This window comes from Stylophora pistillata, chromosome 6 (genome assembly GCF_964205215.1).
Source record: "Stylophora pistillata chromosome 6, jaStyPist1.2, whole genome shotgun sequence".
Classification (NCBI taxonomy): domain Eukaryota; kingdom Metazoa; phylum Cnidaria; class Anthozoa; order Scleractinia; family Pocilloporidae; genus Stylophora; species Stylophora pistillata.
Window position 1 is genome coordinate 21,426,402 of NC_142524.1, and position 288,358 is coordinate 21,714,759.

Consider the following 288,358-nt stretch of genomic DNA (forward strand, 5'->3'; position numbering starts at 1 on the left):
TGTTTTTTTCTTTTGAAATTTAGTGAATTCGATTCCTTGTAGGCATTTCTATGCCCCTTAAGTGAGATATCATGATACTAATATAATGAATATTACCTTTGGAGAATATTAAATATAACGTGAGATATGTGCATATTTGATTAACTCACTCTTAGATATCTGAATGGTTAATTTTCACAAGCCTGGCGGGTTAGGCTTTAGTAATAATCTTCAGTACATATGAATAATATTGCGCACCATCATAGAACCAAACTATCTCAGAAGCAACGGACATAAACATCTAGCATAGTAAGTAAAAAAAACAAATGACAAACAAACACAAATTAAAGCCAGAGGCAACGCTTAAGTCAAACTGCTACAACAGGAAAAGCGTTACTGTTGTTAAGACGTTGATATGATTTTCGCCGATACTAACCTTGTGATCCGACAACCCTGAATTTCATGGAGCAAAGTTCCATCAAAAGAACGCAAATAAAAAACAGTGTACATTACCGCATCGTTCAACACTTATTTAATTCATTTACTTCAACTTAATACAATTAAAGCTTATTAAACCCTAACCTGCATAAATAATTATTTATTTTGACGCATATTATCACGTGCTCTACCAAGTTTAATAAATGTATGCATATTGCGATCTGCGTTTCGTAAACATCGCTCTAAATGGCTCGGAGTATTTTTTTCTGTTGAAATATTTTGTGAATTCGATTTCTTTTAAGCATTTCTATGCTCCTCAATTGAGATATCCTAATAACCCTTATGAATATTACCTCTGGAGAAGAGCAGATATGATGATTACTCGATAAAATTAATTGGAATATCTGAACGGTTTATTCATTTAAGCCTGGTGGGTTAGGTTCAGTCTACATTAGAAATATATGATACTCCTGCTGAGATGAAACAGTTGGATGATTCCCTTGTTTTCATTAAATCAACAATAGGTCACTGCTGATGTTCTCTCAGCGATGAACTAATTTAGAGTTTGAAATGTGACGTAGATTCTTTTCTTCTTTCTTTCTGTTTTCTTTTGTGTTTTCTTGTTTTTCTTTTTCTTTTTCTTTTTTTTTTTAAACAATTATTGTGAGGTTTATTTAATTCTCTCTGCAGGCAATTCACCACGAAACAAAAGTGACCCAAATAACTTAAAGGTGCTCTGTGATATTGAACAACAGTAACTTACGAATATTAATGAAAATTGTGACAAAGAATGGCAAAATAACGAGTGAGAGCTCATAACAATTTCTTGTAAGACTCACTTGTCTGATGAGAGGTGTAGCAATGATTGTAGCGAAGAAGCAAGCAATCGATAGGCACAAATTAAAAATCCCGTCTTCCAATCAAAAAGTCAGTCAGAATAGTATCGTCTTTAGCCGGGAAGCGAAGACTTAAATATGATGGAAAATAAATAACATTGCAGAGTAGAATGTAACTGAAGGAATTCTGCAATTATCGTTCATAATCTAGAGATATTTTTTAACTTTCTCTGGGAACTGCTTCGTGTAGAGAAATCCACGAAAGAGACCAGTAAGTAACATTAATGCTTTTCTGGCTTTAATTAAAAAGCCGAATTGTCGTTTTTTAATACGTTTGTACCTTTCGTGGAGACAAATTTAAGACGCGGTTTAAAAAGGGAAACTCTGAGGTCGATTTCCTGTCATGTCGTCCCAAACAGCTGCTTATGCTATAATCACACGCAAAGAAGGTGACGAACACAGAATCCATCTCTGAAGTTTTCAAAGTGCAGACAGATGTTTATTGATCAATAACCATTTTCAGCGCTTTTTCCCCTGGAAATTATTGTAAGTGTGAGAGTTAGTTAGTTAGTTAGTTAGGCTCTGTTATATTCTCTTGACACCATTGGAGAAACGAGCAAAGATTTTTTTGAAATCTTTATAAAAGTAGCACTGCTAACATATTTAGACTTCGTTTGTGTTCAGTTTTCAAAAATCATAGTTTTCAAAAACGAGCATAGCTTTGAGCATAATTTGGAAAAAAATTGGGCCACGTTAATACCATAATACACTACTTTTTCGGGAAATATCCAACCCTGTTTGTAAGGACTGATCCCCTTCCGTTGGCTGTGAAAAGCATGTGATGCCTGTAAACTCCTCCACCACCTTACCCGCTGGTATATGGCAATCCTCTCCACAATATCCTGGGCGACAAATGCATTGGTAAGATCCCTTGCTAATTTTGCACTTGTGAGTGGGCTTACAATTGTGTGTAGCCTCACTGCACTCGTCAATATCGGAAAATAAATTCAGAGCTTCAGCACTCTGTCAAGATCAGTTCGATAATTGCGCGCTCGGTTTACTCGTGCTGAAGTATCCATCCCACAACTTATATCATGCAAAGATACAGAAACCAGACAATTTTGATTTATTTACATCTACAAGGAGTGGCAAAAGTAGTTGGCACGCCTGCCCTGAGTTGAAGGTCCACAAACCTTCATTCAGATAGAATTTTTGTAATTCTTGACAAAACGTTTCTGGATAGTTCCCCCGACCCCCAGTAAAGCGTTCATGTTAGGTTCATATGACGTTCCATACCTATTATATCCCATAATACAAAATACACTGTCCATAATGTTCCCTTAATGAAGTATATTCTATATGCAAGGCTAAAAGATTAAGAAAAAATTAAAAATTATTAAAATGTTTAAACAAACGTTTTCGGCTGTTTGCCATCATCAGGGTTCGCAGACAGTCGAAAACGTTTGGTTTAAACATTTTGATAATTTTTTCCTAATCTTTTAGCGTTGTATATAGGATACACATTGTACAATATTCATGTATAATGTACATTATTAAAAACTGGATCATTGGATAATGCAATTCAAGACTTTTTATTGGCTTAGCCACTATGGTATATGAGCCAATATACCATAATCTACAAATATGGTAAGCGTACGCGTTCGCTTAAAATCAAAAGGGAGCTAAAAAATCCGGTTTTTTCTTACAAAATAATAATTTCTTGGGGGCGTTTTTAATAAAACAATTATTCCACTCGCGCTTGTTGGCTATTTATCATCTCATATCCAACGCGCCCTCGTGGAATAATTGTTAAATATGGTATATAGCTAATACCTTTTTACCCTGTTAACCCCAATCTGCCCTAAGCTAGCCATGTTCTACTGCGTTAACCCAAATCTACACTTATTAACCATGTCCTACCACGTTGACCCTCATTCACCCTAAGTTACCCATGTTCTACTAACCCCATTTAACCAAAGGTCGCCATGTTCCCACGTCAACCCTCATCGACCCTGAACTAGCCATGTTCTACCACGTTAACCCTCGTCGACCCTAAGCTGGCCATGTTCTATCACTTTAACCCACATCTACACTTAATTAACCATTTCCTACCACTTTAACCCCCATCTACCCTAAGCTACCCATGTCCTACCATTTCAGCCCCCACTTAATCTTGATTCACCATGATCTACAACATTTATCCCGATCTACCATAAGTTACCCATGTCCTACCACGTCAGCCTTCATTTAACCTTGGTTATCCATGATCTACAACATTTACCCTCATCTACTCTAAGTTTCCATGTTCCACAGCGTTGACCTAATCTAACCTTGGCTAACCATATTCTACCGGATTAACCCCCATTTAACCTAAGCTAGCCATGGTCTACCATGTTAACCCTCATCGACTCTAAGCTTGCTATGCTCTACCACGTTAACCCTCATCTACTCTGAGCTAACCTTCTCCTTCCACGTTAACCCCTATCTACTCTGAGCTAACTTTCTTCTTCCACGTTAACCCCCATCTACTATAAGTTAACCATGTTTTTCCACGTTAACCCTTCTCTACCCTTAGCTAACCATGTTCTAGTATGTCAACCAGCATGTACCGTGGTAGAACATGGTTAATCAAGGTTAAATATGGGTTAACGTGGTAGAACAAGACTAACTTAGGGTAGACGAGGGTCAATGTGGTAGAACATGGTTAAGTTAGGGTAGACGAGGGTTTACTTGGTAGAACATGGTTAGCTTAGGGTAGATTGGGATTAACGTGATAGAACATGGTTAACGTAAGGTAGATGGGAGTAAGTGTGGTAGAACATGGGTAACTTATAATAGATGGGGGTTAAAGTGATAAAACAAGGCTAACTAAGGTTAAATGAGGGTTATTGTAATAGAATATTACTAACCTAGGGTAGATGAGGGTGAACGTGGAATAACATGGTTAACTTAAGATGGCTGAACACAGTTTTTGCGTGCACATGGATTGCAAAAAACAAACATACCGTCAATAGAGCGGTCATTTATTTACTCAAAACGTACCCGCACTGTAGTGTATTGTACCGGAAGTGCGAAAAGGTTGTGTTTGTAGGCATCCCGTGATGCCTAGGGAAAGTTGTTGTTGTGATACTCGTTGGCTGCCATGTGAGTAGTGTGTTGATTAAAATATTCAAATCAAAGGACATCGAGGGTTTTTATCGCTGTATATCCGAATATCACATCTGGCGACGAGGATGGGATGGAGAGGAATGTCCTTGTGCTAGTTTCTTTTTACCATTTTGTGTTTGGAGGGGACATACTTCTTTGCAATGCCTGGCGGAGAATCGAGTGAGGGAGATGGCGGTTCGGCGAGCACAAGTAGTGGGGTGTCGACCCCAGTGGCTGTGGAAGTAGGCAGTTTGCAGCCTTTTCAAGTTAAAGGAGATCCGCATTCGGTTTCGTAGCGATGGAGAAAATGGAAAAGAGCGTTTCAGTTATACGCGCTTGGTAAAGGGATCACGAATGACTCGCAGAAATGTGGCCTGTTACTTCACACAGCTGGACTCGATGTACAGGAAGTTTATTTCACACTTGTGCCTGATAGTGCAGAGAAGAACTACGCCGAAACTTTCAAGGTACTGGATGACTATTTTATTCCTAAAGCTAACGTACCGTTTGAGAGACATTTGTTTCGGCAAATTAGTCAGAGTAATGAAGAAACCGTCGATCAATTTGTTTGCCGGCTCAGACTACGAGCCGCTTCGTGTGAGTTTGGAGAGCGGGAAGATGAGTACATGAGGGATCAATTGATTGACAAATGTTACTCGGCAAAATTGCGTCGGAAATTTTTAGAAAAGGAAGGCAGTGTTACTTTGAATGGTCTACTAGTTACAGCTCGGGCACAGGAAGCAGTTAGTTTGCAGATGGAAGCAATGGGGGCTAACAGTGGTTCAGGACAAGTGAACACTGTTGTTGACGATGGGGCAAGGGGAAGCGACATAAGTTCAGAGCAGGTTAACAGTGTGGTAAATTTAAAAGGGAGCACTAGTAGCGAGAAGAGGGGCTGTTTCAATTGTGGTCGAGAGGATCACTTAGCCAGAGATTGGAGATGTCCTGCTCGAGGTAGAAAGTGTCTTCAGTGTGGAGAAATTGGACATTTCAAGGTCAAGTGTTGTAAGAAGCTCGCTAAGGATTCCCATATGGGGCAAAGACAAGGTGACGGTCGGCGTGATTGGAGAAATACATCTAGTATGAATGAAAGAGGCAGAAAGACAAACACAAATTATGTTGATAGTAGCACTAAATCAGGACAAGACTCAACACCTAACTATGTGTTTTCAGTGGAGGATAAGCCTGACCAAAAGAGTGGAATAGTAACTGTTGTAGTTGGAGGTACTCATTTGCCAAATGTCCTTGTTGACTCAGGAGCAACATGCAACCTTTTAGGCCAAGGAACTTGGGAGTGGCTTAAGTCACAGAAAATCCAGTGTCAGACCCGAAAGGAGGCCAAAGCCTTATTTCCTTATGGAAGTACAAAGCCATTGCCAACACTTGGAACACTTACAGCAGATATAATGTCCATTGACACTGGTGTGACCTGCAAAGCTGATTTTGTAGTTATAAATGGAGATGGCAGAAGTCTCCTCTGCAGAGAAACAGCAGTGAAACTTGGTTTGCTACGACTTGGGCCTAGCCATGCCGTTAATGCCGTCAATACAGAAGCTGATATCAAAGAAAAGTACAAAGAACTTTTCAGCGGTGTTGGGCTTCTTAGGGATTACGAGTTGAAGTTAAATGTCGATGATTCGGTGAAGCCGGTGGCGCAGCCAGTCCGCAGGATTCCATTCGGTGTACGAGAGAAAGTCGAGAGAAAGCTAGATGAATTGTTGGAGAGTGGAATTATAGAGGAGGTTCCTGATGGACCAACAGGGTGGGTCTCACCACTTGTGGTTATACCCAAGGCAGATGGAGATATCAGGATTTGTGTAGACATGAGGTGTGCCAATCAGGCAATAGTGAGGGAACGTCAGCCTATCCCTACAATAGAGGAGGTGCTTCTAGATCTTAATGGTAGCACAGTATTCAGTCGTGTAGATCTGAAGTGGGGATTTCATCAGATACTTCTTGCTGGGGAGAGTAGACATGTGACAACGTTCGTGACTCACCGTGGTCTCTATAGATATACCCGACTCATGTTTGGTGTCACCTCAGCACCTGAAAAGTACCAACAAATCATCCGGGACGTATTGCGAGGCTGTGAGGGCGTGGCTAATATAGCAGATGACCTAATAATTCACGGACAAGGGGAGGAGCAGCATGATAGGAGGCTCTTGGCTGTGCTCGATCGATTGAGGGAAGCAGGTCTGACACTGAACAAAGACAAATGTGAATTCAGATTACCCAGATTGACATTTTTTGGTCACGAAGTAACACAGACCGGTATAGAACCCAGTGAAGAGAAAGTCGCAGCAATCAGACAGGCAGGTCCTCCACAGAATGTTAGTGAAGCCAGATCTTTCCTCGGTCTTGCCCAGTTTGTGTCTAAGTTTGTCCCAGATCTGTCATCCATTGCAGAACCCATTCAGAGGTTAACCCACAAGAATACTGAGTTCAAATGGGGCAAAGAACAACAGTTGGCATTCGAGAAGTTAAAAGAGCTGATCACGCACGCGGATGTCCTAGCTTACTTCGATGTAAACAGCAGAACAAGAATTGTGGCAGATGCGTCACCGGTGGGGCTTGGAGCGGTTTTAACCCAGCTACATGGAAGTGAGTGGCGTGTGATTGGGTATGCTTCGCGACGCCTGTCTGATGTGGAGCGGCGATACAGCCAAACAGAGAAAGAGGCCTTAGCCCTGGTATGGGCTTGCGAACGCTTTAATATGTATGTTTTCGGCAGGGAGTTTGAGCTTGAGACGGATCATAAGCCGCTGGAGTACATCTATTCTCAGAAATCGAAGACTTCTGCCCGTGTGGAAAGGTGGGTCCTTCGCCTACAGGCCTATCACTTTAAGGTTGTTTACAGACCAGGCAAGACCAACATCGCAGATGCCTTGTCTAGGCTAAATTGTGGGTTCCAAGGTAACGACGGAGAAGATTATGACTTTGTGCATGCTGTGGTTGAGAATAGTGTTCCTTGTGCTTTGACACCTGCTGAACTAGAAAAAGCCTCAGCTGAGGATATGGAGCTGAACCTCATCAAAGAATGTGTCCAAACAGGAGATTGGAGTCAGTGCAATGTACCTGCATACCTGCATGTGAAGAATGAATTGTGTACATATGGTGGGCTGCTTTTACGGGGTTCCAGGCTAGTGATTCCCCGAGAATTGCGACCGCGTGTTTTGGAGTTGGCCCACGAGGGACATCAGGGTATTGTTAAAACAAAATGTAGACTGCGCAGTAAAGTATGGTGGCCCAAGATGGATGCTGATGCAGAGAAGCTGTGCAGGAGTTGCCATGGTTGTCAAGTGGTCAGTGAATATGCTCCCCCAGAACCTATGGCACGAGCTCTTCCTCCCAGTGGCCCTTGGGAAGATTGTGCAGCTGACATTCTTGGTCCCTTACCTTCAGGGGAAAGTTTAATGGTGGTGGTAGACTATTTTAGTAGATATTTTGAAGTGGTTATTTTGAGGTCAACTTCTAGCACAAGACTCATTGAAGCTCTAAAACCAATATTTGCCCGGTTTGGAGTGCCGCATACACTCAAGACTGACAATGGGCCTCAACTGGTATCTGAAGAATTCGAAGCCTTCCTTGCAGAAAATGGGATAGAACACCGCACAACAACTCCCCTGTGGCCGCAGGCCAATGGGGAAGTAGAGCGTCAGAATCGCACATTGATGAAGTCAGTCCAGATAGCTCACATTGAGGGGAAAGATTGGCGTCAAGAGTTACAGACGTTCCTAACCGCATATAGGTCAACTCCTCAGATGACAACTGGGGCAACACCCTTCTACCTGATGTTTGGAAGGGAAATGCGGTCAAAGTTGCCAGACTTGCGAAGGGAGGCACCTATCACTAATGAGGAAGTCCGCGATCGAGACTGGTCAAGGAAGTTATCACAGAAAGAGTATGTTGATGCAAAGAGAATTGCTGTTGCAAGTGAGGTGGAGGTTGGAGATAAAGTACTCCTGAAGAACTCGAAGACTAACAAATTGTCTCCAAACTATGACCCAAATCCTTGCGAAGTAATAGACAGGAAAGGAGGAGAGGTAACAATTAGAAGTACAGCCGGTGCCGAATTTAAAAGAAATGTCTCATTTGTCAAAAAGTATCAAGAGAAACCCTTGGAGGCGAAAGTCGATATTACTCCCGTCCATCGAGAGCAAGAAGGAACAAACCAAACAGAGGTAGCAACATAACGAGCCTCACGCCGTTAGCAACCAAAAAAAGTCTAGGTATCCAGCAGAGAATCCGTACTTTTAGTCCGCATTCTCTGCTGGATACCAGTGGCTTGCTTGGGTAAAATTTTTGATCGTATTTCGCTCCTAATCTGATAGAGGCGTCAACTTTTACACAATCATGTCATCATCCTATGGCGTGAAAAGGTAATTAAAGAAGCCGTATTCGAAAAAAGTGTACATGGCCGGCGCTTAAAAATAGTGACAAGACAAAGCGCTCGCCCGGAGTGTGTTGCGGCAGTTACAGTCACGTCGAAGAAACATTTCTTAGTCAATGCTTGCGGATTTAGTTAACTTCATTAATACTGACATAGGCTGCGACGCTTATTTACTACGACATTTAACTGGCGGCCTGAGTGTTTTGTTTTCTAATCAATTTTACCAGATTTTTGTTTTCGGATCGGAAACAAAGTAAATTCCAGAACCGACGACTTTTTTTCCGCTGTGTTCGGAATCTTTGACAGCTGACGCTTGGTGCTGTAATTTTTGAGCATTCGGTTACCAGTTATTGGGAATAAACTCGGCATATTACAACCTATAATTTCTTTTGCTGTTTAACGCAGAGTCCACAATACATGGCGGCTTTTTCTCACTGATATTTTATGTCGCATTTATAGTTTACACACTGTTCCAGTTTTTTTAAACGATATTCATGCAGTACACATAAGATTCTTTGTCACTGGCCTTCATAGATAGTTGCGAGAGATAGTTGCGACAGATTACAGACATTATAGGTACGATCTGATTAACGCACTGGTGTTGAAAATCTCTTTGCGCTACCCTTTCCGCAACGATGATTAAAATCGTGAATAAACAGAGACCGGGGGTAATAATAATTGTTTTCAAATCAAGATAGATGTTGAACAAGCTGACAAAGCTTTTAAACAAAGACCAACTTTCGTTTAATGACACGTTACGAACAAGTTTAAACTCCCTTGAACTTTAACAGGGTTCGTACTGTCTTGCAAGTCCGTTAATTTCAGGGCAAGTCCCCCAATGAATTTAACCAATCCTTAGAAAGTCCTTGAATTTTTATATTCTAAAAGCTTCTTGAGAGGGGTGGGACGTTGACTTTTTCCGAAAAACCAACTTTAAATACTGAGTCAAGCGCTGTGCGCTAGAGTGGTTTGGAAATTAACATAGAGCGCGGTAGATCCAGTAATGCGTTATTGACTAAGCAGGAAAACTCAAACCTAAGCCAAGCGATAAGAGCCAAGCGAGAGCTTGCCTGCAGGTTACACAAAGACAAAATGGCTGCAACGCTGGCCACCGCAGAAAACGAAAAATAAGCAAGGGTTAATAGCCAATCAGCTCACAGAATTCGCTGCATCTTGCACCGCTTGCGAAGCCAGCCATATAAAAAGGAAAGATAATACATCGGCGTAATATAACTCTTAAAGCAAGAATCTCTCCCAACATATTCATCTAAGGTAGTAAAAGTTTAAAATGTTATGAAAGCTGAAAAAGAAAGAGTTCCGGTGTCGCGCTTATTCAGAGTTACAAGTTTGAATGGCCAAGGGGTGGGCACTTATTCAAGGAAATACGGTATATCGATCACTTGAGGCTGTGCGTGTTACTTCGTGTTCTTTCATACTTTATATTATCTCATATTACCCAGTTTGTCAGGAAATCAATCGTCGTCGTGTGTTTACGCCCTACAAAAACGTCGCATCAGAGATTTCACGATCCAGCTTCGCAAAGAAATGTACCAGCAGTGTTTTGCCTTGTGTTATTTATTGAGTTTTTTTGGCAGCATTTTTTGTTTGGATGTTCTTTTCCCGTAGCGGTTTGCAGGGCGACTTTTAACAGTAAATGAAGCTGTTTTTCAAATTTTTGTCTCAAACGACTATTTATTCCTGTCGCTCTGCTGTAGATATAGGTGAAGAGCTCAAATAACAGAAAAGTTTGCGTCACAAGAATTTCTTCACATTATATATGCCAGAAAACCTCAGGCATTACTCTGAATGCCAGAACTTCAGCTTGGGTGAACCAGAAAGGATAGACAATACTTCCCTATATTAACCATCAATGAAAAGCTAAGTAAGTCAAATATCTCAGAGGCGCTCAGGCATTAAACTGAATGCCAGGACTTCAGCCTGGGTGAACCAGTAAGGCCGATAGACAACACTTCCCTAGATTAACCTGTGAATGTCAAAGAAAATAAGAATGTTAGGTATCCCAGAAGCACTAAGGGATTACTGTGAATAGCAGAACTTCCGTTCAGCCTGGGTGAACCAGAAAAGATAAACAACACTTCCCCGTATTGACCATGAATGAAAAACTTAAAGTATGTTGTATATCCCAGAAGCGCTCAGGCATTACACTGAATGCCAGGACTTCAGCCTGGGTGAACCAGAAAGGATAGACAATACTTCCCTATATTAACCATCAATGAAAAGCTAAGTAAGTCAAATATCTCAGAGGCGCTCAGGCATTAAACTGAATGCCAGGACTTCAGCCTGGGTGAACCAGTAAGGCCGATAGACAACACTTCCCTAGATTAACCTGTGAATGTCAAAGAAAATAAGAATGTTAGGTATCCCAGAAGCACTAAGGGATTACTGTGAATAGCAGAACTTCCGTTCAGCCTGGGTGAACCAGAAAAGATAAACAACACTTCCCCGTATTGACCATGAATGAAAAACTTAAAATATGTTGTATATCCCAGAAGTGCTCAGGCATTACACTGAATGCCAGGACTTCAGCCTGGGTGAACCAGAAAGGATAGACAATACTTCCCTATATTAACCATCAATGAAAAGCTAAGTAAGTCAAATATCTCAGAGGCGCTCAGGCATTAAACTGAATGCCAGGACTTCAGCCTGGGTGAACCAGTAAGGCCGATAGACAACACTTCCCTTGATTAACCTGTGAATGTCAAAGAAAATAAGAATGTTAGGTATCCCAGAAGCACTAAGGGATTACTGTGAATAGCAGAACTTCCATTCAGCCTGGGTGAACCAGAAAAGATAAACAACACTTCTCCGTATTGACCATGAATAAAAAAACTTAAAGTATGTTGTATATCCCAGAAGCGCTCAGGCATTTCACTGAATGCCAGGACTTCAGCCTGGGTGAACCAGAAAGGATACACAACACTTCCCTATAATGACCATGAATGAAAAGCTAAGTATGTTGTATATACGAGAAGCGCTCAGGCATTACACTGAATGCCAGGACTTCAATATGGGTGGACCAGAAAGGATAGACAACACTTCCCTATATTGACCATGAATGAAAAGCTAAGTATGTTGTATATCCCAGAAGCGCTCAGGCATTACTCTGAATGCCAGGACTTCAGCCTGGGTGAACCAGAAAGGATAGACAACACTTCCCTATATTGACCATGAATAAAAAGCTCAGTATGTTGTATATCCCAGAAGTGCTCAGGCATTACACTGAATGCCAGGACTTCAGCCTGGGTGAACCAGAAAGGATAGACAACACTTCCCTATATTGACCATGAATGAAAAGCTATGTGAAACTTTGTTATTTATCCCAGAAGTGCTCAGGCATTACAGTCAATGCCAGGACTTCAGCCTGGGTGAACCAGAAAGGATAGACAACACTTCCCTATATTGACCATGAATGAAAAGCTATGTAAGTTATATATCCCTGAAGCGCTCAGGTATTACACTGAATGCCAGGACTTCAGCCTGGGTGAACCAGAAAGGATACACAACACTTCCCTATATTAACCATGAATGAAAAGCTATGTATGTTGTATATCCCAGAAGCACTCAGGCATTACACTGAATGCCAGGACTTCAGCCTGGGTGGACCAGAAAGGATAGACAACACTTCCCTATATTGACAATGAATGAAAACCTAAGTATGTTATATATCCCAGAAGCGCTCAGGCATTACTCTGAATGCCAGGACTTCAGCCTGGGTGAACCAGAAAGGATAGACAACACTTCTCTATATTGACCATGAATGAAAAGCTAAGTATGTTATATATCCCAGAAGCGCTCAGGCATTACACTGAATGCCGGGACTTCAGCCTGGGTGAACCAGAAAGGATAGACAACACTTCCCTACATTGACCATGAATGAAAAGCTATGTAAAACTTTGTTATATATCCCAGAAGCGCTCAGGCATTACAGTCAATGCCAGGACTTCAGCCTGGGTGAACCAGAAAGGATAGACAACACTTCCCTATATTGACCATGAATGAAAAGCTAAGTATGTTGTATATCCCAGAAGCGCTCAGGCATTACACTGAATGCCAGGACTTCAGCCTGGGTGAACCAGAAAGGATAGACAACACTTCCCTATATTGACCATGAATGAAAAGCTAAGTATGTTGTATATCCCAGAAGCGCTCAGGCATTACACTGAATGCCAGGACTTCAGCCTGGGTGAACCAGAAAGGATAGACAACACTTCCCTATATTGACCATGAATGAAAAGCTATGTATGTTATATATCCCAGAAGCGCTCAGGCATTACACTGAATGCGAGGACTTCAGCCTGGGTGAACCAGAAAGGATAGACAACACTTCCCAATATTGACCATGAATGAAAAGCTAAGTATGTTATAAATCCCAGAAGTGCTCTGGTATTACTCTGAATGCCTGGACTTCAGCCTGTGTGAACCAGAAAGGATAGACAACACTTCCCTATATTGACCATGAATGAAAAGCTAGGTATGTTATATATCCCAGAATTGCTCAGGCATTACTCTGAATGAAGGGCTTCAGCCTGGGTGAACCAGAAAGGAAAGACATAATTTCCCTCTATTAACAGTGAATGAAAAACTAAGTTTGCTATATCCCAGAAGCTCTCAGGCATTACGCCGAGTGCCATATAAATCTTAGAAATATGACAAATAAATATATATCTCAGAAGTGACCAGGCAACAATAAACAAAATAATATTGTTACAGGATAAGACTTCAAGAAAATAGATTTTTTTAAATGATACAATGTTGACTATGCCTTACTTCAATGGGTGCACAGAATTTAAAAATTAAAATGTCATACACTGCAGGCAGAGCACATAAATTAACATCACATGGCTCCTCTTCAAGGAGAAAGAGCAAGTCATCTCTTAACCCCTTCCATCTGAAACAGACAGAAAAAAAAAAGTGACTAAAGTTTCCACCTTTATAATCCAAGCTTACTATATTTTTGCTGGTAACTAGGTAAAAGTGAACAGCTCCCCTAAAAGTCTGTCGGCCAACTGTCGGCCGGCAGTATGCCAACTGTCCATCAAACTAAGTATCCCAAGTGAGATTTAAAGACATGTATTCCAATAGAAAGTGAAATACCATACTGCAAGCTGGAACTTTTTATGCATGTCAATGCAGAAATGCAGAGTTGTACCTACCCCCCAATATTTGCTTTGCTCTTTAGGAAACACTCAGCAAAGGCTTCCCCAAAAGGAACATCAGGAGAGGCACATTCCTACAAATAAATTGCATGTATCACTCAATAATGAATTAACTGAGCTAAAGTCATATAATGTTCACTACTAATGGTAGATATATAATCACTGTTCACCACAGATAAAATATGTTCACTTTTATGGACACCTTTCGTCTGCCTTTCTGTAAAGTCAAGAAAGCCAAGAAAGCTCTCACTAATTGATTATAAATAAATTGCATAACAAATACCAGTAGGCTGAATAGTGTTATTGTATAATTCTACTATGATGCATGTCATTTAGCATTGAAGGTATAACCTACCTTAATAACTTTGCAGAATACACAGCACTCTGTGTCCAATCCTTGCTTGCAAAGTTCATTGATATATTTTTTGGCATCACCAGCTCTTTGCTTGAGCAGCATTATCAGTGTTTTGTAATCAAGAGTAACTGTCATGAAAAAAGACAAGAAGATAAGAAGAAGTTGAAGTTAAAATAGCTACACCAAAGATCTCAAATGTTATACTTTCCCAGATATTTTCTAACACTGCCAAGCATAAAATGGATTCAATAATTACTATCACGTAGCTAGACATGTAACATAAAAACATTGCAAAAATAAAAAATAATAAGATAAAAAAAAATATAAAGAGTCAAGATTGGCACACACAAATAACCTGGAAATTTAACTTTAAAGCATCTTCCATTAACTACTATTCCAGTTTTCTCAATGGCATCCCTCTGGCGATTTAAATCTTTTATCGTAGAAAAATAGAAATGAAATAAATTATAATACTGTCAAGACCCTATCAAGGAAACAAACCCGAAATTTCTCCTAAAGTAGCCATAAAAAGTGATCATAGCTAGAAGACTTAGAGGCTCAGCGTAAAATCAAACTCAGCCAATTATGTGATTTTCCTGCCAAGCAGAGATGAGTTCTGATACACCGTGAAACCAGCATTCACAACAAAACATAAGACAGCAAACTCACTTTTTCCAATCTTAACAAAAATATAAACGTTATGACTTACCCCGGTTCGTCTTAGCTTGAAAATGCTAAGTAACGTTTGCCAAGCTTTTCTTGATCCAGGATCAAGAATTTATTTTATCGATCAACCAAAGATATCTCACCACTTCTCCTTCTTCGAATTTCTGCCGGAAGATGGTAGAAACAACTCCAAATAGAGAGGCGATGGCCACTTTGTTGTTCTGAACATATCGGTCATCCAAGCTTCCGCCATTTTTTAAAGCTGGACCGTACAAAACGCTTGGAAAATGTGCCACCAACAGGCTACTTCAAAAAACTTGCTGACTCTTATGCCACAATTCTTGAAATTTAAGATAAACCATTCCCTTGACTCATCTGGAAGAGAATGAAGCAATTCAACCCTTCGAAGTTTCAAGGGATCCATAAGTGCACTCGACCGCGGGAAACTAAACATTCCCGCTTTTGCTTACGCATATTAATATGAAATCCAATCTCCAAATGTCAATAGGCCGATCCAGCCCCTAATAAACAAAAGGCTTCATTGTACCCAGCAGGAACAGATCGAGATTGTACAAATTCAAGCAACTACTCAGATTACTGCGAGCAATTATCGAAAAAGGCTGTCAAGGCGATGATGGAAACTTATCCGGTTTATGACGTCACTCCATAGCAACCAGCCTTTTCGAATGTTTGAACTTCCGTTTACCTGTGGCTCGTGATGAGGGGATGAACTCCCAAGGCCAGGGCCAACTGGATCATCGATGTCTGTTCAGCAGGCCACTGCCACTATCCGAAGTCCACTTAACCAGATAGTTTGTCCTAGGCCAGCTCGGAATGTCAGACCGCCTAAACGATTTGACGACTACGAACTTTCTAAGGGATAATTGAATGTTATTTGTTGTAGGCTCATTGATATTATGTTAGGAATCCGACTGGACTTTGTTTATGAACAGTAGGCCCGGGCCTGCATTTATATGCAAGACATTGTAAGAGTTGTGTTATTTATGTTTGGGTTTTCGCTCTAAATTAAGGAAAAACAGGGAGGGATGTAGTGTATTGTACCGGAAGTGCGAAAAGGTTGTGTTTGTAGGCATCCCGTGATGCCTAGGGAAAGTTGTTGTTGTGATACTCGTTGGCTGCCATGTGAGTAGTGTGTTGATTAAAATATTCAAATCAAAGGACATCGAGGGTTTTTATCGCTGTATATCCGAATATCACACGCACTATCTGTGCTAATTTTCTCTATAGTTGGCGCACTGTGTTGAGGGCTTTAATCTTTGATTACAAAGATATGTTAAAAAAGTTAACGGTGCAAAGAAATCAACAATTCTCAGCTTTTTCGTCGCTACCGAAAGAATCCAGTTAAATGCAACGCATGCGTAGTAAGTAAAAAAATTGCGATTGAATGGAAAATTGCTTTCTTGGAAATATGCCTATTTCTTGAGAACCACTCATTAGAATTTCACGAAATTTGGCTCGAAACTACTTTAGGAACTGGAGTATTGAAAAAAACATTGATTTTAAACAAAGGAAACTGTAGAAAATCGAGTGAACCTTTAACAAGGGATAATTACAGATCTCTGTTAAATTGTTTGCAAAATGGTGTTAACTCGTGAGTATCGTTACAAGCTCGTTGCAGGCAAATTACAAAGAAAATCTAATGACTAGATTTTCTACAAAAAAACAAAACCGATTTTAATTGCCTGTTTATATCTATTCATGTCGCCCTGGAAAGGGCAAATACGTCAGCTTAGCTATCGAAAAAACAAAGTTTGTGTTGTTAACTTTCTTGCTGCCAGTTTTGGCGACCGAGAGATCAAGGGTTTTAGAGAAAATGGTGAAAGAAACAAAGGTATCAAAAACTGTGTTCAGCCACCTTAAGGTAGGTGGGGATTAGCATGGTAGAACATGATTAATAAAGTGTAGATGAGGGTTAAAGTGGTTAGCTTAGGATACACGGGATTAACTGGGTAGAACAATGCTAGCTACGACATATTGTACATCGTACATGAATATTGTACTACTTTGTATCATGGACTATGATATGTATGGAGGGTCTTATGGGCCTTACATGAACGCGTTACCCTCCCCCCTCCCAAACAAGGTGTCCTGGTGATGACCATTTTGTACAAATAAACCACCAACTCCAGCACCAAGCTACATTGAAACGGAAGAGAAAAGGACAAAATTGAGAGTTACTAGAAAAATTAAAAAAGAATAGGCTTGCCTAAGTCAGAATTGGAAAGTTCGTCAATCTTCCTGACTTCCATGTTTGTATGTTTATCTATGAATTTTATGTTATCATACCTTCATTACAATGACAAACCATGAAATAACAAAGACGTTTCTTCATTACCTGCTTCGCACCTCGCACCCTTGAATCCAGCAGGACACAGACAGCTATATCCTTTATCGGTAAAACCACTTTGACAACTGGCGTTGTTCATGCAAGGATTTTCAGCACAAGCACTCTAGAACGAATGAAAACGATGAAAAAGAAAATAGGTGGTTCCTTTATGGCTATTTGCATCACATGCTATTTTTTTTTTCCAGATATCAGCTTATACCAGTACGGATTTGCAAGAAAAAATTGATGGTGTGATGAAACTTGTAACCGGTCCTTAGGAATACAAACCTGAAAACATTTAGATGAAAAAAAGGGAGGTGACTAGATATTGTTATAAAGCGTTCACTAAGACCTCCACTAACTAAATTGTAGTTACCTCAGATGCATGGTAGAAGAAGTTTTTCTCCTTAACCCAATCGCTTTCGTAACCTTCGTGTGTGACATTATTTAATTCACATTTGTATTTTCCGTTTCCACCCGCTTGTTTTTCAAAATTGATGCTGACACAGTTGGGTTCCATACAACACATAGTTTCACAGAACTCCTGTACCATAACTTGAACGATGCGGATCACATGGTTTTGAAGACGTTTCCCGTCAAAAGCTCCTTTAGGACCGAACTCCAAATGACTGCATTGGTCTGCATCAGAGAACTCTTAAGATATGAATGGTTTCAGTAATGCGTTTTAGATGAACAAGGATAAAGTATGTATTTTAATTAAAGGATAAGAATTCTGTCTAAATGGAAATCATCCCTTACAACTCCCTATTTCCGTAGTAACGTTTAGGGCTCTGTTCTCACTGCGCAGGTTAAATTTGGAAACGTCCTTATTCACTCTTAACCAAACGTAAAGTTCATTTCGGCACTGAAGACGGATTAATGCTTTCCGCACCGCGGACGCTGAAATGCTTAACAGCGAAAAAAAAAACAACAACAACTCGGATGTGCTTTTTGAGCAAGTTGCTTTTTCACACTATTTTGGCAAATTGCAGCCTAATCGATGGAATAACAGGACCTGCGCTGCACGCAATCCAAAATTAATTAAATTAATTTTAAAAAATTGGAGACGCTTTTTTAGCATGTTGCTTTTTCACGCCATCTTGGCCATGTTGGAACATAGTCGTTGGAATAGCACAAACTACACTGCACATCACCCAAAATTAATTAGGTCTTACGGGTAAGGTAAGTGCCGTTTGGTTGAAATCGAAGATTATGCAGCATCATGGTGTAAAAGCAGCTGTTCGGCAGTCATTCCAGACTTAACGATGTAATTATGTACTGGCAAACTGAGAAGTTTACCTGTGAATTTCCTGAAAATGTGATACGAATCTTAAAGCGTTCTAACACTTAAAAGCGTTTCCTAGAGTCGATTCTGACACTGATCTTGCTATCTCTTTTGGATTCGATAATTTGAATTCGGTTTAAAGAAGGAGAATTCGATATTGAAAAAGTTTCAAAACTAGTGGGCCTGATATCGACTAAGAAATGTTTGTGGCGACACAAAAAGTAGCAGTGTCATCGTTTTTACTGATGAATATATCAAAATGTTTCCTTTCCGCGCCTTTCATTTCAAACCGAATTAAAAATGGCATGGATTATAGTCGGAAAGATATTAGATCGATCCCTACAGATAGCTGCAATCATCAACTCCATAGCCAATTCGTTAAAACCGATATATTTAAATGGAAAACATACATAAACATCTAGCATAATTAAGTAAAAAAAACAAACTCAAAGGATTTTCGTCGCTACTAACCCTGTGAATCGACAGTCTGTAGTTTCATGACGCAAAGTTCCATCAAAAGAACAAAGGTGAAAACAGTATACATTTTGATCTATTTTGACGCGTACTATCTGGTGCTCTGCCAAGTTCAATAAGTGAGTGCATATTGCGATGGGCATTTCGTAAACATTGCTCTAAATTGCTCAGAGTATTATTTTCTGCGGAAAAATTTTGTAAATTCGATTTCTTTGGAGCATTTCTATGCCCCTCAAGTGAGATATTATAGATGCTTACTATAAATATCACCTTTGTAGGAGATTGGATGTAAGGTGAAATATATGCGTTTTCACTTAAATAATTTTTGAATATCTGAATGGTTTATTGATATAAGCCTGGTAGTTGCAGCTTAGTCTCTCTCAGAAGAAAAAAAGAAAACAACAAGAAAGCTTGAATGTTGAATTAGAATGTTTTTTCGCTTATATTGCCTTTTGAAAAGAGGCTTTTGCAGCTGTTGCAGATATCGGAATACAAGTTCTTAGAAAAACGCGCCACTCAGTATATTTTCTTTTTCCTTTTGTTTCTTTTTTTTTTTTTTTTTTTTTTTTTTTTCTTTTTGATTTCCTCTTTGTTTTGCTTTATCTTAGGTTTTTTTTTTTTTTTTTTTTTCGCTTTTTTGTAAAACGATAACATTATTATAGTTTTTCAAGTGCAATCCATGTGAATCCTTGCCGTCCCCAACCAACGTCGTTCTTCATAAGTTTCACCAACTTTTTAACAACAATCACTGTTGAAAAATTTGATGTTAAATACTCCTTTTAATTGCTTTATCGTGATTTAGTTAAGCTCGATCTTCCTTTAACTGACGAAAACCACGATCAACTCAAAACTGAATTAAAGAATATATCCTATAGCTACATTTACTTTATGACTTTTCAAAGCATACGAACATTCTAAGCCAAGACGAATGGAAAACCTTAATTGATTTACGCAATCATGAGAGCAAAATCATCACGAAACCGGACAAAGGAAATGGTCCAGTGTTAATTAGCAGACTTGATTATCTTAACGTCTTATCTTCCGTCTATCTACACGGAAATCATCTCTCACAGCCCCTTGATTTTTATAACAGATTCAATAAAATTATTATTACTTTTGGTTTTATAGCCTGCGCACCATCATAGAACCAAACTATCTCAGTGGCAACGGACATAAACATCTAGCATAGTAAGTAAAACAAAACAAATGACAAACAAACACAAATTAAAGCCAGAGGCAAAGCTTAAGTCAAAATGCTACAACAGGAAAAGCGTTACTTTTCTTAAGACGTTGATATGATTTTCGCTGATACTAACCTTGTGATCCGACAACCCTGAATTTCATAGAGCAAAGTTCCATCAAAAGAACACAAATAAAAAACAGTGTACATCACCGCATCGTTCAACACTTATTTAATTCATTTACTTCAACTTCATACAATTAAAGCTTATTAAACCCTGACCTGCATAAATAATGATTTATTTTGACGCATATTATCACGTGCTCTACCAAGTTTAATAAATGTATGCATATTGCGATCTGCGTTTCGTAAACATCGCTCTAAATTGCTCGGAGAATTTTTTTCTGTTGAAATATTTTGTGAATTCGATTTCTTTTAAGCATTTCTATGCTCCTCAATTGAGATATCCTAATACTCCTTATTTCTTATGAACATTACCTCTGGAGAAGAGCAGATATGATGATTACTCGATAAAATTATTTTTTAATATCTGAACGGTTTATTCATATAAGCCTGGCGGGTATGGTTCAGTCTGCAATTGAAATATATGATACTCCTGCTGAGATGAAACAGTTGGATGATTCCCTCGTTTTCATTAAATCAACAATAGGTCACTGCTGATGTTCTCACAGAGAAGAACTACTTTAGAGTTTGAAATGTGACGCAGATTCTTTTCTTCTTTCTTTTTGTTTTGTTTTCTGTCCTCTTGTTTTTCTTTTTCTTTTTCTTTTTTTTTTAACAATCATTGTGAGGTTTCTTTAACTCTCTCTGCAGGCAATTCACCACGAAACAAAAGTGACCCAAATAACTTAAAGGTGCTCTGTGATATTGAACAACAGTAACTTACGAATATTAATGGGAATTGTGACAAAGACTGGCAAAATAACGAGTGAGAGCTCATAACAATTTCCTGTAAGACTCACTTGTCTGCTGAGAGGTGTAGCAATGGTTGTAGCGAAGAAGCAAGCAATCGATAGGCAGAAATTAAAAATCCCGCCTTCCAATGAAAAAGTCAGTCAGAGTAGGATCCTATTTAGGCGGGAAGCGAAGAATTAAATATGATGGAAAATAAATAACATTGCAGAGTAGAATTTAACTGAAGGAATTCTACAATTGTCGTTCATAATCTAGAGATATTTTTTAACTCTCTCTGGGAACTGCTTCGTGTAGAGAAATCCACGAAAGGGACCGGTAAGTAACATAAATGCTTTTCTGGCTTTAATTAAAAAGCCGAATTGTCGTTCTTTAATACGTTTGTACCATTCGTGGAGACAAATTTAAGCTGCGGTTTTAAAGGGGAAACTCTGAGGTCGATTTCCTGTCATCTCGTCCCAAACAGCTGTTCATGCTGTAATCACACGCAAAGAAGGTGACGAACACAGAATCCATCTCTGAAGTTTTTAAAGTGCAGACAGATGTTCATTGATCAATAACCATTTTCAGCGCTTTTTCCCCTGGAAATTATTGTAAGTGTGAATACATTTTCTAAACCATAGAGAATAAATAATTTTTCACTTTGTTATAATGCAGAAAAAAGTGTCAGGACTGTAATGTTACAGTGTTGTTAATTCCTTGCTACATGTATGACCAGTCCAATAGAAACTATATTGAAACTAACCTTGCGATTTGGGTATCACACAGCAGAGCTGCAATTAAGGAAGAAAGATAATAACAAAATACATGGCAAACGTAGCTGGAGAAATTCCCTGGTGTTGTACACGAGAAACCAAGCTTTTAAGCGTTTTTCGACCCGACGTATGATTAACGTAGTCTTCAATAAATAATGATTTTCACATAAAAATAATTTATCTACTGTCAATAAGCTACTCGTTAGCTCTTTATTCCGTTCGCAGTAAAAACATGAATAACGATAACTTTTCAATCCACCTCTAGGAACCTAGGTTGGTGTCCGGTGTTGTGGGCGTGCTCTGAAACGGCGAAGGTCTGGATACGGGCTAGTCGGATATCTCGGTCGTGCTACTTTATTCTGTCTTGCATTGGTCTGTCAACCACTTTGGAATAAGGTTAATTTTATTGATCGTGATCCTCACTGGTACACTCGCATTCGTACACGCTTAAAAATGGCATGGACTGATTGCTGAAAGTTCGTTAGATCGATGCAGACAGAAAGCTGCAAACATGAATTCCATATCCCGACCACCATCATAGAACGAAATTGTCTCAAAAGCAACAGATATAAACTTCTAGCATAACAAGCGAAAAGCCAAGGAGCAACCATGCACAAATTAAAGCCAGAGCCATAGCTAAGGTCAATATGCTAACAACAAGAAAAGCACTATACGTATGATGCACGATCCTCGCAGTAGAGAGCGCTATTTATGCAATAGCGAAAATCAGACCTGAAAAAAAAAATCCCTGTACGGGATTCGAACCACTGACCTCTGCGATACTAGTGCAGCGCTCTACCAATTGAGCTAACAAGCCAACTGGGAGCAGGCCGTTAAGTTGGTTCGTAATAAACCCGTGATGATAAATCAGATGCAATGAATATATGAAGCTCATATATTTACAACTGCGGTATTAGATACGTATGATGCACGATCCTCTCAGTAGAGAGCGCCATTTATGCAATAGCGAAAATCATGACTCATTTAAATTATGCTGAACTTTACAAGTAATTGAGGTCTAGTAGTGTCTTGTTTGTCATCGATACCCAATTTCTCATCAGCCAATAAGAGCTATTAAACCTGATTGTCAACAACTTTCATTGTTTTTATTTCTTTTCTTATTTCTTTATTATTGATCTGTTTTCCGTTTTAACTTTTTTTTTTATCTCTATCTCTCTTTTGTCCACCCAAATTTTGGATAAAACAGTTCGATTATTAAACTATTTACAGGATGTATTCATAGATATATTATATTTCTTTAGCTTTCTCTTACGTCGTGTTCGTGCTTAACTAGGTGCAATCATCAGATGCCGTATCAAGAAAGCAAATATGATGGTTTCATTTTCCCTGCTAATTCTACCGATGGATTGTTTTTTTTTTTTGGCAGTTTTCCTCAAGATTTTTCTTCGATTCTCCGAGTTCCTCCTTAGCTGTATTTGCGGAATGATCTTTACAAACGTTTTCAAATAAGTTTCTCGCTTTAATAAAAATTATAATTTTATCCTCGAGAAGTGCTCGTAAATTGTCTGCCACAAAGGAAATTTTAGATAGAACATCACCTATAACGCAATTTTGAATAAACCTTTTTTCGAATAAGATGCAGCTGCAATGAAATAACTAATTAACACCAGGTTTTGTATAATGATGGCAGTAGCGTCTCTTGCCCTCATAACCCTCAGTTTCTTCTTAAAGAGCGCAGGGCCCAAGATACATAGTATTGCAAAATGATTTTCAAGTACTACCCCCACTAACTCAGCGTCTTATTTCATTGAAAGCATCAATATACGTTATTGCTTAATTATTACCCTAGAGAGCAAGTATCTTCGTCTTCGATGTGGATGTTTTTTATCATATTGTTGTTATATTTTTTTTCAAGATGCGGCAAAGAATTAATTAGTTTTCATCCTTTTCATAATATCAACTTATTGCAGTTGTCTCATAAGATGTCGATGACAGTGTCATAGTTGTCAGGCGCCTTCAGAGCTAGTTGACTAAGGGTATTACATTATACCTACGAGGTACCTGTAAGAAATTTTGCAAAAAGTAATAACAGCGTGGATTCAAAAAATTTTTGTCGGCTGTCACAAAGACTCTTTGAGAGCCAAATTAATTCAGGTTTTCATCCTCCATTGATAAAGGTTCAGCAGATAACTTCTTGGCTTCTGAGTTAACAAGTTAGCATGATTCTCGGAAATTGTTATGAAACCTCAGAAATTGATGGGTTGTCAATAATTAATCTCAAGCATCGTTATTTGCCAGCCGGGGTGGGGGCAGGGGTAAGGAAGTTCCTGGGGTTTCAGTAACGCGTTTTAGATGAAAAACGATAAAGTATGCATTTTAAAGGATAAGAAGTCTATCTCAATAGAAATCACCTCTCACAACATCCTCATTCTTCGCATTATTGTTTTAGGCTCTGCTCCCGCTGCGCAGGTTAAATTTAGAGACGCCCTTATACACTATTAACCAAAGGTAAACTTCATTTCGGCACTGAAGACGGATAAATGTTTTCTGCACTCGTTGAAATACTTAACTGCGAAATAAAACTCTAATGCGCTTTTTTGGCATATTGCTTTTTCACGCCATTTTGGAAATGCCGCAACCTAATCGCTGGAATAACAGAACCTGCGCTGCACACAATCAAAAATCAATTAAATATTACGGGAAAGCAAAGTTTTGTGGAGTTGAAATCGAAGAATATACAGCGTCATGGTGTAAACTGAGTAGCTGATTGGCAGCCATTCTAGACGTAACAATGTACTGGTAAATATAATTTTTCGGCAAACTGAAAATTTTACCTGTGAGTTTGCTCAAAATGTGACCCATTTGCTAAAGCGTTCTAACAGTTAAAAGCGTTTCCTATAGTTGGTTCTAGCACTGATCTTACTATCTCTTTAGGATTTCAGCATTTTTATTGGGTCTAAAGAAGGAGAAATCGTTATTACAAAAGTTTCAAAACTAGCTGGCCTGATTTCGAGTAAGGAATTTTTGTGACAGCACAAAAAGTAGGAATGTCGTCGTTTTTACCAACAAAATTTTAATGTGTTTCCTTTCCACGCCTTTCCTTTTAAACCGGAATAAAAAAGGTATGGATTGTTGCCGGTAGTATATCAGATCGATCCCGACAGCTGCAAACATCATTTCCATAGCCTGTGCACCATCACAGTAGCAAATTATTTCAGAGGAAACAGACATAAACATCTAGCGTAATAAGTAAAGAAACAAACTGTAAACAAACACAAACTAAAGTCAAAGCTATAGCTTAAGTCAAAATGCCAAAAACAAGAAAACGATTACTGTTGTTGAGACGTTGATATGATTTTCGCCGATATTAACCTTGTGATCCGACAACCCTGAGTTTTATTACACAAAGTTTCATCAAAAGAACGCAAACGAAAACATTGTACATGGCCGAATCGTTCAACACTTATACGATTCATTTCCTTCAACTTAACGGAAAATACAGTCGAAGCTTATTAATTATCTCTGTCACTGATATGTCATCTTCATCAAATAGAATGATGGTTTCGGTTTTTATTAATCATGGTTTACCTAGTATTTCAGCTGTTAGCATAAGGACTATCATCGTTGATAAGTCATGCGAAAAACCTCGACTGTAGTTTCTTCTGGGTGACATGGTATTTTTATCTATGAACTATTCTGTAAGAAAGAAATTGGTCGAAAAAGCCCTAGTTCAAGGCAGGCGAGACCTGTATTATGAAAACCCTGACCTGCATACCTAATGATCTACTTTGACGCATATTATCTAGTGCTCTGCAAAGTTTAACAAATTTATGCATATTCAGATCGGCGTTTTGCAAACATCGTTCTAAATTGCTTAGAGTATTTTTTTCTTGTGAAAAATCTTGTGAATTCGACTTCTTTCAAGCATTTCTATGCTCATCAAGTGAGATATCCTAATACTCATTATGAATATTACCTCTGGAGAGGAGTAAATATGACGATTACTCGATAAAACCATTTTTAAGTATCTGAACGGGTTAGGCTCAAAGAAATATGATACTCCTGCCGAGATAAAACAGTTGGGAGATTCCTACGCTTTGAAAATCAACAACAGGTCAGGACAGGATGTTATCTCAGTAAAAAACTAATTGAGATTTTGAAATGTGACGTAGACTCTTTTCTTCCTTCTTTTTTTTTTGTGTTGTCTTGTTTTTTCTTTTTTCAAAACGATAACGAATTATCATTAACGTTATTTAAATTTCCATGTGAATCCTCGCCATCCCTCACCAACATCCTTCTTCATAAGTTTCACCCTTTTTTTTTTTAAACAATAATTGAAAGGTTTCTTTAACTCTCTCTGGAGGCAATTCACCACGAAGCAAAAGTGACCCAAAGAATTTAAAGGTGCACTGTGATATTGAATAGTGGTAATTAACGAATAGCAATGACAATTCTGACAAAGACTGGCAAAATAATGGATCAGAGCTCATGGCGATTTCCTGTAGGACTCACTTGTTTGATGAAAGGTGTAGCAATGGTTGTAGCAAAGAAGCAAGCAATCGATAGGCAGACATAAAAAACCCCGCCTTCCAATGAAAAAGTCAGTCAGAATCGTCTTTAGGCGAGAAGCGGAGAATTGAATACGATGGAAATAAAATAGCGTTGCTGAGTAGAATTTAAGTGAAGGAGATCTACGATTATCGTTCATAATCTTAAGGTATTTTTTAAATCTCTACGAATTGCTTCGCGTAGAGAAATCCACGAAAGGGGCCGGTAACATTAGTGCTTTTGTGGCGTTAAGTAAAAAGCCGAATAGTCGTTGTTTAAAACGTTTGTATCTTTCGCGGAGACAAGTCCAAGCAGCAGTTTTTAAAGGGAAACTCTGAGGTCGGTTTCCTGTCATCTCGTGCCAAACAGCTGCTCATACTGTATTCACACGCAAAGAAGGTGACGAACATGATGTTCATTGATCTACAACCATTTTCAGCTCTTTTTCTCCTGGAAATTATTGCAAGTCTGAACACATTTTCTGAACCATGAAGAATAAATAATTTGTTCACGTTGTTATAATGCAGAAGAAAGTGAAATGTTACAGTCTTGTTCCTTGCTACATGTATGGCCAGTCCTATAGAAACTATACTGAAACTAACCTTGCGATTTGGGTATCATACAACAGAGCTGCAATAATCCAAGAAGGATAGAAACAAAATGCATGGCAAACGTAGCTGGAGAAATTTCTTGATGTTGTGCACAAAAAACGAATCTTTTGAACGTTTTTCGACTCGACGTATGATTAAGTAACGTAGTCTTTAATAAATAATGATTTTCACATAATAATAATTTATAAAGCAACAGAAACTCAGATGTCATCCTTACTACGTCAGCCGGAAGAATTTTATTTATTGTCAACCATGACTGTCAAAGTTTTCTTATTTACCCAGCACTTCTGACTCTCTGATTGGCCGAGTTGTTTCTATTCTGCAATGTTTATCCAAGAGCTATATATGTTTTTTTTTTTGAATGAAATAAAGCTGCCTTATCCTGCATGTCAATTCTGACGAGTTATTTAAAAACTCAGAGATAATGGAAATACCTTAGCCGTCTGATATGTAAACCCCTAGGAAGTAAACTAAGAATGCTTTATTCTTGGTCATTATGATAAACAATTTAATCAAATTCCCGTACCCTTTGATAAAATGGCTGTTTTGTACTTGAATTAATTGTAGCTAATGGAACATTTTTCAGAAGACAATTCTTATCTCATAATTTATTTAAAAACAAGAGAATATCAAGGAGCTACTCGTTAGCTCTTTATTCCGTCCGCCGTAAAAACATGAATGAAGACAACTTTTCAATCCACCTCTAGGAACCTAGGTTGGTGTCCGGTATTGTGGGTGTGTTTTAAAACGGCGGAGATCAGGGTACAGGCTAGTCGGATGTCTCAGTCGTGCTCCTTTATTATGTCTTGCATTGGTCTGTCAATCGCTTTGGAACGAGGTTAAGTTTATTGATCGTGATCCTCACTGGTACACTGGCATTCGTACAGTCTTAAAAATAGTATGGATTGGTAGCCGGAAGTTTATTTGATCGATGCAAACAAATAGCTGCAAACATGAATTCCATAGCGTAAGCACCATCATAGAACCAAATTATCTCAAAAGCAACAGATATAAACTTCTAGCCTCATAAGTGAAAAGCCAAAGAGTAAACATGCACAAAATAAAGCCAGAGCCAAAGCTTAAGTCAATATGCTGACAACATGAAAAGCGCTCTATGGTTAAGACGTAATATGACTTTCATCGATGCTAACCCTGAGTTTCATGACGCAACCTTTCATCAAAAGAACGGAAGTAAAAACGGTAAACATGGCCGAATCGTTCAACACTTATTCCGATCGATTCATTTACTTCTGCTTAACGAAAAATATCCTTCAAGCTTAGGAATTATCCATGTCACTGATATGCCGTCTTCATTCAGTAAAAATTATTAATTGTGGTTGGTAGGTAACGAATTATCTTTTATCCATGTGCGTCTCCGCTGTTCCTAACCAACGTCGATCTTCAATAGTTTTACCAATTTTTTAAAGAACAATCCTTGTAAGGTTTCTTTAATCCTCTTTAGAGGCAATACACCCCGAATTAAGCAAAAATGACCTAACAACTGAATAGGTGTTCTGTGGTATCTAATAGCGGTAACTTACGCGTGATAATTGAAATTGTGACAAAGACTGGTAAAATAACAAGCGAGAGCGCATCACCATATCCTGTTCGCCTTGTTTGATGAGAGGGGTAGCAGTGCTTGGAATTCAAATAAAAAAGTGGCGGTGTCTTAAACTCTGCTAGGTACAAAGGAAGAGCAAATTTTTCCTGAGATTGCGATGCAGAGTATGTTAGAATCATTTTTCCACCATCAAAGAGACAACATCTTAATTTTAGACACCTGCCATTACATTTATTTGCATTTATGTTACATAATTAGCCTTTCTTTGTGTTTTGTTTTAGCATCAGTATTCTGAGTACTAGTGTTATTTTGTAGGCTGTTTCTTATTCTAAGCCAAGCTATTTGTCATATAACCCAAAATGTGTGTCCAAATTATCTTATTTTTTTAAATTTTAGAGACGTAACGAAAATTTTAATTATTGCGGAATGAACGTGGCACTTATCGTACAATATGAAATGTTATTTGAACTCGTTTGTCGTCTTATTCAAACACAGCATGAAAAAGGAGATAACGAAAAATGAAAGTTGAGTAAATCTACGTAAAGTTCGTTTAGTAACTTTACGCTAGTTTTATAATGTTCGTTAAGTCGCTTAAAGGTAGATTTACGTAGTCGGACGTAAAGCTCTCGTGAAGGTATCGTAAAGCTGAAGAGGCAGATTTACGTTCAACGTAAAGTTGCGTAAAGCTAAGCTTTACTAGACTGAAATAAGAGTTGTTGTGAAGCTAGCAACTATTTGCCTAGACATATTAATGCTGTTTTAGATTTTTCCTAAAGGTTGTGATAAACCATATATTTCACAAAACACGTAAAGCTTTCGTTAATAAAGCGCAAGTGGCGTAATTCCTATTAACATGGGTTGTCTCGTAGCCCGTCGCAATCAGTTGCTTTTTATGCGTTATCTGATCTAAGAAGTGGGAAAAAGAAGAAGCCAAGCAAGGCATACAGTTGCATGAACTGACTGTTAACTTCTGTGGTACTGTTCGTATTTCATTAGCAAAAACCCAAGCCAATGTCCCACATTAGACTGCCGAAAAGAAGAGAAATGTCATTGCGTTAAAAGCAAATAAAAAAGATAGAACAAGGGATAGGGACAGGGCTAAATCTGCACTGAGGCATTCCTCGTGATCCTCAAAACTATCGTGGGATTCCAAGCAGTGTACTTCAGAAGCTCTCTCGACGTCGCTAGCGCGATTGTTACTTTTAGAGGCAATTTCCGTTCTCTCTGCAATTTTTTTGAGATGTCTCCATCGTGTACCTCGACTGACAAAGTCATCAGAGTGACTACAGTAATAACTCCCTTCCCCCATTTTCAGGAAAGATATTGAGCATTAAAGAAACGACGAGAACTGACGAAAATTGCAGTGACATTTGCCGCTACATATCTGTCGACATATGTCGATACTTGACCGATACTTGACCAACACTTGACGGATACATGACCGATACTTGACCGATACTTGGCCGATATTTGGGAGCATATTTGGAGAAGGTCTCGCAATAAGGCCCTCGCCTTATTTACGCAGATAGATGAATAAACTTCTTCAAAATTCGCAGAACTTAGCTCTTTGCAAAGAAGCTTAGGGTCGTACTTAGCAAAATCTCTGCAAGTAATGATTCGCGGATTGAACTTAACATTGTTAGGCTATATATTCGAGCTGTTCTCATTTATATTCATTCGCGTCTTACGACCGTCCCTACGCCCTTAAAATTAAACACCTAGTGAATAGAGATTGTCAGTTTCCCTTTAAAGTAGTTTTTTTGCATATACGAACACAGTTTAGATTGTTTTCTAGGGTGGTTTTTCTTGCTTTATTTTTTTACATTTCCGAGTTCTCATTCCGTTGATGTTCCAAAGAACGTAGGTAAAAACGGTACCCGAATCGTTCAATATTTATTCGATTCATTTACTTTTGCTAGGTGGTTCCAGCTTAGTCTATGGTAGAAATAAATAATACTCCTGCTGATATAAAACCGTTGGAAGATTCCCACGCTTTCATTAAAACAGCAATAGATCAATGTTCATAGGATCGTCTCACGAAGCAAAAATGACCCCAATAACTGAACAGGTGCTCCGTGATATTGAATAGCGGTAACTTACGAAATATTAATGGCAATTTTGACAAAGACTGGCAGAAAAACAGGTGAGAGCCCAAGTCGATTCCCTGTTAACCTCACTTGTTTGATGAGAGGTGTAGCAATGTTTGTAATTGAAATGAAAAAAAAAACAAAAACAAAAAAACACAGTGTCTCAATCTCTGAAGTGGCTACAAAGGAAGATCAAACTTTGCCTGCAATGGCGATGCAGAGTATGTTAGAGTCATTTTTCCACCATCAAAGAAGCAATATCTTAATTTTAGATACCTGCCATTTTTATATTTATTCGCATATCCTATACATAATAAGTAACAGTATCACCACTTTATCCACAGCCGATCCTCTAAGAATAAATGTATTTGTACCTTAGATATTCATACGATAATTGATAATAGCGCTGAGATTTGAATTTTAAAGTTTTTCCATTAATGGACGAAGTACTCGAAGCTGATTATGACTTCCGCATACCTCGTCGTAACCTCGGTGAAAACAAGCGATAGAAATCGTTTTAGGCACCGTTCACACCTGATATATCAAACTACACAATTGACAGCGAATTTAAAACGAAAATTTTTAATATTTAAAAAAAGAAAATGTCCTTTGCAATAGCTGACGGAACAAGGAATAAAAGTAAACTCCCAAAAAACGAGTGGTTTACAATCATAAGCTAATTATCAGATTTCATACTGATGTCGAAATATATGTTATATTAGATTAGAAGTTAACTCACGCTTTCCTCTCTTAAACTTCTCTGCACGTAGAAACTTAATTTAATAGCAAAAAAGTGTTTATTTAAGAAAAGCGACTGTGCAGCGAGGGAGTTCAAAATACATGCACTTCATTTCAAGTAAGTGTGCCAAACCGGCTCAGTTACAAACTCATATCAGTTGTTGACAAAATGCCAGGTTATGCAACGCAGAATACCTGATTAACTTAATGGCGTAAACGAAAACATAAAAAATAACTGTTTATCACCGATTTGGTAAAGCTAGCCATATTTCCGATTTTCAATGTCATTCTTGTCTTTGAAGCTGCTACTGTTTTTTTTTTGTTTTCTATCTCTAGTGTATAGTGTTCTCACTGCTCTTACATGTTGCAATTGATATCATGAGCCCGTAACCTAAAAACACCATCATTCCATTAATTCACAGTAGCAGGCAAAACCACAGTGTCCCTTTTTGTTTGTTTGTTCGTTTGTTCTTTTGCTGGTGTTTTTTTCTTTTTGTCACTCTCCATGTTTTATAATTATTATTATTATTATTATTATTAGTAGTAGTAGTAGTAGTAGTAGTAGTTGTAGTAGTAGTAGTAGTAGTAGTAGTAGTAGTAGTAGTAGTAGTAGTATCATTATTATTATTATTATTGATTTCTTCCTGTTTGTTAGATTTTTCTTTTCAACCATTTATGCATTGGGCTGTAGTGTCGACTGTTGAGGTTATTTACATTTTACTCCTCTTGAATTCCTTTTTCTTGCTACTGCACAAATACATATCCCATAGCCTTAGTGTTTCTATTTCCGCGATTTCCGTTATGTCTGACAACGTTGCCGCAAGTGTTGTCTTCCTGAGGATATCCTCCAGTACCGAACCCAATTCTGGAATCACAACTTCTGCACTCATCTTCTTTGTTACCAAGTATTCCGATTCTTGCTCTAGAATGATGACTTCTTTCAGACACAGTATTAAAGCCTTCCCTGTTACATTGGGGCTGCAGGGAGCCCCTTGAACCAATAAGTGCCTTCCAAGTGTCTCGACCCAGTGACGTGTTGCGATATTTCCCATCAGCGATCAGTGAGTGCAGAGAGTCGGCCTGCTTGTTGATGGCAATGAAGTTGGTGTGGTTGCCAATTTTCATACCAAGGCATATCTTAGAGAAAGGCGTGTTCCAGTAAGTCGGTAGCTTAGTTTCTTTGTTGTCAAACCCAGTTTGTCCGTTGGGAGAGTTGTATTCGTTCTTATCAGTCCAATGATGTGAGTCATAATGAAAGGTATTCTGAAAAAGAATAATTGCATGGGCAAATAAATAAATAAATGAATTCATAAAGGAATAAGTAAATAAACTTACAAATATTCTAATCAAATAGAACAGACATACTTGATCCATAAGCTGTATGCTGTTTACTTCTGACTTTGGATGGTATCGGGAATTGATTTATATGATGAAAAGGCTGTTGTACGTAATAACCAACAAGACGTTATGTAAGACAGTAACAGGCATTAAAAAATAAGAAAATGAAACCTTGTTGCCATCGATTTTCATGACCGGCGTCCATCCCCCATCACCGCATCCACTGATCTCTTTGTGACAACGAACGGTCACTGGTTTTGAATCGATGTTTAATGTCACCAGATTACTCATGGTTGACCTGCAAAGAGTGATTGATTACTCTGAAAGTACTCCTCGCTCATTACCTCTCAAAGTAAAAGATTTAAACACTAAACTAAACCCAAGAAAGGCCGTTTCTCGAAATCCCGTGTACTAATTACGCACAGTCATGAATTTTAAAGTTCTGCCAAAATAGACGAAACTCTTGATTCTGATTATGGAAAATTTAATTCTTCACAGCTCTTGAAAACGAGGGTGACAAAAAATAAAACAATCTTTCTCGGCAACTTTCTTACCTGTAATATCAAACTACACTAGTGACAGGGGATTGATAAGGAAAAAATAATCTTGTTTGATTAACATACCCTCTGCAAAACTTGACGAAAAAGGATAACAAAACAAAAAAAACAGTTGTTCAAAATTAGAAACTGGTATTAAAAGTAACAATCACTACTGACAACGATGGAGTGCGGTCTGGATAATTCTCTCTCCGCCGAAATTCTTGCAGAGCAGGAGGTAAATCCGGACTTTCAGCCCTTTTTGATAGAGAAACTTGACTATAATCCGAAGAAGTCTACTTTTACGTGGTCATGATCATTTGAGGAGCTTCAGTCTTTCAGTTTTAAATATTTGATTATCGTCTCGGCTGCGTGCTCGATTACCAGGAACGAGAGAGCACAGAAGATTAAGACGAGCTCTTTGGTTCTGAACTATATAAGACTAGTACACTTCAAGTCCAGGGATCTGATGACCAAAATGTAAAGACTCAACTGCAGTCTATTTTAAAGGCTACTAAAGCTAACAATAGGGAACTTAAGATACCCTGGACGCAGCCTAGGACGACGTCAACCGGAAGTAAATTCGTAAGGTCTCAATTTTAATTTGCATAAATGTCACGCCACTTGACGGCCACCACCTCAGTTGAGGCGGTGACGAAGTTTATTTTGGCGGCCTCTCAGAAAGATGAGTCATTTTTCCGAATTCTTCCCTTAAATTAACAAGTTCTGCATAAAATTTTCAAACATTACTATAAAAGAGATAGTTTCCTAAACTGTCTGGTTCATTTTTGTTTTCATAATTCAGATTTACCAAGCATATAGAGGGTTTTTGTGTGAGCGTCAAGTCTTCAGAAAGGAATTCCAAAAGCAGGTAAATATGGGTAATTTCCTCAGACAGTAGTGCTTTATTTTTCAATTTAACCTTCATTTTTATCGTGTAAAATTAATCAGTGGCAATTTAGGACCGCTTTAGAAAATGATTTTGCGTTATATATATTATTTTGCGCCATCTTTCTTCGAGGTCAAATCTTTCGTACTCTTCATACGGTAATTCTAAGTTTTTTGAAAAGCTGCAGTCATAGAGGAGCACGAATTCTTCTTCGGAAATGATGTCGGCCAAATAAGAGCCTGTTAAAAGCTCTCGGGTCTTCTTAAACGATGTTATAGCAGCAAAACCGCCTGATTCCAGCAGTTATTCTCTGACTGAATGTGTTTGTTGTTACGTGTTTCGGCGACCGCTTCCACCACTCAAATCTTAAGGCTCGTATTTCCCGCCCAAAGGTGGCGGTCACGACTCATGCCCTCTCGGACGTGACCGCGTTCTTTAAGGCAGCCGCGTCCAGTATCTTAAGGTCCCTAATGTGTCTAATGGCGAGGCGGGCGACTTCACTGCTAATGACGAAGAACCTCCAATTTCCTGCCCGGATTCTAAACGGAGCGAAGGTTCTGTTCGGGAAATATCACCCGGCGATCAAGAGGTCTCGGCACCTGATTTTAAAAGAGAAACTGGCAAAATATGGTCGCAGATTACAATGGTCCATGAAAAAATTGGCTCCATCGAGAAACCACGAGAAGCTGATTTAAATAATGTCTAGCTCATCAACACCCTCCAACAAAGAAATCAAAATCTCTGCAATGAAAGAGCGACTATTTGACCTGCAAAGAGTGATTGATTACTCTGAAAATACTCGTCGCTCATTACCGTTTAAAAGTAACAGATTAAAACACTAACCTAAACCCTAGAAAGGCCGTTTCTCAAAAACCCGTTGAGTAATTACGTAGAGTCATGAAATTGAAAGTTCTTCCAAAATAGATGAAGCTGTTGAATCTGATTATGAAATAATTAATTCTGCACAGCTCGTGAAAACGTAGGTGACAACAGAATAAAACAATTTTTTCCGCACCTTTCTTACCTGAAATATTTAACTACACTGGCGAGAGGGGATTTATATAATTTGATTGTCCAAGGGAACTGCTATATCCCTGTTTTCATTTATATATATTTTTTGTGTGTGTTGTTTGTGTCTTTAAATAACTGCAGAGACAGCTGTAAGTTACGCCATCAACTTGAATACAAATGTTAGTATAGTGAATGGCTTATTTTTTTTTTAATTAGGCCATCTAATAGCAATTAGATAAGAATACACTGCCCTTTCGCTTTCCAAAAAAGGACAAGGCAACATAATACTTATCATTGAGATTATCTCATCTCTGAATAATCATCTCATTTTCAAACTTTACCTTGCAAAAAAGTATTTAAGCTCAATTTGTTTTTCTGCCCTTGTGTCCCCATATTTTTATATTTTTATTTTTTTCGAACCTTTGGGTGAGCATTCGCGGTTAACACTTTGTCACCAATATGTTTTGATATCATTATTCTCATTCATATTTGTATTTATGTTCGGCTCTTTTATTATGTTCATACTTTTACGATTAAGTCTATTTTCCTCTCTTTTCCTTTGACTTACATGTTCTTTTCATAAGCCTCCTTGCAACTCAAAGCTGCAAGAAGAAAAGTATGGAAACAGATTGAAAAGTTTCCGATGATTATAATCTACTTTTTTATGATTTAGAGCTGTAAACATGGCAAATGAACCATTTTGGTAGTTTGAATAATAGACTGCATGACAGATGCAGCTTCAGTCCCATATGGATGTAGGGCAATCCCTTGTTATCAGTGTGGGAAGCGTGTTGCAATTCCTCTGTTTGTTTCCTTCATGTTATACTGCTCTTTAAAATAAATTTCTCTGATGCCTATGATGAACTAACTTCCCATCAGCAATTAAGGACTTGTCATTATTTTTCGCCGGGATAAGAGAGGGGGCAGGGGCGGGGGCGGGGGCGGGGGCGGGGGCGGGGCTGGAAGATTTTGGTCTGTCATGATAGTATTCACCTGATCCTCCCATCAGGCTCTATTATATTCTCTTGACACCCCTGGAGAAACGAGCAAAAATTTTGGGAAATCTTTATAAAAGTAGCACTGCTAAAATATTTAGACTTCGTTTGTGTTCAGTTTTTTAAAAACATATTTTTCAAATACGAGCATAACTTTGAGCATAATTTGGAAAAAAAATGGGCCACGCTAATACCATAATACCCTACTTCTTCGGAAAATATCCAACCCTGTTTGTAACGACTGATCCCCTTCCGTTGCCCCTGAAAAGCATGTGATGCCTGTAAAATCCTCCACCACCTTACCCGCTGGTATATGGCAATCCTCCCCATAATATCCAGGGCTACAAATGCATTGGTAAGATCCCTTGCTATTTTTGCACTCGTGAGTGGGCTTACAATTGTGTGTAGCCTCACTGCACTCGTCAATATCTGAAAATGAATTTAGAGCTTCAACACAGTGTGAAGATCAGTTTGTTTATTGCAAGTTCTGTGGACTCGTGCCAAAGTATCCATTACACAGTGTATATCATGCAAATATACATCTGTTGTTTAGCTAAGCAGCCAAGCAGTTTTATTTACATCTACAATGAGTGGCAAAGGTGGTTGACATCCCTTCCCTTAGTAAGTGGTCCATAAACCTCTACTCAACATGTCAAACAGATATTTGTAACTCTTGACGAAAACATTTCCGGAAAGTTCCCAATCTTCCCCCAAACAGGGTGTCCAGGTAGTGACCATTTTTATAACTTTTACAACACCAACACCACCAACTACAATAGAAAGCAACATTAAAAAGGGAGAAAGAGAGAGAGGGTGGGGGAGGGGAAAAATGGGAGTTATGAAAAAAATTAAAAAAGGAACAGGGCGTGCCAAATTCAGAATTAGCAAGGTCATCAATCTTCCTGACATCTAGGTCTATACGCTCATGTATGAATCAACCCTTGGCAATAGCTGACGGGAAAGGAAGAAAAGTAATCTATCAAAAAAGGACTTGTTCACAATCAAAAACTACTAATTAAAATAACTAGTCTTTTCCTTCTATAAGCTAATTATCAGATTTAAACTACATTTTGCCTAAAGTTAATGTTAACCTTTGCATTCTCGCCCATTTCCAATTAATGTATGTTCACCTGTACAGTTATTAAACCCTTGTATAGTATTGTTGCAAAAGGCATCAAGACTACTCGTGCATATCCCTTCAACACACTCAATTATGTTAATACCGGCTAGAAAAGATGGTGTAACGGACACAAACACCTCTCAAGGAGTCATTACCTTTATAACCCTATATAGAGTTGAGGAATGAAGGGTACCATGAAATGACAAAGGCGTTTCTTGATTACCTGTTTCGCACCTCTCACCCTTGAATCCAACTAGGCACAGACAGTGATATCCTTTGTCAGTGAAACCACTTTGACAAGTGGCGCTGTTCTTGCACGGATTCTCAGCACATTTATTCTTCAAAAGGGGAAATAGAAAGCAATGATTTTAAATATGACACAATTGACCTCTTCACAGCCTACAAAGCCGAGTTTATCTCAAGGTGGCACTTCACTTTTTTTGCGATATAAATTTTTTGACACTTTTGACGGTTTTTTAGCGTTTCCAAAGACCGCGTTTCTTTATACAGCTAAACCATGGTTGACAAGCGAAATAACAAGAGGAAGTATATATAATTAGACATAGAAATAAATTATTTAAGGAGAGTATAGGTGAATGGCATGAATGCAGAAATAAAAGAACACTATATTGGAAAAACAACTCTACTCGGCTAGGTTCACAGGCTTGTCCTGAGTCTAAAAGCAGGAAAACTATCAAATTAAGGGCTAAAAAAAACTATAATTTTTCGTATCTAATATCTTTTACTTTACTTGTCATGAATTATTGTTTAATCGTGACCATTGCATGTAGCTATCTAACGACATGAAAAGCACTTTCCTTACCACAATGTAAAAGTGATGTGAACTTTTATTCTTTCGGAATTCCTCGGGGACGCTGTATTTATCAGATGACAGAAGCTCGCACCATAATCTTATCCCCAGGGCCAGATTCACAGAAAGACAAGAAGGATTTTGAAGGCATTTAAAAGTACACTCAATGTCGTCGTAAACCGAGAATATTCCAGCCCGAGGCACATTCAAATAATGAGACTCGTCAACAGAAAACAAACCACTTCTTATGTCCGTGGCCTGGTGCGTCCGAGTGTCAGTTCCTGCTGGTCGAGTGAACAACACACCATTCCAATTGTGAATTTAAAGGAATATATAAATAGAAGCCCTTTTACAAATTATCTATTTCTTCATTACATTTGCAGTTCATTGAGTGCGACCATATTCTGAATCACATATTTTCCCTTATAATGCTAAGGATCGATAACATGATTTATCATATGCATATAAATGGATTAATGCTAACCTTGCGATGTTGCATCAGTAGGGGCTATTACAAGATAATTTGGTTTTTATCAACAGAGTTGATAATGTAAATTGGCCACCATAAAGCTGCCGCTTCGAACGTTGGCCCTTTGCATATTTTTCCTCAAATTTCCCAGCGTCTGCTGCCATTGCTTCCCGAATAATGCCTTTCTTTTGCGCAGGGAATAGGGAAAATAATTTTTATTTCAATAGTTGGGAAGCAACATTTATGCGAAGTAGACTTTTCAGACTATTAGGAAGCGCAATTTCTTACACACATCTGCTTTCAGTGTAAACATTTCAATTTTTTCGTAGATAGTGTAAAAATAATATCTCTAATAATTCCCCCTACCTTCTCTAATGCGAACTGTGCATATTTTTACTCTTTAGAGGGTTAGGGTGCTAACATATTAAACAGGTCATTGGAATTTGGAAGGCTATGTCTCGTGCGTTGTCTTATTATCCTTTAAGGGTCCTCTGATGAGTTTCCTGGCCGACATAAATCGCTATACGTCATTTAGTTTGGGATCATTTCACACAGTTGTCAGACCATTCATTTAGGCATGATAAAATAGTGGTTCGCTATCTACAGGCAATTATTTTCCTGTAACCAATGTCCACCTGTCTTGGCTGTCTATCATTGACTGCTTTATTATCGCTTAGGGACTCTGTCCTCACTGCGTAGGTTAAATATGAATTTCCTTTTTCACTCCTAACCAAACGTGAGGTTAGATGTTTTCCGCCCATATTGAAATCCTTAACAGCGAGAGAAAAACCTGGATGCGCTCTTTGAGCATTTTACTTTTTCACGTCATCTTGGACATGTTGGAACGCACTCGGTGGGATAACAGGACCTACACTGCATAAAATCCAATACTATTTTAATATTATGGAAAGGTAAGTTCCTTGGAGTTGAAATCGAAGAAAATTCAGCTTCATGATTTTAAGCAGTTGTTGGGCAACCATTCTAGACTTAACGAGCTAACGGTAAATATTTTTTTTCTGGCAAACTGGGAAGTTTATCTGTGAGTTTTCTCAAAATGCGACCCATTTGCTGCAGCGTTTAACGCTTAAAAGGGTTTGCTATAGTTATTTCTAATACTGATCCTAATTTCTTTCAAAGATTTCAGGATTTTAATTGGACCTAACTAAGGAAAAATCCTTAAATAAAATTAAAATTCATGGGATGAATATCGATTGGGGAGTCTTGATGACCAAATAAAAAAACCAGGGAGTTTATCCGTGAGTTTTCTCAAAATGAAGCGTTTAATGCTTAAAAGCCTTTGCTGTAGTCATTTCTAACACTGATCTAAATATCACTCAGGATTTTCTTTGGACTTAAATAATGAGAAATCCTTAAAAAATGAAAACTAACGGGATGAATATCGATTGGGTAATCTTGGTAACAGAACCAAAAGCAGAGATGTCGTTTTTAAAGACAGCCTCTCCTTTCAAACCGAATTTAAAATAGTTTGGATGGATTCGTAGTGAAGTCGACCCAGGGATGGAAGTGACAGAAATTTGTGAGATCAATGCAGAGAGTTGGCTGCAAACATTCCATAGCCTCTACACGATCATAAAACCAACGTATTTCAAAGGCAACAGACTTAAAGATCTGGCATGATTAGTAAAAAACCAAAAACCAAACAAGCAGAAAATAAAGCCAGAGCCATAGCTTAAGTTGATATGCCAATAACAGGGAAAGCGCTTTTTTGTTAAGATGTAGCTGTTAAGATTCTTGCCAACACTAACCCTATGATCCGTCAGCCTTTAGTTTTACGACGCAAAGTTCCATCAAAAGAGCGCAGGTACAAACAGTATACATGGTCAAATCATTGAACACTTGTTCGATTCATTTACTTGTGTTCGACAGAAAATACCGAGAAAGCTTAGTTAATTATCCCTTTCACTGATATGTCACTTTTAACGGGTGAGTGATTCTTCCGGTATGATAGTTTGTATTAATCATGGTTTAATTAGTGTTTTAGCCGTTAGCGTAAGGACTATCACCATGCAAAGGGCTTCGATTGCAGTTTCTTCTGGATGACATGATACTTTTATCTATGTACTGTTTCACACGGGAGAAATTGGTCGGAAACGGCTTTGGTTCAAGGTAGGCAAGACATGTATAATGGAAAACCTGACCTTCATAGTTTACATAATGATCTATTTGACACATATTATCTGGTGCTCTGCCTAGTTCAATAAATGAATGCACATCGCGATCAGCGTTTCGTAAACATTGGTCTAAATTGCTCAATAGAGTTTTGTCAAATACAGAGTGTTTTTTTCTTTTGAAAATTTAGTGAATTCGATTCCTTGTAGGCATTTCTATGCCCTTTAAGTGAGATATCATGATACTAATATCATGAATATTACCTTTGGAGAATATTAAATATAACGTGAGATATGTGCATATTTGATTAACTCACTTTTAGATATCTGAATGGTTAATTTTCAAAAGCCTGGCGAGTTAGGCTTTAGTAATAATCTTCAGTACATATGAATAATATTGTGCACCATCATAGAACCAAACTATCTCAGAAGCAACGGACATAAACATCTAGCATAGTAAGTAAAAAAAACAAATGACAAACAAACACAAATTAAAGCCAGAGGCAACGCTTAAGTCAAAATGCTACAACAGGAAAAGCGTTACTGTTGTTAAGACGTTGATATGATTTTCGCCGATACTAACCTTGTGATCCGACAACCCTGAATTTCATGGAGCAAAGTTCCATCAAAAGAACGCAAATAAAAAACAGTGTACATTACCGCATCGTTCAACACTTATTTAATTCATTTACTTCAACTTAATACAATTAAAGCTTATTAAACCCTGACCTGCATAAATAATGATTTATTTTGACGCATATTATCAGGTGCTCTACCAAGTTTAATAAATGTATGCATATTGCGATCTGCGTTTCGTAAACATCGTTCTAAATTGCTCGGAGTATTTTTTTCTGTTGAAATAATTTGTGAATTCGATTTCTTTTAAGCATTTGTATGCTCCTCAATTGAGATATCATAATAATCCTTATGAATATTACCTCTGGAGAAGAGCAGATATGATGATTACTCGATAAAATTATTTTTTAATATCTGAACGGTTTATTCATATAAGCCTGGTGGGTTAGGTTCAGTCTACATTAGAAATATATGATACTCCTGCTGAGATGAAACAGTTGGATGATTCCCTTGTTTTCATTAAATCAACAATAGGTCACTGCTGATGTTCTCTCAGCGATGAACTAATTTAGAGTTTGAAATGTGACGGAGATTCTTTTCTTCTTTCTTTTTGTTTTGTTTTGTGTTTCTTGTTTTTCTTTTTCTTTTTCTTTTTTTTTTAAACAATCATTGTGAGGTTTCTTTAATTCTCTCTGCAGGCAATTCACCACGAAACAAAAGTGACCCAAATAACTTAAAGGTGCTCTGTGATATTGAACAACAGTAACTTACGAATATTAATGGAAATTGTGACAAAGAATGGCAAAATAACGAGTGAGAGCTCATAACAATTTCTTGTAAGACTCACTTGTCTGATGAGAGGTGTAGCAATGGTTGTAGCGAAGAAGCAAGCAATCGATAGGCACAAATTAAAAATCCCGCCTTCCAATCAAAAAGTCAGTCAGAATAGGATCGTCTTTAGCCGGGAAACGAAGACTTAAATATGATGGAAAATAAATAACATTGCAGAGTAGAATGTAACTGAAGGAATTCTACAATTATCGTTCATAATCTAGAGATATTTTTAACTTTCTCTGGGAACTGCTTCGTGTAGAGAAATCCACGAAAGAGACCGGTAAGTAACATTAATGCTTTTCTGGCTTTAATTAAAAAGCCGAATTGTCGTTCTTTAATACGTTTGTACCTTTCGTGGAGACAAATTTAAGCCGCGGTTTTAAAAGGGAAACTCTGAGGTCGATTTCCTGTCATCTCGTCCCAAACAGCTGCTTATGCTATTATCACACGCAAAGAAGGTGACGAACACAGAATCCATCTCTGAAGTTTTCAAAGTGCAGACAGATGTTTATTGATCAATAACCATTTTAAGCGCTTTTTCACCTGGAAATTATTGTAAGTCTGAATACATTTTCTAAGCCATAGAGAATAAATAATCTTTTCACTTTGTTATAATGCAGAAGAAAGTGTCAGGACTGTAATGTTACAGTGTTGTTAATTCCTTGCTACATGTCTGACCAGTCCAATAGAAACTATATTGAAACTAACCTTGCGATTTTGGGTATAACACAGCAGAGCTGCAATAAAGGAAGAAAGATAATCACAAAATACATGGCAAACGTAGCTGGAGAAATTCCCTGGTGTTGTACACGAGAAACCAAGCTTTTAAGCGTTTTTCGACCCGACGTATGATTAACGTAGTCTTCCATAAATAATGATTTTCACATAAGGATAATTTATCTACTGTCAATAAGCTACTCGTTAACTCTTTATTCCGTTCGCTGTAAAAACATGAATAACGATAACTTTTCAATCCACCTCTAGGAACCTAGGTTGGTGTCCAGTGTTGTGGGCGTGCTCTAAAACGGCGAAGGTCTGGGTACGGGCTAGTCGGATATCTCGGTCGTGCTACTTTATTCTGTCTTGCATTGGTCTGTCAACCGCTTTGGAATAAGGTTACATTTATTGATCGTGATCCTCACTGGTACACTCGCATTCGTACACGCTTAAAAATGGCATGGATTGATAGCCGGAAGTTCGTTAGATCGATGCAGACAGAGAGCTGCAAACATAAATTCCATAGCCCGAGCACCATCATAGAACCAAATTGTCTTAAAAGCAACAGATATAAACTTCTAGCATAACAAGCGAACGCCAAGGAGCAACCATGCACAAACTAAAGCCAGAGCCATAGCTAAGGTCAATATGCTAACAACAAGAAAAGCACTATACGTATGATGCACGATCCTCGCAGTAGAGAGCGCTATTTATGCAATACAAAAATCAGACCTAAAAAAAAAAAATCAGGCCTGTAAGGGATTCGAACCACTGACCTCTGCGATACTAGGGCAGCGCTCTACCAACTGAGCTAACAACCCAACTGGGAGCAGGCTGTTAAGTTGATTTGTAATAAAACCGTGATGATAAATCAGATACAATGAATATATGAGGCTCATATATTTAGAACTGCGGTATTAGATACGTATGATGCACGATCCTCGCAGTAGAGAGCGCTATTTATGCAATAGCGAAAGTCATGACTCATTTAAATTATGCTCAACTTTACAAGTAATTGAGGTCTAGTAGTGTCTTGTTTGTCATCGATACCCAATTTCTCATCAGCCAATAAAAGCTATTAAACCTGACTGTCAACAACTTTCATTGTTTTTTATTTCTTTTCTTATTTCTTTATTATTTATCTGTTTTCCGTTTTAACTTTTTTTTATCTCTCTCTCTCTTTTCTCCACCCAAATTTTGGATGAAACAGTTCGATTATTAAACTATTTACAGGATGTATTCATAGATATATTATATTTCTTTAGTTTTCCCTTACGTCGTGTTCGTGCTTAATTAAGTGCAATCATCAGAGGCCGTATCAAGAAAGCAAATATGATGGTTTCATTTTCCCTGCTAATTCAACCGATGGATTGTTTTTTTTTTTTTGGCAGTTTTCCTCAAGATTTTTCTACAATTCTCCGACTTCCTCCTTAGCTGTATTTGCGGAATGATATTTACAAACGTTTTCAAATAAGTTTCTCGCTTTAATAAAACTGATAATTTTATCCACGACAAGTGCTCGTAAATTGTCTGCCTCACAGGAAATTTTAGAAAGAACATCACCTATAACGCAATTTTGAATAAACCTTTTTTCGAATAAGATGCAGCTGCAATGAAATAACTAATTAACACCAGGTTTTGTATAATGATGGCAGTAGCGTCTCTTGCCCTCATAACCCTCAGTTTCTTCTTAAAGAGCGCAGGGCCCAAGATACATAGTATTGCAAAATGATTTTCAAGTACTACCCCCACTAACTCAGCGTCTTATTTCATTGAAAGCATCAATATACATTATTGCTTAATTATTACCCTAGAGAGCAAGTATCTTCGTCTTCGATGTGGATGTTTTTTTTCATATTGTTGTTATATTTTTTTTCAAGATGCGGCAAAGAAGTAATTAGTTTTCATCCTTTTCATAATATCAACTTATTGCAGTTGTCTCATAAGATGTCGATGACAGTGTCATAGTTGTCAGGCGCCTTCAGAGCTAGTTGACTAAGGGTATTACATTATACCTACGAGGTACCTGTAAGAAATTTTGCAAAAAGTAATAACAGCGTGGATTCAAAAAATTTTTGTCGGCTGTCACAAAGACTCTTTGAGAGCCAAATTAATTCAGGTTTTCATCCTCCATTGATAAAGGTTCAGCAGATAACTTCTTGGCTTCTGAGTTAACAAGTTAGCATGATTCTCGGAAATTGTTATGAAACCTCAGAAATTGATGGGTTGTCAATAATTAATCTCAAGCATCGTTATTTGTCAGCCGGAGTGGGGGCAGGGGTTAGGAAGTTCCTGGGGTTTCAGTAACGCGTTTTAGATGAACAACAAGGTATTTTTAAATTTCTACGAATTGCTTCGCGTAGAGAAATCCACGAAAGGGGCCGGTAACATTAGTGCTTTTGTGGCGTTAAGTAAAAAGCCGAATAGTCGTTGTTTAAAACGTTTGTATCTTTCGCGGAGACAATTCTAAGCAGCAGTTTTTAAAGGGAAACTCTGAGGTCGGTTTCCTGTCATCTCGTGCCAAACAGCTGCTCATACTGTATTCACACGCAAAGAAGGTGACGAACATGATGTTCATTGATCTACAACCATTTTCAGCTCTTTTTCTCCTGGAAATTATTGCAAGTCTGAACACATTTTCTGAACCATAGAGAATAAATAATTTGTTCACGTTGTTATAATGCAGAAGAAAGTGTAATGTTACAGTCTTGTTCCTTGCTACATGTATGGCCAGTCCTATAGAAACTATACTGAAACTAACCTTGTGATTTGGGTATCATACAACAGAGCTGCAATAATCCAAGAAAGATAGAAACAAAATGCATGGCAAACGTAGCTGGAGAAATTTCCTGATGTTGTGCACAAAAAACGAATCTTTTGAACGTTTTTCGACTCGACGTATGATTAAGTAACGTAGTCTTTAATAAATAAAGATTTTCACATAATAATAATTTATGAAGCAACAGAAACTCAGATGTCATCCTTACTACGTCAGCCGGAATAATTTTATTTATTGTGAACCATGACTGTCAAAGTTTTCTTATTTACCCAGCACTTCTGACTCTCTGATTGGCTGAGTTGTTTTTATTCTGCAATGTTTCTCCAAGAGCTATATATATTTTTTTTTAATGAAATAACGCTGCCTTATCCTGCATGTCAATTCTGACGAGTTATTTAAAAACTCAGAGATAATGGAAATACCTTAGGCGTCTGATATGTAAACCCCTAGGAAGTAAACTAAGAATGCTTTATTCTTGGTCATTATGATAAACAATTTAATCAAATTCCCGTACCCTTTGATAAAATGGCTGTTTTGTACTTGAATTAATTGTAGCTAATGGAACATTTTTCAGAAGACAATTCTTATCTCATAATTTATTTAAAAACAAGAGAATATCAAGGAGCTACTCGTTAGCTCTTTATTCCGTTCGCTGTAAAAACATGAATGAAGACAACTTTTCAATCCACCTCTAGGAACCTAGGTTGGTGTCCGGTATTGTGGGTGTGTTTTAAAACGGCGGAGATCAGGGTACAGGCTAGTCGGATGTCTCAGTCGTGCTCCTTTATTATGTCTTGCATTGGTCTGTCAATCGCTTTGGAACGAGGTTAAGTTTATTGATCGTGATCCTCATTGGTACACTCGCATTCGTATATTCTTAAAAATGGTATGGATTGGTAGCCGGAAGTTTATTAGATCGATGCAAACAAATAGCTGCAAACATGAATTCCATAGCGTAAGCACCATCATAGAACCAAATTATCTCAAAAGCAACGGATATAAACTTCTAGCCTCATAAGTGAAAAGCCAAAGCTTAAATATGCACAAAATAAAGCCAGAGCCAAAGCTTAAGTCAATATGCTGACAACATGAAAAGCGCTCTATGGTTAAGACGTAATATGACTTTCATCGATGCTAACCCTGAGTTTCATGACGCAACCTTTCATCAAAAGAACGGCAGTAAAAACGGTAAACATGGCCGAATCGTTCAACACTTATTCCGATCGATTCATTTACTTCTCCTTAACGAAAAATATCCTTCAAGCTTAGGAATTATCCATGTCACTGATATGCCGTCTTCATTCAGTAAAATTATTAATTGTGGTTGGTAGGTAACGAATTATCTTTTATCCATGTGCGTCCCCGCTGTTCCTAACCAACGTCGATCTTCTAAAGTTTTACCCATTTTTTTAAGAACAATCCTTGTAAGGTTTCTTTAATCCTCTTTAGAGGCAATTCACCCCGAATTAAGCAAAAATGACCGAACAACTGAATAGGTGTTCTGTGGTATCTAATAGCGTTAACTTACGAGTGATAATTGAAATTGTGACAAAGACTGGTAAAATAAAAAGCGAGAGCGCATCACGATATCCTGTTCGCCTTGTTTGATGAGAGGGGTAGCAGTGCTTGGAATTCAAATAAAAAAGTGGTGGTGTCTTAAACTCTGCTAGGTACAAAGGAAGAGCAACTTTCTCCTGAGATGGCGATGCAGAGTATGTTAGAATCATTTTTCCACCATCAAAGAGACAACATCTTAATTTTAGACACCTGCCATCACATTTATTTGCATTTATGTTACATAATTAGCCTTTCTTTGTGTTTTGTTTTAGCATCAGTATTCTGAGTACTAGTGTTATTTTGTAGGCTGTTTCTTATTCTAAGCCAAGCTATTTGTCATATAACCCAAAATGTGTGTCGAAATTATCTTATAATTTTTTTAAATTTTAGAGACGTAACGAAAATTTTAATTATTGCGGAATGAACGTGGCACTTATCGTACAATATGAAATGTTATTTGAACTCGTTTGTCGTCCTATTCAAACACAGCATGAAAAAGGAGATAACGAAAAATGAAAGTCGAGTAAATCTGCGTAAAGTTCGTTTAGTAACTTTACGCTAGTTTTATAATGTTCATTAAGTCGCTTAAAGGTAGATTTACGTAGTCGGACGTAAAGCTCTCGTGAATGTATCGTAAAGCTGAAGAGGCAGATTTACGTTCAGCGTAAACTTTGCGTAAAGCTAAGCTTTACTAGACTGAAATAAGAGTTGTTGTGAAGCTAGAAACTATTTGCCTAGACATATTAATGCTGTTTTAGATTTTTCCTAAAGGTTGTGATAAACCATATATTTCGCAAAACACGTAAAGCTTTCGTTAATAAGGCGCAAGTGCCGTAATTCCTGTTAACATGGGGTGTCTCGTAGCCCGTCGCAATCAGTTGCTTTTTATGCGTTATCTGATCTAAGAAGTAGGAAAAAGAAGAAGCCAAGCAAGGCATACAGTTGCATGAACTGATTGTTAACTTCTGTGGTACTGTTCGTATTTCATTAGTGAAAACCCAAGCCAATGTCCCACATTAGACTGCCCAAAAGAAGAGAATTGTCATTGCGTTAAAAGCAAATAAAAAAGATAGAACAAGGGATAGGGACAGGGCTAAATCTGCACTGAGGCATTCCTCGTGATCTTCAAAACTATCGTGGGATTCCAAGCAGTGTACTTCAGAAGCTCTCTCGACGTCGCTAGCGCGATTGTCACTTTCAGAGGCAATTTCCGTTCTCTCTGCAATTTTTTTGAGATGTCTCCATCGTGTACCTCGACTGACAAAGTCATCAGAGTGACTACAGTAATAACTCCCTTCCCCCATTTTCAGGAAAGATATTGAGCATTAAAGAAACGACGAGAACTGACGAAAATTGCAGTGACATTTGCCGCTACATATCTGTCGACATATGTCGATACTTGACCGATACTTGACCAACACTTGACGGATACATGACTGATACTTGACCGATACTTGGCCGATATTTGGGAGCATATTTGGAGAAGGTCTCGCAAAAAGGCCCTCGCCTTATTTACGCAGATAGATGAATAAACTTCATCAAAATTCGCAGAATTTAGCTCTTTGCAAAAAAGCATAGGGTCGTACTTAGCGAGATCTCTGCAAGTAATGATTCGCGGATTGAACTTAACATTGTTAGGCTATATATTCGAGCTGTTCTCATTTATATTCATTCGCGTCTTACGACCGTCCCTACGCCCTTAAAATTAAACACCTAGTGAATAGAGATTGTCAGTTTCCCTTTAAAGTAGTTTTTTTGCATATACGAACACAGTTTAGATTGTTTTCTAGGGTGGTTTTTCTTGCTTTATTTTTTTACATTTCCGAGTTCTCATTCCGTTGATGTTCCAAAGAACGTAGGTAAAAACGGTACCCGAATCGTTCAATACTTATTCGATTCATTTACTTTCGCTAGGTGGTTCCAGCTTAGTCTATGGTAGAAATAAATAATACTCCTGCTGATATAAAACCGTTGGAAGATTCCCACGCTTTCATTAAAACAGCAATAGGTCAATGTTCATAGGATCGTCTCACGAAGCAAAAATGACCCAAATAACTGAACAGGTGCTCCGTGATATTGAATAGCGGTAACTTACGAAATATTAATGGCAATTTTGACAAAGACTGGCAGAAAAACAGGTGAGAGCCCAAGTCGATTCCCTGTTAACCTCACTTGTTTGATGAGAGGTGTAGCAATGTTTGGAATTGAAATGAAAAAAAAAAAAAAAAAAAAAAGACACAGTGTCTCAATCTCTGAAGTGGCTACAAAGGAAGATCAAACTTTGCCTGCAATGGCGATGCAGAGTATGTTAGAGTCATTTTTCTACCATCAAAGAAGCAATATCTTAATTTTAGATACCTGCCATTTTTATATTTATTCGCATATCCTATACATAATAAGTAACAGTATCACCACTTTATCCACAGCCGATCTTCTAAGAATAAATGTATTTGTACCTTAGATATTCATACGATAAGTGATAATAGCGCTGAGATTTGAATTTTAAAGTTTTTCCATTAATGGACGAAGTACTCGAAGCTGATTATGACTTCCGCATACCTCGTCGTAACCTCGGTGAAAACAAGCGATAGAAATCGTTTTAGGCACCGTTCACACCTGATATATCAAACTACACAATTGACAGCGAATTTAAAACGAAAATTTTTAATATTTAAAAATAGAAAATGTCCTTTGCAATAGCTGACGGAACAAGGAATAAAAGTAAACTCCCAAAAAACGAGTGGTTTACAATCATAAGCTAATTATCAGATTTCATACTGATGTCGAAATATATGTTATCTTAGATTAGAAGTTAACTTACGCTTTCCTCTCTTAAACTTCTCTGCACGTAGAAACTTAATTTAATAGCAAAAAAGTGTTTATTTAAGAAAAGCGACTGTGCAGCGAGGGAGTTCAAAATACATGCACTTCAGTTCAAGTCAGTGTGCCAAGCCGGCTCAGTTACAAACTCAGATCAGTTGTTGACAAAATGCCAGGTTATGCAGCGCAGAATACCTGATTAACTTAATGGCGTAAACGAAAACATAAAAAAATAACCGTTTATCACCGATTTGGTAAAGCTAGCCATATTTCCGATTTTCAATGTCATTCTTGTCTTTGAAGCTGCTACTGTTTTTTTTTGTTTTCTATCTCTAGTGTATAGTGTTCTCACTGCTCTTACATGTTGCAATTGATATCATGAGCCCGTAACCTAAAAACACCATCATTCCATGAATTCACAGTAGCATGCAAAACCACAGTGTCCCTTTTTGTTTGTTTGTTCGTTTGTTCTTTTGCTGGTGTTTTTTTCTTTTTGTCACTCTCCAATGTTTTATAATTATTATTATTATTATTATTATTATTATTATTATTATTATTATCATTAGCAGTAGTAGTATTATTATCATTATTATTATTATTATTGATTTCTTCCTGTTTGTTAGATTTTTTTTTTCAACCATTTATGCATTGGGCTGTAGTGTTGACTGGACGTAATTTACATTTTACTCCTCTTGAATTCCTTTTTCTTGCTACTGCACCAATACATATCCCATAACCGTAGTGTTTCTATTTCCGCGATTTCCGTTATGTCTGACAACGTTGCCGCAAGTGTTGTCTTCCTGAGGATATCCTCCAGTACCGAACCCAATTCTGGAATCACAACTTCTGCACTCATTTTCATTGTTACTAAGTATTCCGATTCTTGCTCTAGAATGATCACTTCTTTCAGACACAGTATTAAAGCCTTCCCTGTTACATTGGGGCTGCAGGGAGCCCCTTGAACCAATAAGTGCCTTCCAAGTGTCTCGACCCAGTGACGTGTTGCGATATTTCCCATCAGCGATCAGTGAGTGCAGAGAGTCGGCCTGCTTGTTGATGGCAATGAAGTTGGTGTGGTGGCCAATTTTCATACCAAGGCATATCTTAGAGAAAGGCGTGTTCCAGTAAGTCGGCAGCTTGGTTTCTTGGTTGTCAAACCCAGTTTGTCCGTTGGGAGAGTTGTATTCGTTCTTATCAGTCCAATGATATGAGTCATAATGAAAGGTATTCTGAAAAAGAATAATTGCTTGGGCCAATGAATAAATAAATGAATTCATAAAGGAATAAGTAAATAAACTTACAAATATTCTAATCAAATAAAACAGACATACTTGATCCATAAGCTGTATGCTGTTTACTTCTCACTTTGGATGGTACCGGGAATTGATTTATGTGGTGAAAAGGCTGTTGTACATAATAACGAACAAGACGTTATGTAAGACAGTAACAGGCATTAAAAAATCTGAAAATGAAACCTTGTTGCCATCGATTTTCATGACCGGCGTCCATCCCCCATCACCGCATCCACTGATTTCTTTGTAACAACGAACGGTCACTGCTTTTCAATCGATGTTTAATGTCACCAGATTACTCATGGTTGACCTGCAAAGAGTGATTGATTACTCTGAAAGTACTCGTCGCTCATTACCTCTCAAAGTAAAAGATTTAAACACTAAACTAAACCCAAGAAAGGCCGTTTCTCGAAATCCCGTGTAGTAATTACGCAGAGTCGTGAATTTTAAAGTTCTGCCAAAATAGAAGAAACTCTTGATTCTGATTATGGAAAATTTAATTCTTCACAGCTCTTGAAAACGAGGGTGACCAAAAAATAAAACAATCTTTTTCGGCAACTTTCTTACCTGTAATATCAAACTACACTAGTGACAGGGGATTGACAATTTTGTTTGATTAACATACCCTTTGCAAAAATTGACGGAAAAGGATAACAAAACAAAATAAACAGTTGTTCAAAATTAGAAACTGGTTTTAAAAGTAACAATCACTACTGACAACGATCGAGTGCGGTCTGGATAATTCTCTCTCCGCCGAAATTCTTGCAGAGCAGGAGGTAAATCTGGACTTTCAGCCCTTTTTGATAGAGAAACTTGACAATAATCCGAAGAAGTCTACTTTTACGTGGTCATGATCATTTGAGGAGCTTCAGTCTTTCAGTTTTAAATATTTGAATATCGTCTCGGCTGCGTGCTCGATTACCAGGAACGAGAGAGCACAGAAGATTAAGACGAGCTCTTTGGTTCTGAACTTTATAAGACTAGTACACTTCAAGTCCAGGGATCTGATGACCAAAATGTAAAGACTCAACTGCAGTCTATTTTGAAGGCTACTAAAGCTAATGTGTCTAATGGCGAAGCGGGCGACTTCACTGCTAATGACGAAGAACCTCCAATTTCCTGCCCGGATTCTAAACGGAGCGAAGGTTCTGTTCGGGAAATATCACCCGGCGATCAAGAGGTCTCGGCACCTGATTTTAAAAGAGAAACTGGCAAAATATGGTCGCAGATTACATTGATCCATGAGAAAATTGGCTCCATCGAGAAACCACGAGAAGCTGATTTAGATAATTTCCAGCTCATCAACACCCTCCAACAAAGAAATCAATATCTCTGCGATGAAAGAGCGACTATTTGAAGAAACAACAAAGCTTAAGAGAGTTACCGAGGAAAGTGACACATATGTAACTGCCCTTCAAGTACTGACAAAGGAAATGCGTGTTGATGATTCCGTTGCTCTAATCTCCAATGCCGATCAAACTGAGATAAATTCTGCCGAAACCATTTAGCGTCCAAGACTAAATTCACGGCCAGCGGGTCAGAAGATCCCAGTCATCGCAACTCAAAATCGCTTTGAGCCTCTTCAAGATCAGATTTCTGTACACTCTGATCAACCATCCCTAAACAACAGATACGACGTCTTACCAAAACCTGCATCCTCCAACAGCGAGAGAATTAAATCTACTAGCGTGGCTATTGGTGACTCTATGATCAAACAAATTCATGGTTGGAAACTTGGCAAAAAAGTTGGTCACCGGGTTGTAGTTAAATCATTCTCGGGAGCCACCTGTGGGGATATGAATCACTATCTTAAGTGAACCATAGTAAAAAATCCCGCCAGAATCATCCTACATATAGGAAAGAACGATCTGAAGGATCGAGATCCCAACATAGTCACTGATCACATCGTAGACTTAGCGAGGAAAATTGAAAATGAATCAAGCGCTCAAGTCATTCTATCTGAAGTGATGTCTAGATCGGACGATGTTTCGAATGAATCCGTGAAAGCTACCAACAAGAAGCTCCGCAAGTTTTGTACTCAAAACGGCTGGCAACTTGTTCAGCACAATAACATTACCAGTAACGGTCTAAATAGGAGTGGGCTACACCTTTACGAGAGAGGTAATAATATCATGTTTAATAATTTTGTCAAGTGTCTTAGCTCTGGCGCTCAAAGGTCAGCTTGATTCTCACGCCGACCTAAAGCTCCTGATCAACCCAGCCGGGGTCATCCTGTGTCTTCTATTCCAGTTCCAACTATTTCTCAATTTCTATTGCCTACTGAGTCTCTCAAAGTGAACAGCAGTCGTAAATCATCACAAATTGCTATTACAGAGCCTGCGACGAAGAATGTCAGCTTTGGGATACCAAATACTAGAGGTGTCAAGATCGCAGCGCTCAATATTGCTAGTCTACCGAAATATATTGACGACCTAAGAATCTATATGACCTCTAAATCAGTTGATATATTAGCTATAAATGAAACGCGTTTAGATTCCTCATTCTCAAATACTGCCATAAGTATACCCGGTTATTCTCTTGAAATAATGGACCGTAATAGAAATGGCGGAGGAGTTGCGCTTTATATCAAGAACTCTTTTAACTATGAAAACATCCAAACCTTGGATGAGAATTTAGAATTACTTTGTGTCAAAGTGATTAAGCCTAAGGCAAAACCCTTTATTGTTGGAACGTGGTATAAACCCCCTGGGTCACCAAACGAGATAATGCATGCTTTCGAGTCTACCTTTGAGAGATTAGAGTAGTATGACTTGACAGTCTTTTAAAATCTATATCCAGTGTTCACTAGCATAATCTAAGGCAGTCAAAATACAACCTTTTCGTTTGTAGACCGAGTACTGAAGCAGGTAAGCGAAGTTTCCAATATCGTGGCTCTGTTCTATGGAACAGCTTGCCCTTGAGCGCTAAGCTACAGCCAACTCTTCGTTCCTTTAAGTCATATACTTGATTAATATTGATAAGTAGCTATAAGTAATGAAATCGTTTTTATAGTATAAGTAATGAAATCGTTTTTATAGTTGTTTTAAAGCTTCGCACAGGTAATTAATTTAGTTAGATATATTATTGGTTAATTAATTAATTAATTTGTATTTAGAACACGGCTCGGTGGAAGAGCATGTAACATGAATTGATACCGTGTATAAATAAAGTTTTACTATTACTACTACTACTTCTACTACTACTACTACTACTACTACTACTACTACTACTACTACTACTACTACTTCCAACGGCACATTCATCAATATCTAAAAAGATACTGCACAAGTTAGTTGCAGCAAATAGTGACCGTTCTGTCGAGGAATGACACTGCTTTAAAATACCATTCTTTCTAATTTAAAAGTAAGAAACACTTAAAGTGTATGAAATACACCTCTGCAAGTATGTCCATCGCCAGAATATCCAGGTTTACATGTACAGCTGTACGATCCCTTCTTATTCTCGCACACAGCATTAGCGCTGCAGTCGTGCTTAGATGTTGTACATTCATCAGCATCTGAAAGGAAAAATGAAAATGCAATAATGAAGAAGAAAGGGCATTGATAACATTTCCGCCTATTTTCGTACACATAGAGGTAGTTCATTACCAATTAGGATGGAAGAAACGAACATTTACCTTCATCACATGTCTGACCCTTAAATCCAGCAGTACACAGACAACGATATCCTTTGTCAGTAAAACCACTTTGACAAATGGCGTTGTTCCTACAAGAGTTTCTTACGCAAGCGCTCTACATGATCCAAAGGAAAAGAAGTAAACCTACTAGTTATACAATCACCACTACTGTGGTGACGATGTACCATTGACTAACTTGTAGAGGTAGACAATTCACAAATAGAGTTTACAAATGCTTAGATATAAGGAGTCACCGTACGTACAAGCGTGCATTTTATAACAGTAAAAAAATATATCTTTTTCAACGCGCTGTTGATGAGGATACGTGGGTAATCTACTTACCTCAGCTGCATGGTAAGAATAATTTCCATTTTCTATCAGTTCGTCTTCGTGTCCTTCGTGAGTCACATTATTCAATTCACATTTGTACTTTCTATTTCCATCCTGTCGTTTATCGATATTAATGCTGACACAGTTGGGTTCCATAAAACATATGTTTTCACAGAACTCCATTACCACGACCTCAGTGATGCGAACCACATGGTTAATGAAGCGTTTGCCTTCAAATGCTTTTTCAGACCGGAATTTCAACTGACGGCATTGGTCTGCTTCAGAGAAATCTTCAATTTTGAGAGTACAGTTTCAATGAATAAGCTACATACTGATAATTAACAATTATTCCACTCGCGCTTGTTGGATATGAGGTGATAGATAGCCAACGAGGCGCGTAGCGCCAAGTTGGCTATAATCATCTCATATCCAACAAGCGCGAGTGGAATAATTGTTTTATTTAAAAAAACGCCCCCAAGATACTAGACAAATCTTCTCGACTTTATTTTGTAAGAAGAAACCGGATGTTACAATCTACAGATATTAGATTATGGTATATTGGCTCATATACCATAATGGCTAAGCCAATAAAAATTCTTGAACTACATTATCCAATGATCTACTTTTTAATAATAGTATTTATCATATAGCTGGCAGCGTCCGTCAATGAGCGATATGAAGCGAATTCTGCATTTTAGCAGGCTACCTGAGCGAGCAAGAGGGCACCCATTGTCATTCCTCAGCAAGAACCGTTTTTCCTATTGCATTTTGTGTACATTTCTTCATAAACGTAAAGAAAACCTATCAAATACAATGAATATATGAAGTTCATATATTTTGAACTGCGGTATTAAATACGTATGATGCACCATCCTTCGCAGTAGATAACGCTATTTATGCAATAGCGAAAATTAGGCCTGTACGGGATTCGAACCACTGACCTCTGCGATACTAGTGCAGCGCTCTACCAATTGAGCTAACAATTGTTAGCTCAATTGGTAGAGCGCTGCACTAGTATCACAGAGGTCAGTGGTTCCAATCCCGTACAGACCTGATTTTTTTCAGGTCTGATTTTCCCTATTGCATAAATAGCGTTATCTACTCCGAAGGATCGTGCATCATACGTAAAACCTATCAAATCACTAGATTTTAGAATTTGTTAAATATTAAAAGGAGAAAGCGTCAATATGGTTGGCTTTCTTTCCCAGCGTTCGAAAATATACAATTTATTCTTCATCCTTCTTAAAGCAAAATATTTTTTTGCCATAGTTAATCCTCTAATGACCAAGCTTTTTCAGTCAAAGTGGTGGGATATTAGCCTTGAACTAATTTTGTGCTTTTATGAACATCGACTTCATCTTGGTCAACCACCCATCTTCGGCCTGGTTCACATATGATCCCAGACGATCGCAGGCGACCGCACTCGATCGCCAGCGATCGTTTGCGATCATATGTGAACAGCTCTGCGATCGTGTGCGATCGTGTGCGATCGAGTGCGATCATATGGTGGCCCATAGGGGACATGACACCTTTTTTTAATCGCGCGATAAATGATAGATTATCGCGCGATAAATGAAAAATTGTCGCACGATAAATGGATATTATCGCGCGATAAATATAAATTATCGCACGATAAATGGAAATTATCGCGCGATAAATAATGAATTATCGCGCTATAATTTATCATTTATCACGTGATAAATGGAAATTTGTCAGGTCACGTAATCGGCTGTCATACATGTTGTTTCCGTGGACGACAATGACTGCCACAGTTGAGGAGCTATGTTTTGAGGTCAATAGTTCGTTTTATTCATGTAAAAGATCATTTAGCAGTACGTTGCAATACTACAACACATAGCTCTGTGAATCAATATAGTAAACATTGATTTCGCGAAGTCCGAGCCCGTGGAAATTTTGTATCATTTATTTATATTTTGTGATGACTTTTTGATGATTGCATTACTTACACTGTTGGGTTACACTAAAACCTTGAAATAAACTTTCATCAGTTTGCTCATCTTTCAGTCTATCCTATATGCCCTATAAATTTCATTGCCATTGCTCAAATATTCTATCAAATATTATATCAATCAATTCTCTGCATTCCTCCAAACAAAAAACACATTATGATCGTGACTGTACGCCAGCAGGATCCAATTCTTTAATTATGACTCGTACGGCCTCCTTCTGGACAACAAGACTGTAGTCAATTCTTAATCGCTGGTGCATTTGGCGATAACCAATACTGTTCCTGCATGGACAAATGCAATGGATTACCGAACAGAAGTTGACCTAGATGACATTGATGTGATTGATGGTGAATGCTGCGACTGAACAAGCCCCACAAATTGTTTGGAGGAATGCAGAGAATTGATTGATATAATTATGTATAAGAGCAACAGTTGCAAGTGCCTTCAACTGCTCTAGAAGCTCGTAACCTTTTCTTGGATCTGGTTTATCTCATCGACAACAGTTAGTCCAGTTCTTGTATGATGTTTTTTTCGAAGAGGAATAAATTACACCTGAAGACCTAGCCTCGTGTGCCCCTAATGCCACCCTCTCTTTGTGTACAAGGCCTTTCTGGCAAAAGAGGACTGACAGTTCTGGTGACATATGTGTCAAAGTTACTGTGTTTACATTTCTGTGCGAAATAGAGGATACTTTAAAAGCCTATGAGCATTATGTAACTACTCGTGTGCACGAAGTCATTTGACCCTATTCGGCCCGAGCTTTTTTTTAATCTTTTCAGACCGGGGAGGGAAGCGAATTCCGCCCCCTTCACCTCCGTAACTTCCAGAATATTTGAGCAATGACCAATAAATTTAGAGGGCATATAGTATAGACTGGAAGATGAGCAAACTGATGAAAGTTTATTTTAAGGTTTTAGTGTAACACAACTGTGTAAGTCATGCAATCATAAAAAAGTTATCACAAAATATGAATAAATAATACAAAATTTCCACGGGCTCGGACCTCGCAAAATCAATGTTTACTATACTGATTCACAGAGCTATGTGTCGTAGTATTGCAACGTACTGCTAAATGATCTTTTTACATGAATAAAACGAACTATTGACCTCAAAACATAGCTCCTCAGCTGTGGCAGTCATTGTCGTCCACGGAAACAACATGCACGACAGCCGATTACGTGACCTGACAAGTTTCCATTTATCACGCGATAAATGATAAATTATCGTGCGATAATAAATACTATCGCGCGATAATTTCCATTTATCGCGCGATAATCTATCATTTATCGCGCGATAAAAAAAATGTGTCATGACCCCTACGGACCACCATACCATCATATGTGAACAAAGTTCAGCGATCATGCGATCGAAATGAGTCCCATAATGCTATGTTTTCCCAGCGTGAAGAACTGCAAGCGGCACGACGCCATGACAACCAGTTGTTTATCAACTTTTACACGTGCGTGTGTTTCGACAAGGTGGAAGGTGAAATCGACACGGAATAGTTTATGAAAGAAATTAGAAAATACGACTGTTTGTTCAATCGCTTTACTGGCAAAGAATTCTCTCTTTCTTAAGACTTTCCGCACCAACAAGCGAAGCTTCTTTAATCTAGGAACGACTTTCCGTTTAAGTAAAGACAACAGAAGCAGAATGTTGGTTGACTGGAGTTACATTGTATTGTCGCTGAATGGTAAATAGTGGACTCGGTTGTCACAGAACGCTGCGATCGGCTGCGATCGTAGGTGAACATGCGATTCGTGATCTTCGGTTGCGGGGTTTCATGATCAGCAATCGTGCGATCGCTTGGGATCGCTTGCGATCGCTTGCGATCGTCTGTGATCGTCTGCGATTATATGTGAAGCACACTTAAACCTCAAGTTTCGTCAGTAACGCATATCTATTACGCGTAAAGCATTACCACTCAATTTAGATGCGTTGTAAGCTGTCTTGATAGACATCATTCACAGAACGACGCACAGAATTTAATCTTTTTAAGCTAAGAAACTTTATGGGATGCTAAAGAGAGAAGCTAATACTCTTATCACTTTGGGGGCTGGTTGGCTGCATGTGATGCTTTAATGCATGTGATGCTTTAATGTGGCAGCGTGATGCTGTTAGTGAGCTTCTATGCGCTAGCTGATGTTTGGCTGTGTAGCCGCGTGATGCGGTTCCAGTCAATACCCACTAATTTACCCTTGCTCACTATAGAGTCTCCTGTAGCTCAGTGGTTAGAGCATCCGTCTAGATCACGGAGGGTCGTGGGTTCAAATCCCATCTGGAAAATCGATTTTTCTCTTGTATTAGAAATTGTTTATTTCATCTTTAAATAGCCATTTACATTGATTATAGCCCTATTAATTATTCTTGTTATTTTGAAGTGAGAGGAAAAATATTTATGTCAATGTCGTGTTAGATCGCTTGAGGGGAAACAAAAGACCATCTTCTCTTACTTAGGTTCTTACTCAGACGTTTAGTGCCCATGTTATCAATCGATGGTTTTTACTTTAAATCTTGGGGTATAAATTAGCTTGTTTTTGCCAAAAAATACTCCAAAATACAAGGAAGTTCAGAAAGAGCAGGCAATTATAGTTGAGGGGACTGAACTGTACGTAGAAACGACTGGCTAACCCGCAGAAAGGAACTGAGAGACCATATTTCCGTGGGTGAAAAGAAAATTACTTGAATTTACCTTGTCATGTCGCAAACACGATTACCATGGAGCACAACAGAAACACGCTGACACGAAGGGAACGCATGGCACAAACGCTTTTCTTGACTCATTCAGTTAAATCATGCTCAACTTTTCAAGTAACTGAGGTCCACTAATGTCCTAGGCCTAATTATCATTGATACTCAATTTCTTCTCAGCCAATAAAAACTGTTGCACCTGTCGACAACTTTAATTATTTTCTCAATATAACTTTAACGACAACTTTAATTATTTTCTCTCTCCTTTTTACGTTTGCTGTGTCTCTTTCCGTTTTGCATTCCTTTTTTTCTCCCATTTCTTTAGTTTTCGTTCCTCGATCCATATTCTGGACATAAAATTTCGATTCTTAGACAATTTAGAGGATATAACATTCGTAGAAAATCTTTATAATTTTTCCAGGAGATTCAAAGAAGATTCAGCTGCATTAAAATAACAAGCAAACAGCAGGTTTTGCATAATGAAAGAATTCGAAGGGACGTCTCTCGCCCTAATAACCCTCTGCTTCCTTTATTACTTTACTATTACTTTACTATCAACCCTAAAAGGTTCATGTAATATTTTCGTCTTCGAGGTGCGGCAAAAAATGGATACTTTTTTACCTTTCCATTATATCAACTAGTTGCAGTTGTCTCATATGATATTGATGTCAATGTCATAGCTGTCAGGTGCCTCGAAAGCTAATTGATAAGGGTGACCTATGATACCTACTATGTACCTGTAAGAAATTAGCACAAAGTTATAACAGCAATGATTCAACAATTTTATGTCGGCTGTTCTAGAGACTCGTTGAGAGGCGATATTAATCTTTCACTGATATTAAGTTCAGCCGATTTTCTCTTGCCTTCTGATAGTCAGCTAGCAGCTTAGTTTGTCTCGAGAAACCTCAGAAATTGTTACTAAAACTACATGATTGTATTTTGAGTTAGTTCAATGTTTGAAAACATTTGTCAGAACTTAACGTGTAATCACGCGCTGCCAAGTTCACTCGAGGTGATGGTGGCTTACCACCTGACTCCTGTTTACAAAAAAGGGGCATATGGTATTTCGTGGACTAGTGAAACGCGGACTAGTAAAACGAGGACTAGTCAAGCGCGGACTAGTAAAACGTGGACTAGTAAAACACGGACTAGTAAAACGCGGACTAGTAAAACGCGGACTAGTAAAACGTGGATTAGTAAAACGCGGACTAATAAAACGCTGACTAGTAAAACGCAGACTTAACAACAACAACAACAAAGAAACAATTTCATACGATGGCGATCACAAGACCTAATGGCGAGCTAATTTAGTGAGTGACACTCCCTGTTTGACCTTTAAGTTACAAATGGGTTTGACATGCGTCAGATACAAAAGAATTTAGATAGGGTCTAAAAGTACTTACGAGTGACCACGAGGGACCACTAGTGACCACGAGTGAATTTAAATCAAAATATCTCAAAGTCGGTCAGCCCCACCCAAGCACACGGGCGTGTTTGATGAATTTAGAATTTTGAAAATGTTTGGAAACCGCAAAAATTGAGTCGCGTTAGAAAATGCTCGTGTTGACAGATTTTAATCCCTAGAGTAAAGAATTCGCTCGTAATGCGACCCAGGCCTTAAAGAATCCGAGATGCTACAAAAATCTCTGAACAGTTCAGAAATGTACCAACAGTTCAGAAGTTCCCAGTACGGACCAACCTATGCTGGTGAATAACATTTTTATTTTTTTTCTAACACATAATAAAAATGATTGCTACAAGAACCCGAATGATTTACGGCTACAATTACAAGTCTAATTACGGGAAAATGTTCCTTGAACTTCACAATTTGATGGCGGGTGAGTTATAAAGAAAATAAACGTTAATTAGAGAGAACGCTTTCGCCGACACATTTTTACTTGTGAAACATTTTTTTGATAAGCAACTGTCACGATGTGACGCCTGTCAATTGAAGAGGAAAACAGCATACGCTTTTGAAGAAACAGCAGTACTGGTGTGACAAACACACACAAGTTCACTGATCATGCGACGATTTTCTCGTAAATAGAAAACAGAGTTCTTACGGAAAGTATTTTTATTTCCAACGACGATTAGTCTTCGAAGATTTACCTCTGTTTCGTTTTAAAATGTCACGGAAGTTCAAATTGTAAGTGAATGCAAAAATATGTCTTTTGGAGTTGTCAGTCTGCTTGTTTGTTTTCTGTAATGGCGTGTGTAAATCGGTTTTGCTTCCACCGAAAAGTCCGCGTTTTACTGGTCCGCGTTTTACTTGTCCGCGTTTTACTAGTCCACGTTTTACTAGTCCTCGCTTTACTAGTCCGCGTTTTACTAGTCCAGTCCATTCCAGTCTACGAAATACCACATGCCGGAAAAAGGGCAGTTTACTAGTGGGCATATAAAAGGACCTGTTTTTGCAACGATTACATCACCCCTGCTGAAGGCACTCGACAACAGCGTCGAATCGCTAGGTCTATGAATTGTAACTTCTCGATTACATTCAAACAAACAGAGTAGCATCAAACCATGTCTGATTGTCCAACTGGTTGCTTTGTGAACTTTAATATATCTTTTTTACATTTCTGGACGAATGTTATGCACCCGACCTTTTAAAGTTAGTAAATTACTCGTAAATTGGTTTAACAAAAAATGTATGCATGTATTCTTATTTAACTGCCAAACAGGCTTTTCAAAGCCAATTCGAACAAATGGGAAACAAACATGATGAATAAACAAATTATGCTAAAAATCCCAACTGGTTAGAGGCAGGCCAGTTGGCTATATACTACCGAAGTGCAGCCATGGAGTTGAACTTAGGGGAGCCGAGAACAAATCCAGTGCTTAGCTAGGTGGAGGGCTTGAACCTGGGACCAAGAGTTTACAAGCAAAGCGCCCTAACCACCCAGCTTCCCAAGAATAGGTACCAAGAGTGCCTCACTATTAGCGACTTTGCAAAATCCTCAATTTACTTGAATATGGTTGGTCATCCGAGTAAACTGCCTTATTTTTCCTAATATTTTTGAAAGAGTTGTAAACGAACACTTGGTTATAAATGGAAACATTTTCTTGGACAGCTATACATCAGCCAATCACAATGAGCATACTCAAATAAATCTGTCCGTCACAAAATATATTATTATACCATAACAATTGCAATGACTACCATCCCGAGCGGGGGATTTCCAAAGTCATAAAGGTACCTGTTTCCAAGGCTTTTTCAGAGTGTATTTGGCGAAGGTTGAAATGATTAAGTGCTTAAAGATGGCACTTCTGAGCTTTTCATTCGAAGATGACATTTTGTTTTTTTCTGAAATTGCAATGGTTTTAATAAATTTGTATCAGGACTTCGTTTTATCCAATGTAGTCAGTACATATGTTTTTGATTAATAAATCGGACTTCCACTTCTCTGTCGTTCGATTTAGTAAATCAGTCGTGTGATAACAGAACGATTTGGACACCACATCGTACTATTACCATTTAGTAATCACGACGTGAGAATCACTATTTTACAATCAATTACTATGATATATTAATACTCCTTTCAAACCAAAGCTTAAACATGTTTTAAAGCTGTTTTGTCAAACACGGTTTAATTTTTTTTTTCATACAAGCCACTTAAGCAAATGTCTGTTGACTTCAAATTTAGACCACTGAAAATACAAAGCTAGTGACTTCTTAATTCCACAAAAAATTCATTTTTTTACGATTCGCTGTCTCTCATTTCCTTTCATGTTTTGCTGGTGTGAATGGGGTTCAAGTGAAAGAAGATTTAAGATGTCCCTTAAAACTACAACACCATTGTAAGGCAAATCTGATAACTCATCCAAGTTCCATTCACTGAACCAATACATAACCCATGGCTTTGATGTATTTGTCTCCATTATCTGGCTCGTGTTTAGCCGCGTTTCCACAGGTGTTGTTTTCATCAACAACTCCTTCTGTACCAAACCCGAGCCTGGAATCACACGTATTGCAGTCATCTTCGTTATTGGTCACAATTCCAATCCTTGCGGATGCAATTTTACCACGACATCCTGAGTTAAACCCTTCCTTGTTACATTTGAGCTGTAAAGAAGCATTATTACCAAGTAACTTTTTCCACGTGTCCCTTCCCAGTGATGTGTTGCGATATTTCCCATCAGCGATCAGTGAGTACAGAGAGTCAGCCTGCTTGTTGATGACAATGAACTTGAGTTGTTGGTCGATCTTCATACCTGGACAGATCTTGGAGAAGGAGTGTGTTCCAGTAAGTGGACAGCTTTGTTTCCAGTCGGTCAAAACCAGTTTCCCCTCCAGAAGGATTGTATTCGTCCTTATCAGTCCAATAAGATTTGCGAAAGTGAAAGGTGTCCTGTCAAAAAGAATAGGAACTCAGCCGTTCATGTTTTCTACACTGTTTAAAATGATCTGTGATAGAGTTGTGGAGACGAGTTTATTCTAGCCTTGACGTGTCTGATTCCCAATGCACTGATTGGTTTTTGTACTGAGAGAAACAGTCTGACATTTTGGCAGCAGCGAGATTCTGCTCAAGCTGTCGAAACGCTGGTCACTGTCCTTGTCAATGATCGGTCATACACGTCCCACTGTATCTACAAAGCATATATGTTTCGACAAACTAGTTTCGTTGAACTATTAGCGTTACTTGTACTTTCGGTTCAACTCATTCGGTGCAGGTATCTTATTATTAATGTTCTGATGGATGCCCTCCGACATACTGGGTATATTGATCTGGCAATTGCATTATGGAAGGAAAAAAACTCAAACCTTGCTGCCGTCAATCTTCATCACAGGCGTCCATCCTCCATCTCCACATCCAAAATCTCCCATCTGACAAAGAATGGAGACTGGTTTCTCGCTTACAATCAGAGTGACCAATTTACTCACGTTAAGCCTGTAACGGACAGAGTTTTAAACTTAGTAAAAATTGCGATCCAGCTACAAATAATAATAAAAATTGACAATGATAATTATTGTAATAATGATGATGATGATAACGGAGATGCTAATAGTAATAGTGATGATAATGATGATGACACTAATAATGTTAATGATGACGATGATTAAGACAATAATAGTGATGTGGGCGTTGTTTTTATTGTCACACTCTTCACTGGTTCTGCAGTGATCCCAAAAACTCACGCGACTTACTTGCGAACGTCATAAATATCTTTACATGACTTCAATGCTGTAAGGAAACAAAAATTGCATGAGTTAGCATATAACAACTGCTAAAAAAAAAACAGATCATCAACATCATATTTAGATGAAGATAAATTTTTCAATTGCTCAGGTGGCAAGTGTTTTTTCACTGAAAGAGTGAGCTAGTGCACATGTTATCATCACTCATTCATTACTACTATGCTTAACAGTGTTACCTTTTTCGCAATACTCTCCAGTGAAACCTCTCTCACAGATGCATTCAAATGTATTGTATCTGTGGTGTGCCTCACACGTGCCTCCATTGTGGCAAGGATATGATGAACAAGGTGGTGACTGAAACGATATAAAGGTGAAACTATTAATTTAAAAAGCAGCGACTAAGACAAGATTTCTCGAGCTTTAAGAAGAGATGAATTAGTGAGGCTGTGCGGGTGTGTGGGAGAGAGAATTCAGTCTTCCAATACAAAACACAAGAAAATAATATAAATTCTTTTTTATATATTCTACTAAATCAAATCAGTAATATCTATAATGAGAGAAATAGGCAAGTAGAAAGAATATGTCCACGAAATAACATGCGTAATCATACGCACGTCTAGATTAAAGTGGTGCGAACTCTGGTTCCTTTTGTATCCCTTTGGATTTCTGTATCTATCGGAATACAAGAACTCGCACCAAAATGTACTGTCGGCTCTTTTGGAGGTGGCCAGATTCACAGAAGAACAGAGAGGATTGCGGAGGCATCCAAAAGTGCAGTCGAACACATCGTGCACTGCGATTGTTCCAATAGAAGGTGCATGTAGATAATGGAACTTTTCTATGTGGAACACTTTCTGTTGAACCATTGGTGGGAGACTTAGGAAGCTTTTTCCTTCTGGTGGTTCATATAACCCTGTGGTCGAGTAACAATTTCAAAGAAAAGAATGCTCTGTTAACATCCATAGTTAAGCCACAAGCTCGTCATCATCATTTTCTTGATGAGCAAACTCGTCAGTCATTCATTATATTGTTTTCCTTACATTTAACCAAAAAGAGAATCGATCTTTTTTCTTAGACTAGGTTTGATAAGTTTGCTCTATTAAATTGTATTTATTTGTATTTTTTTTCGTTTCCCATTTCCTATTGATCAAATTCACACATGTGAAGTGATGGTAGTTTATCCGTAGCGTGAAATATGTTTGTAAAGTAATAAAAAATGTCATTTTGTCCTCAGGTCTTGTAATATCGTGTTTAAATAAATGATCACAAAATATTTTTAATCATTAATTCATCATTTTCTACTTTCACTTTTGCTTTCACTAACTGATTAATTCATTTGAGTTTGAGTTTATAATTTTTCACTTTCATTTCATTATTAATTAATTTGTTTTTTCGATGTGTAGTTTTTATCGAAGCAACTGGAGTAAACCATTCTTAGTTATCATTGTTTTTCACCTTTTTGCATCAAATTGTATGATTCATCAATTGAAGAAATAAAGAAAAAATGGAAAAAAAAAATACAGAGAGTAAGAAACAACACATTTTTGATTTACATTCTTCTTTTCTATGCAATTTACGCCAGGAGCCTTTTTCATCCAAGTTTCTGAAAATTTAACATTGTTATTTAATTGTTCGATGTTTTGTTTGCGCACGAACGCTTAACAGCTGTGTCAGTTCGTCAAGCTTGTATAATAATTAAAAATCGCTAACTGTGACACAGAATTTACCATACACTCTGAAATTGAGTTAAAATAATCACAAGGAAAAGCCCGTTAAGCCCCCTCCGAAACCCTTTTTGTCAACAAAAAAAAAAAAAACAAAAAACAAATTAATTTTTTCGCTTTTAATTCTTATTCAAAGCAATGAGATTTTATGTGGAAAACTGGGGATTTAAGGCTTTGGCTCTTCCGCTGTAATCTAGTTTAATTTACTGCGCTATACATTCTTCGTTTATTATGTTTATTTTACTAAAATCAGAAGTAACAAAATGGAAATTTAATTTCCTAAGCATCGAGGCGAATTTTCTGAACATAGTACAGGAGCCATGTAAGCCATTCCAAAAGTTCTACTCGAAAAATTTCCTTTTTTGGATTGTCAAAAAAACACGGTCGAGCAAAATTTGCTTATAATGTTCACCAGTTACAGAGCTATATATGCTTTGACAAACTGCCGCTGAAAAGCGAAACAAACATCTCTTCTGTAGCATACATGTTATGTTTTAGCGCTGAAGTAAAGATAGTTCTTTTCTAGAAATGAAATGATTTCAAATACTTGTGCTCACTTCTTCTTTTTGCTTTTGTTTTTAAACTTCGGCGACCATCTCACTAGTTTTGTATTACATGCTCGACGGCTGAGATAAAATGTGGAAATAAAAGGAATTAAAATTATAACTCACCTTTGGCACGAATTATCAAAGGCATCCACCAATAGAGTAAAAGTGTTAAAATCCAACAATGAGTTACACAGACCATAGCAGAAAGAAGACATTTCAAGGAACACCCTGTCAGAGCTGGGTACGAAAGGTTTCGAAAAGTGATGGTAGAACAGAACTAATAGTTATGTCTTCCGAGAATCAATTCGTATGACACTTTGCTCACCTATCCAGTAATTGTTCGCGTTTATAATAGGTCAGACGCATGCGCATACAAGCATACTGACAAACCAATCAAACCTAACTGATCCGCGTTCTGGGACGCGAAAATCGACATTCATTGGTTGGGGGTGGGGGTGGGGACAGCAGTCTAGAATTATTTTGAACTTTTCGATTTTTCTGAGAAAGTAAACTGATGATATAACTTCTTGATATAAGTTTTGAAAGAGGTTCATCAAAACTGTCCTTTAGGAAAGACAAAATGAATTTAAAAATGTTCCAACTGTCGGCGGATTATCGATATTTGTTGTCAGTGGCTCTTAATAAACATGTTTTAAAGCAGTTTTGTCAAACACGTTTTAAATATTTCTTTCATAGAGCTACCTGAAACCAATGTCTATCAGTTGACTCCAAATTTAGAACACTGAAAATACAAGTTAGTGACTTCTTGATCCCCCAAAAAATTTAGTTTGCAACGGTTCGCTGTCTCTTATTTTCTTTCAGTTAAAGAAGTTTAACTAAACATGTTTTGCTGGTGTGAATGGGGTTCAAGTGAAAGTAGATTTAAGATGTCCTTATATAACCGCAACATCGTTGTAAGGCAAATCTGATGAGTTGACCAAACTTCATTCATTGAACCTATATGTAACCCATGGCTTTGATGTGTTTGTCTCCATTATCCGTTTGGTGCACAGCTGCGTTTCCACAGGTGTTATCGTTATCAACAACTCCTTCTGTACCAAACCCGAACCTGGAATCACAGGAATTACAGTTAGCTTCGTTATTTGTCAAAATGCCAACCCTGGCTAATGCGATTTTATCACCACATCTTGAGTTAAACCCTTCCTCGTTACATTTAAGCTGTAAAGAAGCATGATGACCAAGTAACTTCTTCCACGTGTCACGACCTAGTGATGTTCTGTGATGTTCCCCATCAGCGATTAGTGAGTACAAAGAGTCAGCTTTCTTGTTGATGACAGTGAACCGGAGTTGTTGGCCGAACATCATACCAAGACAGATCTTGGAGAAGGATGTGTTCCAGTAAGTGGGCAGCTTCGTTTTTTGTTGGTCAAACCCAGTTTCCCTGCACAAGGATTATATTCGTTTTTATCAGTCCAATAAGATTTGCGAAAGTGAAAGGTACAATACAATACAATACAAACTCTTACGTATATGTGCACGATCCTTCGCAGTAAAGCACTATTTAAGCAATAGTGAAAATCAGACCTGAAAAAAAATCAGGCCTGTACGGGATTCGAACCACTGACCTCTGCGATAGTAGTGCAGCGCTCTACCAATTGAGCTAACAAGCCAACTGGGAGCAGGCCATCAAATTAATTCGACATAAACCCGTAGATAATAAATCAAACAACAAATATATATGAAATACATATATATGAATTGCGGTTATGAAACGTATATGTGCACGATCCTTCGCAGTAAAGCACTATTTAAGCAATAGTGAAAATCAGACCTGAAAAAAAGTCAGGCCTGTACGGGATTCGAACCACTGACCTCTGCGATACTAGTGCAGTGCTCTACCAATTGAGCTAACAAGCCAACTGGGAGCAGGCCATTTTTTTCAGGTCTGATTTTCACTATTGCTTAAATAGCGCTTTCTACTGGGAGGATCGTGCACCATATGTATCTAATACCGCAGTTCAAAATATATGAACTTCATATATTTCATTGTATCTGATTTATCACTTTCACGGGTTTATTACGAATCAACTTAACGGCCTGCTCCCAGTTGGCTTGTTAGCTCAATTGGTAGAGCGCTGCACTAGTATCGCAGAGGTCAGTGGTTCGAATCCCGTACAGGCCTGATTTTTTCAGGTCTGATTTTCGCTATTGCTTAAATAGCGCTATCTACTGCGAGGATCGTGCACCATATGTACAAACTTTATTGACACTTCCTAAAGAGGGTTTTTCGGTGACAATGATCTAAAAATTACAAAATTACTGTACTAGAAAGTATAATAGAAAAATTAAGGAGGCTAAAATTTGATAAATGTTCGTCAAAGTTACAACTAAGAGCGATGAGAAAGGAAAGCGGCAAGTAATTTGGCTCTAAGCTTACGCTTTAAATCACGAGAAGAATTACAGAATTTGAGGGTATTATCTAAACTGTTCCATAGATTTACTGTACAATAAAAGAAAGTCCTTTGTCCAGATTTAGTTCTATATAGGGGTATATGCAGAAGTTGGGAGCTTCTGGTCGTGCGACCACTTATCTCACCACAGGTTAGAAACTTCGAGAAGAGATAAGTAGGAGCGGAGCTGGTCATACATTTAAAAGCTAGTACGGCGTCGCGGAGATATAGCTGAGATTTAATAGGTAGCCAGTGCACTTCTCTCAGAAGCGGAGTCACGTGGTCAAATTTTCTGAGACCACAGATGATCCGAGCTGCAAAATTCTGGACCGCTTGTAGTTTCAGAAGGTTAGTGTCTGCTGCATTGGACCAGACGGAGGAACAATGAAATAGCTTACTAAACACTAAAGTGTTAATTATTATCAATAAGGTGTCCTGTCAAAAAGGAATAAGAACTCATTCGTTCATGTTTTCTATACAGTTTAGCTCTTAACTCGGCTTCTAACCTTAAAAAAAAAGGAAGGATATATAAAAAGGTTGTAGAACCAGCGACAAAACATAATCTGAGAAATAAGCAAATTGATTTATTTGCTCAGCCTCGCCTAACTAGTATACAATCCGGATATTATGTTTACCAATTACAAAGTCCCAGTTCAGACCATATTTTTCAAAATGAAAATTGTAGCAAGCTTTTAACTCAAACTAGGCTTAGACTGTTTTGGTGATGTTTCATCATTGTACTCGCACAAATAATTGTTTGTGCTTAACTTTTAAACTCGTGCATCTCAAAGAATTATGCCATTTTATGTGCTCGATCCATTTGGGCTAAACAGTAAACAACTTTACGTTTCATTTACACTAGGTGTAAATAACCGTAAAGTCGACTCACAAACTATACGCAAGGTTTACGCTAGCTTTACGCTCCTTTCGCGTAAAGCTTCCTTTACTTACCCTTAAGTAGTAAAGTTAACGTAAAGCTTCGTAAAAAACTTTACATGACTTTAAATATCTTTACATGACTTCATTGCTGTAAGGAAACAAATATTGTATGAGTTAGCAGATAAAAACTGGCTGAAAAAAACCGATCGTCAAACTCACATTTACATGAAGATAAATTTCTCAGTTGCTCATGTGGAAAGTGTTTTTTCACTTAAAGTTTTAAAGTGAGTTTTTGCACGTGTTATCATCACCCATTTATTACCACTATGCTTAACAATGTTACCTTTTTCGCAATACTCTCTAGTGAAACCGCTCTCACAGATGCATTCAAATGTATTGTCTCTGTGGTTTGACTCACACGCGCCTCCATTGTGGCAAGGATATGATGAACAAGGTGACTGAAACGATATAAACAGAAATGATCGATATACAAAGTATTTCTAGGGCTTAAAGAAAAGATGAAATAGTGAAGCTGTGCCGGTGTGGGGTAGTAGAATTCTTCTTTGACGAAAATTCTTCCATCACCGAACTCATTCTACTAAATCAAATTAATAATATCTATGATGATAAAAATGAGAGAAATATGCAAGTAGAAAGAGTATGTCCACGAAGTAATATTTATAATATCATAGGTGACAAATTACTCCTTAATTTTGGCGCGAAACTTCAGCGTTAATTTTTAATTTCACATGTGAAATTACAAAATTGCCATGGTAACATCTCTTGTATCTCGATCAGAGCCAAGATAGCGTCGAGATTTAAGACGGTGACCCTTGAAGAAGTTACGAAATTAAGAGAAGCGGCCGAAAATTATTAACAGGCACGAAGAATTCAAAAGGTATTTTTTGTGAAGAAACTCAGAAAATTACGAACTTCAACAATAATGTATGCTTTAAACGAAAACTATATTCTACTTCATGTTCTCGGTTTTCGATAGAATAAACCAGTAAAAACAATTACGGTTATGAACGTAATTTGTCACCCACGATATTAAAAGGTAATCAAATGGTTTTCTCGTGAAATTAGGAAATAATTTCACTTACGTTTTGTCAAAATTCTGATAATTTCCCTCGCCTAAAGACTCGGGAAATTATCAGAATTTGGGCAAAACGCAAGTGAAATTATTTCACGTGAAATTATTTCCTAATTTCACTCGTCGCTATTTGATTACACATCATCAAAGTTATCAGAATTTTGACAAAACGCACGTGAAATTATTTCCTAATTTCACTCGTCGATATTTGATTACTCATACTCACGTCTAGATTAAAGTGGTGCGAACTCTGGTTCCTCCTGTATCCCTTTGGATTTCTGTATCCATCGGAAGACAAGAACTCACACCAAAATCTACCGTCTGCTCTTTCGGAGGTGGCCAGATTCACAGAAGAACCGAGAGAGGATTGTGGAGGCATCCAAAAGTGCAGTCGAACACATCGTGTACTGCGAGTGTTCGAATAGAAGGCGCATATAGATAATGGAACTTTTCTATGTGGAACACTTTCTTTTCAACCATTGGAGGAAGAGCTCGGAAGGTTTGTCCTTCAGGTGGTTTACATAATCCTGTTGTCAGTTAATGATTTAAAAGAAAAGAAAGCTCTGTTAACATCCCTGGTTACACTGTAAGGCCACAGGCTTATAATCATTTTTTTTCAAAGAGTAAACTTGTCAATCATGATAATTTTGTTTTTCTTATACTTAACCAAAAAGATCTGTTTTCTTGTGTATTTTCTTAATACAATACAATGATTTTACTTCTATGAATTCTCTTTGTTTGTATCGTTTTCCTTTCTCATTTCCTTTTGATCAAGTTTACAATGTAGTTAATTTGTAGAAATTGAAGTGATGGCACTTTATCCGTAACGTTGAGTAATGTAGTCCAGGGGTCTTGCGATATGTTTTCTTTTAAAACAATAAAATTGTTAATCATTAGTTCATTAGTTTCACTTTCATTTTTCATTTTGTTTTGTTTTGTTTTGTATTGTTTCTTACTTTTGGTTTATTACTTTTCATTTTCATTTCATAGTTATTCATTCTTTTGATGTATGTAGTGTTTATCGAAGCAATTTCGAGGTAAATTACTTTTGTGTCGTTGCAGTATCAATCAAATTAAGAAAGATAATAAAGGGGAAATAACAGAGAGTGAGAAACAACACATTTATAACGGACATTCCTCTTTTCAATGCAGTTTACGCCAGGAGCCTTTCTTCTCTGAGTTTCTGAAAATTTAACTTTAACTAGTAATGTAATTGTTTGATGCTGTTGTGTTTGCGCAAAAATGCTTAACAGCTGTTTCCATTCCTCAAGTTTTTATAAATAATAAAAAATCGCTAACTGAGACACTGAATTAACCATACGCTCTGAAACTGACACTGTAAAAAGTCATAGTGAAAAATGCATAGAGGAAGAAGGGTTTTATTTGACTTTTAAGCCCCCTCTAAAACTCTCTTTATCAAGAAATAATTTAATTTTTTTCTCTCGTAATTCTTTTCCAAAATAAAAAATTTTTATTTGGCAAACTGAGGATTTAACGCTTTAGTTCTCCCGCTGTAATCTACCTTTACTTAACGCGTTATGTGAAGGTGTATTCTGATCGTCCGGGTGAGTGTAGTCCTGAGAAGGACTGTTGTCGGTGGCAGTGACTGACGTTTCGACAACCTGTGCGGAAGTCATCATCAGAGTCAAGTGAGTGATTGTTGTCAGTAGAATGTTCTTATTCCAGTTCGTGTGAAATGATCGGTTGGTTTTGCCGTGATGTTATTGGCTGTTAGACTCAAGTGACGTAAGTCGTTCGTGATTGGTCTGTTTCGGTCTGTCGGTAAAGCTAGGTTGTTCTTTTTCGGTCGTTTGTGATGTTTATGTCGTGAATGAGTCGTTTGTATGGGGCAGGTAGTTGTTGACATCTGTTTAGGGGAGTCTGTTCTAAGTTAGTAAACCAGCTTTCCAGAGTCAGTCGTTGAAAATAGTCAGTGCTGTAGGTTAGGCATTGCGCAGAGTCCCAGTCAATGTTGTGGTTGGTAAGTCGATGGTGTTCAGCAATGTGATTGCTGACATCACCTTTCCTCGTCGCCCGTCTGTGTTCAGTCAGTCTTGTTGTGAGGTTTCTGCCAGTCTCACCGATGTAGGAGGCTTGGCAGTCGGAACAATTGATCTTATAAATCGTTCCCTGTCTGTTCCTCGGTTCGTCTTTGTCTTTAACGTTGGTTAGTAACTGACGTAGTGTGGTGATGGGTTTGTGGGCGACGCGGATATTGAAGGGTAGTAAGATGCGCGAGATGTTTTTAGACATACCTTTTATGTACGGTATGGTTGCTGTAGTCGTAGGGGTTGCGGTGTCGTTTGTTTCGGTAGTGGTAGTGGGTCGGTGAGTGTTTCGTCGGATGAAGTCGTTGTTGTAGTTGTTCTTCGTAAAAACACGGTGAAGGTATTTGTTCTCGTCGGATAAGCTGTCTGTCGAGTCACATACTAGTTGTGCGCGTCGTGTTAGAGTTCTGATAGTTGTGGCTTTGTGTGATGTAGGGTTGTAGGATGACTCACGGCAAAACCAACCGATCATTTCACACGAACTGGAATAAGAACATTCTACTGACAACAATCACTCACTTGACTCTGATGATGACTTCCGCACAGGTTGTCGAAACGTCAGTCACTGCCACCGACAACAGTCCTTCTCAGGACTACACTCACCCGGACGATCAGAATACACCTTCACATGTTACCCCCGGGTTCAAACCATTTACTGCATTAACGCGTTATGTATTCTTCTTTTGTTATGCTTGGTTTTATTGAAGTCAGTTGTTACGAAACGGAAATTTGATTTCCTTAAAGTGCACCTATACCCAAAAATTTTTTTTCGCTTAACGAAATAAGCTTATTTTTTGGAGTATTTCTCTGCAAAAATTTCTTAATTTGCTCAAATCTTTAATTTTCTGTGCCCAGTCAAAATACGGAAAATCGGCCGCCATCTTGCCCCACGACCGAGTTTAAAGAGGAATGGCTCTAGCGGGTAATGTGACGTCAAATCGAGAACATGAAAGTCTGCATTTCACACATTTTCACATGTCTGGGAAGGTTGTAGTCGATGTTGTCCGAAAATATGCCGACTAAGTGTGTTGTAGAAGGATGTAGCAACGCGCGAAATTTGCAAGAGGGTATCGCGCTTCGTACATTCCTCATACAACACACCTAGTCGGAATATTTCGGACAATATCGACGACAACCTTCCCAAACAAGTGAAAATGTGTGAAATACAGACTTTCGTGTTCTCGATTTGACGTCACATTACCCGCTAGACCCATTCCTCTTTAAACTCGGTCGTGGGGCAAGATGGCGGCCGATTTTCCGTATTTTGACTGGGCACAGAAAATTAAAGATTTGAGCAAATTAAGAAATTTTTGCAGAGAAGTACTCCAAAAAATAAGCTTATTTCGTTAAGCGGAAAAAAATTTTTGGGTATAGGTGCACTTTAAACTTGAGGCGAATTTTCTAAATTTAGTAATTGCCAAAGTTTTACTCGACAAATTTCATTTTGGATTGTCGAAAAACGTAGTTGAACAAAGTTAACTCAAGATATTTAATAGTTACAATGCTTAATGTTTTGACAAGCAGCCGCAGTAAAGCGAAGCAAACATCTCTTCTGTAGCATCCATATTCTGTTTTACTACTGAGGCAAAGATTACACTTTTCTAGACACGAAATGATTTGCAAATACGCGTGCTAACTTCTTTTTTCTGCTTTTTTTACACTTCGGAAAGAGTCTCGCTAGTGCTGTATTGCATGTTCGACGGTCGAGATGAAATATAGAAACCAAAAAGAATTCAAATTATAGCTCACCTTTCGCACAAATTATCAAAGGCAAAAAGAGCAAAAAAGATAGAGCAAAAGTGTTAAAATCCAACGCAACCATGAGTAGTATGGACCATGGCAGAAAGAAGACGTCTCAAGGAACACCTTTTCAGAAAGTCCAGAAGGTACGTTAGGTTTAGAAAAGTGATATCTCCTGCGTATCGACACTTTGCTCACCTGTCCAGCAAATGTTCGCGTTTATAAGAGGCTAGCCGCATGCGTATACAAGCATACTGACAAACCAATCAAACCTAACTGATCCACGTTCTGGGACGCGAAAATCGACATTCATTAGTCCAACAGGATATTTCAGTTATCGCCACAAGGAGGTTGATGGAAAGTTATTGTGGTGGCACGAAGAGGTATTTGAAGTAGATATTTTCGGTAATTAATGGTGAGGAATAACTTACTGAATTTCTCCTTCTGCAGCTTCTATTTTTCCAAGTTTTATGATGAGTTTCAAAGTTAACTAAAAAAGAAATGGCCAAAAATATCGTCACCTATTGAAAACAAACACAGGAAGTAAAAAAACACCTTTAAGAGAAATGGAGTCATTGAGGTTCAGACCAAAAACATGTGAACGACAAAAAGCGCGGAATTACCAGTGGAACAACCTACGTCATTTATTGATAACAGATCAAAGAGTTGAGAGTTTCATAAAAACCTGTTGCGCTACGTCGGCGGAGGAGCATGACGAGATAATTAGCGTTATCAACGGAGTTGATAATGCAGAGTGGCCACCGCAAAGAATTTCTTAATCTGACATTTCGTGAGAGCGAACGAAGGAATTGTGGGTTGTGTCTGTTTAATTACAGAAAATGGAGCTACTGTACATGATAAAAAGGGAAACAAGAATAAATTACTTGAATGAAAAGCGTTCACTGATATTGTGGGAATTAAGAGTGCCGATTTGAAAGATAGATTTTTTTTCTAGAGTTTTGCGGCTTTCCGCACTGCCTAGTTATAGAAAATTGGCCACCCATTGTGTCGATTAGGTTAGGCATGAGATTTGGAATTTTAAAGATTCGCAGAGCGAGACAATGAAAAACTAAAGAAGTATAGAAGTTGTTTCATTCAATAAATATTCAAAAACGTTCTTAAAAAAGACGCGATATAGCTATGGTCACATAGACAAGGATATGTTTCAGAAATTTGACATGTCTTATTAGAAGGAGACTAACCATCTCCTATAGTCATTTGATTAAGAGAAAGGGAGGGAAAGTTACGACACGATAACAGATTCGTCGGTGCTCGGAAAGGAGGTGGATTGGAGTTAAACTAAGTCAAAGTCAAATCAAGAGGCTTAAGGTGGCTCGTACCAGTTTCCTCGCGCGGAGAAAAGATCACTCTTGCGTGACGCGCGCGAGAGAAACGTGCGAAAGAAGCGCGAGATCAAAAGATGAAAATTCAAAACAAAGATGGCGGCGCGTGGAAATTTTTCTACTTTTGTGAGAAGTTTACCTAAGAGCTTGTATTTGATGTGTTGAGCGGCTACTTTGAATGCAGGAGATAGAAACTAAGATAAAGAAGACGATTTTTGGAGAAGTAAAGGTTGCTTCACTACACATTGCAAAGAAATATTCAACCGATGTGAAATCTTGCGACGGCGAAAAAAGCAGAACTCAAGTAAGGGATAATCTATCTTAACATAGTTAGTAGAGGGTACTGGTTAGGAAACTCGGCAAAATTCAAAGGGCCGGCCTATTGTCTGTCCCCTGAGCTTCGCTTGAACGTCACGTGACCAATGACCCTGCACATTGTGACACAATGTCCCCTCTACTAACTATGACCTGAAGAGGAAGAAGACTTTGAAACTTAAAGGAAAATAATATGATATAGCCAGAAGTCGTGTGTAGGATTTTTAAGATGAGCCCGGGAGGCTATCTTTGACAGCTGTTTAATGATTTTCTTAATTAGCAGTAAACGTCTGTAAACATCAGATCGTAGGCGCGCGCGCGAGCACACGCAATTGTCAGCGGTAGCTATAACAGATCATGAGCAAACGTCGATCTTATAGAATCCAGATTTTTAAATGCGCGAGAACGCGCGTGGAAATTGCTAAACTCACGAAAGCTTTTGCATGAAAACAAGTCCGGTGACCCCTTCTTTTTATTGTTCCAATATGATAATAACGTCGAAAGGAATCATCAGAAATAAAACTAGAAAATTCTACAGAAGGAAATTTGCGATGTCTGAAAATTGCCTTTTTTCTAGATTTTCTGAAATTCCGCTCCGTAGAATTTTTTAAAAATCTTTGTGCAGTTTCCTTTTCAAGTGCCAAAAGCAATCACTGAAAAAAATCATGGGGTCACCGGGTTAATTTTCGAATTATTTAAGCCACAAGCTAAAAAATGCGTCTGAATAAGCCTATGAAAGCGTTGCCATGGAAACTGCTAGTGACGAAATGACAGCTTTTTTTGGATAACCAATGATTATATAATTCAACCCCGTAAAAGTGTTCAACTGGCTTTGGTCAGTCTTTCTGTTTTATTCTTTCAAAGTTACAAATCATCAAAAAGACGAAAACCGGTACGAGTCACGTTAAGAGGAAAACGGGAGTCAAATTAAGGCCTCTTGAAAAGACACTGACACCCCGGAACTTGTTTCAGGTCTCTCCCACACCCCTAAACCAACACCCTCTGTACCGTTTCTATGTCACAGAAAGTTGTCGAGAAGAAATTCTCTCTCTCAATGTCACAATCAAAGTGAACACGACCATCTTTACTTTTGAAATTCTCGTCAATTAAATTTTAAAAACGAAGGATTCCCCGCACAACAAGAAAAGGCACTATTGTTTCTGAACAATTCCAAATGCAGTAGACTAAAACGAGTCTTCCACTTTCTTAGGTCGATGGAGTCCTCTGTAAGGATCGAAGACCTCGTTGAAGTTATACTCGGCTTTTTCTGATTTCTTTTTGACAACCTTCTTTCTGGCTTCGTCACTTGGTGAGGCCACAATCATGGGTCTATTTCCACACTCAGGTCTGAACTCCACCACATTAGGGCCCGTGCGGTCTGCAAGTTGCTGATGCGTTTCCTGCAATGATACCGTAAAGATTCCGTCTTGCCTTGAGTACGTTCACGTAAAGATTAGAGATAACGTCAAAATCAGATAATAAGAAAATAAAACACGTAATTTTTTAAGTATAGATTTTCTTAAGAAATTTGAAAAAAAATCAAACTTTGCCATGGTTTAGTTACTAAGGTTAAAACAAAGATTCGCCATCACAATTTATATTTTTTTCAGTCAATTTCAAAACACCTTAATCGGTTTCTTTCTACTTGTTACTAAACAGTAAAAAAATGAGCATGTTTGCGTCTACTTTCCCAGTTATCAGTGATGAACAGTACCTAATATTATGATAACTCGCCCAAACAGCAGCAAATGTATCCCTCGAATGATTGAGTAAACCATTTAAAAGTCTATTTATTTTTTCAGGGAAGAAAACTTGTCAGCAGTATTTATGATTTCAATACAATTGTGCCACACAAAAAGGTAATGGTAACGTCTGTTTACGAGCTTAGTGGCCCATTAGGCCGGTGCTTAACTCCGGTTTCTGTAGCATGAAGCGACTAGGAGTATTTCTACTTCCCCCTGGATGGGATGCCAGTCCATCACAGGGTTACCCCCCAGCATTAAATTTCCGGTACCCATTTGAACACCTGAAGAGTGAAGAGAGGTGAAGAGAGGCACTGTGAGAGTAAAGTGTCTTACCTAAGAACATAACACAATGTCCCGGCTGGGGCTCGAACCGGGACCACTCGCACCAACCATGAGGCCACCGCGCCTCCACACAAAGAGGCCATGGAAATTTCCATGTAATACTCATTCACGTATACTTAACAGTATCAATCATTGTTAAACAAAATTGAACGGCTCATGGAAATTTCCATATAATACTCATTTATGCGTAAAAAAAGTATTTCAAACACTGTTGGCCAATACGGGTCCATGGAATTTTCCATATACATGTAATACTTACTCGCGTACACAAAACAGTATCAAACATTCTTAATCAAAACATGTACATGTGATACTCATTTAAGCTAGAAAAAAAAAAAAACAGTTTCAAATGTTCTTGGCCAAAAGGGGTACATAGAAATTTCCACGTAATACTCACCCACACACACTGAACAGTATCCATCATTGCTAAACAAAATTGAACGGGTACATGGAAATTTCAATGTAATACCCATTTACGCGTAAAAAAGTAATTTCAAATACTTTTGACCAATACGGGTCCATGGAATTTTCCATATACAGGTTCATAGAAAGACAGGAAGTATTCTGCAAGCGTTTCAAGGTATACTCAGTCTCGCCGTAAACCGAGAATATTTCAACCTTCGGTACATTCAAATAATGAAATACTTCAGCAGAAAACAGACCACTTCTTATTTCCGGGGCCTGGTGCGTCCGAGTGTTGGTTCCTGGTGGTCGAGTAAACAATGCATCTTTCAATAGTGAATTTTAAGCAATACATAAATAGACGCTCTTCTGCAGAGTTATCTTTTTTTTCTTTACATTTACAATTCATTGAGTGTAACGATGTTTTGATTAATATCTCTACCCTTTAAATGCTGAGGATCGATAACATGATTTATCATATGCATATAAATGGTTTAATGCTAACCTTGTGGTGTTGCATCGGTAAAGGCTATTACAAGATCATATGGTTTTATCAACTCATTTGTTAATGTAAAATTGACTACCCTAAAGCTGACGTTTCGAGCGTTCGACCTTTGCATAATTGTTTTCATATCTCCGCAGTATCTGCTGGTATTGCTTCCCAAATAAATGCCTTTCTTTTGGGCAGAGAACAGGGAAGATCATTTTTCCGTTCAATAGTCGGGAAGCCACATTTATTTTAATTAGACTTTGCAGACTATTAGGAAACATTACCTATTAACCACATTTAGAAGTCTGCTTTCAACATGCTTCGTACCTCATCTCAACTATGATAAAAAAGCATACACAACCCACAATTCCTCTATTCGCTCCGACGAAGGGCTAACGCTCGAAACGTCAGCTTTTGTAATCATTAAGGTGGCCAATTTACCATTTCAACTTTGTTGATATATCCAAATTATGATAAAAAACATTCTTAACTTTCTCTTAGGAAGTGTGATAATAATATTTGTAATAATTTCGCCTCCTCTTTGATGCGAACTGTGTATATTTTTATTGTTTAGAGGGTTATGGTGCTGATATTAAATATGTAATGGAATTTTAAGGGCTATGTCCCCTGAGTTGTCTTATTACCCTTAACGGTTCCTCTAATGATTCTCCTGGCCTGGATAAATTGCTTTACGTCATGTAACCTAAAACGCACAGTTATCGAACTTTCCATTAAGGTCTGACAAAACAGAGGTTCACTATCTATAGGAAATTATTTTCCCTATAACCAATATCCACCAGTCTTGGCTGCCTCCCATCATAGTTAGTAGAGGGGACTGGTTAGGAAACGCGGCAAACTTCAAAGGGCCGGCCTATTGTCTGTCCCTGAGCTTCGCTTGAACGTCACGTGACCAATGACTCTGCACAGAACCAAAACAACATGGAGGACATGAACGACTTATTTTTCTTCGGCGACGATATTGATGTCATATTGGAAACTTTGGAAAACGAGGAAGAATAGAAGAGCACTTTGTCGAAGCAGCTGACTCTGTAAGCCTTTTAGAAGCCTTTAAAACGTTTTTTTCGCCCAAAAACTTCGCAGTTATTGATGCCCTTAGCAACGGCATCGGTCGTAGTACAACAACATATTTTTTACTGAAAGTCTTTCGATTTTTAGGTTCAATACAAAGAGGGAATTTTTTGCGAGTTGTGCCAAAAGAAATGCAAGACTAAGGCTGGATTAAAAAGACATAAGACAATAAACCATAAGGAGGAACAAGCGCGGGGAAATCAACCGACTCAAGAAGCCAAATTCACTGCTGAAGACTTCGAAGCGTTATCGATGAAAGCACGAGATAAAATAATTGAAAGAAAAATCTACCCTCAAAGCGTAAAAGAAGAGCTACGAAGATGTACGATTGCCTGGGATGAAGAAAATATGGACTTCTCAGAGGTAGAATTCATGTATATGCGTTTGGTTAAAACAAAGATTTTTGTGGGGTTGTCAAGTAATGCGGCAACATTGCTTAGTACCAAAGTGGCTGATTGTTTGATAGCTCACGGCAAACAGAAAGATGAATCACCAAATCCCAATATCCCTACTAAACTGTGTGATAGAGAAATGGCAGGGTTACAATATATTGAAGGATATGTACTGCACAAGCTTTATAGCAAGGTGAACAATGTATATAATCCCACAGCACATACTGAACAAACAACTTCAATACTGAAAGCTGGCAAAGCAGAAGATTTGCATGTTGCAGGGAGTCAAAAACTAATTTCATCTTTAAACCGAGGTGGAATTTAGGTTATTTCTAAACAAGCTCAAACAATTTTTAAGAGAATAGAACATAATTTTAGGATTCTGACCCCAGGAAGTCTCCAGCTGAAGACTGACAATGCTAAGATAGAATCCAAATTAGCTTGTGATGTTCAACTGGTCTCAGCATATAACGCCATGTTGTTGGACTCAGACATAGTGGTAGATAACAGCATTGCAAAAGATATTTTGGACAGCATTATTCATTTATATGTTACTGTACGGTGTTTTTCACTGGCCAAAGATGTTATACAGAAACACAAAATTCAATGTAAACAGATGAAGACAAAAACACTACGAAAGGAAATTTGTAGAGCCAGCAAAGAACAAGAAAGGTAGATATAGTTAGAATTAACAGCCTGCAACAATTTGTCAATAAGTAATTTATTACAAAAGATTAATTTGGTAGCTCATAGTTATTACTAACTATGCTCACATTCCCTGCTTTATCTAGCCAAGCAGAGCGCTAGGATCTGCCATTTGTTAATGGGATTTAATTTTTTCGGCAGAGTTTCTGCATAAAAAAATCTTCAACCTCATTTGAAAAGAAGGGTTTCGTAAAACAACGCCATTTAAAAGGGGTGATCTCATCCGCATGAACCAGTTAAGAACATTCTTCCCGCTCGTAAACGTTTTCTCCAATATTTATTCTTTTCTAGCTGTATTGTTCATTGAAAATACGAAATGTCGTTTTTTCAGTCATTTTCATCTTTTTAAAGACAATTTTAAGTTTCAAATCTGGGTGTATAAATAGATTTGTTTAAGCTGGTAATTAAAACTGAGGGGATTGAACTGTATGTAGAAACGACTGGCTAACCCGAAGAAAGGAATTGGTAAACCATATTTCCATGGGTGAAAACAAAATTGATTGAATTTACCTTGTGATGTCAGAAACGCGATTGCCATACAGCATGACAGAAACACGCAGATACGAACGGAACACATGGCACAAACGTTTTCCGAGACTCTTTTAAGTTATTCTCAGCTTTACAAGTAATTCAGGTCTAGTAATGTCTTGTTTGTCACCGATACTCAATTGCTTCTCTGCCAATAAAAGCTATGAAACCTGATTGTCAACAACTTTGATTGTTGTCTCAATACAACCTGCTCCCAGTTGGCTTATTAGCTCAATTGGTAGAGGGCTGCACTAGTATCGCAGAGGTCAGTGGTTCGAATCCCTTACAGGCCTGAATTTTTTCAGGTCTGATTTTCACTATCTCTTAAATAGTGCTCTTTGCTGCGAGGATCGTGCACAAATACATATCCTTCTCTCTTTTTTTTTATTTGTTTTCCGTTTTCTTTTACTTTTTTATCTCTCTCTCCCTCTCTCTCTCCCTCTCTCTCTCTGCCTCCCTTTCTCTTTTCTCGATCCCTATTTCGGTTACAACATTTCGATTATTAAACTATTCAGAGGATGTATTCATGAATATATCGTATTTCTTCAGTTTTTTCTTGGCCCTATCCACAGACAATAAACTGTGTAAACAAATTATGTTATGTCCGTGCTTAATTAAGAGCATGCCGTATCATAACATGCCGTCAGATCAAGTTAGCAAATATAATGGTTTTATTCTTCCTGCTAATTCTACTAATGGATGGTTTTTTTTTTTTTTGGCAGTTTTTCTCAAGCGTTTTTCCCGATTATTCTTCTTCTTCTGTACAAGAGTTTTTTAGGATTCTCCGATTTCCTTAGCTGTTTTGCGGAATGATTTTTTAATAAACGTTCTCGAATAAGATTGTCGCTTTAATCAAAATGATAATTTTATCCACGCGAAGTGCTCGAAAATTATCTGCCACAGACATTCGTAGAAAATCGTTATAATTTTTTCGAAGGAAATTTTAGATAGGGTATCACTTATAAAGCTATTTTGAATGAAGCTATTTTCGAATAAGATGCAGCTGCTCTGAAATAATAAGCAAACAGCAAGTTGCGCATAATGATGGAAGTGGCGTCACTCGCCCTCATTACCCTCTGCTTCTTCTAAGAGAGCACAAGGCTCAGAATAAATAGTATTGCAAAATGATTACCCCCACTAACTCAGCGTCTTATTTCGTTCAAAGCACCAATATACATTATTACTTTATTGTTAACCTAGAGGGTAAATATCTTTGTCTTTGATGTAAATGTTTTTTTCATATTGCTGTTACATTTTATTCAAGTGGCAGCAAGTAATTAGTTTTCATCCTTTCCATAATACCAGCTAATTGCAGTTGTCTCGGCATAAGATATCGATATCATTGTCATAGTTGTCACGCGCCTTCAGAGCTAGTTGACCAAGGGTGTGACGTTATACCTACAAGGTACCTGTAAGAAATTTGCAAAGGTAATAACAGCAATGATTCAAAAATTATTTGTCGGATATTCCAAAGACTCATTGAGAGCCAACATTAGTTCAGGTTTTCATCTTCCATTGATAAAGGTTCAGTAGATATATTCCTGGCTTCTGAGCTAAAAACTTAGTTTGTCCCTTGGAAATTGCTATGAAACCTAAGAAATTGATGAGTTCATTACAAATTGATCTCAAGCACCGTTACTTGCCAGCCGAGATGGGAGGCAGGGGTGGGGGTTTGACGGAAACAAGAGTGGGTAGAAATGACTGTGGGACCCTCTAATCCTAACATGGCGAAAACCAAAATCTTTTCATTGAGCAAACATGGTTGAGAAAAAAACGATATGAATCATAGCATAACGTCGTAATGTATACATAAATTTTGAGATAATTTCAGGGAAAAAATATTGTTGTCTGAACTTAACATGAAATCACGCGGTTCTAAGTTCACTCCATGCCGGTCGGGTAAGACATTTTGCTTAGAAGACCAAGACCACAAGACCCATTTCCTGTTCGCAATTCGCATCTGTTAAGAAAGAAGATTGTACGAAAGCGTCCCTCCTCCTTCTGAAAGTCAAATTTGCATCTAATATAGCATCCGGGGCCAATGGTTATCAAGGTTGAGGTTCATGCCCAAAGAGGTACACATTATACGGAAAAGCGTGTATACATTTCAAAGCCGAAAGTCAAATAGTTGAAATGCAATCGGCTTCTGCATGGCTTTGGGGCTGAGGGTGATAGCACGCTCAGAAGGCTTCCACTTGTAATCATGCAAATTGCAATTTCCTTAATTGGGATTGGTTCAAAAATTCCTATTTGCTATTAACTCACTTGCCAATTTGTTATAGGACAGGTTGTTATCGGACCGTTCAATAAGCCGAACAAATTAAAAGCTGTAATTTAAACAACTAGTAACACCCCTTCTTTAAATGCAATTTGGCTCTTTTTTCCAAACCTTGGCTATTTTTCTTTTCTTGGAAATTGTAATTTTTATGATGAATTGATAATAAGATTTGTGGTAAACAAATCAGACTCCCCCGGTACGGAACTCTGATTTTGTTGTCACTGTAATTATTACGGACGGAATCGGACTTTACTCAGTCCTATTATTATTGAAAAACAAAATAATTAGTTTCTTATCGAAAAATATGAGGGGTGCATCAACGTCAATTCATCTACGTTTCTGTTTGCAGACCTCATCTGCTATTCTGAAGATGTGGCCTGCGCTGTTAAAAACCTTAAAAACAAAGAGTTAATCGAGAAACTACGAAGAAAATCATGAATTAAGAATGGGAGGGGGAATTAAAAAGCGAATATACTTTCTTTATCATATTGAAGTAGCTCCGACGAAGGGCTAACGCTGGAAACGTCAGCTTTTGTACTCGTTACGGTGGCCAATTTACCAATTCAACTTTGTTGATATATCCAAATTATTTATGTTGTAGTTGCTGTTGTCGGGAGTGATAGACTGTTTATTTAGCCATACCTAAATGGGCAGCTGCTGTGGAAGATTGTAATTCCAAGAAGCTTTGGAGAAATCTGTGAGATGGTGTCAGATTCCTGCCATTTCATGTTTATTCGAATATTTTCACATAATTAGCCTCGCTTTGAGTTTTGATTCCGAATTAAGGTGGCTCGTACCAGTTTTCATCTTTTTGATGGTTTGTAACTTTGAAAGAATACAACAGAAAGACTGACCAAGGCCAGTTGAACACTTTTACGGGGTTGAATTACATAATCATTGGTTATCCAAAAATAAGTGTCATTTTGCCACTAGCAGTTTCCATGGAAATGCTTTCATAGGCTCATTCAAACGCATTTTTTAGCTTGTGGCTTAAATAATTCGAAAACTAACCCGGTGACCCCCTGATTTTTTTTCAGTGATTGCTTTTGGCACTTGAGAAGGAAAATGCACAAAGATTTTTAAAAAATTCTACCAAGCGGAATTTCAGAAAATCTACAAAAAGGGCAATTTTCACATATCACAAATTTCCTTCCGTAGAATTTTCTAGTCTTTTTTCTGATGATTCCTTTCGACGTTATTATCATATTGGAACAATAAAGAGAAGGGGTCACCGGACTTGTTTTCATGCAATAGCTTTCGCGAGTTTAGCAATCTCCACGCGCGTTCTCGCGCATTTAAAAATCTGGATTCTAAAGATCAACATTTCCTCATGATCTGTTTTAGCTACCGCTGACAATTGCGTGTGCTCGCGCGAGCACCTACGATCTGTGATGTTTACAGACGTTTACTGCTAAGAAAATCATTAAACAGCTGTCAAAGACAGCCTCCCGGGCTCATCTTAAAAATCCTACACACGACTTCTGGCTATATCATATTATTTTCCTTGAAGTTTCAAAGTCTTCTTCCACTTCAGGTAGATTATCCTTCACTTGAGTTCTTCTTTTTTCGCCGTCGCAAGATTTCATATCGGTTGAATATTTCTTTTAAATGTGAAGTGAAGCTACCTTTACTTCTCCGAAAATCGTCTTCGTTATCTTAATATCTATCTCCTGCATTCACAGTAGCCGCTCAACACATCAAATACAAGCTCTTAGGTAAACTTCTCACAAAAGTAGAAAAAATCCACGCGCCGCCATCTTTGTTTTGAGTTTTAATCTTTTGAACTCGCGCTTCTTTCGCACGTTTCTCTCGCGCGCGTCACGCAAGAGTGACCTGTTCCCCGCGCGAGGAAACTGGTACGAGCCACCTTAATATTCTGATTGTAATTGTGTAGGCTGTTTCCGTTTTTAAGCTCGCCTACTTGTCATAGAAACCAACTGTTGTTTCGAAAATGTCTAGCTATTCTTTACATTTTACGAACCTAACGTGAATTCAAATTATCACAGAATTAACGTAGCACTATTAAAAGCAAGTATTAAGAAAATTATTTGTCAGGTTTCCCAAAGACTCATTGAGAGCCAAAATTAATTCAGGTGTCCAGCTTCCATTGATAAAAGTTTAGAGGATAATTTCTTGGCTTCTAAGTCAACAAGTTAGTTTGACTCATACTTGGAAATTACCATGTCTCGTAAGGTTCATCTCAGTTCATTAAACATTTATCGCAAGCGCCGTTATTTGCCAGCCGGATTTGGGGGGGGGGAGGTGGGGGTGGGAAAAGTTTGACCGAAACAATTAAGGAAGTTGTTGGGGAAGACATGCCTCTGTGGCTCACAAATCCTGGTATTGTTGCAGAAAACCAAAATCTGTTCATTGAGCAAAACGCTTGAGCAGTAAAATGATATGAATTATAGCATAACATCCTAATGTACTACATGTATTTTGATATAATTCTAAGAAAAGATATTTGAAAACAGCTGTCTAAACTGAACATGAAATCGCGCGCTGTCAAGTTTACTTCCCTCCGGTAGGGCAAGATATCCTGCATAGAAGACTGAGACCACTAGACCCATTTCCTTTTTGGCAATTTACAGCTGTTATTAAAGATGATTGTTAGAAAGCGTCCTTCCTCCTTCTGCAAGTTAAAAATGCGTTTAACTTCTTGGGTCAAGGGCTATCAAGGTTGTGGTCCATGCCCAGACAGGCAACCACGCCAGTGTTGTTGAATGGATATACGTACATATTTTTTAAAGCCGAAAGTCATATAGTTGACTTGGGGCTGAAGGTTATATCCTGGGTAGCGAACAAGACGATTGTGACACCTCTGATTCTAGAATCAGTTTCGGTACGCGGGGGATTATTGTTCTTGTTTTTTTGTTTGTTTGTTCGTTTTTGTTTTGTTTTTTTTCATTTTATCTATGTACAATTTAGAGGAGAAATTGTATAGAAACGGCTTTAGTTAAAGCCAGCCAGGAAACGCCTGCAAAGTAAATCACCTGAGGCACGTTTAATGTCACATCATTTTAAATTAGACGCATACTATCTTGTGCTATTCTAAGTTTACTAGATGAATGCAAATTACGGTACCGGTCTGCATTTCGCATTCAAATTGCTCTAGCTTACTCAATATAGTGGTTTTAAAGACAATATTTTTATGCCCTTCAACTGAGATATCATTATGCTTATCACAAATATTACGTGTGGAGAAAATTAAAACGTGGGTAATGGTCAGATTCATTAGGTTACAATTTGCTGTGTGGTTTATTTAAGTCTTGCGGTTTTTGCTTGATCTAGAGTGGAAAAATTGCAGTCCGGCTGCGACAAAACAGTGAGAAGATTTGACATTGACATGCTGCGATTTTTATGAAAACAACAACAGTTAGGGCACTGTTTTCGTGATGTTCTATCAGAGAATGTAAACACCTAGAATTCAGAATTTTGACATAACATAGATCAATTTCTCCTTTCATTGCCTTTCATAAGAAATTTGAATACGAGTTCCATGAAAAATAAAATTCTTAGCAATTTTATTTTTCAGGTTTTTTTTACATTAAATATTTAAAGTTGTTTATGTGTAATTCTCATGAATCGTCGCCATTCCTATCCGAGATTATTCTTCATAGTTTTCACCTTTGGCTAAGGACCATTGTATATGTAAAAGGGTTCCTTTTTATTGAGTAGCAATTTACCATGAAGCTGAACATGACTCCAAATAAACTAACCCGGGTGCTCTTTGTTATCGAAATTACGAATATTGATAAAAACTGTGACAAAGACCAGAAAAATAATCTGTGAAAGCCTGTAAGTTACTTTTAACAGACTGAAGAAAAATCTTGTTTGTTGACACGATTCTTAACACAATGACAATTAATATATCATCAACTGGCTCATCGGTTTTTTCGACTTCTATTTACTTGTTTATTTATTCGCTAATATACTCATATCTATTTTAATTTGTTCCGATCCTAATGACTAACTGACGTAGGTATCCATTAACACCATTTCATCATTTGGTGGTTTCTTTCCAGGGTAGTGCCTCCCTACTGCACTAAGATGTAACCCATTGTTGGGATATATTTTCCATTATTTCTCCACCCAAAGTACCACGAGGCTGCATTTCCACACGTGATGGTGTTAATAGGACTTCCCCAAGTACCAAACCCAATTCTGGAGTCACAACTTTCGCAATTATCCTCATTGTTTCCAAGAATCCCAATCCTTGCTTTAGAGTGTGTATTTCTTTTAGATATAGCATTGAACCCTTCCCTGTTGCATTTTTTCTGTAATTTGCCCTCTGGAGCAATCAGCGTCATCCACGTGTCGCGGCCAAGTGATGTTGCGCGGTATTGTCCGTCAGCGATCAGTGAGTACAGAGAGTCGGCCTGCTTGTTGATGACAATGAACTTGAGTTGTTGGCCAAATTTCATACCAAGGCATATCTTAGAGAAGCTTGTGTTCCAGTAAGTCGGTAGCTTAGTTTCCTTGTTGTCAAACGCAGTCTTTCCGCCAGGAGAGTTATATTCCTTTTTATCAGTCCAATGATGTGAGTCATAGCGAAATGTATTCTGAAAAAGAATAATTGGACAGATAAATAAATAAATGAGTTCATTAATAAAAAGTAAACGAGCTTACAAATGTTCAATCAAACAAAACAGACATACTTGATCCATAACTGTATGCTGTTTATTTCTCACTTTGGATGGTGCCGGGTTTTAATTTGTATTATAAAAAGGTTTTTGTACACAATTACAAACAAACAAAAATTGAAACCTTGTTGCCATCGATTTTCATGACCGGTGTCCATCCTCCATCTCCGCATCCAACAATTTCATTGTAACAACGAACGGTGACTACTTTAGAATCAATAATTAAAGTCACCAGTTTATCCATTGTCGATCTGTAAAGAGAGATTGATTACACTGAATGTACTCTTAGGTCATTCCCATACATAAATAACAGATTAAAACACCAAACTGAACTCGAAAAAAGCCATTTCTCGAAAATCTAAGTCACTTGGGTTTTCGAGAAACGTAATTAACGTAATTATTAAACGTCATTACGCAGAGTCATGACATTTAAAATTCTGCCAAAATAGACGAAACTCTTGAATCTGATTGTGGAAAATTCAATTCTGCACAGCTCGTAAAAATGTGGGTGACAACAAAATAAAACAATCTTTTTCGGCGCCTTTCTTACCTGAAATATCACACTACACTAGTGGCAGGAGATTGAGAAGGAAAAAATCATTTTTTTTTTTTTACATACCCTTAGCAAAAACTGACGGAAAAGGATTAAAAAAAAGCAAAAACAGTTGTTCAAAATAAAAAACTGGTATTAAAAATAATAAGTCGTGTCCTTCTATAAGCTAATCATCTGATTTCACATTGATGTCGAAATGTTAACTTGTATCAAACATTAACTTACGTTTGCCCGTCATAAACCTCCTTGCAGGTGGAAACTAAATTCCCAAACATATTACACGACAAAGGTAAAAGAAAAAAATAAAAATATGAATAATGTAATTTACAAACAAAACATGGCAATATCTACTAATACTGGTTTTGGCAGTTGATTGTACAATGGCTTTACCAACTACCGATAGTTTGTTATAAATAGCAGTAGATTTGAATGTATGTTTCTGTACCATATATCTGATTTTTTTCGCACTTATACCACTCATTCGCTTAAGTCTGCGAATTTTCTAAGAATTATGACGGGGTGGGGGCGGGGCTGGAAGATGTTGGTTTGTCACAACAACATTCACCTGATCCTCCCATCAGGCTCTGTTATATTCTCTTGACACTCCTGGAGAAATGAGCAAAAATTTTTGGAAATCTTTATAAAAGTAGCACTGCTAAAATATTTAGTCTTCGTTTGTGTTCAGTTTTTTAAAAACATAGTTTTCAAATACGAGCATAACATTGAGCATACTTTGGAAAAAAATGGGCCACGTTAATACCATAATACCCTACTTCTTCGGGAAATATCCAACCCTGTTTGTAACGACTGATCCCCCTCCGTTGCCCCTGAAAAGCATGTGATGCCTGTAAAATCCTCCACCACCTTACCCGGTATATGGCAATCCTCTCCATAATATCCAGGGCGACAAATGCATTGGTAAGATCCCTTGCTATTTTTGCACTCGTGATTGGGCTTACAATTGTGTGTAGCCTCACTGCACTCGTCAATATCTGAAAATGAATTTAGAGCTTCAACACAGTGTCAAGATCAGTTCGTTTATTGCAAGTTCTGTGGACTCGTGCCAAAGTATCCATTACACAGTGTATATCATGCAAAGATACATCTGTTGTTTAGCTAAGCAGCCAAGCAGTTTTATTTACATCTACAATGAGTGGCAAAGGTGGTTGACATGCCTCCCCTTAGTAAGTGGTCCATAAACCTCTACTCAACATGTCAAACAGATATTTGTAACTCTTGACGAAAACATTTCCGGAAAGTTCCCAATCTTCCCCCAAACAGGGTGTCCAGGTAGTGACCATTTTTATAACTCTTATAACACCAACACCACCAACTCCAATAGAAAGCAACATTAAAATGGGAGAAAGAGAGAGAGGGTGGGGGAGGGGAAAAAATGGGAGTTATGAAAAAAATTAAAAAAAAAGGAACAGGGCGTGCCAAATTCAGAATTAGCAAGGTCGTCAATCTTCCTGACATCTAGGTTTATACGTTCATGTATGAATCAACCCTTGGCAATAGCTGACGGGAAAGGAAGAAAAGTAATCTATCAAAAAAGGAGTTGTTCACAATCCAAAAGTACTAATTAAAATAACTAGTCTTTTCCTTCTATAAGCTAATTATCAGATTTAAACTACATTTTGCCCAAAGTTAATGTTTACCTTTGCATTCTCGCCCATTTCCAATTAATCTATGTTCACCTGTACAGCTATAAACCTTTCTATAGTATTGTTGCAAAAGGCATCAAGACTACTCGTGCGTAGCCCTTCAGCACACTCAATTATGTTAATACCGGCTAGAAAAGATGATGTAACGGACACAAACACCTCTCAAGGAGTCATTACCTTTATAACCCTATATAAAGTTGAGGAATGAAGGGTACCATGAAATGACAAAGGCGTTTCTTGATTACCTGTTTCGCACCTCTCACCCTTGAGTCCAACTAGACACAGACAGTGATATCCTTTGTCAGTGAAACCACTTTGACAAGTGGCGTTGTTCTTGCACGGATTCTCAGCACATTTATTCTTGAAAAGGGGAAATAGAGAGCAATGATTTTAAATATGACACAATTGGCCTCTTCACAGCCTACAAAGCCGAGTTTATCTCAAGGTGGCACTTCACTTTTTTTGCGATATAAATTTTTTGACACTTTTGACGGTTTTTTAGCGTTTCCAAAGACCGTGTTTCTTTATACAGCTAAACCAAGGTTGACAAGCGAAATAACGAGAGGAATTATATAGGAAAAATAATTAATTAGATATAGAAATAGATTATTTAAGGGGACTATAGGTGAATGGCATGAATGCAGAAATAAAAGAACACTATATTGGAAAAACAACTATACTCGGCTAGGTTCACAGGCTTGTCCTGAGTCTCAAAGCAGGAAAAGTATCAAATTAAGGGCTAAAAAAAACTATAATTTTTCGTATCTAATATCTTTTACTTTACTTGTCCTGAATTATTGTTTAATCATGACCATTGCGTGTAGCAATCTAACAACATCAAAAGCACTTTCCTTACCACAATGTAAAAGTGATGTGAACTTTTATTCTTTCGGAATTCCTCGGGGACGCTGTATTTATCAGATGACAGAAGCTCGCACCATAATCTTATCCCCAGGGCCAGATTCACAGAAAGACAAGAAGGATCTTGAAGGCATTTAAAGGTACACTCAATGTCGTCGTAAACCGAGAATATTCCAACCCGAGGCACATTCAAATAATGAGATTCGTCAACAGAAAACAGACCACTTCTTATGTCCGTGGCCTGGTGCGTCCGAGTGTCAGTTCCTGCTGGTCGAGTGAACAACACACCATTCAATTGTGAATTTAAAGGAATATATAAATAGAAGCCCTTTTACAAAATTATCTATTTCTTCATTACATTTGCAGTTCATTGAGTGCGACCATATTCTCAATCACATATTTTCCCTTATAATGCTAAGGATCGATAACATGATTTATCATATGTATATAAATGGATAAATGCTAACCTTGCGATGTTGCATCAGTAGGGGCTATTACAAGATAATTTGGTTTTTATCAACTGAGTTGATAATGTAAATTGTCCTCAAACTTCCTAGCGTCTGCTGCCATTGCTTCCCGAATAATACCTTTCTTTTGCGCAGGGAATAGGGAACTAATTTTTATTTCAATAGTTGGGAAGCAACATTTATGCGAAGTAGACTTTTCAGACTATTAGGAAACGCAATTTCTTACACACATCTGCTTTCAGTGTAAACATTTCAATTTTTTCTTAGATAGTGTAAAAATAATATCTCTAATAATTTCCCCTACCTTCTCTAATGCGAACTGTGCATATTTTTACTCTTTAGAGGGTTAGGGTGCTAACATATTAAACACGTAATTGGAATTTGGAAGGCTATGTCTCGTGCGTTGTCTTATTATCCTTTAAGGGTCCTCTGATGAGTTTCCTGGCCGACATAAATCGCTATACGTCATTTAGTTTGGGATCATTTCACACAGTTGTCAGACCATTCAGTTAGGCCTGATAAAATAGTGGTTCGCTATCTACAGGCAATTATTTTTCCTGTAACCAATGTCCACCTCTCTTGGCTGTCTATCATTGACTGCTTTATTATCGCTTGGGGCTCTGTCCTCACTGCGTAGGTTAAATATGAATTTCCTTTTTCACTCCTAACCAAACGTGAGGTTAGATGTTTTCCGCCCATATTGAAATCCTTAACAGCGAGAGAAAAACCTGGATGCGCTTTTTGAGCATTTCACTTTTTCACGTCATCTTGGACATGTTGGAACGCACTCGGTGGAATAACAGGACCTACACTGCATAAAATCCAATACTATTTTAATCTTATGGAAAGGTAAGTTCCTTGGAGTTGAAATCGAAGAAAATTCAGCTTCATGATTTTAAGCAGTTGTTGGGCAACCATTCTAGACTTAACGAGCTAACGGTAAATATCTTTTTCTGGCAAACTGGGAAGTTTATCTGTGAGTTTTCTCAAAATGCGACCCATTTTCTGCAGCGTTTAACGCTTAAAAGGGTTTGCTATGGTTATTTCTAATACTGATCCTAATTTCTTTCAAAGATTTCAGGATTTTAATTGGACCTAACTAAGGAAAAATCCTTAAAAAAAAATTAAAATTCATGGGATGAATATCGATTGGGGAGTCTTGATGACCAAACAAAAACCCAGGGAGTTTATCCCTGTGTTTTCTCAAAATGTGACCCATTTCCTGAAGCGTTTAATGCTTAAAAGCCTTTGCTGTAGTCATTTCTAACACTGATCTAAATATCACTCAGGATTTTCTTTGGACCTAAATAATGATAAATCCTTAAAAAATGAAAACTAACGGGATGAATATCGATTGGGTAATCTTGGTAACAGAACCAAAAGCAGATATGTCGTTTTTTAAAAACAGCCTCTCCTTTCAAACCGAATTTAAAATAGTTTGGATGGATTGGTAGTGAAGTCGACCCAGGGATGGAAGTGACGGAAATTTGTGAGATCAATGCAGAGAGTTGGCTGCAAACATTCCATAGCCTCTGCACGATCATAGAACCAACGTATTTCAAAGGCAACAGACTTAAAGATCTGGCATGATTAGTAAAAAACCAAAAACCAAACAAGCACAAAATAAAGCCAGAGCCATAGCTTAAGTTGATATGCCAATAACAGGGAAAGCGCTTTTTTGTTAAGATGTAGTTGTTAAGATTCTTGCCAACACTAACCCTGTGCGTATGATGCACGATGCTCGCATTAGATAGCGCCATTTAAGCAATAGCGAAAATCAGACCTGAAAAAAATCAGGCCTGTACGGGACTCGAACCACTGACCTCTGCGATACTAGTGCAGCGCTCTTACCAATTGAGCTAACAAGCCAACTGAGAGCAGGCCGTTAAGTTGATTCGTAATGAACCCGTGAAAGTGATAAATGAGATAGAACAAATATATGAAAATCATATATTTTGAACTGCGGTATTTGATACGTATGATGCACGATGCTCGCATTAGATAGCGCCATTTAAGCAATAGCGAAAATCAGACCTGAAAAAAATCAGGCCTGTACGGGACTCGAACCACTGACCTCTGCGATACTAGTGCAGCGCTCTTACCAATTGAGCTAACAAGCCAACTGAGAGCAGGCCGTTAAGTTGATTCGTAATGAACCCGTGAAAGTGATAAATGAGATAGAACAAATATATGAAAATCATATATTTTGAACTGCGGTATTTGATACGTATGATGCACGATCCTCGCATTAGATAGCGCTATTTAAGCAATAGCGAAAATCAGACCTGAAAAAAATCAGGCCTGTACGGGACTCGAACCACTGACCTCTGCGATACTAGTGCAGCGCTCTTACCAATTGAGCTAACAAGCCAACTGAGAGCAGGCCGTTAAGTTGATTCGTAATGAACCCGTGAAAGTGATAAATGAGATAGAATAAATATATGAAAATCATATATTTTGAACTGCGGTATTTGATACGTATGATGCACGATCCTCGCAGTAGATAGTGCTATTTAAGCAATAGCGAAAATCAGACCTGAAAAAAATCAGGCCTGTACGGGTCCCGTACAGGTCAGTGGTTCGAGTCTCGTACAGGCCTGATTTTTTTCAGGTCTGATTTTCGCTATTGCTTAAATAGCGCTATCTACTGCGAGGATCGTGCATCATACGTATCAAATACCGCAGTTCAAAATATATGATTTTCATATATTTATTCTATCTCACTAACCCTGTGATCCGTCAGCCTTTAGTTTTACGACGCAAAGTTCCATCAAAAGAGCGCAGGTACAAACAGTATACATGGCCAAATCATTGAACACTTGTTCGATTCATTTACTTGTGTTCGACAGAAAATACCGAGAAAGCTTAGTTAATTATCCCTTTCACTGATATGTCATTTTTAACGGATGAGTGATTCTTCCGGTATGATAGTTTGTATTATTCATGGTTTAATTAGTGTTTTAGCCGTTAGCGTAAGGACTATCACCATGCAAAGGGCTTCGATTGCAGTTTCTTCTGGATGACATGATACTTTTATCTATGTACTGTTTCACACGGGAGAAATTGGTCGGAAACGGCTTTGGTTCAAGGTAGGCGAGACATGTATAATGGAAAACCTGACCTGCATAGTTTACATAATGATCTATTTGACACATATTATCTGGTGCTCTGCCTAGTCATAGTTAGTAGAGGGGACCCTACTAACTATGGCCTAGTTCAATAAATGAATGCACATCGCGATCAGCGTTTCGTAAACATTGGTCTAAATTGCTTAATAGAGTTTTGTCAAATACAGAGTGTTTTTTTCTTTTGAAAATTTAGTGAATTCGATTTCTTGTAGGCATTTCTATGCCCCTTAAGTGAGATATCATGATACTAATATCATGAATATTACCTTTGGAGAATATTAAATACAACGTGAGATATGTGCATATTTGATTACCTCACTTTTAGATATCTGAATGGTTAATTTTCACAAGCCTGGCGGGTTAGGCTTTAGTAATAATCTTCAGTACATATGAATAATATTGCGCACCATCATAGAACCAAACTATCTCAGAAGCAACGGACATAAACATCTAGCATAGTAAGTAAAAAAAACAAATGACAAACAAACACAAATTAAAGCCAGAGGCAACGCTTAAGTCAAAATGCTACAAAAGGAAAAGCGTTACTGTTGTTAAGACGTTGATATGATTTTCGCCGATACTAACCTTGTGATCCGACAACCCTGAATTTCATGGAGCAAAGTTCCATCAAAAGAACGCAAATAAAAAACAGTGTACATTACCGCATCGTTCAACACTTATTTAATTCATTTACTTCAACTTAATACAATTAAAGCTTATTAAACCCTGACCTGCATAAATAATGATTTATTTTGACGCATATTATCAGGTGCTCTACCAAGTTTAATAAATGTATGCATATTGCGATCTGCGTTTCGTAAACATCGTTCTAAATTGCTCGTAGTATTTTTTTCTGTTGAAATATTTTGTGAATTCGATTTCTTTTAAGCATTTCTATGCTCCTCAATTGAGATATCCTAATAATCCTTATGAATATTACCTCTGTAGAAGAGCAGATATGATGATTATTCGATAAAATTATCTTTTTAATATCTGAACGGTTTATTCATATAAGCCTGGTGGGTTAGGTTCAGTCTACATTAGAAATATATGATACTCCTGCTGAGATGAAACAGTTGGATGATTCCCTTGTTTTCATTAAATCAACAATAGGTCACTGCTGATGTTCTCTCAGCGATGAACTAATTTAGAGTTTGAAATGTGACGTAGATTCTTTTCTTCTTTCTTTTTGTTTTGTTTTGTGTTCTCTTGTTTTTCTTTTTCTTTTTCTTTTTTTTTTAAACAATCATTGTGAGGTTTCTTTAATTCTCTCTGCAGGCAATTCACCACGAAACAAAAGTGACCCAAATAACTTAAAGGTGCTCTGTGATATTGAACAACAGTAACTTACGAATATTAATGGAAATTGTGACAAAGAATGGCAAAATAACGAGTGAGAGCTCATAACAATTTCTTGTAAGACTCACTTGTCTGATGAGAGGTGTAGCAATGGTTGTAGCGAAGAAGCAAGCAATCGATAGGCACAAATTAAAAATCCCGCCTTCCAATCAAAAAGTCAGTCAGAATAGGATCGAGTTTAGCCGGGAAACGAAGACTTAAATATGATGGAAAATAAATAACATTGCAGAGTAGAATGTAACTGAAGGAATTCCACAATTATCGTTCATAATCTAGAGATATTTTTTAACTTTCTCTGGGAACTGCTTCGTGTAGAGAAATCCACGAAAGAGACCGGTAAGTAACATTAATGCTATTCTGGCTTTAATTAAAAAGCCGAATTGTCGTTTTTTAATACGTTTGTACCTTTTGAGGAGACAAATTTAAGCCGCGGTTTTAAAAGGGAAACTCTGAGGTCGATTTCCTGTCATCTCGTCCCAAACAGCTGCTTATGCTATAATCACACGCAAAGAAGGTGACGAACACAGAATCCATCTCTGAAGTTTTCAAAGTGCAGACAGATGTTTATTGATCAATAACCATTTTCAGCGCTTTTTCCCCTGGAAATTATTGTAAGTCTGAATACATTTTCTAAGCCATAGAGAATAAATAATCTTTTCACTTTGTTATAATGCAGAAGAAAGTGTCAGGACTGTAATGTTACAGTGTTGTTAATTCCTTGCTACATGTATGACCAGTCCAATAGAAACTATATTGAAACTAACCTTTGTGATTTTGGGTATCACACAGCAGAGCTACAATAAAGGAAGAAAGATAATAACAAAATACATGGCAAACGTAGCTGGAGAAATTCCCTGGTGTTGTACACGAGAAATCAAGCTTTTAAGCGTTTTTCGACCCGACGTATGATTAACGTAGTCTTCCATAAATAGTGATTTTCACATAAGGATAATTTATCTACTGTCAATAAGCTACTCGTTAACTCTTTATTCCGTTCGCTGTAAAAACATGAATAACGATAACTTTTCAATCCACCTCTAGGAACCTAGGTTGGTGTCCAGTGTTGTGGGCGTGCTCTGAAACGGCGAAGGTCTGGGTACGGGCTAGTCGGATATCTCGGTCGTGCTACTTTATTCTGTCTTGCATTGGTCTGTCAACCGCTTTGGAATAAGGTTAAATTTATTGATCGTGATCCTCACTGGTACACTCGCATTCGTACACGCTTAAAAATGGCATGGATTGATAGCCGGAAGTTCGTTAGATCGATGCAGACAGAGAGCTGCAAACATGAATTCCATAGCCCGAGCACCATCATAGAACCAAATTGTCTCAAAAGCAACAGATATAAACTTCTAGCATAACAAGCGAACGCCAAGGAGCAACCATGCACAAACTAAAGCCAGAGCCATAGCTAAGGTCAATATGCTAACAACAAGAAAAGCACTATACGTATGATGCGCGATCCTCGCAGTAGAGAGCGCTATTTATGCAATAGCAAAAATCAGACCTAAAAAAAAAATCAGGCCTCTACGGGATTCGAACCACTGACCTCTGCAATACTAGTGCAGCGCTCTACCAACTGAGCTAACAAGCCAACTGGGAGCAGGCTGTTAAGTTGATTTGTAATAAAACCGTGATGATAAATCAGATACAATGAATATATGAGGCTCATATATTTAGAACTGCGGTATTAGATACGTATGATGCACGATCCTCGCAGTAGAGAGCGCTATTTATGCAATAGCGAAAGTCATGACTCATTTAAATTATGCTCAACTTTACAAGTAAGTGAGGTCTAGTAGTGTCTTGTTTCTCATCGATACCCAATTTCTCATCAGCCAATAAAAGCTATTAAACCTGATTGTCAACAACTTTCATTGTTTTTTATTTCTTTTCTTATTTCTTTATTATTTATCTGATTTCCGTTTTAACTTTTTTTTATCTCTCTCTCTTTTCTCCACCCAAATTTTGGATGAAACAGTTCGATTATTAAACTATTTACAGGATGTATTCATAGATATATTATATTTCTTTAGTTTTCCCTTACGTCGTGTTCGTGCTTAATTAAGTGCAATCATCAGATGCCGTATCAAGTAAGCAAATATGATGGTTTCATTTTCCCTGCTAATTCTACCGATGGATTGTTGTTTTTTTTGGCAGTTTTCCTCAAGATTTTTCTACGATTCTCCGACTTCCTCCTTAGCTGTATTTTCCGAATGATCTTTACAAACGTTTTCAAATAATTTTCTTGTTTTAATAAAAATGATAATTTTATCCACGACAAGTGCTCGTAAATTGTCTGCCACAAAGGAAATTTTAGATAGAACATCACCTATAACGCAATTTTGAATAAACCTTTTTTCGAATAAGATGCAGTTGCAATGAAATAACTAACTAACACCAGGTTTTGTATAATGATGGCAGTAGCGTCTCTTGCCCTCATAACCCTCAGTTTCTTCTTAAAGAGCGCAGGGCCCAAGATACATAGTATTGCAAAATGATTTTCAAGTACTACCCCCACTAACTCAGCGTCTTATTTCATTGAAAGCATCAATATACATTATTGCTTAATTATTACCCTAGAGAGCAAGTATCTTCGTCTTCGATGTGGATGTTTTTTTTCATATTGTTGTTATATTTTTTTTTTTCAAGATGCGGCAAAGAAGTAATTAGTTTTCATCCTTTTCATAATATCAACTTATTGCAGTTGTCTCATAAGATGTCGATGACAGTGTCATAGTTGTCAGGCGCCTTCAGAGCTAGTTGACTAAGGGTATTACATTATACCTACGAGGTACCTGTAAGAAATTTTGCAAAAAGTAATAACAGCGTGGATTCAAAAAATTTTTGTCAGCTGTCACAAAGACTCTTTGAGAGCCAAATTAATTCAGGTTTTCATCCTCCATTGATAAAGGTTCAGCAGATAACTTCTTGGCTTCTGAGTTAACAAGTTAGCATGATTCTCGGAAATTGTTATGAAACCTCAGAAATTGATGGGTTGTCAATAATTAATCTCAAGCATCGTTATTTGCCAGCCGGGGTGGGGGCAGGGGTAAGGAAGTTCCTGGGGTTTCAGTAACGCGTTTTAGATGAACAACGATAAAGCATGCATTTTAAAGGATAAGAAGTCTATCTCAATAGAAATCACCTCTCACAACATCCTCATTCTTCGCATTATTGTTTTGGGCTCTGCTCCCGCTGCGCAGGTTAAATTTAGAGACGCCCTCATACACTATTAACCAAAGGTAAACTTCATTTCGGCACTGAAGACGGATAAATGCTTTCTGCACTCGTTGAAATACTTAACTGCGAAATAAAACTCTAGTGCGCTTTTTTGGCATATTGCTTTTTCACGCCATTTTGGAAATGCCGCAACCTAATCGCTGGAATAACAGAACCTGCGCTGCACACAATCAAAAATAATTAAATATTACGGGAAAGGTAAGTTTTGTGGAGTTGAAATCGAAGAATATACAGCGTCATGGTGTAAACTGAGTAGCTGATTGGCAGCCATTCTAGACGTAACAATGTACTGGTAAATATTTTTTTTCGGCAAACTGAAAATTTTACCTGTGAGTTTGCTCAAAATGTGACCCATTTGCTAAAGCGTTCTAACAGTTAAAAGCATTTCCTATAGTTGGTTCTAGCACTGATCTTACTATCTCTTTAGGATTTCAGCATTTTTATTGGGTCTAAAGAAGGAGAAATCGTTATTACAAAAGCTTCAAAACTAGCTGGCCTGATTTCGAGTAAGGAATTTTTGTGACAGCACAAAAAGTAGGAATGTCGTCGTTTTTACCAACAAAATTTTAATGTGTTTCCTTTCCACGCCTTTCCTTTTAAACCGGAATAAAAAAGGTATGGATTGTTGCCGGTAGTATATCAGATCGATCCCGACAGCTGCAAACATCATTTCCATAGGCTGTGCACCATCACAGAAGCAAATTATTTCAGAGGAAACAGACATAAACATCTAGCGTAATAAGTAAAGAAACAAACTGTAAACAAACACAAACTAAAGTCAAAGCTATAGCTTAAGTCAAAATGCCAAAAACAAGAAAACGATTACTGTTGTTAAGACGTTGATATGATTTTCGCCGATATTAACCTTGTGATCCGACAACCCTGAGTTTTATTACACAAAGTTTCATCAAAAGAACGCAAACGAAAACATTGTACATGGCCGAATCGTTCAACACTTATACGATTCATTTCCTTCAACTTAACGGAAAATACAGTTGAAGCTTATTAATTATCTCTGTCACTGATATGTCATCTTCATCAAATAGAATGATGGTTGCGGTTTTTATTAATCATGGTTTACCTAGTATTTCAGCTGTTAGCATAAGGACTATCATCATTGATAAGTCATGCGAAAAACCTCGACTGTAGTTTCTTCTGGGTGACATGGTATTTTTATCTATGAACTATTCTGTAGGAAAGAAATTGGTCGAAAAAGCCCTATTTCAAGGCAGGCGAGACCTGTATTATGAAAACCCTGACCTGCATACCTAATGATCTACTTTGACGCATATTATCTAGTGCTCTGCAAAGTTTAACAAATTTATGCATATTCAGATCGGCGTTTTGCAAACATCGTTCTAAATTGCTTAGAGTATTTTTTTCTTGTGAAAAATCTTGTGAATTCGACTTCTTTCAAGCATTTCTATGCTCATCAAGTGAGATATCCTAATACTCATTATGAATATTACCTCTGGAGAGGAGTAAATATGACGATTACTCGATAAAACCATTTTTAAGTATCTGAACGGGTTAGGCTCAAAGAAATATGATACTCCTGCCGAGATAAAACAGTTGGGAGATTCCTACGCTTTGAAAATCAACAACAGGTCAGGACAGGATGTTATCTCAGAGAAAAACTACTTGAGATTTTCAAATGTGACGTAGACTCTTTTCTTCCTTCTTTTTTTTTTTTTTTTTTTGTGTTGTCTTGTTTTTTCTTTTTTCAAAACGATAACGAATTATCATTAACGTTATTTAAATTTCCATGTGAATCCTCGCCATCCCTCACCAACATCCTTCTTCATAAGTTTCACCCTTTTTTTTTTTTAAACAATAATTGAAAGGTTTCTTTAACTCTTTCTGGAGGCAATTCACCACGAAGCAAAAGTGACCCAAAGAACTTAAAGGTGCACTGTGATATTGAATAGCGGTAATTAACGAATAGCAATGACAATTCTGACAAAGACTGGCAAAATAATGGATGAGAGCTCATGGTGATTTCCTGTAGGACTCACTTGTTTGATGAAAGGTGTAGCAATGGTTGTAGCAAAGAAGCAAGCAATCGATAGGCACAAATCAAAAACCCCGCCTTCCAATGAAAAACTCAGTCAGAGTAGGAGTCGTCTTTAGGCGAGAAGCGGAGAATTAAAAACGATGGAAATAAAATAGCGTTGCTGAGTAGAATTTAACTGAAGGAGATCTACGATTATCGTTCATAATCTTAAGGTATTTTTTAAATCTCTACAAATTGCTTCGCGTTGAGAAATTCACGAAAGGGGCCGGTAACATTAGTGCTTTTGTGGCGCTAAGTAAAAAGCCGAATAGTCGTTGTTTAAAACGTTTGTACCTTTCGCGGAGACAATTCTAAGCAGCAGTTTTTAAAGGGAAACTCTGAGGTCGGTTTCCTGTCATCTCGTGCCAAACAGCTGCTCATACTGTATTCACACGCAAAGAAGGTGACGAACATGATGTTCATTGATCTACAACCATTTTCAGCTCTTTTTCTCCTGGAAATTATTGCAAGTCTGAACACATTTTCTGAACCATAGAGAATAAATAATTTTTTCACGTTGTTATAATGCAGAAGAAAGTGTAATGTTACAGTCTTGTTCGTTGTTACATGTAGGGCCAGTCCTATAGAAACTATACTGAAACTAACCTTGCGATTTGGTTATCATACAACAGAGCTGCAATAACCCAAGAAAGGTAGAAACAAAATACATGGCAAACGTAGCTGGAGAAATTTCCTGATGTTGTGCACGAAAAACGAACCTTTTGAACGTTTTTCGACTCGACGTATGATTAAGTAACGTAGTCTTTAATAAATAATGATTTTCACATAATAATAATTTATGAAGCAACAGAAACTCAGATGCCATCCTTACCACGTCAGCCGGAATAATTTTATTTATTGTGAACCATGACTGTCAAAGTTTTCTTATTTACCTAGCACTTCTGACTCTCTGGTTGGCTGAGTTGTTTTTATTCTGCAATGTTTATCCTAGAGCTATATATGTTTTTTTTTTTTGAATGAAATAAAGCTGCCTTATCCTGCATGTCAATTCTGACGAGTTATTTAAAAACTCACAGATAATGGAAATACTTTAGGCGTCTGATATGTAAACCCCTAAGAAATAAACTAAGAATGCTTTATTCTTGGTCATTATGATAAACAATTTAATCAAATTCCCGTATCCTTTGATAAAATGACTGTTTTGTACTTGAATTAATTGTAGCTAATGGAACATTTTTCAGAAGACAATTCTTATCTCATTATTTGTTTAAAACCAAGAAAATATCAAGGAGCTAATCGTTAGCTCTTTATTCCGTTCTCTGTAAAAACATGAATGAAGACAACTTTTCAATCCACCTCTAGGAACCTAGGTGGGTGTCCGGTATTGTGGGTGTGTTTTAAAACGGCGGAGATCAGGGTACAGGCTAGTCGGATGTCTCAGTCGTGCTCCTTTATTATGTCTTGCATTGGTCTGTCAATCGCTTTGGAGCGAGGTTAAGTTTATTGATCGTGATCCTCATTAGTACACTCGCATTCGTACACTCTTAAAAATGGTATGGATTGGTAGCCGGAAGTTTATTAGATCGATGCAAACCAATAGCTACAAACGTGAATTCCATAGCGTAAGCACCATCATAGAACCAAATTATCTCAAAAACAACAGATATAAACTTCTAGCCTCATAAGTGAAAAGCCAACGAGTAAACATGCACAAGATAAAGCCAGAGCCAAAGCTTAAGTCAATATGCTGACAACATGAAAAGCGCTCTATGGTTAAGACGTAATATGACTTTCATCGATGCTAACCCTGAGTTTCATGACGCAACCTTTCATCAAAAGAACGGAAGTAAAAGCGGTAAACATGGCCGAATCGTTCAACACTTATTCCGATCGATTCATTTACTTCTGCTTAACGAAAAATACTCTTCAAGCTTAGGAATTATCCATGTCACTGATATGCCGTCTTCAATCAGTAAAATTATTAATTGTGGTTGGTAGGTAACGAATTATCTTTTATCCATGTGCGTCCCCGCTGTTCCTAACCAACGTCGATCTTCAAAAGTTTTACCCATTTTTTTTAAGAACAATCCTTGTAAGGTTTCTTTAATCCTCTTTAGAGGCAATTCACACCGAATTAAGCAAAAATGACCGAACAACTGAATAGGTGTTCTGTGGTATCTAATAGCGGTAACTTACGAATGATAATTGAAATTGTGACAAAGACTGGTAAAATAACAAGCGAGAGCGCATCACGATATCCTGTTCGCCTTGTTCGATGAGAGGGGTAGCAGTGCTTGGAATTCAAATAAAAAAGTGGCGGTGTCTTAAACTCTGCTAGGTACAAAGGAAGAGCAAATTTTTCCTGAGATGGCGATGCAGAGTATGTTAGAATCATTTTCCCACCATCAAAGAGACAACATCTTAATTTTAGACACCTGCCATTACATTTATTTGCATTTATGTTACATAATTAGCCTTTCTTTGTGTTTCGTTTTAGCATCAGTATTCTGAGTACTAGTGTTATTTTGTAGGCTGTTTCTGATTCTAAGCCAACCTATTTGTTATATAACCCAAAAGGTGTGTCGAAATTATCTTATAATTTTTTTTTAATTTAGAGACGTAACGAAAATTTTAATTATTGCGGAATGAACGTGGCACTTATCGTACAATATGAAATGTTATTTGAACTCGTTTGCCTTCTTATTCAAACACAGCATGAAAAAGGAGATAACGAAAAATGAAAGTTGCGTAAATCTGCGTAAAGTTCGTTTAGTAACTTTACGCTAGTTTTATAATGTTCGTTAAGTCGCTTAAAGGTAGATTTACGTAATCGGACGTAAAGCTCTCGTGAAGGCATCGTAAAGCTGAAGAGGCAGATTTACGTTCAGCGTAAAGTTTGCGTAAAGCTAAGCTTTACTAGACTGAAATAAGAGTTGCTGTGAAGCTAGCAACTATTTGCCTAGACATATTAATGCTGTTTTAGATTTTTCCTAAAGGTTGTGATAAGCCATATATTTCGCAAAACACGTAAAGCTTTCGTTAATAAAGCGCAAGTGGCGTAGTTCCTATTAACATGGGGTGTCTCGTAGCCCGTCGCAATCAATTGCTTTTTATGCGTTATCTGATCTAAGAAGTGGGAAAAAGAAGAAGCCAAGCAAGGCATACAGTTGCATGAACTGACTGTTAACTTCTGCGGTACTGTTCGTATTTCATTAGTAAAACCCCAAGCCAATGTCCCACATTAGACTGACGAAAAGAAGAGAACTTTCATTGCGTTAAAAGCAAATAAAAAAGATAGAACAAGGATAGGGATAGGGCTAAATCTGCACTGAGGCATTCCTCGTGATCCTCAAAACTATCGTGGGATTCCAAGCAGTGTACTTCAGAAGCTCTCTCGACGTCGCTAGCTCGATTGTCAGTTTCAGAGGCAATTTTCGTTCTCTCTGCAATTTTTTGGAGATTTCTCGATCGTGTACCTCGACTGACAAAGTCATCAGAGTGACTACAGTAATAACTCCCTTCCCCCATTTTTAGGAAAGATATTGAGCAAGGAAATGACGAGAACTGACCAAAATTACAGTAACATTTGCCGCTACATATCGGTCGACATATGTCGATACTTGACCGATACTTGACCGATACTTGACCGATACTTGGCCGATATTTGGGAGCATATTTGGAGAAGATCTCGCAAAAAGGCCCTCGCCTTATTTACGCAGATAGATGAATAAACTTCTTCAGAATTCGCACAATTTAGCTCTTTGAAAAAAAGCTTAGGGTCGTACTTAGCAAAATCTCTGCAAGTAATGATTCGCGGATTGAACTTAACATTGTTAGGCTATATATTTGAGCTGTTCTCATTTATATTCATTCGCGTCTTACGACCGTCCCTACGCCCTTAGAATTAAACACCTAGTGAATAGGGATTGTCAGTTTCCCTTTAAAGTAGTTTTTTTTTGCATATACGAACATAGTTTAGATTGTTTTCAAGGGTGGTTTTTCTTGCTTTATTTTTTACATTTCCGGGTTCTCATTCCGTTGATGTTCCAAAGAACGTAGGTAAAAACGGTACCCGAATCGTTCAATACTTATTCGTTTCATTTACTTTTGCTAGGTGGTTCCAGCTTAGTCTATGGTAGAAATAAATAATACTCCTGCTGATATAAAACCGTTGGAAGATTCCCACGCTTTCATTAAAACAGCAATAGATCAATGTTCATAGGATCGTCTCACGAAGCAAAAATGACCCAAATAACTGAACAGGTGCTCCGTGATATTGAATAGCGGTAACTTACGAAATATTAATGGCAATTTTGACAAAGACTGGCAGATAAACAGGTGAGAGCCCAAGTCGATTTCCTGTTAACCTCACTTGTTTGATGAGAGGTGTAGCAATGGTTGGAATTTAAATGAAAAAAAAACAAAAAACACAAAAAAAACAAAAAAAAAACACAGTGTCTCAATCTCTGAAGTGGCTACAAAGGAAGATCAAACTTTGCCTGCCATGGCGATGCAGAGTATGTTAGAGTCATTTTTCCACCATTAAAGAGGCAATATCTTAATTTTAGATACCTGCCATTTTTATATTTATTCGCATATCCTATACATAATAAGTAACAGTATCACCACTTTATCCACAGCCGATCTTCTAAGAATAAATGTATTTGTACGTTAGATATTCATACGATAAGTGATAATAGCGCTGAAATTTTAATTTTAAAGTTTTTCCATTAATGGACGATGTACTCGAATCTGATTATGACTTCCGCATACCTCGTCGAAACCTCGGTGACAAGAAGCGATAGAAATCGTTTTAGGTACCGTTCACACCTGATATATCAAACTACACTATTGACAGCGAATTTATGACAAATATTTTTAATATTTAAAAAAAGAAAATGTCCTTTGCTATAGCTAACGAAAAAAGGAATAAAAGTAAACTCCCAAAAAACGAGTGGTTTACAATCATAAGCTAATTATCAGATTTCAGACTGATGTCGAAATATATGTTATCTTAAATTAGAAGTTAACTTACGCTTTCCTCTCTTAAACTTCTCTGCACGTAGAAACTTAATTTAATAGCAAAAAAGTGTTTATTTAAGAAAAGCGACTGTGCAGCGAGGGAGTTCAAAATACATGCACTTCAGTTTAAGTCAGTGTGCCAGACCGGCTCAGTTACAAACTCAGATCAGTTGTTGACAAAATGCCAGGTTATGCAACGCAGAATACCTGATTAACTTAATGGCTTAAACGACAAAATAAAAAAAAACTAACTGTTTATCACCGATTTGGTAAAGCTAGCCTTATTTCCGATTTTCAATGTCATTCTTGTCTTTGAAGCTGCTACTGTTTTTTTTTTTGTTTTCTATCTCTAGTGTATAGTGTTCTCACTGCTCTTACATGTTGCAATTGATATCATGAGCCCGTAACCTAAAAACACCATCATTCCATTCATTCACAGTAGCAGGCAAAAACACAGTGTCCCTTTTTGTTTGTTTGTTCGTTTGTTTGTTCTTTTGCCTGTGTTTTTTTCTTTTTGTCACTCTCCAATGTTTTATTATTATTATTATTATTATTATTATTAGTAGTAGTAGTAGTAGTAGTATTATTATTATCATTATTATTGTTATTGATTTCTTCCTGTATGTTAGATTTTTTCTTTTCAATCATTTATGCATTGGGCTGTAGTGTTGACTGTTGACGTTATTTACATTTTACTCCTCGTGAATTCCTTTTTCTTACTACTGCACCAATATATATCCCATAGCCTTAGTGTTTCTATTTCCGCGATCTCCTCTATGTCTGACAACGTTACCGCAAGTGTTGTCTTCCTGAGGATATCCTCCTGTGCCGAATCCGATTCTAGAATCGCAGGTTTTACAATCATTATTTTCATTACCGATGATGCCAATTCTTGCCTTGGATAAGTCTTTGTTAAACCTAGGATCATCATAGGCATCTGCATTGAATCCCTCCTTGTTACAGTTGAGCTGCAAAGAAGCAGAAGGACCAACAAGGCTCTTCCACATGTCACGCCCCAGTGATGTGTGGCGATATTTCCCGTCGGCGATCAGTGAGTACAAAGAGTCGGCCTTCTTCTTGATGACGATAAACCTGAGTTCCTGGGCGATCCTCATACCAAGACAGATCTTGGAGAAGGATGTGCTCCAGTAGGTCGGTAGCTTGGTCTCTTTTGAATCAAACCCAGTCTTGCCTCCTTGAAGGTAAAACTCCTTTTTATTCTCCCAGTATGTAGAATTGAAATGAAAAGTGTTCTGGGTAAAAAGTGAAAACATTTATTCAGGACTACCGCCTCGATACATAATTCATCAGTTGTATTCCTCGTGGAATACGAACTGATCAAATTGCGTGACCTTGCATTTATTGTATTTCCAATCAGTTTCTTACGAAGGGTAATAAGTTGTAAAACAATATTGTGAGTAAGCAATAGGCCATTACCGAATTACCCTTGGCCTCATTTTAAAAAACCAGGCCTGGTGCTCAACTACTCGTATAAAAATGAGCTTAATATTCTCGTGAATAAATGCGTATTATTATGTGAAAGAATGAACACCAGGACTCGCTTTTAAAAAGAAGCCAAAACTAATTCGGAAATTGCCATTGGAGGCAAGAGTTATCTCTGGTAGGGTCTTCCGCGCTGTCCTCATATACTGTGTGTTGATAATGTAAAGTGATATATATAGTTGAATGTAATAGGGCGTATAGTTTTGAAGGAATACATTTGTGAATACTACCATTGTGCACACTTTCCAATATTGTCCAATCGCTTCCTTCGTCAGGGATTTTTTACTTATCACCCTTCTATTTTTCTTTTGATCGACAACGTTTTCGAAAGGTCAAAATATTTTGAACTAATTTTAATTCATAAGAGATCCCGCATCTTTGATCTATCTAAGATGGGAAAAACAAGTTTGGTTGGCTTCCAAAAGTGAGATTCATCACAGATTGTTTTCTTTTGAGACCGTAAAGGAAAAAGATGGGAGAAACTGACCTTGTTTCCATTAATTTTCAGGATTGGCGTCCATCCTCCATCTCCACATCCAAAATTTCCCATGTGGCAGAAAATGGGTACTGGTTTAGATTCAAGAAGCAACGTAATTTCACCATTCGCTTTAGTTCTGTAAATATAATTTATAGAGTATAATACCTCAGTTAATGCTAAATTTTGACGCTAACCATAAAAATGCCACATCGATTTATAAGTCAAGTAAAGGGTATAAGAAACCGTTGCAATTTACATAGCTGAGCAATCCAAAGCACTACGCTTTTATAATTTGACTGTCCAAGGGACGTGCTATCTCTTTGTTTTCATTATTATTTATTTTTGTGTCATTTACGTTTTTTCAATCATTGCATATACAGCTGTAACTTACACCACCAACCTGAATACAAATTTTACCATGGTGAATGGCTATTATTTTTTTTTCTCTTCACCTTGCCATCTAATAACAGGTGCCTAAGAGGCACTAGGCAAAATAACACAACATTGAAATTATCTGATCACTGCATAATGATCTCTTTTTCAAACTTTACCAAGGAACTATTCAAGCTCCCTTTTATTTTCCCCTTAGTGTTCCCAGTGTTTTACAGGGAAAGCTTCAGTTTATTGGGACCTATAGGTGACCATCCGCGACTAAGGCTTTGTCACAATGTATTTGGTATTTAACAATTTGTTCATGCTTAGCGGGCTGCGCCTCGAGCTACTCTTACGCATTTTTCGTGCTATACAAACTTCCCGCATGCATCTATAACTCGATATACGGCGCACAGCTAAAAACATGAACAATTTCTTTTATAACAAAGCAACAGCAAGGATCTGTGAGAAGAAGCTGTTTCATTGTGATAAAGTGCAAAACTCTCACACAACGTACAAAAAAAGTAAACAAACATCCCTATTGGCTGGCCAAAAAAACGCCACATTTAATACTTTGGTTTGAGCGAGCGCATTTGATCCAGATAATCAATAACTGTGAATGAAAAACTCAAAATTAACGGGAAAAATGAAGAAAATCAAAGCTAAATGAGGTCAAGTGTCACTATAATATGTTTTAAAACTCAACAATCCGACAAATTTGCGAAACGTGCAAGTTGCGAGTGCTTTTCGGCTTTCAGTATTTTTGCTGCTTGTTAGATCAGGGCCTAAAAGGTCAATGCCGATAGAAAAATTGGGCAGTTCTTCACTAGTTTCTTCCATATTTTACAGAGAAGGAAAACTGCACTGCAGCTTAACAGGACGGCAACGCTGCAGCCAGGTAAAAAAAAAAAAAGCTCACGTCATCTTATTTACGTACGGGAGTGCGTAAATAAAGAAATAATTCAGAGCGGCTCGATTGGGGCAAGCATACGCGCTATGTTATAACATTATTTTTATTCATATGTCTATATATATATATATATATATGTTCAGCTTTTTATTATTGTGCTTATACTTTTACAATAAAGCCTACTTTTGCCTCTTTTCCTTTGACTTACATGTTCTTTTCATAAGCCTCCTTGCAACTCAAAACTGCAAAAAAAATGTATTGAAACGGTGTCAAAAGTTTACGATGATTATAATCTACTTTCTATGACTTTGAGTCGTAAACATGGCAAAATGAACCATTTTGGTGGTTTGAATTATGGATTTCATAACAGACACAGTTTCAGTTCCATATGGTTGTCGGGCAATCCCTTGATATCAGTGTGGGAGGCGTGTTAATATTCCTCTCTTTGGAGGTTTTTGAAAGCCTCCTTCATTTCCTTCATGTTAAACTGCCCTTTAAAATGAATTTCTCGGATGGTTTTAATGAAATTACTTCCCATCAGCAATTAGGGACTTGTCCTTATTTTTCCTCTGGGAGAAGGGAGGTGGCAGGGGGGTTTGGAGGATTTTGGTTTGTCACGATAGAATTTACTTGATCCTCCCATAAGGCTCTGCTGTATTTTCTGGACCCCCCTTAAGAAACGAGCAAAAACTTTTTGAATCTTTAGAAAAAGTAGCACTGCTTATATAATTAGGCTTCGTTTGTGTTTCAGTTTTGAAAAGCATAGTTTTCAAAAACGAGCATAATTTTGAGCATAATTGGGAATAAAGAACCTCTTTTTTCGAGCAAAATCTAACCCATTTGGTTGGTGACGAGTGATGCCCTTCCGCCCCTGAAAAGCAGGGCAAAGCCCTTCAACCTCCCCCCCTCCTCGCCCTCACCCGTGACAAGTGAAGACTGGTCCCTTAATATTTTTCTTTCGAATTACCCGATGTATTGCAATCCTCTCCATAATATCCAGGGCGACAAATGCATTGGTAAGATCCCTTGCTATTTTTGTACTCTTGAGTGGGTTTGCAATTGTTTGTAGCCTCAGCACACTCGTCAATATCTGGAAACGAATTCACAGCCTCAGCACCGTGTCAAGTTCAGTTCAATAATTAATTTTGAGCGTTTTGTTGACTCGTGCCGGAGTAGCCATCATAACTTGTATCATACAAAGATACGTCTATTTGAGCAACCAGACAATTTTGATTTATTTACATGTGCAAGGAGTGGCAAAAGTAGTTTTCATGCCTCCCTTGAGTTGGTGGTCCACAAACCTCTATTCAAAGTGTTCCGCTGGTGACCATTTTGTTAACAACAACATCACTAACTCCAGCACCAAGCAACATTGAAACAGGAGAGAGAGAGGGACACAAATTAGAGTTACAGGAAAAAATTCAAAAGGAATAGGCTTGCCTAAAGCAGTTTCGTCAATCTTCCTAACTATAGGTTTGTATGTTCATGTATAAATTTAAAGTAATCATACCTTCATTACGATGACGATCCACGAAATATATGTAACAAAGACGTTTCTTAAATACCTGTTTCGCACCTCGCACCCTTGAATCCAGCAGGACACAAACAGCGATATCCTTTATCGGTAAACCACTTTGACAAAGGGCGCTGTTCTTGCAAGGATTTTTAACACAAGCAAGATTTTTTTCTTCCCAACATCTAGTTTTATATTTTTATGTATGAATTTTATGTTTTAATACCCTCATTACATCGACGAACCATAAATAATAAAGACGTTTCTTGATTACCTGTTTCGCACCTCGTACCCATGAATCCAGTAGGACACAGACAGCGATATCCTTGATCGGTAAAACCACTTTGACAAAAGGCGTTGTTCTTGCAAGAATTTTTAACACAAGCACTCTAGAACAAATCAAGACCATAAAAGAGAAAATAGGCGGCTTTTTTTTCTGGCTGATTGCATCACAGGCTTTTTTTTTACAGATATCAATCAATAGGTGTAATGAGACTTGTAGCCGGCTGTTAAGAGAACAAACCTGAAAACATTTAGTTGAATAAATTGGGTGTGACTAGATATTGTTATAAAGTGTTCATTGAGAACTCCACTGGCTAAATTGCAGTTACCTTAGATGCATGGTAGAAGAAGTTTTTCTCCTTAACCCAATCGCCTTCGTATCCTTCGTGTGTGACATTATTCAATTCACATTTGTAATTTCCATTTCCATCCGCATGTTTCTCAAGATTGATGCTGACACAGTTGGGTTCCATATAACACATAGTTTCGCAGAACTCCTGTACCATAACTTTAGCGATGCGGATCACATGGTTTTGAAGACGTTTCCCGTCAAAAGCTCCTTCAGGACCGAACTCCAAATGACGGCATTGGTCTGCATCAGAGAACTCTTAAGATATGAAGAGTTTCAGTAATGCGTTTTAGATGAACAACGATAAAGTATGCATTTTAAAGGGTAAGAGGTCTATCTATATGGAAATCACCTCTCACAACATCCTTATTTTTCGTATTATTGTTTTGGGCTCTGCTCCCACTACACAGGTTAAATTTAGAGACGCCCTTATACACTATTAACGAAAGGTAAAGTTCATTTCGGCACTGAAGACGGATACATGATTTCCGCACTCGTTGAAATACTTAACAGCAAAATAAAACTCTAAAGCGTTTTTTTGGCATATTGCGTTTTTACGCCATTTTGGAAATGCCGCAACCTAATCGCTGGAATAACAGTACCTGCGTTGCACACAATCCAGAATAAATTAAATATTACGGGAAAGGTAAGTTCTGTGGAGTTGAAATCGAAGAATATACAGCGTCATGGTGTAAAAGTAGCTGATTTGCAGCCATTCTAGACTTAACGATGTACTGGTAAATATTTTTTTTCGGCAAACTGAAAATTTTACCTGTGAGTTTGCTCAAAATGTGACCCATTTGCTAAAGCGTTCTAACAGTTAAAAGCGTTTCCTATAGTCGGTTCTAACACTGATCTTACTATCTCTTTAGGATTTCAGCATTTTTATTGGGTCTAAAGAAGGATAAATCGTTATTACAAAAGTTTCAAAACTAGCTGGCCTGATTTCGAGTAAGGAATTTTTGTGACAGCACAAAAAGTAGGAATGTCATCGTTTTTCCCAACAAAATTTTAACATTTTTCCTTTCCGCGCCTTTCCTTTCAAACTTGAATAAAAAAAAGGTATGGATTGTTGCCAGTAGTATATTAGATCGATCCCGACAGCTGCAAACATCATTTCCATAGCCTGTGCACCATCATAGAACCAAATTATTTCAGAGGAAACAGACATAAACATCTACCGTAATAAGTAAAGAAACAAATTGCAAACAAACACAAATTAAAGTCAAAGCCAAAGCTTAATTAAAAATGCCAAAAACAGGAAAACGATTACTGTTGTTAAGACGTTGATATGACTTTCGCCGATAATAACCTTGTGATCCGACAACCCTGAGTTTCATGACGCAATGTTTCATCAAAAGGACGCAAACAAAAACATTGTACATGGCCGAATCGTTCAACACTTATACGATTCACTTACTTCAACTCAACGGAAAATTCAGTTGAAGCTTATTGATTATCTCTGTCACTGATATGTCATCTTCAACCAATAGAATGATGGTTGCGGTTTTTATTAATCATGGTTTCCCTCGTATTTCAGCTGTTAGCATAAGGACTATCATTATTGATAACTCATGCGAAAAACCTCGACTGTAGTTTCTCCTAGGTGACATGGTATTTTTATCTATGAAATATTTTATAAGGGAGAAATTGGTCGACAAAGCCCTAGTTCAAGGCAGGCGAGACTTGTATTATGAAAACCCTGACCTGCATACCTAATGATCTATGTTGACACATAATATCTAGTGCTCTGCAAAGTTTAACGAATGTATGCATATTGCGATCGGCGTTTTGCAAACATCGCTCTAAATTTCTTAGAGTATTTTTTCCTTGTGAAAAATTTTGTGAATTCGATTTTCTTCTAAGCATTTCTATGCTCCTCAAGTGAGATATCCTAATACTCATTATGAATATTACCTCTGGAGAGGAGATAAAACCATTTTTAAGTATCTGAACGGGTTAGGCTCAGTCTTCAGTAGAAATATATGATACTCCTCTGAGATAAAACAGTTGGGAGATTCCCACGTTTTCATTAAATCAACAACAGGTCAGCACAGGATGTTATGTATATGAGCACGATCCTTCGCAGTAAAGCACTATTTGAGCAATAGTGAAAATCAGACCTGAAAAAAATTTCAGGCCTGTACGGGATTCGAACCACTGACCTCTGCGATACTAGTGCAGCGCTCTTACCAATTGAGCTAACAAGCCAACTGAGAGCAGGCCATCAAATTAATTCGACATAAACCCGTAGATGATAAATCAAACAACAACAAACATATGAAACATATGTGTGAACTGCGGTTATGAGACGTATATGAGCACGATCCTTCGCAGTAAAGCACTATTTGAGCAATAGTGAAAATCAGACCTGAAAAAAATTTCAGGCCTGTACGGGATTCGAACCACTGACCTCTGCGATACTAGTGCAACGCTCTTACCAATTGAGCTAACAAGCCAACTGAGAGCAGGCCATCAAATTAATTCGACATAAACCCGTAGATGATACATACCCCTCTGCGATACTAGTGCGCTGCACTAGTATCGCAGAGGTCAGTGGTTCGAATCCCGTACAGGCCTGAAATTTTTTTCAGGTCTGATTTTCACTATTGCTCAAATAGTGCTTTACTGCGAAGGATCGTGCTCATATACGTCTCATAACCGCAGTTCACACATATGTTTCATATGTTTGTTGTTGTTACAGGATGTTATCTCAGAGAAAAACTACTTGAGATTTTGAAATGTGACGTAGATTCTTTTCTTATCTCTTTTTGTTTTGTGTTGTCCTGTTTTTTTCTTTTTCAAAACGGTAACGAATTATCATTAACGTTATTTAAATTTTTCAGGCGCAATCCATGTGAATCCTCGCCATCCCTCACCAATATCCTTCTTCATAAGTTTCACCCATTTTTTTTTTAAAGCAATAATTGAAAGGTTTCTTTAACTCTCTCTGGATGCAATTCACCACGAAGCAAAAGTGACCCAAAGAACTTAAAGGTGCACTGTGATATTGAATAGCGGTAATTAACGAATAGTAATGACAATTGTAACAAAGACTGGCAAAATAACGGGTGAGAGCTTATGGCGATTTCTTATAAGACTTGCTTGTTTGATGAGAGGTGTAGCAATGGTTGTAGCAAAGACGCAAGGAATCGATAAGCACAAATCAAAAACCCCGCCTTCCAATCAAAAACTCAGTCAGAGTAAGAATCGGCTTCAGGTGAGAAGCGGAGAATTAAATACGATGGAAATAAAATAGCGTTGCTGAGTAGCATTTAACTGAAGGAGATCTACGATTATCGTTTATAATCTTAAGGTATTTTTTAAATCTCTAGGAACTGCTTCGCGTAGAGAACGAAGGGGCCTGTAAGTAACATTAATGCTTTTGTGGGGTTTAACGAATAGTCGTTTTTAAAAACGTTTGTATCTTTCACGGAGACAATTTTAGGCAGCAGTTTTTAAAGGGAAACTCTGAGGTCGATTTCCTGTCATCTCTTGCGAAACAGCTGCTCATACTGTAATCGCACGCAAAGAGGGTGACGAACATGATTTCCATTGATCTATAACCATTTTCAGCTCTTTTTCTCCAGGAAATTATTGTAAGTCTGAACACATTTTCTGAACCATAGAGAATAAATAATTTTTTCACGTTGCTATAATACAGAAGAAGTCTTGTTAATTCCTTGCTACGTTTAAGGCCAGTCCTATAGAAACTATAACGAAACTAACCTTGCGATTTGGGTATCATACAGCAGAGCTGCAATAACGGAAGAACGATAAAAACAAAGTACATGGCAAACGTCGCTGGAGAAATTTCCTGGTGTTGTGCACGAAAAACGGAGCTTTTGAACGTTTTTTGACTCGACGTATGATTAAGTAACGTAGTCTTTGATAAATAATGATTTTCACAAAATAATAATTTATGAAGCAACTGAAACTCAGATGTCATCCTTACTACGTCGGCCGGTAATAGTTTTATTAATTGTGAACCATGACTGTCACAGTTTTCCTATTTACTCAGCACTTCTGACTCTCTGATTGGCTGAGTTGTTTTTATTCTGAATTGTTTACTCTAAAGATATGATTTTTTTTTGTCTTTTTTCTTTTTTTTTTTTTAATTAAAATAAAGCTGCATAATCCTGCATGTCAATTCTGACGAGTTATTTAAAAACTCAGGGGTAATGCAAATGCCTTAGGCGTCTGATATGTAAACCCATAAGAAATAAACTAAGAAGGCTTTTGTTTTTGGCCATTATGATAACCAATTTAATCAAATTTTCGTGTCCTTTGATAAAACGTCTGTTTTGTACTTGGATTAATTGTAGCTAATGGAAAATTTTTCAGAAGACAATTCTTATCTTACACATACCAGAGTTAATATTAACTCTGTACATACATACATACATACATACATACATACATACATACATACATACATACATACTTTATTGACTTTCCCCAAGGGGGCTTTTCAGCGACAATGTTATAAACATAATCCTATTACAATTAAAAAAACCCTATTTACAATTAAAAATGTTTTAAAATCTGAATGTTCTAAAGGAAAAATAAAAGTATACAAAGATACAAATAAAATTACAACTCTTTGAGTAATTTGGTCCTTAAACGTTTTTTAAAGACATTAACGGAGTTGCACAGTTTAGAGGAATTATCCAAAGAGTTCCATAAGTTTACAGTTCTATAGAAAAATGTTCTCTGACCGTTAGCTGTTCTAAAGAATGGAATTTGCAAAAGCTGCGAATTTCTGGTGCTACGTCGACTAACCTCGGCTCGCTTTATGAATTTTGATGAGAGGTTATCTGGAGCCTGACCAGTCATGCATCTAAAGGCCATCGTAGCGTTCCGGTAGTAAAGCTGGCTTTGAACTGCCAGCCAATTTAGTTCCTTGCGAATTGGTGTAACGTGGTCAAATTTACGCGCACCGCTAACAATGCGGCATGCGAAGTTCTGCACCGCCTGTAAGTTGTTAACATTACATTTTGAGGTATTTGACCAAACATTGAAACAATAAAATAACTTGCTGAAAACTAAGGAATTAAGAATCATCAAAAGTGTACGTTTGTCGAAAACATGCTTGACACGGTTTATTTGGCCGAGGCGGGACATGCACGAGGAAGCGGTCTTAATTATGTCTTCATCGTAAGTTAAATTAGAATCCAAAATCACACCAAGGTCTTTGGCGCTGTCTGCGGGGACGATGTCCTCACCCATAAAGGAAAGGGAGCGAAATTGCAATTTTGCACGCATCTGCCTGCTGCCAAATATCATCAGCTTAGTTTTGCCAGGGTTAAGTAACAATTGGTTGTTGGAACACCATTCTCCTATTTTAAACAAGTCGTCTTCCAAATCAGCAATTGCATCCAGGTTGTCTTTAAGTTCGAAGGGAGTGATTAGTTTCGTATCATCTGCATAATTCTGAGTGCTGCATTTCTGTGGGATCGATGGAAGATCGTTCGTATATATGCTAAATAGCAGTGGGCCTAAGATACTTCCTTGAGGGACGCCGTTGGTTAGAGACAAAGGCTCAGATAGCGTTGAATGGATTCGCACTACGTCTGTCCTGTTGCTTAGGTAACTACGAAACCATTGGAGAGCGTCACTGGAAATTCCTACATCTTGCAATTTTAAAATTAACGTGTCGTGATTGACGCTATCGAAGGCTTTGCTCATATCTAATAGAACAACTGCCTTTAACTTCCGTTTGTCAATGGCGTTAAGAATTGTGTCAGTTGTTTCAATCACAGACGTTTTGCACGAATGCCATCTCTTGTTACCACTTTGGCTCTTTGATAGGGTGTCATTCGATTGTAGATACGAGGTGAGCTGATTATGTACTACCCTTTCGCAAACCTTTGATAAGACTGGTATAAGTGAGATGGGTCTATTATTGTTTGCCTGTTCCTAGTCGCCCTCTTTTGGGATTGGTGTAACCACAGCTGTTTTCCATTTTGATGGAAAAACACAGTTTTGAAAGGATGCATTAACAATAGACGTTATTGGGTGAACAATTGGATTAAGACAATCCTTGCTGACACGAATCGGGATTTTGTCTATCCCTGGGGCCTTGTTTGAAGACATCGCTGCTATTATACGTTCTATTTGTTTATAATCAATGGTACTCAGTGTGAACTGGTCAGAGAGAGCATATTGTCTAGGTACAAAATAATTCTGATTAAGTGTTAGGCTGCATTTATTAGCCAGGGACGTAATTTTGTCAACAATGCTCTGACCAACAGATACGAAAAACTGATCAAATTCGTCTGCAACAGCTTTGTCGCTCTTACTGTATGTTCGCTGAGATGTAGATTTACTGGGGATGCACTGGCGAATTGCTTTCCAGATATTATTGGTGTTATTTGGATTCCTCTGGATTTGTTCGGCAACAAACTCCTGTTCAGCAATTCTGATTTCCCTCTTTACTTCTTGTCTGAAATATCTGTAGGCAGTCCAAGAGAGCGGATCATTTGCTTTCTTTGCTTTCTCACGCCAATCCTCCCTGGTCTTCATCAATCCGTGGATGTTGTCTGTTACGCATGGATTTGGTTTACAGCGTGCTTTAAAGGTTTTAACTGGAGCATGGCTGTCGAGTATCTCAGTAATCAGCGAATCAAGTGCATAAAGTTTGTCCTCGACATCGTCGAAAACATCAACTATGGACCATGGTGCCAGTGATACGTCGTTGCTAAAATCAACAGGACTGTAGTGTTTAAAACTTCTGGTTGTAATATAGACGGGTTAGGAGCGCACCTTCTTCAATTTTAAGGTGACATAAACCAAGTCATGGTCGCTAATCGAGCTTTCCATAACCGTGGCCGTTTCAACTTGTCTCGTGTCCGATGCAAGGATAACATCTAGAATTGATTTCGAAGTCTCTGTAACTCGTGTTGATCAATATTGACAAGTTATAGGAACGGCAGAAATTAACAAGGGAATTAGCTCCAGGATCGTTGCTACTCTCAAGTCTGTAGTTCAAATCTCTCAATAGATAAATTGGAACATTGAACGACGAGGCATAAATAAAGTTCTCTGTGAGATCTGAGTCGAAACAAGATAACGATGTGTCCGGTGGTCTATGGGTTTTACAGACAATGAAAGACTTCATGTTACTGACGTGGATTTTTAGCCACAGTTGGTGAGAGCCAGAGGACGTGATAAGAGATATATCACTCAAGTACTGCGTCCTGTAATTTCGTGAGACATAAGCACATACTCCACCGCCAATCTTCGCCTGTCGGTCGATACGGTAGATAACATAGCCAGGAATTCTATTTCCAAATCCGTAACTGAACTGTTGAGCCATGTTTCGGATATGGTAAATATGTCAAACTTATTTTCCAGTACCGCTTCCTTTACAGGAACGAAATGCTCACGGCATTTAAGCGAGCGAACTTTAAGATGTGCAATCTTCACATTGCCATTTGACTTTTCAAACTTGTTTCTAATAGAGCTGTTTGCTGGTCCAGGATTAAGTTCAACATCATGTAACAGTTGTATAACAGGTCTAAAAGTCGAGGTTGAATTGGCTTAATAGGCTGTAGTAACGTTTGCTCGTTTCACTCTAATAGTGACATTCACGTGTGCCCGCCATTTTGTACAGAGTCTCGAATCCCAGTTTGCCACTTTAACCGACGTAGAGTGCGAGAAACGTAGACCAAAGTACTCATTGATAAAAGAGTAGTCTTGGTTATCTTTCCTCGAGGTACGAACAAGACACAAGAGGAGCACAAGTCCAATAACTCGGAAGCTCAGAATCACACATCCGCCCTCCATTATGATCTGCAAATTATCTTATGCCATAACAGAGAAAACGCTTATGTTGTTAAGACGTTGATAGGATTTTTAGCGCTACTAACCCTGTGAATCGACAACCCTGAGTTTCATGACGCAACGTTCCATCAAAAGAACGCAGGTAAAAACGGTACGCGAATCGTTCAATACTTATTCGATTCATTTACTTTTGCTCAACGGAAAATGCCGTTCAAGCATATTAATTATCCTTGTCACTGTGTCACCTTCCACCAGTAGAATGGTAGCTGCGGTATGACAGTTTTTATTAATCGTGGTTTAGTTAGTATTTTAGCTGTTAGCACAGGAACTATCATCATTAATGAGTCACGCGAAAAACCTTGATTGAAGTTTCTTCTGGGTGACATGGTATTTTTATCCATGTACTGCTTTATAGGGGAGAAATTGATCGGGGAGGGCTTTGGTTCAAGGCAGGCAAGACTTGTATTTTGAAAAACCTGACCTGCGTACATAGTGATTTATTTTGACGCATACTATCTGGTGCTCTGCAAAGTGTAATAAATGCATGCATATTGCGATCGGCGTTTCGTAAACAATGCTCAGAATTGCTCAGAGTATTTTTTCTATAGGAAAATTTGGTGAATTCAATTTCTTTTAAGCATTTTTATGTCCTTCAACTGAGATATCGAATACTCACTATAGAGATTACCTTTGTGGGAGATTAGTGGGTTGCAGCTTAATCTATGGTAGTAATAAATAATGCTATTGCTGATATAAACCCGTTGGAAGATTCCAACCCATTTTTTTGTCTGCCAAAATGCGTGAAATACTGGAAAAAAACAAAGATTCCCCAAAAATTTAGATTGCAACGGAATCGAACAAAGAACACTTTAGACTGTTTGTAAATATGTGTTGTTTTCATTAGAAAAATATTTGGTCACATTTACTGTATTTTTATTTTTTTATTTTCAAGCGACGTTCAAATAATGGTTGTCTAAACCTCGTGAAACTGACGTGAGAGCCACAAAACGATTTTGCCGCCGTTCGCGAAAAATAAAAATGCAATTGAACTAAAAGTATTTTTTCTAGAAATAGTTCATCCAGACCTATATTCTGGCAAAGTCTAGGGATTTTTCGATTTTTTCAAATTGAACACCTCCGGGCGATATTTACGGACAGCCGCTCTTAAAAGCCTTTGCTATAGTCATTTCTAACACTGAACTTAATATCATTCAGGATTTTAATTCGACCTAAATAAGGAGAAATCCTTAAAAAACGAAAACTAACGAGATGAATGTCTCTTGGGGAATCTTGGTGACAAAACAAAAAGCAGGGATGTCATCGTTTTTAAAAACAGCCTCTCATTTCAAGCCGAATTAAAAATAGCTTGGATGGATTGTTAGTAAAGTCGACCCAGGGATGGAAGTGACCGAAATTTGTGAGACCAATGCAGAGAGTTAGCTGCAAAGATTCTATAGCCTCTGCAAGATCATAAAACCAAATCTTTTCAAAGGCAACAGACTTAAAGATCTCGCGTAATTAGTGAAAAACCAAAAACCAAACAAGCACAAAATCAAGCCAGAGCCATAGTTTAAGTTGATATGTCCATAACAGGGAAAGCGCTATATTGTTAAGATATAGTTGTTAAGTTCGTAAATTTCTGAGTTTCTTCACAAAAAATACCTTTCGAATTCTTCGTGTCTTAATAATTTTCGGCCGCTTCTTTTAATTTCGTAACTTCTTCAAGGGTCGCCGTCTTAAATCTCGACGCCATCTTGGCTGTGATCGAGATACAAGAGATGTTACCATAGCAATTTCGTAATTTCACATGTGAAATTAGAAATTAACCCTGAGATTTCGCGCCAAAATTAAGGAGTAATTTGTCACCTATGATATTAATGATAAAATTTCAATGTCGTCTAACTACTTTTCTTCGTTCTATCTATCCAATAAACTTGGATCATTTTTCGCCAGCCATCGCGACTCTTCGTCGTCAAAAAAAATATTTAAATTGCCAGCCATTTTTTTCGTGACTTTAATCCAATTCGTCACTTGCGCGATAGGAGAAAACCCGTCTAACCGGTTCTCCAGAGTACAAATACCATAATATGTTTTTGCTCGTTTTGGGCGTTATTTGTTAACTACGAAGCACTGTTGGATATAAATGCCCTTCTTTTGCGCAGAGAACAGGGAAAATAATATTTCGTTCAATAGTTGGGAAGCCACATTCACGTATGTTAATTAAAAACAATACGTTAATTTGCGTCATGTAGTCTGAAACGTACAGTTATCTGACTTTCCGTATAGGCCTGACAAAGTAGAGGTTCGCTCTCTGGAGGCAATTATTTCCCTGTATCCAATATCCACCTGTCTTAACTTCCTCACATTGTCTGCTTTATTTAGCCAAGCAGAGCGCTATGATCTGCCATTTGTTGATGGGATTTAACTTTTTCGGCAGAATTTTTGCAGAAAAAATTCTTCAACCTCGTTTGCAAAGAAGGGTTTCATGACACAACGCCATTTGAAAGTGGTGATCTCATCCACATGAACCAATTAAGAACATTCCTTTTGCTCGTAAACGTTTCATCCAACGTTTATCCTTTTCTAGCTGTATTGTTATTTCAAAATACGAAATGTGTTTTTTTTCTAACATTTTTACCTTTTTCAACACAATTTTAAGCTTTAAAGGGGTATAAATAGGTTTGTTTAAGCTGGCAATTAAAACTGAGGAGACTGAACTGTAGGTAAAAACGACTAGCTAACCCGCAAAAAAGAACTGGTAAACCATATTTCCGTGGGTGGAATGAAAATTGCTTGAATTTACCTTGTGATGTCGCAATCACGATTACCACAGAGCATGATAGAAATACGCAGATACGAAGAGAACGCATGGCACAAACGTTTTTCATGACTCATTTAAATTATGCTCAACTTTACAAGTAATTGAGGTCTAGTAGTGTCTTGTTTGTCATCGATACCCAATTTCTAATCAGCCAATAAAAGCTATTAAACCTGATTGTCAACAACTTTCATTGTTTTTTTATTTCTTTTCTTATTTCTTTATTATTTATTTGTTTACCGTTTTCTTTAACTTTTTTTTATCTCTCTCTCTCTCTCTCTCTCTCTCTCTCTCTCTCTCTCTCTCTATCTCTCTCTCTCTCTCTCTCTCTCTCTCTCTCTCTCTCTCTCTATCTCTCTCTCTCTCTCTCTGTCTCTGTCTCTGTCTCTGTCTCTGTCTCTCTCTCTCTCTCTCTCTCTCTCTCTCTCTCTCTCTCTCTCTCTCTCTCTCTCCCTCTCTCTCTCTGTCTCTCTCTGTCTCTCTCTCTTTCTCTCTCTCTCTCTCTCTCTCTCTCTCTCTCTCTCTCTCTCTCTCTCTCTCTCTCTCTCTCTCTCTCTCTCTCTCTCTCTCTCTCTCTCTCCCTCTCTCTCTCTCTCTCCCTCTCTCTCTCTTTTCTCCATCCATATTTTGGATAAAACGTTTCGATTATTAAACTATTTACAGGATATATTCATAGATATATTATATTTCTTCAGTTTTCCCTTACGTCGTGTTCGTGCTTATAGTTAAGTGCAATCATCAGATGCCGTATCAAGTAAGCAAATATGATGGTTTCATTCTCCCTGCTAATTCTACCGATGAATTATTTTTTTTTGGCAGTTTTCCTCAAGATTTTTCTACGATTCTCCGACTTCTTCCTGAGCTGTTATTTGCGGAATTAATTTTATAAACGTTTTCAAATAAGTTTCCCGCTTTAACAAAACTGATAACTTTATCCACGCGAAGTGTTCATATATTGTCTGCCACAAAGGAAATTTTAGATAGAACATCACCTATAATGCAATTTTGAATAAACCTTTTTTCGAATAAGATGCAGCTGCAATGAAATAACTAACAAACACCAGGTTTTGCATAATGATGGCAGTAGCTTTTCTCGCCCCCATAACCCTCTGCTTCTTCTTAAAGAGCGCAGGGCCCAAGATACATAGTAGTGCAAAATGATTTTCAAGTACTACCCCCACTAACTCAGCGTCTTATTTCATTGAAAGCATCAATATACATTATTGCTTAATTATTACCCTAGAGAGCAAGTATCTTTGTCTTCGATGTGGATGTTTTTTCATATTGTTTTTACATTTTTTTTCAAGATGCTGCAAAGAATTAATTAGTCTTTATCCTTTCCATAATACCAACTAGTTGCAGTTGTCTCATAAGATGTCGATGACAGTGTCATAGTGGTCAGGCGCCTTCAGAGCTAGTTGACTAAGGGTATTACATTAAACCTACGAGGTACCTGTAATAAATTTGCAAAAAGTAATAACAGCAATGATTCAACAATTTTTTGTCAGCTGTCCCAAAGAACCAAATTAAATCAGGTTTTTATTCCCCATTGATAAAGGTTCAGCAGCTAACTTCTTGGCTTCTGAGTTAACAAGTTAGCATGTCTCTCGGAAATTGTTATGAAACCTCAGAAATTGATGGGTTGTCAATAATTAATCTCAAGCATCGTTATTTGCCAGCCGGGGTGGGGGCAGGGGTAAGGAAGTTCCTGGGGTAGAATTGATTTTGGAACCCACAAATCCTGACATGGCGAAAACCAAAATCTCTTCATTGAGCAAACATGCTTACGCAACAAATGATATGAATAAAGAATAACTTCGTAATGAATACATGTATTTCAAGATAATTACGAGGCAAAAATGTTTGAAAACAGTTGTCTGAACTTAACATAAAACCGCTCGCTTCTAAGTTCGCTCCCTACCAGTCGGGTAAGACATCCTGCTCAAAAGACCGAGACCGCAAGACCCATTTCCCGTTTAGAAATTCATATTTTTTAATTAATGAAATTGTTGCAAAGCGTCCTCCCTCCTTCTGAAAATCAAATTTGCATTTAACTTAGCTCAATTGCTTCTGGGGTCAACGGTTATCAAGGTTGAGGTCCATGCCCAAAGAAGCACCCATTACACGGATATGAGCGCACACATTTCAAAGCCAAAAGTCGAACAGTTGAAGTACAATCCTTTGCATGACTTTTGGGCTGAGGGTGATAGCTCGCTCAGAAGGCTTCCACTTCAATGACAAAAATTACAATTTCCTTGATTGACATTGGTTAAAAAAAAATCCTATTTTCACTAACTCGCTTGCCAATTTGTTACCGTACAGTTTGTTATCGGACATTTCAATAAGCCAAACTGAATTCAAAGCTGTAGTTTAAAACAACCAATCACAGCCTAATTTTTTAAATGTCAATCGTCTCTTTCTTTCAAAACTTGACTATTTTTCTCGCAAATTGTAATTTTTATGATTAACTGGTAACAAGATTTCGGAATTGGACTTCACTCAGTCCTATTATTATTGAGAAACAAAATAATTTGTTTTTGTAGTTGTTGTTGTCGAAAGGGACCGACTGTTCATCAGAGAGAGAGCTGCCATGGAAGATTGTTCATTTCAAGGAACTTTTTGAAGAAAACTGTGAGATTGTGTCCGTTTCCTACCATTTTTATGTTTATTCGCATATTTTTACGTAACTGGCCTTGCTTTGTGTGTGTATGTGTGTGTGCTCTTTCGCATTAATATTCTAAGTGTTCTATTGTAGGCTGTTTCCAATTCCAAGCGCACTTATTTGTCATATAAACCAAAAGCTGTTTGGAAAATGTCTAAGTATTCTTTACATTTTAGAGACCTAAAGTAAATTTATATTATCACCGACGAAATAAGTTTAGCTTAGCACCTATCATACATTAGGAAATATTAGCTATACTCGTCGATTGTCTAATTCAAGCATACAACGGTAAGCTTCGCTAATCTAAAAAAGATCATTTAACAACACCGTACCCTACATTTTGGCAACCAGAACTCGAAATTAAACTGTACCCTTAGACCTATTAAGCTCAAAGTTTAATATCAAACTTGATCAAACATCCCTCATTAGAAGAGCTACCTTTAATTGCTGATTACAGGAAAAAGGACCTAATTTCAAATTATCTGATAACTTAATTATCTATTCTATGACACTTAAGGTGTTTGTTTAATGACTGATTCATTTGTTCGTCGTGTTTGATTTACTCACTTATCTAGTCACCCATTAATTCATCTGTTTTCTTATTGGTACGATAATGAATAACAGGAGATTAAGGTTCCAGTAACACCATTTTATCATTACGTGGTATCTTTCCCAGGTGGTGCCTTTCTATTGTACCAAGATGCACCCCATTGCTCTGATATATCTTCCTCCTATATCCGATCCATGCCACCCTGAGGCTGTATTTCCACACGTATTTCCACAATCTTTAAACTGGAAAAATATTAAATTAAGGGCCAAAACACATGTACAATTTTTCGTATCTAATATCTTTTACTTTACTTCTCCTGAATTATTGTTTAAATATGATCATTGCATGTAGCTGTCTTAAAACATGAAACTGAAGCACTTTCTTTACCACAGTGTAAAAGTGAAGGGAACTTTTATTCTTTTGGAATTTCTCGGGGTCGCTGTATTTATCAGATGACAGAAGCTTGCACCATAGTTTTATCCCCAGGGCCAGGTTCACAGAAAGACACGAAGGACTCTGAAGGCATTTTAAGGTACACTCAATGTCGTCGTAAACCGAGAATATTCCAAACCAAGGCACATTCAAATAATGAAATTCGTTAACAGAAAACAGACCACTTCTTATTTCCGTGGCCTGGTGCGTCCGAGTGTCGGTTGCTGCTGGTCGAGCGAACAACATATCATTCGAAGGTGAATTTAAAGGAAAACATAAATAGAAGCCCTTTTGCAAAATTATCTGTTTCTCCATTACATTTACAGTTCATTGCGTGTGACGATATTTTCAACCCCATATTTTCCCTTACAATGCTAAGGATCGGTAACATGAATTATCATATGCATATAAATGGATAAATGCTAACCTTGTGGTATTACATCCGTAGAGGCTATTACAAGAGAATTTGGTGTGGATCAGCTGAGTTGATAAAGTAAATTGACCACCATGAAGCTGACATTTCGAACGTCAGCCTTTTGCATATTTATCCTCATATCTCCTCAGTATCTGCTGCCATTGCTTCCCGAATAAATGCCTTTCTTTTCCGCAGGGACTAGGGAAAATAGTTTTTTTTCAATGGTTGGGAAGCAACATTTATGCTAAGTAGACTTTTCAGACCATTAGGAAACGAAATTTATTTCACACATCTGCTTTCTGTGTAAACATTTTAACTTTTTCTTAGATAGTGTAAAAATAATATTTATAATACTTTCACCTACCCTCTCTAATGCGAACTGTGCATATTTTTACTCTCTAGAGGGTTAGGGTGCTAACATATCAAACCTGTAATCAGAATTTGAAGGGCTGTCTCGTGTGTCTAAATCGCTATACGTCATTTAGTTTGGAACTATTTCACACAGTTGTCGGACCATTCATTTAAGCCTGATAAAATAGTGTTTTGCTATCTAAAGGCAATTATTTTCCCTGTAACCAATGTCCACCTGTCTTGGCTGTCTATCATTTACTACTTTATTATCGCTTAGGGGCTCTGTTCTCACTGCATAGGTTAAATTTGAATTTCCTTTTTCACTCCTAACCAAACGTAAGGTTCTTTCAGGCTTTGAAGACGGATAGATGTTTTCCGCTCATATTGAAATCATTAACAGCGAGAGAAAAACCTGGATGCGCTTTTTGAGCATGTTGCTTTTTCACGTCATCTTGGACATGCTGGAACGTAGTCGGAGGAATAACAGGACCTACACTGCATAAAATCCAAAGTTATTGCAATCTTACACTGGAAAACTCGAACTGTTTACACACTTCACAAAAGTTGGCGAATTCTCTGTAAAATGTCTAGATTTCCTTTGTAAATTACGAACTCTGTAAATGCGCGCATTCAGAGATTTTGTAACTCCGTAAAAATTCTCAATTTTAACACATTTTTTTCACTGACTACATGAAATGTGTACACAATCTTACCAAAATATCTGTAAATTTGTTTCAAAATTTACAGAGAGATTTTAAGATAAAAACAACAAATGTCTATAAAATCTCTCCACTTTCTCTGTACAAATTACAGGAGAAAAAATATCTGTAAACCCGTAAACATAAAATCTCCATGTTATCTCTGTAAAAAGTGAGCGAAAAGAAAGTGCATCAAATGTCTGTAATATGTATACTAAAAGAATTACACAAAATCTTAAGGTAAAGTGCACGAAATGTTTGTAAAATGTTAACGTTTTATTGCACAAAATCTAAGCAAAATGTTAATGTTTTTTTTTCTGTAAATAAAGCACGTTAAATGGGACGCGTCAACAATGCACAGTGTAAAATATTGATAGAATCTCTATAAAAAGTAAATAAAATTGTGCATAAAATGTTAGTAAAACGACCAGAAAGGAGTTCAGACATATGACATCAGTAAATGTATATAATTTATTGCAAATATAAATCCATGTAAAAATTATGTGTATATCACAATCGTCAAGTCCTTTCAATAGAATCTTCTCAACTGTTGCTAGAGAGCTACCTGATAAAGCATAAGTTATAGTTAAGTTTAGTAATAGCGAATAATAGGGACTTTTTTTTTCATCAAGACTAAAAACAGATTGGAACAAGAAAACAGTCAAAACTATATCACACTGAAATAAAGAATTTTTCACTTAACCACTATAATTTAATCTAGGATAGATAATTCTTAAAAAGGTATAAAATATGCATCAATTTGACTACCAGTACTCCAATAATGAAACTTTATTCTTACATGAGAATAGTCCTATATGGCAGATTTTAAATAAACCGTCAATCAATAAATATCAAATAGTCACAAATTAATAATTATCAAATAGTCACATATAATAAACCTAGCTACTCCAAGAATATGCTCATAGAATCTGATTGTATTAACTTTGATACATTGTGTTTATAAATATTTTGCAATCCTTTAGAGCGCTTTTAAATAACCCCTGAAATAGAGAGATTAATGCACACCGCAAAAGTATAATTTCCATTAAATTCTTTCTCCATACTCATTTAGCTCAATTACTCTACATATCTGTGTACAGGGAGTTCTAAAGTCTTTTTCATGTTTCCTCCTAAAAGTCAACTTGATTCTTTGAAAAAATCACGAACAAAATGTAACTATAATTTAATACTTCCTAAAAAATGGATTACTCAACAAGTACAAGGTTATCTTTGGAAATCACTTTCGTTTCATCCTTTCTCCTGACTTTACTCTTACCAAAAAGTTCTTTACCTAGTAATATCACTAACGATTCTTTGCCATATGAGGGTCCTTTAAGGACTGTCACACCCAGTTGTGTAAGGGCCTTTTTAACAGTTATGACAGTGACATCACTAAGCTTTTTCGCATTAAGGAAAAGCAAGGCGGTTATTGATGCAAAGGTAGGAGAAATCTGAAAGAAAGCAAAAGAAGGCATGCATGTCAGAATGTAATGTACATATATCTATCAGTTAATTAGAAAACAATACATAGTATAGGTATCATTCTTGTATATCTGGACTGTTTCCCTCCACAGAGCACAATTGGTTGCTATTTTGAGGTTTTATGGCAGTCACAATAGATCTGTTTCCTGCCAAAACTTTTTGAGCTGGCAACATTGCATATTACCCACAAATGTGTACTGCCTGTTGAGACTAACATTATTTATTATTAATTCAAAATATTTCCCCAGTTCTGATTCGCTAAAAGCACATGTCTCATTCACCATGACCAGTTACTGATGACCAAATTTGGAAAAATTTTGTGTTTCACGACGAAATGACATCAAAAGTGCAGCTCTCTGCAGGTTAATGCACTGCTAACCGAGAAGACCTGGAGATGAGTTTAAGTAGTTTTGGTCATGAAAACAAAAATGGCAGGCATTTCACTGTCTCAAGAGTAAGAACTAGGTTGAGTATCTAAAAACACATGGCAAGAACACAGCTCGAAGGTCAACATTTGCTTTTTAGAGAATATTGGCGGAGCTGAACAACCCTACGCGTGTACTATCGAAGATAAACTTAACATCGATGGAACAATAGAGGTAAGCATGTTCTAGCCATGTTTTTGAACTGGGAATTATTTTGAATGAATAATAAAGCAATCAATGATGGTGACTTTCGTAGGATATGAAGAATTAAGCTGATCTCGGAAGGGTATATTTAATATATTTAATACCGCAGTTCAAAACATATGAACTTCATATATTCATTGTATCTGATTTATCATCACGGGTTTATTACGAATCAACTTATCACGGGTTTATTACGAATCAACTTCTCCCAGTTGGCTTGTTAGCTCAATTGGTAGAGCGCTGCACTAGTATCGCGGAGGTCAGTGGTTCGAATCCCGTACAGGCCTGATTTATTTCAGGTCTGATTTTCGCTATTGCATAAATAGCGCGATCTACTGCGAAGGATTCGTGCATCATACGTATTTAATACCGCAGTTCAAAATATATGAACTTCATATATTCATTGTATCTAATTTATCATCACGGGTTTATTACGAATCAACTTAACGCCCTGCTCCCAGTTGGCTTGCTAGCTCAATTGGTAGAGCGCTGCACTAGTACCGCAGAGATCAGTGGTTCGAATCCCGTACAGGCCTGATTTTTTATTTTTTTTTCAGGTCTGATTTTCGCTATTGCATAAATAGTGCTATCTACTGCGAAGGATCGTGCATCGTACGTATGAAGTGCTTTTGTTATCTACACATAACTTGACTTCAGCTGCAAACCAGCAACACAAAGGCAAGAGACATTCATTGATTCCAGTCTGACCTTTTCACAATCGGGAGAATCAAGCCTACTTGTACTGTTATTCGAGCCAGCCGCTGATGAACACTAAGAGATATATCGATGGCAGATGATGTAGCATCTGAACACTGAAACAGAAAGAACCAAAATGTCTTTCAGTAAAAACACAACACAGAAATAAAAAAAAAAATCAGTCAACGTTTACAACCAAAACAAAACAAATGCTAAAAGTGAACATTATTTTATCGAAGGTTAAAACCCGTTGGCCTTATCCAACTGAGGGCGCCAAAAGTAGTACGCATGACTTTTCTGGCAGCCGCTGAGACTCAACATGCCCCAGACGCCCCAGAAGCCTTTGAACTCATTTGGCGGCAAAAGTGAAAAAGGTTTATTGTGTTTACCTCCATCGAAGCAGTTAGGTCGTCCGCAGTTTCTGCAAAAATCACCAATTTCTTGAACTTTAGACGCTCTGTAATGTTGGGAAAATAATGGTGCCGCTCATCCGCGTATTGAGTAAGATCAAAAAGATCTTGTCCGTCGATACTGTCGTTTTCTTGAAGGTAACAAAAGATCGCTAGAAGCCAAACAATTTAATTGGTTTACCTTCCAAGTGACGTTGTGCCGTGAAATCAGACCGTTTGCTGAGCTTACCTATCCTATCGTAGGTCTCGAGAAAAAGTCTATGGCTTCGAAGCCAAGGCACAACCTCCTCTGCGGTGAAGTCATGAGTGAAATCTATCTTGATTAGAAGTTTCGTCGCAGAACTCTCTTGGAAAGATGCGCGGGCAATAGAGGACGACTTTTGGAGGGAAATATCTTTTTATATATATACCCAAATTGTAATCATTAACGAGAGGTTTACGCTTCATGTTGTCTAAACCCAATGAAAATTCGCCCACGTTATCAATGGGTTACCGCGTTAATGAGGGGGCGAATTTTCCCGAACAGCCCCTCCTAAAATCTAAATTAAAAAACGTTACACTGATTTGACAGTAAACCCAAAACAGCTTGAACGCACTTCCTATAATCTGAGATTACTACTAGTAATAGAATGTATTGGCCCCTCATGGGGTCGAATCGTCCTCACTTTATTTGGACCTTAGAGGGGCCGAATTGAGAGGAAGGGCCAAAATGGTCTCTAGTGAGGCCATTTCAGAAATAAGAAGGGCCGAATCGGCACCATCTCGAACTGATATTTGGCTATTTTTATCCAAAACGGCCCAACATGAGCCAAATTGGCCCTCAAAAAACTGGGGCCGATTTGGCTTTTGGGATCGACTCGGCTCTTTTTATTTACAGTGCCGTTTGCGTCAATTGACAGAGATTTTACGATACCCGTTTGCGTCAATTGACAGAGATTTTACGGTACTCATTTGCGTCAATTTACAGAGATTTTACGGTACCCCGCTTGCGTCAATTGACAGAGATTTTACGATACCCGTTTGCGTCAATTTACAGAGATTTTACGATACCCCGTTTGCGTCAATTTACAGAGATTTTACGGTACCCGTTTGCGACAATTTACAGAGATTTTACGGTACCCGTTTGCGTAAATTTACAGAGATTTTACGGTACCCCGCTTGCGTCAATTTACAGAGATTTTACGATACCCCGTTTGCGTCAATTTACAGAGATTTTACGGTACCCCGCTTGCGTCAATTTACAGAGATTTTACGATACCCCGTTTGCGTCAATTTACAGAGATTTTACGGTACCCCGTTTGCGTCAATTTGCAGAGATTTTACGATACCCGTTTGCGTCAATTTACAAAGAGTTTATTATGCTCAGTTTGTGTTCATTTACAGCAGTGTTATTCAGACATCTTATGTCAGACGTCCAATCTCGGTAAAATATTTGTAAATAGTAGATTTACAAACATTTTTGGTACATTTTATGAAGTCTGTAAATTGCAAGTATTTCTTCTCAGTACTGCTCTTATAATTTGTTTACATTTTACAAACGTTTTATAAAGACCTAAAACCGAAAACTCTATAAAAAATCTATAAGATGTCTGTAAAATAAATTTAAAGAGATTTTGTTTTGAACAAATAAAATTATCAAGTCTGTAAATTACTGATTTATAGACATTTCGTGAAGTCTGTAAATGGTCCAAATTTTCCAGTGTTATGGAAAAGTAAGTTCCTTGGATTTGAAATCGAAGAAAATTCAGCGTCATGATGTTAAGCAGCTGTTCGGCAGTTATTCCAGACTTAACGATGTACCGGTAAATATTTTTTTCTGGCAAACTGGGAAGTTTACCTGTGATTTTTCTCAAAATGCGACCCATTTGCTGCAGCTTTTAACGCTTAAAACTGAGGGTTTGCTATAGTTATTTCTAACACTGATCCTAATAACTCTCAAAGATTTCAGGATTTTAAGGCGGCCTAAATAAGGAAAAATCCTTTAAAAAATGAAAATTAACGGGATGAATATCGATTGGGGAGTCTTGGTGACCAAACAAAAACCAGGGAGTTTATCTGCGAGTTATCTCAAAATGTGACCTATTTCCTGCAGCGTTTAACGCTTAAAAGCCTTTGCCATAGTCATTTCTAACACTGACCTTAATATCACTCAGGATTTTAATTCGACCTAAATAAGGAGAAATCCTTAAAAAATGAAAACTAACGGGATGAATATCGATTGGGGAATCTTGGTAACAAAACAAAAAGCAGGGATGTCATCGTTTTAAAAACAGCCTTTGACTGATGTTTCCTTTCCACGCCTCTTCTTTCCAACCGAATTAAAAATAGATTGGATGGATTGGTACTGAAGTCGACCCAGGGATGGAAGTGACCGAAATTTGGGAGATCAATGCAGAGAGTTGGCTGCAAACATTCCATAGCCTCTGCACGGTCATAAAACCAAATTATTTCAAAGGCAACAGACTTAAAGATCTGGCATGATTAGTAAAAATCCAAAAAGCAAACAAGCACAAAATAAAGCTAGAGTCATAGCTTAAGTTGATATGCCAATAACAGGGAAAGCGCTATATTGTTAAGACGTAGTTGTTAAGATTCTTGCCAACACTAACCCTGTGATCCGTCAGTCTTTAGTTTTACGACACAAAGTTCCATCAAAAGAGCGCAGGTAAAAACAGCATACATGGCCAAATCGTTCAACACTTGTTCGATTCATTTGCTACTGCTTAACAGAAAATACCGTGAAAGCTTATTAATTATCCCTTTTACTGATATGTCATTTTCAACTATTAAGGGGGAATTAGTATTTTAGCCGTTATCGTAAGGACTATCATCACGCGAAAGGCTTCGATAGTAGTTCTTCTGGATGACATGATATTTTTATCTATGTACTGTTTCACATGGGAGAAATTGGTCGGAAACGGCTTTGATTCAAGGCAGGCAAGACATGTATAATGAAAAACCTGACCTGCATAGTTTACATAATGATCTATTTAATTTGACGCATATTATCTGGTGCCCTGCCTAGTTCAATAAATGAATGCACCTCGCGATCAGCGTTTCGTAAACATTGGTCTAAATTGCTCAATAGAGTTTTGTCAAATACAGAGTGTTTTTTTCTTTTGAAAATTTTGTGAATTCGATTCCTTAAAGGCATTTCTATGCCCCCCGAGTGAGATATAATGACATAATACTAATATAATGACATAATACTAATATAATGAATATTACCTCTGGAGAATATTAAATATAACGTGAGATATGTGCATATTTGATTAAGTCACTTTTAAATATCTGAATGATTAATTTTCATAAGTCTGGTGGGTTAGGCTTTAGTAATAGTCTTTAGTACATATGAATAATATTCCTGCTGAGATAGAACAGTTGGAAGATTCCGTCATTTTCCCCCATCAAAAACTGAGGCAATATTTTGATGTAAGACACTTGCCATTAATATGTTTATTCGCATATTTTTTACATACCTAGCCTTGCTTTCTGTTTTGTTTTTGCATTAATCTAGGGCGGATCCAGGGGTGGATCCAGGGGTGGATCCAGGGTTGGATCCAGGGGTGGATCCAGGGGTGGATCCAGGGGCGGATCCAGGGGTGGTTCGGGTGTTTCGGTCGAACCCCCTAAATTTTCCCTCAGAACGCTGGAAATCATGTTTCCGAAGACCTAATTTTCAAAATCTTGGACCCCTCAAAAGGGAAACAATTCTCCGAACCCCCCTTGACTAAATCCTGAATCCGCCCCAGATTAATATCATAGGTGACAAATTACTCCTTAATTTTGGCGCGAAATTTCAGCATTAATTTTTAATTTCATATGTGAAATTACAAAACTGTCTTGGTAACATCTCTTGTATCTCAATCAGAGCCAAGATAGCGTCGATATTTAAGACGGTGACCCTTGAAGAAGTTACAAAATTAAGAGAAGCGGCCGAAAATTATTAACATGGACGAAGAATTCGAAAGGTATTTTTTGTGAAGAATCTCAGAAAATTACGAACTTTAACAATAATGTGTGCTTTAATCGAAAACTATATTCTTCTTCACGTTCTCGGTTTTCGATAGAATAAACCAGTAAAAACAATTACGGTTGTGAACGTAATTTGTCACCCACGATATTGAAAGGTAATCAAATGGTTTTCTCGTGAAATTAGGAAATAACTAAACTTGCGTTTTGTCAAAACTCTGATAATTTCCCTGGCTTAAAGGCTCGGGAAATTATCAGAATTTTGACAAAACGCGCGTGAAATTATTTCCTAATTTCCCCCGTCGCCATTTGATTACACATACTAATATTTTGAGTGTTATTTCGTAGGCTGTTTCCATTCTAAGCTTGCCTACTTATCATGTAATCCAAAACTTGTTTAGAAAAAGTCTGACTGTTCTTTACATTTTAGGGAACTTATTTAAACTTAAATTATCACGGATTCAACGTTGCACCAGCTCAGCACTTATCATACACGAAAATATTATTTGAACTCGTTGATTGTCTTATTCAAACACACAACGGTAAGCTTCGTCAAACTAAACAGGAACTTTTAACAACAGTATACCTGAAGTTTTGGCAAATAAAGCTAAATAAAGTAATTTATAATTTTAAACACGTTACTTTAATAGATATACCTTTCATTGCTGATTATACGAAAAATGATCAAATTTCAAATCATTTGATAGTTTAATTCTTGAATCTATGACACATAGAGTGTTTATCTAATGACTGATTCTTTAATTTGTCGTATTCGTCTACTTACTAATCTACTCGCCTATTTATTCATTGGTAGTTGTATTGCTATAATAATGAGTAACAGGAGTTTAAGATTCCAGTCACACCATTTTATGGTTTTGTGGTATATTTCCAGAGTGGTGCTTTTCTACTGCACTAGGATGTACCCCATTGTCCTAATATAGCTCCCTCCTTTGTCCGATCCAAACCACCACGAGGCTGCATTTCCACACGTGATAGAGTCGTCAGGATATCCCCCAGTGCCAAACCCAATTCGGGAATCACAAGTTTTGCAATCATTTTCATTGTTACCAAGTATTCCTATTCTTGCTCTAGAGTGACTACGTTCCTCAGAGAAGGCATTAAAGCCTTCCCTGTTACAGTGGGGTTGTAGGGAACCCTTCGAACCACACAGCCCCTTCCAACTCTTACGACCCAGTGACGTGTTGCGATATTTCCCGTCAGCGATCAGCGAGTACAGAGAGTCAGCTTGTTTTTTGATAACAATGAACTTGACCTGTTGGTCAAATCTCATACCGAAACAGATCTTAGAGAAGGGCGTGTTCCAGTAAGTCAATAACTTAGTCTGATGCCTGTCAAACGCAGTCTGTCCGCCAAGAGGGTTATATTCGTTCTTATTAGTCCAATAGTGTGAGTCATAGTGGAAGGTGTCCTGAAATGAACACGATAAGTAAATGAATGAATACACAAATAAATAGTTAAATGAACTTAAAAAATAGGTAAATGTAACAAAATGGACATAGCCGATCCTAGAAGTATTCTAAACGTACTGGGTGCGGGTTAAATCTCAAGATGTGTTGAACATAGCACAAACAAGACGTTATGCAAGACAGAAATAGACAATTGAAGAAAGAAATAAAACCTTATCGCCATCAATTTTCATGACCGGCGTCCATCCCCCGTCACCGCATCCATCGATTTTCTTGTGACAGAAAACGGAGATTGGTTTTGAATCGATGTTTAATATCACCACTTTACCCACAGTTGATCTGCTGAAAATAATTGCATTCAAGAATGTACTTGTACTCTAGGTCTTGATTCGATAAATGACAGTCTAAACCACTTAAATCATATTAATCTCGAGAGAAACCGTTTTCTGGTACCTAAAGTAGTAACAGTGCAGCGATGTGTATTTTAAGATTTTTCAGGGGTGGATGAAATACTCGAATCTGATTATGCCTTTCGCATAGCTTGTCAAAAGGTCGGTGACAACAATCCTCTTTAGCACCATTCTAACACGATATACATCAAGCTACACTATTGGCAACTAATTTATAAGGAAAAAAATAGTAATGTTTGTGTTTCAAAAATTATCCTTGGCAAAAGCTGACGGAAAAGGAACGAATAAAATAAACTTCCAAAACGAGTTATTCAAATTTGACAATCAACAAACATATGAAATACATATATATGAACTGCGGTTCTCAAACGTATATGTGCACGATCCTTCGCAGTAAAGCACTATTTAAGCAATAGTGAAAATCAGACCTGAAAAAAATTCAGGCCTGTACGGGATACGAACCACTGACCTCTGCGATACTAGTGCAGCGCTCTACCAATTGAGCTAACCAGCCAACTGGGAGCAGGCCATCAAATTAATTCGACATAAACCCGTAGATGATAAATCAAACAACAAACATATGAAATACATATATATGAACTGCGGTTATGAAACGTATATGTGCACGATCCTTCGCAGTAAAGCACTATTTAAGCAATAGTGAAAATCAGACCTGAAAAAAACTCAGGCCTGTACGGGATTCGAACCACTGACCTCTGCGATACTAGTGCAGCGCTCTACCAATTGAGCTAACCAGCCAACTGGGAGCAGGCCATCAAATTAAATCGACATAAACCCGTACAGGCCTGAATTTTTTTCAGGTCTGATTTTCACTATTGCTTAAATAGTGCTTTACTGCGAAGGATCGTCCACATATACGTTTCATAACCGCAGTTCATATATATGTATTTCATATGTTTGTTGTTTGATTTATCATCTACGGGTTTATGTCGAATTAATTCGATGGCCTGCTCCCAGTTGGCTGGTTAGCTCAATTGGTAGAGCGCTGCACTAGTATCGCAGAGGTCAGTGGTTCGTATCCCGTACAGGCCTGAATTTTTTTCAGGTCTGATTTTCACTATTGCTTAAATATTGCTTTACTGCGAAGGATCGTGCACATATACAAATTGACAAAATATGATGTTTTCCCTCTGCAAGCTAATCTTGATTAATTTCATATTGGTGTGGAAATATTATTAATAGCAAATTAAACACCAACTTACATGTTTCTGTCATACACTTCCTTGCAGGTAGAAACTGGTTCAGTTCCCAACATAATGGAAGACAATAGTAAAAGAGGAACGAATGGATATATGAATAAGCTCTTTTGTAAAAGAAAATAATAACTAAAACTGATTTTGGCAGTTATTGCTACTATGGCTGTAAATAATACAGTGTTTTGTTATAAATTTCAGACGATCTGTATGTTCACCTCTTTCGCCCAAGTCCGCCAATTTTCTAAGAGTTATGATAATGTCCTCCTTTGGAAACTATATGTAAGTTACAATGATTTTTTACGCTTAGATGCATTAGAAATAATTAAAAGGTGGGGCTAAAGTACATCTTACATAGCGGGTCACCCTTTCTAATGCACGTCTTTCCATCTCCCCAATAATCAATCATACATGTGCAATTATGTGATCCCCGGGTGTTGTTGCACACGGCATTGGGATCACACTCGTGATTTCCAACGGCACATTCATCAACATCTGAAAAGATACTGCACAAGTTAGTCATGACAAATAGTGACCATTCCATCGAGGAATGGAAGTTTTTTAAGATACTCTTCCTTCTGATTCAAAAGTAAGAAACCTTAAAGTGTATGGAATATACCTTTGCAAGTGCGTCCATCACCAGAATATCCAGGTTTGCATGTACAGTTGTACGATCCCTTAGTATTCTTGCACACAGCAGTGGTGCTGCAGCCATGATTAGATGTTGCACATTCATCAATATCTGAAAGGCAAAATAAAAAATGCAATAAGGGAAAAGAAAGGGCATCGATAACATTTCCGACTGTACTCGTACACGCAGAGGTGTTTAATTAAAAGTTAGGAGAGAGGGGAACAACATTTACCTTCATCACATGACTGACCCTTAAATCCAGCAGTACACAAACAGCGATATCCTTTGTCAGTAAAACCACTTTGACAAGTGGCGTTGTTCTTGCAAGAGTTTTTTACACAAGCGCTCTGACCAAAAGGTAAATAAGTAAACCTATTAGTAATACAATCATCACCACTGAGTAACTTGCAATGAAATCCATTAGAAGTAGAAAATTCACATATAAAGTTTACAAAGCTTAGATATGAAGGGTTACGATTTATTTAAGCCTGCACTTTCTATCTGTTCACCACGCTGTTTCTGAGGTTACATGGATAATTTACTTACCTCAGCTGCATGGTAAGAATAATTTCCATTTTCTATCAAGTCGTCTTTGTGTCCTTCGTGAGTAACATTATTCAATTCACATTTGTACTTTCTATTTCCATCCGCTCGTTTATCAATATTAATGCTGACACAGTTGGGTTCCATATAACACATGGTTTCACAGAACTCCATTACCATGACCACAGTGATGCGAACCACGTGGTTTATGAAGCGTTTGCTGTCAAACGCTTTTTCAGACCGGAATTTCAACTGACGGTATTGGTCTGCTTCAGAGAAGTCATCAAAGTTAAGAATATAATGAATATCAATGCAATTAACAAAATTGTGATGATAGTATTTACCATATAGCTGGCAGCGCGAGATGATGCGAATCCTACGTTATTATAGGCCACCTGAGTGGGCAAGATGGCCCCAGTGTCATTCCTGAGCAAGAACCGGATTTGCTTTTGTGTACATTTTTTAAAGAGAACTTATCAAGTCACTTAATTTTCCAACGTGTCAAATGAAAACGAGCAAGTGCCATCCCTGTTGGCATTTTTTTACTAACGTTCGAGAAGAAACAGTTCTTGATTATTATCAAAACGAAATATTTTTCTTCTATAATTAACCCTCTGTTGACCAAGCCTGTTCAGTCAAAATGGCGGGATATTAGACTTGTTCTAATTTTGTGTTTTTATGGACATCGACTTCGTCTCCGTCAATAACCAGCGATCTTTACTTCAGGTTTGGTCAATAACACATATCTAATGATGAAAGCATTATTACTCAACGTTCTGGCACTTTAAAGTAAAATTGAGGAGTAGCAAACTTTCTTGATTGACATCATTCAAAGAATGACGCATGGACATTTTTTCAGGCTTTTTCAGGAAAGAAACTTCGCCGGATGCTTAAAAGAGAACCTAAGCGGAAACGTGTTTTCATTTCGGAGAATAAGGAGCATTTATAGCCGATTTAACTATCTGTATTAGATTGATGTCAGAGGAAAAATATTTATATGTCAATGTGATAACTGAGCGAACTGAACTGTATGCAGAAACGACTAGCTAGCCCGCAGAAAGGAACTGATAGACCATGTTTCCGTGGGTGAAAAGAAAATTGCTTGAATTTACCTTGTGATGTGGCAAACACGATTACCATGGAGCATGCTAGAAATACGCAGATATGAAGGGAACGCATGGCGCAAACGTTTTCATAACTCATTTAAATTATGCTCAACTTTTTAAGTAATTCAAGGTTAGTAATGTCTTGTTTGTCATGGATATTCAATTTCTCCTCAGCCAATAAAAGCTACTACACCTGTCGACAATTTTCATTATTGTCTCAATATACATAACTCTCTCTCTCTCTTTTTTTCTTCTTTTTTTTGTCTTTTTTTTCTCTCTATTCTGTACTTTTTCTTCCTCCATCCTTATTCTCCATATCACATTTCGATTGTTAGACAATTCAGAGGATAAATATATATATCTCCAACAAATGATATTGTGTCCGTGCTTTGTAAGTCCAACCACCACATGCTGTCTCAAGTTATCATATATAATGTATGAATTTTTACTCTACGTGCTAATTCTACCGATGGATGTTTATTTTTGTTTTTTTTTTTTTTTCAGTTTTCTACGAGCGTTTCTTACGATTCTTCGTCTTCTTCCCTAGCTGTATTTTCGGAATGATTTTGATAAATAATAATAAACTTTTTTCGAATAAACTTCTAGCTACAATCAAAATGATTATAGCGAGAATAATATTATAATATTATCCACGCAAAATGCTCGTAAATTGTCTGTGAGAGTCTTTCCCGAGGGGGATTTTAGGTAAAACGTAACTTAAAAAATGGTTTTTAATAGATTCAAGTAACATTCAGCTTCACTAAAATAACAAGCGAGCAGTATTTTTTGCATAATGACAAAATTCGAAGTGAAGTATCTCACCCTAATAACCCTCTGCTTCCTATCATAATGCACAAGGTCCAATATACACAGTGTCGCGAAATGACTAAAACAAAACTGCCACCCCTACCCCTCCTCCATTTCAGCGTCTCTCTTCGTTGGAAACACAAAAACATACGTTGATACTTTAATATCAACCATAAAGAGTTAATATCTTCGTCTCTTATGTAGATAGTTTTCATATTTTTGTTGAAAATGTTTTTCGAAATGCGGCGCAGAAGTAATTAGTTTTCTTCCTTTCCATAGTAGCAACTAATTGCTGTTGTCTCATAAGATATTGGTGTCAGTGTCATAGTTGTCAGGCAATGAGCTAATTGATTAAGGTTGTCATATGATACCTACCAGGCACCTGTAAGAAATTTGCACAATGTCTCTTGAAAATTGCTTTGAAAAACTAGGAATTGATGAGTTCATTAAATATTCATCTCAAGCACCGTTATTTGCCAGCCGGGTTGGGAGGCAGAGGTGGGGGTTTGACGGAAACAATGAAGGAAAGTTCCTGGGGAGAAATGACTTTGTGTCTTACTAATCCTGACATGGCGAAAACTAAAATCTCTTCATTGACCAAACATGTTCGAGCAAACTAATGATATGAATTTTTTTTGGCGTAACGTCCTAATGTGTGCATGTATTTTGAGATAATTATAGGGAAAAAATATTTGAAAAAAGCTGTCTGAACTTAACATGAAATCGTGCACTGCCAAGGTTACTCTACCAGCGGTGAAGGCATCCTGCTTAGAAGACCAAGACCACAAGACTCATTTCCTATTTCGCAATTCATATCTGTTAAGGAAGACGATTGTTATAAAGCGTCCTCCCTCCTTTTGATAATCAAATTTGTATCTAGCTTAGCTCAATAACTTCAGGGTTCAATGGTTATCAAGGTTAAGGTCCATGCCCAAAGAAGCACCCAAAGGATATGCGTGAATATAGTTCAAAGCCGAAAATCAACCAGTTGAAAAGGGATCCTTCGCATGACTTTGAAATCTCTTTAGTTTACTGTAAAATCTCTTTAGTTTATTGTGGTAATCAAACTTCTTTAGCTTGCAATGTGTAGTATTTACTTATTTATTTCTAATACCCGCCAAGACTAGCTAATGCTATATGCGGGTTGTGTAAATTTGCTTGTAATGTTCTATAAAAATAATAATAAACAACAACAACAACAACAACACAACAACAAGAACTTTGGGACTGAGGAAAATAGCACGCTCAGAGGGCTTCCACTTGTAATTATGAAAAAAAATTACATTTTCCTCAATTGTGATCGATTCAAAAATACTTTTAGTTTCACCAATTCACTTGCTAATTTGACATTGGACAGTTTGTTATCGAACTGTTCAAAAACCAAATCATTCAAAGTCGTATTTTAAATGAAACAATCACAGTAGAAGCTTTAGTTTAAATCAACCTATCACAGCTTTATTTTATTTATGCAAATCGCCCCTTTCTTTCATAACTTAGCTATTCTTCTTTCTCGGAATTGTAATTTTTGTGATTAATTGAGGATAAGACTCGTGATAAACAAATCGGACTCCCGCTTCGCGGTCGTCCGATTTTGTTCTACCAGTTATGATTACACACGCAATTGGACTCCACTCAGTCCTATTATTATAATAAAAAAAAGTTTTGTATCGAAAAAGATCCTTGATAATGGGTGCACCAACGTTAAGTTATCTACGTTTCTGTTTGCTACTTGATGCAGACCTCATCTGTTATTCTGAAGATGTGGCCCACGCTGTTAAAAACGCAAAAACAAAGAGTTAATCGAGAAATTACTAAAACAATCTGAGATCAAGGATGGGGAGAATAAAAAAGCGTATACACCTATGCAAAAATTCATCTTGTAGTTGCTGTTGTCGGGAGTGACCGACTGTTTATAGAGCCATACCTAGAGGGAGAGGTGCTATGGAAGACTCGAAAAACTTTGGAGAAATCTGTGAGGTTGTGTGAGTTTCCTGCCATTTTTACAAGTGAATGCGTAGCATTTATGAGTATAAGAAGTGTTGGGGGATGGTGGGGGAAAAAAAGCGCTTTGTCGATTCCTCATCAATTGCAAGCTGCGGTGAGCTTAGCCCTATGGAAAGCAGCAAACCCGAACAACGAGATTAAATAGATACATTATGAAGACTTACTTGTTGTGTTCTGTAGGTTACGAAGAACGAACCATGAAAGACTCTTACTTCAAAACAAACGATGCCACTGTATTCGCCAGGCTACATTCTGAACCATTTTACGCCGAAGATCTTCGGTGTGGATCTTTGCCTTTTTCCATATAATCCTTTAAAAATCTTGGCGTACATTTCCCAAACCTTCCTCGTGACCTTTGAGTGGTCATTAACGTAGCACTTATCATACAATATGCAAAATTACTAGAACTCGTTGGTTGTCTTATTTAAGCATGCAACAGTAAGCTTCGAAAACCTAAAAGGGAACTTTTAACAACAGAATTTCTTAACGTCTAGCAACTGAAACTCTAAATAACGTAATTTGTATTCTAAGACATGTTACACTTAAAGTTGAACATCAAATTTGATCAGATATCTCATTTGAAAAGATCTTTAATCACTAATTAAGAAAGAAAGAGCTAAGATTCAAATGATCTAATAACATCAGTCTTGAATCTATGACACATAGGGTGTTTATCTAATGACTGATATATCAATTCTTCACCTTTGCTTCACTTACTCCTCTATTCACCTATTTCGTCATTTATAACTTTATTGCTATAATAATGAGAAATCGTTTCGTGTTATCTTTCCAGGGTGGTGTCTTGCTACTGCACTAAGATGTACTCCATTGTTCCAATATATCTTGCTCCCTTGTCCGAATTATACACCCCTGAATAAAGGCCAATCGTTTCCAAAGAAACTGTTTGGGGCTGCATCGGTGGGGGTAACGAAATAATTTGGATATATCAACAAAGTTGAAATGGTAAATTGGCCACCGTAACGATTACAAAAGCTGACGTTTCGAGCGTTAGCCCTTCGTCGGAGCGAATAGAGGAATTGTGGGTTGTGTGTGCTTTTAAAGTCAGAAAATGGAGCTACGTTATTGGTGGGAACATGGCAACAAGAAAAACAAGAATAAATTAGTATAATGAAAAGCGTTCGTTGATCCCTGTGGGATTTAGACTGCCGGTTTGAAAGACGAACTTTTGTTCAAGATTTTTACGGCATATGGTATTTCGCGGACTGGACTGAACTGGACTAGTAAAACGCAGACTAGTAAAACGTGGACTAGTAAAACGTAGACTAGTAAATCGAGGACTAGTAAAACGCGGACTAGTACAACACTGACTGGTAAAACGCGGACTGGCAAAACGCGGACTGGTAAAACGCGGACTGGTGAAACGCGGACTGGTAAAACGAGGACTAGTAAAACGTGGACTAGTAAAACGAGGACTAGTAAAACGCGGACTACTAAAACGCTGACTAGTAAAACGCGGACTTAGCAACAACAACATAAATTTCATACGAAGGCGATCACAAGACTTAATGGCGAGCCAATTCAGTGAGTGACAATCCCTGTTTGACCTTTAAGCTACAAATGGGTTTGACATGCGCCAGATACAAACGATTTTATAAGTTCAGGCTAAAAAGGAAGAATTTTATTCAGCAGCAGTTCAAAATCTTAAAATACACTTTCGTCGTAAATTTCTCATGTGGAAACTCGATTTTTCTCTTATATTAATAATTGTTTATTTCGTCGTAAATGTCACGGCAGAAACGCAGGAATTCGATGAATAGAAGTCGCATTAAATCTCCCTGTGTCTAGGTAGAAAGACTCTCATTGACTTCAGCTTTTCGGTGGAAGAAACACCGATTTACACACGCCATTACAGAAAACAAACAAGCAGACTGACAACTCCAAAACACGTATTTGCATTCACTTACAATTTGACTTTCCGTGACATTTTAAAACGGAACAGAGGTAAATCTTAGAAGATTAATCGTTGTTGGAAATAAAAAATACTTTCCGTAAGATCTCTGTTTTTCTCTTTACGAGAAAATCGTCGTATGATGAGTTAACTCGTATGTGTTTGTCACACCAGTACTGCTGTTTCTTCAAAAGCGTATGCTTCTTTCCTCTTCAATTGACAGGTGTCACATCGTGACAGTTACTTTTCAAAAAAAATGTTTGAAAATTTGTTCGGAAGCCTTTTAACTACGTTTACAAATAAAAATGTTTCGGCGAAAGTTTTCTCTTTAATTTGAAGAACCCGAATTATTTAAGGCTACAATTACGAGTTTAATTGCGGGAAAATCCTCCTTGGACTTAACAATTTGATAGCGAGTGAGTTATAAAGAAAACAAATGTTATTCAAATTAAAGAGAAAGCTTTGGCATATGGTATTTCGTGGACTGGACTGGACTGGACTGGACTGGACTAGTAAAACGCGGACTAGTAAAACGATGACTTGTAAAACGAGGACTAGTAAAACGCGGACTAGTAAAACACGGACTAGTAAAAGGAGGACTAGTAAAACGCGGACTAGTAAAACGCGGGCTAGTACAATGCGGACTAGTAAAACGCGGACTAGTAAAAGGCTGACTAGTAAAATGTGGACTAGTAAAACGCGGACTAGCAAAACGCGGACTAGTAAAATGCGGACTAGTAAAACGCGGACTAGTAAAACGCTGACTAGTAAAACGCGGACTAGTAAAACGCGGACTAGTGAAACGCAAACTAGTAAATCGGGGACTAGTAAAACGCGGACTAGTAAAACGCGGACTTAACAACAACAAGAACATTAAAAAACAATTTTATGCTAAGGCGATGACAAGACTTAATGGCGAGCCAATTCAGTGAGTGACAATCCCTGTTTGACCTTTAAGCTACAGATGGGTTTGACATGCGCTAGATACAAACGAACTTATAAGTTTAGGCTAGGAAATAATTTTATTTATAAACTTTTTACTTATAAATTCGTTTGTATCTGGCGCATGTCAAACCCATTTGCAGCTTAAAGGTCAAACAGGGATTGTCACTCACTAAATTGGCTTGCCATTAAGTCTTATGATCGCCTTCATATGAAATTGCTTTTTTTTTTGTTGTTGTCGTTTCACTAGTCCGCGTTTTACTAGTCCGCGCTTTGCTTGTCCGCGTTTTACTAGTCCGCGTTTTACTAGTCCGCGTTTTACTAGTCCGCGTTTTACTAGTCCGCGTTTTACTACTCCACGTTTTACTAGTCCTCGTTTTGCTAGTCCGCGTTTTACTTGTCCGCGTTTTACTAGCCCGCGTTTTACTAGTCCGCGTTTTACTAGTCCGCGTCTTACTAGTCCGCAGTTTACTAGTCAGCCTTTTACTAGCCCGCGTTTTACTAGTCCACGTTTTACTAGTCCGCGCTTTACTAGTCCCCGTTTTACTAGTCCAGTCCAGTCCAGTCCTCGAAATACCATATGCCAATTTTTACGGCTTTCCCTGCTACCTAAGTGTAAGGAAATACCGCAGATTGCCATATGTTGCTTAGAATGATTTGGTAAGTTAAAATGCCTAGCGACTGGTTTCGATGTGTCCTTGTCATTCCTTTCCACGTCTCGAAGGTGTTCTCGGAATCAGTCACCTAGTCTTCTGCCTGTTTCGCCGATGTATATCTTTTTGCAATAAGTGCAAGTTATGCAATAGATTACATTGGCGGAGGTGCACGAGCGAATTTAAAAGTGCCTGGTTGGTTAATAGTCTGAAAAGAACTTCTGACCAAAAAACTGCCTATGTTTTTGTCGCGTTTGAATGAAATGAGCGGAGGCTGCAAAAGATACTACTTGTCTCTGGATCATTTTGAAATAATTTAAAGTTTTTAAGAATGATGGATTTAAATGAGTGGTTGTGAGGGTGAAACGTGAGAGAGAATGGAATGTGGTCGGAATCTTCTTTATGCGACGTTTGTAGTGCTGAATGTCGATCAATAAGTTGGGCGCGGTGGTAACCCGCTTGAACGGCAGAAACAGGGTAACCACGTTTATCGAAAAACTGGCACATTGACTCTGATTTGTGGTGGAAATCACAGTCAACACTGCATAAACGACGAAGTCTTAGAAACTGAGAAAAAGGAATGGAATTCTTAACGTGACATGGATGCGAAGACGAATATAACAAGTAATTATGCGAGTCTGTAGGTTTGTAATAGTATAGTAGTATAGTATAGATCAATTATACACACTAGTGCATAAACCGTTACCTTCAATTGAAACTTTGATGTCTAAAAAGAATAAAGAATTGTCAGAAATTTCCCAGGTATATTTCAGAGCCGGGTGAAAAGAATTGACTGCGGTTATGAATTGAGTCAGCTCCTCTCTGGTAGAGGAGGTAGCGCCGATACAGTCGTCGATGTAGCGACCGTAGAGTTCAGGTTTGGACCCGTTGTATTGGCTGAAAAATTGATGTTTGACAAAACCTACAAAAAGATTGGCATAGCTAGGTCCCATTTTGGTGCCCATGGCTACACCATTGGTTTGTTTGAAGTTGTTTCCGAATGAAAACCAATTGAGTGTGAGCACTAGTTCGGCTAAGCGTAGTAGTGTTTCAGATTTAGGTTCCTTATCAGTACGTTGATCAAAAAAATGTTTAAGGGCCAGAAGGCCATCGACATTAGGAATGACAGTGTAAAGAGGCGCAATATCCATGGTGAAAAGAAGTTTGTTTTGGCCAAGGAAATCAAAGTCTCGATAAAAATTTGAAGAGCGTGTTGGCTGTCTTTAATATATGATGGTAAAGTTTTGACAATGGGAGCCATAGTTTTGTCTAGATAGCTGTAGATAAGTTCGGTAGGGCAACTGCAAGTCGAGACATTGGGCCGACCCGGGTTGTTAGGTTTGTGAATTTTAGGTAAAAATTAAATACGAGAAATTCTAGGAGTGGTTATGATGATTATGGTTATAATCCTATATATGTGTATATATAAGAGAATAGCCACAGCCTCAGGGGTGTATCTTATATATACACCCCTGAGGCTGTGTTTCCACACGTGATAGAGTTGTGAGGTTTCCCCCCAGTGCCAAACCAAATTCTGGACTCACGTTACCAAGTATTCCAATTCTTGCTCCAGAATGAGTACTTCTTTCAGACACAGCATTAAAACCTTCCCTGTTACAGTTGGGTTGTAGGGAACCCTTCGAACCGATCAGCGCCTTCCATGTATCTCGACCCAGGGACGTGTTGCGATATTTCCCATCAGCGATCAGTGAATACAGAGAGTCAGCTTGTTTGCTGATGACAGTGAACCTGAGAACCTGGTCAGATTTCATACCGAGGCAGATCTTAGAGAATGGCGTGTTCCAGTAAGTCGATAACTTAGTTTCCTGCTTGTCAAACGCAGTCTATCCGGCAGGAGGGTTATATTCGTTCTTGTCAGTCCAATAGGGGGAGTCATAGGGGAAAGTGGTCTGAAATAATTTCGACAAATAAATAAATGAATGCATAAATGAATAGTTAAATGAGCTTAAAAATTAGGAAAATTAATCAAAATGGACATAGCCGATCTTAGCTGCATGCTGAAGGTACTGGGTGAGTGTTAAATTCTATGGATGTGTAGAACATAGTAACAAACAAGACGTTTTATAGAGGCCTGGTGCTCAATCATTAGTATGAAAATGAGTTTCTTTGCTTATGAATGAAAACGTATTATTATACACTCGTGTATTCGATCTTATGATAATTTCATACTGAAATATGTATAGGGTATATAGTTATGAAGTAGTTTGCTTGTGAATTCTACTGCTTTGCGCACTTTCCAAATTTCTCTTAGTCGACAGTATTTTCGAAAGGTACAAGGTTCGCACGATCGATGAAGGAAAGATTTTTTCTCTAATTCACTAACCCATAAACGGGAAGAGATGAAAGGATCCTTGATACGGTGTCTTTGATCTGTCTAAGATGGGCAAAATAAGTTTGATTGGCTTCTAGACGGTGAGATTTATCACATATTCTTTTACATCGATACCATAAAGGCAGAAGAAGGGAAAAGCTGACCTGGCTCCCATTAATTTTCATGACTGGTGTCCATCCTCCATCTCCGCATCCAAAATTTCCCATGTGGCAGAAAATGGGTACCGGTTTGGATTCAAGAAGCAACATTAATTCACCACTCGCTTTAGTTTCATAAAGATAATTTATAGAGTATGATACTACATGTAGTGATTTACTTTGGAAGTAGATTGTTGTTACTTACCCACATTTCAACGCTAACCCTTTAAAAATATCACATATATTTATAGGTCATGCTTGTAACTGTTTGTTACTGTTTTATTATTATTTCATGGAACATTAAAAGCCAATTTACACAATCCACATATAGCATTAGCTAGTCTTGGCGAGTATTAGTAATAAATAAGTAAATACTACACATTGTAAGCTAAAGAGATTTCATTACTACTACAATATTACTGCAGTTATATGCTATGCAGTACTTTACCACATTATAAGCTAAAAGATACGTACAGTTGTCATGCAAGTTAAATACAATAAAATTACTAGTGATTTTAAACAAGACATAATGATCAAATGTGAAGGGTATTAACCTTAAAATTTGTTTTATTGAGAATTAACCCGTTGCGATTTACATAATTGAGCAATTCAAAACACTCAGCTTTCATGGAAGCCGTAATGGTGCAAACTTCAACAAATCAAATTGCTGCCAACATCAACATTCACTATTTAGGTTCCCGATAAAATTTGTCCAACATCAGCAGCTAATATCAATATCAACACTCCAAACATAATAAATGTTAAGGACATTAGCCAGAAGGCTCATTTTGAATTGACTATTGATCAGCTCACTAATCTCAGAATGATCTTAGATACGTACATTGTTACAATGTTTATATGTTTTTCTGTATTCCTATTGGTTTTGTAATTGGACCTTTCAGAGTCACCACGCGCATATAAAAGGCAAGTTTGGCGTCCCTTTAATCAGTTCTTCGTAAGTTTTGAATAGTCTTGATAAACTTTGGCCCTTTCGTTTTCTCAACTTCTGGCACAAGAGGAACTAATATGTGAGCATCTTTGTAACTTTGTTTTTCTATTCTAGTCTTTTCAGTGTCGGGCGACAACATACAAACAGATATTCTGTTGTGTTACCGTGTGCTCGATTGATTTAAGATTTAAAGGCCAAAATCGTACCATATGAGAGTAAACGCCCATCATTTAGATGAGAACAATGGGCTGTCTACCAGCCACCAAAATTCTTTTGATTTGTGTCGAAACTTTTGTTCTATTTTACTTGTATTGTTAATCTCGGTATCGACGTTAGAGCCCAGTTTTTGACGCGCGATTCTTTGATTATGTATTCCGCGGCTTTTAATTAGATTGATAGAACTTCGTTGTATTATTGTTTCAGTTTACGATCGATAGATTGATTGATTGTGAGATTGATCGTGATTTTCATCGTTGATTGTGGTTCGTTGTCGATTGCCTTTCAAGAATAAAGGTTCGTGCAAACAGTCAACTTTGGTTTGTTATCTCGATCTGTAAAGTAGTCCCCAAACACCTCGTTAACCACGTTTTGTAGCGACGCCCCCTTGAACTTGAGAATTTAGAACTAAACGCAAAGCAAATGACAAGTACTTGAAAGACAAAACACCAGAAAATTGGGAATTACGACGTGAAGCCAGAAACGAGGCCACTAAACAAAGAAGAATCGCTATCAAACAGTACTGGTATAATAAGTCAAACGATTTGAAAATCAATCCCAAGGCGTTCTTCAAAACTTTCAAGCCATTTTTGGGCTCTAAGAGCTGTACTGAAAGAAACGACATCCACTTAAAAATAAACGGCAGTATGATAACAAATCAATAACAAGTGGCTGAGGAATTGGTTGAGCATTTTGCTACCTTGGCGGATGGCATTGGCGGTACAGCGATTGAAAGAAAGTCAATAGAGGACTTTAGAGACCATCCTTGTGTTCAGAGGATACAACATGAAAATAGGAATTCCACTCAGACCATCGAAATCGAATTGGTTACACAGGGACAAGTCCTTGCTGTTCTCGATTCGCTGAACATAAACAAAGCCACCGGCACTGATGGAATTCCTTCAAAGGCTTTAAAAATAGGTGCTAATGAATTATCCGCTCCACTAACCACCTTGTTCAATTCTTGTATTAACAAGAATGCATGGCCTAGTGAATGGAAGTATGGGCATTGGGCCCCAGTATACAAAAAGGATGACAGGAATGCAAAGGAAAACTACCGGCCCATAACTCTCTTACCATGTGTAAATAAAGTTCTTGAGAAGTTGATTGGAGCGCAGATCAACTCTGGCTTCGGTAATCGCATTTACCAACACTCATCCGCTTATCGCAAAGCTCACAGCTGCGAAACAACATTGATCAATTTAGTAGAAGATTGGAGACTGGCAAGGGATCGAAAACAGGTTGTGAGCATACTTTCAACTGACATGTCAAAGGCATTTGACTCGTTACATCCACCACTACTTCTGAACAAGCTTGAAGCGTACGGTTTTCAGGAAAGCGTTATTCAACTTTTAAACAGCTACTTAAATGAACGGAAATATCAAGTAAAGATCGGCTGTCATGTTAGTTCGAGCCGATTCGTGAGTCGTGGCTGTCCTCAGGGTTCCGCGCTTGGCCCGTTGTTATGGAATATTTTCCAGAATGACCTATCCTACTGCCTAACAGCGAACTTGTCTATGTATGCCGACGACCATCAAATTTACCACGCAGGAGCAGACCAGGCAGCTGTGACTTCCCAGTTAAAGGATAGTGCCAACTTAGCAACAACGTGGTACAATTCTAACCTATTGGCGGGAAACCTCAAAAAGTACCAAGTTTTGAACTTGGGCTCCACTCAAAATGACAGCAATATTTGCGTGAATGATGTTGTGATTGAAACTAAAGATAATATCATACTTCTAGGAGTAGTGTTAGATTCTAAGCTAAATTTCTCTGAGCACGTAATCTCTATTTGTAAAAAAGCCAGCCAGAGAATTGGTGTTCTAATGAGACTAAGTAATTTAATTCCTATGAAATCTAAGTTAATATTATTCAAAAGCGCGATATTACCATTCCTCACGTACTGTCACCTAGTGTGGCATTTTTGTAAAGCGAGTGACACTCGAAAGCTTGAAAGACTACAAGAAAGAGGACTTAGAGCGGTTTTCAAGGATAATAATTCTAGTTATGAACAACTATTAGAGAAGGCAGATCTGCCAACACTACTAAATAGTCGCTTACAGGATCTGTGCATCCTTATGTATAAAGCAAAGCATAAACTGTGCCCTGCATATATAAGTAACATCTTTAAAGAACCAAATAGTAATACCTAGGTATGAGACAGTCACCTATGGCAAGCACTCTATTAGATATTTAGGGCCTAAGCTATGGACAAAACTACCCAAGAGTATCAGGGACGTCACAACCCTAACGTCGTTTAAAAGCAAGATACGCCAACTCAATATAAGTGAACTTTTAGATGATGGCTGCGCAGGCTGTAGCCTTTGTTCATTTTGACTTCTGTGTATTTTTTACTATAAATCTCTTAATAAGTTAACTATAGATATTTTATCTACTACTGTATTTAGTCTGTATATTCTCCCCTAATTGGTGTCCCCAAATTAGTAAGGGATTTGTTCCCTGGCTAGACGGTTTTTGACACTTTAATAAAGTTTCTACTACTACTACTAATTTAGACTTTTAATCGCCGCAAACGCTGCAATAAATCCAACAACGAAAGTAACTCAACATCAACACAAATTCTCCTTGTATGTAACCCTAGTGAATCATGTCAAAACCAACAACGTCATAGTGCTTCAAGTTCAGCAACAAAAACACGTTTAACATTTAGGCAAGAGCGACTGGAAATGGCCAAGGGATCTTGGGACTTATATTTTCATCTCGCCTCCGAAGAAGTGGGATGTTCGTCTTCACAGGCCCATTTCCAACCGAGATACGTTGCGCGCCCGGATCATTTTTCATATATGAAAAATACGCTATTTTCCTCGTAGTTGTGGAATCGCTTTGATATCTTCTTCCATCTTACTAATTAGGGCTTTCAAAGTTCCATCTTGAATCATGTGCGAACAAAAAACTATCGTAGTATCCATATCAGTAAATAGTTTTTAATTCTTACATGTATGACGGTGAAAAACGTCATTTGAAAAGTTCATGCCGCCGAAGAAGCGGTCTAGAGGAAGGCCGAGTCTGCTCGGCTCGGCAAAGGTTATTCGACTTCGAGAGTCTGTGTATGATTTATGGAGGGCAAGGAAAACAACCATGGGTTTAGGTAACACTAGAGACAGTGCTTTTGCATAAATGTTATTGCATTGTTCCTACGAAGGAACTAGAGACTCCAGGGGGATTTTTTCGAGGTGAGAATAATTTTATTTGACTGATTTTTACTTGAGATCCTGAGATATATATGTAAGCGATCTCATTTGTACAAGGCATTATCCTATAATTGAAATGCGTAAAGTAAATCCGTTTTGGCCAATATTGGTTATCTGTTTATATTTTATTTTGTGTTGAAGCCGAACAATTTCCTTCAACATCAAGTAAGCTTTGTACAAGTTTTATACACAGACTCGATTTATGATTTTTCAGTCTCAAATATTTAGCTGCAAATTTGTTTACTGTGCTCTTCACCAAATATTTGTTTTTCTTTTTAATAGTGTTTGTGAATGTTCGCCATTTAACAATAGCGCGATTCCAAAACAAAAACAAACGACTGCAAAGGATCTTGGATGGAAATGGGCCTTTAAAGATTTTTTTTTTGTTTTGTTTTGTTTTGTTGTTTTCATTTTTTTTTGTTATTGTTGTTTTTGTTGTTTTTGTTTAGTTTTTATTTCTTTGTGTCTCCATAGTCTTTGCAGGAAAAGCTTCAGTTTTTAGGTGAACCTTTAGGTAACCATACATAATTAAGGTAACTCACCTAACTCACATAGTTTGGTATCATTATCCTCATTCATATATCTATTTATGTTTATATGTTTACTATATCTATCTCTTTTTTTATTTTTTATCGTCCTTGTACTTTTAAGATAAAGGCTATATCCTTTCCTTGGACTTACATGTTCTTTTCATGAGCCTCCTTGCAACTCCAAGCTGCAAGATCAACAGCATTGAAACGGTGTCAAAAGTTTCCAATGACTATAATCTATTTTGTATGGCTAAGGGTTGTAAACGTGGCGAAATGCACTGATAGGTTGTTACGATAATGGATTGCATATCTGACGCAGCTAAGTTCCATATGGTTGTGGGGCATTCCCTTGATATCAGAGTGGGAAGAGTGATAAAATTACTCTGCTTGGAGATTTTCAAAGCCTCCCTCATTCGCTTCATTTTGAACTGCTCTTTAGAACAAATTTCTCTTATGCTTTCTCACGATAGAATTCACCTGATCCTCCCATTAGGCTCTTTTGTATTCATTGGATCAACGCTCCCCCCCCCCTCCCCCCACTTGAAAAACGAGCATTTCTTTTTCTTTTTAAGAAAACAGAGACAGAGTCACGACTTCTTCGATCTCTGAGACTCGTTGTCTTCAAGCTTGGTCCTGGCTTGGTCTATTTACAATTTTGCAACGTGTTGAGGGAAGAAGGTTAAAATAATATATTATTATCATTATTATTATTATTATTATTGTTATTATTATTATTATTATTATTATTATTATTATTATTATTGTTATTATTATTAAGGCTACCACAATACTGCGTCGTTTGTCTTTTACAGGACTAGGCAACATAAGCACAGATTGTGTTGGTCCAAGATCCCGCTTTTGCAGTTAACGAAACAGCATTAGTTTAAATAATATGTTCATGTTGTCCTTCAGTAGCATTGTTGAAATATATATAAATTAGTCGAATGAAGCCTTACACTGCTGTAAAAAGTAAAAAGTTTCACAAATCCGAGCTTTAGCCGATCAACTGAGCATCATCAGGGATGAGAAAATATATTCCGGAAGGGCTATATATCATATGTAAAAAGAGTGTGTGGTGAAATGTGTGAAAGACGTGGCTATTTATGAAAGCTGTGGAAATAAACTGTGAATGGAACATAATAAAGGCTCTAATGATGGACCGTTATAAACAAAGGATGTATAAAAGCGTTAAAATGGTCTAAAAAACGAGATGCTAAAATAGAAGATCTGCGAATTCACTATATTCTTCCCGGGAATTGAGTGTAGGTTTTTACTTTCTAATGAAAAATGCTTCGTGCAGGCGTAGATTGGCGGGGTCGTTTTCATTAGTAATGATCTTGACATCAATGCTTTCATGGTCTTTCGTCTCAATAATGGAATTTCCGTCCGTGAAAAAATATATCTACAAAGATGATGATGCCGTTGATCGGCGAAAGCTCGGATTTGTGAAACATTTTACTTTTTACAGCAGTGTAAGGCTTCATTCGTTTAATTTATATATATAGCATTAGTTTAATTTAGAAAAAAATCCCGCCATACTAGTAACATAATATGCCACTTTTTCAAGCTCAATATACAACCCTGTACTCAACGACTGACCTCCTCCGTGCTTGAGTAGTATAGTGAATGGGGTGTCTCGCTTCGAACCATAAATTACTTGCTTGGAGGGCATTTGATGCCCCCCAAAATCCTCCTCTCCTCCACACAGCCTCCCCCCACCCCCCTCTTCCAGGGTGATAATTAACGACTGTTCCCTTAATCCCTTATATTTTTTTTCGCATTACTCGATGTAATGCAATCCTCTCCATAGTATCCAGGGCGACAAATAGTTTGGTCAGATCCCTGGCTATTCTTGCACTTCTGAGTGGGCTTGCAATTGTGTACAGCTTCAGTACACTCGTCAATATCCGAAAATGAATAAATGAGCTTCAGCACTGTGTCAAGATCAGTACGTAAATTTCGCCTTCTGTTGACTCGTGTCGAAGTATCTATCACAGAAATTATATCATAAAAGGTATATCTATATTATCTGCACTCCTCTGCAACATAATTAGCACCGAATTAGCGCGGGGATTTTCCCCCACCCCCTTTTTATTTGCTGAGCCGGTCGTAGCCAGCGAACGCTTAGAGATTGGGTTTGAAAGAAAGAGAACCACGCTTTCTCGGCTCCCCTTTTTATTGTCAGAAAAGTTCTTTTTACCAAAGTGGGAGAGAGGGGACAAAAATGATAGTTACAGGAGAAAATTGAAAAAGGAATAAGGCTTGCCAAAGTCAGAATTGGCAAGTCTGTAAATCTTCCCAACATCAAGGTTTATATGTCCATGTATGAATCAAAACCCTTGAAAATAGCTGACTGCAAAGGAAGAAAGTAAACTACCAAAAAACGAGTCGTTCACAATCAAAGATACTTGTCAAAATAACTAGTAATTTCCTTCTATAAGCTAGTCATCAGATTTAAACTCCATAATGCCCAAAGTTAATGGGCATTACTGGTCTATTTCCAGTGAATCGGCGTTTACATTATTTTTGCAAAAGGCATCGTCACTACTCGTCTGTAACCCTCCAACACACTCAATGTCAATAATTGTGTAAATTATGTAAATAGAAAAGACGGTTTAACGGACACAAAGAATTCTCAAGGAGCATTCACCGTCATGACCCTTTTCGAAGTTGATGAGTGAAAGATTCATGAAACGACAAAGACGTTTCTTTTATTACCTGTTTCGCACCTCACACCTTTAAATCCAGTAGGACACAGAGAGCGATATCCTTTGTCAATGAATCCGCTTTGACATCATTGTGGCGTTGCTCATGCAAGGATTTTCAGCACAAGCATCCTTGCGAAACTGAGGAGAACATGGTTAAGAAGGGAAATTGCAAGAGGAAGTAGCTAGGAAAAATGAATTAAGAAATAGATGATTAAAAAGGGAATAAATGAATGCATAAATATAAGGACATTATATTAGAAAAACAACTATATTCGGCTAAGTTTACAGGCTTTTCCTAACTCTAAAAACAGGACTAGTATTAAAAAGGGGCGAAAAAGAATTATATAATTTTTCGTATCGACCATCTTTTACTTTTCTTCTTCTGAATTATTTTGTAATTATGATCATTGGATGTAGCTATCTAACAACATGAAAAGCACTTTCCTTACCACAATGTTAAATTGATGGGAGCTTTTATTCTTTTGTATTTCCTCGGGGTCGCTGTGCTTATCTGATGACAGGAGCTCGCACCATAATCTTATCCCCAGGACCAGGTTCACGGAAAGACACGAAGGATTCTGAAGACATTTTAAGGTACACTCAACGTCGTCGTAAACCGGGATTATTCCAACCCGAGGCATATTCAAATAATGGAATTCGTCGACAGAAAAAAGACCACTTCTTATGTCCGTGGCCTGGTGCGTCCGAATGTTAGTTCCTGGTGGTTGAGTAAACAACCTATCTTTCAGTAATGAATTTAAAGGACTACATAAATAGGAGCCCTGTGGTGAATTTATCTTTTCTTTTTTTTAGTGGTAGTGTAACAATATTTTCAATCATACATTTTCCCTTACAATGCTGAGGATCGATAACACGATTTCTTATATGCATATAAATGGATAAATGCCAACCTTGTGATGTTGCATCAGTAGGGGCTGTTACAAGAAAATTTGGTTTTATTAACTGAATTGATGAAATAAATTGACCACTATGAAGCTAACGTTTCGAACTTTGCATATTTGTCCTCATATTTTCCCGGCGTCTGCTACCATTGCGTCCCGAATAAATACCCTTCTTTTGCGCAGAGAACAGAGTAAATTATTTTTCGTTTAATAGTCGGGAAGCCACATTTATGTTAATTAGACTTTTTAGACTATTAGGAAACATAAAGTATCACACATATCTGCTTTCAGTATAAATCGTACCTTATCCCAACTATGTTGAAAAACATTTTAACTTTTTCTTAGGTAGTGTAATGATATTTATAATAGTTTTACCTACTCTCTTTGATGCGAGCTGTGTATATTTTTACTGTTTAGAGGGTTAGGATGTTGACATATTAAATACGTAAGTGGAATTTTAAGGGCTTTGTCTCATGAGTTGTCTTATTATCCTTTAAAGGTCCTCTGATAAGTTTTTTAGCCGACATAAGTCACTATTCGTCGTGTAGCCTGGGACTATTTGAACAGCTATCAGAATTTCCATTTAAGCCTGATAAAATAGAGGTTCGCTATCTAGAGGCAATTATTTTCGTTGTAAGCAATGTCCACCTGTCTTGGCTGTCTAACATTCACTACTCTATTATCACTTAGGGGCTCTCTTCTCACTGCACTTGTTAAATGTGAACGTTTTTTTTTACTCCTAACCAAACGTCAGGTTCACCTCGGCGTTGGAGAAGGATAGATCTTTTCCGCCCATACTGAAATCACTAACACCGAGAAGAAAAGAACAAAAAAAAAAAAAACTGGATGCACATTTTGAGCATGTTGCTTTTTCACGCCATCTTGGACATGGAACACACTTCAAGGAATAACAAGACTTGCACCGCAAACTATCCAAAATTAATTAAATCTTACAGGTAACGTAGGTTCCGTGGAATTTAAATCGAAGAACATGCAGCATCATAGTGTAATAGCAGCTGTTCGGCAGCCATTCCAGACTTAACGATGTACTGCTAAATATTTTTTTCTGGCAAACTGAGAAGTTTATCTGTGAGTTTTCTTAAAATGTGACCCATTTGCTTCCGCGATTAACGCCTAAGCGTTTACTACAGTCATTTCTAACACTGATCTTAATATCTCTTTTGGATTTCGCCCTAAATAAGGAGAAATCCTTAAAAAAAATTAAGACTACCGCGATGAATATGGATTGAGGAATCTTGGTGACAAAACGAAAAGCAGAGATGCCATCGGCTTTACTATTATTATTATTATTAATATTAGTAATTTCTAGTTTCCCATTGCTACACGCGTAATACGGAGACACGCGAATGTGCTGAATGCCACATGCATTTAGATACGCTTCAAATTCTGCGCTGATAAATTGTTTGCCGTTGTCAGTAACAAGTTCTTCTGGGTATCCAAATCTAGCAAAGATAGCTGTCAGTGCTTTAATAACTTCACGGGAAGTTATCTCTTTGATGATGCATGCTTCTGGATAGGAGGAGTAGTGGTCGATGTAAGTCAGGATATGCTTACCATCAATAGGTCCAACGAGATCGACTGCTCTTTTAATCGACGGACCACGAGGTAACGGGGTCGGTTGAGCTGGTGTGCATTTGTTAAGCGGCTGGTTTACAACACAAGCACTGCATCCCTTAATCAGAGTTTCAACATCTTGGTCCATGCCGGGCCAAAAGGAACGCGCACGAAGGAATTGCTTAGTTTTAACTATGTCTTGATGCGTTTCATGTGCTAGTTTTAGAATTTGTTTTCGTACCGACTGCGGAACAACAATGCGATTTCCTCTAAGTATAACTCCTTCAAAAATTGTCAACTCTTCTTTAATTCCGCTGTAAGCTTTTAGTTGTTGGTCGCTCGACCATGTTCCGCTTTGAATTTGGCTACGCAGCTTGCTAAGCGTGGCATCTTTGCTTGTCTGTACTTTCATGTCAGAGAGGGTGACAGCTTGCAGACCTGACATGTTGGACGTGTACACAAATCGTACATAATTTTCGTAAACAAAGCCACTGTCTGAGGAATCATTGTTTGTAGATGGCAAACGTGACAGCGAGTCTGCTGTGTCAGAATTTCCCGAGATGTGCGCAACTTGAAAGTCATATTGGTGCGAACGCCATGCCAAGCGCTGAATTCTTGGCGGTAAGACCTTGCTCGAATGCAGATCAAACATGCTTGAAAGCGGCTTATTATCAGTCAACAAGGTAAACTTCACGCCAAACAAATAATTGTGCAAGCGTTCCACTGCCCAAACGCAACCAAAAGCTTGGCGTTCAATCTGCGAGTACCTTCGTTCTTTCGGTGTGAGAGATCGACTTATGTACGCGATAGGTCTGCGCTGACCAGTGCCCTGGTCTTGTAGTAAAATTGCACCTAAACCAACTGGACTGGCACCTGTGACAACGAATGTTGGAGCATCCAAGCGGAAACAAGCTAAAACAGGTTCGCGAGACGACGATTTCTTCAATGCTTCGAATGCCTTAGTCTGCTCATTTTCCCAAGATCACTTCTGCTCCTTTCTAGGGAGTTTCCTGAGAGGCTCTACAATGTTAGCGTAATTTGGAATAAACTTTGCCACGTAACCACATGTCCCGAGAAAAGATCGGACATATTTTGCGCCGGAGGTGTGGCTCTGATAGCTTCCGTTTTTGTCGGATCGGGTTGAATTCCATTTGCTGAAACGACATGGCCTAAAATAGAAATTTGTGAAACACCGAATTCACATTTACCTTTGTTGAGCTTCAGGTTGTATTGACTACATGGCTAGAAAACTTGCCGAAGACGCTTCACAAGTTCTGGCATTGTTGGAGCATGAATAATTACGTCGTCAACCGAAATGCGTACACGTTCAACACCAAAAAGTATCTTCTCCATCATTTTTTGGAAGGCTTCGGTTGCGTCATTAAGTCCAAAGGGAGTATGCTTAAACCGACAACAGCCCCATGGCGTAATAAACGTGGTACCGCGAATCCTCAGCTAGCGTGTGCTGAAAAAAAACCACTCTTTGCATCGATCTTTGCAAAATACTTAGGGCCGCGCAATGCATGCAGCGTATAATCAACCTTGGTTAAAACGTACCGTTCCCTAATAACAGCCTTATTCAATTCGCATAAATCACAACATACTCTTAATTGTCCAGATTTCTTTGGAACGATAACTAGATTAGAGACCCATGGACTAGGCTCAGTGACCTCCTCAATAATGTCTTGTTTTAACATCCTGTCAAGTTCATTGTTTACCGCCTCAATTTGACTGACAGGTATACGTCTCAGATGTTGACTTTTTGGTTTGACCTCGGAGTCAATTGTAATTTTATGTTCAAAATCATTAACCTTTCCTAACCCGTCAAAGATGTTACTATACTCCTTTAACAGTGAGTGAAGTTCACCATTATCATCGTCTTTATGTACGGAGGTGACTTGAGTAAGTACTGTTAACTTAAAGCTAGACTCTCGTGCTAAAAGCGATTCAGCGTTACCCTTTCGTCAAGCCATGGTTGTGCTTCCAGACTAAGAATCTTGTTGGGTCGCTTCTTCTCCTTCTTCGCTGGCCTCTGCTTGGTCCGGTTCTGGTCTGAAATCTTAATCTTGGATCGGCAGACTTTCTCCAGGTGTCCTACTTTCTTGCACGAGTTGCATCTGGAGTTTATCGCACCACACTCAGTCGCATTGTGGCCGTCCGTTCCACCGCACCGATAGCACGTGTATAATTTTTTAGGTTTTTTCGATGGTTTCGATCCGTGCGCCACGTGGTCGATTCGGATCCAATTTTCTTTGCTTCCACTAGACAGAAGAGGGGCTTCTTGTGAGGCGGCCTCTTCGCTCCGCGCAATCTTCACGGTTCTAGACAGATCGAGGCTCTCTTGCTGCAACAGTTTTTGCTTCAGTGCTCTGGAATAGCACTTTTCAACCATCTGGTCTCGAATCATTTCTCCCTCCAACGCACCAAAGTCGCAGGATTTTGCGAGTCATCTTAGGGAGGTCAGATATGTGTCGATCGGTTCGTCCGGCCTCTGTGCTCGTGATCTGAACTTGTAGCGTTCTGCGACAACGTTCCCCTTTGGAACGAGGTACCCGTTAAGGGCGGCTTTGACATCATCATACTTTTCGTGCTCTCCTGGGAGCGTGTAGAAGATACGTTGAACCGCCGGACCAATGCAGTGCAACAGTGTGGCCCGTTGAACGTTATCTGGTTTGGTCGCAAGGCCTGAGGCAATCACGTAGATTTCCAAAGCGCTCATCCAATGCTTCCACTCCGTTTAGGGGTCTGAAGCGTCAGCATTGAAGGGTGTTGGCGCTGGTAGAAAACTTTCCATCTCGTCTGAGGATTCGTTCAGTTCTGCCGGTTCTGGCTCTGTCTCGTAAGCGGGATCTGCTGAAGGTTCTGTTTCTGGCTGCACTGGGACGTCTTCTGCGTTGTCTGCACTTAGAGATTCTTCACCATCCTCGTCGCCAGTGTATAGAGTTGTCATTTATGCGTTCCAACGATAAGTACTCTCGTCCCTTTCACATGTGTAATTCGCCCTTTATTGCACGTGGTTATTTTCTTATATAGTACAATTGTACAGATACTCAGGAATAGTAGTTTTACAGCATGCAGTTGTCACACAATGTAACTATTGTACAGCAGATGGTGTGATACGGTTGTTATGGAGATCAATACACTACAATCGTGAAACATTCAGTATCACAAGAGTCAAGACAGGCTCTTGATGATTGCAGGTGCTTGTAAATATGCGAAGTTTTGTCCGACAAGAGGTGCTTACGAACTCGTGTACAACAGTAAAATCGCTTTGACAAGTGGCACATGCATTCTTGCGAAAAAAGGGAGAGAGAGCAAATAATTTTGAACATGACAAACCTCGTTATAGCCTACAAAGCCCCGTTTATCCTAAGGTGGCACTTCACTTTTTTTGTGATGTTGATTTTTGACAGTTTTTTGCGTTTCCAAAGACCGTGTTTCTCTATACAGCTAAGCCAAGGTTGACAGACCGTGTTTCTCTATACAGCTAAGCCAAGGTTGACAAGGGAAATAACAAGAGGGGATATATAGGAAAAATAAATAAAGAAATAAAGGAATACATGATTTAAAGAGAGAATAAATGAACTAATGCATGAATATAAGGACATTATATCACAAAGACAAGTATTTTTGGCTAGGTTTATAGGCTTGTCCTAAATCTAACAGCAGGACAAGTATTAAATTAAAGGCCAAACAATTTTTTAATTTTTCGTAAGAGCATCTTTTACTTTACCTATCCCGAATTATTTTGTAAGTATGGTCATGGCATGTTGCTATTTAACAACGAGAAAATCACTTTCCTTACTACAATGTAAAAGGGTTGGGAACTCTTATTTTTTTCGAATTCCTCAGGGTCGCTGTACTTATCAGATGGCAGAAGCTCACAACATAGCCTTATCCCCAATAACAGGTTCATAGAAAGACAGGAAGTATTCTGCAAGCGTTTCAAGGTACACTCAATCTCGTCGTAAACCGAGAATATTTCAACTTCAGGTACATTCAAAATAATGAAATTCTTCAGCAGAAAACAGACCACTTCTTATGTCCGTGGCCTGGTGCGTCCGAGTGTTGGTTCCTGGTGGTCGAGTAAACAATGCATCTTTCAATAATGAATTTTAAGCCATACATAAATAGACGCTCCTCTGCAGAATTATCTTTTTTTCTTAACAATTATAATTCATTGAGAGTAACGATGTTTTCAATCATATATCTACCCTTTAAATGCTGAGGATCGATAACATGATTTATCATATGCATATAAATGGTTTAATGCTAACCTTGTGGTGTTGCATCAGTAAAGGCTATCACAAGATCATTTGGTTTTATCAACTCCTTTGCTAATGTAAAATTGACTACCCTGAGGCTGACATTTCGAGCGTTCGCCCTTTGCATATTTGTTTTAATAACTCCCCAGTATCTGCTGGTATTGCTTCCCAAATAAATGCGTTTCTTTTGGGCAGACAACAGAGAAGATAATTTTTCAGTTCAATTTTCGGGAAGCCACATTTATGTCAATTAGACTTTGCAAACATTATTTATTAACCATATTCAGAAGTCTGCTTTCAATGTGCCTCGTACCTCGTCTCAACTATGATGAAAAACATTTTTAACTTTTTCTTAAGATGTGTAATCATAATAATTGTAATAATTTCGCCTCCTCTTTGATGCAAACTGTGTATATTTTACTGTTTTATAGGGTTGGTGGGCTACTAATAACTATGTAATGGCATTTTAAAGGCTATGTCCCCTGAGTTGTCTTATTACCCTTAACGGTTCCTCTGATGAGTCTCCAGGCCTAGATAAATCGGTTCACGTCATGTAGCCTAAAACGCACAGCTATCGAACTTTCCATTTAGGTCTGACAAAATACAGGTTCGCTATGTAGAGGTAATTATCTTACCCTATAACAAATGCCCACCTGTCTTGGCTGCCTCAAATTCACTGCTGTATTCAACCAAGCAGAGCGCTAGGATCTGCCATTTGTTCAGTTAATGAGATTTAACTTTTTCGGGAGAATTTCCGCTGAATAAATCTTCAAACTCGTTTGCAAAGAAGGGTTGCGTTAAGGTGGCTCTATATAGTATTTTACGAGGCTTTGGGTATTACATATGCATGAATAATTCAGTCTCCCTTGGCAAATGTTTATCTCACAGCACTCCATAGAAGATCAGTAATGAAAGCCTACAGCCTTAGACTATATATGGAAAACCCTTTCAGAACCTCAAAGTTGTTGCTATGGCAACTACTATTAGAAATGCTTGGCTTGCTTTTTTGACCTACCTGACTTCTAGACGGTGTTTCTCGGTTTCTACGCGGTGAATTTTCTTTGTTTTTGGGGAAACAGAGTTAACATCCAATGAGTTTCAAGTGATAAAGCCACAAGAAAATCTGTACATAATTTTCGGAGTAATTTGCAATTTTCGTTTTTGACGCGTATTACATTTGTGTATGTATAAAATTCGATGACTTTTTTGTAAGAGCTAGGAAAAGGAAAATCCTATCCATGTGCCAATTTTCAAAAAAATTCACCGTCTGGAACGCGCCCAATATGCGCCTTTAGATCAGTCTGAAACCCTTGTTTTTCGTGACGTCATCAAAACAGAAATTCTTCAAGTTACGGTAATGCGCATGCTCGCATCGCTCTTTCTTCAGCACGTGCCAGTTGAAACTCTGAGAAATCGCCGCGTACTTTTCCCCACCACGGCGAAAAATATACCTACGTGTGGAAAAATATATGGAAATGCGTGTTAACTTGTAGTTTCCTCCGATGCTTTGAAGTTTTCAACGATCTTTGCTAAAATACGGGTTGTTTTTGTTACTGGCGGGGCTTTGCAAGTTGTTGAAGATGGAAGCAGAGACAATACGCTAACAAGCCCTTTTGCTCCGAACTTCTCGAAAACATTTTTGAGATCTCGGTATGAAATGCCACTTCCGGCTATTTTTTCAGCAATTTGTTGCTTGATGGAAGAGTTCCTCGGAACGTCTGCAGGAGTTCGTAGCGACGATCAAGGATCTTCATGTCGTTTTCTGCGTACTGTGTTGATGGCATGTTTTCTATCAACATGTCCTCTGAAATGTTGAAACAGGAGTCAAAGGTTATTCTTCTTAGAGCTTTAACATCCTCCATTGCATCGTGTGCGGGGAAAGGTTCATGGGAAAGTGTCTGGTAAATGGATTGTTGATTTAATTTAACTGTGGAACCATCCGATGAGACCAGAGAGGGATGTTTACGTTTGACCAAGTTCCTCATCACAGCATAGTTAATAGAGGGGACCCCGCTATTAATTATGATGACAGGGAGAGTGTCAGAAAAGAAAACTTTACGACAGGAAAGTTTTTCACAAAGTTGATGTCCACCTTGACGAAGAAGGGTTGGAGTATCGAAAACCCGAGAGTCGTGCCCGATTAAAACAGTATAAATATTGTTAAACAACAACAAACATATGAAACATATGTGTGAACTGCGGTTATGAGACGTATATGAGAACGATCCTTCGCAGTAAAGCACTATTTGAGCAATAGTGAAAATCAGACCTGAAAAAAATTTCAGGCCTGTACGGGATTCGAACCACTGACCTCTGCGATACTAGTGCAGCGCTCTACCAATTGAGCTAACAAGCCAACTGGGAGCAGGCCATCAAATTAATTCGATATAAACCCGTAGATGATAAATCAAACAACAACAAACATATGAAACATATGTGTGAACTGCGGTTATGAGACGTATATGAGAACGATCCTTCGCAGTAAAGCACTATTGCTCAAATAGTGCTTTACTGCGAAGGATCGTTCTCATATACGTCTCATAACCGCAGTTCACACATATGTTTCATATGTTTGTTGTTGTTTGATTTATCATCTACGGGTTTATATCGAATTAATTTGATGGCCTGCTCCCAGTTGGCTTGTTAGCTCAATTGGTAGAGCGCTGCACTAGTATCGCAGAGGTCAGTGGTTCGAATCCCGTACAGGCCTGAAATTTTTTTCAGGTCTGATTTTCACTATTGCTCAAATAGTGCTTTACTGCGAAGGATCGTTCTCATATACATAAATATTGTTATCGCTTTTCACACGACTGACAGTTTTCTCCAAGAAGGTTAGAAAAATTTCCAGTGACTTTCCAAGTGACGCAGTTTCTACTGGTTGATTGTCTTTGAACAGGGTCCTGACTCCTCTGACTGTTCGGACACTTAAACCATTTACCCTTGTAGCACGAATTTCTACCTCCCTCAAAGGAAATATAGATGTTGAAACAGTGCAAACCTGATTGATCAACTGCTGAAAGTTGACATATTTCTGCGGTTTTTCCGCACGTGTTTGTTTCATTATCGTAAATTACGAAACTGTAAACAGTGTTTCTGTCATAGGGAAGTTTCTCCACCACTGGTCTGATTGTTAATTCAGGAATGCATGTTTCAAAGGTTTTCAGCTCACTTGAAATTTTCAAATTGATGATGTCAAATTCTTGGATCAGTTTTGTAAAATCGTTTGGATTAAGGCTGTCCTATTCCACTTTGGTATGTGTTTCCTTCTTTAGCTTGTTTTTTACCGGTAAGAGTTAACTTCTGCTTATGTAGTTGAGCTCTTTGGTGTTTGAAATTAATGCTGGTTTTTCTAAGTTTGTCATGGGTAGCCTTGTGATCCATCCTTTCAATGTGGCTGAAACAGTGTATACCAGGTTCAATGTTGAGGCTCTCAAGTTTTTGGCTAATGTACTGATATCCAAGGTTTACTTGGGAGATGCCACAGGCCACTCGGAAGTCATTACTTGCACTTGCCCCATAGTATCTAATTTTGGGACTGTTTTGACCCTATAACACTGTTTAAGGCCTCGTTTCTCTGCGAATTTGCCCCAGGTGATAACTTTGCACCCACTACATCAATACAAAATTCATCAAAAATTCTGTCCAAAGCTTTCCTCAAGTCATCACCATAGAGATCTTTGCCATAGGGTAAGTCAGAGTGTTTATAGTTAATAGGGTCTTTCTTGGCACCACACCAGGATTCATTGCAATTTGTGTGGTTTCCAAAGGAGTGTGGTAGAATGCCTTTTAAAGATTTTAGAAGGGCTGATCGATTCCTTATTTTGAGACACGCTATAAGTAAAACATTTGACCAAGTAGTTGATAACTTTCTGTGAGAGAGCTGATGAATTTACAAATTTCTGACGTTGGCTTAGGTGGCTAACCCATATTTTTTTCCTTCTGTTGTGTTCCACAGTGACAAATTGGCTGAAAGTGACAATATTGATACTCAAGAAAATTTGACACTTAGTTTTGGCAGTTTGTCTTCTCCATTAAAATAAATGAGCGAAGGTAAATCTTTTGCAAAATTAACAAAATTTTATAAAAGCTGTAAATGCTACTTGTGGTTTGTGGAAAATTTACAACTGCATGTTTGTTCCAAATTTGCTAAAAAACATTTTTTGTTGCCATCAATAGAAATACCATTGTGTGACACTTGGTATAGGGTAAGAACTTGCCCAAAAATTTATTGCTTATGAGAAGTTTTGTAATGTTTTGAAGATGTACGTGTTTAATCAACCACATAACTGTTTCCTGGAAACCTGTTCATTTTATACAGCCTCAATGTTATGCGTACATGTACTTGCCATAAAACTGAGAATTCATTTTGATTTTTCTTTAGTTTTGATTTTCTTTGGGCAGAGAAAAAATTGTTTCCTCTTACCTGCTTTACAGTGCTGACAACATTTCAATGAACTTCTCAAATCATACAAGTCCATAATTCTACTTCCATGTGGAGTGCAATTTTCCTTCTTTGTTTCTTTCATATTAAAATTCAATATATGTACATGATAATGATAATTTTATTATTAGGTTTTAACTTTAACCAAACATTTGTTGGAATTTTAAAATAAAATGTCAAAATGTTTAGGTGTAATCATATTGACGAAACAACTTGCTATGAAATATTTGTGGTATAATACAAAAATTCTATTGGAAAATTCATTACTTGATGAGGGAATTCTGCATTAAATTGCATGCAAAAACCGATATCAAGTACAATCTAAGGCGGAATTCACGAGTGAAGTAGTGGTTTTTCGCAATTCCACGCTAAATACCTCACTTCATTAACCAATCATAATGCGAGATTTTATTCAATGATGCGATTCAAATTGAGAACAATTTTTAGAGCAAAGAAAGACTCAAAGAAGCACTTTTCTCAAAACGTTTAGGTGAATTGCTTGGTGCCACGCATAGTGAAAACAAAATTTAAACTACACCTGACTTAAACGGGTTTCTCTTTTTTTCGGTGGCGACCAATCTTCTACCACTCCTTTAAAATCTAATTTCCTCTTTGCCCTCCACTCCTTTATCCCACGAGTTCTGTCATCCACGTTTCCACTTCGAGTGGGTTTCCTTTGTGAAAACCGACCCCTTTCCTCACGCATTGGTGGTTGTTTTTCCCGTGTCAGTTGCACCTCTGCAGACACTCCAGCTGTTTTCTGTGTATCATTGCCCATGGAGCTCAAAGCGAAGCCTCCAACCATAAAAAGTGCACCGTGACCACGCTGCGACTTCCTTCGCGTTCGATGACGACCGTCTACCCTCTCTGATATGGGCGCAATAAATGCTGCGAATTGACTCCTCAGTTTAACCACGTCAAGAGAAGACGAAAGAAGTGTATTTTCAAACACGTTTTTAGGAGTTTGTAAGTGGAACGCGACTCGCGATAAAAAGTCTTGCCGCCATGTTTATTTTTGTTTTTCTTTTAAATACTCGCGCGCTCGCGCCATTCGTACCCATGCTTCGCGCGCCGAAGAAACTATATAGAGCCACCTTAAACAATGCAACTTAAAAGAGGTGATCTCGTCCGCATAAACCAATTAAGAACATTCTTTTCGCTCGTAACCGTTTCACCCAACATTTATCCTTTTCTAGCTGTATTGTTAATTGAAATACGAAATGTCGTTTTTTCAAACATTTTTACCTTTTTAAAGACAATTTTAAGTTTTAAATCTGGGAGTATAAATAGATTTCTTTAAGCTGGTAGCTAAAACTAAGGGGACCGAACTGTATGTAGAAATGAATAAAGGCTGATAGTTTCTAAGGAAACTGTTTGGGGCTGCGTCAGTGGGGGTAACGAAATAATTTGAATATATCAACAAAGTTGAAATGGTAAATTGGCCACCGTTACGATTATAAAAGCTGACGTTTCGAGCGTTAACCCTTTGTCGGAGTGAATAGGGGAATTGTGGGTTGTGTGTGCTTTTAAAGGCAGAAAAGAAGCTACGTAATTGGTGGGAACATGGCAAGGAGAAAAACACTAATAAAATAGTGGAACGAAAAGCGTTCGTTGATACCTTTGGCATTTAGACTGCTGGTTTGAAAGATGAGCTTTTGTTCAAGAGTTTTCCGGCTTTCCGTGCTACCTAATTGTAAGGAAAGACCGCAGATTGCCATGTGTTGCTTAGAATGGTTAGGTAAATTAAAATGTCTAGCGACTGGTTTCGATGTGTCCTTGTCATTCCTCTCCACGTCGCGAAGGTGTTCTCGACTCGCGACTTTAATTTCCTTGGCCAAAACAAACTTCTTTTCGCCATGGATATTACGTCTCTTTACACTGTCATTCCTTATGGCAAAGGTCTTCTGGCTCTTAAACATTTTTTTGATCAGCGTACTGTTAAGGAACCTAAATCTGAAACACTACTACGCTTAGCCGAACTAGTGCTCACACTCAATTTTTTTCATTCGGGGACAACTTTTTCAAACAAACAGATGGTGTAGTCATGGGTACCAAAATGGGACCTAGCTATGCCAATCTTTTTGTAGGTTTTGTCGAACACCCATTTTTCAGCCAATACAACGACTCCAAACCTGACCTCTACGGTCGCTACATCGACGACTGTATCGGCGCCACCTCCTCTACCAGAGAGGAGCTGACCCAATTCATAACAGCTGTCAATTCTTTTCACCCGGCTCTGAAGTATACCTGGAAAATTTCTGACAATTCTTTATCCTTTTTAGACATCAAATTCTCAATTGAAGGCAACGGTTTCTGCACTAGTGTGTATTACAAACCTACAGACTCGCATAATTACATGCTGTATTCGTCTTCGCATCCATCTCACGTTAAGAATTCCATTCCTTTTTCTCAGTTTCTAAGACTTCGTCGTTTATGTAGTGACGACTCTGATTTCCACCACAAATCAGAGTCAATGTACCAGTTTTTCGATAAACGTGGTTACCCTGATTCTGTCGTTCAAGCAGGTTACCACCGCGCCCAACTTATTGATCGACATTCAGCACTACAAACGTCACAAAAGGAAGATTCCCACCGCATTCCATTCACTCTCACGTTTCACCTTCAAAACCACTCAGTTAAATTCATCATTCTTAAAAACTTTAAATTACTTCAAAACGATCCAGAGACAAGCTTTATCTTTTCGCAGCCTCCGCTCCTTTCATTCAAACGCGACAAAAACATAGGAAATTTTTTGGTCAAAAGTTCTGTTCAGACTAATGACCAACCAGGCACTTTTAAATGCGCTCGTGAACGATGCAAAGCGTGTCCTTTCATTCACAACCCTGAGAAAATACCGGGACCCAAACGATCCATTAAGATCACCGATCACTTCACGTGCACCTCCGCCAATGTAATCTATTGCATAACTTGCCCTTATTACAAAAAAGATTTACATTGGCGAAACAGGCAGAAGATTAAGTGACCGATTCCGAGAACACCATCGCGACGTGGAGAGGAATGACAAGGACACATCGAAACCAGTCGCTAGACATTTTAATTACCTAACCATTCTATGCAACACATGACAATCTGCGGTCTTTCCTGACACTTAGGTAGCACGGAAAGCCGTAAACATTTTGAACAAAAGCTCATCTTTCAAACCGGCAGTCTAAATCCCACAGGTATCAACGAACGCTTTTCATTACACTAATTTATTCGTGTTTTTCTCGTTGCCATGTTCCCACCAATCACGCAGCTCCTTTTTCTGCCTTTAAAAGCACACAACCCACAATTCCCCTATTCGCTCCGACGAAGGGCTAACGCTCGAAACGTCAGCTTTTATAATCGCAACGGTGGCCAATTTACCATTTCAACTTTGTTGATATATTCAAATTAGTAAAATAGAGATATGGTTTTCGGAATTTTGATGATACTGACTAAAAAGCGGGAGTTAGATGCAAAATTCACGTCAGTACGGGTTATGAAATCCATTGCCCAAAATTTTATTACTGATTTTGAAAGTCCAGTGATGGGTTTCACTTCCCCTGTAGGAATAATGATCAGAAGTTGTTAGTCACTGGAGATATTGGGTCTTAAATACCCTTATTTTTGGACTTTGCCAAAACTAGAAAAAGTCGTCTATACTTAAGGGAGAGGTAAGGGAAGAAATGAAATGGAAAAGTAAGAACAATTCAATTTTTGTGAGGTCTGATAGATATAAAACACAACCCAGTTGTTTGAATTTGCAGTTGGATATTTGGTTTATCACAACAGCAATGCAAAGTTAGCTAATTGGGACCCTATATCTCCCAGAGAATTGAATATTCTGAACTATTACTTTAACAAATTTGTTAACTCATGATACTTTGCACTTGTGCCAAATTTGAGCCAAATCGGTGATTTGAGTTTTATCGTCCCTGCCCGCTTTTTTCGTGGACACACTCTTAATTATTACCCTTGAGAATAAATATCTTCTTCGATGTGGGGGTTTTTCTTATATCTTTGTTATAATTTTTTCGAGATGCAGCAAAGAGATTATATTTCATCCTTTCCATAATATCAATTTACTGCAGTTGTTTAATAAGATATCGGTGTCTGTGTCATAGTTGTCAGGCGCCTTCAGAGGTATTCGGCCAAGGGGGTCACACTATACCTGCAAGGTACCTGTAAGAAATTAGCAAAAAGTAATAAAAGAAATGATTCAACAATTTTATGTTAGCTATCCCAAAGACTCCTTGCGAGCCAAAATTAGTTCAGGTTTCCATCTTCCAATGAAAATGGCTCAGCACATATCTTATTGGCTTCTAAGCTAACAAGTTAGAATGTCTCTTGGAAATTGCAATGAAACCTCAAACATTGACGAGTTCATTAAACATTGACCTCAAGCACCTTTATTTGTCACTTGGGATGGGAGACCGAGGTGGGGGTTTGACGGAAACAATGAAGGAAGTTCCTGACGGAGAAATGACTTTGGGACCCACAAATCCTGACATGGCGAACACCAAAATTTCTTCATTGAGCAAAGATGCTTAATTAAGGAAAACAAATGATATGGGTTAAATTAACGTCGTAATGTATACATGCATTTTGAGATAATTGTGGGGAAAAAATATTCCAAAAGAATTGTCTGAACTTAACATAAAATCGCGCGCTTCTACCGGTCCACGCGCGCTTCTACTGAGACCACAAGACCCATTTCCTGTTTTGCAATTCACATCTGTTAAGAAAGAAGCTTGTTAGAAAGCGTCCTTTCTCCTTCCGAAAATAAAATTTGCACCTAACTTAGCTCAATAACTTACGGGGTCAATGGCTATCAAGGTTGAGGTCCATGCCCGAAGAGTTACCCAGTAAACGGAAATTCGGGTATACATTTCGAAACCAACAGTCAAATAGTTGAAATGCAATCCTCTGAATGACTTTGGGGCTGAGGGTGATAGCACGCTTAAAAGGCTTCCACTTGTAACCAGAAATATTACAATTTCCTTAATTGGGATTGGTTCAAAATACTCATAATTTTTACTAACTCACTTGCCAATTTGTTATCGGATAGTTTGTTATCGGACCGTTCAATAAGCCAAACAATTTCAAAGCTTTAGTTTAAAACAACCAATCACACCCCTTTTTAAATTCAGATTGGTTCTTTCTTACGTAACTTGGCTATTTTTCTTTTCTCGGAAATTGTAATTTTGATGATTGCTTAGTAATAAGATCTGTGGTAAACAATTCAGACTCCCCCTGTAAGGAACTCCGATTTTGTTGTCACTGTAATGATTACAGACGGAGTTGGACTTCACTGAGTCCTATTATCATTGAAAAACAAAACAATTAGTTTTTATCGAAAAAGATAAGGGGTGCACCAACGCTAAGTTATCTACGTTTCTGTTTGCAGACCTCACCTGCTATTCTGAAGATATGGCCTGCGCTGTTAAAAACCTTAAAAACAAAGAGTTAATCGAGAAACAACCAAGAAAATCGTGAATTAATAAAAGGGGGATGGGAGGAATAATAATGCGAATATACTTTCTTTATCATGTGGAGACATTTAGTATTGTCGAGAGTGACCGACTGTTTATAAAGACATACCAAGAGGGAGAGCTGCTATGGAAGATTGTTCATTTCAAGAAACATTATCATCTTTATTCGCATTTTTTTACATAATTAGCCTTGCTTTGTGTTTTGACTACGCATTGCTCCTCCAAGTGTTATTTTGTAGGCTGTTACCGTTTCTAAGCTCTCCTACTTGTCATATAAATCAACAGTTGTTTAGAAAATGTCTAACTACTCTTTACATTTCAGGAACCAAATGCAAATTCAAATTATCACAGAATTAACGCAGCACTAGCTTAGCACTTACCATACAATACAAAATAATAGACACCTTGAGATACCCTGATTTTCACGCACGAGTAAGGCTAGCGCCATTTTGATTTCATTAAATGATCACGTGATCACGTCCTTCCCGTAAAAGCTACACGTTTTCCTGGGGTAATCAGTGGTCTACAAGTGAGTTCGTGCCCAGTAAAAATAAAGAAACGGGTAAGTTTTCAGTGCCTTTATCGTTGCTTATCAGACCAGAATGGTATCCAGATTCTTGCATAAACTGACTTGTTTTTCTGATTTGAATCGTTTTTTGTTGAGGCACAAATACGAAGAAATTTTTGCCTCTCAAAAGGTCTTGCTGCTTTCCAAAACATGCGATAACTGAGGTGTAGTCTCTTTGCGAAGTTTTAGTTGAGACATATTTAAAATAGATTTAAAATACAACAGGTCATGAACCACGAAGAAAAAAACCTACATTCAAATTACACACTTTATGTTGACTTGAAAGGATACTTCTTGACTAAAACGTTTTGGTAGTAAACGAGGCTTCTTCCATTTTAGAGCCGAGGGCATATTTTTTGCATATTGTAAGAAAAGAGAAAAAAAAGTCAATTAAATGTAATAGAAAAACGTTTTCGGCTTATTTCAAACGATGTTCATATGGCATATGAAACAAGATATAGACCTTGCAAGAGAGGTTGTTGCTGTGAGGCCAGTCTTTTGTGCAGCATTTTTGTCCAGATCGTACCTGGTGTCATCCGGCCGGGAAGTCTATATTGAATCAATTTGCCTCTATAATTTTTTTTTCCTTGATTGATGAACAGTTATTCATTCTCCTCTCCTGCACCTAGTATCTTTGTTGGGCTTCCTTTGGTTTGCATGTGTTTTGCAATCTGATGGGATTTCTGGTCAAACCCAACCGCTCTTTTGTATTTATTAGGTGAAGTTTGGAAAGTGAAGTTCTAGTAATTTCTTCCTTTCTTTGATTTTTTTCATCAAGGTTACATCGTTAATGAAGCGGTGTATCTTTAGTTTGATTGGTTTCCCGTGTAACCGAGTACGTGTACTGTTAATCCTACCCGTACCCGTACCCGGAACCGGGCTACCTTAAGGTGTACATTATTTTAACTCGATCGTCGTCTTAGTTAAACACACTACGTTAAGTTTCGCCAATCTCAAAAATATCATATAACAACAGAATTACTTATAGTATGCTCAACAGTAGCCCTAGACATTTTAAGCTTAAAGTTTAACATCAACGGAAATTTGATCAAATACCTTATTTTAAAAGATCTAACTTTTGTTGCTGATTAGTATAGGTAATCGCATGGGGCCGAGTAAAATTAAGGATTAATATCACTTGTGTTTTCAGAATTTGCTGAAATTGCCCAAGTCGCGAAGCGACGAGCAACTTCTGAAAACACAACTTCTGAAACCTCTGAAGCTTCTGAAGCAACTTCTGAAAACACAAGTGATATTAATCCTTAATTTTACCAGGACCCATTGCGATTACTTGTTAATGAAATTAAGGGGAAAACTACTGAATTTCCGAATGCGCTCTTCAGTAATCAGTCATAGGAAGCCATTTAAAGTTGACAGAGAATCAATGGCCACAAACGTACGAATGAGCTGAATGAAATTTTATTTTTGCACAAAGATACCCGGACTTTGGATGGCCTTTTGGTTATAAATATCTCTGCTGTGATGCCGGCATTACTTTCAGGCAGTCGGGTTCATATTCATCCCCGTTTTCTTTTCGTAACTTGGCATAAAACTGCGCCAGCGTTCGGTCGAGGACCTCGCTCTCGTATAGTACTCTTCTAAATTTGCTTGGAAGTTTCTTTCATTCGCCCACTTTTTGAAAACGTTCTTCCAGTACTCCGTACTTTTCCTCGTGTTTTCATTTTCACTCCTGTCTTTTAATTCTTCGATATATTCCTCGTCAACTATCTCGAAACCAGACGCCATTGTTACAGAAAATCTTCAGCAACAACTTTTCTATAGCATACGCTGTTGCTAGGCAACCTGAGTACCAATCATGAGCTGGTAATTTTGCCCTCTTCTCAAGCAAAATTAAGAAAAAAAACCCTCTTCGTTGACCAATCAGCATTCAGTAATTTTGCCCTCTGTTTTATTATAAGGAAAAGGACCAAGTTTCAAAACATTTGATAACTAAATTCTTGAATCTATGACACGTATGGTATTTCTTTACAAGGGAAAAAACGTCGTTCACCGTTAATTTTCCGAAATGGGGAATGACTGAGAAATTCAACATAAAACCAACGTTTTCCGATATCTGAAAACTTACGGCAAATTCACTGCTCACCCTCAGTAAAACACAGGAAAAACACGAAGCTCATCACAAGTTATCCAGCACTAGGAAACTACCAAAGAATAGCCTGTTCTCCTAAACGTTTTCTACAGTTTTCCGTGCGTGCGAACGCAGCATTTTCCGAGCGTTTTCCCACAGAATAACCAACGGCGAATGCCATAAAAACATGATGTTTGTCGATTGTTTTCCTGCTCCACGAAAACGCTAGAGTCTAGCTGGTTTTCCTTAGCGTTATTCTATGACTTTCCCGAGCGCGCCAGCGCTGCATTTGTCTAGCGTTTTCCTGCAGAATTGCGAACGGAAAATGCCATAAAACAAGGATTTCGTCGATTATTTTCCTGCTCCACGAAAACGCTAGTGATACCTTCCTTTCCTGAAAGTTTTTCTCTAGTTTTCTCGAGCGCGCGATCGCTGCATTTTACAAGCGTATTCCTAGAGAATTACTAATAGCATGAGAACATGATCTTCGTCGATTTTTTTTCAGCTTAGTGGAAACGCTAGTGTATAGCTTGTTCAAACTGAAGTCTTCTTCTAATTTTCCTGAGCACGCGAACGATGCTGTTCTCCCAGATTTACTCATGATCGTGATTAAGCAATAAAGATGTGGTGTTCGTCTCTTGTTTTCGTGCTCTGTGGAAACACTTGTAAACAGCTTGCATTGTTTTCCTGCAGCTTTTTTTAGTTTTCGTAAAAACGAGAGCACTGCATTTTCAGAGCGTTTTCACACAGAATTACTAATGGTTAACGTCAAGAAAACACGATCTTCGTCGACTGTTTTCTTGCTCTAGGGAAACGCTAATGTATAGCTCGTTTTCCGATGTCAGAGCTGGCGGATTTAAACCCCCAGTCCAAGTCCGCAGGCGGATATAAACACCCCTTCGCAGAATTGAACCACCTACCAAACTTTCCTTTAAGCGTCCTTCGTATCATAGAGTCCTAACCTTGAACCCTAGACCTTAACCCTCTGCTCTTTTGCTCGGAACGATATTTTCACTAAGTTTTGTTGAGGGTCCAAATCCGCGGAAGGGCGTATTTGAACCGGGGCTCCACAGAATATTGACCATGATTGGGTCATTTGAAGCAATTCATGTCATTTGAGTTGTTTGGATCATTTGAAGAAATTAAGCTTTTTGGGTAATTTAAATGGATTGAATTAATGAATCAGCCATTAATTAATAACTGACTCACGTACAGCTATAGTAAAGAGTAACGGGAGTTTAAAGTTCCATCAATGTCACATTTTTTTATTGCGTTGTGGTATCTTTCCCCGGTGGTACCTTTTTACTGCACCAAGATGTACCCCATTGCTGTGATTTTTTTTTCTCCATTGTCCGACCCATACCTCCCGGAGGCTGCATTTCCACACGTGATAGTCTTATCAGGTATCCCCGCAGTACCGAACCCAATTCTGGAATCACAACTTCTGCACTCATCTTCATTGTTACCAAGTATTCCGATTCTTGCTCTAGAATGATCACTTCCTTCAGACACAGCATTAAAGCCTTCCCTGTTACATTGGGGCTGCAGGGAGCCCCTTGAACCAATGAGCGCCTTCCAAGTGTCTCCACCCAGTGACGTGTTGCGATATTTCCCATCAGCGATCAGTGAGTGCAGAGAGTCGGCCTGCTTGTTGATGTCAATGAACTTGGTGTGGTTGCCAATTTTCATACCAAGGCATATCTTAGAGAAAGGCGTGTTCCAGTAAGTCGGCAGCTTAGTTTCCTTGTTGTCAAACCCAGTCTGTCCGTCTGGAGAGTTGTATTCCTTCTTATCAGTCCAATGATGTGAGTCATAATGAAAGGTATTCTGAAAAAGAATAATTGCTTGGGCAAATAAATAAATAAATGAATTCATAAAGGAATAAGTAAATAAACTAACAAATGTTGTAATCAAATAAAACAGACATACTTGATCCATAAGCTGTGTGCTGTTTACTTCTCACTTTGGATGGTACCGAGGATTGATTTTATACGATGAAAAGGTTGTTGTACATAATAACGAACAAGACGTTATGTTAGACAGTAACAGGCATTAAAAAACAAAAAAAATTAAACCTTGTTGCCATCGATTTTCATGACCGGCGTCCATCCCCCATCACCGCATCCACTGATTTCTTTGTAACAACGAACGGTCACTGCTTTTGAATCGATGTTTAATGTCACCAGGTTACTCATGGTTAACCTGCAAAGAGTGATTGATTACTCTGAAAGTACTCGTCGCTCATTACCTCTCAAAGTAACAGATTTAAACACTAAACTAAACCCAAGAAATAATGCGCCATATTTTTTCGAGGTCAAATCTTTCGTACTCTTTATACGGTAATTCTAAGTTCTTTGAAAAGCTGCAGTCAGAGAGGAGCACGAATTCTTCGTCAGAAATGATGTCGGCCAAATAAGAGCCTGTTAAAAGCTCTCGGGTCTTCTTAAACGACGTCATAGCAGCAAAACCGCCTGATTCCAGCAGTTATTCTCTGACTGAATGTGTTTGTTGTTACGTGTTTCGGCGACCGCTTCCACCACTCAAATCTTAAGACTCGTATTTCCCGCCCATAGGTGGCGGTCACGACTCATGCCCTCTCGGACGTGACCGCGTTCTTTAAAGCAGCCGCGTCCAGTATCTTAAGGTCCCTAATGTGTCTAATGGCGAAGCGGGCGACTTCACTGCTAATGACGAAGAACCTCCAATTTCCTGCCCGGATTCTAAACGGAGCGAAGGTTCTGTTCGGCAAATATCACCCGGCGATCAAGAGGTCTCGGCACCTGATTTTAAAAAAGAAACTGGCAAAATATGGTCGCAGATTACATTGATCCATGAGAAAATTGGCTCCATCGAGAAACCACGAGAAGCTGTTTTAAATAATGTCCAGCTCATCAACACCCTCCAACAAAGAAATCAAAATCTCTGCAATGAAAGAGCGACTATTTGAAGAAACAACGAAGCTTAAGAGAGTTACCGAGGAAAGCGACTCATATGTAACTGCCGTTCAAGTACTGACAAAGGAAATGCGTGTTGATGATTCCGTTGCTCTAAGCTCCAATGCCGATCAAACTGAGATAAATTCTGCCGAAACCATTTAGCGTCCAAGACTAATTTCACGGCCAGCAGGTCAGAAGATCCCAGTCATCGCAACTCAAAATCGCTTTGAGCCTCTTCAAGATCAGATTTCTCTATACTCTGATCAACCATTTCTAAACAACAGATGCGACGTCTTACCAAAACCTACATCCTCAAACAGCGAGAGAATTAAATCTACTACCGTGGTTATTGGTGACTCTATGATCAATCAAATTCATGGTTGGAAACTTGGCAAAAAAGTTGGCCACCGGGTTGTAGTTAAATCATTCTCGGGAGCCACCTGTGGGGATATGAATCACTATCTTAAATGAACGATAGTAAAAAATCCCGCCAGAATCATCCTACATATAGGAAAGAACGATCTGAAGGATCAAGATTCCAACATAGTCACTGATCACATCGTAGACTTAGCGAGGAAAATTGAAAATGAATCAAGCGCTCAAGTCATTCTATCTGAAGTGGTGTCTAGATCGCACGATGTTTCCAATGAATCCGTAAAAGCTACCAACAAGACGCTTCGCAAGTTTTGTACTCAAAACGGCTGGCAACTTGTTCAGCACAATAACATTACCAGTAACGGTCTAAATAGGAGTGGGCTACACCTTTACGAGAGAGGTAATAATATCATGTTTAATAATTTTGTCACGGTTCGTGATCAACCCAGCCGAGGTCATCCTGTGTCTTCTATCCCAGTTCCAACTATCTCTCAATTTCTATTGCCTACCGAGTCTCTCACAGTCAACAACAGTCGTAAATCATCACAAATTGTTAAGAGCCTGCGACGAAGAATGTCACCTTTTGGATATCATATACTAGAGGTGTCAAGATCGCAGCGCTCAATTTTGCTAGTCTACCGAAATATATTGACGACCTAAGAATCTATATGATCTCTAAGTCAGTTGATATATTAGCTATAAATGAAACGCGTTTAGACTCCTCATTCTCAAATACTGCCGTAAGTATACCCGGTTATTTTCTTGAAAGAATGGACCGTAATAGAAATGGCGGAGGAGTTGCGCTTTATATCAGGAACTCTTTTAACTATGAAAACATCCAAACCTTGGATGAGAATTTAGAATTACTTTGTGTCAAAGTGATTAAGCCTAAGGCAAAACCCTTTATTGTTGGAACGTGGTATAGACCCCCTGGGTCACCAAACGAGATAATGCATGCTTTCGAGTCTACCCTTGAGAGATTAGAGTAGTATGATTTGACAATCTTTTAAAGTCTATATCGAGTGTTCACTCGCATAATCTAAGGAAGTCAATTTACAACCTTTTCGTTTCTAGACCGAGTAATGAAGCAGGTAAGTGAAGTTTCGAATATCGTGGCTCTGTTCTATGGAACAGCCTGCCCTTGAGCGTTAAGCTACAGCCAACTCTTCGTTCCTTTAAGTCATGTATTTGATTAATATTGATAAGTAGCTATAAGTAATGAAATCGTTTTTATAGTTGTTTTAAAGCTTCGCACAGATAATTAATTTAGATATATTATTGGTTAATTAAGTAATTAATTTGTATTTAGAACACGGCTCGGTGGAAGAGCATGTAACATGAATTGATACCGTGTATAAATAAAGTTTTACTACTACTACTACTACTACTACTACTACTACTACAAGTTGTTTATTTCCGTCTATAAGCTAATTATCTGATATCATGATTACATTGAAATGTAAACTTACATTAAACATCAACTTACGTTTGACCACCATAAACTCCCTTGCAGGTTGAAGCTAAATTCCCAAACATATTCCAATACAAAGGTAAAAGAAAAAAAAATTAAGGTATGAATAATCTCTTTTACAAATGAAAAAGGTGATACATACGAAATACTGGTTTTGGCAGTTGATGGTACAATGGCTTTACCAACTACTGATACTTTGTTGTAAATGGCAGTAGATCTGAAAGTATATTTCTGTACTATAAGTCTCACTCATACCACTCATTCGTCTCGCTCGCCTACGTCTGCGAAATTTCTGATAATTAGGACAGTGTCCGCTTTAAGGAACTATTTGTAAGTTACAATGATTTGTCACGCTTAGAAACAATGGGGGGCAGTGTGGTCGAGTGGTCCGCGTGTCGGACTCGCAATCCGCCGCTCCCGGGCTCAAGTCCCACCCTAACCACTACTTGGATTTGTTTCACGGTAGCTCCGAGCTCAATCCTCGGCCATGCTTGTAAATAGCCAACTGGTTTGCCTTCAGCCAGTTGGGATTTTTAATAATGTTATTTTCAATTAGAATTATTAGCCCACAATGTAAACTACTGGGTCACCAGTAATTGTGTTAGCTATTAAAGTTTATTTATTTATTACAAATGATTAAAAGCGCTAAAGTACACCTTACATAGCGTGTCACCCTTTCCAATGCACGTCTTTCCATCACCCCAATAATCAGTCAGGCATGTGCAACTGTTAGCTCACTTGGTTAGAGCGCTGGATTGTGTTGTGCGGATGGTCGAGGGTTCGAGCCCCGGCCGGATCAATACTCATGGTCTTAAAATAACTGAGGAGAATTTGCTACCTTTCGGGCACGTAATGCCCGGTGTTGTGGTCTATCTTTGTGTAGTGTCTAATCTAGGGTGAATTGGGGAGGGAATGTGAGATCAATACATGGACTGAAGTGGCTGCATAGTGCGCCTGATGAATTCTGACGTTCGATCTCACCTTGACTGATTGTAAAGCGCGACTGATTATCTATATAGTAGTTTGCGCTATATAAATGTTAAATTGTTGTTGTTGTTGTTGTTGTTTCTATAATATCAAAAAATGGACAGAAATTCTAGTCTTCTCGGATAAGGACGAATAAACCGTGGGCCCCGTCTCCTGCAGGGTTAGGGGCAGGAGACGTTGATTTCCCACGCGCGAGATTACTGTGTGGTGGATGTCCTCCCCTGGGGTGGGATGAGTGGTTTTCACAGGGCGCCATTTAAACCACCTATTCGCTCAACTGGGCTACCCTGTATAAATATTTGTAACTACTACTACTACTACTACTACCTACTACTACTACTACTACTACTACTACTACTACTTCCAACGGCACATTCATCAATATCTCAAAAGATACTGCACAAGTTAGTTGCAGCAAATAGTGACCATTCTGTGGAGGAATGACACTGCTTTAAAATACCATTCTTTCTAATTTAAAAGTAAGAAACACTTAAAGTGTATGAAATACACCTCTGCAAGTATGTCCATCGCCAGAATATCCAGGTTTGCATGTACAGCTGTACGATCCCTTGTTATTCTCGCACGCAGCATTAGCGCTGCAGTCGTGCTTAGATGTTGTACATTCATCAGTATCTGAAAGGCAAAATGAAAATACAATAATGAAGAAGAAAGGGCATTGATAACATTTCCGCCTATGTGCGTACACATAGAGGTAGTTCATTACCAATTAGGATGGAAGAAACAAACATTTACCTTCATCACATGTCTGACCCTTAAATCCAGCTGTACACAGACAACGATATCCTTTGTCAGTAAAACCACTTTGACAAATGGCGTTGTTCTTACAAGAGTTTCTTACGCAAGCGCTCTACATGATCCAAAGGAAAAGAAGTAAACCTATTAGTTATACAATCATCACTGCTGTGGTGACGATGTACCATTGAATAACTTGTAGAGGAAGAAAATTCAAAATTCACAAATAGAGTTTACAAAAGCTTAGATATAAGGAGTCACCGTACGTTCAAGCGTGCATTTTATAACAGTCAAAAAATAGATCTTTTTCAACGCGCTGTTGATGAGGATACGTGGGTAATCTACTTACCTCCGCTGCATGGTAAGAATAATCTCCATTTTCTATCAGTTCGTCTTCGTGTCCTTCGTGAGTCACATTATTCAATTCACATTTGTACTTTTTATTTCCATCCTGTCGTTTATCAATATAAATGCTGACACAGTTGGGCTCCATAAAACATATGTTTTCACAGAACTCCATAACCATGACCTCAGTGATGCGAACCACGTGGTTAATGAAGCGTTTGCCTTCAAATGCTTTTTCAGACCGGAATTTCAACTGACGGCATTGGTCTGCTTCAGAGAAATCTTCAATTTTGAGAGTACAGTTTCAGTGAATAAGCTACATACTAATAATAGTATTTATCATATAGCTGGCAGCGTCAATGAGCAATATGAAGCGAATTCTGCATTCTAACAGGCTACCTGATATTTTATCAGATATTTTATGCAATAGCGAAATCAGCTTCTTAGCTCAATTGGTAGAGCGCTGCACTAGTATCGCAGAGGTCAGTGGTTCGAATCCCGTACAGGCCTGATTTTTTTCAGGTCTGATTTTCGCTATTGCATAAATAGTGTTATCTACTGCGAAGGATCGTGCATCATACGTAAAACCTATCAAATCACTAGATTTTAGAATTTGTTAAATATAAAAAGGAGAAATCGTCAATATGGTTGGCTTTCTTTCCCAGCGTTCGAAAATATACAATTTATTCTTCATTCTTCTTAAAGCAAAATATTTTTTTGCCATAGTTAATCCTCTAATGACCAAGCTTTTTCAGTCAAAATGGCGGGATATTAGTCTTGAACTAATTTTGTGCTTTTATGAACATCGACTTCATCTTGGTCAACCACCCATCTTCGGCCTGGTTCACATATGATCCCAGACGATCGCAGGCGACCACACTCGATCGCCAGAGATCGTCTGCGATCATATGTGAACAGCTATGCGAGCGTGTGCGATCGAGTGCGATCGAGTGCGATCATATGGTGGCCCATAGGGGACATGACACATTTTTTTATCGCGCGATAAATGATAGATTGTGATGAAATTTTGTGGGCCGAGGCCAGGAACGTGTTCGATAATTGAGTCAGTTTGCTAGACATAACGTCTCGTAGTCACGTTCGACGCACTAAAAACTACTATAAAACGAATACAAGAATTGTAAAAACGTGTAAAATGGTATATAAAAAGTCACTTTTTTTTTTACAAGTGACTTTTTATATACCATTTTACACGTTTTTACAATTCTTGTATTCGTTTTATAGTAGTTTTTAGTGCGTCGAACGTGACTACGAGACGTTATGTCTAGCAAACTGACTCAAAATGATAGATTATCGCGCGATAAATGAAAAATTGTCGCGCGATAAATGGAGATTATCGCGCGATAAATAGAAATTATCGCACGATAAATGGAAATTATCGCGCGATAAATGGAAATTATCGCGCGATAAATAATGAAATATCGCGCTATAATTTATCATTTATCACGTGATAAATGGAAATTTGTCAGGTCACGTAATCGGCTGTCATACATGTTGTTTCCGTGGACGACAATGACTGCCACAGTTGAGGAGCTATGTTTTGAGGTCAATAGTTCGTTTTATTCATGTAAAAAGATCATTTAGCAGTACGTTGCAATACTACAACACATAGCTCTGTGAATCAATATAGCAAACATTGATTTCGCGAAGTCCGAGCCCGTGGAAATTTTGTATCATTCATTTATATTTTGTGATGACTTTTTGATGATTGCATTACTTACACTGTTGGGTTACACTAAAACCTTGAAATAAACTTTCATCAGTTTCCTCATCTTTCAGTCTATACTATATGCCCTCTAAATTTCATTGCCATTGCTCAAATATTCTATCAAATATTATATCAATCAATTCTCTGCATTCCTCCAAACAAAAAACACATTATGATCGTGACTGTACGCCAGCAGGATCCAATTCTTTAATTATGACTCGTACGGCCTCCTTCTGGACAACAAGACTGTAGTCAATTCTTAATCGCTGGTGCATTTGGCGATAAACCAATACTGTTCCTGCATGGACAAATGCAACGGATTACCGAACAGAAGTTGACCTAGATGACATTGATGTGATTGATGGTGAATGCTGCGACTGAACAAGCCCCACAAATTGTTTGGAGGAATGCAGAGAATTGATTGATATAATTATGTATAAGAGCAACAGTTGCAAGTGCCTTCAACTGCTCTAGAAGCCCGTAACCTTTTCTTGGATCTGGTTTATCTCATGGACAACAGTTAGTCCAGTTCTTGTATGATGTTTTTTTTCGAAGGGGAATAAATTACACCTGAAGACCGAGCCTCATGTGCCCCTAATGCCACCCTCTCTTTGTGTACAAGGCCTTTCTGGCAAAAGAGGACCGACAGTTCTGGTGACATATGTGTCAAAGTTACTGTGTTTACATTTCTGTGCGAAATAGAGGATACTTTAAAAGCCTATGAGCATTTTGTAACTACTCGTGTGCACGAAGTCATTTGACCCTATTCGGCCCGAGCTTTTTTTTAATCTTTTCAGACCGGGGAGGGAAGCGAATTCCGCCCCCTTCACCTCCGTAACTTCCAGAATATTTGAGCAATGACCAATAAATTTAGAGGGCATATAGTATAGATTGGAAGATGAGCAAACTGATGAAAGTTTATTTTAAGGTTTCAGTGTAACACAACAGTGTAAGTCATGCAATCATAAAAAAGTTATCACAAAATATGAATAAATAATACAAAATTTCCACGGGCTCGGACCTCGCAAAATCAATGTTTACTATACTGATTCACAGAGCTATGTGTCGTAGTATTGCAACGTACTGCTAAATGATCTTTTTACATGAATAAAACGAACTATTGACCTCAAAACAGAGCTCCTCAGCTGTGGCAGTCATTGTCGTCCACGGAAACAACATGCACGACAGCCGATTACGTGACCTGACAAGTTTCCATTTATCACGCGATAAATGATAAATTATCGTGCGATAATAAATATTATCGCGCGATAATTTCCATTTATCGCGCGATAATCTATCATTTATCGCGCGATAAAAAAAATGTGTCATGTCCCCTACGGACCACCATACCATCATATGTGAACAAAGTTCTGCGATCATGCGATCGAAATGAGTCCCATAATGCTATGTTTTCCCAGCGTGAAGAACTGCAAGCGGCACGACGCCATAACAACCAGTTGTTTATCAACTTTTACACGTGCGTGTGTTTCGACAAGGTGGAAGGTGAAATCGACACGGAATAGTTTATGAAAGAAATTAGGAAATACGACTGTTTGTTCAATCGCTTTACTGGCAAAGAATTCTCTCTTTCTTAAGACTTTCCGCACCAACAAGCGAAGCTTCTTTAATCTAGGAACGACTTTCCGTTTAAGTAAAGACAACAGAAGCAGAATGTTGGTTGACTGGAGTTACATTGTATTGTCGCTGAATGGTAAATAGTGGACTCGGTTGTCACAGAACGCTGCGATCGGCTGCGATCGTAGGTGAACATGCGATTCGTGATCTTCGGTTGCAGGGTTTATGATCAGCAATCGTGCGATCGCTTGCGATCGTCTGTGATCGTCTGCGATTATATGTGAAGCACACTTAAACCTCAAGTTTCGTCAGTAACGCATATCTATTACGCGTAAAGCATTACCACTCAATTTAGATGCGTTGTAAGCTGTCTTCATAGACATCATTCACAGAACGACGCACAGAATTTAATCTTTTTAAGCTAAGAAACTTTATAGGATGCTAAAGAGAGAAGCTAATACTCTTATCACTTTGGGGGCTGGTTGGCTGCATGTGATGCTTTAATGCATGTGATGCTTTAATGTGGCAGCGTGATGCTGTTAGTGAGCTTCTATGCGCTAGCTGATGTTTGGCTGTGTAGCCGCGTGATGCGGTTCCAGTCAATACCCACTAATTTACCCTTGCTCACCATAGAGTCTCCTGTAGCTCAGTGGTTAGAGCATCCGTCTAGATCACGGAGGGTCGTGGGTTCAAATCCCATCTGGAAAATCGATTTTTCTCTTGTATTAGAAATTGTTTATTTCATCTTTAAATAGCCATTTACATTGATTATAGCCCTATTAATTATTCTTGTTATTTTGAAGTGAGAGGAAAAATATTTATGTCAATGTCGTGTTAGATCGCTTGAGGGGAAACAAAAGACCATCTTCTCTTACTTAGGTTCTTACTCAGACGTTTAGTGCCCATGTTATCAATCGATGGTTTTTACTTTAAATCTTGGGGTATAAATTAGCTTGTTTTTGCCAAAAATACTCCAAAATACAAGGAAGTTCAGAAAGAGCAGGCAATTATAGTTGAGGGGACTGAACTGTACGTAGAAACGACTGGCTAACCCGCAGAAAGGAACTGAGAGACCATATTTCCGTGGGTGAAAAGAAAATTACTTGAATTTACCTTGTGATGTCGCAAACACGATTACCATGGAGCACAACAGAAACACGCTGACACGAAGGGAACGCATGGCACAAACGCTTTTCTTGACTCATTTAAATCATGCTCATCTTTTCAAGTAACTGAGGTCCACTAATGTCCTAATTATCATTGATACTCAATTTCTTCTCAGCCAATAAAAACTGTTGCACCTGTCGACAACTTTAATTATTTTCTCAATATAACTTTAACGACAACTTTAATTATTTTCTCTCTCCTTTTTACGTTTGCTGTGTCTCTTTCCGTTTTGCATTCCTTTTTTTCTCCCATTTCTTTAGTTTTCGTTCCTCGATCCATATTCTGGACATAACATTTCGATTCTTAGACAATTCAGAGGATATAACATTCGTAGAAAATCTTTATAATTTTTCCAGGAGATTCAAAGAAGATTCAGCTGCATTAAAATAACAAGCAAACAGCAGGTTTTGCATAATGAGAGAATTCGAAGGGACGTCTCTCGCCCTAATAACCCTCTGCTTCCTTTATTACTTTACTATCAACCCTAAAAGGTTCACGTAATATTTTCGTCATCGAGGTGCGGCAAAAAATGGATAGTTTTTTACCTTTCCATTATATCAACTAGTTGCAGTTGTCTCATATGATATTGATGTCAATGTCATAGCTGTCAGGTGCCTCGAAAGCTAATTGATAAGGGTGACCTATGATACCTACTATGTACCTGTAAGAAATTAGCACAAAGTTATAACAGCAATGATTCAACAATTTTATGTCGGCTGTTCTAGAGACTCGTTGAGAGGCGATATTAATCTTTCACTGATATTAAGTTCAGCCGATTTTCTCTTGCCTTCTGATAGTCAGCTAGCAGCTTAGTTTCTCTCGAGAAACCTCAGAAATTGTTACTAAAACTACATGATTGTATTTTGAGTTAGTTCAATGTTTGAAAACATTTGTCAGAACTTAACGTGCAATCACGCGCTGCCAAGTTCACTCGAGGTGATGGTGGCTTACCACCTGACTCCTGTTTACAAAAAAGGGGCATATGGTATTTCGTGGACTAGTGAAACGCGGACTAGTAAAACGAGGACTAGTCAAGCGCAGACTAGTAAAACGTGGACTAGTAAAACACGGACTAGTAAAACGCGGACTAGTAAAACGCGGACTAGTAAAACGTGGATTAGTAAAACGCGGACTAATAAAACGCTGACTAGTAAAACGCAGACTTAACAACAACAACAACAAAGAAACAATTTCATACGATGGCGATCACAAGACCTAATGACGAGCCAATTTAGTGAGTGACACTCCCTGTTTGACCTTTAAGCTACAAATGGGTTTGACATGCGTCAGATACAAACGAATTTAGATAGGGTCTAAAAGTACTTACGAGTGACCACGAGGGACCACTAGTGACCACGAGTGAATTTAAATCAAAATATCTCAAAGTCGGTCAGCCCCACCCAAGCACACGGGCGTGTTTGATGAATTTAGAATTTTGAAAATGTTTGGAAACCGCAAAAATTGGGTCGCGTTAGAAAATGCTCATGTTGACAGATTTTAATCCCTAGAGTAAACAATTCGGTCGTAATGCGACCCAGGCCTTAAAGAATCCGAGATGCTACAAAAATCTCTGAACAGTTCAGAAATGTACCAACAGTTCAGAAGTTCCCAGTACGGACCAACCTATGCTGGTGAATAACATTTTTATTTTTTTTCTAACACATAATAAAAATGATTGCTACAAGAACCCGAATGATTTAGGGCTACAATTACAAGTCTAATTACGGGTAAATCTTCCTTGAACTTCACAATTTGATGGCGGGTGAGTTATAACGAAAATAAACGTTAATTAGAGAGAATGCTTTCGCGACACATTTTTACTTGTGAAACATTTTTTTGATAAGCAACTGTCACGATGTGACACCTGTCAATTGAAGAGGAAAAAAGCATACGCTTTTGAAGAAACAGCAGTACTGGTGTGACAAGCACACACAAGTTCACTGATCATGCGACGATTTTCTCGTAAATAGAAAACAGAGTTCTTACGGAAAGTATTTTTTATTTCCAACGACGATTAGTCTTCGAAGATTTACCTCTGTTTCGTTTTAAAATGTCACGGAAGTTCAAATTGTAAGTGAATGCAAAAATATGTCTTTTGGAGTTGTCAGTCTGCTTGTTTGTTTTCTGTAATGGCGTGTGTAAATCGGTTTTGCTTCCACCGAAAAGTCCGCGTTTTACTAGTCCGCGTTTTACTTGTCCGCGTTTTACTAGTCACGTTTTACTAGTCCTCGCTTTACTAGTCCGCGTTTTACTAGTCCAGTCCAGTCCAGTCTACGAATTACCACATGCCGGAAAAAGGGCAGTTTACTAGTGGGCATATAAAAGGACCTGTTTTTGCAACGATTACATCACCCCTGCTGAAGGCACTCGACAACAGCGTCGAATCGCTAGGTCTATGAATTGTAACTTCTCGGTTACATTCAAACAAACAGAGTAGCATCAAACCATGTCTGATTGTCCAACTGGTTGCTTTGTGAACTTTAATATATCTTTTTTACATTTCTGGACGAATGTTATGCACCCGACCTTTTAAAGTTAGTAAATTACTCGTAAATTGGTTTAACAAAAAATGTATGCATGTATACTTATTTAACTGCCAAACAGGCTTTTCAAAGCCAATTCGAACAAATGGGAAACAAACATGATGAATAAACAAATTATGCTAAAAATCCCAACTGGTTAGAGGCAGGCCAGTTGGCTATATACTACCGAAGTGCAGCCATAGAGTTGAACTTAGGGGAGCCGAGAACAAATCCAGTGCTTAGCTAGGTGGAGGGATTGAACCTGGGACCAAGAGTTTACAAGCAAAGCGCCCTAACCACGCAGCTTCCCAAGAATAGGTACCAAGAGTGCCTCACTATTAGCGACTTTGCAAAATCCTCAATTTACTTGAATATGGTTGGTCATCCGAGTAAACTGCCTTATTTTTCCTAAATTATTTGAAAGAGTTGTAAACGAACACTTGGTTATAAATGGAAACATTTTCTTGGACAGCTATACATCAGCCAATCACAATGAGCATACTCAAATAAATCTGTCCGTCACAAAATATATTATTATACCATAACAATTGCAATGACTACCATCCCGAGCGGGGGATTTCCAAAGTCATAAAGGTACCTGTTTCCAAGGCTTTTTCAGAGTGTATTTGGCAAAGGTTGAAATGATTAAGTGCTTAAAGATGGCACTTCTGAGCTTTTCATTCGAAGATGACATTTTGTTTTTTTCTGAAATTGCAATGGTTTTAATAAATTTGTATCAGGACTTCGTTTCATCCAATGTAGTCAGTACATATGTTTTTGATTAATAAATCGGACTTCCACTTCTCTGTCGTTCGATTTAGTAAATCAGTCGTGTGATAACAGAACGATTTGGACACCACATCGTACTATTACCATTTAGTAATCACGACGTGAGAATCACTATTTTACAATCAATTACTATGATATATTAATACTCCTTTCAAACCAAAGCTTAAACATGTTTTAAAGCTGTTTTGTCAAACACGGTTTAGTTTTTTTTTTTTTTTCATACAAGCCACTTAAGCAAATGTCTGTTGACTTCAAATTTAGACCACTGAAAATACAAAGCTAGTGACTTCTTAATTCCACAAAAAAATCATTTTTTTACGATTCGCAGTCTCTCATTTCCTTTCATGTTTTGCTGGTGTGAATGGGGTTCAAGTGAAAGAAGATTTAAGATGTCCCTTAAAACTACAACACCATTGTAAGGCAAATCTGATAACTCATCCAAGTTCCATTCACTGAACCAATACATAACCCATGGCTTTGATGTATTTGTCTCCATTATCTGGCTCGTGTTTAGCCGCGTTTCCACAGGTGTTGTTTTCATCAACAACTCCTTCTGTACCAAACCCGAGCCTGGAATCACACGTATTGCAGTCATCTTCGTTATTGGTCACAATTCCAATCCTTGCGGATGCAAAATTATTACGACATCCTGAGTTAAACCCTTCCTTGTTACATTTGAGCTGTAAAGAAGCATTATTACCAAGTAACTTTTTCCACGTGTCCCTTCCCAGTGATGTGTTGCGATATTTCCCATCAGCGATCAGTGAGTACAGAGAGTCAGCCTGCTTGTTGATGACAATGAACTTGATTTGTTGGTCGATCTTCATACCTAGACAGATCTTGGAGAAGGATGTGTTCCAGTAAGTGGACAGCTTTGTTTCCAGTCGGTCAAAACCAGTTTCCCCTCCAGAAGGATTGTATTCGCTCTTATCAGTCCAATAAGATTTGCGAAAGTGAAAGGTGTCCTGTCAAAAAGAATAGGAACTCATCCGTTCATGTTTTCTACACTGTTTAAAATGATCTGTGATAGAGTTGTAGAGACGAGTTTATTCTAGCCTTGTCGTGTCTGATTCCCAATACACTGATTGGTTTTTGTACTGAGAGAAGCAGTCTGACATTTTGGCAGCAGCGAAATTCTGCTCAAGCTGTCGAAACGCTGGTCACTGTCCTTGTCAATGATCGGTCATACACGTCCCACTGTATCTACAAAGCATATGTTTCGACAAACTAGTTTCGTTGAACTATTAGCGTTACTTGTACTTTCGGTTCAACTCATTCGGTGCAGGTATCTTATTTTTAATGTTCTGATGGATGCCCTCCGACATACTGGGTATATTGATCTGGCAATTGCATTACGGAAGGAAAAAAACTCAAACCTTGCTGCCGTCAATCTTCATCACAGGCGTCCATCCTCCATCTCCACATCCAAAATCTCCCATCTGACAAAGAATGGAGACTGGTTTCTCGCTTACAATCAGAGTGACCAATTTACTCACGTTAAGCCTGTAACGGACAGAGTTTTAAACTTAGTAAAAATTGCGATCCAGTTACAAATAATGATAAAAATTGACAATGATAATTATAGTAATAATGATGATGATGATAACGGAGATACTAATAGTAATAGTGATGATAATGATGATGACACTAGTAATGTTAATGATGACAATGATTAAGACAACAATAGTGATGTGGGCGTTGTTTTTATTGTCACACTCTTCACTGGTTCTGCAGTGATCACGAAAATTCACGCGACTTACTTGCGAACGTCATAAATATCTTTACATGACTTCAATGCTGTAAGGAAACAAAAATTGTATGAGTTAGCATATAACAACTGCTAAAAAAAACAGATCATCAACATCATATTTAGATGAAGATAAATTTTTCAATTGCTCATGTGGCAAGTGTTTTTTTCCTGAAAGAGTGAGCTGGTGCACATGTTATCATTACTCATTCACTACTATTATGCTTAACAGCGTTACCTTTTTCGCAATACTCTCCAGTGAAACCTCTCTCACAGATGCATTCAAATGTATTGTATCTGTGGTGTGCCTCACACGCGCCTCCATTGTGGCAAGGATATGATGAACAAGGTGACTGAAACGATATAAAGGTGAAATTATTAATTTAAAAAGCAGCGACTAAGACAAGATTTCTAGAGCTTTAAGAGAAGATGAATTAGTGAGGCTGTGCGGAAGTGTGGGAAAGAGAATTCAGTCTTCCAACACAAAACACAAGAAAATAATATAAATTCTTTTTTATATATTCTACTAAATCAAATCAGTAATATCTATAATGAGAGAAATAGGCAAGTAGAAAGAATATGTCCTCGAAATAACATGTGTAATCATACGCACGTCTAGATTAAAGTGGTGCGAACTCTGGTTCCTTTTGTATCCCTTTGGATTTCTGTATCTATCGGAATACAAGAACTCGCACCAAAATGTACTGTCGGCTCTTTTGGAGGTGGCCAGATTCACAGAAGAACAGAGAGGATTGTGGAGGCATCCAAAAGTGCAGTCAAACACATCGTGCACTGCGATTGTTCCAATAGAAGGTGCATGTAGATAATGGAACTTTTTTATGTGGAACACTTTCTGTTGAACCATTGGAGGAAGACTTAGGAAGCTTTTTCCTTCTGGTGGCTCATATAACCCTGTGGTCGAGTAACAATTTAAAAGAAAAGAATGCTCTGTTAACATCCCTAGTTAAGCCACAAGCTCGTCATCATCATTTTCTTAGTGAGCAAACTCGTCAGTCATTTATTATTTTGTTTTTCTTGTATTTAACCAAAAGGAGAATCGATCTTTTTTCTTAGACTAGGTTTGATAAGTTTGCTCTATTAAATTGTATTTATTTGTATTTTTTTTTCGTTTCTCATTTCCTATTGATCAAATTCACACATGCAGTTTATTTGTAGAAATTGAAGAGATGGCAGTTTATCCGTAGCGTGAAATATGTTTGTAAAGTACTAAAAAATGTCATTTTGTCCTCAGGTCTTGTAATATCGTGTTTAAATAAATGATCACAAAATATTTTTAATCATTAATTCATCATTTTCTACTTTCACTTTTGCTTTCACTAATTGATTAATTCATTTGAGTTTGGGTTTATAATTTTTCACTTTCATTTCATTATTTATTAATTTACTTTTTCGATGTGTTTAGTTTGTATCGAAGCAACTGGAGTAAACCATTCTTAGTTGTCATTGTTTTTCACCTTTTTTGCATCAAATTGTGTGATTCATCAATTGAAGAAATAAAGAAAAAATGGGAAAAAAAATACAGAGTAAGAAACAACACATTTATGATTGACATTCGTCTTTTCTTCTTTTCAGGAGCCTTTTTCATACAAGTTTCTGAAAATTTAACTTTGTCATTTAATTGTTCGATGTTTTGTTTGTGCACGAACGCTTAACATCTGTGTCAGTTCGTCAAGCTTGTATAATAAATTAAAAATCGCTAACTGTGACACAGAATCTACCATACACTGTAAAATTGACACTGTTAAAATAATCACAAGGAAAAGCCCGTTAAGCCCCCTCCGAAGCTCTTTTGTCAAAAAAAAAAAACAAAATAAAATTATTTTTTACTCTTTTAATTCTTATTCAAAGCAATGAGATTTTATCTGGAAAACTGGGGATTTAAAGCTTTGGTTCTTCCGCTGTAATCTAGTTTAATTTACTGCGCTATACATTCTTCGTTTATTATGTTTATTTTACTAAAATCAGAAGTAACGAAATGGAAATTTAATTTCCTAAGTATTGAGACGAATTTTCTGAACATAGTACAGGAGCCATGTAAGCCATTCCAAAAGTTCTACTCAAGAAATTTCCTGTTTTGGATTGTCAAAAAAAAACATTGTCGAGCAAAATTTGCTGATAATGTTCAACAGTTACAAAGCTATATGCTTTGACAGAGTGCCACTGAAAAGCGAAACAAACATCCCTTCTGTAGCATTTATGTTATGTTTTAGCGCTCAAGTAAAGATAGTTCTTTTCTAGAAATGAAATGATTTCAAATACTTGTGCTCACTTTTTCTTTTTGCTTTTGTTTTTCCACTGCGGCGACCATCTCACTAGTTTTGTATTACATGCTTGACGGTTGAGATAAAATGTGGAAATAGAAGGAATTAAAATTATAACTCACCTTTCGCACGAATTATCAAAGGCATCCACCAATAAAGTAAAAGTGTTAAAATCCAACCATGAGTTACACAGACCATAGCGGAAAGACGACGTTTCAAGGAACACCCTGTCAGAGCTGGGTACGATGGGTTTCGAAAAGTGATGGTAGAACAGAACTAATAGTTATGTCTTCCGGGAATAAATTCGTATGACACTTTGATCACCTGTCCAGCAATTCTTCGCGTTTATCAGAGGCCAGACGCATGCGTGTACAAGCATACTATAAAATGATCGAACCCTCCTGACATAAAAATCGATATTCATTAGTTCAATCGGATATTTTAGTCACCGTTACGCGGAGGATGATTAGGTATGCCTGGATAAAATTCTAGGTGTAGAGTTATTGTGGGGGCATAAAGAAGTATTTGAGAAATTACTTGACGGATTTTTTTTTAATTCGAAGCTTCTGTTTTTCAAGTTTTAGGACGAGTTTCAAAATATAACTAAAAAAATTACTAAACGGAATCGAAGATATTTGATATCTTCCCTGCAAATATATCGTCACCTATTAACAAAACACCTGAGTTGATAGTGTAGAGTGGCCAACACAAAGACTCTGAATTTCTAAAGCTGACGTGTAGAGCGTTAGCCCTTCGTCAAAGTGAACGGAGGAATTGTGTGTTGTGGTGTTAATTTGGATAAAATGGAGCTACGCATTGGTAGGAACATGGTAATGAGAAAAATAAAGTCCAGCTTAAAGAGAGTTCAGGCTAAAACGACAAAAAATACTTTGCGATTCGTTGAAGAGCTGTCACGTAAGAGGTCACGGCCGATCTTCAACACTGCCAGTACTTGACCTCTTGCGTGACAACCGTTCAACGGATTTCATTACATTTGTTGTCACATTTCAACCTGAACCTGGAGGCAGAAACTTTAAGGATAAAGCTTTGGGATGAAGTATATTTTCACTTTTAACTTCAACGAAAGACACGAAGTGCATAATTTCAACGGGTCACTATTCAGACTTAAACGTACCAGCACTACAAGAAATTTATATTTATAAAAAGATAAAAGGACCATCTGTTAACGTACATATGCATATTTTAAACTGAGCGGAATTGCATCGCGTTGTGGCGCAGGTAGTTGCCGAAGTTGCATAATTTTTCATTGCTTTACAAAATGGGGGTGGGGGTGGGGACAGCAGTCTAGATTTATTTTGATCTTTTCGATTTTTCAGAGAGAGTAAAACATGATATAACTTTTTGATATAAGTTTTGAAAGAGGTTCACCAAAACTGTACTTTAGGAAAGATAAAACGAATTTAAAAATTTTCCAACTACATGTCAGCGGATTCTCAATATTTGTGGTCAGTGGCTCTTAATAAACATATTTTAAAGCTGTTTTGTCAAACACGTTTTAAATCTTTCTTTCATAGAGCTACCTTAAACCAATTAACAATTGGTTCATGCTTTAGCGTGCACTATCGAGTTATGGAGCACGCGGGAAGTTTGGAGAGCACGAAAGAAGCGTAAGAGTTGCCCGAGGCGATAGCCGGGGGAAACTCTAGCTTCTTGAGTGCTCTCCAAACTTCCCACGTGCTCCACAACTCGATAGTGCACAGCTGAAAGCATGAGCCAATTGTTTTAGAACATAGCCGGTGGAATTGTGCATCAAATCCGACGCGAAAAACGGACAACAATATCAGTTGAAGCGAATCGTGACGGCGCAGTTTCCGAGTCTCCTTTTCCTTTGTTTTTCTCTCTTTCTGCCTCAGTTAAGAGCTCTAGCCCAAGGGAAAAGGTGGAAACATTGTCTTCGTTTTCGGACTAGTAGGCCGAGTTTCTGTTTGTATCCATTATCGTCGCGAAATATATTATTTTTCCCCGCGCTAACAATGGCCGCTCGCGCGAAAAAAAAAGTTCTGGCGAAGTCGGATTTGCTGACGCTATCAGCGTGCACTATCGGGATTTTGAGCACGCTCACGTATAATGAATTTAATTGCGCGACTCTGCTAGCTATGTTCTAATGTCTGTCAGTTGACTCCAAATTTAGAACACTGAAAATACAAGTTAGTGGCTTCTTAATCCCCCAAAAAATTTAGTTTCCAACGGTTCGCTGTCTCTTATTTTCCTTCAGTTGAACAAGTTTAACTAAACATGTTTGGCTGGTGTGAATGGGGTTCAAGCGAAAGTAGATTTAAGATGTCCTTATATAACCGCAAAATCGTTGTAAGGCAAATCTGATTAGTCGACCAAACTTCATTCACTGAACCAATATGTAACCCATGGCTTTGATGTGTTTGTCTCCATTATCTGTTTGGTGTACAGCTGCGTTTCCACAGGTGTTATCGTTATCAACAACTCCTTCTGTACCAAACCCGAACCTGGAATCACACGAATTACAGTTAGTTTGGATATATCATTAAAGTTGAAATGGTAAATTGGCCACCGTAACGATTACAAAAGCTGACGTTTCGAGAGTTAGCCCTTCGTCGGAGCGAAGGGCTAACGACGAAGGGCTAAAGCTCGAAACGTCAGCTTTTGTAATCGTTACGGGGGCCAATTTACCATTTCAACTTTGTTGATATATCCAAATTATTTCGTTACTCCCACCGACGCAGCCCCAAACAGTTTCTTTCGACACTATCGGCCTTTATTTATTTGAATTACAGTTGGTTTCGTTATTTGTCACAATGCCAATCCTGGCGAATGCGATTTTATCACCACATCTTGAGTTAAACCCTTCCTTGTTACATTTAAGCTGTAAAGAAGCATGATGACCAAGTAACTTCTTCCACGTGTCAATGCCCAGTGCTGTGCTGTGATGTTCCCCATCAGCGATTAGTGAATATAAAGAGTCGGCTTTCTTGTTGATGACAATGAACCGGAGTTGTTGGACGAACATCATACCACGACAGATCTTGGAGAAGGATGTGTTCCAGTAAGTGGGCAGCTTCGTTTGTTGTTGGTCAAACCCAGTTTCCCCTGCAGAAGGATTGTATTCGGTTTTATCAGTCCAATAAGATTTGCGAAAGTGAAAGGTGTCCTGTCAAAAAGGAATAAGAACTCATTCGTTCATGTTTTCTATACAGTTTAGTTATAAATAATAATTTACTCTTAACTCGGCTTCTAACTTCAAAAAAGGCAACGATAAAAAGGTTGTACAACCAGCGACAAAACATAATCTGAGAAATAAGCAAATTGATTTATTTGCTCAGCCTCGCCTAACTAGAATACAATCTGGATGTTATGTTTACCAATAACAAAGTCCCAGTTCATACCATATTAATCTTTTCAAAATGAAAATCGTTGCAAGCTTTTAACTCAAACTAGGCTTAGACTGTTTTGGTGATGTTTCATCATTGTGCTAGCACAAATAATCATTTGTGATTAACTTTTAAAACTCCTGCATCTCAAAGAATTATGCCATTTTATTTGCTCGATTCATTTGGGCTAAACAATAAACAACTTTACGTTTCATTTACACAAGGTGTAAATAACCGTAAAGTCGACTCACAAACTATACGCAAGGTTTACGCTGGCTTTACGCTCCTTTCGCGTTAAGGTCCTTTACTTACCCTTAAGTAGTACGTAAAGTTAACGTAAAGCTTCGTAAAGTTTACGTAAAGTTAACGTAAAGCTTCGTACAAAACTTTACGCAGATTTACGCAACATTTAAGTCTGTGCTTGTCTCAAAAGAGCACGGCCGATCATTTATTCCAATCGAAATCGACTGACTAAATTTTCATAGCGGTTATCTCGTTATTAATGTTCAGATGGACGCACTTCGACAAACTGGGTGCAATGATTTGGCAATTGCATTGGGAGAATAAAAAACTCAAACCTTGCTGCCGTCAATCTTCATCACAGGCGTCCAACCTCCATCTCCACATCCAAACTCCCCCATCTGACAGAGAATGGAGACTGTTTTCTCGCTGATGATCAGAGGGACCAACTTACTCACGTTAAGCCTGTAACGGACAGAGTTTTAAACTTAATAATAATTGTTATGCTATCACAAATATTAATAATAAATATTGGCAATGATAATTATAGTAATAATGATGAAAATAATAGTATTGATGATGTTAACGGAGATGCTAGTGATGGTAGGGATCATAGTGATGTTGACACCAATAATGATAAAGACTAAGAAGATTCAAGCAATGATAGTGATGTGGGCGTTGTTTTTTTTGTCTCATTCCTCACTGTTTCTGTGGTGATTATGAAAATTCACACGACTTACTTGTGAACGTCATAATATCTTTACATGACTTCAATGCTGTAAGGAAACAAATATTGTATGAGTTAGCAGATAAAAACTGGCTAAAAAAAAACAGATCGTCAAAATCACATTTAGATGAAGATAAATTCCTCAGTTGCTCATGTGGAAAGTTTTTTTTCACTTAAAGGCCCATAGTGTTTGCGAATGACTATCAGAGTTCGCCATTTAACAATAGCGCGATTCCAAAACAAAAACAAACGACTGCAAAGGATCTCGGATGGAAAATGGGCCTTTAAAGTTTTAAAGTGAGCTAGTGCATGTGTTATCATCACCCATTTATTACCACTATACTTAACAGTGTTCCCTTTTTCGCAATACTCTCCAGTGAAACCGCTTTCACAGATGCATTCAAATGTATTGTCTCTGTAGTTTGCCTCACACGCGCCTCCATTGTAGCAAGGATATGATGAACAAGGTGACTGAAACGATATAAACAGAAATGATCGATGTACAAGGTAACGAATAAGACAAGATTTCTAGAGCTTAAAGAAAAGATGAATTCGTGAAGCTGTGCCGGTGTGGGGTAGTAGAATTCTTCTTTGACAAAAATTCTTCCATCACCGAACTCATTCTACTAAATCAAATTAATAATATCTATGATGATAAAAATGAGAGAAATATGCAAGTAGAAAGAATATATCCACGAAGGAATATGTATAACATCATAAGTGACAAATTACTCCTTACTTTTGGTGCGAAATATCAGCGTTAATTTTAATTTCACATGTGAAATTACAAAAATTGTTATGGCAACATCTCTTGTATCTCGATCAGAGCCAAGATTGGGTCGAGGTTTAAGACGGTGACCCTTGAAGAAGTTATGAAATTAAAAGAAGAGGCCGAAAATTATTAACAGGCACGAAGAATTCGAAAGGTATTTTTTGTGAAGAAACTCAGAAAATTACGAACTTTAACAGTAATGTATGCTTTAAACGAAAACTATATTCTACTTCATGTTCTCGGTTTTCGATAGAATAAACCAGTAAAAACAATTACGGTTGTGAACGTAATTTGTCACCCACGATATTAAAAGGTAATCAAATGGTTTTCTCGTGAAATTAGGAAATGATTTCACTTGCGTTTTGTCCAAATTCTGATAATTTCCCTCGCCTAAAGGCTCAGGAAATCATCAGAATTTTGACAAAGCGCGCGTGAAATTATTTCCTAATTTCACTCGTCGCTATTTGATTACACATTATCAAAGTTATCAGAATTTTGACAAAACGCACTTGAAATTATTTCCTAATTTCACTCGTCGCTATTTGATTACACATACTCACGTCTAGATTAAAGTGGTGCGAACTCTGGTTTCTCCTGTATCCCTTTGGATTTCTGTATCCATCGGAAGACAAGAACCCACACCAAAATGTACCGTCTGCTCTTTCATAGGTGGCCAGATTCACAGAACAGAGAGGATTGTGGAGGCATCCAAAAGTGCAGTCGAACACATCATGTACTGCGAGTGTTCCAATAGAAGGCGCATGTAGATAATGGAACTTTTCTATGTGGAAGACTTTCTGTGGAACCATTGGAGGAAGAGTTCGGAGGGTTTGTCCTTCATGTGGTTTACATAATCCTGTAGTCAGGTAATGATTTAAAAGAAAAAAAAGCTCTGTTAACATCCCTGGTTACACTGTAAGGCCACAGGCTTATAATCATTTTCTTTTAAAGATTAAACTTGTCAATCATGATGATTTTGTTTTTCGTATACTTAACCAAAAAGATCTGTTTTCTTGTGTATTTTCTTAGTACAATACAAATTTTAATTTCATTAATTCTTTGTTTGTATCTTTTTCGTTTCTCATTTCCTTTTGATCAAGTTTACAATGTGGTTAATTTGTAGAAATTGAAGTGATGGCATTAAATCCGTAACGTTTAGTAATGTAGTCCTGGGGTCTTGCAATATGTATTCTTTTTAAAACAATAAAATAGTTCATCATTAATTCATCAATTTCTACTTTCATTTTTCATTTTGTTTTGGTTTGTTTTGTATTGTTTCTTACTTTTGATTAATTACTTTTCATTTCATTTCATTATTTATTTATTAATTTTTTTGATGTATGTAGTGTTTATCGAAACACTTTCCAGGTAAATTACTTTTGCGTCGTGGTATCAATCAAATCAAGAAAGATAAAAAAGGAGAAATAACAGAGAGTGAGAAACAACACATTTATGACTGACATTCCCGCTTTTCTATGCAATTCTCTGAGTTTCTGAAAATTTTTCTTCAACTAGTAATGTAATTGTTTGATGCTGTTGCGTTTGCGCAAAAACGCTTAACAGCTGTTTGCATTCCTCAAGTTTTTATAAATAATAAAAAATCGCTAACTGAGACACTGAATTCACCAAACGCTCTGAAACTGACACTGTAAATAGTCATAGTGAAAGATACATAGAGGAAGAAGTTTTATTTGACTTTTAAGCCCCCTCTAAAACTCTCTATATTAAGAAATAATTCAATTTTTTTCTCTCTTAATTCTTTTGCAAAATAAAGAATTTTTATTTAATTGGCAAACTGAGGATTTAACGCTTTAGTTGTCCCGCTGTAATCTATACCTATACTTAACGCGTTATGCATTCTTCATTTGTTATGTTTTATTGAAGTCAGTTGCTACGAAATGGAAATTTGATTTCCTAAAACTTAAAGCGAATTTTCTAAATTTAGTAATTGCCAAAGTTTTACTCCACAAATTTCTTTTTGGATTGTCCAAAAACGTAGTTGAGCAAAGTTAACTCAAGATATTTAATAGTTACAATGCTTGATGTTTTGACAAGCAGCCGCAGTAAAGCGAAGCAAACATCTCTTCTGTAGCATCCATATTCTGTTTTACTCCTGAGGCAAAGATCACACTTTTCTAGATACGAAATGATTTGCAAATACGTGTGCTAATTTCTTTTTTCTGCTTTTTTTACACTTCGGAAAGATCCTCGCTATTTCTGTATTGCATGTTCGACGGACGAGATGAAACTGATAGAAACTAAAAGAATTCAAATTATAGCTCACCTCTCGCACAAATTATCAAAGGCAACCATAGATAGAGCAAAAGTGTTAAAATCCAACCATGAGTAGTGTAGACCATGGCAGAAAGAAGACGTCTCAAGGAACACCTTTTCAGAAGGTCCAGAAGGTACGTTAGGTTTAGAAAAGTGATGTATCCTGCGTATCGACGCTTTGCTCACCTGTCCAACAATTGTTCGCGTTTATAAGAGGCTGGACGCATGCGTATACAAGCATACTGACAAACTAATCAAACCTAACTGATCCACGTTCTGAGACGCGAAAATCGACATTCATTAGTTCAACAAGATATTTTAGTTACCGCCACAAGGAGGTTGATGGAAAGTTATTGTGGCATGGAGGCATGACTAGGCCTTTGAATAGATATTTCCGGTAATTAACGGTGAGAAATAACTTACTGAATTTTTTCTTTTGCAGCTTCTATTTTTCCAAGTTTTATGATGAGTTTTAAAAGTTAACTAAAAAAGAAATGGCCAAACATATCGTCAGCTATAAAAAGAAAAAAAAAAAAAAAAAAAAAAAGAACGGGAGTCAAATTAAGGCCTCTTGAAAAGACACTGACACCCCGGAACTTGTTTCAGGTCTCTCCCACACCCCTAAACCAACACCCTCAATACCGTTTCTATGTCACAAAAAGTTGTCGAGAAGAACTTCTCTCTCTCATTGTCACAATCAAAGCGAACACGGCACTCTTTACTTTTGAAATTCTCGTCAATTAAATTTTAAAAACGAAGGATTCCCCGTACAACAAGAAAAGGCACTATTACTTCTGAACAATTCCAAATGCAGTAGACTAAAACAAGTCTTCCACTTTCTTAGGTAGATGGAGTCCTCTGTAAGGATCGAAGACCTCGTTGAAGTTATACTCGGCTTTTTCTGATTTCTTTTTGAGAACCTTGTTTCTGGCTTCGTCACTTGGTGAGGCCACAATCATGGGTCTATTTCCACACTCAGGTCTGAACTCCACCACATTAAGGCCCGTGCGGTCTGCAAGTTGCTGATGCGTTTCCTGCAATGATACCGTAAAGATTCCGTCTTGTCTTGAGTACGTTCACGTAAAGATTAGAGATGACGTCAAAATAAAGTTATAAGAAAAAAACAACAACAATGATAACAATAATAAAAAATAATCTTTAATGAAAGTTAAACGAACCGCAGGCAAGCGCCTTGTCGATGTTTTGGTTGATTTATAGATGTGCTTTATTTCAATAGCTATTTTTCTTGTTGCCCGACCCTCGACGTTTTCTTCGCACTCTCTCAGAACCTAGCACAGGCTATAGATCTTTACCAACAGCCAATCGCATCCTGTGTTGTATTTAAAGAGGGTAAGTTTCTAAAGAAACTACGGTGCTGCGTCGGTGGGGGAGTGTAAGGGGATAATTCGGTTTTATCAACTGAGTTAATAATGTAAATTGGCCAACGTAATGAGTTCCAAAGATGACGTTTCGCGCGTTAGCCCTTCGTCAGTGTTGTGTTTAGTCAATGAGATGACTAATTTACGATCATCTTGTTCTTGTGTTCAACATGAGGTTCCAACACCACGAATGTACAAGGGAAATTGCAACTGAGCAAGCGATTGCTATCCAAAAGCTGAAATTTCCGACTAGATGGTGCTTCTAAGTTACTTTTCATTCTTGACGGCTTTCACGCCGAAAAACATTTACCTGACTAAGCAGTCCCTGGAACACCGCGCGAACGAGGCTGAGAGCGTTCGTAGTACCGTACACTTTACAGCGCATGTCTTCAATTCCAACGAGCATTACGATCTCTTTTATGGCTCGATGGCAGCGAAGTCCGAAGCCTGGGGAAGACATACACGTTGAACATAAAAGTAAGAGGAAGCAAAATTATCTAACATTCACGGGTGAATGAAAAGTTTAACGTCCACATGTTTTCTTCAATACAATATGTAGCTAAATACTTCCCTTCCTTACGTGCGAATGCTTATCGACGACAGAAATGAGCCACAGTTGACATTAGTAATAGATGTATATTTCAGTAATTTCATAAACAAAATAAATAAAAGGGCAAATAAAAAAATTGGACTTATTATTAATGAGGCGGTATATAACCATTTGGCGCACTTTGAGAGACTTTCCAGGCAGTAGTGTTTTATCCCTTTGAAGTAGTTAATCCCCCCCCCCCTTCCCCATCACTCATATAACGGCATCTTCGCCCCTTCAAATCCTTATTCCTTGGACTCCTTCATATCACTACGTACGTCAAAACAGAAATTCAACTAAAAAGGGAATCAACAAGGCATACATATACAGTGTATTTATCACAGTTCTATGTTCTTCTAGCTCATATCTTTCAAAACTACACAGCAGAGGGATGGATAGATGGATGGATGGATGGATGGATGGATGGATGGATGGATGGATGGATGGATGGACGGATGGACGGATGGACGGACGGACAGACGGACGGACGGATAGATGGATGGATGGATGGACGGACGGACGGACAGACGGACGGACGGACGGATGGATGGATGGATGGATGGATGGATGGATGGATGGATGGATGGATGGGTTAGATGACCACTCCCCTTGGGGCTTTTCAAGGCCATTCTTACAACACAGTGCGGCGGACTTTGCCAGACTGCATGTAGCAGTTTACAACGAATCAAAGGAAGTTGAAGATGCCCTCTCCCCCCAATTCCCAGTAAACAGGCCAGACCACATCACAGTAATCTCGTCAGTGGGTTCTTTAACGTCCCCTGCCTAAACTAATTAACCAACTAATAGGTGCTGGAGACGGGACCTACGGTTTATTCGTCCTTATCCGAGAAGACTAGAATGTCTATCCATTTCATGATATTATAGAAAGGTAGCACATTCTCCTCAGTTATTTTAAGACCTGAGTATTGGTCCAGCTGGGGCTCGAACTCTCGACAACCCACACAACAGTCCGGCGCTCTAACCAATTGAGCTAACGGGGAGGCGGTTAGGGAGAGAAAAGAGCAGCAAGATCTTTACGAGAAAAAAGATTCAGGTGTTCAAGTTATAGTACATTACCTCGCGGCTTCCTGAAAAAATTGATCTTCGTGCAGTGATACTTCGTTTCCATGTCATGGAAAACTATAAAGAAGAAAGAGACCAGAAAACGTTAAATTACATTTAACTACAATCAGTATTTATTATTATTTATCGATTTTTTGTTTCTGTTATAGTTGTTGCTGTTTTTTTATGTGCCTGGGAGTATAACATCGTATCCGCTTTAGCCAGCAAGCAGGCCCTCCTTATAAGCACTTCGGCACGAGCGCCAATTTGCACACTGAGGGCTCCATTGGCAAAATTTTGACTGAAACGTAATTAGTATCTTTTATTTCTTGAAGTTCCTACAGCCCTCAATTTGCTGTGCAAAATCTGTTCAAAAAGGTGGCCAATTAAAGATACATGTACGTCAGAACTGTCTGGGAGTTCCTTGGAAGTGAAAACTTACTTGTGTGGTTGTCGCAGCGTTCAATATGGTATAGATAGTTTACGGCTCTGTTTCTTGCCTGATTAAACAACACGTGGGGTACAAGTTAATACCATGTCGGTCTCCGCAGAACTCAACAATGAATCTAAGATTGGCACCGCAAATTAAATCTCTTTAAATCAGTTCCCGTTCCTTACTGTTGCTGTTATTTTTAACATCCGTCGTAATCAGGATAAAAGGTGCTCGGTCACTCAGCTCCATGAAAACTGGTCAATCCTTCTTTTTTTTAATTTTACTTAATTTTTTTTTTTCTATTAACTCGATTACGAAGTTAAAAGTATAAAAACACAGAAAACAGGCCAAAGGTGGCGAGATTACAGACGGGGGGAGAAAGGGATGCTTATTGAAGTGAGAGAGAGGGGGAGGTGCGAAGGGCACTTTACTCGGAACTCATTGGAAGATAGTAGTTCGATAAATCATTTCTTCTCTGAACCGTAACCTTTCCAAGCCCTAACCCGTGCGCATTGCATAACCCCTTGGTTGTAAAAATCTACTGTTTGAAACGGGAACTAAATCAGGCTTTCAGCTACCGGCATATTTTGTAGTGAAAGGTTTTCTAGCCACACAAAAAAATTATTGATATGCCTACACCTGTACTGTATAACACTCAAAATATCATATCAAAACATTTATTACTCAGCGCTGTGCTTTTACCTCATAAAAATTGGAATTTTTGAATTGGAGAAAGGTGCGGAGGGGGGGGGGGGAGGAGGGGAGTACAACAAAATTTTTCTTGAGAGGGTGGGTTTACCAGTGAGCATTTAAAGTATGGCACCGGTAGTAATAGTAGTAGTGAACTTTATTTATGTGTCGCGAGAAAATATAGCGCATAGCACTAATTGGGAACACACAGGGTAATAATGCTTAACAAAAGTAAGAAATCTAAAACCTATTTACAAATAGGATTATTTACCTAACCTATTTATAAATTAAAATTATTTATCACTATCATAGTCTCAAAATGAACTGTTGCAAAGTCTACATTTTTTGCAGCCATCATCAGTTATGACAGTCAGGTCCGTTCTCCTGCTTTTAGTCTTAAATCCATGCAGACTATCTTCACTGCGTAACTCTTTCGTAAGTTTCGACCAGAGGAGAGGGCCATAGTATCTAACAGGGTGCTTTCCATATTTAATGGTATTAAATCGAGGTAATTTGAAATCTGAATGAAGTGCAGATAATCAAACGAAAAAATACTTTCCTTACATACCTCAAATATTGCACTCAGGGCAGTTTGCCCTCTCCCAACGCCAAAACCTACAAATCAAATAACACAAATTTCACACTTTACTAATACATAGAAATGACTGTGAATCTATGAAAATTATATATGTAAACTGTTGATTAAGAATTGTAAATCAAGGCGATCTTTGCAGTAATGTACACCGCTCGAGCTGTAGTGAAAATAAAGCCTGAAAAAGATTCAGGCCTGTACGGAACTTGAACCCATGATCTCTTCGATACAGGTACACTGCTCTTGAAACTATGATAACAAGCCAACTGGGAGCTGGTCACCATGATGGCTCATAATAAACCTGTGAAGTGATAAATAAATAACAGTGAATATATGAAAATCAGGATTTTTTTTCAGGCCTCATTTTCACTTCTGTTCAAGTAGTGTTCATTACTGAAGATCACTTTGATATTCATTTTTTATTCCACAATATACATAAAATACATGATGTACCTTCTAGCCCATTTCGATTCCCAGCTACCACCAAGGCACGCAGTGTTTTCCTTCTTCCACCAGCCTTTGTGTTAGACACTCGCCGCAACTAAAAATCAATTTAAAGTATGTTTCTGATAAGTATTTCTTTTCTGTCTTTTCAATTCTTTGTTAGATTTGACCTTGCCAGCACAGTTTGTACCTCCATCACTTTGTATATCACTACTTCTTTTGTGTGATACATTTTACAACTGAAGGAAAAAAAGAAAAAATTCCTCGGAGCAAAGGAAATTTATGTTCACATTAACATTTAGTTGGTCATCTCTTTCCAATACCATCCCATACTGGTGTGAAGACATTTCCAGCATTGACTGCCCTGCCTCAATTATTGAAGCATGGAAACAAATCAGTTTAAAGTCATCCTGTGATTTTTCCAGACCAGCTAAAGCAACAACCTGTCCAGTCCAACACACTTCAGTTTTCACTATGATTTTCTATAAGATTGAGAGCATGGGGGCAGGATTTATTTTATTTCTAATTGCCCCCCTAAGTCCATTTCTTTTCAAGATCCACAACATAAAATTAAGCTTGATAATGATTTCTTTTCCCTTATTTGCATGCTCTTATTCCTGAAATAATTCCAGGAAATGAGCTCAAAGTTTTTTTTTTTTTTCTAAAGAGGTTTATTATCATAATGGTGATATATCATTTGCTGTTTACAAGTCATGTATCTGAAAACAAACATACAGCACCTCAATGCATACAGAAAAGAAATCTTTCAATTCCCCTGAAAACAAATTGAAAATGAAGAAAACAGTGATTCATTTCTGGCTTCTCTGTTAAACTAGAGAAAAAAATAGTAAGCTGTTGTTGCAAAGTGTAATGAAAATTATAGCTCCAAAACCACAAGGAATGATAACATGATGGGAATGCATAGGGTGGGGACACCGAGCCTTGTTGTAAATACTGCTGGGCAGTGTCTATCAAAAAGTTCAGTGTCTGCTGTTTTATTTTCCTCAGATGCCCTCTCTACATTTATTCTCACATTTGAATGGCTGTCTCCAAATCTTTGGGAGACATGGATGATTCTGGCTTGCAGATGTTTGCTAACTAGTGGATATTTTTCTGACAAGTTTGCACATCATCAAATCACTTGCATTTTGCGAGTTTGCAAGCATTAATTTTGAGCCCTGACATTGTAAGGAGAAATTGCAGCTGTAGATTGCTACTCATCCTTAGGAATCAAAGGGCTCATGCTAAAAGCTCTAAAACTGTGGCCAGCAATATTTGAAATACTTTTATTTCAAGGAATCTCATTCACAAACTCCCTTCCATCAGGAGTAAAAGGGTGTCCACAACTTCTCCCTTGCCAGCTCTTTCCAGTCCAACCTCTTGCAAATGTCTTCTTTGTTTGTACAGCCTCTGCTGTACTTTTATCATCTCTGTCTATTTCTGCCCCCTCATTCATAGGAACATTGTATCCTTTCCACTTGAGGCCAGCCTTGTCTAACAGTTGAACATTCAATATGATTAATACACTATACATTGTACATTCCTGTGATATTTTTTAGGAGATAAAAAGTACTGACCAGTGTAACGCGTTTTGTACACTTTTGACCTGTTAAAATTCCATGACTTTCCATGACTTTTTCCATGACCTTTTGAAAGATTCCATGACCTGTTTACAAATGTTCTCACAATGCATGCTTCTGTTTATTTGTAATGAAATTAAATCTGATTTTTGGACTTGTCAGTTCACTTTTCAAACTTTGGGTCTTATTGCCTTTCACTCATAGAGAGCATATTGATTTTCCATGACTTTCCATGACCCAAACCTAAATTTCATGACTTTCCAGGCCTGGAAAATGAAAATTTGAAATTGCATGACTTTCCAGGTTTTCCATGACCTGTGCGAACTCGGTGTAAATGTCATAGAGATCTGCATGTAGTGATTATAACTTTGCTCTGGTATAAGACAGTCCAAACATAAGCTTTCTGAACTCCATTTACCTCAGTTCATCAACTTTAAAAGATGTCTTCTTGTACCCCCAATATATGCACAAAAGAAGGATTCTAACTGGTTAATCGATCCTCTAACATTAGAGGAAATTTAAGGACAAAATTCTGCTATGTAGGGGAGGTACACATGGGGGAAAAAGGTTTCTTACACAAGACAGTAGTGTGTGAGGAAACCTATGTGAGAGTGAAGAACTTTGCCTGGTATAAACATTGAAAACTGACAAATCTTAACCTTTTGATCTGAGATATACCTATATATATTTTTCAGCAATTTTTAAAACTAAAGAACTTGAATTTGATTTTAATATAATGTATTCCATATGATGCCCGATCCTCGCAGTAGAGAGCGCTATTTATGAAATAGTGAAAATCAGACCTGATAATGTATTCCAGCAAACTTTTAAGGAGGTGTAATTGGCATTGTCACGAAGAAATTAGGCAGCTAGCTGCAATTTCATGTCAGGCACTTCAAATACAGGGCTTCTATGAGCCAGGGTACTTTGCATGCATCAACTGAAGAGACCTGGCCTGACTAATGAGTTTCCTTTTTACTAAATGATGGATGCAAGAAGGAGAAGGGAGTCACAAGAAACAAGAATTTAAAACAACATTTTATTTCTACATATTATTTCAGCACCCAGCCTGGAGCAGAAGCAAAACTCCACTCCCTCCCCCTCCCTATGCATACTTCAACATTATCCCTGTCTAAATCAAGGTACAATTACCATCAGAAGAGGTATCTTAGACATATTTGGGCTTACCATATTTAAGTAGTTTTGGATCAATTCATTTGACGACAGTTTTCTTATTCCCTCTCCCTGTTCCTCTGCCACCAGTTACAGCATTCCACAATATGTCATATTCTGAAATTATTTTGAAATAGATATCAGTGTTAGATTACTAATGTGCATGTATAGTGCATTCAGTATATTATCATGAATCAGTTGACTCAAGACCTCATAGAAGTACATGACATGAAACACTAAAAGGAGATGTTGTTTTAAATTACACCATTTTCAAACCATTATCAAGGGTACAAAATTAATGAAAATAAAATTAACAAATGCAAGTTCAAGAGTTACAACTAATTTGTATAGGAGAGGTAGCTACACAAATACTTTAGCACGGATAGAATCCGTTTGCACGTTCAAACTCGGTGTTAATTGTTTGATGTAAAGCATCTCCTTGACAAGACAATCGAATTTGTTCGTGCACTTCTTGAGAACTTTGAAACAGCTAAGAAGGTCCTCAGGGACAGCACCTGCGTGGTCGTTGTCATAGTGCTTGCGTACTGAAGATGACGTGCTCTTATGGCTATCCATGCGGGCATATAAATGCCCACGTGTGTAACCAACATAGCTCCCTGTATCGCACAGGTTACATTTAAATTGGTACACTATGCACTGTTGATTAACCAGCTGTGGTTTGGTTTCACATTCTTGAAGGTCTTGGCCAATTTTCCGACTGGCAAATACGGGCTGGATTGTGGTTTGGAGCTTAATGCTAAGGTCTTTCAACTGTGTCTTAACAATGTTAGCGGAGTCTTGGTCCTTGAAGGGTATGACTACTCGGGTTACATCATTTTTCGCCAATCTTCCCAATGCCTGCAATGGCTGCTGGTCAGCAATTCTCGAGTTAATAAAGGTGTTAATGGCGGAGTTGATAAGGTGGCGAGGGTAGTCCAAACATGAGAATAAATTCTTCAAGCGCTCACACTCCTCAGAAAAATAAAGCCATGAAGAGGACAAACGGTATGCACGATCGAGCATAGTTGTTAATAAGTTCCGTTTGTACCTGTTGTCAACGGAACTCTGGTAGTGGACAAGTAAACCAGTATTAGTAGGCTTGACATAAACTTTCGTCTCAATTTGGGGTGCACGGTTTAGGAGCTGGGTGCCAAGAAAGGGGAGCATGCCATCTTTTTCGATTTCCATTGTAAAGCTGACAGAGGGATGGGCGAGGTTCAGGGTGTGTAGGAAATCCGTAGCTGTAGTAATGTTGGGCATTATAGTGAGAGTGTCATCAACATATCTGCGATAATAATCAGGCAGTTTACCTTCGAGCACTAGCCTTTCTTCCAACGATGACATAAACACGTTAGCTAGTAAAGGCCAGAGTGGGGACCCCATGGCCACTCCGTTGGTTTGTTTGTAAAACGGATTCTACCCATGCTAAAGTATTTGTGTAGCGACCTCCCCTATGCAAATTAGTTGTAACTCTTGAACTCGCATTTATTCATTTTATTTTCATTTGTACCCTTGATAATGGCATCATGAAGTCGCCGAAATGTCGGGATTTTATATCGTTCATTTTTACCCGTCTATGTATTACTAAATCTTTGTTAATACATTTTCAAACCAAAGAAATAATCCTGCGATCTAAAATATGCCCTAGCAAGTGGATATGGAATTTTTTTTAATTGTCCGTACATGCAGCAACACATGTAGACAAGACTTCTTTAGACTGAGAAGGGAAGTTAGTTGGAGACTTCATCAAAACCTACACATTTTCAGATTTCTGGAGATAGGGATCCCTGGTTAGATCAAATGTACCTTTTTTGAAATAAGAACATCGTACCTCTATTTTTGCTTGAATAAGGACGCTTTTGGTCTTGTATCGTCAGAGCTGAAATGAATCCCCTCATCAGCAGCGACTCTGTAAAAATGCAACAATTTTGGTATCTCCATTCGAAAGTGTACTTTTATTTCTAAGGGGAAATTTTCCACTCAGTTACTGAGATGAGCAATCTTTCAGGTTCAATTGAGATCTTGTATCATTACCAATGTGGATGCTAAGATTACAATCATTACAACCAAAACCTCCCTACAATGTACAAGGGAGTCTTCGATGATAATATATTGAAGGATAATAGGCACAGGTTTACATTTACGTTTACATGTTATGAGGTCGGTAAAATCATCAAGATATCACACCAACCGTAAAAATAAAGCAAATAAATAAATAAAGTAAATAAGTAAATGAATAAAATACAACTATGTTGATGTTGAAAATAAAAGTTAAATTACGAAAACTATATAAGCTACATGTATGAACAACTATCATTTAAGAAGGCTGATAATCCATGTTTAAAACTTTCTAAGGAAGTTGACGAAACAATGGTCTCAGGGGGGCAGTTCCAGTCTGTTATAATAGTTCTTGGAAAGAGGGAAAATTTAAAAACGTCTTTACTTACATATGGCACGCGAAATTTAAATTGATGGCTTCCCTCGTGCGACTCTCGGGGTGCGGTACTAAATATTCTCGATTACCTATATCAATAAGACCGCGAGTTAGCTTATAAGTATCAACCGAGACTGCCTTCTTCTTGTTTCGAACGTGGTCCATCCTAAATCTTCGATCATGTTAGTAACACAGTCTAGCATATCGATCTATGATAATTCTGCGGTTGTGTGATGAGAAGTCTTTTCGATACATGGATCTTGAGATGAGTCCTTCATTTGCTCTGAAAAATTCATAGTAAAATGTATACATAGAGCTGAACAAATTCACAAGTGTCAATAACGTCTTAAAAAGTGACGGAGATTCGAAGAAGTTGTGAGAACTTTGGAAATGTGTACGATCGTTCGGTTCCTGTTGACAAAAGTTAATGTTCATGACGCTGAGAACTTAACTATTTTACCTTTGTTTAAACCTGAAAAACTCGTTAAATAGCCACTCTTCCTTGAGCAAAGCATAGTTAGTAGAGGGGACTAACGATGAGCAAAGTTTAGGCAGAACACACATCTCCTGAGAACAGCCGCCATATTGATTTCAAGAGCGGCTACTAAGCCTGGGAGCATTCACGAATGCCTGGCTACCTAGCCGCTTAATATGGCGGCCCAGTTTATTAAATTTGGTGTCCCTATGATCGTAAGTGGATCACGTTCTGTCTATGAGTATTGCCTTCATAAAAATAGGTCATCGACAAATTTATCTCTTTTAAAATTAATATTACAATTTTCATTTGTCATCGAGTTATTTATTTTACTTTAACTTTTGGGTTATTAAGAGAAAACCATATGTAGGACATCGCTACGTACGTTACAGCTTTTTTCTTGTATTATTTTCTTTAAAGGTCTGATCGTTGGTAGATCATTTGCATTGAAGGAATTCACTGAGATAAAAATTAAGCGCCGGGATGAAAAGGTATACAGGGTAAGCTGACAAATTTTCATGACTTATGTCCTCCTCGAACTTTAAGTCAAATATCTGCAAACCTGCGCGCGCGCCGGTAATTATATCGAGTCCATTCTCTTTCCTCACTCTTATCTCACTGGAGATAATGCTTTTGTTCAACATCACTTTCCCGTTGATGATTGAAAAAGATATTTATAATCATACCTTTCTTCCAATTTACAGTCAGGGAACCATTTATGGCTAAAGATTACTAAAATCCCTCGATCAACGTTTTGATATTGTCATGATTTATCATGCATGCAATGCCAAAGTAAAAAAAAAAAAAAAAAAAAAAAAAAAAATAATAATAATAATAATAATAATAATAATAATAATAATAATAATAAGAATACGATGACATGAACAAAAATGAGCGAAGTGAAACTTACTCGAATGTTAGTATTATTACATTTATTCTTTATTCTTTCATTCTTTATTATTGTTGTTTGTGTCATACAAGTGAACTCCTAAGATTGGCCAAAATCAGAGGCTTAAATGGCTTATGGTCAGAGACAAAGACTAATTTTTTAAAAAACAATAGACTAATCTAAGGTATTCTAATCTAATATAATCTAATCAAATCTAGGTAATAAACAATAATCGGGGTATATTAGAAGTTCAGTATAAATGTTCACAAATTTACAAAGAGCAGTAGATTAATCTAAGTAGTAAACAATAGTCCGGGTATATCAGAGTTTCAGTATAATATTAAATTTCGGTAGCTAAAAATTTAATTCAGGTTCAAGAAATACAATTTAAGCTTCTTTTTGAAGATACTAATGGTAAGGCTGTTACGGAAAGTCAGAGGGATATCATTCCAAATAGTTGGGGCTTGGGAACAAATAGCAAGCTGATACCTAAGCGAGAATTTGTGTAAGTTAAAGCAAGAGTGATTTTAATAATCATGAAACTCATGATCGAATTGTAAAAGCGAAGAAAGAGTGGCAGGCACAAGGCCATTGAAATATGAGAAAACAAAACAGGATACATTGAATTTGTAGAGTAAGTGGAGCAAAAGAATATTGAGCTTAGAAAAAAGAGGTTTAGTATGTGTTAGTGGAGGAGAGATTGTAATAATACGAATGGCTTTTTTTTGTAGTATATAAAGAGGTTCGAGGTAGGAGGCAAATGTAGACCCCCAAATCAAATTACAATAATTAATGTATGGTAGGAAAAGAGAATTATATAAAGTTTTTAGGGTATGCGAGGGTAGATATCGTCTCATTACATTACATTTACTTTTATATAGCTCAGACTTCTTTGTGGATATATTCAGTCACACTTAACAGTATCGTAAAGTTAAGATGGGACGTCAGCATTTTTATCAGGCGCCTCTGGCAGCCGCTTCAGTCCATGTAGCGATTTCATCATCCCACCCATCCCACCCCGGGGAGGACATCCACTACACAGTAATCTCGTGCATGGGAAATTTATGTCTCCTACCCCAAACCCTGCAGGAGACGGAACCTACGGCTTTACGTCTTATCCGAGAAGACGAAGCAATGTGAGTGAAGCGTCTTGCTTATTATACCAAGGAAAGTAAAGGAAAAGGCCGCAATCAAGCCATGGCTTTAAGTTATGGACAACCAGAGGCACTATATCATATATATAATTTCATGAACGTGAATGAAATTTTTTTTTCGCAGTTGAACAGGGAAGAAGCCCTAAAAGCGTTACCCAACAAGGGAAGAGAAGTGTTAATAGAGGAGGCATACAAGGTAGATCAGTACTATTACCTCGCTGTTAACGTTCATAGAATTTGCACTTGTCGTCGAGATTGAATCAAAGCCAGGGCTCTTTTGCTAGCTTCGTAGCTAAGCTTTGGAACTCCATTTGCGAGGGCTAACTTCACGATTTTCCTATATTGTAGGGATTCCTATATTGTAGGAATTCTAGGTATGTTCTGCTAGGCATTTGGTACAGAGGGATTTCTTCGTTATCGTCAGACTTACCGAGTAGATCCTCTTCAGTGTCGGTGTCGTATGAGACTTCCATGTTTTCTTCATTCTCTGAATGGCATTGCTTTGGCCCGGGGCGTTTAATAGCCCATCTGCCGTTATAATGTCTTTGGACATTTTCTGTAGATGGTCAGGCAAGACCGCGGTTTCGATCCTAATCTTGTGGATCTCGTCAGTTGCCGATTAACTAAATAGACTGGTAGAGATTCGTTCTCGGTATCAGTCACACATGAGGTGTTTCACAGCCATTTCGTACTCGCTAAAAACATCGAAAATCCCTTGTTTCTATTGGCTCTTACTTTTGGCCAATTGTGTGTACGTATCCACGATCCTTTCCCTTGGGGCATAGGTTGTGTTTTTGCCCCCAAAACAGAGTAATCAATAAAGAACAAGACTAAAGCAATGCAGGAAACTCTCACCCTGCAAAAACATTGCAGTATCTGCTCAAAATATTGTATTTTAGCCTATACGAAAAACACAACTTATGCCCTAAGGGTAGCGATATCTATATTATATACCAAAATTACAAATGAAGCGCATTTGCTAAAGAGAGGCTACCCAGAGGACCTCATTAGCACAACCCTCTCAGAAGTGAATTAAAAAACAGGAAATTAGCTCTTTAATAGAAACAAAAGACGAACCAACGAATCTTACCTTTTGTTACACAATACCAACCATCAATGCCAAACCTAAAGCAATTTCTCATGAGACACTGGCATTTAATAGAAACACAACTACTACTGAACGAAATATACAAAAATCCGCTTCTCGTATCCTATAAAAGAGGACGGTCGCCCTAAGACATACTCGTTAGGGCCAAACTTTGAATAGCCTACTCCAAACACGCTGGGCAGTCGTGTAGGCCTGTCAACCCCATTTTACATGCGAAAATCTCCTCCGAATAAAAACATTTACTTTCTTTAAATGCTTGAGCATGAAGTAATTAACGGTAGCGCCAGGTGGTCTACCAGGAATCGGCAGAATTTCATTAAAATTTTGCTTTTTCTTTAAAAAATACGAGCAGAGTTATCTGAAAGGGAACATGTTTAACACTTTTGGCGTCTAAAGCAGGACTTGCCGTGAAAGACCGTGATCCAAAATGTGGGATTCTAACTCGCACGTGTTATGTCTGGACCCTCAACCTCGCCACTTGATCAGATAAACAGGCATCTCCGACTACAATAAAAATCCATTTATACTCAATTTTTGTGGATATTTTGACGGCTTTTTTCCCAGCTTTATAAAGATTTGTCATGGCAATCGTTCGATATCCTTACCTATGCGTTCTTTACTGCCGCCAACCGCTCAGCCTTGAAGACACCATTCAGCGTTTTCCTTTTCTTTTTTTTTGGCCCAACATCCAAAACATCCGCCATTGACATTTTATTAAGTCAGCATGAAAGTTTACGCTGCGCTAATCTCGAGCGATTTTTCAGGAGTCCTTGATATAGGAGTCCTTGATATAGGAGTCCTTGATTCAGGAGTCCTTGATAGTTAGGCTTACAATTCATCCGAAACTAGAATACTAATTAAATAATCTTGTCTTCTCGCGCGAAGAGCCACCGCCGACAAACAAACCAATCGGGTAAAAGGAAGTCGTGATGTCACTTGACTAGCCTACTCCCGCACGGGAAATTTTTGGTTTACCGCGCGGGAAAAGGAATTCTCAGATGCAGGGTAGAAGAAGTTTTCTCCTCAACCCAATCGTCTTCGTATCTTTGGTGTGTGACATTATTCAATTCACATACTTGTTTCTCAAGATTGATGCTGACACAGTTGGGTTCCATTTCATACATATTTTTGCAGAACTCCTGTACCATAACTCGAACGATACGGATCACATGGTTTTTGAAACGTTTCCTGTCAAAACTTCCTTCAGGACCGAACTCCAAATGACTGCATTGGTCTGCATCAGAGAACTCCTAAGATATGAAGGGTTTCAGTAATACGTTTTAGATGAGCAACGATAGCGTTTTCTATTGTCGGTTCTACATGTAACACTGATATTACTCTCTTTAGGATTTCAGCATTTTAATTGTCATTGAAAAAGTTTTAAAACTAGCTGGCCTGAGATCAAGAAAGGAATTTTTGGGACATCACAAAAAATAGGAATGTCATGGTTTTTACTAATAAAAGATTAAAATGTTTCATTTCCGCGCCTTTCCTTTCAAACCGACTTAAAAATGGTATGGATTAAGGCCGGAAGTTTATTAGATCGATCCCTTCAGATTGCTGCAATCATCAATTCAATTCTCAAGAGCCAATATATTTAATTAACAAATGTTAAACACCACAGCGTACACTATTGAGTTATGGATGCACGCGGGAGGTTGCTAAGCACGAAAGAAGCGTAAGAGTCGCTCGAGGCATAGCCGAGAGCGACTCTAGCTTCCCAAGTGCATCCATAACTCAATAGTGTACGCTGTGGTGTTTACCATTTGTTTTATAACATAACATTGATACATTGTAGCTAAAGAGTTCCCTTTTATTCAACAACTCTTACGCGATCAGAAAAAACAAGCGCGCGGAAAAATAGTCTTTGCATTTGCTCACGTCAGCAGCGTACACCCATGGGCAAATGGGGGACGCTAAATTGACCAATCAGAGCGCGCGCTTTACTTTGGTTATGTTATAAATGAAAACAGACATAAACATCTAGCATAATAAGTAAAAAAAAATAAACAGCAAACAAACACAAAGTAAAGCCAAGGTCATAGCTTAAGTCAATATCCCAACAAAAGGAAAAACGCTACTATTGTTAAGACGTTGATATGATTTTGGCCGCTACTAACCCTGTGAATCGACAATCCTGAGTTTCATAACGCAAAGCTCCACGAAAAGAACGGAGGGAAACACAGGATGCATGGCCGAATCGTTCAACTGTTGGTCGGAAACGACTTCGGTTGAAGGCAGGCGAGACTTGTATTATGAAAAACCTAAGCTGCTTACATAACGATCTATTTTGACACATATTACTAGGTACTCTGCCAAGTTCAGTAAAATGAATGTACATTGCGATCGGCGTTTCATAAACATCGCTCTGAGTTTCTTAAAGTATTTTTTTCTTTTTGAAAAATTTTGTGAGTTCGATTTCTTTTATGTATTTCTATGCCCCTCAAGTGAGATATCAATATACTCACTATGAATATTGCCTCTGTAGAAGATTAAATATAACGTGAGATGAATGCATGTTCGAATAAATCATTTTTGAATATATAAATGGTATATTTACATAAGCCTGGCGGGTCTATGGTAGAAATAAATGACACTACTGCTAAGATAAAACAGTTTGAAGATTCCGTTTTCATTAAAACCACAATAGGTCAATGTTCATACGATGGTCTCTCTCAGAAGAACAACGAGAAAGTTTGAATCTTGAATTAGATTACTTTCTGCTTTCATTGCCTCCTGAAAAGAGGTTTTTACATCTGTTGATGATATTGGAGTAAAGGTTCCATGAAAAAGTACGTACATCGCTAGGTATCTTTTTTCTCCATTTATTTTAATTTCCCTTTTTGTCTTGTTCTGTTTTGTCTTCTTTTTTGTTTTTTTGTGTTTTGGTTTTTAGTTTTTTAGGTAATCTTATAAAGTTTTCTCAGGTACAGTCCATGTCAATCCTCACCGTCCTTAACCAACGTTCTTCATTCTTCGACGTTCTTCATAAGTTTCACCCATTCTTAATTCTCTTCAGAGGCATCCCATAACGAAGCTAAAATAACTAAATAACTGAACGTGTCCAGGTGCTCGTGAAATTGAATAGCGGTAATCTAGGAATGATAATGGAAATTATGATAAAGACTGGAAAAATAACAGGTGAGAGCTCATGGCGACTTCCTGTTAGCCTCACTTATTTGATGAGAGGATTAACAATACTTAGAATTTAAATGGAAAAAAAAAGCAGGGTCTTAATCTCTGCAATGGGTGCAAAGGAAGAACAAACTTTGCTTGCCATGGCGATGCGTAGTATGTAAGAATCATTTTTGCATCATCAAAGAGGCAATATCCTAATTTTAGACCTCTGCCATTTTTTGTTTATTCGCATATCTTTGCATAATTAGTAACAACGTCACCACTTTACCCAAAGTCGATCTGTTGAGAATGATTACATTCACGAATGTATTTGTGCCTTAGATCGTGATACAATAAATGAAAGCCTGAGCAACTGAACATAGACTCGCGAGAAGTCGTTTTATTGTACTTAAAGTGATAACTGAACAGATATGTGAATATTAAAGTTTTGCCAATAATGGACGAAGTAGTCGAATCTGATCATGATTTCTGATATAACAAACTACACAATTGACAGCGAATTTATAACGAAAAAATAATAATTCTTCTCTAGAAAAAAAAATATCCCTGGCAAGAGCTGACGGAAAATGAATAAAAGTAAACGCCCAAAAGACGAGATGTTTACAATCAAAACACTAACAATTGGTAGAGCGCTGCACTAGTATCGCAGAGGTCAGTGTTTCGAATCCCGTACAGGCCTGATTTTTGCTATTGCATAAATAGCGCTCTCTACTGCGAGGATCGTGCATACTAACTGATAACTGATACTGATGTCGAAATCTTATCTTCAATTAAACGTTAACTTACGCTTTCCTGCCTTAAACTTCCTTGCACGTGGAAGCTCAATTTAGTAAAAGAAGAAAAATTTTAATTTAAGAAAGCGACGGTGCAGCGAGGGAGATCAAAATACATGCACTTCAGTTCAAGTTAATACGCCAAACCGGCTCAGTTACAAACTCAGCTATTGGCAAAAAATATAATACCTCACTGCCTTCCCTGGCTTAAACAAAGAAGAAAAAAATAAATAGTTCGGTAAAGCTAACTATATTTCTGATTTTCAATGTCATTCATGTCTTTATAGCCGCTACTGTTTTTTCCTACTTCCAGTGTATAGTGTTCTCACTGCTGTTACATCATACAATTGATTTCGCATGAGCCCGTAACGTACGAACCCCACCACTCTACTAATTCACATTAAAAGGCAAAACCCCAAAGTGGCCCTTTTTGTTTGTTGTTTGTTTGTTCGTTTGCTATTTTTTTTGTCTCTTTCCAATGTTTCTTGTTATTATCATCATTGTTATTATTAATACTATTATCATTTTACTATTTTCATTACTATTGATGTCTCTTTGTCTGTTTGTTAGTTGCTGTTTTTTCAACCATCCATACATTTGGCTGAAGTGCTGCTGCCAGTTACATTTCCCCCCTCTCTAGTACTCCTTTTTCTTGCTACTGCACCAATATATAGCCCATAGCCTCAGTGTTTTTATTTCCGTGATCTCCCTCATGTTTGACTGCATTGCCGCAGGTGTTGGCTTCCTTGGGATATCCCCCTGTGCCAAATCCGATTCTAGAATCACAGCTTTGACAATCACTCTGTTCATTACCTATGATACCAATTCTTGCCTTGGAAAAGTCTTTGTTATACATGGGATCATCATAGGCATCTGCATTGAATCCCTCCTTGTTACAGGTGAGCTGCAAAGAAGCAGAAGGACCAACAAGGCTCTTCCACGTGTCACGTCCCAGTGCGGTGTTACGATATTTCCCGTCAGCGATCAGTGAGTACAGAGAGTCGACCGTCTTATTGATGACGATAAACCTGAGTTTTTGGTCGATCTCCATACCGAGACAAATCTTGGAGAAGGGCGTGCTCCAGTAGGTCGGTAGCTTGGTCTCTTTTGAGTCAAACCCAGTCTTGCCTCCTTCAGGTTGAAACACCTTTTTATCTTGCCAGTAGGTAGAGTCGAACTCAAAAGTGGTCTAAGAAAGAAAATGTAAAAAACTATTCAGGACTACCAGCCCGAAAGGTTACTCATCAGTTGTATCCCTATTGGTCTTTGCAGGAAGGCGCAGTGAACATATCAAATTACGTAACCACTCATCTATCGTATTCCAAACCAGTTTTCTCATGGAGAGTAATAAGTTTTAAAACAGTATTATAAGTAGGTAATAGGCCATTTCCGAAGCACCCTTGGCCCCTTTCTCAAAACGAGACATGGTCCTCAACAATTCCTATGAAAATGACTTTAATTTGCTTGTGAATAAAAACGTATTATCCGGTGATTAAAATAATGAGCACCAGGACTCGCTTTGAAAGGAAGAGGACGGGAAAAACTGACTTTTTGTCCATTAATTTTCATGACTGGCGTCCATCCTCCATCTCCGCATTCAAAATTTTCCATGTGGCAGAAAATGGGTACTCGTTTAGAGTCAAGGAGCAATGTAATTTCACCATTCGCTCTAGTTCTGTAGAGATAATATGCAGGGTATAATATTACATGTAGTGATAAATTAAATCTCTTTGTTAATTACCCACATTTTGACGCTAACCCTTTAAATACTACATCGATTTATAAGTCATGTGATGGGTGTTACCTTCCATATCCATTATTGTTAGAAACCGTTGCAATTTACATAGCTAAGCAATCCAAAGCACCATTTTATTCAGAATTTGATTGTCCAAGGGAAGTGCCATCTCTCTTTTTTCATTAATAATTTTTTTATGTTTTTCTCGTTTTTTAATCATCGTTAATACAGCTGTAGTTTACGTCATGGACTGAACTACAAGTGTTATCATTATGATAGTGAATGACTGGTGTTCTCTTTTTTTTTTTTTTTTTTAACCATGCCATCTAATAACAAGTACGTATAAGTATATTATCGTTTCGCTCCCCGAAAACGGACAAGTAAAAGTAGCACATAACATTGAAGTTATCTGATCACTGAAAAATTATATCCTTTTGAAACCTTACCAAGAAATCATTCCAGCTCGCTTTGTTTTTCCCCTTAGTGTTTCCGGGAAAACTTCAGTTTATTCCAACCTTAAGGTGACCATCCACAATTAGATTTTGTCCCCAATATATATTTTTTATCGTTAATCTTATTCATGTATCTATTTATGTTCAGCTTTTTTTTCCATTTTTCTCGTACTTCTCCAATAAAGCCTATTTTTCCCACCTTTCCTTTGACTTACATGTTCTTTTCATAAGCCTCTTTACAACTCGAACCTGCAAGAACAAAACCATTGAAACTGTGCTACAAGTTCTCAGTGACTATAATCTACTTGCATGACTTTGAGTTGTAAACATGACAAAATGTACTATTTTGGTTGTTTGAATAATGGATTGCACAACAGACAGTTTCAGTTCCATATGATTGTTAGCCAACCCCTTGATTCAGTGTGGGAAGCGTGGTGAAATTCCTCTGTTTGGAAATTTCAAAAGCTTCCCTCACTCGCTTCATGTTAAACTGCTCTTTAGAATAAATTTCTCCAATGTCTATATTAATTCAACTTCCCATCAACAATTAGGGACTTGTCATTGTTTATCGTCTGGGAGAGGGGAGGTGGGTTTGGAGGACTTTGGTTTGTCTCCGACGTCAGAATTCCCTGATCCTCCCATTATGCTCCACTGTACTCTCTTGATCCCCCTTGGAAAAACGAGTATATCTTTTGAAATCTTTACAAACGTAGGACTGCTATCCTGGTAAAACTTCGTCTATGTTTCTTTTTTGAAAGTGTACTTTTTGAATTGTACGTTATGCATGATATGGAAAAAATTTGGCCCACCCAACTGTTTATAGAAAAATCTAACCCTGTTGAGGACGACTGATCCACTTCCATTGCTCCTGAAAAGCATGCGATGCCCCCAAAATACTCCACCCCCCTCCCCCCTCCCATCTCCAGGGTGATAAATAATGACTGGGACTGGTTCCTTAATTTTTTTCTTTCGCATTACCCGCTGGTATATTGCAATCCTCTCCATAATATCCAGGTCGACAAATGCATTTGTAAGATCCCTGGCTATTTTTGCACTCGTGAGTGGGCTTGCAGTTGTGTCTAGCCTTGGTGCACTCGTCAATATCTGAAAATAAATTCAGAGCCTTAGCACTGTTAAACATCAATACGATAATTTCGAGTTCTGTTGACTCATATCGTACCAATTTGTTTAAAACAACCCCGCCCATTCCAGCACCAAGCAACACTCAAATGGGAGAGAGTGGGACAAGTTCGTCAATCTTCCTGACGTCTAGGTTTATATGTTCAAGTATAAATTATATATTATAATACCTCCATTACAATGACGAACCATGAATAACAAAGACGTACGTTTCTTGATTACCTGTTTCGCACCTCGCACCGATGAAACCAGCAGGACACAGACAGCGATATCCTTTATCAGTAAAACCACTTTGACAAGTGGCGTTGTTCTTGCAAGGACTTTCAACACAAGCACTCTAGAACGAATCAAAACCATAAAAGAGAAAATAGACGGCTTCTTTTCGGCTGTTTGCATCACTAGCTACTTTTTTAAGATATCAACCAATACTACTATGGATTTTCAAGAAAAAAAGTGATGGTGTAATGGCACTTGTAGCCGGCTGTTAAGAGAACAAACCTGAAAAATTTAGTTGTAAAAAAGTAAGATGACTACATATTGTTCCACTAACTAAATTGCAGTTACCTCAGATGCATGGTGGAAGAAGTTTTTCTCCTCAACCCAATCGCCTTCGTATCCTTGGTGTGTGACATTATTCAATTCACATTTGTACTTTCCATTTCCACCCGCTTGTTTCTCAAGATTGATGCTGACACAGTTGGATTCCATATGACACATAGTTTCGCAGAACTCCTGTACCATAACTTTAGCACTGCGGATCACATGGTTTTTGAGACGTTTCCCGTCAAAAGCTCCTTTAGGACCAAACTTCAAATGACGGCATTGGTCTGCATCAGAGAACTCTTAAGATATGAAGGGTTTCAGTAATGCGTTTTAGATAAACAGCGATATAGTATGGATTTTCAAGGGTAAGAAGTCTATCTACACGGAAATCATCTCTCACAGCCCCTTAATTTTTGTAACAGATTAAAATTTTTTTTTTAATTGTTTAGTCACTATTAACCAAAGTTAAGGTTGATTTCGGCACTGGAGACGGATAGATGTTTTCCGCGCACATTGAAAAACTTAACATCGAGAAAAAAAACTTGGATGCGTTTTTTGAGCATGTTGCTTTTTCACGACATCTTGGACATGTTGGAAAATAATCATTGGAATAGCAGAAACTGCACTGCACACCATTCAAAACTAACTAAATCTTACGGGTAAGGTAAGTTTCATGGAGTTGAAATTGAAGAGTATGAAGCATCCTGGTGTAAAAGCAGCTGTTCGGCAGCCATTCCAGACTTAGCGATGTACCAGTAAATATTTTTTCCGGCAGACTGAGAAGTTCCATTTGGTAAAGCGTTCTAACATTTAAAGGTGTTTGTTAGGGTCTGTTCTAACACTGATCTTACTATCTCTTTAGGATTCGAACATTTGAATTGGGTCTAAAGAGGGAAAACTCGTTATTGAAAAAGTTTCAAAACTAGCGGGCCTGATATCAATTAAGGAATCTTTGTGACAGCACACAAAAAAGTAGGAATTTCATCGTTTTTACTGACAAAATATTAAAATATCTATTTTCCGTGCCTTTCCTTTCAAACCGATATTTTAAAAAGGTATGGGTTGTAGCTGAAAGTATTTTAGATCGATCTCGACAGATAGCTGCAAACATCAATTCCAAAGCCTGCGCACCATCATAGAACCAAACTATTTCAGAGGCAACGGACATAAACATCTAGCATAGTAAGTAGAAAAAAAATGTTAAACAAACGCAAATTAAAGCCAGAGGCAAAGCTTAAGTCAAAATGCTACAACAAGAAAAGCGTTACTGTTGTTAAGACGTTGAAATGATTTTCGCCGATACCAACCTTGTGATCCGACTACCCTGAATTTCATGAAGCAAAGTTCCATCAAAAGAACGCAAACAAAAACAGTGTAGATGGCCGAATCGTTCAACACTTATTCGATTCATTTACTTCAACTTAATACAATTAAAGCCTATTAATTCCTGAACTGCAAACATAATGATCTATTTTGACGAATATCATCTGGTGCTCTACCAAGTTTAATAAATGTATGCATATTGCGATCGGCGTTTCGCAGACATCGCTCTAAATTGCTCGGAGTATTTTTTCTGTTGAAAAATCTTGTGAATTCGATTTCTTTTAAGCATTTTTATGCTCCTTAATTGAGATATATATCTTATTAACCAAGCACGAGGGCCGTACTGGGAGAATATCGGCCAGAGGTCTTGACAGTACGGACGGAGCGCAACGAGGTCTGTACAAAATAGACCGATATTCTTCCGTACAAAAAAGGGCCGATATTCTTCCAGTGCGGTCCCGAGCAAGCTTGGCTAATAAAAGATTTATTATACGACTAAAGTGCAAAGGGACACAAGTGCGGTATCATTCGGGACCATTCGGGACAGTGCCGGGTTCAATACTGAGAGAATATTGACCGGTACTAGAGCATTTTGATTGGTTGATTTTAGTTATTGGCCCTCTGACTGACCGAGTCGTGTAATAAATCCTAATACTCATTATGAATATTACCTCTGGAGAAGAGCAAATATAATGATTACTCGATAAAATTATTTTTGAATATCTGAACGGTTTATTCATATAAGCCTGGCGGGTTAGGTTCAGTCTACATTAGAAATAAATGATACTCCTGCTGAGATGAAACAGTTGGACGATTCCCACGTTTTCATTAAATCAACAATAGGTCACTGCTGATGTTCTCTTGGAGAAGAACTACTTTAGAGTTTGAAATGTGACGTAGATTCTTTTCTTCTTTCTTTTTGTTTTGTTTTTTGTTCTCTTGTTTTTCTTTTTCTTTTTTTTTTTTAACAATCATTGTGAGGTTTCTTTAATTCTTTCTGCTGGCAATTCACCACGAAAGAAAAGTGACCCAAATAACTTAAAGGTGCTCTGTAATATTGAACAGTAACTTACGAATATTAATGGAAATTGTGACAAAGACTTGCAAAATAACGAGTGAGAGCTCATAACAATTTCCTGTAAGACTCACTTGTCTGATGAGAGGTGTAGCAATGGTTGTAGCGAAGAAGCAAGCAATCGATAGGCAGAAATTAAAAATCCCGCCTTACAATGAAAACGTCAGTCAGAATAGGATCGTCTTTAGGCGGGAAGCGAAGACTTAAATATGATGGAAGATAAATAACAATGCAGAGTAGAATTTAACAGAAGGAATTCTACAATTATCGTTCATAATCTAGAGATATTTTTTAACTTTCTCTGGAAACTGCTTCGTGTAGAGAAATCCACGAAAGGGACCGGTAAGTAGCATTAATGCTTTTCTGGCTTTAATTTAAAAGCCAAATTGTCGTTTTTTAATACGTTTGTACCTTTCGTGGAGACAAATTAAAGTTGCGGTTTTAAAAGGGAAACTCTGAGGTCGATTTCCTGTCATCTCGTGCCAAACAGCTGCTTATGCTGCAATCACACACAAAGAAGGTGACGAACACAGAATGCATCGCTGAAGTTTTCAAAGTGCAGAAAGATTTTGATTGATCAATAACCATTTTCAGTGCTTTATCCCCTGGAAATTATAAGTCTGAATACATTTTCTAAACCATAGAGAATAACTATTTTTTTTAGTTTGTTATAATGCAGAAGAAAGTGTCAGGACTGTAATGTTACAGTGTTGTTAATTCCTTGCTACATGTATGACCAGTCCAATAGAAACTATATTGAAACTAACCTTGCGATTTGGGTATCATACAGCAGAGCTGCAATAAAGGAAGAAAGATAATAAAAAAATACATGGCAAACGTAGCTGGAGAAATTCCCTGGTGTTGTACACGAGAAACAAAGCTTTTAAGCGTTTTTCGACCCGACGTATGATTAATGTAGTCTTTAATAAATAACGATCTTCACATAAAAATAATTTATGTAGCAAAAGAAACTCAAATTTCATCCTACTACGTCATGCTTATTCCATCAGTCACTCCAAAGAAGGCAAGAAATGGACATTTCTCGATATCTCAGCGGATTTCCACGTAGTCTGAAGTAAAAATAACCCCCCAAAAAGATGAAAAACCTCGGTTAATTTAGTACAGATAATATATGTTTATTTAAAGAAAGCGACGGTGCAGCGAGGAAGATCAAAATACATGTAGTTCAGTTCAATTTATTATGCCAGACCATCTCAGTCACGGACTCAGCTGTTGACAAAATATCTGGCTATAAAACATAAAATACCTGACTGCCGTCAGTGGCTTAAAATAAAGCAAAAAAAATATTTATCACTGATACGGTGAAGGTTCATGTAGCTATATTTCTGAATTTTAATGTCAATCTTGTCCTTGAAGCTGCTACTGTTTTTTTTTTCCTTTCTCCATTATATAGTGTACTTACTGCTCTCTTACATGTTACAAATAAGCAGCTCTATATGATGCTGATTAAGAAGTTACCTAAAACACCATCATTCTACCACTTCACAGTAAAAGGCAAAACTACAGTGTCCCTTTTTGTTTATTTGTAAGTTTGTTTATTGGATGGTTAGTTTTTATTTCTATCTCTTTCCCATGTTTTATCATTATTATTATTATTATTATTATTATTATTATAATCGCAGTACTGAACTTCTAGATGCTGAGCTTACTAAAAAAAAAAAAGAAAAAAAAACAGGGCGTAACAACGTAACCTATGTTCCTAACGGAATTATAACTTTCTATGATATACAACGTGCAGAAATGGCGGGAAACCAATAACACTAATTAAGACAACTCGTGTTCCTTTAAAAACCTAATTTAAAAACGACTTCCTAAAATTTGCTAGAAAGACTGGCCACTGGTTACTATCAATTTCGCTAACTATTTACAATCTATCTTAAAGACAATTAGAGAGCAACCTTGAATGTCCGGGCAATGCGGAGCGTACTTGAAATGACCGATCTCTGAATTAGCCTTAAGATTTCTCTGCATCTTATTATTATTATTATTATTATTATTATTATTATTATTATCATTATCGTCATTACTATTATCATTGCTATTGATGTCTCTCTGTTTGTTTGCTAGTTGTTGTTTTTTCAACCATCTATACATTTGGTTGTAGTGCTGTCGCTATTCACATTTTCCCTCTCCTTTATTCCTTTTCTTGCCACTGCACCAATATGTAACCCATAGCCTTAATGTTATTATCTCCGTTATCTTCTCCATGTCTGACTGCGTTGCCGCAAGTGTTGTTTTCGTAGGGATATCCTCCTGTACCAAAGCCGATTCTAGAATCACAGCTTTGACAACCATTCTGTTCACTACCAATTGTCGTTGTTGGACAACAATAACTGTATTCGCAGGAACACCGCTCACGTTACTCCTAACTCAACTTGTTTTTATCTTACACATGAGCACGCAGCCCAAAGCAAAGAGCCGACCTGTCAATTCACATGGCAACGAAACACTCTTAAAATAAAAGTACAGGACGCGGGAGGGACACCAATGATACCAATTCTGGCCTTGGAAAAGGTTAATTTAAGTCTAGGATCATCTTACAGTGTAGGCATCTGCATTGAATCCCTTAATCTAGCAGTTGAGCTACATCGAAGCAGAAGGACCAATAAGGCTCTTCCACGTGTCACGCCCCAGTGATGTGTTGCGATGATTCCTATCAACGATCAATGGGTACAGAGAGTCCGCCTCCTCATTTATGACGATAAACCTGTGCTTTCGGGCGACCCTCAAGCCAAGACAGATCTTTGAGAAGCATGTGCTCCAGTAAGTTGATAACTTGGTCTCATTTGAATCAAACCCAGTCTTGCCTCCTTAAAGGTGAAATTCCATTTTATCGTCCCAGTATAGAGAGTTGAATTTAAAAGTGGTCTAGGTAAAAATGCAAAAAGCTATTCAGGACTACTAGCTCCAAAGATTAATCATCAGTTGTATGCGTCGTGGTCTTTACAGAATAGTCCTTATTTTCAAAACGACTTTAAAGGAGTTTAATTTTCTTGTAACTGAAAACTTCCCGTCATATGGACACCGGGACTCGCTCAGGAAAATAGGCCAAAGGTTATTCGGAAATGGGCTATTGGAAGCAATTGTGATCCCAGGCTGGGCATTACGCGCTGTCATCTTATACTTTTTGTTCATAACATGATGTGATATATAGTTGTATGTGTTCTATGTGGATGTGCTCTATATGTATATGTTAGGTGATTGGCTACATAGTTATGAGGGAGTATGTTTGTGAATACTGCTATTGTACACGCTTTCCAATATTTTTCAATATTTTCCGTTGTCAGGGATTTCTTCCCTTTTGCCCATCCACATTACTTTTGGTCGACAGTATTTTCGAAAGGTAAAAAGTTCACACTGAAAAGGAAACATTTTTCTCTAATTCATTACCCCATAAACGGGAAGAGATTAAAGGGTCTTTGATACGTGGTTCATGGTAAAACTTATCCAATGCTCAAACCCGCATCTTTGATCTGTCAAAGATGGGAAAAATTAGCTTACTTCTCTTCTAAAACTGAGATACACCATAGATTTTTTTACATCGAGAACGTAAAGGAAGAAGAGGGGAAAACTTACCTTGCTTCCGTTAATTTTCATGACCTGCGTCCATCCTCCAACTCTGCATCCAAAATTTTCCATGTGGCAGAAAATGAGAATTGGTTTGAATTCAAGGAGCAGCGTAATAGCCCAATTCCAAGTTATCGCATGACAGAGCCCTGGTGCTGAAGTTGTGGCACGAGAGCGAGGCTATGTGCGAAGTGCTGCGTGATGGCGCGAAATATAAAAGCTCATAAGGAAGATTTCATGCTCGCTCAATCGTTTTGTTTATAAGATGGTTAATTGTTCTGTTGCTTGCTGCACAAATGGGAATCAAAATCGTCGAGATCTTTCGTATTTTTTCTTTTCCGTCGGTAAGGCAAGTGAGCCTAACAACTCGGAATCGGACTACTTCAACACTCACTTTAGTTCTGTTTAGACAATATATAGAGTATGATACAACGTGTCGTGATAAATTGATATAACTTTAATGAAAAATATTTTTTTTAATTCACCCATATATTTACACTGAGCCTTAAAGTACCACCTCGATTAATAAGTCATGTGAAGGATGTTATATTGTTGTGAGAAACCGTTGCAATTTACAATTTGATTGTCCGAGGGAAGTGCTATCTTTCTGCTTTCTTTATAATCTTTCTTGAGTTGTTTGCGGTTTTCAATGATTGCATATAACTTACATCAACTTTAATTTAATACAAATGTTACCACAATGAACGACTATTTTTTTTTTTCGTTTTGTTTTAACAGGCCATCTTAAAACAATTGCACAAGAGTCAATTTCCGTTTCGCTTTCAAAAAAGTGACAATGATCTCCTTTTTGAAACTTCAGCTCGCTTTTTTTTTCTACCTTTGTGTTGCCAATTTTTACAGGGAAAGCTTCAGCTTGTCTAATCTTTGGGTGACCATCCATGTTTAAGGTTTTGTCACAAATCTATCTAGGCAACATTATTCTTATTCATAATTCTATTTATGTTCAGCTTTTTCTTTCCTTAATTTGGTTGTACCATTACGATAAATCCTATTTTTCCTTTGACTTATATGTACTTTTCATAAGCATCCTTGCAACTGGAAACTGCGAGAACAAAAGTATTGAGACAGTGTCAAAAGTTTCCGATGATTATTATCTATTTTGTATGAAGTAAAGTTGTAAACATGGCAGATTGTACCATTTTGGTTGGTTGAATAATGGATTGCGTAGCTGACATAGTTTCAGATCCATAAGGTTTTAGGAAAATCCCATGATATCGGCGGTGTGAGAAGCGTGGTAAAATTCCCCTGTTTGTAGATTTTAAAAGCCTTCCTCGCCCGCATCATGAGATGTTTACAATTAAAATACTAATCAAAATAACTGATACTGATTTCGAAATATTATCTTGAATTAAACGTTAACTTATACTTTCCTGGTTTAAACTTCCTTGCTCGTGGAAACTTAATTTAGTAGCAGAAAAAGATATATTTTTTTAAGAAAGCGAGGATGTAGCGTGGGAGATCAAAATACCTGCACTAGAGTTTAAGTTAGTATGCCAGTGGCTCAGTTACGAACTCAGTTGTTGACCAAATGTCTGACTTTGCAACGTTGAATACCTGACCGCTTTCACTGGCTTAAACAAAAAAGTAAAAAAAAAATTAATGTATATCACTGATACGGTAAAGCTCGCTATATTTCTGATTTCGATGCTACTGTTTTTTTCCTACTCCAGGGTATAGTGTTTTCCCTTCCTTACATAATTCAATTGATTTCGTACGAGCCAGTATCCTACAAACTCCACCACTCTACCAATTCACAGTAAAAAGCAAAACACCAAAGGGACCCTTTTTGTTTATTTGTTGCTTGTTTGTTTGTTGGCTAGTTTTCTTTTCTTTTTGTTTTCTTTCCAATGTTTTATTGTTATTATCATTATTATTATTATTATTATTATTAGTGTTATTATTAGTACTATTATCATTATGACTATTTTTGTTACAGTAACTATTGATGTCTCTTTGTTTGTTTGTTAGTTGCTGTTTTTTGAACCATCCATGCATTTTGCCGTAGTACTGGTGCTATTTACTTTTTACCCCTCTGGTACTCATTTTTTCTTGCTACTGCACTAATATATAGCCAATAGCCTTAATATTTATATCATCGTGATCTTCCTTGTGTTTGACTGCGTTGTCGCAAGTGTTTTCTTCCTGGAGATATCCTCCTGTGCCAAATCCGATTCTAGAATCACAGCTTTGACAATCCTTCTGTTCATTACTTATGATACCAATTCTTGCTTTGTAAGTATCTGTTATACTTGGGATCATCATAGGAATCTGCATTGAATCCCTCCTGTTTAAAGTTGAGCTCTAAGAAGCAGAAGGACCAATAAGGCTCTTCCAGGTGACACGCCCCAGTGAGGTGTTACGATATTTCTGGTCAGGAATCAGTGAGTACAGAGAGTCAGCCGTCGTCCTGAGTTTTCAGTCGACCTCCATACCGAGACAAATCTTGGAGAAGGATGTGCTCCAGTAGGTCGGTAGCTTGGTCTCTATTGAATCAAACCCAGTCTTGCCTCCTTCAGGTTGAAACACCATTTTATCCTCCCAGTATGTAGAGTCGAAATCAAAAGTGGTTTAATAAAAAAAAAAATGCAAAAAACGATTCAGGATTACCAGCCCCTAATATTACTCATCAGTTGCATTTTTTATCCCTGGTGGTCTTTACAAGAAGGCACACCAAACTTATCAAATTACGCAACCATGCATTTATCGTATTCTCAATTCGTTTTCTCACCGTGAGTATTAAGTTATATACCAATATTATGAGTAGGTAATAGGTCCTTTATGAACTACTCTTGGCCTCTTTCTCAAACCGAGACCTGGTCTTCAACAATTCGTATGAAAATGACTTTAAATTGCTCGTGAATAGAAACGTATTATCATTTAAAAGAATGAGCACCATGAATCGCTTTGAAAGGAAGAGGAGGAGAAAAACTGACCTTGTTTCCGTTAATTTCAATGACTGGCGTCCATCCTCCATCTCCGCATTCAAAATTTTCCATGTGGCAGAAAATGAGTACTGGTTTAGAGTAAAGTAGTTTTAGATGAATAACGATATAGTATGGATTTGTTATGAAAATGAATATAGTTTATATCTGACCACTTGCTGCAGAGGCTGAATTACGAGTGCGGTGTAAGGTTGAGAACAGACGTCAGCATATCAGGCTTCTCTGGCAGCCGCTTCAGTCTATCGATCTCACCCATCCCACCAAGGAGAAGAATTCTATCTACATGGAAATCATCTCTCACAACCCCCTTTTTTTAAGTAGATTTAACCAAATTATTGTTATCTTTGTGTTTAATATTTTAGTCACCATTAACCAAACTTAAGGTTGATTTATGTATGTATGTATGTATGTATGTATTTATGTATGTATGTATTTATGTATGTATGTCATAATTTGGATATATCAACAAAGTTGAAATGGTAAATTGGCCACCGTAACGATTACAAAAGCTGACGTTTCGAGCGTTAGCCCTTCGTCGGAGCTTTTGTAATCGTTACGGTGGCCAATTTACCATTTCAACTTTGTTGATATATCCAAATTATTTCGTTACTCCCACCGACGCAGCCCCAAACAGTTTCTTTCGAAACTATCAGCCTTTATTCATGTGTATGTATGTATGTGTGTATGTATGTATGCATGTATGTATGTATGTATTTCGGCAACGGAGAAGGATAAATGTTTTCCGCGCACACTGAAAAACTAAAAAGCGAGAAAAAAAACTTGGATGCGTTTTTGAGCATATTGCTTTTTCACACCATCTTGGACATGTTGGAACATTCTCATTGGAATAGCAGAAACTGCACTGCACACCATCCGAAACTAATTAAATCTTACGTCTAAGGTAAGGTCCATGGAGTTAAAATCGAAGAATATACAACATTATGGTGTAAATTGGCCACCGTAACGATTACAAAAGCTGACGTTTCGAGCGTTAGCCCTTCGTCGGAGCGAGTTATGGTGTAAAAGCAGCTGTTCGGTAGCTATTCCAGACTTAACGATGTACCGGTAAATATTTTTCCGGCAAACTTAAAAGTTCACCTGTGAGTTTGCTTAAAATGTGATCCATTTGCTAAATCGTTCTAACATTTAAGGGCATTTGCTAGAGTCTGTGTTCTAAAGCTGGTCTTAGTATCTCTTCAGGATTTGAACTTTTGAATTCGGTCTAAAGAAGGAGAAATCGTTATAGAAAAAGTTTCAAAACTAGTGGGCCCGATATCGATTAAGGAATTTTTATGACGACACAAAAAGTAGCTTTTAAAAATGTTTCCTTTCCGCGCCTTTCCTTTCAAACCGAATTAAAAATGGTATGGATTGTAGCCTGAAGTATATTAGACCGATCCCGACAGATAGCTGCCAACATCATTTCCATAGCTTGCGCACCATCATAGAAAGAAATTATTTCAAAGGCAACAGAAATAAACATCTAGCATAATAAGTAAATAAAATCAACAGGAAACAAACATATAGTAAAGCCAAAGCCATAGCTTAAGTCAATATGCCAACAAAAGGAAAACTGCTCCTGTTGTTAAGACGTTAATATGACTTTCGCCGCTCCTAACCCTGTGATCCGACAACCCTGAATTTTATGGCGCAAAGTTCCATCAAAAGAACGCAAGTAAAAACGATATACATGGCCGAATCGTTCAAACTTACTCAATTCATCTACTTCTTTTTATCGGAATATACCGTTGAAGCTTATTAAATATCCGTGTCACTGATGTGTCATCTGCCACCAGTAGAACGATAGCTGGGGAATAACAGTGCTTATTATCCAACTACACTTCGTAGAGTACAGATAACGCCAGAGACGAGTACAAATATCACGCGGTATTTGTACTGTAGAGTACCGGTTAAACAGGTTTTCTCGCATCACGCAAGCGAATAATTGAATTGTAGCTACGAAAAAAAAAGTGGCGGACAATTTGAATCATATTTCTGACGACGAAGAGTCAGAATGGCTGGCAAATATGCATCCAAGTTTATTAGATGAATCGAACGAAGAAAAACAGCTTGATGACGTGGAAATTTCTTCATTTATTGACAACGATAACGCGCCAATTTCGTTCCGCTTCGCATACTTCTGTCACGCTTTCTCCGTAAATAAATATCCGCGAAATTCGCCCGCATTGAAATAACAGTTTGGCGTGTTGGATAATAAATATCTTATACAATGAATATATGAAGTTCATATATTTTAAACTGCGGTATTAAAATACGTATGATGCACGATCCTTCGCAGTAGATAACGCTATTTATGCAATAGCGAAAATCAGACCTGAAAAAATCAGGCCTGTACTGGATTCGAACCACTGACCTCTGCGATACTAGTGCAGCGCTCTACCAATTGAGCTAACAAGCTAACTGGGAGCAGGCCGTTAAGTTGATTCGTAATAAACCCGTGATGATAAATCAGATACAATGAATATATGAAGTTCATATATTTTGAACTGCGGTATTATACGTATTATACGTATGATGCACGATCCTTCGCAGTAGATAGCGCTCTTTATGCAATAGCGAAAATCAGACCTGAAAAAATCAGGCCTGTACGGGATATGAACTTCATATATTCATTGTATCTGATTTATCATCACGGGTTTATTACGAATCAACTTAACGGCTTGCTCCCAGTTAGCTTGTTAGCTCAATTGGTAGAGCGCTGCACTAGTATCGTACAGGTCAGTGGTTCGAATCCCGTACAGGCCTGATTTTTTCAGGTCTGATTTTCGCTATTGCATAAATAGCGCTATCTACTGCGAAGGATCGTGCATCATACGTAATAGATATCTTATTAGAAGTTTTGTTGTTTAGTATCGCTGAGTAGTTTTACCCATTATTTGTATTTTGACTCGCCCTACGGGCTCGTCAAAATACGGCAGAACTCGTGAAAATACTCAGCGATACTACACAACAAAACTTCTTATAAGATATATTTATTAATCATGGTTTCGTGAGTATTTCAGCTGTTAGCATGGGGAGTATCATCATTGATAATTCACGCAAAAAGACTTGATTGCAGTTTCGCCTAGGTGACATGGTATTCTTATCTATATACTGTTTCCTAGGAGAGAAATTGGCCGGGAAGGGCTTTGGTTCAAGGCAGGCAAGACTTGTATTTTGAAAAACCTGAACTGCATACATAATGATCTATTTTGATGCTTAACGATCTGGTGCTCTGCCAAGTTGAATAAATGAGTGCATATTGCGATCGGCGTTTCGTAAACATTGCTCTAAATTGCTCAGACTATCTTTTTTCTTCAGGAAAATTTTGTGAATTCGATTTATTTTAAGCATTTTATGCCCCTCCGGCCGAGATATTGTAATACTTACTCTAAATATTACCTTTGTGGAAGATTAGATATAGGGTCAGATAGATGCGTCCTCGATTAAATCATTTTTGAATATCTGAATTGTTTCTTAAAATGCGCCTGGTGGTTGCAGCTTTTTCTATGGTAGAAATGAATAATACTCCTGCTGAGATAAAACCGTGGGAAGATTCCCACGTTTTTATTAAAACAACATGTCCATGTTCATATGATGGTCTCTCTCAAAGAAACAACAAGAAAGTTTGAAAGTTGAATTAGATCATTTTTCATTTTGAAAAGAGGTTTTATAGCGGTTGCTGATATTGGAATACAAACGAAAAGTAGGTAAAGCTTACTTAGGATCCGTATGGCTCATCGGGCGGCGATTAACTCCGGTTTCCGTAGAGTGAAGCGACTAGTAGTAATTCTACCCCCCTCCCTTGGATGGAATGCTGGTCCATCGCAGGGTTACCCCCAGCATTAAAGTCACCAGTACCCATTTAAACACCTAGCCTTTTTGTTTTGTTTTGTTTTGTCTTGCTTTTTATTTTTTGTTTGTTTTTTTAAAACGGTATATTATTATTGTTGATGTCTTTCTGTTTTGTTAGTTTATTTTCTTTTCAACCATTCATGCATTTAGCTGTAGTGCTGGTGCTATCTACATTTTACTCATTTTGAACTCCTTTTTCTTGTTACTGCACCATTATATAACCCATAGCATTAATGTTTCTATCTCCACGATCTCCTTTATGTTTGACAACGTTGCCGCAAGTGTTGTCTTCCTGAGGATATCCTCCTGTGCCGAATCCAATTCTAGAATCGCAGGTTTTACAATCATTCTGTTCATTACCTATGATACCAATTCTTGCCTTGGATTTGTCTTTGTTAAACCTAGGAGCATCTGCATTGAATCCCTCCTTGTTACAGTTGGGCTGCAAAGAAGCAGAAGGACCAGTAAGGTTCTTCCACATGTTACGCCCCAGTGATGTATCGCGATATTTCCCGTCAGCGATCAGTGAGTACAAAGAGTCGGCCTTCTTATTGATGACGATAAACCTGAGTTGTCTGGCGATCCTCATACCAAGACAGATCTTGGAGAAGGATGTGCTCAATGTTGTGGTTGGTAAGTCGATGGTATTCAGCAATGTGATTGCTGGCATCATCTTTCCTCGTCGCCCGTCTGTGTTCAGTCAGTCTTGTTGTGAGGTTTCTGCCAGTCTCACCAATGTAGGAGGCTTGGCAGTCGGAACAATTGATCTTATAAATCGTTCCCTGTCCATTCCTCGGTTCGTCTTTGTCTTTAACGTTGGTTAGTAACTGACGCAGTGTGGTGATGGGTTTGTGGGCGACGCGGATATTGAAGGGTAGTAAGATGCGCGAGATGTTTTCAGACATGCCTTTTATGAACGGTATGGTTGCTGAAGTCGTAGGGGTTGCGGTGTCGTTTGTTTCGGTAGTCGTAGTGGGTAGGTGAGTGTTTCGTCGGATGAAGTCGTTGTTGTAGTTGTTCTTCGTAAAAACACAGTGAAGGTATTTGTTCTCGTCGGATAAGCTGTCTGTCGAGTCGCATACTAGTTGTGCGCGTCGTGTTAGAGTTCTGATAGTTTTGGCTTTGTGTGATGTAGGGTTGTAGGATGACTCATCTAGTAATCTGTCGGTGTGTCGGTTTCCTGTAAACTGTCGTCCCCAATGAGTTGTCGTTGTGGCTTACCAGGCAGTCTAGAAAAGGAAGTTTGCCATTTTCTTCGACTTCTCTGGTAAACTGTATGTCAGTGTTTTGTTCATTAAGGTGGTGGTGGAATGCGTCAATTTCGTCGTGTCGAACGGCGGTAAAGGTGTCGTCAACGTAACGTAACCAAAGCGGTATCGTTTATCAGCAAGTCGACAGGGCGCGTTCCTCGATGTTCTGCATTACAATTTCTGCTATAACAACAGAAACTGGAGACCCCATGGCAGTGCCGTGTAACTGTTTGTAGTGTTTACCGTTGTACTGAAAGTAAGTAGACGTTAGGCAAATGTTTAGCAAGTCCATCATGTCGTCTGTCGGTAGTGGTAGTGGGTCGCCAGATTGTCGGATTGCAGTCTCAGTGCATTGTAATGCCAATTGAAGTGGAATACTTGTGAACAGTGATTTCACATCAAATGACACTAGTTTGTAGTCGTCAGGTATCTGAACAGTCTTGGTAGCGTTAATGAAGTCTTCAGTGGATTGTAGTTTATGTCTGGATTTGTCGGTTAGCGGTTGTAGTATTGTCGTCCGGTACTTGGATAGTTGGTATGTGGGAGAGCCACAGAAAGAAACAAAAGATCGCATCAGGAAACCAGGTTTGTGTAGTTTCGGCAAACCGTAGAGTTTCGGTGGCTGTGGTACCGAGCACCTCAGTCGATAGTACCGTTGGGTGTCAAAGGCGTTCGTTTTCTTGAGTGTCAGTAGTTTACTGTTGAGTTTACGTTGAAGTGCAGGAGTTGGGTCACGTTTGAGTTCTTCGTAGGTTCGTTTGTCGTTAACTAGTGCGTCCATTTTGTCGTGATAGTCAGTTTTGTCCATAACAACAGTAACTCGTCCTTTGTCGGCTGGTAGGATGAGTATGTTCTCGTCGTTTCTCCGTCGTTTCAGTGCGCGTTGTTCGTCTTTAGTCAAGTTGCTGTCATGTAGTGACGTTGATTGTATAGTGGAGGCAATTCTGCTTCTGATGTTATCCTTGGTCGGCTCAGATAGCTCTCGTTGCCGAGACAGGGCCGCTTAAACACTAGACACAATAGCCTTGGTCGGTATGCGTTTAGGTGTTTCTGAGTGTTTTAGTCCGTATGATAGTACCTGAGTTTCAGTCTTGTCTAAGGAACGAGAAGAAATGTTACTTACCCAGTTGTCGTCCGGTTCGCCTCGTCTCTTTTCTTTGTCGCGTAGCAGTCGTGTCAATTTTTGTTGATGTCCAGTGCGGGCGCGTTCAGTCGTCTTGTTGGCTGGTTTGTCGGCAATTGTCGTAACGGTGTCAAGTAGGTCAGTTGGTATCAGCTGTTTCATTTGGTCGTGTAGTTGTCGTAGTTTGTTTCTGTGGCGTTTGAGTCTTCTGTGGCAATCATTTATCCGCGCTTTGACCAGTCGTCTGCAGGTGGCGCACGACTAGTATGTGACTCGACAGACAGCTTATCCGACGAGAAAAAATACCTTCACCGTGTTTTTACGAAGAACAACCACAACAACGACTTCATCCGACGAAACACTCACCGACCCACTACGACTACCGAAACAAACGACACCGCAACCCCTACGACTACAGCAACCATACCGTTCATAACAGGCATGTCTGAAAACATCTCGCGCATCTTATTACCCTTCAATATCCGCGTCGCCCACAAACCTATCACCACACTACGTCGGTTACTAACCAACGTTAAAGACAAAGACGAACCGAGGAACAGACAGGGAACGATTTATAAGATCAATTGTTCCGACTGCCAAGCCTCCTACATCGGTGAGACTGGCAGAAACCTCACAACAAGACTGACTGAACACAGACGGGCGACGAGGAAAGGTGATGTCAGCAATCACATTGCTGAACACCATCGACTTGACAACCACAACATTGACTGGGACTCTGCGCAATGCCTAACCTACAGCACTGGCCATTTTCAACGACTGACTCTGGAAAGCTGGTTTACTAACTTTGAACAGACTCCCCTAAGCAGATGTCAACAACTACCCGCTCCATACAAACGACTCATTCACGACATAAACATCACAAACGACCGAAAAAGAACGACCTAACTTTACCGACAGATCGAAACAGACCAATCACGACCGACTTACGTCACTTGAGCCTTAGAGCCAATAACATCACGGCAAAACCAACCAATCATTTCACACGAACTGGAATAAGAACATTCTACTGACAAGTCATTCACTTGACTCTCATGATGACTTCCGCACAGGTTGTCGAAACGTCAGTCACTACCACCGACAACAGTCCTTTTCAAGACTACACTCACCCGGACGATCAGACTACACCTTCACATGTTACCCCCGGGTTCAAACCATTTACTGCATCCTTATTTTTCGCATTATTGTTTTGGGCTCTGCTCCCACTGCGCAGGTTAAATTTAGAGACACCCTTATACACTATCATGTAACCAAAGGTAAAGTTCATTTCGGCACTGAAGACGGATAGATGTTTTCCGCACTCGTTGAAATACTTAACAGCGAAATAAAACTCTAATGCGCTTTTTAGGGCATATTGCTTTTTCACGCCATTTTCGAAATGCCGCAACCTAATCGCCGGAATAACAGGACCTGCGCTGCACACAATCCAAAATCAATTAAATATTACGGGAAAGGTAAGTTTTGTGGAGTTGAAATCGAAGAACATGCAGCGTCATGGTGTAAACTGAGTTGCTGATTGGCAGCCATTCTAGACTTAACGATGTACTGGTAAATTTTTTTTTTCGGCAAACTGAAAATTTTACCTGTGAGTTTGCTCAAAATGTGACCCATTTGCTAAAGTGTTCTAACAGTTAAAAGCGTTTCCTATAGTCAGTTCTAACACTGATCTTACTAACTCTTTAGGATTTCAGCATTTTTATTGGGTCTAAAGAAGGAGAAATCGTTATTACAAAAGTTTCAAAACTAGCTGGTCTGATTTCGAGTAAGGAATTTTTGTGACAGCACAAAAAGTAGGAATGTCGTCGTCTTTACCAACAAAATTTTAAAATGTTTCCTTTCCACGCCTTTCCTTTTAAACCGGAGTAAAAAAGGTATGGATTGTTGCCGGTAGTATATTAGATCGATCCCGACAGCTGCAAACATCATTTCCATAGCCTGTGCACTATCATAGAAGTAAATTATTTCAGAGGAAACAGACATAAACATCTAGCGTAATAAGTAAAGAAACAAACTGTAAGCAAACACCAATTAAAGTCAAAGCTATAGCTTAAGTCAAAATGCCAAAAACAAGAAAACGATTACTGTTGTTAAGACGTTGATATGAGTTTCGCCGATATTAACCTTGTGATCCGACAACCCTAAGTTTTATGACACAAAGTTTCATCAAAAGAACGCAAACAAAAACATTGTACATGGCCGAGTTGTTCAACACTTATACGATTCATTTACTTCAACTTAATGGAAAATACAGTTGAAGCTTATTAATTATCTCTGTCACTGATATGTCGTCTTCAACAAATAGAATGATGGTTGCGGTTTTTATTAATCATGGTTTACCTAGTATTTCAGCTGTTAGCATAAGGACTATCATCATTGATAAGTCATGCGAAAAACCTGGACTGTAGTTTCTTCTGGGTGACATGGTATTTTTATCTATGAACTATTCTATAATGAAGAAATTGGTCGACAAAGCCCTAGTTCAAGGCAGGCGAGACCTGTATTATGAAAACCCTGACCTGCATACCTAATGATCTACTTTGACGCATATTATCTAGTGCTCTGCAAAGTTTAACAAATGTATGCATATTCCGATCTGCGTTTTGCAAACATCGCTCTAAATTGCTCAGAGTATTTTTTCTTGTGAAAAATCTTGTGAATTTGACTTCTTGTAAGCATTTCTATGCTGCTTAAGTGAGATATTCTAATACTCATTATGAATATTACCTCTGGAGAGGAGTAAATATGACGATTACTCGATAAAACCATTTTTAAGTATCTGAACGGGTTAGGCTCAGCCTACGGTAGAAATATGATACTCCTCCTGAGATAAAACAGTTGCAAGATTCCCACGTTTTGAAAATCAGCAACAAGTCAGGACAGGATGTTATCTCAGAGAAAAACTATTTGAGATTTTGAAATGTGACGTAGATTCTTTTCTTCTTTCTTTTTTTTTATTTTTTTGTGTTGACTTGTTTCTTCTTTTTTCAAAACGGTAACGAATTATCATTAACGTTATTTAAATTTTTTAGGCGCAATCCATGTGAATCCTCGCCATCCCTCACCAACATCCTTCTTCATAAGTTTCACCTATTTTTTTTTTAAACAATAATTGCAAGGTTTCTCTAACTCTCTCTGGAGGCAATTCACCACGAAGCAAAAGTGACCCAAAGAACTTAAAGGTGCACTGTGATATTGAATAGTGGTAATTAACGAATAGTAATTACAATTCTGACAAAGTCTGGCAAAATAATGGATGAGAGCTCATGGCGATTTCCTGTAGGACTCACTTGTTTGATGAAAGGTGTAGCAATAGTTGTAGCAAAGAAGCAAGCAATCGATAGGCAGAAATCAAAAACCCCGTCTTCCAATTAAAAAGTCAGTCAGTACGAATCGTCGTTAGGCGAGAAGCGGAGAATTAAAATCGATGGAAATAAAATAGCGTTGCTGAGTAGAATTTAACTGAAGGAGATCTACGATTATCGTTTATAATCTTAAGGTATTTTTTAAATTTCTACGAATTGCTTCGCGTAGAGAAATCCACGAAAGGGGCCGGTAACATTAATGCTTTTGTGGCGTTAAGTAAAAAGCCGAATAGTCGTTTTTTAAAACGTTTTTACCTTTCGAGGAGACAATTCTAAGCAGCAGTTTTTAAAGGGAAACTCTGAGGTCGGTTTCCTGTCATCTCTTGCCAAACAGCTGCTCATACTGTATTCACACGCAAAGAAGGTGACGAACATGATGTTCATTGATCTACAACCATTTTCAACTCTTTTTCTCCTGGAAATTATTGCAAGTCTGAACACATTTTCTGAACCATAGAGAATAAATAATTTTTTTACGTTGTTATAATGCAGAAAAAAGTGTAATGTTACAGTCTTGTTCCTTGCTACATGTATGGCCAGTCCTTTAGAAACTATACTGAAACTAACCTTGCGATCTGGGTATCATACAACAGAGCTGCAATAACCCAAGAAAGATAGAAACAAAATACATGGCAAACGTAGCTGGAGAAATTTTCTGATGTTGTGCACGAAAAACGAACCTTTTGAACGTTTTTCGACTCGACGTATGATTAAGTAACGTAGTCTTTAATAAATAATGATTTTCGCATAATAATAATTTATGAAGCAACAGAAACTCAGATGTCGTCCTTACTACGTCAGCCGGAATAATTTTATTTATTGTGAACCATGACTGTCAAAGTTTTCTTATTTACCCAGCACTTCTGACTCTCTGATTGGGTGAGTTGTTTTTATTCTGCAAGTTTATCCTAGAGCTATATATATATAGCGCATGCTCGCTAGTTTACTCTAGTTTGAGCACTCTGGCATGGCTTAGACGATACCACAAAGGTTGGGTCGTTTGGGGTGACCGTCTCGGTTCTCCCCCATCCTAGCATTAGCACTGCACTGATGAGGCCCAGAAGGCCGAAACAGTACTGTCTGCAGTTAGTTATATATATATATATATAAATATTTTTTTTTTATTATTATTATTGAATGAAATAAAGCTGCCTTATCCTGCATGTCAATTCTGACGAGTTATTTAAAAACTCAGAGATAATGGAAATACCTTAGTCTTAGTCTGATATGTAAACTCCTAAGAAATAAACTAAGAATGCTTTATTCTTGGTCATTATGATAAACAATTTAATCAAATTCCCGTATCCTTTGATAAAATGGCTGTTTTGTACTTGAATTAATTGTAGATAATGGAACATTTTAAGAAGACAATTCTTATCTCATTATTTATTTAAAACCAAGAGAATATCAAGGAGATACTCGTTAGCTCTTTATTCCGTTCGCTGTAAAAACATGAATGAAGACAACTTTTCAATCCACCTCTAGGAACCTAGGTTGGTGTCCGGTATTGTGGGTGTGTTTTAAAACGGCGGAGATCAGGGTAGAGGCTAGTCGGATGTCTCAGTCGTGCTCCTTTATTATGTCTTGCATTGGTCTGTCAATCGCTTTAGAACGAGGTTAAGTTTATTGATCGTGATCCTCATTGGTACACTCGCATTCGTACACTCTTAAAAATGGTATGGATTGGTAGCCGGAAGCTTATTAGATCGATGCAAACGGATAGCTGCAAACATAAATTCCATGGCGTAAGCACAATCATAGAACCAAATTATCTCAAAAGCAACAGATATAAACTTCTAGCCTCATAAGTGAAAAGCCAAAGCTTAAACATGCACAAAATAAAGCCAGAGCCAAAGCTTAAGTCAATATGCTGACAACATGAAAAGCGCTCTATGGTTAAGACGTAATATGACTTTCATCGATGCTAACCCTGAGTTTCATGACGCAACCTTTCATCAAAAGAACGGAAGTAAAAACGGTAAACATGGCCGAATTGTTCAACACTTATTCCGATCGATTCATTTACTTCTGCTTAACGAAAAATACCCTTCAAGCTTAGGAATTATCCATGTCACTGATATGCCGTCTTCAATCAGTAAAATTATTACTTGTGGTTGGTAGGTAACGAATTATCTTTGATCCATGTGCGTCCTCGCTGTTCCTAACCAACGTCGATCTTCAAAAGTTTTACCCATTTTTTAAGAACAGTCCTTGTAAGGTTTCTTTAATCCTCTTTAGAGGCAATTCACCCCGAATTAAGCAAAAATTACCGAACAACTGAATAGGTGTTCCGTGGTATCTAATAGCGGTAACTTACGAATGATAATTGAAATTGTGACAAAGACTGGTAAAATAACAAGCGAGAGCGCATCACGATATCCTGTTGGCCTTGTTTGATGAGAGGGGTAGCAGTGCTTGGGATTCAAATAAAAAAGTGGCGGCGTCTCAAACTCTGCTAGGTACAAAGGAAGAGTAAATTTTTTCTGAGATGGCGATGCAGAGTATGTTAGAATAATTTTTCCACCATCAAAGAGACAACATCTTAATTTTAGACACCTGCAATTACATTTCTTTTCATTTATGTTACATAATTAGCCTTTCTTTGTGTTTTTTTTTAGCATCAGTATTCTGAGTACTAGTGTTATTTTGTAGGCTGTTTCTGATTCTAAGCCAACCTATTTATTATATAACCCCAAAGCTGTGTCGAAATTATCTTCTAATTTTTTTTGATTTAGAGACGTAACGAAAATTCTAATTATTGCGGAATGAACGTGGCACTTACCGTACAATATGAAATGTTATTTGAACTCGTTTGCCTTCTTATTCAAACACAGCATGTAAAAGGAGATAACGAAAAATGAAAGTTGCGTAAATCTGCGTAAAGCTCGTTTAGTAACTTTACGCTAGTTTTATAATGTTCGTTAAGTCGCTTAAAGGTAGATTTACGTAATCGGACGTAAAGCTCTCGTGAAGGTATCGTAAAGCTGAAGAGGCAGATTTACGTTCAGCGTAAAGTTTGCGTAAAGCTAAGCTTTACTAGACTGAAATAAGAGTTGCTGTGAAGCTAGCAACTATTTGCCTAGACATATTAATGCTGTTTTAGATTTTTCCTAAAGGTTGTGATAAGCCATATATTTCGCAAAAAACGTAAAGCTTTCGTTAATAAAGCGCAAGTGGCGTAGTTCCTATTAACATGGGGTGTCTCGTAGCGCGTCGCAATCAATTGCTTTTTATGCGTTATCTGATCTAAGAAGTGGGAAAAAGAAGAAGCCAAGCAAGGCATACAGTTGCATGAACTGACTGTTAACTTCTGCGGTACTGTTCGTATTTCATTAGTAAAACCCCAAGCCAATGTCCCACATTAGACTGACGAAAAGAAGAGAAATGTCATTGCGTTAAAAGCAAATAAAAAAGATAGAACAAGGGATAGGGACAGGGCTAAATCTGCACTGAGGCATTCCTCGTGATCCTCAAAACTATCGTGGGATTCCAAGCAGTGTACTTCAGAAGCTCTCTCGACGTCGCTAGCGCGATTGTCAGTTTCAGAGGCAATTTTCGTTCTCTCTGCAATTTTTTGGAGATTTCTCGATCGTGTACCTCGACTGACAAAGTCATCAGAGTGACTACAGTAATAACTCCCTTCCCCCATTTTTAGGAAAGATATTGAGCAAGGAAATGACGAGAACTGACCAAAATTACAGTAACATTTGCCGCTACATATCGGTCGACATATGTCGATACTTACCCGATACTTGACCGACACTTGACGGATACATGACCGATACTTGGCCGATATTTGGGAGCATATTTGGAGAAGATCTCGCAAAAAGGCCCTCGCCTTATTTACGCAGATAGATGAATAAACTTCTTCAAAATTCGCAGAATTTAGCTCTTTGAAAAAAAGCTTAGGGTCGCACTTAGCAAAATCTCCTGCAAGTAATGATTCGCGGATTGAACTTAACATTGTTAGGCTATATATTTGAGCTGTTCTCATTTATATTCATTCGCGTCTTACCACCGTCCCTACGCCCTTAAAATTAAACATCTAGTGAATAGGGATTGTCAGTCTCCCTTTAAAGTAGTTTTTTTTGCATATACGAACATAGTTTAGATTGTTTTCTAGGGTGGTTTTTCTTGCTTTATTTTTTACATTTCCGAGTTCTCACTCCGTTGATGTTCCAAAGAACGTAGGTAAAAACGGTACCCCAATCGTTCAATACTTATTCGATTCATTTACTTTTGCTAGGTGGTTCCAGGTTAGTCTATGGTAGAAATAAATAATACTCCTGCTGATATAAATTCGTTGGAAGATTCCCACGCTTTATTAAAACAGCAATAGGTCAATGTTCATAGCATCGTCTTACGATGCAAAAATGACCCAAATAACTGAACAGGTGGTCCGTGATATTGAATAGCGGTAACTTACGAAATATTAATGGCAATTTTGACAAAGACTGGCAGAAAAACAGGTGAGAGCCCAGGTCGATTCCCTGTTAATCTCGGTGACAACAAGCGATAGAAATCGTTTTAGACGCCGTTCACACCTGATATATCAAACTACACAACTGACAGCGAATTTATAACGGGAATAAAAGTAAACTCCCAAAAAACGAGTGGTTTACAATCATAAGCTAATTATCAGATTTCGTACTGATGTCGAAATATATGTTATCTTAAATTAGACGTTAACTTACGCTTTCCTCTCTTAAACTTCTCTGAACGTAGAAACTTAATTTGATAGCAAAAAAAGTGTTTATTTAAGAAAAGCGACTGCGCAGCGAAGGGGTTCAAAATACATGCACTTCAGTTCAAGTCAGTGTGCCAAACCGGCTTAGTTACAAACTCAGATCAGTTGTTGACAAAATGCCAGGTTATGCAACGCAGAATACCTGATTACCTTAATGGCTTAAACGACAAAATAAAAAAAAAAAATAACTGTTTATCACCGACTTTGTAAACCTAGCCATATTTCCGAATTTCAATGTCATTCTTGTCATTGAAGCTGCTACTGTTTGTTTGTTTTTTTTTCTATCTCTAGTGTATAGTGATCTCACTGCTCTTACATGTTGCAACTGCTATCATGAGCCCGTAACCTAAAAACACAAGCACCATCATTCCATTAATTCACAGTAGCAGGCATAACCACAGTGTCCCTTTTTGTTTGTTTGTTCGTTTGTTTGTTCGTTTGCTGCTGTTTTTTTCTTTTTGTCACTTTCCAATGTTTTATTATTATTATTATTATTATTATTATTATTCTTACTATCATTATCATTATTATTGTTGTTGATTTCTTCCTGTTTGTTAGATTTTTTCTTTTCAACCATTTATGCATTTGGCTGTAGTGTTGACTGTTGACAATATTTACATTTTACTCCTCTTGAACTCCTTTTTCTTGCTACTGCACCAATATATATCCCATAGCCTTAGTGTTTCTATTTCCGCGATTTCCATTATGTCGGACAACGTTGCCGCAAGTGTTGTCTTCCTGAGGATATCCTCCTGTGCCGAATCCAATTCTCGAATCGCAGCTTTTACAATTATTCTGTTCATTACCTATGATACCAATTCTTGCCTTGGATTTGTCTTTGTTAAACCTAGGATCATCATAGGCATCTGCATTGAATCCCTCCTTGTTACAATTGGGCTGCAAAGAAGCAGAAGGACCAGTAAGTTTCTTCCACATGTTACGCCCCAGTGATGTATCGCGATATTTTCCATCAGCGATCAGTGAGTACAAAGAGTCGGCCTTCTTATTGATGACGATAAACCTGAGTTGTCCAGCGATCCTCATACCAAGACAGATCTTGGAGAAGGATGTGCTCCAGTAGGTCGGTAGCTTGGTCTCATTTGAATCAAACCCAGTCTTGCCTCCTTGAAGGTGAAACTTTTTTTTATCTTCCCAGTATGTAGAATTGAAATGAAAAGTGTTCTAGGTAAAAATAAAAAAAAAATTTAATCAGGACTACTGCCTCATGACATAATTTATTAGTTGTATTCCTAGTGGAATACGAGCTGATCAAAGTACATGACCTTGCATTTATATTATTTCCAATCAGTTTTCTCACGTAGGCTAATTATTTGTTAAACAGCATTGTAAGTAGGCAATGGGCTATTTCCGAATTACCCTTAGCTTCATTTAAAAACGAGGCCAGGTGCTCAACCATTCGTGTAAAAATGAGTTTAATTTGCTCTTTAATAAAAACGTTTCATTATATGAAAGGATGAACGCCAGGACTCACTCTGAAAAAAGGGACCAAAGTTAGTTTGGAAATCGCGGTTGGAAGCAAGCGTTATCCTTGACAGTGTCTTCCGTGCTGTCATCACATTGTCATCACATCTGTGTTAATACTTTAATGTGATATATAGTTGTATATATCCTATCTTAAGGCAGCTAGCTATATAGTTATGGAGAAGCATGTTTGTGAATACCGCTACTGTACGCGCTTTCCAACTTTATCTAATCGTATGATGCACGATCCTCGCAGTAAATAGCGCTGTTTAAGCAATAGCGAAAATCAGACCTGAAAAAAATCAGGCCTGTAAGGGATTCGAACCACTGACCTCTGCGATACTAGTGCAGCGCTCTACCAATTGAGCTAACAAGCCAACTGGGAGCAAGCCGTTAAGTTGATTCGTAATAAACCCGTGAAAGTGATAAATCAGATAAAATGAAATATATGAGGTTCATATATTTTGAACTGCGGTATTAGAAACGTATGATGCACGATCCTCGCAGTAGATAGCGCTATTTAAGCAATAGCGAATATCAGACCTGAAAAACCTCTGCGATACTAGCTGCACTAGTATCGCAGAGATCAGTGGTTCGAATCCCGTACAGGCCTGATTTTTTTCAGGTCTGATTTTCGCTATTGCTTAATTAGCGCTATCTACTGCGAGGATCGTGCATCATACGTATCTAATACCGCATTTCAAAATATATGAACTTCATATATTTCATTGTATTTGATTTGTCTAATCGCTTCTGCATAAGGGATTTCTTACTTCTCACCTTTAAATATTTCTTGTTGTCGATAGTATTTTCGAAAGGTAAGAGGTTCGCACTATAAAGGAAATATTTCTTTCTTGTTTATTACCCCATAAACGGGAAGAGAGGAAAAGGTATTTCATACGTTGCCCATGATAAAACTTATCCAATGATCAAGCCCTCATCTTTGATCTATCTAAGATGGACAAAATAAGTTTGATTGGCCTCTAGAAGTGAAATGTATCACAGGTTTTTTTACATCTATACCGTAAACGAAAAAGAGGAGGAAAAGCTGACCTGGTTCCCATTAATTTTCATGACCGGTGTCCATCCTCCATCTCCGCATCCAAAGTTTCCCACATGGCAGAAAATAGGTACTGGTTTGGATTCAAGGAGCAACGTAATTTCACCACTCGCTTTAGTTCTGTAGAGATAGTTTACAAGGTATGATACCACATATAGTGATGAATTAAATATCTTTAATCAAAATAATGATAACTTGTTGTTATTTAACCACATTTTACAAGTCATGTCAAGGGTGTTACCTTTCATATTCATTATTGTTAGAAACCGTTGCAATTTATATAAAGCTGAGCAATCCAAACACCATGCTTTTCATAATTTGATTGTCCAAGGGAATTGCTGTCTCCCTGTTTTCATTTATATATTTTTTTGTGTGTGTTGTTTGCGTCTTTAAATAACTGCAGATACGGCTGTAAGTTACGCCATCAACTTGAATACAAATGTTACTATAGTGAATGGCTTATTTTTTTTTAATTAGGCCATCTAATAGCAATTAGATAAGAATACACTGCCGTTTCGCTTTCCAAAAAGGGACAAGGCAACATAATACTTATCATTGAGATTATCTCATCTCTGAATAATCATCTCATTTTCAAACTTTACCTTGCAAGAAAGTATTTAAGTTCAATTTGTTTTTCTGCCTTTGTGTCCCCATATTTTTACAGGGAAAGCTTCAGTTTTTCGAACCTTTGGGTGACCATTCGCAGTTAATGCTTTGTCACCAATATGTTTTGGTATTATTATTCTCATTCATATTTCTATTTATGTTCGGCTTTTTTATTATGTTCATACTTTTACGATAAAGTCTATTTTCCTCTCCTTTCCTTTGACTTACATGTTCTTTTCATAAGCCTCCCTGCAACTCAAAGCTGCAAGAACAAAAGTATGGAAACAGTTTGAAAAGTTTCCGATGATTATAATCTACTTTTTTATGATTTAGAGTTGTAAACATGGCAAATGAACCATTCTGATAGTTTGAATAATGGACTGCATAACAGACACAGCTTCAGTCCCATATGCATGTAGGGCAATCCCTTGTTATCAGTGTGGGAAGCGTGTTGAAATTCCTCTGTTTGTTTCCTTCATGTTATACTGCTCTTTAAAATAAATTTCTCTGATGCCTATAATGAACTAACTTCCCATCAGCAATTAAGGACTTGTCATTATTTTTCGCCTAAGATAAGAGAGGGGGCGGGGGCGGGGGCGGGGCTGGAAGATTTTGGTTTGTTACGATAGCATTCACCTGATCCTCCCATCAGGCTCTGTTATATTCTCTTGACACCCCTGGAGAAACGAGCAAAAATTTTTGGAAATCTTAATAAAAGTAGCACTGTTAAAATATTTAGACTTCGTTTGTGTTCAGTTTTTTAAAAACATAGTTTTCAAATACCAGCATAACTTTGAGCATACTTTGGAAAAAAATGGGCCACGTTAATACCATAATACCCTACTTCTTCGGGAAATATCCAACCCTGTTTGTAACGACTGATTCCCTTCCGTTGCCACTGAAAAGCATGTGATGCCTGTAAAATCCTCCACCACCTTACCCGCTGGTATATGGCAATCCTCCCCATGATGTCCAGGGCGACAAATGCATTGGTAAGATCTCTGACTATTTTTGCACTCCTGAGTGGGCTTACAGTTGTGTGTAGCCTCACTGCACTCGTCAATATCTGAAAATGAATTTAGAGCTTCAACACAGTGTCAAGATCAGTTCGTTTATTGCAAGTTCTGTGGACTCGTGCCAAAGTATCCATTACACAGTGTATATCATGCAAAGATACATCTGTTGTTTAGCTAAGCAGCCAAGCAGTTTTATTTACATCTACAATGAGTGGCAAAGGTGGTTGACATGCCTCCCCTTAGTAAGTGGTCCATAAACCTCTACTCAACATGTCAAACAGATGTTTGTAACTCTTGACGAAAACATTTCCGGAAAGTTCCCAATCTTCCCCCAAACAGGTTGTCCAGGTAGTGACCATTTTTATAACTTTTATAACACCAACACCACCAACTCCAATAGAAAGCAACATTAAAATGGGAGAAAGAGAGAGAGGGTGGGGGAGGGGAAAAAATGGGAGTTATGAAAAAAATTTAAAGAAAGGAAGAGGGCGTGCCAAATTCAGAATTAGCAAGGTCATCAATCTTCCTGACATCTAGGTTTATACGTTCATGTATGAATCAACCATTGGCAATAGCTGACGGGAAAGGAAGAAAAGTAATCTATTAAAAAAGGAGTTGTTCACAATCAAAAACTACTAATTAAAATAACTAGTCTTTTCCTTCTATAAGCTAATTATCAGATTTAAACTACATTTTGCCCAAAGTTAATGTTTACCTTTGCATTCTCGCCCATTTCCAATTAATCTATGTTCACCTGTACAGTTATTAAACCCTTCTATAGTATTGTTGCAAAAGGCATCAAGACTACTCGTGCGTAGCCCTTCAACACACTCGATTATGTTAATACCAGCTAGAAAAGATGGTGTAACGGACACAAACACCTCTCAAGGAGTCATTACCTTTATAACCCTATATAAAGTTGAGGAATGAAGGGTACCATGAAATGACAAAGGCGTTTCTTGATTACCTGTTTTGCACCTCTCACCCTTGAATCCAACTAGACACACACAGTGATATCCTTTGTCAGTGAAACCACTTTGACAAGTGGCGCTGTTCTTGCACGGATTCTCAGCACATTTATTCTTGAAAAGGGGAAATAGAGAGCAATGATTTTAAATATGACACAATTGACCTCTTCACAGCCTACAAAGCCGAGTTTATCTCAAGGTGGCACTTCACTTTTTTTGCGATATAAATTTTTTGACACTTTTGACGGTTTTTTAGCGTTTCCAAAGACCGTGTTTCTTTATACAGCTAAACCAAGGTTGACAAGCGAAATAACAAGAGGAATTATATAGGAAAAATAATTAATTAGATATAGAAATAGATTATTTAAGGAGAGTATAGGTGAATGGCATGAACGCAGAAATAAAAGAACCCTTTATTGGAAAAACAACTATACTCGGCTAGGTTCACAGGCTTGTCCTGAGTCTAAAAGCAGGAAAAGTATCAAATTAAGGGCTAAAAAAAGGATAATTTTTCGTATCTAATATCTTTTACTTTACTTGTCCTGAATTATTGTTTTAATCATGACCATTGCATGTAGCAATCTAACAACATGAAAAGCACTTTCCTTACCACAATGTAAAAGTGATGTGAACTTTTATTCTTTCGGAATTCCTCGGGGACGCTGTATTTATCAGATGACAGAAGCTCGCACCATAATCTTATCCCCAGGGCCAGATTCATAGAAAGACAAGAAGGATTTTGAAGGCATTTAAAGGTACACTCGATGTCGTCGTAAACCGAGAATATTCCAACCCGAGGCACATTCAAAGAATGAGATTCGTCAACAGAAAACAGACCACTTCTTATGTCCGTGGCCTGGTGCGTCCGAGTGTCAGTTCCTGCTGGTCGAGTGAACAACACACCATTCAATTGTGAATTTAAAGGAATATATAAATAGAAGCCCTTTGACAAAATTATCTATTTCTTCATTACATTTGCAGTTCACTGAGTGCGACCATATTGTCAATCACATATTTTCCCTTATAATGCTAAGGATCGACAACATGATTTATCATATGCATATAAATGGATAAATGCTAACCTTGCGATGCTGCATCAGTAGGGGCTATTACAAGATAATTTCGTTTTTATCAACTGAGTTGATAATGTAAATTGACCACCATAGAGTTGCCACTTCGAACGTTGGCCCTTTGCATATTTGTCCTCAAATTTCCTAGCGTCTGCTGCCATTGCTTCCCGAATAATGCCTTTCTTTTTCGCAGGGAATAGGGGAAATAATTTTTCTTTCAATAGTTGGGAAGCAACATTTATGCGAAGTAGACTTTTCAGACTATTAGTAAACGCAATTTCTTACACACATCTGCTTTCTGTGTAAACATTTCAATTTTTTCTTAGTTAGTGTAAAAATAATATCTCTAATAGTTTCCCCTACCTTCTCTAATGCGAACTGTGCATATTTTTACTCTTTAAAGGGTTAGGGTGCTAACATATTAAACATGTAATTGGAATTTGGAAGGCTATGTCTCGTGCGTTGTCTTATTATCCTTTAAGGGTCCTCTGATGAATTTCCTGGCCGACATAAGTCGCTATACGTCATTTAGTTTGGGATAATTTCACACAGTTGTCAGACCATTCATTTAGGCCTGATAAAATAGTGGTTCGCTATCTAGAGGCAATTATTTTCCCTGTAACCAATGTCCACCTGTCTTGGCTGTCTATCATTGACTGCTTTATTATCGCTTAGGGGCTCTGTCCTCACTGCGTAGGTTAAATATGAATTTCCTTTTTCACTCCTAACCAAACGTGAGGTTCACTCAGGCTTTGAAGACGGATAGATGTTTTCCACCCACACTGAAATCCTTAACAGCGAGAGAAGAACCTGGTTGCGCTTTTTGAGCATTTTACTTGGACATGTTGGAACGCACTCGGTGGAATAACAGGACCTACACTGCATAAAATCCAATACTCTTTAATCTTATGGAAAGGTAAGTTCCTTGGAGTTGAAATCGAAGAAAATTCAGCGCCATGATTTTAAGCAGTTGTTGGGCAACCATTCTAGACTTAACGAGATAACGGTATATGTTTTTTTCTGGCAAACTGGGAAGTTTATCTGTGAGTTTTCTCAAAATGCGACCCATTTGCTGCAGCGTTTAACGCTTAAAAGGGTTTGCTATAGTTATTTCTAACACTGATCCTTATTTCTCTCAAATATTTCAGGATTTTAATTCGACCTAACTAAGGAAAAATCCTTAAAAAAAAATTAAAATTCATGGGATGAATATCGATTGGGGAGTCTTGGTGACCAAACAAAAAACCAGGGAGTTTATCTGTGAGTTTTCTCAAAATGTGACCCATTTCCTGCAGCGTTTAATGCTTAAAAGCCTTTGCTGTAGTCATTTCTAACACTGATCTAAATATCACTCAGGATTTTTTTTTCGACCTAAATAATGAGAAATCCTTAAAAAATGAAAACTAACGGGATGAATATCGATTGGGTACTCTTGGTAACAAAAAAAAAAAAGCAGAGATGTCGTTTTTGAAAACAGCCTCTCCTTTCAAACCGAATTTAAAATAGTTTGGATGGATTGGTAGTGAAGTCGACCCAGGGATGGAAGTGACGGAAATTTGTGAGATCAATGCAGAGAGTTGGCTGGAAACATTCCATAGCCTCTGCGCGATCATAAAACCAACTTATTTCAAAGGCAACAGACTTAAAGATCTGGCATGATTAGTAAAAACCAAAAACCGAACAAGCACAAAATAAAGCCAGAGCCATAGCTTAAGTTGATATGCCAATAACAGGGAAAGCGGTTTTTTGTTAAGATGTAGTTGTTAAGATTCTTGCCAACACTAACCCTGTGATCCGTCAGCCTTTCGTTTTACGACGCAAAGTTCCATCAAAAGAGCACAGGTACAAACAGTATACATGGCCAAATCATTGAACACTTGTTCGATTCATTTACTTGTGCTCGACAGAAAATACCGAGGAAGCTTAGTTGATCATCCCTTTCACTGATATGCCATTTTTAACGGGTGAGTGATTCTTCCGGTATGTTAGTTTGTATTGATCATGGTTTAATTAGTGTTTTAGCCGTTAGCGTAAGGACTATCACCATGCAAAAGGCTTCGATTGCAGTTTCTTCTGGAGGACATGATATTTTTGTCTATGTACTGTTTCACACGGGAGAAATTGGTTGGAAACGGCTTTAGTTCAAGGCAGGCAAGACATATATAATGGAAAACCTGACCTGCATAGTTTACATCATGATCTATTTGACACATATCTGGTGCTCTGCCTAGTTCAATAAATGAATGCACGTCGCGATCAGCGTTTCGTAAACATAGGTCTAAATTGCTCAATAGAGTTTTGTCAAATACAGAGTGTTTTTTTCTTTTGAAAATTTTGAGAATTCGATTCCTTGTAGGTATTTCTATGCCCCTTAAGTGAGATATCATAATACTAATATAATGAATATTACCTTTGGAGAATATTAAATATAACGTGAGATATGTGCATATTTGATTGACTCACTTTTAAATATCTGAATGATTAATTTTCACAAGCCTGGCGGGTTAGGCTTTAGTAATAATCTTCAGTACATATGAATAATATTCCTGCTGAGATAGAACAGTTGGAAGATTACGTCATCATTTTCCCTCATCAGAAACGGAGGCAATATTTTGATGTAAGACACCTGCCATTAGTATGTTTATTTCCATTTTTTTTACATACCTAGCCTTGCCTTTTCTTTTGTTTTTGCATTAAAGTAATGTCATAAGTGAAAAATCACTCCTTAATTTTGCCGCGAAATTTCAGCGTTAATTTTAATTTTCACATGTGAAATTACAAAATTGCAATGGTAACATCCATGTCTTGTATCTCGATCAGAGCCAAGACGGCGTCGAGATTGAAGATCAACGGTGACCCTTGAAGAAGTTACGAAATTAAAAGAAGGGGCCGAAAATTATTAACAGGCACGAAGAATTTGAAAGGTATTTTTTGTGAAGAAACTCGAAAAAATACGAACTTTAACAATAATGTATGCTTTAAACGAAAACTGTATTCTTCTTCGTGTTCTCGGTTTTCCATAGAACAAACCAGTAAAAACAATTACAGTTGTGAGCGTAATTTGTCACCCACGATATTAAAAGGTAATCAAATGGTTTTCTCGCGAAGTTAGGAAGTAATTTCATTTGCGTTTTGTCAACATTCTGATAATTTCCCGAGCCGAAAGGCTCGAGAAATTATCAGAATTTTGACAAAACGCAAGTGAAATTAGTTCCTAATCTCCCTCGTCGCCATTTGATTACACATACTAATATTTTGAGTGTTATTTCGTAGGCTGTTTCCGATTCTAAGCTTTCCTACTTATCATATAACCCAAAAGTTATTTAGAAAATGTCTGACTATTCTTTGCATTTTAGAGAGCTTACGTAAATTTAAATTATCACGGAATCAACGTTGCACCAGCTCAGCACCTATCATACAATACGAAATATTATTTGAACTCGTTGATTGTCTTATTCAAACGCACAACGATAAGCTTCGCCAAACTAAAAAGGAGCTTTTAACAACAGTATACCTGAAATTTTGGCAATAAAGCTAACTAAAGTAATTTGTAATCTTAGACATGTTACGCTCAAAGTTTAACATCAAACTTCATCAATTATCTTATTTCAATAGATATACCTTTCATTGCTGATTACAGGGAAAATGATCAAATTTCAAGTGATTTGATAGCTTAATTCTTGAATCTATGACACATAGAGTGTTTATCTAACGACTGATTCTTTAATTCGTCCACTTTCGTCTACTTACTAATCTATTCACCTATTTATTCATTGGTAATTTTATTGCTACAATAATGAGTAACGGGCGTTTAAGGTTTCAGTAACACCATTTAATTCTATGGTTTAGTGGTGCATTTCCAGAGCGGTGCCTTTCTACTGCGCTAGGATGTACCCCATTGTCCTAATACAGCTCCCTCCTTTATCCGATCCGTACAAACACAAGGCTGCATTTCCACATGTGATAGAGTTATCCTTCGGGTGTGACATTATTCAATTCACATTTGTACTTTCCATTTCCACCCGCTTGTTTCTCAAGATTAATGCTGATACAGTTGAGTTCCGTATAACACAAAGTTTCGCAGAACTCCTGTACCATAACTTCAACGATGCGGACCACGTGGTTTTCAAGACGTTTCGCGTAAAAAGCTCCTTCAGGATCGAACTTCAAATGACGGCATTGGTCTGCATCAAAGAACTCTTAAGATATGACGGGTTTCAGTAATGCGTTTTAGATGAACAACGATATAGTATGGATTTTCAAGGATAAGAAGTCTATCTATGAAGGTGAAGTCTGATCGTCCGGGTGAGTGTAGTCCTGAGAAGGACTGTTGTCGGTGGCAGTGACTGACGTTTCGACAACCTGTGCGGAAGTCATCATCAGAGTCAAGTGAATGATTGTTGTCAGTAGAATGTTCTTATTCCAGTTCGTGTGAAATGATCGGTTGGTTTTGCCGTGATGTTATTGGCTGTAAGACTCAAGTGACGTAAGTCGGTCGTGATTGGTCTGTTTCGGTCTGTCGGTAAAGCTAGGTTGTTCTTTTTCGGTCGTTTGTGATGTTTATGTCGTGAATGAGTCGTTTGTATGGGGCGGGTAGTTGTTGACATCTGTTTAGGGGAGTCTGTTCTAAGTTAGTAAACCAGCTTTCCAGAGTCAGTCGTTGAACTATCGTAAACCAGAGAACTATCTGAGCCGACCAAGGATAACATCAGAAGCAGAATTGCCTCCACTATACAATCAACGTCACTACATGACAGCAACTTGACTAAAGACGAACAACGTGCACTGAAACGACTGAGAAACGACGAGAACATAGTCATCCTACCAGCCGACAAAGGACGAGTTACTGTTGTTATGGACAAAACTGACTATCACGACAAAATGGACGCACTAGTTAACGACAAACGAACCTACGAAGAACTCAAACGTGACCCAACGTGTGAAATGATCGGTTGGTTTTGCCGTGATGTTATTGGCTGTAAGGCTAAAGTGACATAAGTCGGTCGTGATTGGTCTGTTTCGATCTGTCGGTAAAGTTAGGTCGTTCTTTTTCGGTCGTTTGTGATGTTTATGTCGTGAATGAGTCGTTTGTATGGGGCGGGTAGTTGTTGACATCTGTTTAGGGGAGTCTGTTCTAAGTTAGTAAACCAGTTTTCCAGAGTCAGTCGTTGAAAATAGTCAGTGCTGTAGGTTAGGCATTTCGCAGAGTCCCAGTCCATATTGTGGTTGGTAAGTCGATGGTGTTCAGCAATGTGATTGCTGACATCACCTTTCCTCGTCGCCCGTCTGTGTTCAGTCAGTCGTGTTGTGAGGTTTCTGCCAGTCTCACCGATGTAGGAGGCTTGGCAGTCGGAACAATTGATCTTATAAATCGTTCCCTGTCTTTTCCTCGGTTCGTCTTTGTCTTTAACGTTGGTTAGTAACTGACGTAGTGTGGTGATGGGTTTGTGGGCGACGCGGATATTGAAGGGTAGTAAGATGCGCGAGATGTTTTCAGACATGCCTTTTATGTACGGTATGGTTGCTGTAGTCGTATGGGTTGCGGTGTCGTTTGTCCACCCGGACGATCAGACTACACCTTCACATGTTACCCCCGGGTTCAAGCCATTCACTGAATTACCATATTGTAAAACCTCAATACACCGGACATCCCTCTAAACCCAACATTTTCTCCGATTTTGAGGGGTTCCACTGCATGTATTAAGCAACCGTAAGGTTGATATCGGCAATGGAGACGGATAGATGATTTCCGCGTACATTGAAAGACTTAACAGCGAGAAAAAAAACTCGGATGCGCTTTTTTAACATGTTGCTCTCTCACGCCATCTTGGACATGTTGGAACAAACGCATAAGAATAGCTGAAACTGCACTGCACACCATCCAAAACTAATTAAATCTTCCCGTTAAGATAAGCTCCATGAAGTTGAAATCGAAGAATATGTAGTATCATGGTGTAAATACAGCTGTTCGGCAACCATTCCGGACTTAAAGATGTAGCGATAAAAATTTTTTTCTTCAAACTGAGAGGCTCAGCTGAGAGTTTTCTCAAAACGTGATCCGTTTGCTAAAGCGTTCTGACATTTAAAAGCGCTTGCTGGAGTCTGTTCTAACACTGATCTTACTATCTCTTTAGGATTTCAGCAGTTGACTTTTTCAAACCGAATCAAAAATGGTATGGATTGTAGCCTGAAGTATATTAGATCGATCCCGACAGATAACTGCGCACCATTATAGAACCAAATTATTTGAAGGGGCAGAAATGAAAAACTTGTATGATAAATAGAAAACAACAGCAAACAAACACACAATAAAGCCAAAGCCATAGCTTAAGTTAATATGCCAACAACAGGAAAACCGCTACAGTTGGTAAGATGTTAATATGACTTTCGCCGCTACTAACCTTGTGATCCGACAACCCTGAGTTTTATGGCGCAAAATTCCATCAAAAGAACGTAGGTAAAAACAATATACATGGTCGAATCGTTGAAACTTATCCGAGTCATTGACCGAATCGAAATATGGCGTCCAATTTGAATTACCATTGTTTTGGACTTACTAGCCTCGTTTTGACACGGAAACACAAAAGATCTATCACATTTGTGAAAGGCTAGTAAATCCAGAATAATGGCAATTCAAATTGGACGCCATATTTCGATTCGGTCAATTTACTTCTGCTTATCGGAAAACATCGTTGACGCTCATTAATTCTCCCTGTCACTGATGTGTCATCTTCCACCAGTAGAATGATAGCTGCGGTATAGCAGTTTTTAGGAATCATGGTTTAAATAAGCTGTTGGCATAGCGACTATCATCACTGATAAGTCATGCAAAAACCTCGATTGCAGTTTCTGTGGGTGACATGGTATTCTTATCTATGTACTGTTTTCTAGGGGAGAAATTTGCCGGGGAGGGCTTTGGTTCAAGGCAGGCAAGACTTGTATTTTGAAAAACCTGATCTGCATACATAATGATCTATTTTGACTCATAATGATCTGGTGCTCTGCCGAGTTGAATAATGACTGAGTACATATTGCGATCGGCGTTTCGGAAACATTGCTCTAAATCGCTTAGAATATATATTTTTTCCTTTGGAAAAATATTGTGAATTTGATTTCTTTTAAGCATTTTATGCCCCTCAATGGAGATATTGCAGTACTCACTATAAATATTACCTTTGTAGGAGATCAGATGGATGCGTTTGCGATTAAATCATTTTTGAATATTTGAGTGGCTTATTAATATAAGCCTGATGGTTGCAGCTTAGTCTATGGTAGAAATAAATAATACTCACCTGCTAAGATAAAACCGTTGGAAGACTCCCATGTTATTATTAAAACTGCAATAGGTCAATGTTCATATGATGCTCTCTCTCTAAAGAACAGCGAGAACGTTTGAATGTTGAATTAGACTATTTTCTCCTTTCATTGCCTTTTAAAAAGGAGTTTTTATAGCTGTGGTTGATATTGGAGTACAGGTTTAATAAAAAATGCACCACTAAGTATTATTTCTTCTTTTTTTTAAATTTTTCTCTTTGCTTTGCCTCTTTGTTCTGTTTTGTTTTGTCTAGCGTTTCTTTTTCTTTTGTGTTTTTCTTTTTTTGTAAAACAGTAACATTATTTAGGCTTTTCGCTGTCCCTAACCAACGTCGTTCTTCATAAGTTTCACCCACTTTTTATCCCACTAAAATTGTCCTAATTGTTCCCTTATAGTCCTCAATTATTTTGCTTTGGTTTTCTAAGTAAAATCATCAGGACGGTTAACTTTACTGAACGAGAGTTAAGTTGGCCATGAGCCCTTTTATCACGATTGGTGGCTTCCAAAGAAGCCGTTTCATAATGCAGCTCTCTGTTCACAAAATTCTGGCGTAACAACTCTTCGTGAACTTTACTTGAAGCTGTCATGCGGCCGTGCTGGTCTAGGAGGGCAGGCGATTTTCCAAGAAATAGCTTCAGGTGGACAGGAGCGTCGACCTGACAACAACCCCCTGTTACAGTTAGACATTTTTTCAGAGAAGAACCAAGGCCTGCTGCTATCAGCTCGTCTTCACTGGCGAGGTAAGGACTCCCCCGGAGATCTGATGGAAACCCAGAAAAGATCGCTCGCAGCACATCGTGGCGCACGGTGCTAGTTTCGTTGCAAGCCAAGGGCAGTTTTAAACCCTTCTCGAATAGTAGAGACAATCTCTCTATAGGCGCGATCTCTCTATATTCATAGGCGCGAAGCGGATCGACAGACGTGTTCTCGAAGGCAGCGGTGAGATCTTCCAAGGAAATGTTCGGCTGGTTCCCATGTATTTTCACAGGGGGAGTAATTCTGCCACTGGATGAAGTGTTCTGTTGTTCTTCCTTTAATTCGCTTTGCAACAGCGCCCTCTACTTCGTAAACGCCCATTACAGTTGGCTTTACCTTCGGACGGTATTTTGATTACAGAAACGATCATAAACATAATTCAGTAACGTTGCATAAAAGCCCGGCTGATGTGTCGCACGCTTCGACATGTTAATTCGAAGGTATCATTTATAAACTGTCCATTTTATATGTTATGACTTATCAAAACGGATCCAGGTGTGAATAGTTATCTAACAGTTTCCTCCGGCGCGAAGCTGTTTTAGGTGGTCGCATATTTGTTTGTATTTCTCTCGATGTTTTTGCAACTCATAATTCTTCTTTTCTCTTCGGGCACAAGAAAAACTAGCTGCTAATAACTATTAAGTCATCAAAAAAATCAAATGAATAAAGGCTGATAGTTTCGAAAGAAACTGTTTGGAGCTGCGTCGAAACGTAAGCTTTTGTAATCGTTACGGTGGCCAATTTACCATTTCAACTTTTTTAATATATCCAAATTATATCAAAAAAATCAGCGGAGTATAAAAGTGCGCGTTTCAAGTGAAAACGAGTGACTTATGTATCGCACTGCTCAGAATGACCCTGAAACGATTTTTATGCCCTTTCAGATCTTTTATCGGGGCTCCTTCATACGAGCAAGTAAGCCCCCAGAATAAGTTAACGCAAAACAATTCACTTAGTCACGGTAAATCGCTCATTGAGCACCGCTATTTCTAGTCTCCTGCCGCAGCCTTTCAATCTCGAAAAGAATCAAAGGCTCTGTTAGCCAACTCGTGAATTAGCTAAGCCAATGTAATTTTTGTCGTCAATAGAAATGGGTGTTTTATTTCCTTACTAAGGTATGAATCGTTAGACTGATAAATGAGCATTATGAGGAATATGATGTGAGACTAAATTAGGCCTCAAAGACAGAGAGTATGGCGTGATTAGGATTTGGTGCAAGACAATCACTGTTCTAGATTTTACTTTTAAGGTTTGTGGAATGAAAGTTCAAAGGGGTGCTGTTTTGTTTATAATAAAACTATTGTTCCAATATTGAGCTCAGTATTTATTTGCGATGCAAGCATAGGGATAACCATGTAAAATCTTATTTGCTGGATGGAACGCACAGACATAAGGATAAGCATATATGCAAAAGATTATCAAAACGTTGCCTTCTTTTTATGCTTATACTCTCTAGTTAAGAATTGGTTGGCATAAGCGTAAGGATAAATTAAACATAAGCGAAAGACTTTCAGGCAGTCGGCAAGCACTATACTGCTTATACCAACCATGTTCCTATGTAACATAACATTGACTGAGCACTTGTGCTCATGTTTATGTTGCAGCTGAGCCCACCTGCACATTAGCTTGTTATGTTTATGCCTATGCTTGTGTTGCAACCGAGTACTGCCCTTGAAGCCTGTTTCACACTTCTAAGATAATTATTAGCACGAGGATGAAAAAACAAGTACAAGGATGTTCACACCACACTAACTTCTGTTTTTCGGAATTCTTGTTAGTCAGTGGATACTCAAAACAAGGATTTTTCCTTATTTTGAGAGTCAATTCCTTGAGATATAAGGATCAAGATTTCTGCTTTTAAGAATTTTATACTCTCCAATGAAAGTTCCTCAGTTTAAGAACACCACCATTAAAAATAAGATTTACATTCCTTGTTTTAAGAATTATGACTTTGAATTCTCATTTTAAAGATATTTCCACTATTGAATGAATATCTCAAATCCTTGCTTTTAGCAAGTGTTCATTCTATGTAGAAAGGTTCTTCTTCCAACTAGATCTATTATACATCCTTGCCAAAATTTCAGAAATATCTGTGGGTTTGTGCTTGTCAAATTCCCTAGGAAATATAACTAAATATAATTTGAAAAACTTTTTTACTTTCATTTTTCTTTCAATACTCTCAATATCTGTGATTCTTCATGAAACAAGACCACAGTTTTGAGTGTTGCTAGTTGACCCCAAATATAAAGCATTAGGAGTATCCTTGTTGCATCTAATTCACAAAAAAATTTAATTTCAAATGACAATGAAAGTGGTTGTCAAAATAAATCATAAATTTATAACTTCCAGAAGAATAAGCATGGGATGTAAACTGCTACCATTTGTAATTTTTACTTACAGTCATGTGATTATTATACAAAAAATTACTGAACCAGAGTAAAGAACCTCAAACTAAATATAAATCACTTGTTGACAGAAGTAATTGACTGTCAACTTATTATTGTTCTAATCTTCAATATGATTCAAAAGAAAAGTTACTGTATCAATTTCTTGAAGAATATGTCCTAGGTGTAAGGTCTCTACGATGAGCATTTAGGTACAGGCAAATCTGTAGCAAGATTTTTGACAAAGACAAAGAGTACTCTTCAGTATGATTCAAAGGAAAGCCTACTATACTTATTCCTTGAGGAATTTGTGTTTGTCATGAAGCCGCTATATACTTTATATTTTAGTATTGGTGAATCTGAATAGAGATTTTTATTGAATAGTTAAAATTTCAGCATATTAAGTTAACATGTAGCTGTGCCATTTCTTGAAGAGTTGGTGTTAGGTATAAAGCCATGCCACTTTGCTGTTAGTTTGATATACATCAAATGAAGTGAAACTTAAGTCTTGCTTCAAAATGAAACTTGCTGCTGTGCATGTACCTTAAGTTCAAAATAATGTAAAACATTTTAAAGAAAACACAATTTGGGTTTATTATGTCAGATTAAAAGTTGTTGTTGAGTTTGTAGTATGGCCTGGCTAACCTGTGTTACATGCACAAAATATTGATAGAAAAAACCACTACTTGGAAAGGACATAGGGATGATATATTTTTTAACAATCTTTGAGAAGTGCTCTCTTTTGAGATCTTTACTTACTCATTTAAAAAAAAAAATAGGTCTTACTCTAAGAAACTTTAGTCACCTAATAAAGTAAGGCCTCTGTTATCAGTTTTAGGCAGTATTTGTCACTCCAATGGCTACGAAGGCGGGTACAGCAAGGTGTTTTAGAGCGCCAAGAGCACGACAAGGCACATAAGACGTCGGGGTCATCTACTGCAGCCAAAGAAGTTTCCGGTCGTGACGTCTCTACGTACCATTGGAATTCAACTTCCTAGGCCGAGAGAGTGGGATCGCTCGCGTGCAACGACCCTCCCACTATAAACAACCTCTTGCACAGGTTCTCTATGTGCAACTTTTTCTGAACATTTCAACTCTTCTTCTGTATCCCGCTATCATCAAAGTCCTGCGGCGATGGGGAAAGGGCGAAGCAACAGGTGGAGGTACCCACTGGCAGTTGTAGCTCCAACCCTGCACGTAGGCGGCCTGGAGATAAGAGTCGCTCTCCTTCTGACCCTGGGACAACAGAAGAGTTCGGCGTTTTCTCAGGTGACTGAGCAGCCCTGTTTAGGATAGCACTGCTCACCCTCCAATGAGGGAGGAGACTAGAAAAGGTGTCTCAAACATAGTTTGTCCCATCACCTACTAGCCAGTCTACCGCGGCTAGCAGTGTTACTCCTTTTGCGGTCGAAACACAGAGAGAATGAAACAGACGATTTTCGGAGCATGGAACGTCCGAACACTTATGGACAGGGAAACTTCAACAAGGCCAGAGAGGAGAAGAGCCCTTGTTGCCAAAGAACTGTCACACTACAGTAATTTCATTGCCGCACTCAGTGAAACTAGGCTAGCAGATGAAGGATCCGTTGCTGAGCTCAAAGGGGGATACACCTTCTTCTGGAAAGGCAAAGCTCAAGCCGAAGAAAGAATCCATGGGATAGGTTTGGCAATGAAGACATCAATTCTGAAGCAGCTGCCAGACTTCCCTTCTACCATCAACGAACGACTAAAGAAGCTTCGTTTTCCACTAACCGTCTCCCGACATATTACAATCATCAATGCATACGCACCAACAATGACCACCAGTTACGAGGCAAAGGAAACCTTCTATGAGGATCTGAATAACCTCGTAAAGGATGTACCCCGTGGGGATACACTCTTACTGCTGGGCGACCTTAACGCAAGAGTCGGCTCTGACTAAACTAACTGGAATGGCGTGCTGGGACCACATGGAATGGGGAAGATGAACTCCAACGGCCTGCCACTCCTGAGCCTATGTGCAGAGAACAACCTGACAATCACCAACACCCTGTTTCGGCAAGCTGACAAGTACAAATCAACCTGGATGCATCCAAGGTCCAAACAGTGGCACCTGATTGATTACATTATCTGCCGCAGACGAAATGCTAGAGACTTCGGGATTACCAGGGCCATGCGAGGAGCAGAATGTTGGACTGACCATCGGCTCGTCAGATCTGTCGTCAAGCTCTACATCGCCCCCACTCGTCAGAAGAGGCCCAAGCTCAACCGGCCGTCATTCAACATCGCCAAACTCAACTATTCAGACCACCAAGACCACTTTGTGAACAGCCTGGACGACAAGGTGACTTCCCACGGACCACTCACTGGAAGCCCTACACAAAAATGGGACCACTTTAGCTCGATGGTAAAGGAGGAGGCTCAGTCGATACCTGGTCCAAAGAAGAGAGTGCACCAGGACTGGTTCGATGAGAATGATCAAGCCATCACCCAGCTCTTAGACGAGAAGCAGAAGGCATTTGTGGCCTGGCAGAATGAACTTTCCTCCATCTCTAAGCGTGATGACTTCAAACACCTTCAGCACCGAGCCCAGACCACCTTACGCCACATGCAGGATGAATGGTGGAAGAACAAGGCCCAAGAAGTCCAACTATGGGCTGATGTGAAAAACTCGAAGATGTTCTTCAGCACCATCAAGGCAGTGTACGGACCGTCCCGGCCTAACACAACCCCTCTCCTGTCAACAAATGGTACTCTACTGAAGGAGAAGAACGCCATCACATAAAGATGGAGGGAACACTTCAACAACCTTCTCAACAGATCCTCTACTGTTAGCAATGAAGCACTGCACCAGATCCCTCAGAGATCCACAATAGACAGCCCTGACCTCCCCCCCAGCATGGAGCAGGTCCAGAAGGCCATCAAGCAGACCAGCTCAGGAAAAGCCCCCGGCAAGGATGGGATCCCTGCAGAAATCTACAAGGCTGCAAGACAAGTAACCCTTAACGCCTTCCACAGCCTCCTCTGCAGCATATGGGAGGAAGAGGACATTCCCCAGGAGTTCAGAGACGCCACAATCATCTCCCTGTACAAAAACAAGGGCAGCAAATCTGACTGTGGCAACTACCGGGGCATATCACTCCTGTCTATTGCTGGTAAGATTCTGGCGCGCATCATCCTGAATCGCCTGATCTTCAACATCTCTGAGCACAACCTACCAGAAGCCCAGTGTTGATTCCGTCTAGGCCGCAGCACAACTGATATGAACTTTTCGGTCCGGCAAGTACAGGAGAAGTGCAGGGAACGGAATATGGATCTGTATGCAGTATTTGTCGACCTGACCAAAGCGTTTGACACTTTCAACAGGGCTGCACTGTGGAAAGTTCTTCAAAAACTTGGTTTTCCCCAGGAAGTTTGTGACCCAGATCCGTCTATTTCATGACAGCATGACGGGTCTAGTGCTTTCTGGAGGTGAGGCGTCTGAACCCTTTGAGATTACCAACGGTGTTAAACAGGGATGTGTCCTTGCCCCAGTACTGTTTAACCTCTTCTTCGCCTGCATTCTCAGCCACTCTGTCAAAGACATCGAGAACGGAGTATACATAAGGTACAGACTGGACGGATCTCTCTTTGACCTTCGACGCCTCAATGCTAAAACCAAGACAATTGAGAAACTGATCCTAGAGGCCCTCTTTACTGACGACTGTGCCCTCATGGCTCATACAGAATCCACCCTCCAGCTCACTGTCGACAAGTTTGCTGAAACATCCCGCCTGTTTGGCCTCACCATTAGCCTGGAAAAACAGAAGTGCTGTTCCAGCCCAGTCCTCTCACAACAGACCACCGCCCATCTATCTCTATCGAAGGAACGGAACTGAGGACTGTAGATGAATTCAAATACCTCGGCAGTGTCATTTCCAGCGACGGCTCCCTTGAAAAGAGATTAACACCAGGATCTGTAAGGAAAGCCAAGCCCTGGGCAGACGGCGAGCTCATGTGCTGAACTAACACAACATCCAGTAGTCTACCACGCTCAGGGTCTACAAGACAGTTGTGCTCACCAGTCTCCTCTATGGCTGTGAGACCTGGACCCTATAGAGGAGACACATCAAACTGGTGGAGCGCTTCCACATGCGGGGCTTACGCTCAATCCTGGGCATTAAATGGCAGGACATGATCACAAACCTTGTGGTCTTGGACCGTGCAGAAACCACCAGCATTGCGGCCATGATTCTCAAAGCCCAGCTCAGATGGACGGGGCATATCATCCGAATGGACAGTGACAGAATCCCAAAGCAACTCCTCTACGGAGTTCTCAGTAAGGGAAAGAGAAAGCAAGGCAGGTCACTGAAGCGCTTTAAAGACTGCATCAATGCCAACATCGCCTGCACTGGCATCGCAACAAAGCAGCTTGAGGAGTGTGCAGAGGATCGCACTGGATGGCGTGCATCGACGCGCGAAGCAACAAAAGCCCTCGAAGCACACCGGCGAGCCAACGTCACTAAGGCTCGCGCTAAAAGGAAGACAGCAGCAGAGACACCCAAACCTCCAGGCCAGTTTCCCTGCTCCCACTGTGGTCGTGTTTGCCGTTCCCGCCTTGGACTCCTCAGTCATCAACGAACCCACCCACGCACATAGACGTTATCATCGAGACCGATGGTCCACCAATAAGTCACTCACTGTCAGTGCATATTCCTTGTTTTGAGAACTGATAATCACACTAATTTTGAGTGATATCTTTAGAACTTCCTGTTCCTCACTCCAGGACGCATTTTTAAGAAAAAAAAATCCTGAACTCAACGTATCTGGAAACATACATACTTAACAGTGCACTAATAACATAACCATACACAGTGCGAGTTACACCATTGAAGAAACAGCATATCGATTGATAGAACTTATGCTTGAGCTTCTTTCACTGCAGTTCCCACTTGTGAACCACTTTCCAAAGTCGATACAACTTCAGGAATACCAAACAAGCCTTAAACAAGTCACTTTACGAGCATTTGGCCGTGAGCGACTCTTCAAAATCGGACTATCGGCGAGCAGCTACTCGAGTCGTTTGAGCCCGCGGTTGAAATTACCAAAAGATCAGCGTTTTAAATGTAAAATTTATATCTAGATAAAGTTTCGCCCCAGGGTAACAGGGTGTTTCGGTGGCCTTATGGTAAAAAGCAATGCGGTAGCTGACATTCTCAGGGTAGCGACGTAGGTGGTTCAAATGCGACGTTTCCATGTATAGTCTGAGTTTGGCTTACCTTTCCTTCTTTATTTTCTTTTTTTTTCCGACACAATAATCATTTTCCTGGATGTGTACATTTAAAAATAGAAGTATTGATGCCATAAATGAAATATACGCTGCAAGAAATAAAAGTGTATTCGAAGATTGGGCAAACTTTAATTAGTTGACAAATGAAAAAAGATATACTTTTTTACTCTTTCAAGATTATCATTGGCTTCTTTTTCACCCCAACACTATTCTTACCAACAAAGGTCACCATTTTGTTTGTTTATGACTCGCCAAAAACTATCAAATGCATTCAAAAGCCTAAAATAGAAAAAAGTTTACAGGAATCGACCAATCGAGCGAGCGCCATTCACACCTCTTACCTACAACTCGCTCTTGCGCACGCGCAATTCACGAGTTAAAAGGGGGCCGCCAGAGGGCAGGTTCTAAGCCGCCTGGTCGAAATGAAACAATTTCGATAATTCAAATAAATTTTTTACCAACAGGAGTTTGTTAGTCATCTTTTGAGTCATATAAAATCTATGAATTTGCAAGCGCTTTGTGAACAGTGCGGCCGGCCCTTAATTAGTGTGCTATTGTTAACTCTATCGCACCTTGGGACTGACATCACGCTCCAAACCGTTTGATCGACAGCAGCTAAAATCTGCAGTGCGACTCAAGTATTTCCAAAGCTAAATTTCTTGACCAATCACAGTTGATAAGTTCTAAACATGCAAATTGATTCTCCGCCTGTTGATAAACTGGGCACTGTAAGTACATGTCGCAAAAGACAATAGCATTCTGCGCGATGACTTACTTTTTCAGATCAGTCACTGTATGGTTTCATTAATTCTCTTTCGAGGCAACTCATCACGAGATAAAAATGATCCAAATGACTGAACAGGTGCTCTATGATATTGAATAGCGGTAACTTACGAAATATCAATGGCAATTAAAACAAAGATGAAATAAACAATTTTTAATATAAGAAAAAAAATCGAGTTTCCAGATGGGATCCCATCTGGAAATTCGATTTTTCTCTTATATTAAAAATTAAGACAAAGACTGGCAAAGTAACAGGTGGGAGCTCATGTCGATTTCCTGTTAACATCACTTGTTTAATAACAATGCTTGGAATTCAAATGAAAAAAAAGTGTCTTAATCTCTGAACTGGCTACAGAGGAAGAACAAACTTTGCTTGAAATGATGATGTAGAGTGTGTTAGATTCACTTTGCCTCCATCAACGAGGTAATATCTTAATTTTAGATACCTGCCATTTTTAAGTTTATTCGCATATCTTTAAATAACTAGTAACGATGTCACCCCTTTATCCACAGTCCATCTGTTGAGAATGAAACTATTTCTAAGTTAGATCTTGATACGATAAGTAATAATAGCGCTGAGATGTAAATTTTAAAGGTTTTCCGATAATGGACAAAGTGCTCGAATCTGATTATTCCTTCCGCATAGCTCGTCGAAACCTCGGTGACAAAAAGCGGCAACAACCTGATATATCAAAATACACAATTGACAGCGAATTTATAACGAAAATTTCAACCATCCATGCATTTTGCCGTAGTGCTAGTGCCATTTACTTTTTACCCCCCTGGTACTCCTTTTTCTTGCTGTTGCACTAATATATAGCCCATAGCCTTAATGTTTTTATCTCCGTGATCTCCCTTATGTTTGACTGCGTTGCCACAGGTGTTGTCTTCCTGGGAATCCTCTTTTGCCAAATCTGATTGTAGAATCACAGCTTTGACAATCATTCTGGTCATTACCGATAATGCCAATTCTTGCCTTGGATAAGTCTATGTAGAACTTAGTATAATTATAGGCATCTGCACTGAATCCCTCTATGTTACAGTCGAGCTGCAAAAAAGCAGAGGGCCCAATAAGGTTCTTCCATATGTTACGCTCCAGTGATGTTTTGCGATATTTCCTGTCGGTAATTACAGTAAGTCGGCCTTCTTATTGATGACGATAAACCTGAGTTGTTGGTCGATCTTCATACCAAGACAGATTTTGAGAAGATAGATGGAGAAGGATGTGCTCCAATAGGTCGGTAACTTGGTCTCCTTTGAATCAAATCCAGTCTTGCCTCCTTGAAGGTGAAACTCCTTTTTAATCTCCCAGTATGAAGAGTTGAACGAAAAGTGGTCTAGGTAAAAATGCGAAAAAGTTATTCAGGACTACTAGCTCGAAAGATTAATCATCACTTGTATTCCTCGTGGTCTTTGCAGAAAGACGTACCGAATTAATCAAATTACAGGTACGTGACCTTGTATTTATCGAATCATTTTTCTGACTAGACTAATTAGTTGTAAAATGATATTGTGAGTAGGCAATAGGCCATTTTCGAATTACCCTCGGCCTCTTTTTCAGAACGAGTTTAAACGAGTTTAATTTGCTTGTGAATAAAAACCTCTCATTACATTAAAGGATGAGCCTCAGGACTTGCCTTGTGAAAAAGAGGCCAAAGGTAATTCGGAATTGGGCTATTGGAAGCAGCTGTTATCCCAGGTAGGGTATTGCGCGCTGTCATCTTAAACTATGTGTTGATAATTTAATGCGGCTTATAGTTGTATGTATTCTATCTTAAGGTAACTGGGTATATAGTTATGAAGAAGTATGTTTGTTCTCAGTAAGATGGGCACAATTAGGCGGCCTCTTAATTTGAGATAGACCACAGGTTCTTTTACATCGAGAACATAAAAGAAGAAGAGGGGAAAACTGACCTTTATTCCATCAGTTTTTATTACTGGCGTCCATCCTCAAGCTCCGCATCCAAAATTTCCCATGTGGCAGAAAATGGGTACTGGTTTGGATCCAAGGAGCGACGTAATTTCACCACTCGCTTTAGCTCTGTAGAGATAATTTACAGAGCATGCTACAAAATGTAGTAATAAATTAGTATACCTTTAACGAAAAAACATTTTCTCCCTATTTACCCACATATTGACACTAAAACCTAAAATACCAAATCGATTGATAAGTCATGTGAAGGGTGTTCATTATTGTAAGAAACCGTTGCAATTTACATAGAATTGCAATTCAAATCACATATTTTTTATTTTTTATTTTTGTTGAAGGAAAGTGCTATCTTTCTCACAGCACGAACAATCAAATTTAAGTTGGCGTAATGGCGACTTAAAGCTAGCGTAAAGTTCTCATTTACGAAACTTTACGCTACCTTTACACTACGTAAAGGCAAGCTTTACGCAACCTTTATGCATGTGTAAAGTTGGTGTAATGAGACTTCTTTAAGCCGCTTTTAAACTTGGAGTAAAGCTAGCGTAAAGTTCTCATTTACGTAACTTTACGCTACCTTTACACTACGTAAAGGCAAGCTTTACGCAACCTTTATGCATCTGTGTAAAGTTGGTGTAATGAGACTTCTTTAAGCCGCCTTTAAACTTGGAGTAAAGCTAGCTAAAGTTCTCATTTACACAACTTTACGTTAAATTTTACGTTACGTAAAGGCAAGCTTTACGCTACCTTTACGTATATGTAAAGTTGCTGTAATGAGACTCTTTAAGCCGCCTTTAAATTTTGCGTAAAGATAGTGTAATGTCAACTTTACGCTTAAAGGTGCGTGTAAAGCGACAGTAAAGACACGGTACTTCCTTACGCTAATTTTACAACTTGAATTCAAATATTACTACAGTGAATGGGTATTTTTTTTGTTTTGTTTTGTTTTAACAGGCCATCTTAAAACAGTGGCGTGAGAGTAAATTGCCGTTTCGCTTTCCAAAAATTAACAATGAGCTCCTTTTCAAACTTTAGCTCGCCTTGTTTTTCTGCTCATGTGTTGCCATTTTTTATTATAATTTTTTTTGGATGGGGTAAGCTTTAGTTTGTCTAACCTTTGGGTGACCATCCGCGTTTAAGGTTTTGTCACAATTATATCTGGGTATCATTATTCTTATTCATATATCCGTTCATATTAGGCTTTTGCATTAATTTGGTTGTACTGTTACGATAAATCTGATTTTCGCTATTGCATAAATAGCGCTCTCTACTGCGAGGATCGTGCATCATACGTATTTAATACAGCAGTTCAAAATATATGAACCTCATATATACATTGTATCTGATTTATCATCACGGGTTTATTACGAATCAACTTAACGGCCTGTTCCCAGTTGGCTTGTTAGCTCAATTAGTAGAGTGCTGCAATAGTATCGCAGAGTCAGTGATTCGAGTCCCGTACAGGCCTAATTTTTTTCATTAATTTTCGTCTGATTTTCGCTATTGCATAAATAGCGCTCTCTACTGCGAGGATTGTGCATCATACGTAAAATTTTAAATATAGTGGTCACGTGCAAGGGAAGGTAATTAAGGCGAACAAGTCATTATTCATTTTAGGATCTTTACGTAAGGAAGGAATGTCCCAGGACGGAGTAGATCACCTTTTTAATGCCGTATTTTTACCAAATTTTTCTTATGCCCTGCCGGTTTATGGTGCCTCAGACTCCGACCTTTCTATAATACAGATATTTTTAGACCGGTGTTTGAAAAGGAAGTTTATGTCCAAGAATGTAGATATTAGGGATTTGCTAGAGAAGGTGGACAAGGCACTCTACAAAAAAAGATCGAATGACCTCGAATGCCCGTTTTTCCAATTTTTACCTAAGGAAAAGAACATGAGGTACAATCTTACAAATACGTCAGTCTCTGTCCCTAGAATCCACACTGAAAGGTTTAAGAACGTTTTCAGTAATAGGATAATTTTTAAATATGACATGTAGTAGTTTCCCTTGTGAGTTTATGTTATAACTTAGGATATGTGATTTTATCTCAAGAAATAAAGATTATGTTATGTTATGTTATGTTATGTTATGTTATGTAATATCCAGGTCGACAAACGCATTGGTAAGATCCCTTGCTATTTTTGCACTCGTAAGTGGGCTTACAATTGTGTGTAGCCTCACCGCACTCGTCAATATCTGAAAATGAATTTAGAGCTTCAACAAAGTGTCAAGATCAGTTCCTTTATTGCACGTTCTGTGGACTCGTGCCAAAGTATCCATCACACAGCGTATAACATCCAAAGATACATCTATTGTTTAGCTAGGCAGCCAAGCAGTTTTATTTACATCTACAATGAGTGGCAAAGGTAGTTGACATTCCTCCCCTTAGTAAGTGGTCCATAAGCCTCCAACCAACATATTAAACAGAAATTTGTAACTCTTGGCGAAAACATTTACGGAAAGTTCCCAATCTTCCCCCAAAACAGGGTGCCCAGGTGGTGACCATTTTTATAACTTTTATAACACCAACACCACCAACCCCAGTAGAAAGCAAAATTGAATTGGAGAGAGAAAGAGAGAGAGAGAGGGGGAAGGGGGGAGGGGAGGGAAAAAATAGGAGTTAAGGAAGAAATTAAAAAAGGAACAGGGTGTGCCAAATTCAGAATTGGTAAGGACATCAATCCTCCAGACATCTGGGTTTATACGTTCATATATGAATCAACCCTTGGCAATAGTTGACGGAAAAGGAAGAAAAGTAAACTATTAAAAAAGGGGTCGTTCACGATCAAAAACTACTAATCAAAATAACTAGTCTTTTCCCTCTATAAGCTAATTATCAGATTTAAACTCCATTTTGCCAAAAGTTAATGTTTACCTTTGCATTCTCGCCCATTTCTAATGAATCCATGTTCACATGTACAGTTGTTTAACCCTTGTATAGTATTGTTGCAAAACGCATAAAGACTATTCGTGTGTAGCCCTTCAAGACACTCATTGTCAATACCGGTTAGAAAAGATGGTGTAATGGACACAAAGACCTCTCAAGGAGTCTTTACCTTTAGAACCCTTTATAAAGTTGAGGAATGAAAGATACCATGAAATAACAAAGGCGTTTCTGGATTACCTGTTTCGCACCTCTCACCCTTGAATCCAACTAGACACAGACAGCGATTTCCTTTGTCAGTGAAACCACTTTGACAAGTGGCGCCGTTCTTGCATGGATTTTTAGCACATTTATTCTTGTGAAACAAAGGAGGAATAAAGAACGATGATTTTGAATATGACATAATTAACTTCATCACAGCCTACAAAGTCGAGTTTATCTTAAGGTGGCACTTCTTTTTCTTTGCGATAATAATTTTTTGACACTTTTGACAGTTTTTTTTGCGTTTTCAAAGACCGTGTTTCTTTATACAGCTAAACCAAGGTTGACCAGCGAAATAACGAGAGGAAGTAGATAGGAAAAATAAATCATTACATATAGAAATAGATTATTTAAAGAGAGTATAAGTGAATGAATGCATAAATAAAAGAACACTATATTGGGAGAACAACTATATTCAGCTAGGTTCACAGGCTTGTCCTGCAGCTGAATCTATAAGCAGGAAAAATATTTAATTAAGTCCCAAAAGAATATGTACAATTTTTCTTATATAATATCTTTTACTTTTACTTCTCCTGATTTATTGTCTAATTATGGTCATTGCATGTAGCTATCTAAAAACATGAAAAGCACTTTCTTTACTACAGTGTAAAAGTGATGGGAACTTTTATTCTTTTGGAATTCCTCGGGGTCGCTGTACTTATCAGATGATAAAAGCTCGCACCATAGTCTTATCCCCAGGGCCAGGTTCACAGAAAGACACGAAGGACTCTGAAGGCATTTTAAGGTACACTCAATGTCGTCGTAAGCCGAGAATATTCCAACCCAAGGCACATTCAAATAATGAAATTCGTCAACAGAAAACAGACCACTTCCTATTTCCATGGCCTGGTGCTTCCGAGTGTCGGTTGCTGTTGGTCGAGTGAACAACATATCATTCAATGGTGAATTTAAAGGAATACATAAATAGAAGCCCTTTTGCAAAATTATCTGTTTCTCCATTACATTTACCGTTCATTGCGTGTGACGATATTTTCAATCACATATTTTCCCTTACAATGCTAGGGATCGATAACATGATCTATCATATGCATATAAATGGATAAATGCTAACCTTGTGGTATTGCATCAGTAGAGGCTATTACAAGAGAATTTGGTTTTGATCAACTGAGCTGATAAAGTAAATTGACCACCATGAAGCTGACGTTTCGAACGTTAGCCTTTTGCATATTTGTCCTCATATCTCCTCAGCGTCTGCTGCCATTGCTTCCAGAATAAATGCCTTTCTTTTCCGCAGGGAATAGGGAAAATAATTTTTTTTCAATAGTTGGGAAGTAACATTGATGCTAAGTAGACTTTTCAGACTATTAGGAAACGTCATTTACTACACACATCTGCTTTCTGTGTAAACATTTTAACTTTTTCTTAGATAGTGTAAAAATAATATTTATAATAATTTCACCTACCCTCTCTAATGCGAACTTTGCATATTTTTACTCTTTAAGAGGGTTAGGTTGCTTACATATTAAACATGTAATTGGAATTTGGAGGGCTATGTCTCGTGCGTCTAAATCGCTATTCGTCATTTAGTTTGGAACTATTTCACACAGTTGTCAGACCATTCACGTAGGCCAGATAAAATAGTGGTTTGCTATCTAAAGGCAATTATTTTTCCTATAATTGATGTCCGCCTGTCTTGGCTTTCTATCGTTCACTGCTTTATTATCGCTTAGAGGCTCTGTTTTTATTGCGTAGGTTAAATTTGAACTTCCTTTTTTACTCCTAACCAAACGTAAGGTTCACTCAGGCATTGAAGACGGATAGATGTTTTCCGCCCATATTGAAATCGTTAACAGCGAGAGAAAAACCTGGATGCACTTCTTGAGCATGTTGCTTTTTCACGTCATCTTTGACATGCTGGAACGTAGTCGGTGGAATAACAGGACCTACACTGCATAAAATCCAAAATTATTTCAATCTTACACTGGAAAACTTGAACTGTTTACAGACTTCACAAAAGTTGGCGAATTCTCTGTAAAATGTCTATTTTCCTTTGTAAATTACGAACTCTGTAAATGCGCGCATTCAGAGATTTGGTAACTTCGTAAAAAGTCTGTAAATTTTAACACATTTTTTTCACTATGACTACATGAAATGTGTGCACAATCTCACTAAAATATCTGTAAATTTGTTTCAAATTTACAGAGATTTTACGCTAAAAACAACATATGTCTGTAAAATCTCTCTACTTTCTCTGTGACAATTAAAGGAGAAAAATCTCTGTAAACCCGTAAACATAAAACCTCCATGTTATCTCTGTTTACTTCAAAACGATCCAGAGACAAGCACTATCTTTTCGCAGCCTCCGCACATTTCATTCAAACGAGACAAAAACATAGGCAATTTTTTGATCAGAAGTTCTTTTCAGACTAATGACCAACCAGGCACTTTCAAATGCGCTCGTGCACGATGCCAAACATGTACTATGTCCTTTCATTCACAACACTGATAAAATATCGGGACCTAAACGATCCATTAAGATCACCGATCACTTCACGTGCGCCTCCGCCAACGTAATCTATTGCATAACTTGCACTTATTGCAAAAAGATTTACATCGGCGAAACAGGCAGTAGACTAAATGACCGATTCCGAGAACACCTTCGTCACGTGGAGAGGAATGACAAGGACACATCGAAACCAGTCGCTAAACATTTTAATTACCTAACCATTGTAAGCAACATATGGCAATCTGCGGTCTTTCCTGACACTTAGGTAGCTCAGAAAGCCGTAAAACTCTCGAACAAACGTACATCTTTCAAACCGGCAGTCTAAATCCCACCGGTATCAACGAACGCTTTTCATTCCACTAATTTATTCATGTTTTTCTCGTTGCCACGTTCCCACCAATCACGTAGTTCCTTTCTCTGCCTTTAAAAGCACACACGTCAGCTTTTATAATCGTAACGGTGGCCAATTTACCATTCCAACTTTTGCACCTAACTTAGCTCAATAACTTTCGGGGTCAGTGGTTATCAAGGTTGTGGTCCATGCCCATAAAGATACCCAGTAAACGGCAATGCGCGTATACATTTCAAAACTAACAGTCAAATAGTTGAAATGCAATCCTCTGCATGACTTTGGGGCTGAGGGTGATAGCACGCTCAAAAGGCTTCCACTTGTATCCAGAAATATTACAATTTCCTTGATTGGGATTGGTTCAAAAAACTCATAATTTTTACTAACTCACTTGCCAATTTGTTATCGGATAGTTTGTTATCGGACTGTTCAATGAGCCAAACAATTTCAAAAGCTTTAGTCTAAAACAACCAGTCACACCCCTTTTTGAATTCAGATTGGCTCCTCCTTACGTAACTTGGCTATTTTTATTTTCTCGGAAATTGTAATTTTGATGATTGCTTAGTAATAAGATCTGTGGTAAACAAGTCAGATTCCCCCTGTACGGAACTCCGATTTTTTTGTCACTGTAATGATTACAGACGGAGTTGGACTTCACTGAGTCCTATTATCATTGAAGAACAAAATAATTACTTTTTATCGAAAAAGATAAGGAGTGCACTAACGCTAAGTTATCTACGTTTCTGTTTGCAGACCTCATCTGTTATTCTGAAGATATGGCCTGCGCTGTTAAAAACCTTAAAAACAAAGAGTTAATCGAGAAACTACTAAGAAAATCATGAATTAATAAAGGGGGGATGGGGGGAATAATAATGCGAATATACTTTCTTTATCATATGGAAACATTTAGTGTTGTCGAAAGTGACCGACTGTTTATAAATACATACCAAGAGGGAGAGCTGCTATGGAAGATTGTTCATTTCAAGAAACATTTTCATCTTTATTCGCATATTTTTATATAATTAGCCTTGCTTTGTGTTTTGATTTCGCATTGATGCCCAAAGTGTTATTTTGTAGGCTGTTACCGTTTCTAAGCTCAGCTTCCTGTCATATAAACCAACAGTTGTTTAGAAAATGTCTAAATACTCTTTACATTTCAGGAACCTAATGCAAATTCAAATTATCACAGAATTAACGCAGCACTAGCTTAGCACTTACCATACAATACAAAATAATAGACACCTTGAGATACCCTGATTTTCACGCACGAGTAAGGCTAGCGCCATTTTGAATTCATTAAATGATCACGTGATGGCGTCCTTCCCGTAAAAGCTACACCTTTTCCTGGGGTAATCAGTGGTCTATAAGTGAGTTCGCGCCCACTAAAAATGGAGAAACGGGTAAGTTTTTATTGTCTTTATCTTTGCTTATCAGACCAGAATGGTATCCAGATTCTTGCATAAACTGACCTGTTTTTCTGATTTGAAGCGTTTTTTTTTGTGAGGCACAAATATGAAGAAATTTTTGCCGGTCAAAAGGACTTGCCGCTTTCCAAAACATGCGATGACTGAGGTGTAGTCTCTTTGCGAAGTTTTAGCTGAGACATATTTAAAATAGATTTAAAATACAACAGGTCATGAACAACGAAGAAAAAAACCTACATTCAAATTACACACTTTATGTTGACTTGAAAGGATACTTCTGGACTAAAACGTTTTGGTAGTAAACTAGGCCTCTTCCGTTTAAGAGTCGAGGGCATATTTGAAGCATATTGTAAGAAAAGAGAAAAAAAAAGTCAATTAAATGTAATAGAAAAATGTTTTCGGCTTATTTCAAACGATGTTCATATGGCATATGAAACAAGATGTAGACCTTGCAAGAGAGGTTATTGCTGTGAGGCCAGTCTTTTGCGCAGCATTTTGTCCAGATCGTACCCGGTATCATCCGGCCGGGAACTCTATATTGAATCAATTTGCCTCTATAATTTTTGTTCCTTGATTAATGAACAGTTGTTCATTTTCCTCTCTTGCACCAAGTATCTTTGTTGGGCTTCCTGTCTTTTGCATGTGTTTTCCAATCTGATGGGATTTATGGTCAAACCCAACCGCTCTTTTGTATTTAGTAGGTGAAGTTTGGAAAGTGAAGTTGTAGAAATTTCTTCCTTGCTTTGATTTTTGCATCAAGGTTACATCGTGAATGGAGCGGTGTGTCTTCAGTTTGATTGGTTTCCCGTGGAACCGAGTACGTGTACTGTTAATCCTACCCGTACCCGTACCCGGAACCGGGCTACCCTAAGGTGTACATTATTTTAACTCGATCGTCGTCTTAGTTAAACACACAACGTTAAGTTTTGCCTATCTCAAAAATATCATATAACAACAGAATGACTAATAGAATGCCCAACTGTAACCTTAGACATTTTAAGCTTAAAGTTTAACATCAAAGGAAATTTGATCAAATATCTTATTTTAAAAGATCTAACCTTTGTTGTTGATTAGTATAGGTAATCGCATGGGGCCGAGTAAAATTAAGGATTAATATCACTTGTGTTTTCAGAAGTTTCTGAAATTGCCCGAGTCGCGAAGCGACGAGCAACTTCTGAAAACACAACTTAATTCTGAAACTTCTGAAGCTTTTGAGGCAACTTCTGAAAACACAACCGATATTAATCCTTAATTTTACGAGGACCCATTGCGATTATTTGTTAATGAAATTGAGGGGAAAACTACCGAGTTTCTGAATGCGCTCATCAGTAATCAGTCATAGGAAGCCATTTAAAGTTGACAGAGAATCAATGGCCACAAACGTACGAATGAGCTGAATGAAGTTTTACTTTTGCACAAAGATACCAGGACTTTGAATGGGCTTTTGATTTTAAATATCTCTGCAGTGATGCCTGCATTACTTTCGGGCAGTCGGGCTCATATTCATCCCCGTTTTCTTTTCGTAACTTGGCATAAAACTGTGCCAGTGTTCGGTCGAGGACTTCGCTCTCGTATAGTACTCTTCTAAATTTGCTTGGAAGTTTCTTTTATTCGCCCACTTTTTGACAACGTTCTTCCAGTACTCCGTGCTTTTCCTCGTGTTTTCGTTTTCACTCTTGTCTTTTAATATTCTTCGATATATTCCTCGTCAACAATCTCGAAACCAGACACCATTGTTACAGAAAATCTTCAGCAACAACTTTTCGATAGCATACGCTGTTGCTAGGCAACCTGAGTACCAATCATGAGCTAGTAATTTTGCCCTCTTCTCAAGCAAAATTAAGAAAAATAACCCCTCTTCATTGACCAATCAGCATTCAGTAATTTTTCCCTCTGTTTTATTATAAGGAAAAGGACCAAGTTTCAAATCATTTGATAACTAAATTCTTCAATCTATGAGACGTATGGTATTTCTTTACACGGGAAAAAAACGTCGTTCACCGTTAAGTTTCCAAAATGGGGAATGACTGATAAATTCAACATTAAACCAACGTTTTCCGATATCTGAAAACATACGGCAAATTCACTGCTCGCCATCAGTAAAACGCAGGAAAAACACGAAGTTCATCGCAAGTTATCCAACACTAGGAAAATACCAAAGAATAGCCTGTTCTCCTGAACGTTTTGCTACAGTTTTCCCGTGCGTGCGAACGCAGTATTTTCCAAGCGTTTTCCCACAGAATAACCAACTTCGAATGCCATAATAACATGATGTTTGTCGATTGTTTTCGTGCTCCACGAAAACGCTAGTATCTAGCTTATTTTCCTAAGCGTTATTCTATGATTTTCCCGAGCGCGCGAACGCTGCATTAGTCAAGCGTTTTCCTGCAGAATTGCGAACGGAAAATGCCATAAAAACAAGGAGTTTGTCGATTATTTTTTCCTGCTCCACGAAAATGCTAATGATACCTTCCTCTCCTGAACATTTTTCTATAGTTTTCTCGAGCGCGCGATCGCTGCATTTTTCAAGCGTATTCCTAGAGAATTACTAATAGCATGAGAACACGATCTTCGTCGATTTTTTTCCAGCTCCGTGGAAACGCTAGAGTTAACAATTGGTTCATGCTTTAGCGTGCACTATCGAGTTATGGAGCACGCGGGAAGTTTGGAGAGTACGAAAGAAGCGTAAGAGTTGCCCGAGGCGATAGCCGAGGGCAACTCTAGCTTCTTGAGTGCTCTCCAAACTTCCCAAGTGCTCCATAACTCGATAGTGCACAGCTGAAAGCATGAACCAATTGTTTTAGAACATAGCCGGTGGAAATGTACATCAAATGCGACGCGAAAAACGGACAACAATATCAGTTGAAGCGAATCGTGACGGCGCTGATGCCGAGTCTCCTTTTCCTTTGTTTTTCTCTTTTTCTGCCTCATTTAAGAACTCTAACCCATGGGAAAAGGTCGAAACATTGTCTTCGTTTTCGGACTAGCAGGCCGAGTTTCTGTTTGTATCCATTATTGTCGCGAAATGTATTATTTTTCCCCGCACTAACAATGGCCGCTCGCGCGAAAAAAAAAATTTCTGGCGAAGTCGGATTTGCTGACGCTATCAGCGTGCACTATCGGGATTTTGAGCACGCTTACGTATAATGAATTTGATTGCGCGACTCTGCTAGTTCTAATATAGCTTGTTCAAACGGAAGTCTTTTTCTAATTTTCTCGAGCACACGAACGATGCCGTTCTCCCAGAATTACTCATTATCGTGATTAAGCAATAAAGATTTGGTGTTCGTCTCTTGTTTTCGTGCTCTGTGGAAACACTCGTAAACAGCTTGCATTGTTTTCCTGCAGCTTTTTGTAGTTTTCATAAAAACAAGAGCGCTGCATTTTCAGAGCGTTTTCACACAGAATTACTAATGGTTAACGTCAAGAAAACACGATCTTCGTCGACTGTTTTCTTGCTCCAGGGAAACGCTAATGTATAGCTCGTTTCCGGTGTCACAGGTGGCGGATTTAAACCCCCGGTCCAAGTCCGCTGGCGGATATAAACACCCCTTCGCAGAATTGAACGACCTATCAAACTCTCCTTTAAGCGTCGTTTGTATCATGTAGTCCTAACCCTAAACCCTAGACCTTAACCCTCAGCTCTTTCGCTCAGGACGATATTTTCACTAAGTTTTGTTGGGGGTCCAAATCCGCGGACGGAGCGTCTTTGAACCTGGGCTCCACAGAATATTGACCATGATTTGGTCATTTGAGGCAATTCATGTCATTTGAGTTGTTTGGATCATTTGAAGAAATTGTGCTTATTGAGTCCTTCAAGTGGATTGAATTGATGAATCAGCCATTAATTAATAACTGACTCATGTACAGCTGTAGTAATGAGTGACGGGAGTTTAAAGTTCCATCAATGTAACATTTTTTTATTGCTTTGTGGTATCTTTCCCGGGTGGTACCTTTTTACTGCACCAAGATGTACCCCATTGCTCTGATTTTTGCTTCTCCATTGTCCGACTCATACTGCCTGGAGGCTGCATTTCCACACGTGATAGCCTTATTAGGTTTCCCCGCAGTACCGAACCTAATTCTGGAATCACAACTTCTGCACTCATTTTCATTGTTACCAAGTATTCTGATTCTTGCTCTAGAATGATCACTTCTTTCAGACACAGTATTAAAGCCTTCCCTGTTACATTGGGGCTGCAGGGAGCCCCTTGAACCAATAAGTGCCTTCCAAGTGTCTCGACCCAGTGACGTGTTGCGATATTTCCCATCAGCGATCAGTGAGTGCAGAGAGTCGGCCTGCTTGTTGATGGCAATGAAGTTGGTGTGGTGGCCAATTTTCATACCAAGGCATATCTTAGAGAAAGGCGTGTTCCAGAAAGTCGGCAGCTTAGTTTCTTTGTTGTCAAACCCAGTTTGTCCGTTGGGAGAGTTGTATTCGTTCTTATGAGTCCAATGATGTGAGTCATAATGAAAGGTATTCTGAAAAAGAATAATTGCTTGGGCAAATAAATAAATAAATGAATTCATAAAGGAATAAGTAAATAAACTTAAAAATATTCTAATCAAATAGAACAGACATACTTGATCCATAAGCTGTATGCTGTTTACTTCTCACTTTGGATGGTACCGGGAATTGATTTATACGATGAAAAGGCTGTTGTACATAGTAACGAACAAGACGTTATGTAAGACAGTAACAGGCATTAAAAAATAAGAAAATGAAACCTTGTTGCCATCGATTTTCATGACCGGCGTCCATCCCCCATCACCGCATCCACTGATTTCTTCGTAACAACGAACGGTCACTGGTTTTCAATCGATGTTTAATGTCACCAGGTTACTCATGGTTGACCTGCAAAGAGTGATTGATTACTCTGAAAGTACTCGTCGCTCATTACCTCTCAAAGCAAAAGATTTAAACACTAAACTAAACCCAAGAAAGGCCGTTTCTCGAAAACCCGTGTAGTAATTACGCACAGTCTTGAATTTTGAAGTTCTGCCAAAATAGACGAAACTCTTGATTCTGATTATGGAAAATTTAATTCTTCACAGCTCTTGAAAACGAGGGTGACAAAAAAATAAAACAATCTTTTTTGGCAACTTTCTTACCTGTAATATCAAACTACACTAGTGACAGGGGATTGATAAAGAAAAAATAATTTTGTTTGATTAACATGACCTTTGCGAAAATTGACGGAAAAGGATAACAAAACAAAAAAAACAGTTGTTCAAAATTAGAAACTGGTATTAAAAGTAACAATCACTACTGACAACGATGGAGTGCGGTCTGGATAATTCTCTCTCCGCCGAAATTCTTGCAGAGCAGGAGGTAAATCCGGACTTTCAGCCCTTTTTGATAGAGAAACTTGACAATAATCCGAAGAAGTCTACTTTTACGTGGTCATGATCATCTGAGGAGCTTCAGTCTTTCAGTTTTAAATATTTGAGTATCGTCTCGGCTGCGTGCTCGATTACCAGGAACGAGAGAGCACAGAAGATTAAGACGAGCTCTTTGGTTCTGAACTTTATAAGACTAGTACACTTCAAGTCCAGGGATCTGATGACCAAAATGTAAAGACTCGACTGCAGTCTATTTTGAAGGCTACTAAAGCTAACAATAGGGAACTTAAGATACCCTGGACGCGGCCTAGGACGACGTCAACCGGAAGTAAATTCGCAAGGTCTCAATTTTAATTTGCATAAATGTCACGCCACTTGACGGCCACCACCTCAGTTGCGGCGGTGACGAAGTTTATTTTGGCGGCCTCTCAAAAAGGTGAGTCATTTTTCCGAATTCTTCCCTTACATTAACTACTTTTGCATAAAATTTTCAAACATTACTATAAAAGAAATAGTTTCCTAAACTGTCTGGTTCATTTTTGTTTTCATAATTCAGATTTACCCAGCATATAGAGGGTTTTTGTGTGAGCGTCAAGTCTTCAGAAAGGAATTCCAAAAGCAGGTAAATCTGGGTAATTTCCTCAGACAGTATTGCTTTATTTTTCAATTTAACCTTCATTTCTATTGTGTAAAATTAATCAGTGGCAATTTAGGACCGCTTTAGAAAATGATTTTGCATTATATATATTATTTTGCGCCATCTTTCTTCGAGGTCAAGTCTTTCGTACTCTTCATACTGTAATTCTAAGTTTTTTGAAAAGCTGCAGTCATAGAGGAGCACGAATTCTTCTTCAGAAATGATGTCGGCCAAATAAGAGCCTGTTAAAAGCTCTCGGGTCTTCTTAAACGACGTTAAAGCAGCAAAAGTGCCTGATTCCAGCAGTTATTCTCTGACTGAATGTCTTTGTTTTTATGTGTTTCGGCGACCGCTTCCACCACTCAAATCTTAAGGCTCGTATTTCCCGCCCAAAGGTGGCGGTCACGACTCATGCCCTCTCGGACGTGACCGCGTTCTTTAAGGCAGCCGCGTCCAGTATCTTAAGGTCCCTAATGTGTCTAATGGCGAAGCGGGCGACTTCACTGCTAATGACGAAGAACCTCCAATTCCCTGCCCGGATTCTAAACGGAGCGAAGGTTCTGTTCGGCAAATATCACCCGGCGATCAACAGGTCTCGGCACCTGATTTTAAAAGAGAAACTGGCAAAGTATGGTCGCAGATTACATTGATCCATGAGAAGATTGGCCCCATCGAGAAACCACGAGAAGCTGATTTAAATGATGTCCAGCTCATCAACATCTTCCAAAAAAGAAATCAAAATCTCTGCAATGAAAGAGCGACTATTTGAAGAAACAACAAAGCTTAAGAGAGTTACCGAGGAACGCGACTCATATATAACTGCCCTTCAAGTGCTGACAAAGGAAATACGTGCTCTAAGCTCCAATGCCGATCAAACTGAGTTAAATTCTGCCGAAACCATTTAGCGTCCAAGACTAAATTCACGGCCAGCGGGTCAGAAGATCCCAGTCATCGCAACTCAAAATCGCTTTGAGCCTCTTCATGATCAGATTTCTGTACACTCTGATCAACCATCCCTAAACAACAGATGCGACGTCTTACCGAAACCTGCATCCTCCAACAGCGAGAGAATTAAATCTACTACCGTGGTTATTGGCGACTCAATGATCAAAGAAATTCATGGTTGGAAACTTGGCAAAAAAGTTGGCCACTGGGTTGTAGTTAAATCATTCTCGGGAGCCAATCTGTGGGGATATGAATCACTATCTTAAATGAACCATAGTAAAAAATCCCGCCAGAATCATCCTACATATAGGAAAGAACGATCTGAAGGATCGAGATCCCAACATAGTCACTGATCACATCGTAGACTTAGCGAGGAAAATTGAAAATGAATCAAGTGCTCAAGTCATTCTATCTGAAGTGGTGTCTATATCGGACGATGTTTCGAATGAATCCGTAAAAGCTACCAACAAGAAGCTTCGCAAGTTTTGTGCTCAAAACGGCTGGCAACTTGTTCAGCACAATAACATTACCAGTAACCGTCTAAATAGGAGTGAGCTACACCTTTACGAGAGAGGTAATAATATCATGTTTAATAATTTTGTCAAGTGTCTTAGCTCTGGCGCTCACAGGTCAGCTTGATTCTCACGCCGACCTAAAGCTCGTGATCAATCCAGCCGGGGTCATCCTGTGTCTTCTATCCCAGTTCCAACTATTTCTCAATATCTATTGCCTACCGAGTCTCTCACAGTCAACAACAGTCGTAAATCATCACAAATTGTCACTGAAA

The 288,358-nt window shown here is 38.1% G+C and overlaps 16 protein-coding genes, 2 long non-coding RNA genes, 3 other non-coding genes and 8 pseudogenes across 26 annotated transcripts in view; 8 read left to right on the forward strand and 21 right to left on the reverse strand.

Annotated features, from left to right (window-relative positions):
• The window catches only part of LOC148728755 (uncharacterized), a 5,920-nt gene extending 5,378 nt beyond the window's left edge, over positions 1–542 (reverse strand). The window contains exon 1 of the mRNA XM_088724826.1: positions 416–542. Within this exon, the coding sequence (XP_088580952.1) occupies positions 416–458 (43 nt within the window). The 5' untranslated portion in view covers positions 459–542. The remainder of the gene's footprint in view (positions 1–415) is intronic.
• Positions 543–10,453: 9,911 nt separating this feature from the next.
• On the reverse strand, positions 10,454–15,588 carry LOC148728756 (uncharacterized). Of its 2 annotated transcripts, none has more exons than XM_088724829.1 (5): positions 15,132–15,588; positions 14,323–14,450; positions 13,965–14,041; positions 13,579–13,699; positions 10,454–11,500 (listed from the first exon to the last, which is right to left on the reverse strand). In XM_088724829.1, exons 2-5 carry the CDS (start codon positions 14,422–14,424, stop codon positions 11,450–11,452), a joined length of 351 nt encoding a protein of 116 aa, XP_088580955.1. In that variant the 5' UTR covers positions 14,425–14,450; positions 15,132–15,588; the 3' UTR covers positions 10,454–11,449. The 2 variants fall into 2 exon arrangements, with proteins under 2 accessions (XP_088580955.1, XP_088580953.1); XM_088724827.1 differs by having other exon boundaries at positions 15,032–15,571.
• Positions 15,589–16,213: 625 nt separating this feature from the next.
• On the reverse strand, positions 16,214–18,252 carry LOC148728757 (vitamin K-dependent protein Z-like). The gene is made up of 2 exons (XM_088724830.1): positions 17,712–18,252; positions 16,214–17,459 (listed from the first exon to the last, which is right to left on the reverse strand). The coding sequence occupies exons 1-2, from the start codon at positions 17,886–17,888 to the stop codon at positions 17,301–17,303; spliced, it is 336 nt and encodes a 111-aa protein (XP_088580956.1). The 5' UTR covers positions 17,889–18,252; the 3' UTR covers positions 16,214–17,300.
• A 12,740-nt stretch (positions 18,253–30,992) lies between these two features.
• On the reverse strand, positions 30,993–36,630 carry LOC148728758 (putative skeletal organic matrix protein 5). The gene is made up of 4 exons (XM_088724822.1): positions 36,541–36,630; positions 35,811–35,844; positions 32,978–33,104; positions 30,993–32,731 (listed from the first exon to the last, which is right to left on the reverse strand). Coding segments are annotated over exons 2-4 (648 nt in total). The 5' UTR covers positions 35,813–35,844; positions 36,541–36,630; the 3' UTR covers positions 30,993–32,212.
• A 14,051-nt stretch (positions 36,631–50,681) lies between these two features.
• LOC148728759 (uncharacterized) lies at positions 50,682–59,762 on the reverse strand (annotated as a pseudogene).
• Positions 59,492–59,564, forward strand: Trnas-aga (transfer RNA serine (anticodon AGA)). Its single transcript has one exon. It is a non-coding gene; the product is annotated as a tRNA-Ser (tRNA).
• A 2,757-nt stretch (positions 59,763–62,519) lies between the features above and the next one.
• LOC148728761 (uncharacterized) lies at positions 62,520–67,682 on the reverse strand (annotated as a pseudogene). Its single transcript, XR_015988934.1, has 6 exons — positions 67,502–67,682; positions 65,721–66,019; positions 65,343–65,460; positions 65,116–65,152; positions 64,732–64,858; positions 62,520–64,318 (listed from the first exon to the last, which is right to left on the reverse strand). The product of XR_015988934.1 is annotated as an uncharacterized LOC148728761 (transcript).
• A 644-nt stretch (positions 67,683–68,326) lies between these two features.
• Positions 68,327–75,631, reverse strand: LOC148728762 (uncharacterized; annotated as a pseudogene).
• Positions 68,937–69,009, reverse strand: Trnas-acu (transfer RNA serine (anticodon ACU)). Its single transcript has one exon. It is a non-coding gene; the product is annotated as a tRNA-Ser (tRNA).
• A 12,521-nt stretch (positions 75,632–88,152) lies between the features above and the next one.
• On the reverse strand, positions 88,153–97,242 carry LOC148728764 (uncharacterized). The gene is made up of 7 exons (XM_088763588.1): positions 97,080–97,242; positions 92,895–93,163; positions 92,284–92,398; positions 91,244–91,366; positions 90,600–90,633; positions 89,946–90,072; positions 88,153–89,740 (listed from the first exon to the last, which is right to left on the reverse strand). The coding sequence occupies exons 1-7, from the start codon at positions 97,120–97,122 to the stop codon at positions 89,216–89,218; spliced, it is 1,236 nt and encodes a 411-aa protein (XP_088619714.1). The 5' UTR covers positions 97,123–97,242; the 3' UTR covers positions 88,153–89,215.
• On the forward strand, positions 96,333–111,578 carry LOC148728765 (uncharacterized). Its single transcript, XR_016002598.1, has 3 exons — positions 96,333–96,455; positions 109,055–109,334; positions 110,144–111,578. It is a non-coding gene; the product is annotated as an uncharacterized LOC148728765 (long non-coding RNA).
• On the reverse strand, positions 107,669–188,962 carry LOC148728766 (uncharacterized). Its single transcript, XM_088763587.1, has 7 exons — positions 188,786–188,962; positions 113,520–113,797; positions 113,183–113,297; positions 112,363–112,485; positions 111,604–111,637; positions 110,123–110,249; positions 107,669–109,385 (listed from the first exon to the last, which is right to left on the reverse strand). The coding sequence occupies exons 1-7, from the start codon at positions 188,850–188,852 to the stop codon at positions 108,852–108,854; spliced, it is 1,278 nt and encodes a 425-aa protein (XP_088619713.1). The 5' UTR covers positions 188,853–188,962; the 3' UTR covers positions 107,669–108,851.
• Positions 136,988–142,197, reverse strand: LOC111345856 (uncharacterized). The gene is made up of 8 exons (XM_022953147.2): positions 141,777–142,197; positions 140,668–140,933; positions 140,354–140,468; positions 140,110–140,232; positions 139,845–139,985; positions 139,500–139,533; positions 138,079–138,208; positions 136,988–137,868 (listed from the first exon to the last, which is right to left on the reverse strand). Exons 1-8 carry the CDS (start codon positions 141,865–141,867, stop codon positions 137,344–137,346), a joined length of 1,425 nt encoding a protein of 474 aa, XP_022808882.2. The 5' UTR covers positions 141,868–142,197; the 3' UTR covers positions 136,988–137,343.
• On the reverse strand, positions 165,736–169,297 carry LOC148728767 (uncharacterized; annotated as a pseudogene).
• Positions 178,663–183,902, reverse strand: LOC111345857 (putative skeletal organic matrix protein 5). Its single transcript, XM_088762347.1, has 4 exons — positions 183,784–183,902; positions 182,302–182,335; positions 179,580–179,706; positions 178,663–179,331 (listed from the first exon to the last, which is right to left on the reverse strand). Exons 3-4 carry the CDS (start codon positions 179,697–179,699, stop codon positions 178,807–178,809), a joined length of 645 nt encoding a protein of 214 aa, XP_088618473.1. The 5' UTR covers positions 179,700–179,706; positions 182,302–182,335; positions 183,784–183,902; the 3' UTR covers positions 178,663–178,806.
• LOC148728768 (uncharacterized) lies at positions 180,384–181,475 on the forward strand (annotated as a pseudogene).
• Trnas-aga (transfer RNA serine (anticodon AGA)) lies at positions 188,308–188,380 on the forward strand. Its single transcript has one exon. It is a non-coding gene; the product is annotated as a tRNA-Ser (tRNA).
• A 2,339-nt stretch (positions 188,963–191,301) lies between the features above and the next one.
• LOC148728770 (putative skeletal organic matrix protein 5) lies at positions 191,302–194,204 on the reverse strand. The gene is made up of 4 exons (XM_088724486.1): positions 194,136–194,204; positions 193,911–193,947; positions 193,527–193,653; positions 191,302–193,115 (listed from the first exon to the last, which is right to left on the reverse strand). Exons 3-4 carry the CDS (start codon positions 193,587–193,589, stop codon positions 192,600–192,602), a joined length of 579 nt encoding a protein of 192 aa, XP_088580612.1. The 5' UTR covers positions 193,590–193,653; positions 193,911–193,947; positions 194,136–194,204; the 3' UTR covers positions 191,302–192,599.
• Positions 194,205–198,909: 4,705 nt separating this feature from the next.
• Positions 198,910–203,701, reverse strand: LOC111346375 (uncharacterized; annotated as a pseudogene). The gene is made up of 6 exons (XR_016002593.1): positions 203,568–203,701; positions 201,844–202,139; positions 200,847–200,982; positions 200,525–200,560; positions 200,123–200,271; positions 198,910–199,324 (listed from the first exon to the last, which is right to left on the reverse strand). The product of XR_016002593.1 is annotated as an uncharacterized LOC111346375 (transcript).
• A 674-nt stretch (positions 203,702–204,375) lies between these two features.
• Positions 204,376–214,517, reverse strand: LOC148728771 (small ribosomal subunit protein uS5m-like; annotated as a pseudogene). The gene is made up of 11 exons (XR_016002592.1): positions 214,394–214,517; positions 213,331–213,408; positions 211,515–211,616; positions 210,064–210,240; positions 209,487–209,521; positions 208,756–208,843; positions 208,279–208,325; positions 207,030–207,087; positions 206,603–206,665; positions 205,247–205,383; positions 204,376–204,591 (listed from the first exon to the last, which is right to left on the reverse strand). The product of XR_016002592.1 is annotated as a small ribosomal subunit protein uS5m-like (transcript).
• Positions 211,841–214,450, reverse strand: LOC148728772 (uncharacterized). Its single transcript, XM_088763564.1, has 3 exons — positions 214,394–214,450; positions 213,331–213,408; positions 211,841–212,784 (listed from the first exon to the last, which is right to left on the reverse strand). The coding sequence occupies exon 3, from the start codon at positions 212,757–212,759 to the stop codon at positions 211,860–211,862; it is 900 nt and encodes a 299-aa protein (XP_088619690.1). The 5' UTR covers positions 212,760–212,784; positions 213,331–213,408; positions 214,394–214,450; the 3' UTR covers positions 211,841–211,859.
• A 58-nt stretch (positions 214,518–214,575) lies between the features above and the next one.
• LOC148728773 (uncharacterized) lies at positions 214,576–218,787 on the forward strand. Its single transcript, XR_016002594.1, has 3 exons — positions 214,576–214,908; positions 216,576–216,647; positions 218,694–218,787. It is a non-coding gene; the product is annotated as an uncharacterized LOC148728773 (long non-coding RNA).
• A 2,207-nt stretch (positions 218,788–220,994) lies between these two features.
• Positions 220,995–238,733, reverse strand: LOC111345633 (uncharacterized). The gene is made up of 7 exons (XM_088725026.1): positions 238,367–238,733; positions 225,362–225,639; positions 225,020–225,134; positions 224,636–224,761; positions 223,873–223,906; positions 223,019–223,145; positions 220,995–222,659 (listed from the first exon to the last, which is right to left on the reverse strand). The coding sequence occupies exons 1-7, from the start codon at positions 238,731–238,733 to the stop codon at positions 222,126–222,128; spliced, it is 1,581 nt and encodes a 526-aa protein (XP_088581152.1). The 3' UTR covers positions 220,995–222,125.
• Positions 238,734–248,042: 9,309 nt separating this feature from the next.
• Positions 248,043–261,408, reverse strand: LOC111345634 (uncharacterized). Of its 2 annotated transcripts, none has more exons than XM_088763551.1 (7): positions 261,248–261,408; positions 254,387–254,655; positions 253,776–253,890; positions 252,733–252,858; positions 252,021–252,054; positions 251,180–251,306; positions 248,043–249,826 (listed from the first exon to the last, which is right to left on the reverse strand). In XM_088763551.1, exons 1-7 carry the CDS (start codon positions 261,387–261,389, stop codon positions 249,293–249,295), a joined length of 1,347 nt encoding a protein of 448 aa, XP_088619677.1. In that variant the 5' UTR covers positions 261,390–261,408; the 3' UTR covers positions 248,043–249,292. The 2 variants fall into 2 exon arrangements, with proteins under 2 accessions (XP_088619677.1, XP_088619676.1); XM_088763550.1 differs by having other exon boundaries at positions 254,387–254,658.
• Positions 261,409–266,724: 5,316 nt separating this feature from the next.
• Positions 266,725–267,222, forward strand: LOC148728774 (protein CFDP2-like). Its single transcript, XM_088725027.1, has one exon. It carries the CDS (start codon positions 266,725–266,727, stop codon positions 267,220–267,222), a length of 498 nt encoding a protein of 165 aa, XP_088581153.1.
• A 33-nt stretch (positions 267,223–267,255) lies between these two features.
• Positions 267,256–268,065, forward strand: LOC148728775 (uncharacterized). Its single transcript, XM_088725028.1, has one exon. The coding sequence runs from the start codon at positions 267,256–267,258 to the stop codon at positions 268,063–268,065; it is 810 nt and encodes a 269-aa protein (XP_088581154.1).
• A 114-nt stretch (positions 268,066–268,179) lies between these two features.
• Positions 268,180–269,158, forward strand: LOC148728776 (uncharacterized). Its single transcript, XM_088725029.1, has 2 exons — positions 268,180–268,435; positions 268,647–269,158. The coding sequence occupies exons 1-2, from the start codon at positions 268,180–268,182 to the stop codon at positions 269,156–269,158; spliced, it is 768 nt and encodes a 255-aa protein (XP_088581155.1).
• Positions 269,159–282,527: 13,369 nt separating this feature from the next.
• Positions 282,528–288,358, reverse strand: part of LOC111345637 (uncharacterized) — a 24,917-nt gene continuing 19,086 nt past the window's right edge. The window contains exons 5-6 of the mRNA XM_088763570.1: positions 285,375–285,501; positions 282,528–285,128 (exon numbers count right to left, since the gene is read on the reverse strand). The gene's annotated coding sequence lies outside the window, so the exon portion shown is untranslated. The remainder of the gene's footprint in view (positions 285,129–285,374; positions 285,502–288,358) is intronic.
• Positions 284,604–285,239, reverse strand: LOC148728777 (putative skeletal organic matrix protein 5 pseudogene; annotated as a pseudogene).

Coding starts and splice junctions, on each gene's coding strand:
- LOC111345633 (XM_088725026.1), bottom strand. CDS start 238,733: ATGAGGATCGCCAGACAACTCAGGTTTATCGTCATCAATAAGAAGGCC. Junction 224,762..225,019: donor CGGTGCGAGGTGCGAAACAG/GTAATCAAGAAA, acceptor ATTTATTTTCAG/ATATTGACGAGTGCACCAAG. Junction 222,660..223,018: donor TGAAAATTAATGGACAAAAA/GTCAGTTTTTCC, acceptor TTTCTTTCTTAG/ACCACTTTTGAGTTCGACTC.
- LOC148728764 (XM_088763588.1), bottom strand. CDS start 97,122: ATGGAACTTTGCTCCATGAAATTCAGGGTTGTCGGATCACAAG. Junction 91,367..92,283: donor GGGTGAGAGGTGCGAAACAG/GTAATCAAGAAA, acceptor ATTCATTTTCAG/ATATTGACGAGTGCAGTGAG. Junction 90,634..91,243: donor AGAGGATTGCCATATACCGG/GTAAGGTGGTGG, acceptor TTGGGAATTTAG/TTTCCACCTGCAAGGAGGTT.
- LOC111345856 (XM_022953147.2), bottom strand. CDS start 141,867: ATGAGTTATGAAAACGTTTGCGCCATGCGTTCCCTTCATATCTGCGTA. Junction 140,934..141,776: donor CGTGTTTGCCACATCACAAG/GTAAATTCAAGC, acceptor ACTTCTCTGAAG/CAGACCAATACCGTCAGTTG. Junction 139,534..139,844: donor TAGAAAGGGTGACCCGCTAT/GTAAGATGTACT, acceptor GAACTGAACCAG/TTTCTACCTGCAAGGAAGTG.
- LOC111345857 (XM_088762347.1), bottom strand. CDS start 179,699: ATGAGTAACCTGGTGACATTAAACATCGATTCAAAAGCAGTGACCGTT. Junction 179,332..179,579: donor TGAAAATCGATGGCAACAAG/GTTTAATTTTTT, acceptor ATTCTTTTTCAG/AATACCTTTCATTATGACTC.
- LOC148728756 (XM_088724829.1), bottom strand. CDS start 14,424: ATGCTGCTCAAGCAAAGAGCTGGTGATGCCAAAAAATATATCAATGAA. Junction 14,042..14,322: donor TATTCTGCAAAGTTATTAAG/GTAGGTTATACC, acceptor ATTTATTTGTAG/GAATGTGCCTCTCCTGATGT. Junction 13,700..13,964: donor AGCAAAGCAAATATTGGGGG/GTAGGTACAACT, acceptor TGTCTGTTTCAG/ATGGAAGGGGTTAAGAGATG.
- LOC148728766 (XM_088763587.1), bottom strand. CDS start 188,852: ATGCGTTCCCTTCGTGTCAGCGTGTTTCTGTTGTGCTCCATGGTAATC. Junction 113,298..113,519: donor TCTTCTACCATGCATCTAAG/GTAACTGCAATT, acceptor GATTTGTTCTAG/AGTGCTTGTGTTAAAAATTC. Junction 111,638..112,362: donor AGAGGATTGCAATACATCGG/GTAATTCGAAAG, acceptor TTTTTTTTGCAG/TTTTGAGTTGCAAGGAGGCT.
- LOC148728770 (XM_088724486.1), bottom strand. CDS start 193,589: ATGGGAGATTTTGGATGTGGAGATGGAGGATGGACGCCTGTGATGAAG. Junction 193,116..193,526: donor TGAAGATTGACGGCAGCAAG/GTTTGAGTTTTT, acceptor TCTTTTTGACAG/GACACCTTTCACTTTCGCAA.
- LOC148728776 (XM_088725029.1), top strand. CDS start 268,180: ATGGAGCAGGTCCAGAAGGCCATCAAGCAGACCAGCTCAGGAAAAGCC. Junction 268,436..268,646: donor ATCACTCCTGTCTATTGCTG/GTAAGATTCTGG, acceptor CACTTTCAACAG/GGCTGCACTGTGGAAAGTTC.
- LOC148728775 (XM_088725028.1), top strand. CDS start 267,256: ATGGGGAAGATGAACTCCAACGGCCTGCCACTCCTGAGCCTATGTGCA.
- LOC111345634 (XM_088763550.1), bottom strand. CDS start 261,389: ATGGTAATTCAAATTGGACGCCATATTTCGATTCGGTCAATGACTCGG. Junction 253,891..254,386: donor CACATCACTTTTACATTGTG/GTAAGGAAAGTG, acceptor CCCCTTTTCAAG/AATAAATGTGCTGAGAATCC. Junction 251,307..252,020: donor GAGGCTTATGAAAAGAACAT/GTAAGTCAAAGG, acceptor CTATCTCTACAG/AACTAAAGCGAGTGGTGAAA.
- LOC148728757 (XM_088724830.1), bottom strand. CDS start 17,888: ATGGTACAGGAGTTCTGTGAAACTATGTGTTGTATGGAACCCAACTGT. Junction 17,460..17,711: donor TCTTCTACCATGCATCTGAG/GTAACTACAATT, acceptor CATTCGTTCTAG/AGTGCTTGTGCTGAAAATCC.
- LOC148728774 (XM_088725027.1), top strand. CDS start 266,725: ATGAAACAGACGATTTTCGGAGCATGGAACGTCCGAACACTTATGGAC.
- LOC148728772 (XM_088763564.1), bottom strand. CDS start 212,759: ATGCCCAACATTACTACAGCTACGGATTTCCTACACACCCTGAACCTC.
- LOC148728758 (XM_088724822.1), bottom strand. Junction 32,732..32,977: donor TGAAAATCGATGGCAACAAG/GTTTCATTTTCT, acceptor ATTCTTTTTCAG/AATACCTTTCATTATGACTC.